Below are 273,069 nucleotides of genomic sequence, written 5' to 3'. Positions count from 1 at the left end.
AATGAGAGTGATCAGGTAAGGTGAGCTATTACCAGCAGGAGACCAGGGGGGAGGGGGGGAACGACACCTTTTGTAGCGACAGCCCCGCAACCTGAAGCAAATACTCACCAGCAACCACACACCACACAACAGAACCAATAACCCAGGAACCTATCCTTGCAACAAAGCCCGTTGCTATCTGTGTCCACATATCTATTCAGGGGACACCATCATAGAGCCTAATCACATCAGTCACACTATCAGAGGCTCGTTCACCTGCACATCTACCAATGTGATATATGCCATCATGTGCCAGCAATGCCCCTCTGCCATGTACATTGGTCAAACTGGACAGTCTCTACGTAAAAGAATAAATGGACGCAAATCAGACGTCAAGAATTATAACATTCAAAAACCAGTCGGAGAACACTTCAATCTCTTTGGTTACTCTATTACAGACCTAAAAGTGGCAATTCTTCAACAAAAAAACTTCAAAAACAGACTCCACCGAGAGACTGCTGAATTGGAATTAATTTGCAAACTGGATACAATTAACTTAGGCTTGAATAAAGACTGGGAGTGGATGGGTCATTACACAAAGTAAAACTATTTCCCCATGTTTATCCCCCCCCCCATTGTTCCTCAGACGTTCTTGTCAACTGCTGGAAATGGCCAACCTTGATCATCACTACAAAAGGTCCCCCCCACCCCACCCCCTCCACTCTCCTGCTGGTAATAGCTCACCTTACCTGATCACTCTCATTACAGTGTGTATGATAACACTCATTATTTCATGTTCTCTGTGTATATAAATCTCCCCACTGTATTTTCCACTGAATGCATCCGATGAAGTGAGCTGCAGCTCACAAAAGCTTATGCTCAGATAAATTGGTTAGTCTCTAAGGTGCCACAAGTCCTCCTTTTCTTTTTGCGGATACAGATTAACACGGCTGCTACTCTGAAATCAGTGCAAGTAGTCTCTCAAACTCACATGTCCTCTGCATCATTGACATAACACATACCACATTCTGGCACCTTCCGTCACACCTGGACTCTGTCAGTCCTCCTTTGTCCCTCTGCCAGGACAGCGGCCCCAACTCTTCCCGCTGGGGTGCAACCCCACTCTTTCTAAGGGGAACCCCCAGACTCTCTGCTGGGAGTATCGTTGGCAGGGAAGCATTCTGCACTCCCCTCAGCCCTCTCATTGTTCCTCAGGATCCAGATCTCCAGCAAGTAGACATCAGCAAGGAAGCTGCTTCCCCTTCCTTCTGCCTTCTCTGGCCTTTAACTCCATCTCAGAGCCAGCAGGCATCTCCCTCTGCTAATCCTCCTGCCTTCAGCTCTCCGGCTGCGACTCTGTGGCTGGGCGATGCCAGGCAGCAAACCCCTCTTGCTACTCTTCAGCCTTATCCCAGGAACCACCTTCTCTCTCTGGCAGCACTCCTCTCCTGCCCTTCCTGACTCACCTTTCATAGCCTCCACTTGCTGCCTTGCCGTCTTAATTGGTCCAGCTGGAAGCCTGTGGACCAGAATAGGAGAGCTGAGCTCAGTTTCATTGAATGAGCCAGCTACCCTGTTATGACCTCAATGTGATTTACAAATTAATTAATTATGAGTCACCTGAGGCACAGGTGATTTGTGAAGTAGAGCCAAGTATTAAAACCAGCCCTCTGTTCAAGCCACTGGACACATTCCTTCTCTTTTTAAAATCATTTTACCAGTACAAATCCTAAACGTTGCAGATATTACTTATTATTTGTATGCTAATAGTACATAGAAGAGGAGATCAGAGCCCCATTTTGCTAGGCACTGCACAGATCCATAACAAAAGGCCCACCCCTGAAGAGTCTGTTATCTAAGTAGACAAAAGGTGGGAGAAATGAACCATTATCATCCCCATTTTATCGACATGGAACTGAGGTGCAGAGAGATGAAGTGACCTGCACAAGGTTACACAGGAAGTCTCTGGTAGAGATGGGAACCCAGATCTTCTTGAGTCACAGCTAAACATCTCTCTGATAATGCATGATTGGACATATGCAGAATTTTAAAAAGTTTTACACTTGAACTGTGCTTTTCTCCAACTACTGCTTCTTCTAGGTAACACGATGTATAGTGGAAATTCTCTCTACTGCTCTGTCTAAACCAAACGCTCCACCAATAAATCCTCTGTGCAAAGATATCCTTAAGAAGAGTAAGTGCAATACTAAATGAATTTGAGATGCTCATTGAATCAGTGTCGTTGCTGAGGAAGAGAATTTGGTAGATGTGACAATTTTATAAACACAATGACTTTACGATGTGTTCTCATTTTATAGGGCAGATGCATTTGCCATTTTAATTTCATGTCTAAGAAAAATGTCTTCAAGGTTAATAGTACTTCTTAAAATATCATCATTTTTGTTTTTTCTGAGCTCTGAATCCAAACCATATTTTTCAAGTGTTATGAAAAGCCATAGTTTGTTTTTCCAAAATGCAAATATGAAAGGATGAACAGTAGAATTACTGACCATGAAAAAATAAGTTAAGACCCTGTTCTTACTGATAAGTCATCCTTAAAGTTGAGTAATCTTTTTTTGTGTGAGTAATCCTGTTGAAGTGGGACTACACATGCAAGTAAGGAATACTCAGAAGAGTAAAGGGTGGAGGATTAAGTCTGTTGTTGATAACTCTAGCAAAATAATGTTCAGAGTGCATTCTACCCAGCATTACAAACACCTGAATATTATAGGGCACGCTCCTCTTCCTATTGATTTCAATGTCAAAACTACCATTGCCTTCAATAGATAGAGGACTGGGTTAATTTAGGCTGGCCTTGAGCTGGTGGCTAACAATGGATTAAGAATCCCAGGCTAAACCAATCATCTGGCCAGACAAAAGACAATGAAACAAATAACCGATTTCCTATGCTTAACATCTCTTGTGAAGCATGAGAAAATAGACGAGTTTTTCAGCAAGCCCTGAAGAGGAACAAATTTGGGCTATTTCTGACAAAACAGAGAATGCATTGCAAAATGGAAGTAGTTTGCCAGCAGCTGCTCTTTAAACCAACAAGGCTCCAGCTTGAGTGCTTTTGCTGATGACAACTGTGTCAGTGTTACATTGGAAAGAAGCAGTGTTTCAAGTACGCAGGTACCAGCCTATTCAGGGGTTCATATCCATCCCGAAACTACTAGGCAGCCAATGCTGTGTCCAGAATTCAGAGCCCTGGACGAATGCTCCAAGGAACTGAAAATTATCCTCTGAGGTCTCGTGCTAGTAGCAAATCTCCTCAGGGTAATGGAATTTAGCACAAAGAGACAGGCATAAACCTGCTTGCATAGTTTATTAATAGCTATAGCGAACGGTGGCTAAACTTAACAGTGTGGCAAACTACAGGACTTGCTTTTTTCGTCTTTCCAACTGATGTTTAATTTACAGAAAAATAAAAAGACTGGAGCTTACCTATCAAGAAAAGCAATAAAAGACCACATTTGATACTTCTCTCAGTAGAATGATAATCCGCAGCCTAGCACAATGATTAGAACATGGTGATTTTCATTGCTTTTCAAACACAGCTGGCACAAATTTGGCTGAGATTTTCAAAAATCAGGAGTGATTTTGAATGTCTCAATTTTTGGGTGGCCAATTTGAAGCCCCCTAACGCTGCCTGATCTTCATAAAGGGCTGAATTTCAAGCCCGTTTAAGGGGTCTCAAGTTGGAAATCCAAAAATTGAGGCATTCAAAATCATTAGTCCTTTTTGAAAATCTTGGCCTTGATTATAGCTCTTTAAGCTGAATGTGCTTATCCTTACTACTGTATCTAAGACCCAAACTGATAGCAGCTTGGACACCTTGCATTCCATTCTTGACATCCTGTTATATAATTTCTTGCTGGCATATGTATTAGCTGTCTTCCGCTAAAGAAGAACAATTTTTGTGATGTTAGAGGATGCTATAAATGTAGACAGACCTCTTTCTAGAGCACCAAGAAACACAGATGCGGTCTATACAAAGTAAGACATATGAAACTGTGATGTTACAATCTGCATATCTTCAAGTTTTTGATTCTGATCTCACTCACACAGGTGTAAATCGGGAATATCTCCACTGAATTCAATGGAGTTACACCATACCATGTGTACATATAATACTATTACAACTGATATCAGAATCAGGCTCTTATTTAATATTTTGGAAACACCACAGAGTGTGAGATTTAAGTCTAATAACTACAGTATCATAACTTGGTATCACTTTGGTACTATGCATTCAAAAACCTTGAAAGATTTTTCTATTTGCTTTGAGTATGATGATCATTCTATATACCAGTCACTTTATTTGGGCAATTTGGAATGGTCTTAGGGTGCATGAATCGGAACAATTAAGGACTGACTTTGAAAGATGGTCTACATCTCCCATTGACTGTAACGTGAGCTAAAAGTGCTTAGTATTAGAGCTGGTTGAAAAACACCAGCAAATTAAAAGAAAAATGAATGGCAATTTTTAATAGTTTTTAGAAAGGTTTGACCAGCTTTAAAAATACATTTTATTTTTTTTTTTTTTTGCATAAAAAATTCAATCCGACCAATTTAGCAGCATCAAAAACTAGTCCTCTTATTCTGACTGAAGAGTGTTAATGAAGAGTTGGGTTAACATATTTGAACATAATTTTTGTTTTTGTAGGCGGCAGGCATAAAGCAGAGAAGAAAAATGAAAACGAGGAGGAGCAGCTTGAAGTGAGGCATTTGAAAGAATGGTCAGAGGATGAAAAGCATCAGCATGCAAGTGTAGAGGAAGAGAGAGGTCAGAAGGAAGCAAATGAAGAGAAACACCATCATGAGGAAGATGAAAGCAGGGGAGAGGAGGAAAAACACAATGGGGATAGTCATTCTCATGAGAATAGAATCCATAATGGAGAAAAAAAGCACCATCTGGACATAAGAGGTGAGGAAGAAGAGGATGATGAGAATAGCTATAAGAGAAATAACCACAGTGAAGAAGGAAGCAAAGAAAAGAAGCATCATGCTGAAGAGTCAGGAGAGCTTCCAGACAAAAGGTTTCACTCTGTAGCTAAAAGCATGGAGGAGTTCTCTCCTGGGGATGATAGACACTCTGTGAGTCACAGGCACTCTGAGGAAAAGATGCACAGCAATGAAAAGAGAAGCCATGAAAGGGGGGAGGAGGAGGAGGAAGAGGAGGAGGAGGAAAGCAGCAAAAGGGATCAGCATGAGTCTAAGGAACACGGTTCCTACCAGTACAGAGGGCGTGAAGAATCTGAGGAGAGTGAAGAAGCTGAGGAAGAAAAACGACACTACCAAGCAAGACATAACCACAGAAAGCACAGAGCGGGCGACTCCTCCAAAGAGAGGCGAGATCACGAGGGTGAGAAAAGGAACCCGCTTGAGGAATCGAATGAGGAAGAGAACAGATTCTGGGATAAAAAGAGCCACTACCAGAAACACCATTATGAAGAGCCAGAACATCATCGTGAGGAGAATAGGAATTATTATGGGAAACGCAGCTCTGAAGATGTGGAGGAGAAGAGGCACGCCGGCCGCGAGAGCGAGGAGTACAGAGAGCAGAGAGTACAGAACAAGGAGAATAGTGAAGAGGAAGACAAGAGGCACCACCTTAGTTGGGAAACCGAGGAAGAACGACATGAGAAAAAGAGACACCACGATGAACCACATGAGGCAGTGAGACATCACTATGAGGGGAGGAAACACCACAGTGAAGAGAGTGAGGAAGAGCTGGATAAGTACCATGGTCACAGCAGCAGGGATGAGAAGAGACATCATGGTGAGGGCAGACACCACCTCCACGACGGGGAAGATGAGGAGAGACACAAGCTGCACAGCGGAGAGAGCAAAGGACAATCGACAGGGCACTACAGCACTGAGGAGAGGGACAGCAAGGAGAAAAGGCACTATCCTGGCTATGACGAGGTGGATGCTGAAATAGAAAAGAGACATGACAGTGAGGATCAGAAACAAGACAATGAGGATAGTGCGGAGAAAGTGAGGTATGGGGAGAAGGAGTATAAGAGTCACTTCCCTGCAGAGAATGAGAAAAGAGCTGCAATTCGGTACAGTCCCTTCTACGGCCGCCTACAGTGGAAAAACAGGCACTTGGACAAAAAGGACAATATGGGGGACCAGATTCTGGGGAGTGAACAGGAAAGTAGCCCCAGCCTGAATGAGAAGAATTTCTTCCCTGAATATGACTATGACTGGTGGGAGAAAAAGCAACTTCTGGATGGTCTGAATCACGGGCATGGCGAGAAGAGAAATCTCGGAAGGCTCCGCAAACCTGATATAAAAAGACAGTATGACAGGATGGATCAACTCGCCCAGCTTCTGAATTACAGGAAGAAATCAGCTGAATTTCCAGAACTGTACAATTCTGGGGAAGACCTGAAAAAGCGTCACATGATCAGGAGCGACAAGGGAAATCTCAGCCAGAGGCCTCTGACGGAAGAGGAGGTACGTGTTTATGAGTTTCTATGAAAAGAAAAGTGACACTGATATTACTTAACAAGCTCAGACTTTAGCTCCACCTACAAAAATGATATCAGTAGAATCTCAGAGCGAAACATCACAAGAAATGTACGGAAATTTCATTAAGGGCCAGGTCCTGATATAAATCAGAGTGGCTTGACTGAATTCAATGGAGCTGTGCTGATGTGCACTTCCAGAACTAATTTTAAAGGCACATTACACACATCCTCACAGTCTCCAAATAGTCTAATTCCCCACATCAGGACACACACAGATTGCTAGATCTCACAATATGCTCCAGTACAGCCATTTCAATTAATGTTCTGCAGGTAAGAGCAGAATGTCAGCACACAGATGTATGCAGCTGAATTGGTGATGTGTTGCATCTACCTGATATCTTTGGCAAGAGGGAAGGAGGTAATAGGAGTTGTGTGCACTTGGAATAGAGAACAATCCTCTTAATATACGGCAGTAGATGCGTAAGAGTTTCCCTGGGAGGAATTTGATTTTGTATGTGAATTTCCATATTGTGCCATTTATGTGTTTCATAAAATAGAACCACTGTGATCACAACAAAGATTACACTAACTTCCAACGAGCTTGCCTGGATCTTAACCTAAATATGTGTGATCTCAAGCGGTTAGGATTAGCAACATGTGGAATACTAGCACAGAAGTTCATAAAGAAAGTAGCTAGCATAAGACTTAAAAGCTGATGGACTTATGGTTTGGCCTCAGAGCACAGAACAAGGATATTGGGGACATTCCCTTAGTGTGGTTAGTGAAGTACTCTGGATAGTAGTAGCAACAGGAGATTGCACATTAATTGGGGAAGGTGCTGTATGATAGAGAGGCAGTTGGCATAGAGTAAATCCTGTTTTTAAATTATGGTAATAGTCTGATCTGCTGTACAGCCATATTTTTGCAGAATATACCCCTTCTGTATTAGGACACGACATACACTGTTTGTTCGGGCAATTACTGAACGGAAAACAGTGCTGTGAAGCCAGAGGTAGAGTGATTTCCATTATCCTATAAATGTGCAGTGATCACTCAAACTAACCACTCACTCTAGACAACTAAATAACTTTACATCAATATTTATAGTATAAAAGGAATTTCTGACAGTAAATAGAGGGAACTACAAGGGAATCCTGCAGCTATTGAGGTACCTTTCTGTATGGAAGGGAAAACTGGCAAGTTATGAGACTACTGTACATTAACTGTTTATCCATCTACCTAATCTATTTCTTTACCTTGGTACAAATACGATCTTCCACCACAGAATTTGAGTGCCTCACAGCATTTTAAAAAGGAAGAAGAAACATCAGCTACATAATAATCAGAAATGTACAGTCATCATTAGGTCATCGAGTGCACCCTAACTCCAGTGTCTGACTCTATTCAGGGCTCCTTACTAGACTTGGGCAAACCCCCTTTTTTTTGTTCATTGACAATTTTGAAAAGTGAAAAATAAAGTTGGTCAAAACAATTTTTTTTTTTTAAATTTTCAGCAAAGCAAAGAGACAGAAAATGTCATTTTGGGTTGAACAAAATGTTCTCTGTTTTGACAAAAATCAACTGTTTCACTTTGATAATTTTTACATTTAAAAAAATTAGATTCATGTTAGCTTTGAAGCAAAGTCATTTCAAACTGGAAAAAATCAACCCATTTAATTTTGAAAATGATAGAATAAATCAGATTTTCTTTAAAAAAAATTTTTTGCGGGGGGGAGGGAGTGTCAGAAATGTTTTTGAAATTGTTTGGTGAAAACACAAATTTGAAAAACATTTTGGGTTGCCAACTCTGCATTTTTCCCACTAAAAAAGTTGGTTGAAAAAAATTTCGCTCACCACTACTGCTTGCCCAGGCAAAAATACCATTCAGGTTAATGAGAGTTTTGCCTGAGTAAACAGTGCTGACTTGGGCTCTATTTAGTTCAGATAGGAATTAATTCAGGGGAGTTCTATGGTTCATGTTATATAGGTGGTCAGACTAGATGATTCACAGTGGTCCCTTCTGGCTTTATCAGCTCTGAATCGATATATAATTGAATGGAGGTGTTTTTCAGTAAACATGTAGTCTCTATTTTTTGTAATACAAAAGAACATTTGCCTACCTGTGCCATACCCTAAAATGATCTTGGTTTCAATGCTTCATAGGAAAAAGAGCTGGAAAATCTGGCTGCTATGGATTTGGAACTGCAGAAAATAGCTGAGAAGTTCAACGATAACAGGAGGGGATGAAGACTGTGTAGAGTGGGTATATTTCAAAGCTAGGTGTAGCTTTATTTACTTAAAATACCTATATCTCTTGGTAATTCACTGCCACTGAAGTGTTATTTACCCTAAGACAGGAAATGCAGTTTACTGTCCACTGAAGTGTAGTGATTTACACAGCTGGAAATGTCTTTAATTTGCAGTTATGCTATTGAGATCCAACTAGCATGAATTCTAGGACATAAACTTACATGTACGGCAGATATTTTAATATGCTTGTGGAAATAATTGTATTTGTGTTCTTCAGAAATATATTTGTCTGAGTTTGAAATAATAAAAACATTGATCTTGGACCAGAATCCTCCTCCTGGCTTGACTTGTTTTGGTCTAAATTTTGTGGATTATTTTCAAGTAACCCAGATCAGACAAACAGATTAAATAAAACACTGAAATGTAGTTTCTGGATGTTATTTCTGAAGGTTGAAATAGAACCACGTGCACATTTTCTTTATCTTCTAGATAGCAAGAGCATGCAAAACATGCCAGAACCTTGATGGTTTGCACCAATGACTCAAATTCATTGTCAGTATAATAGAGCCAGACTCACCCGGCAGCGCCTCCTGCTGGTTGTCCTTGGGAATTAGCTCATCAGCCTCTGGGGCACCCTCTGCCGTCTGGTGATCCGCCTTAGCGCCAGCCCCAGTCCCTCCCAGGACCCGGTGCCTCCTCCCACTGGGGTGCTGCCCCCTGGCAGTAAACCCCAACAATCCCTATGGGTCTCCCCTCCCCGCCCACTATCCCCACCTCACCTCAGTCTAGGCTGCTGCCAGTCATCGCTTAGCCTCACTCCCCGGGGAGACTGCAGTGTATCAGCCACTCATCACAGGTGAGGGGGGTTTGGACCTGCTGCCTCCTTGCAACCCCAGTACCTAATAGGCCCTAATCTAGGCCTGGCAGCCTGGGGGTTTCCAGGCCAGAGCTCCCCTGCTCCCAAGGCCTTTCCCCCTCAGCCCTGTTCCAATCTTGGTACTCCCTCAGGTCCCTGCAGCCAGGGCCTTCCCCCCTCTGAACGCAGAGAGACACTCTGGCTAAGGCTTCAGCCTAGCAGCCCCTTTATAGGCCCAGCTGTGGCCTGATTGGGACATGGCCCAGCTGCAGCCATTTCCCCAATCAGCCTAAGTAGTATAAGGGCCCTACCATCAATCAAACCCTGACCCCCGCCCCCTTGACCCCTTAGCCCCGCCCCTTGACCCCCTCAGCCCGCCCCTTGACCTATTAGCCCCACCCACCGGAAGTCCCGCCCATGGGTTATTACTTCCGGGGTCAAGGCTGCCACATGACCGGAAGCAAGGTGTGTCATGTGACACCCTCCCCACCCCTTGACCCCTTTAACCCCACCCCTTGACCTCTGCCCCCCCCCACCGGAATTCCTGCCCCATGGGGTATTACTTCCAGGGTCAAGGCTGCCACGTGACCGGAAGCAAGGTATGTCATGTGAACCCTCTAACAACTCCTCCCACTGCCCTCTACCAATCAGGATGGGTTTCGCCCCATAGGACTTCCCCCCCAAGAGGAGCTTTGACCAATCAGGGCGAGTTCCGGAGCGGGGTGTCCTCTCCGGAAGTGGGTCTTGTGACCCCTCTAACAACTCCTCCCCCCCCCCCCACCAATCAGGATGGGTTTTGCCCTGTAGGACCTCCCAGAGAGGAGCTTTGACCAATCAGGGTGAGTTCCGGGGTGGGGGTGTCCTCTCTGGAAGTGGGTCTTGTGACCCCTCTAACAACTCCTCCCCCCACCCCGCTACCAATCAGGAGGGGTTTTGTTCCGATAGGACCAAGAGGAGATTTGACCAATTAGGATGAGTTCCGGGGGCGGGGTGACCCGTCCGGAAATTATTCGTGTGACCCCTCTAACAACTCCTCCCACCAACCTCTACCAATCAGGCCGGCCCGAGAGCAGATTTGACCAAAATAGGGCAGGTTCTGGGATGGGGTGAACCACCCAGAAGAGGGGCGTATGACCCCTCTGCCAATCAGAGCGCAGCACCATCACCCCATAAGGCCCAGCGTTGGGTAGAAGAGGCTGTCTTTTACCAAGAGCACGTGTTTTAGAAATCGTGGAAACACGGACTCCTTCACCACCCCCATGAGAACTTCGGACTTTGTTTTAGCCCCGAAGGCCTTCAACAAACCGCGGAGAAAGCGCTACATCAGCGACAGTTCCGAGGAGGACCCTTTGGCCCAGCCATTGATGGATACCCCGGACCCTGAAACCCAGCCGCTTGTGGGGTCCCACGATGAGCGTGATGGCCTCTTGTTGTCCACCCCCCAGGAGGAGGAAGGTGATCGCAGCTCGGGGAAGTCACTAGTGGACAAGATGAACGCTCAGGTAAATGAATGCTTAAGAAGTGACGGTCGGGATGGGGTTGTAACGGGGCTAGGAACCAGGGATTGTGTAAATCAAAAACCGAGCAGTGGGGTGCTTATGCTGTTTCTTTTTTGACAAAAATCTCTCAACAGCTCAATGATGCCTTTCTAGAGGACCCGGAGACTCTGGACAGCGTTGCACCAAGCAGCGAAGATGAACCGGGCCCACCTTGTTTTTGCTCAACGCCAATACAAAATGTTGAAGAGGACTCCGAGGATGACGGCTATGAGGAGTTTAGGAGGAGGCTTGGCATGGAACTGACTGAGCCAGTGCCACGTCGTGAGCGTAACAAAGTCATGCGGACTATTGTACGCGTTGCTGTTTATTCTGTTCTTAATCACTGTCTTAGGGAAAAGCTTTTTGAAGATTGTGAGGGCTGTGTCATAGATGCACCAGGCCAGCGGCACCATGACTGTGTGACTTGGACTTCAGTGGATATAAACTGCAAGCTCCGGGGCCTGTGTGCTGAGCTGTGTTTGGAAAGCTTATTAAACACTGTGATTGCCATAGGTTATGCTATGCAATGTCTATGCCTAACCCAAGAACATTTAGCACAAGGGGTGACCTTGATAAATGCTGTGCAATTCAGTGGAGACCCTGACCATGTTTTAAAGAAAATGACCAAACCGGAAGATGCCTGCTTAGAGCGTTATATTGACCGTCTGGTCCGCACAAAAAGTTACAGAACCCTGCTTAAGAAAAAGGCTATTTGTAAGAAATCTAAAAGGATTAAGTTAGAAAATGGTGAGGTGCCAAACATGCGATATAAAACTTGGTAGCTGTAAATTTAAAAAAAACATCTATTGAAAAGGGCTTTGTGACTATTTGTATTTCTGTTAAAAGGTCTCTGGCCCTTAAGGGAGCTTAAAGTCTTTTTTTCTTTCTTTCTTTTTTTAATGGAGCATCTTGGTTTGTTTTGAAGGAGCTGTATGTCTTTTAAATAAAAAAAAAATTGTTTGTGAGAACCTAGCTCTTGTGTCTTTTGTGTAAGAGAGACCCATTTACAGCAAAAAAAAAAAAAAAAAAAAAAGCTGAAATGTATGTTGTGGGAGGGGGAAAAATACCCTAAAAATGTGTTTACAATAAAACAAACGGGGATGGTTCAGACATGTGGTTGAGTACAATAGAGTTGACTTATTCTGTTGAACTGAACGGGTTTAACCACCACTCCCCCCCCTCACTGAATAGCCAGGGTGACTGTGATTACTCACCCTTGTTGCCATAGGGTTAATTTTGATGGGGGTGCACCCATAGTAAGGGAGGTGGGTGGGTGAGGATGGTGAGTTCTGATTAATATGAAATGAAATAAAACCTCAGGAGTTTGCAGATGCTATTGGGCAGTTTAAATATAACCCCTGGAGTTGGTGGAACGCTATAGGCCAGTTTAAATATGGCCCAGGAGTTGGTTGAAGGCCACGGGGCACTTTTTCTAGAAATCACCCCCCGTCCCACCAAACTTTAAGCATGAAAGAACATGTTTTTAAAAACAAAAACAAGCCCCAAGACATTCATTGATATCTGCAAAGGGCCCCTCACTTGAAATGGTTACTGTAAGAAGGCCCTACAGGGTGGGGGGAACAAAAAGTATTTGAACTTAAAAAAGAAAAAAAAAGAAAAGCAGCCCAATTGTGCAGAAAAACTTATTCCCCACCCCCGATCACAAAAGGGAATGCTAGGGAGGGGTGATCCAATCAACCTGCTAACTATTTTGAAACAAAAGAGTTAGGATGGTGTAAAAAAAAAAACAACAAAACCTCAGGTAGCTTGGAGACTGTCTCTTTCAACAGAAACTCTCTTGAATTGCTGCTGGGCTGCAAGTGGAGGTATGTTCCCTGGGTTTTTTTTTTAACTCTGAAAATATATATATATTATATAATGCCATTTTTTGGCCATGCTATCTTAGTAAATAATGGTGCATATCTGTATTGCAGTGTGATCTGTTTAGCATGGAGCCAGTAACTTTAAGTTGCAGTTCATCACCAGGCCAAGGTAAAAACCATTTTTAACTGTAGTTGTGCTTAATAACTTCAGGTATTACATAGGTTGAATAGGGATTTGGGAGCTAATACTAACTAACATTTTGGCTTGTTTTTCTTACCCCAAAGACCCCAAGCACACATGGCTGGGGCAGGGCGGGGGCCAGAACAACCAGGGATCTTTTTAAAAGCATGTGGGTTTATTGAAAAGTATTTTGTTGCAAACAGTGTTTTAAACTCTGTGTGTGTGTGTGTGTGTGTGTGTGTAAAACATAGGCGGTTTTTAAAAAGTATATGTCTACAAACTGATGGTGATGGTGTGTTTCCAATTAACAGGGTTTTTACTTTGCAAAATGAGATGTATTTTAAAAAAAAAAAAATATATGGGGGGGTTGTTTTCAAAGTGGTAGAAATAAACTCAAAACCTGTGATTGTTGTACAGCCTGAAATGGATTATTTTGTTTTAAAGCTATGACTTTTTTAAATAGAAAAAACACTCTAATGGATATTATTTTATTTTATTTTAAAGTTTACTAGACAGTTTCATGTGTTTTATTAGAATGTTGTTTGCTTTACAGCACGGTCAAAACTTGAGCGGGTAAAAATGCTCAAAAGAAAAAGGAAAGAGACAATTGAAAAGAAAAATTCACAAGTATCAGTGACAGATGGATGGATGAAGCCGGGTAAATATATTTTGCTTATTAGTCTGGTTAATTTATGAGGTTTTGTATTTTAAGTACATACATAGGTGTGGGTGAGAAAGCTGGCAAAGTTACATTTTTGTAAAATGCTTTTTTTCCCCCCTCCTGCCCCAAGCAGGCATATGCAGCCCTTCTGACAAGGCTGTAGTGGGAGCTACAAGGACCCCGCCCCGAGAACCACCAAAGAACCAGGAATCTGCTTTGAGACCTTTAACAACGCAAAACAGCACAAGAGTGCAGATGAAGCATCAGCCCAGTCCAATCCTCATTTACGTCAAACCCAAGGACAAAACAAAACACTCTGGTAAAAAACATCCATGCAAAGACAACTCCAGTTCCTCAGCGGCCACCGCCATGCCAAGCCCTGAGAAAACTGTGAGCGAAAACGCCCACATTCACAAACCCGGAACAGGCGCTCTAGGGATTGTGAATAAAAAAACAAGGATTGAAAACACCTGCGATGCCAAGGTATTGCAACCATGCAAACACAACTCCAGTTCCTCAGTGGCCACCGCCGCACCAAGCCCTGAGAAAACTGTGAGCGAAAACGTCCACACTCACAAACCCGGAGTAGGCACTCTAGGGGCTCTGAATGTGTGCAGAAACACACACATTCACAAACCCAGAGCAGGCACTCTAGGGGTTGTGAATAAAAAACTAAGGACTGACAAAGATCCCCCATATTCTAGTATTTGGGAAGAGTTTGATGCTTCATTCAGAAAACTGATGGACGCTGTATCTTCGGGGAGTCTAAAACTACGGCATTCTAAAAAGATTTGGAAAAAATACGACGCTTTGTTCAGAAAACTGATGGACGCTGAATCCTCAGGGGGCCTAAAAGAAAGGGGGGCTGGAAAGGGTGGCTCTGATCAGGCATGACTAGGTGTGGAAAGGGGTACCCTCAAGGGTGCACATCAGCTCGTGTGTAAACAAAAGGGCGGACGGCGCTTGGGGGATAAACAGATGGCTGCCAAAAAATTCCAGGCCAGGGTCGCTGTAAAAATTTTAAAAAGGGCTAAAGAGGTAATGAGGGGAAAAAAACAAAAAGAGATGCCCCCTACCAGAGGCTCTCAAACTGGCATGTCTGAAAATGGGGAGGCGAAATCAGACTCTGGTTTAGAAAATTCCCCAGAGTGCTCTCTAGACGGAGTCCCATCGACTCCCAATGCCCCTCACGGAGGCGTCTCAGAGTCTGACTCTCAATTAGTATCGGATGTAGAAGATGCCACTGATGGTTCCGTAGAGGAACCCCCAAGTAACCCTGAAAATGCAGAGGTGTATATGGAGAGAGTGAGAAGTTGGCAACGTGAATTACCTAGATTTGGGGGGTCGGTGTATTGTGAGGAGTTTCGTTTTGTCCATCTTGAGCAAATAAATTCAGCTCAACAGGCTGTTGAAGCCATACACAGAGGGATACAGCTAGTTCTTGATGATGTTAATGGTAGGGTAGGCCCTGATGATTACGTACAGTCACGTTTAGAGAGCCGTCGTTTAACTAACCCTTTGTTTTCAGTCAGAAGAACTAGGGATGAGCTGTCCGCTGAGGATTTCTTGAACCAGACCTCAAAGCTGCTTCAGAGCAATAGAGAATTGCATTTCGATGGGACGTTGCGCCTTGTTGTGACAGTTGTAAAAAATAGGGGTGGGGGCGCTCGAAGAGTTTTAAATTCTATCCTTAGTAGTCAGATTATTCATAAAAAGAGACAATGTTTAGTAGACCTGACTTACACCGGTACCAATCTATGTTTTGCGGGAGGGCTCTTGGCTGTCATGGCCGGTCATAAACCTACAGATGCAGAATTGTTAGCAGAGGCGAGAAAGTTGCACGAGAAACTGGGGTGGTCAGATCAAAAAAAGGTTATGCTCACTGATGTAGCAAAGTTTGAACAGCATTTAGGAGTTAACATACAGGTGGTGCTGTATGCGGTGAAAGGTGGCTGGGGTTTTTTTAAAACGGGGGGCCCCGTGTACCCTAAGACTTATTTCATCCTGTTGCACAATGAACATTACTATGGGGTTCTGGATGTGAAAAAGTTGTTCGGAGCAAAAAATTACTGTGAGTTTTGCCACATGGTGTACAGTCACGACCATTCTTGCAGGTATCGTTGCCGTCTCTGCTTGAGCGCAACATGCTCTGACAACATGGGTGTGCAGCTGAGGTGTCCTAGCTGTAAACTGTATTGTCGGTCCAAAGAGTGTTTAGACAGACATGTCAACTGTGCGTCAAAAAACCAAGTTGAATGCCTGTCTAAAACTTTGTGCGGTAAGTGTCAGGCGTACGTGGACAAGCAGCACAGGTGTAAAGGGAGGCGCTGTAAGCAGTGTCAGGGTTTGATCGTTGGAGATGTAGACATTCACCTCTGTTTTATGGACAGCCTTAGAAAGCCCGAATCATCAGAAAAGTATATTTTTTATGATTTTGAATGCATGCAGGAGACTGGGTTGCACACTCCCAATTATATTTTTGCAATGTCCCTAAAGCCGGAAAAATCCTGGGAATTTAAGGGTGACGAATGTCTTTCTATGTTTGTTAAGACCTTTATTGGCAAAGAGTTCCGGGACTACACGTTCCTAGCACACAATTCCAAAGGTTATGATGCGTATTTCTGCGTTAGACAGTTACTGAAGGAAAAGATGTGCATAGAACTGATCACTCAGGGCAGTAAACTAATGTGTGTGGAAGTTAAGGCCCTTGGCATTCGTTTTATAGACTCTTTAAACTTCTTGCCCATGAAGCTTAGCAAGCTCCCACAGGCGATGGGGTTTGAAGGTTGCAAAGGGTATTTTCCACATTTTTTTAACACTTTAGAAAATCAAAATTATGTGGGGCCTATGCCCGGTGTGGAGCACTACGGTGTAGAAAGCATGATGCCCAGGGAAAAAGCAGAGTTTCTCGACTGGTATCAAGACCACAGCTCTGAGACTTTTGACCTGCAGAAAGAGCTTGCGTATTACTGCCAGCAGGATGTAAAAATTTTGAGACAGGCTTGTATCCTATACAGAAAAGAAATTATGAATATGACGGAGAAGGTCGATCTAGTAGAGAGAGAACCCGGTAAATTCACTGAGATAAAACTGTGTATAGATCCGTTCCGGTACATAACGCTGGCATCCGTCTGCATGGCTATGTACAGGTTTATGTTTTTGGAGCCTAACACGGTAGCTCTTCTCCCTCCAGACAACTATCACAGACAGAAAAAGAGATATTCGACCCCATCTATCCAGTGGCTGTTGTATATCTCTCAAAAAGAACATATACAAATACGGCACGCTTTACAGGGTGGGGAACTACAGGTAGGCCCCTACTTTTTAGACGGTTATGCCAATATTGACGGGGTACACACAGCCTTTGAGTTTAATGGGTGTTTTTTTCACGGCTGTGTCGCCTGTCATTGTGAAAAAGCACAAAACCCTATGATGGGTACAACTTTTGGGTTTCTTTATTACAAGACGCAGCTCAAGACCGACTATCTAAAACAGCTTGGTTTTGTAGTGAGGACTCTTTGGGAGCACGAGTGGGTGGTGATGAAAGAAACAGACAGGGAGCTTGCGAGCTTTTTAAACCGAGCCCAGTTACCCCAGCCTCTCATGCCTAGGGATGCTCTTTTTGGGGGGAGGACGAACGCCATCCGTCTATATTATAAACCTAAGCCCGGGGAAGAAATCCACTATTATGATTTTACCAGCTTGTACCCTTTTGTAAACAAAACGAAAGACTACCCTATCGGGCACCCCGATATAGTTTATGACAAATTTGGACCCCTTGCAAATTATTTTGGAATTGCAAAAGTTAAAGTGTACCCCCCACGAGGCCTCTTTTTCCCATTGTTACCTGTGAGAGTGGGTGGCAAGCTTATGTTCCCGCTATGCCGAACCTGCGCGGAAACCGTGCAGCGGGAGACGTGCACCCACACTGACAAGGAGAGGGCCATCCTGGGGACTTGGTGCACTGTGGAATTGAACGCAGCCATAGCGAAGGGGTACGTGGTGGCTAAAATCTATGAAATCTGGCATTTTAATGAAAAATCTGATAAACTCTTTTCGGAGTACATAAAATTACACCTCCGCCAGAAACAAGAGGCTTCAGGGTATCCCAGCTGGTGCACAGACGAAGACAAACAAAATAAGTACGTTAACGATTTCTACCAGAAAGAAGGCGTGCTTTTACGCCGACACGAGATCAGGCTAAACCCCGCTAAACGCCAAATTGCTAAACTGTTTTTAAATTCTCTGTGGGGTAAATTTGGCCAAAGAACCAACCTACCCAATACCAGCATCGTGAGAGACCCCGACGAACTCTTTCAGTACCTATTTTCCCCCAACTACGAGGTTTCATCCTGTGAGTTTATCGACGATGAAACAGCGTGCGTATCTTGGAAGCACGCAAAAGACCGTTATTCTGTCTCTGGCAATACCAATGTTTTCATAGCCTGTTTCACCACCGCTTATGCCCGCTTAGAACTATACAACCTCCTAGACAGATTGCAAGAGCGGTGCCTGTACCACGACACTGACTCTGTGATATTTGTGAAAAGGGAGGGGGCCTGGAATCCCCCTCTGGGGGATTATTTAGGGGACCTCACGAGCGAGATCCCACCAGATCAACACATCACCGAGTTTGTGTCGGCAGGCCCAAAAACATACGGGTACAAACTGTCGGGAGGAAAGGCTTGTATGAAGGTCAAAGGTATTACCCTGAACGTAGCAAACTGTGAAAAGATCAACTTTGACAGTTTGAAAGATCTAGTCCTGGACTATTGCACGGGTCTGCGAGAGAACCCCTCAAAAAAGATAGAGGTGCAGCAACCCTCTATTGTAAGAAACAAAAATCAGTGGCAAATAGAGACAAAAACCCTTAAAAAAACACAGAAAGTCGTTTACAACAAGAGGGTCCTAGGAGAAGGGTTTAAAACCCTGCCCTACGGTTTTTGAAAAATGGATACGAGGTGAAGACACCCCTTTTCTGCAATTCTCGCGGGGCCTAGCAACTGTGGGAAAAGTTACTTTATAAAAAATGTATTGGATAATGCCAAACAAACATTGTCTGTTACGCCTGAGAATATTGTGTGGTGTTACAGTTGTTGGCAACCCTTGTATAAAGAACTGCTCTGTAAATACCCCTTTATCAATTTCGTGGAGGGTCTGCCTGATGCTTTTGACGATGACCGTTTGTTTCCTACCAATAAAGTGAACATGATTATCATAGACGATCTGATGAACTCCGCTTGTGAAAGCGATGAAATCGAGAAAGCCTTTACCAAGTACGTGCATCACAGGAACCTGAGCATTATGTATATAGTTCAGAACGTATTTTGCCAGGGAAAAAAGAGTCGCACTATTAACCTAAACACAAAATACATGGTTCTGTTCAAAAACCCCAGGGACAGATTACAAATTGCTACACTCGCTCGGCAAATGTACCCCGGCAAAGCTCAGTTCTTTCTTGAAGCTTTTGAGGATGCTACCAAAAGGCCTTATGGCTACCTGGTGGTGGATTTAAATGCTTCCACACCAGAAGCTTATAGGCTAAGAACTGGTCTTTTCCCTCCAGACTGGCCGGCAGTTTATACTTTAAAAAGAACAACAGCCCGGTATAAAAAGAGATGAATTATTGGCAGGTCCCTTTTTAGCAGCCGGGGTTGCTGACTGAAAACATGTCTAGCTGCGTGAAAAGAAACCTGGGCCTTTTAAAATTACTTAGCAAATCGTCCCCACAGCAAAGGAGGGCTATACTGTGCTCGGCCTCTGACGATCTAGTAGCAGCCATCTCAGAAATAGCGCTCAACACCTTAAAAGGAAACGTACCTTTAACACCGAAGCAAGTGCGTGTGCTGAAAAAGAAACACACGCTTATAAAAACTTTGTGTAATAAAAGGGTTTCACTTAAAAGAAAGAAGCGTCTGGTGAAGCAGTCTGGGGGGTTTATAGGACCCCTGTTAAGTTTTGCTATCCCTCTGATAACGGGGCTTTTAACTAATCGATAATGGAGTATGCAGAAAAAATGTACCTGGTGCCCAGCCGGCAGTTGGAGCAATTAAGTGCTCCCCCTCCGGCAGAGGAAAATATCAGAACGACTGCAACTCGCTTACTGGATGCTGAAATGAAATCTGTTCTTCAAAGAACTGACTTAGGTGAATATGAAAAGGCTAAACTTTACAGCACCGTGCTTCAAAGGTACCTAACGTATCTGAAGCAGAGCGATGTGGACAAAGGAAAATTAAGTCTGTTTCTACCAGAACAGGAACAGAGTGTGACTGCCAAACCCTCCGAAACACCAAAGACCTCAGACTCTGTTGCTCAGGAGGTGTTGGATAACGTGAATAAGCGTTATAAGAAAAATGCATCAGTATTGCTAAATAAGCTGGGCCAAGATAAAAACATTTCTTCATGGACCGATAAAGGGTCTTTTGTGTACAAAGGCTCTGTGGTTAATGGTTCTAACATGCTCGACTTAGTCAGGGCCGTCACCCAGACGCGCTCTGTTCCTAGCAGACATGTACCTAAAGGATGGGATGTGTTTATGAATGCCATGGCGGAACTGAACATGCCATCTTCCATCATGGGCAACGCGACCAACAGAGATCTTTTGGAACGCCTCAAGGCCTCAATCGCCGACACCGGTGTGGACCAAGAAACAGTGACCCCTTTTTTGCCATCTAAAAAAAGAAAATTGGCTAAAAGAGCCGAATGGCTCAGTTTGTGATCTTTTTCACATTCTATTTTTTTTTTAAACTGGTAATGTTTTGCTTTAAATAAAACATTTCTGAATTGGGTCATTGTGTTTTGTTTTTTTTTAAAAAAAACCACGCCAAACATCGATTGTCTTTAAACTCCCCACCTGGGGTGCTTTATTGGGTAACATGACTATGAAAATCGTTGCAAGATACGCATGTCTGGGCTTGTTGAAACATGCTTTGAGCAAGGCTAGGCATGGCCAAGTATTTAAATTTATTTTTTACAAAATTCATCACCATCCGGTCGTTTTGCACTAAGTCATTAGAATACAATTTTAAAATCCGGTCAAAAGATAAACCCTTGCTACGATGGTGTAAGAAAAACACGCAGTGATAGCCGCAGGCAATGGAGCTGGGGTCTTGTAATTGTCTGTTGTGAAACACAATGTCTGTGGCATTTTTGTTTAAAAATTTCATAATGCTTTTAGGAAAGAACACACTGTTCGGGGGATGCCCGTATGAGTCAAAAAACTCTCCAAGGTTACGCTCCACCAGATACACGGCAAGCCAGTGTTCACCCGGTCGGCTGTGTGGATGTGTGTTGACCACCAAACCTAGAGGTCTCTGAGACAGCTTGCCGCCAGGGAGCCAATCGCAGGGAAACACGTCTAAGAAATTCTTTTTCGTGTAAGGGTCTGTTGATAAGACACGTGAGAGCTGCACGGTGTCCATGTTCACATGTAGTCAAACAGAACATTTCTCCTCTGATTTATCTCTATGACGTTGTCAAAAACCCCATACACGATCATATTGACGGTAATGGTTAAAGCCTTCCCAAAACGAATTTCTGCTCTCAGGTTCCCGGTTTTAATCAGGGAATAGTGATCGGCGCATTCCTGGTCGGGGGACAGGTCAAAGGCAAACATGGTGTAACCCTGTGCAAACTCCTCACGGTCGATTAACAGAGAACGATCTTTCATGTGTTTACCGGCCGTCTGTACCAGATTCATGTATTCTCTCACGCAGCGTCCTGCCTCGAAGTCTGGTTGCAGAGGCTTGGTCGGTATCTGCTCACCATCCACATACAAGGCCACAAAATTAATATCGTAATGCTTAAAATGAAAGGGATTTTTAGCGTAACTTCCGCTAAAGGCATCGTTATCCACGAACCCCAGGACAAGCATTTTGGGCAACTGTCCCAAGAACAGGTTCTCCTGGTTACTGACCCTGCTGCCCGCAGGGATGCTAAACACTTTCATTCCCACACGGTCCACGGGGTATTTGGCATTAGCGGTAAGCAGGGCCTCGGCATGCCCCAGACGAACGCTCGGGGCCACACGTACTTTCTTCACAAAAAGGGATGCTGATAGAATGCGCAGTTTAAAGCCTTCGGTTCCGCTGCCCATTAAACAGAAAGGATCTTTACTGCGCGTCAGTTTAATTTTCACATCCACTCCGTTCAACAATAGTTTTTCTTGAAAAAACAGGTCGCTGTGTAGATGACCCAGAAGCTCTACTGTTCTGCTTTGAGCGGTCAGCTTTGCACGCCTCACAAACCCTAGATTCTCGCCATCCAAGTCTGTGTCTTCCTGTTGTCCGGCAGTGTCTTTGTAAAAGAGGCCAGCGGAAAATTGCGTGGCGAGGGTGTCGTTGCTGTAATTGAGCACCGATTCTATAAAGGCCCTGTAAGGGTAACAGTTGTTGCTTTGGCTTACAAGACGGTCTCCGAGCGTGACATCCAGCTGACTAAAAATAGAGGCCACTGGGTAATTCACCAGGCCCACCTCGGCACCCGCGTTGAGTTCAGTTCCGTCTCCTTTTACAATCTTGCAACACAGGTACAGCAGTGTGTTGTTTAAATCCATATAATCTACGCCATTCCCTGCTATAAAGAAGTCAATGGGGGCAGACTCCGTAACGGCCGACAGAGGTGGCACCTCGATGTAGATGCTTTTCTCAATGCTGGTCTGCGTAGGGGCTATTTGGAACAAGTCTAGTTCGGATTTGGTGCATTCTTCAGACCCGCAGTGAACGAAAGCCATGTTGATTAAAATATATCTCTCGTATCAGCCGGCGAGTGTTTCCTCTTTCGCCCAGGCTTCCTCTTGGACTTTCGCTTATGGCCGACCCTGCGGGTCAAAGCCCTTCTTTTAAAGGGTTTCGGGGGACCTGCGCGTCGCGGGTATGACGCATTTCTCTTTCTCTTCTTCCTCCTTTTAATGTACATCAGCCCCGATCCTTCCTGTGAAGCTGTGTTCCCCACCTTCTCCAGAACAGCGCGGGAGACGTGACCTACCACGTCTTTAGCTATGTTTTGAGCAGCGGTTTTTACGTGGGGTTTAATAATCTCTAGCCCCCTCTTCAAAAGCGGTACGGCTTTTCGAAAGAGGCTACGGAATATTCCACCCACGCCTGCCCCATACATCACGGGGGCCCCATGATATCCGGGAAGGGCGTATCCCGCCTGGGCTTTGTAATAGTTTCTGTAGACGTTGGGGTCGCCGTAATTTTTTAGGATCGCCATAATACTGTTTTGCTTTTTTAGAAAACTCGCTCTCTCCGGGGGCGCAGGTGTAGCTTGATGATCACCTTGCCAAAGCGAAATGAGACGCTTTTGTTCTGATCTGTCTTTATTTCAATGGTAATTGTGTCGATGTGGTGTTTACTGATAGGGACGTAATGAGGTTTATCGTAGGTGATGGTGACAAACTCGTTGTTCCTTCCTTGGACGGGGACACAACGTAACAGGGGAACAGAAAAATCCCCCACAAACTGATGTTCTACGATATCCGTGTACAGATACAAGGAATTAAAACCCCCTGTAATGTCTGCCGAGAAAGGGAATTTTTGGACGCTGTGTTTGGGGCCCAAGCCCAGAATGTTAGCTAGCTCCCCGCTGGTAGAAAACATATAAGTAAAAGCGGCGGATTTAAGTCTAATTTTTCTACCCACAGGGTCATAGTTCATGACCATCTCAGGCGGTCCGGGGTGACGAGCTATGATACTGTTCATATGATCCAGTAATTCGGGTATGGACGCGTAATAACCTCGTCGTAGGATGAAACTCCATGCCATATCTCCAAAGGTGACTTCAAAAGGGGTGTCTTCGTTGATAGTGTTCCAGCTGTGCGGGTATTGTATTTCCACTAACCCCACCTCCCAGGCACCCCGGAGATCCAAGGGCTTAATTAGCCGTATTGTAAAGTTCGAGCTGGTGTTTTGGGGAAAAACTGCAGCGCTGGCGTTGCTGGGCAAAGTAATGTAAAACCCGCCGTCGCTCATCTTCTCTGACTTTGCGGGGAGGAATAACTTTTGTTTGTTTGTTGTTTGCGTCTAAATGTCACAGAGTTGAGAAGCTTTCACCCAGCTGTTAAACTTATCAGGCCACCCCAACCATTTTACCAGTAGTTGCTTTTTTCTCCCTTTTCCTTTCTCCGCTAGAACTTTTTCAACCCTGTAAATCCTGTCTCGTTTGGGGTTTACTTTTTGTAATTCTTCAGGGTAAAAAGATCCAGTAACTGTCTCACCCTCGTAGTCTTTTAATCGGTATACAGGTCTCTGACCCCTGGTTAAGGCTTCATCCACTATGAATATCTCATCGGTAAATGTCTGTTCATAACCTTTTTCAAAAGCTCCTTTGGTTTTAGATAGTCTCACGTGGTCGCCTTTTCGAAAAGGGGCAACAACCGGTTTTATTTTAAAATCATCTCCATAAACCATTTTCCATACCTTCAGAGAATTTGAAGGGTTAACATCAGCGGGTCTGGTATGTATAGTTCTGTGAAAGCTCTGGTTGTAACTCTTTATAAAGTCAGGTAACACATCGATGTAGCGAAAGGTGTTATGGGCTGTAAAATATCTCCACATCCTAGTTTTTAAAGTTCTGTTAAACCGCTCCACAACCCCTGCTTTGACTTCATTATTAGTAACAAAATGGTGAATGCCATGCCGTTTTAACAATCTGCTTAAGGGTTTGTTTAAAAATTCTTTCCCCCGATCGGTTTGTAATTTTTGAGGCACACGCCCTTCGCTAAAAATAGCTTTAAAGGCCTTGCATACCTCACCACTCGTCTTGTCCCTTAGGCCTAAGGCCCAGGCATATTTGGATAGAATGTCTACCACTGTTAAGATGTACTTAAAATTGCTGTTCTGTTTGGAGAACTGGTGCATATCCACCAAATCTGCCTGCCATTGCGCATCCACATCTGAAACAATGGTCTTGTTTCTTTTAAAACGTATTCGAGCCGGTTTGTGTAAAGTATAAGCATCCTGGTCTGAAAGCCAAGCTGTTACTTGTCTTCTATTTAAAGTTTTACTATGCTTTTTGGCCACTTGAAAAAGAGGGTTCACCCCGCCAAAGCTCCCAACTTCCCCGGGGGTGTAATATATTTTCTTTAAAAGAGCCGCCTGTGGAGACATGACTGTTACTGGTACCATCTTTTACTAACACAAGTGTGGGTGGGGGACAACATTCATATTAACACGTTTAAATAAGTTTTATTAATCGCCTGGTTTAACACAACCTTTTACAACCGCCTGTAAAAATGGACGCCATGACTCCTAACATGAGGGTGTCTGTGCTGGTTCATTCTTCCATTTTGTCCTTTTCCTCTTGAGATCTGTGTCTCAGACATGAGCAAAAACAGCTGACGCATGATACATTTACTCCCACAGGGCTACCGATGTGTAAGTTCTCAAAGGCCTCCAGAAAGGCATCATCGAGCTGTTGAGAGATTTTTTTTTTTCAAAAAAGAAACAGCGTAAGCACACCACTGCTTGGTTTTTGATTTACACAATCCCTGGTTCCTAGCCCTCCCCCCCCCCCCATTACACACCCCCACCCCGACCGTCACTTCTTAAACATTCATTTACCTGAGCCACATCTTTTTCATTCACCTTGTCCGCCCATAACTCCCCCAAGCCGTGATCACCTTCCACCTCTCGGGGGGTGGACAACAAGAGGCCATCACGCTCATCGTGGGGCCTCACAAGCAGCCGGGTTTCGGGGTCGGTTTCCGGTGTGTCCATCAACGGCTGGGCCAAAGGGCCCTCCTCGGAACTCTCGCTGATGTAGCGCTTTCTCCATACAAGTCCAAAGGCCTTCGGGGCTAAAACAAAGTCCGAAGTTCTCACGGGGGTGGTGAAGGAGTCCATGTTTCCACGATTTCTAAAACACGCGCTCTTGGTAAAAGACAGCCTCTTCTGCCCGACGCTGGGCCTTATGGGGTGATGGTGCTGCGCTCTGATTGGCAGAGGGGTCATACGCCCCTCTTCTGGGTGGTTCACCCCATCCCAGAACCTGCCCTATTTTGGTCAAATCTGCTCTCGGGCCGGCCTGATTGGTAGAGGTTGGTGGGAGGAGTTGTTAGAGGGGTCACACGAATAATTTCCGGACGGGTCACCCCGCCCCCGGAACTCATCCTAATTGGTCAAATCTCCTCTTGGTCCTATCGGAACAAAACCCCTCCTGATTGGTAGCGGGGTGGGGGGAGGAGTTGTTAGAGGGGTCACAAGACCCACTTCCAGAGAGGACACCCCCACCCCGGAACTCACCCTGATTGGTCAAAGCTCCTCTCTGGGAGGTCCTACAGGGCAAAACCCATCCTGATTGGTGGGGGGGGGGAGGAGTTGTTAGAGGGGTCACAAGACCCACTTCCGGAGAGGACACCCCGCTCCGGAACTCGCCCTGATTGGTCAAAGCTCCTCTTGGGGGGGAAGTCCTACGGGGCGAAACCCATCCTGATTGGTAGAGGGCAGTGGGAGGAGTTGTTAGAGGGTTCACATGACATACCTTGCTTCCGGTCACGTGGCAGCCTTGACCCTGGAAGTAATACCCCATGGGGCAGGACTTCCGGTGGGGGGGGGCAGAGGTCAAGGGGTGGGGTTAAAGGGGTCAAGGGGCGGGGAGGGTGTCACATGACACACCTTGCTTCCGGTCATGTGGCAGCCTTGACCCCGGAAGTAATAACCCATGGGCGGGACTTCCGGTGGGTGGGGCTAATAGGTCAATGGGCGGGGCTGAGGGGGTCAAGGGGCGGGGCTGAGGGGTCAAGGGGGCGGGGTCAGGGTTTGATTGATGGTAGGGCCCTTATACTACTAGCCTAGCTTCTCTTGCCCTCAACCCTGGCTCTCTCCCAGGGCTGGCTTTTAAGTCCCACAGGGCAGGAACAGGTAACCAGCCCGCTACAGTCAGTAAATTAAATTAGTTTCAGTAAATAAGTTTTGCAACATTATTGTATCAAACATGTGGTTGTTTATTTTTGTACTTTATAATGTTTAATTGTGTTAACACATGCACTGCTGTAGACTGTAAAAGTAGGACCAGATTATACCACACTTGTTCAAATTGAGTAGTTCCTTACTCTGGGAGTACTCTCATTAACTTAATTTGTGTGAGTAGGTGCTCCCCATTGTAAGGGTTACATCATCTCATCCATAATTTCTCAGTAATAGAGGCTGCACATCACACCACACTAGTCATCCTTTGCACACAAGTGCCAAATGATAAAGCGTGTGGATTAGGAGAGTTTTAGATGGGCCAAGTTCCTCAGTGAATGAGCAACGGGTACAGGGCTTGGATCTCCATAATACAGTCTGATTTCTTCCTAAGAACAACGAGTAGCAGGGCTGTAGAAACAGCTACTCATGAATCATATGGCACCACACAACAGCACAAGGAACTTCCCCTTAAATAGCTTCAAGACAATTTGTATGTCTCGAGCTCAAGTTTAAGCAGTTTATCTAAATTTAAAAAAAAAAAGTTGTCATGACAATGTCTCTTCACTGTGTAACATGGGGGAGGGATACACTTATTTAAAGTGTGACATGCTGCCTCTCTGTATCACAGCATATGTTCTGCCCTGGACTATTTTAATCCAACTAGCCATCTGCTTATTAAAATATTTCAGCCTAAATCTAACACTGCAAAGCAGCTCAAAGCAAAACTACATTTGAAGGTACTCCTGCGAACACTTAGGCACATGCTACTCGCACTGAGTTTAATAGGACTACTCAAGGGCTTGAGTCTGTCCCATTTAAGTCACTGAGGGTGAAACCCTGGCCCCATTGAAGGCAAGGGCAGTTTTGCCATCGACTTGGATGAGAACCAGGATTTCACTGAAAGATGTGTCATTGACTTCAATCGGAGCAGGAGCAGGCCCTAAATGCGTAAATATTGCAGGAAGAAATGAGTGGTCTGCATACTTCTTTCAGACCTTTAAAAAGCTGATAAGGCGCCAGACACAATTATTTTCTGGTGGATTGATGCTAAATAAACTGATATTATCAACCCCAAGTATTCAAAAATAAAGCGTCAGGCCCCAAAAGTCATGGTTGACTTAAAAATTGATACTTTTAAAGTAAGTTTCTGGTTCTCTCTTATTTGCCTTGTAGTGCACGTGCACTTAGGGTTCACATTTTCAAGTTTATTCTACAACCCTGAGGGCTAGATAGCTTACTTTTCAAAATGAAAGTTGAGATGATCAGGCATTAAGAACTCCCCTCCAACTCTAAAAATCACACATTTGCAATTGTGCATTGATGGTTTCAATTTTGCTAAACACACTTAGAACAGCTCCAACTACAAACTTTTCAGTTCCTGAAAGCTTTTAAGAGGTTTGCTGTCATCTCAACACCAGAGAGTAGCCACTTATCTTTTGCAACCTGCCATTTCTTGGCCATTTAAGAAATGTTTGTCAAAGAAATGTAGTTTGCCACTGAAACCCTAGCTGTGGAAAATAAGGATGCTTCCACTTGATGTTGCTATGCCGCATTTAGTAAAGAACTCCCATACTCAAACGCAGTCCATGCTTACTCTTTCAGCTCTAGCAGCTATGGCCTCTGGTATTACTGACCTGGAGTTTTCTTTGACAAGCCTGAGGATGCTAGCCAGCAAAAACGGAATTGCTCAAGTGGCTCCATTTGTCTCCTCAAGACGTAGCACGGGATAGGACTCAGAAGTTGCTTGCCTCCTCCTCTCACACAAGGTTCTATCCAGCTCCATTCTGCCAACCTCCTGGTCACCATATATAATTCCTCAACACCCAGGTCTGTGCCACCATTTCATCAGACCCAGGGAAAACAGCTGACTTACTTCAGTGTCCAGACAAACCTGAAGCTCGAATGAGAGAGAGCTGGTTGAGATTCATCCTGGCTAAGGCTGACAGGAAAATCACATGCCATCAGTGCACTTTCAAGAGAGATCAGGCCACCATCTTCAGTGCCTTCGAACTGAAATACAAAGCCCACTTCTACTACTATCTGGAATGTGCCAACTGCAACTGGCAGCCAGCTAAACTCTGCCAATCCAAAAAAAAAATCGATTTTCACAAAGCCAGTTCTGCTCTGTGACAGTTTTTTCCCTGCCAAAATTCAACGTTCTAGCCACAGGTGTTTCAGCAGCAGAGCTGTTTAAAAAATATTACACTTAAAAAAAAAAGTATTTTTTCGCTCTTGTTAAAAAAACCAGGACAACTATTTTTACACAAACTTTTTTAAAAAAGTCACCCTCTGACAGGGAATAGGCCTGGACTATTTCATTTAGTTATGCACACCTGAATGCAAGTTCTTTAGCAACTTGAACTATAGATCTATTAGCACTGAAACTCTAAAGCAGCACACCAGCTCTCGCAGCTCAACAACTGATCACCAGTAAAGATTTCAGCAAGGCATTCAGGCTTATCTTGACAAACATGAAATTACTAGACCCATATGACTAGCACCACCTGAACCAGGGTTTCTCATTGCAGCAGCCTTTGCAGTACTTGTTGGTCCTGTAGCCCACACTCCTCTTATAACATGGACAGTTCTGTTTTTCATAACATCTCTCACTTTTATCTCCCCTTCTTCACTTCCTTTACTGTCTACTGACCACTTGGTCACAATCTAACCATATCAATTTACTGTGTGCTGTGGACTTTAGGTTTATTGTCTACGTGACCAGTACTACACCTAGGTATCCTACCCTCTATTTTTTTTTAAAAGCGTGGAAACGGAGTTCTTTTCATGTCATCAACTTGATTTTCAATACGTATCAGACCCACACAAACCTTATGTGCTGTAATCTAATTCTTCACATTTGCTCTAAAATTCCCTTAAAATTACACAGTAATTTGTAAAATTGTGAAGCCCAAAATACACTAGCAGGAAGCTTATGCAAATTATAGCAACTATAATTTATGTCTTAGTGCTTTACGCTCCAAGACAGCTTTTAAGACTTTGTTATAGGTTTATATTATAATCAACATGCGTGGACATTTATCAGCTACATAATATGCACAGATGCACTTCAGTTGTCTAATTTGATATGCACTGTGTTTCACGTATTACATTATGCATAAAATTGTTGGTCTGAAATGCAACATTCCACTTGACTGCTAATATATGTCTTATATTAAATGAATACTCATTCTTCTTACAAGCAGCATTAACACTCGGGGAAAAAAGGATTATGGTGAATTTTAAAATTAGGTAATGTGGTTCAGTGACAGGAATTAATACTGAAACAGATTGTCAGAGTGTGTCAATGCAAATGAAATCAAGCTAATCTAAGGAATCTGGTTTTAAATAAGTAATTTCTCTCTGTGTTCATGTTTCAGTCTCTTCTACAGCCAATTTATTTTGTCACTGAACTATACAAAGTATCAGACAGCATTTTTTCTTGAATTAGGACGTCTGCATGACAATCAGCATTACATCCTGTTTCTCATGTTTCAAATGGGGTAATCCAGTTTCAAAGATTAGGTTAGGCAATCAACAGTACCTTAATACTGATCACTTATACAGATATTTACACCTTCACAGTACTGGAAAAACAACTAATTAAGCATCTCAAGAACTCAATGAATGTGGCAGGTAGGTACCAGTTATGTCTTACAGGTGGGGAAATTGAGGCATACAGCAATGGCAATTTAAACCAACATCACAATGCAGGAAGTAAGTGGAGTCAGGATAACTAATGAGCCCTTAACTTCCATCCCCATATCCATCACTCTGGGCCAGCCTGCCTCACTTAGCAGTAATATATATATGCAATAATTTTAAGCATCTTTGAAAATCCCAACCTCTGTCTTCACTGAATTCAAGTGCATGTGTGAGATAAGGAATTCACCCCACTCTCTGCCCCAAAAAAAGTCCTAGAAAAATCAGATTAGATTAAATTCAGCAAGACTCTTTTCCAGATAACTAATTAAAAGGACATTAAGTCACATATTGGAAAATTTTTTTTACTGCTGATTTTCTATTTGTAACACTTAAAATTACTGAAAGATTAGAGGGAACCATTCTCTTTTTCAGTTCACTTTGTGCATATGCCAGCACTTTCTGCAGTCAATTTTGCCATTTCCCCAATATAGTCAGTTTCTTCCAGTTTGTATGGGTCTTTCACTCAGTAACAAGAGAGAATAGGATTGTAAAGGCACAAATTAGCAAAGGGACCTGGAGGCAAAAAAAGCTCAATCTATTGTAGTCATTTTACTTATGATTAATAAATATATATGTAAAACTTCTTTAAAATGCATACATTTATATTTTGATTAGATTATTAGCTAGTAGTATGCCATAAAGTGTTTACCTTGTCAAACCGTGTGCAACACTTTACATTTTAATGTAATCTAAATATTTTTTTAAAATACCTGAAATATAGCTTCCATCCCTGAGCTCTGATTCTCCATTAGGATCTGGAGCCTTGGAATCAAGGAGAAGCCTGCTTGGAGACACATGGGTCTAGTGGTCCATGCTACTGGTTCCTGATACAGGATTTGGGTGGTTTTTGTATCATAACCTCCCTTGCCCCCACCCAAAAGCTTTTTCCCCCCAAAAAGAAGAAAACAAAACAAAATGTGTTTCTTTTTAGAAGAAAATTCTTGAGAGTTTAATTGAAATGGCAAATGTGAAGTGTTTTGCAAATTAACAAAAATTCTAGACACAATACAAAACAGACAAAAGAGTAAAATAAATATGGAAATTTTCAAATTTGTCACATTAAAAAAAAAATAAAAAAACAATACAAATCCAGCTTTCAAAAAAAGAAAATATGCAATACTAATAGAAACATTTGGTATTTTAATTTACAAACATACACCTGATGTTCTGCATTTCTTCCTTTCAGGAACAAGAGGCCTAGATGTGACGATTTGGTTTCAATATCCTTCTCTTTCTTTTAATTTTCCCGTTACAAATAAAAGTGCATGATTTTGCTGCATTCTTTCTGCTTGGTTAAAAAAGAATCACTTAAAATGGCAGGGTTCTGCATTTGAGAAAGGAAGCAGATTACTGTACAAAATATTTTAATCTGCTGTGGCTGTAAAACAAGAAGCTAAATTAGGTATGTTAATTCAAACCGTACCTCTGTAAAGGACTTCAGAGTCTCATTCATTTCTGCAACAACCAAATAAGATGGTTTGATTAATCCATGAATATCACCCAGTAGTTTCTCTCAATGTGATCATCAGAAAATGTTTCTGAAGTTACTGAATTGTTAACGTGTCTGTTGCTTCATTATGTCAACAAAGATGCTCTGACACAATGTTGCCCCTAAAATTACTCTCCTCCTTCCTGTCATGTTGTTACCAGAGGAAATGGATAAAATCTTCTCTACAGTACAACTCTGCTTTTGTTGGTAGGTGTGCAACAGGTATATTTCGCTTTGCTGTCAAGAGCACGGAAAGGACATTAGTTACATTACTAACTGTAAGACTCCTGAGAACTAAAAGTACATCAATTCTTCAGATGTTAACAATTAAGCTCTTGAAGTTTGCGCTTTTTAGATGCTGGCTCTTCATTTTTCTGTGCTTCTAAACTGCTGGCATCGGATTGGACCTTCTCCACAGTGACAGTGATACCTGACAGAATGTATCCCCCACCTCCACTCATCATCAGTTTTGGATGGCTGCGATCTGGCAAGACCTTCACAAAGAAGAAAAACATTTGCTGTGAGGAGTCATTTTCTGTGTGAGCATGTTTTTAAAAAAATTAAAAAATAAAGAGAATTTAGACAAAACTTTGAGAGACTAGAATCGTTTAGCCATAAACCCAAAGGAGGTCTGAGAAGTGCATTTCTATTATACAAGGATATTTAATCCTTTGGAGGACTGAAACTCCTTTTTCCAGACTCTGGCAATAGAAATACATAGAGCTGTACATTTGCCATGGTGACCAATGGGGAAAACACAGTTCTGTCATGAAATTACCATAGAAGTTATAAATTCATACACCTAGGTATGTGAAGCAAAAAAATTATCGAAAGTATCACAGGTTCCTTTGTGTTCCCAATCACTGGACCTTTCCAAAAAAAGTCCAAAAGCCCCATTGGTCAAACACTCCATATTACTTAAATAGTAAACAACAGTGCCTGTCTATTGCTAGTTTCAAATTCTATCATCTCCATCATCAGTGAATTACCGGAGTGGTATGAAGCTTTAACAGAGATGCTACCTTCACCAAATAAAAAAATTTCAGTATGAAAAAAATCCCCATTATCAGATATTTATCATATTTCTACTTTGATCATTTAAAATCATCCCTAGATTTCCCCAAACCAACATACAGAAATTCCTCATTGACTGCAGCTAACCTACAGATGGAGAGACAGTAAAATGCAGGATTCTCCTAACATATGGACAATCTGCTTATAAATCAAAAAGATGTGTCTGCTGATTTAAGACCAAGAGGAACCTCAGATTTGTACTCATCCCCCTTTTTCTCAAGAGGAAAAAAGGAAAATAAAAGAAGCCAGATGGATGTTTTTCTTGCTTAGCACCAGTTTTCACCGTTCAGGTACAGACATGAGACTTGTTGCTACTTTTATTTTGGGAGATGTGCCATATATGACAGTACCCAAAATGCTGACTTTAGATGTTATCACAGATATATAGGGCTGAAAGGGATTTCAAGAGGTATTCTAGTCCATTCCTCCATGCTGAGGCAGGACCAAGCATACCTAGGTCATCCCTGACAGGTATTTGTCTAACTTGTTCTTAAAAACCTCCAGTGACCTGGATTCCACAACCTCTTTGGTAACCTATTCTCGTATTTAAATATCCTTCTAGTTACAACATTTTTCCTAATATCTAACCTAAATCTTCCTTCGTGAAGATTAAGCCAATTATTTCTTGTTCCCCATCGCCACTGATGGTAGGACAATTTATCACTGTCCTCTTTACAATAGCCCTTAACATATTTGAAGATTTATAAGGTCCCCCCTCAGTCTTCTTTTCTTAAGACTAAACAGATTTTTTTTTTTTTTTTCTAAAAACAACCTTTCCTCATAGATCAGGTTTCTAAACTTTTTATTATTTTATTGCTCTTCTCTGGACTCTCTAATTTGTCCATATCTTTCTTAAAATGTGGTGTCCAGAATTGGCACAATATCCAGATGAGGCCTCACCAGTGCTGAATAAATTGGGACAATTACTTCCTGTGTCTTAAATACAACACTCCTGTTAATATATCAGAAAGACATTTGCCTTTTTTGCAAGTGCATCACACTGTTGGCTGCTATTCAGTGTGTGACCCACTTTAATCCAGAGATTCTTTGCTGCAGTACTACTGCCTAGCCAGTTATTCCCCACTTTTTAGTTGTGCGCTTGATTTTTCCCTTCCTAAATGTAGTACTTTGCATTTGTTGTTACTAAATTTCATCTTGTTGATTTCAGACCAATTCTCCAATTTATCAAGATTGCTTTGAATTCTAATCCTATCCCTCAAATTGATTGCAACCCCTCCTCGCTTGGTGTCATCCAGAAATTTTATAACCATCCTCTCCACTTCTTTATCCAAGTCATTAATGCAAATATTGATAGTACAGAATCCAGGACAGATCCCTGTGGGGCCCCAACTAGACAGGTCTTCCCAGTTTGACAGTGAACCCCATTGATAACTCCTTGAGTACAGTTTTGAAACCAGCTGTGTACCCACATTATAGTAATTTCATCTAGACCACATTTCCCTAGTTGGCTTATGGGAATGTCGTGTATGACTGTGTCAAAAGCCTACTAAAATCTACAGCTTTCCCCTCAGGCACTAAGTTAGTAACCCTGTCGAAGAAGGAAATTAGGTTAGTTAGCCATGATTTGTTCTTGACAAATCCATGCTGGCTATTTCTTATTATCCTGTAGGTGCTCACAAACTGATTGTGCAATAATTTGTTCTACTAGCTTTTCAGTTATCGAAGTTAGGCAAACTGGTCTATAATTCCCCAGGTCCTTTTTGTTCTCCTTTTTAAAGATACACTATGTTTGCCCTTCTCCAGTCCTCTGGGATCTCACCTGTCCTTCATGAGTTCTTAAAGCAATCACTAATGGTTCTGAGACTGCTTCAGCTAGCTCGTTAAGCATCCTAAGGTGAATTTCATCAGGTCCTGCCAAACTTGAGTATATCTAACATACCTAAATATTCTTTATGCTGGTTTATCCTATTCTGGCTCACATTCCTTTCCTCTTGTTGTTAATATTAATCGTGTTAAGCCTGTGGTCACAAATAACCTTTTTAGTGTGAAGGCGGAAGCAAAACAGGGATTAAACACATCATCCTTCTTTTGGTCATCTGTTTTTAGCTCTCCTTCTCTACTATGTAGTGGACCTACATTTTCCTTTGTCCTTCTCTTACTCCTAATGTACTTGGAGAACCTCTTCTTATTGCCCTTCATGTCCCTTGCTATTTATGTTATCCTCCGAACACTGCAGGAATTAGGCACAAGGAGATAAGTTTGAATTAAAACTACTAATTCATGAGAAGTTGAGTATTTGACAGTATTTTCTACAAGATTGCATTTCCCTGACATATAGGCACTCCCTGCAGCTCTTACCTGATAATTTCGTAGCCAGGTTTCAGAGAGCTTGAGGTTAATAACACCACCTTTTTCTCTCAGCTTTGTGTAACATTCTAATAATGGCTGGAAGAAAAAAAATGAGTTAACTAAATTTGTCTCAAACTTAAAACACAACAATAACTATAATATATCTATATTTTTTTGATTTACCTCTTTATACTGGCAATAGACAACAAAAGGTCTGGATGGAGCAACAAATTCCAGTAAAGAAAGTAACAAAGGAGTTGGATGGAATCTGCTGGCTACAATTAAGCTGTAACAGAAATTGTACAGGTTAGTTTTCTGCTTCCAAAGGGGCAAGAGACTTGTTAAAAACCATCAGTCATCTGAGTGCATTAACCACATAAAATACACTTTTAATTACTATAATGCAGTTCTCTAGAAACAAAGAATCAAAAGTATATTTCCAGTTTATTAATATTTTATAGACATTAAGGGCATTGGTTTTAATATCTTCTTTGTTGACCAGCTGGTTAGTTTCATTTAGCTAATAATTTTAAAATGCTAGGTTTTTGTACATTTTTTTATTCAATTTTTGATCCAAATGTAATCTGACATAAATCCATATACAAAATCATCCTCAAGTAAATAAGGAAGGTCATTCACCATTTTCTCAGGTTTCAGAGTAGCAGCCGTGTTAGTCTGTATTCGCAAAAAGAAAAGGAGTACTTGTGGCACCTTAGAGACTAACTAATTTATTTGAGCATGAGCTGTAGCTCACGAAAGCTCATGCTCAAATAAATTGGTTAGTCTCTAAGGTGCCACAAGTACTCCTTTTCTTTTCACCATTTTCTAACATGCATTTTCTTAGGAAAATTAAGAATCTGAATAAATCTGCAAAAAGAAAAGGAGTACTTGTGGCACCTTAGAGACTAACCAATTTATTTGAGCATAACCTTTCATGAGCTACAGCTCACTTCATCGGATGCATAAAGTGGAAAATACAGCGAGGAGATTTATACACACACAGACCATGAAAAAATGGGTGTTTATCATACACATTGTAATGAGAGTGATCACTTAAGATGAGCTATTACCAGCAGGAGAGCGGGGTTGGGGGAGAGAAAACCTTTTGAAGTGATAATCAAGGTGGGCCATTTCCAGCACATTTCCAGGAGTTAACAAGAAAGAAATGTGCTGGAAATGAACGTTGATAATCAAGGTGGGCCATTTCCAGCACATTTCTTTCTTGTTAACTCCTGGAAATGTGCTGGAAATGGCCCACCTACTTCCCCAAGGCATGCCATCATCCACTTCACTGTTCTCAGCCTGAGGGAAAGAAGAGGGATGTGGAGGCAGGGCAGGCTAAAGGAAGAATGACATTTGGAATTCTCTCTATGCAAGATTCCAGGAATAGGTTTGCCTCTCAGCAGATGGAAATGTTGAGACTCCTCCCACCAAAACACTCCCTAGTGACCCCCAGACAGTCCTTAAGAAGCTGGTCCCTAAATTATAACACCTTATTACCAGCCATTGTCATAAGTGTCAGAGGAGGAAGAAAAAAAATACCCAAATGATTGAAATGTTAGCTGTATTTCATTGACGATTTTGAATGACCTTTTAAGTAAAAATCCTAAAAAAACCCAATATGGTCTGGAAAGAGTACAAAAGGAAACAAGAGATGATAACCATAAATGTGACTCATTATACCTGAAGATGCTAAGCAATGGAAGAGGGTTTACAATAAGTACACTTCACTGCAGAAAAAATTCAATAGCAAAAATTGGTATTCTAATCCTCCCCAGACCCTCATATATAGTCAAATACATTTATTCATAAGTGCACAAGGTTGACAGTAGTAAAAAAAAACCCTATTCAGCCTGTTTAATAAAGCACCATATGCAGACACTGTAGATCACACTGTCGGCAAATATGTAAGAAATTCTTTTTACTGCCCTTCTGTCATTGTGATTGTTTTAGAATAGAAACAAAAGTGGAAACATATTACTATCTATATCTGATTCTTCATAATAAATATCAAGTGCTTTGTAATGGCAGCCAACTCATTGCACCTAGTGAAAAACACATTAGAATATTTATTATACAGCAAAACGTGAAAAAGTGTTTCTTTATAAAACCAAACCAGTCACTATGCACCACACAAACCAACTTTGAAAAACTATTATTTCTACTAACATCTATACTAGGCAAAATAGCCCTCCTCCTAAAAAAAATACCAAAAAAACCCCCCAAAACCAAAAATAACCCTCCACAAATTTAAAAAATGAGAGCAACATACTAAATTCCCTTTTTGTCTAAATCTCTCTTCTACTCCATCATATTTTAAATACCTGCAAATATTTCAGACAGATATCCTCAGTATGATCTCTGTAAGTATAAGTAGCATAAAGAAACCAAATAAGCTCCAGAATAAATAATTTTTGGAATTAGGTCTTACTTTTCAATCTTCAAGCACTTTTAGCATGAAAAAACTGAATATCAGTGTTGTGAAGTTACAATTAAACTAAGCCAACCTGAGTCACTTAAAGATTCACACTTGTAAAGGTTAGCATGAAAAAATGGCCCTTTGTAGGAAGCATGTATACTGTACTGGCTTTGGGTTTCTAAAATCACATTTGCTATCATCTTTTTATATTAAGTCTTTATATAATTACCAGTTTGGTGCAACCAATTCTGACAAATGCGTATTAAATGAAAAGAAAAAAAAAGTGTTTCGCATGTAGAAGAGAAATGATGTTGTCTAAATGGTGTGGCTACAGTTTAGCAAACTGATGATCTAGGGTTTTATTTATCCAATTGAAACCCACGATTTTAACTGAAATCACCAACTTCAAATCTGAAATATATCTGATCCCTTCCTGGAAAGGATACTTATATTTAGTGAGAATTATTACCTCTAGAATCGAGAATCTGACACTTTTTTATAGTGTAGACCCCATCTTAATACACTGCTTGTGGCCCATTATCTTCCCCACCTATAATCATAACACAGTCCTGGGAAACTATTTTTCCTAGCAAATACTTCAGTATTAAGACGCAGTTGTCCTTTTTGAAGAAAGTGAAGGCAGAGGGATAAGATGAATAAGACACCACACACTGAGTAATTGTGCTATTCCATATAAACTGATGCGTGTTTTCAAGGAGCATAGTTTTCACTTTTATTCCAGAGCAAAAAGCTATGTCCTTCAAAATATTTATATTAAGAATAAAAGTATGGTCTGCAACAAACTCACCCATCAGCATTTTTCTCTTCCAACAAAGCAGCAGTTTCCACTAGTTTTCTCCTCCTTTCTTGTTGTTTTCTTTGTTTTTCCCGAATCTTTGCATATAAGAACAGAAATAAACACTAAATTGCAAGGATACATCAGATAGCTTTTATGTTTGTATGAACTGTTTTACTTTATGCAGCTCTGTGGTCTTGTATTTACAAAATAATACAACACGCCGAAGCTCCATTTTGATGGATACAAGTTGAGTCTATTTTGGTGGTCCTGATTCCTGATTCAGGGGACAGCAGGTTTTAAACCAAGATATATTATTGTAAAATACTTTTCTCCTGCTTTTTCCTCCTCCCAGTTACTGTATAGTTTAAAACTGCACTTTGAGGACTATTAAAAGTTTCACTAACATTTTCATTAATCTTTTCCAAGTTACAATACAGTTTGCTTGTCTATAGTCACAATGACTCCACGGAAAGCTAGTAAGAGACACACACTTACATTTTCTTTATTTCCTTTTTCTTTGCTCTCTTTATATTCTGTATCTTCAGCAGCAAGGTCCATTGTTTCTTGCTCTTCTGTTTCATTGCTCTCCATAACTGCTTCAGTACTGGATTCCTCTTCTGTTTCCTGTATCAAAGTCTGCTTCTCATCGAGCGACCCATTGCTTTCTTCTTCTACTGGAACATTATATTCAGGTTCTGAAGGCAAAGTCTCAGAAGAAAATGTTCCAGAGACAAGACTGTCCACTTTGCTGAGAGGGAATTCATAAAGAGTGTTGAAAAAAGATTCTGGAAATCCAAAACAACTTGTGGCTGCTCTAACAGGTCCCCCTCCTGGATACATTTGAATAACGGATCCATAACCTTTAAATACAAAATAAATAAAAGCAAATTTATAAGTAATCAGTGACAGAATCTAGTGCCCTCAAGGAGCTCACCGTCTAAACAGGTCTATCATAATGCTATTGACTGTATCATCACTGCAGGTCTGGGTTCAAATATCAATTTAGAAATAGAGAAATAAGCTGTCTAATATTAATGTAACCTTTGCAAAATTTAATGTGTAAGCAGTTTTTGACTGCCAGGAAAGATGGGGAGTGCCCTGCTGAATGGATAATAGGTTACAATTCAGAAGGCACAATGTACCTCTTAAGACCATATATACTTGTTAAGCAAGCATTTAATACTCCTGGGGGAATTCTGAGCCACTGCACGTGCAGAATTTATGTCCTCTGCAGAATTCTTTACTTCCCACAGAAAAATGACTTTGATGGGGAAGAAAAATGATGCCACAAGAGCGGTCATGTGACCCTCCCCAGCTGTATGTTTCAGGTGTCCAGGGCAGCTGGCAGAGAGGTAAATCACTGTTGGGCAGGAGGCAGAACTGGGGAAGACCTAGTTGGTGGCTCCTACCCTTGCGCTGGGCCCAGCTGCTAGTCCCAGCTGGACTGGGGAGGATGGGATTCCCTCTTCCTCTGCATGGCATCTGGGGCCAGGTCAGACCCATCCCAGATTTCTCCCCCAGCTGCAGGAAGCTCTGCAAACTCCTCCCTCCTCCCGCTTCCTGCACCCATTGCTCCTCAGCTGCACCGGGAGGGATCCCTATACAGAGAGCTGCTCCCCCATCCACCCAACCCCTGCGCATCCAGACCCCCTTATACCTAGACCTCACCTCCCACTGAGCCTCACCTCCACATTTTATTTGAGAAAATTTGCAGAATTTTAAAATATTGTGCACAGAATTTTTTACTTTTTGGCGCAGAATGGCCTCGGGAGTAGTTTAAGGTTAGCTGTATTCCCCCATGGTATGTGATCAGTGAGCAGCAGTAACTCACTTTAACAACACAGGCATTATAAAAAATGTGAAACTATTAAAAGAAGCCTGAAAATTTCCTTTGGCTCCTTTTTTTTGTTTGTTTGTTTGTTTATATCTATCAAATGGTTTGGCTGAAAGATGTAACCCGACTAGTTTAAAGGATATTCAAAAATGCAGTGAGATATATAGCCTCTTCAACATCAAGGTTACTCCACCACAGACAAACATTTATCAAATGTTTATAATTAATTTGGAATTACCACCTCATTCCTTCTGCTTCAGAGAGTAACTCTACTGCCCCAAAGTCACTGGCTAAGGCTGCAGGTTTGTCATGGTGGGAGAAAAGTCATGTATAGCATGATTTCCATTTGTCTGTGGCCTTTTTCTGTGGCCATGACTCACCTGGCAGTAGCGGTGCCTGTCCAGTGTGGCTGGGCCCACCTCCCTGCTTCAGATATTGCAACTTGGCATGTGGGGTTGCAGCACTGTGGCGATTTGGCATGCTGGACCCTCTGTCATGATGAGGGGGACTAAAGCTGAGCTGCACTGCAACCCTGAGCACCAGGTCTCAACGCCCAGAGCAGGGCACTGGGCCTAGCCCCGAGGGACATGAGCCACAGGAGCTGCCACTGCGAGGTAAGCATGGGGCAGGCTCTCTCTCCAGGCCTCCCGCCCCACCTGGCTGGGATCAGGGTTGGTGAGCTGGGGGCAGAGGATGGTGCTGCTGCATGTGGTCGGTGCCCGCGCCGAAGCACGAAGAGAACTTTTTAAACCAAAAATCAGGGAGCAGTCACAGTAAATTTAGCAAACCATGACTTCTACTACATTTACTGGGACTGCTCTGTGATTTTTGATTTAAAAAATGCCATGACAAATTTGCAGCCCTATGGGAATTGAAAAGCGGGCTGTCAAAACGTTAAAATAAACCTAACATAACGTGGTGTGTGTCTGTCAGCTAATATACAGGAACCCTGAGTGCTTAGCCATGATGCTGCACCTTGTGCCTCAACACACACCAGGTGTGGGCATATCAGTTGATAAACACCCAGCCCATTACATATTGTTTACTTACATGTCCCATTTACTAACACTTCACTTTATTAATAAAGTGTCAAGTTGAATTTTTTAAATAAAAATCCAGTTTGATAGCACTCCCTTAGAAAATAAATTCTGCACATGCTATTTAGGTATTGTGTAAAATATATGAGGTTTTCCCCCCTTTGCTTCCCTGCTGATATTTATAAAAGGTCTTTTTCAATCTGGCAGGGTGGGCAAGCCCAAGAACATCTCCCACACACTTGGGAGCCCATTGCTGTCTCTCAAATTGCAGTTTTACTGCTGCTGTTATTGGTAACTTTCCCCAGGTCCTGCAAGAGGGAGAGTTTGCACATGGGCTCCCAAAACCATCTTTGAGAGTGATGTATGAGACAGGAACTGAAATGGATCATCAACACAACACTGAGACGGACTATACACAAAGTGCTGTACAAAGCAAACAACATGAAAAGAGAACATATTTTTCTATGTTCCTTCAGTTGCAGTAACCTTAAGTACAAACTTTTCAAATTGAAATGTGATTTTCAATTAGACTGTGTCCCTTTAAATACCACAGAAAGTACAAGCAAAACATTAAGTGTTGTTTTAAACTAAGATAAAGTGTTTTAAAGTAAAGTAAAGTAAATACTTATTGCCTCAGTTTCAAACAAGCATCAGTTTTGTTCTTCGCTAGAGCTGCTGTACTACTTACCTCCCATTCGCTCCATTATGGCACCCAGAACCAAGCCCGCACAAGTTTCCATCACAATCATTTTGTTGCCAGCTCGGATATTTCCCAAAGTCAACATTTGAGCTAGAGTATCATATCGTAAATGGCTAGAAAATAAATTGTTCTTTTACTTTCAGTGCCAAACAGCTTTGTCTAGACTTAAAAGCATTGTGCATCAGCCCATAAAGCTGTCACCAGCAAGAGGCATGTTAAAAAGGAATTGTTCAGGAATTATATCAATGACAGTGAGGGTCAGAGTGCAGAAGAATACAACTAAGTCTGTTAATCAAGATACACTGAGAACAAAGCGAACATGCAATTAGAAGCAGTGAGGCGTTTAGTATACAAAAGTGTTCAGTGGAAGTATTAAAGGGTAGGAGATGAAACGGTGAATATACTGACGCACTGATCTAAATGTGCACCAGCCAGAGTGCAAGTTCTTTCAAATTACTGTATAATTCTCTGAATTATCGTAGAGTCAGTTTTGTAAGGACATGAAGTGTCTTTAAAAGCAATTTTATTCCCAATAATGCATACTTTGTAATTATTTTTATAATATTTTCAATTCCCCCTCTCTCTCCCCCTCTGGAGCAGTAGCACCTACAGGCCCCAATCATTAATCAAGGCCCCATTGTGCTAAGTGCTGTATACATGTAATAAGAAAGTTAGTTGGAGCCCGAAAGAGCTTACAACATGACAAGAGTTAACAGATGAATAAAATAAATGAAGAAGAGAATGGATAAGATTAAAAAAAGAAAAGATAAAAGTTAAACAATCATGACTAACATAGTAAGCAGCAGTCTAATCAATAGTCTCAATATCTTATGGTTACTTTATATGATTAAAAAACAATGAATAAGTCCAGGTTGGGAGGAAAAAAACCCTATACTGAATACCAGTAGGTAATTATTCCATTATATATTTAAATTAAGTCAAATGTGGCTTGGTTTGTTTTCAACCCCAACTGCATTTTTAAAATTTCGGAGGGTTCTAGAAAGTAATAATTATGTTTTTTAAACTCTGATTTTTTTTTTCTTCACTTTTTCCTTCTTTATTTCTGCTAGGTGGCCCCATTTCTTGGCTGCTGACCCATAATACAGAGGCAGGATCCTGTCTGACCAGAAAGTGGGAACCGGCACCTCACCAAATTGTGTTCAGCAGCAGCTGAAGGGGGATTTATGTGATGAGGTAAAGAGGTACAATTGGTCTCATATAGATGTTTTACTTTTCTTACCCAGTCCAAGGGGATATTAGTTCCTCAATTATTTTTCATTATTTAGAAATTTTGTATTGACAGGAAAAAACTAAATGTATAAATCATTTTTAATTCGTAACTTTAAAAAATCATGTTTCCAATCATACTTTAAAAATGCATCTTCATATTTACTTCTTTTAAAATATACTTACTTGATTTTCCCAGGTTCCCTTGCATAGTACATTGTTGAAAGAATGCGGGTAGATGGCTTTACAATTGTAATAACTGCCTCATATCTGTAAGTAAAAGCACAGTAATATTCTTAAAGCTCAACAAATTAAAGAACTACTAAACTTCCCTGTCTTGTGAACTTAACTTACTTTTTCTTCTTCTTCTTTATGTACTTATCTTGGGCAAATTCTGTTTTGCCTCGAAACGTTGTACTGTTCTCTATTAATTGTTGAACTATTTCCTTGAAAAAGAGAGATTAAAGATTATTTTTATTGTATCCGGTTATTTCCCACTTATTTCACACACAATATATTTAATATTTTAACACACAATATTTTAAGGGAGGCGTTAACATAAGAAACATTTCTCACTCACTACAGATTTATGCATGCAGTTGCCACTAACATCAACAAAAGTTTGCACGGTAAATTCCTGCTCATTATTGGGGCAAATAAGACATCTGTCTCTTTCAACAGTGCCATGTAATTGCAAATGGGAATTAAAAACAAAAAACAAAAAACCAAAAAACAGCACAAATGGAGAGACATTCTTTCAAGAAATAATGCCAGCTTAAAAATTATAGAGAGAATGTTGTTCTTTCAGGCAGGCACTGTCTTTTCAGGGTGTGTGTTTAATGCCTAGCAAAATGAAGCACTGATCCTGACTGGTGCTACCACAATGTAAATATATGGCAATCTACTATTGTTAACACCACCACCTAAGATCACAGTAATTGAAATAGAAAAGAGACACCATATTTTCAGTTTGTTTACTTTAGGCAATTGATAACACTTTGTATATAGTCAATTTCATAGTTTTCCCTATAGAGTCAGTTTCCTCTGTATGAGTCTCATGCAAAGTTACAGAAGAGAGAAAAATATTTTAAAAATAGGAAAATGTAACAAAAAAATCACTACAATTGGCAGGGAATCTCATGGACATGCATAGTATTTGAAATTACTTTTAACTCATTTTTAAAAAATTAACTAGATTTCTAATTAATAGTGTCCCTTTAATGTATTTTGGATGATGGAGGTGGCAGGAAAAGGATTAATTTAGGGAGTTTGGGCAATTTGTTTTTAAACATTTTCTAAAGTGACAACAGAACCGTGTTCTAATTTCAAATAACACATACACATGCCGTTCAAATCTATATTAAAGGAAGTCTACCAAAGGAAATGGTGGAAGCCTGCTATCGATAGACATTTAAACATCTAGACATAACACTAAGGAAGAAAATTAAAACTGCCAGGAACAAGCCTGTTCTGACAAAGAAATTGGGCTAGATGGATTTTTCCAATCACTAACTCTATAATTCTGTGAAACATGAAGCAGTTTTCTTCTTCCAGTGTACATGACAATCTGTGCCACTCTACCACCAGCCCCACCTATAATAAAGCGGTTGCACTTTCAGAAGATCTCTGCTCTGTACTGGGCATCTAAATTAAGTGGCCAGTTTTTCCAGAAGTACTCAAGAGCTTCCATTGAGAACAATGCAAAACAGACAGCAAAATGAGACATCAATTAACAGGGAGCTGAGTTCTTCTGAAAAATCTGGTCCCAACTGAAGGTGATGATCACTGTTCAAAAATCTAGTCCCCTCAAGAAACAAGCCTTTTCCATCTTTAATTTAGGAGAGTCTATGAAAACTTTGACACAAGAAAATGCAACTAACAAATATCAATGTACTTTCTACCACTTCAACTGCAGTTTCATGAAGGAACACTATCTATGGAAGCTAACATCATAACCGAAGTGAAGTCTATAGCTATACTTCAGAAATCAGTTACCCCCAAAAAGAATATTTTAATAAACTGTATTAATAATATAGCAGAGATATGGCAGAGATGCTGATGATACACAGGAAAGCAATTATCCACATGAGATGTCTTCTATCACAGATAAGAACTAACAGAAGTTATCAAAGCTCTGAAACTGACTAGTCCATTCCTTTGGAACTGATGGATATCAACAGTTGCACAACAACAGAACAAACAAGTCTTCAGTCTTTTTTTTTTTTTTTTTTTTTATTTAAAGACGACAACACAGGTCTTTAATGTGACTTTATTCTTTCAGTAAAAAGAAGAGTGAACTCTTATGCGACCAGAGCAGAGGCAGTGGATGACTCGTACTTCCAGTTGGGTGGGAGTACTCTCTTGGCCCTGGTCTACACTAGGACTTTAGGTCGAATTTAGCAGCATTAAATCGATGTAAACCTGCACCCGTCCACACGATGAAGCCCTTTATTTCGACTTAAAGGGCTCTTAAAATCGATTTCCTTACTCCACCCCTGACAAGTGGATTAGCGCTTAAATCGGCCTTGCCGGGTCGAATTTGGGGTACTGTGGACACAATTCGACGGTATTGGCCTCCGGGAGCTATCCCAGAGTGCTCCATTTTGACCGCTCTGGACAGCACTCTCAACTCAGATGCACTGGCCAGGTAGGCAGGAAAAGAACCGCGAACTTTTGAATCTCATTTCCTGTTTGGCCAGCGTGGCAAGCTGCAGGTGACCATGCAGAGCTCATCAGCAGAGGTGACCATGATGGAGTCTCAGAATCGCAAAAGAGCTCCAGCATGGACCGAACGGGAGGTACGGGATCTGATCGCTGTATGGGGAGAGGAATCCGTGCTATCAGAACTCCGTTCCAGTTTTCGAAATGCCAAAACCTTTGTCAAAATCTCCCAGGGCATGAAGGACAGAGGCCATAACAGGGACCCGAAGCAGTGCCGCGTGAAACTGAAGGAGCTGAGGCAAGCCTACCAGAAAACCAGAGAGGCGAACGGCCGCTCCGGGTCAGAGCCCCAAACATGCCGCTTCTATGATGAGCTGCATGCCATTTTAGGGGGTTCAGCCACCACTACCCCAGCCGTGTTGTTTGACTCCTTCAATGGAGATGGAGGCAATACAGAAGCAGGTTTTGGGGACGAAGAAGATGATGATGATGATGGAGGTTGTAGATAGCTCACAGCAAGCAAGCGGAGAAACCGGTTTTCCCGACAGCCAGGAACTGTTTCTCACCCTGGACCTGGAGCCAGTACCCCCTGAACCCACCCAAGGCTGCCTCCTGGACCCAGCAGGCGGAGAAGGGACCTCCGGTGAGTGTACCTTTTAAAATACTATACATGGTTTAAAAGCAAGCATGTGAAAGGATTACTTTGCCCTGGCATTCGCGGCTCTCCTGGATATACTCCCAAAGCCTTTGCAAAAGGTTTCTGGGGAGGGCAGACTTATTGCGTCCTTCATGGTAGGACACTTTACCACTCCAGGCCAGTAACACGTACTCGGGAATCATTGTACAACAAAGCATTGCAGTGTATGTTTGCTGGCGTTCAAGCAACATCCGTTCGTGTGTTATCCTCAGGAGAGTGAGATATAATCCATGGTCACCTGGTTGAAATAGGGTGCTTTTCTTCAGGGGACACTCAGAGGAGCCCATTCCTGCTGGGCTGTTTGCCTGCGGCTGAACAGAAATGTTCCCCGCTGTTAGCCACAGGGAGGGGGAAGGGTTGAGGGGGTAGCCACGCGGTGGGGGGAGGCAAAATGCAACCTTGTAACGAAAGCACATGTGCTATGTATGTAATGTTAACAGCAAGGTTTACCCTGAAAGAGAGTGTAGCCAGTGTTTTATAAAATGTGTCTTTTTAAATACCGCTGTCCCTTTTCTTTTCTCCACCAGCTGCATGTGTTTCAATGATCACAGGATCTTCTCCTTCCCAGAGGCTAGTGAAGATTAGAAAGAAAAAAAAACGCACTCGAGATGAAATGTTCTCCGAGCTCATGCTGTCCTCCCACACTGACAGAGCACAGACGAATGCGTGGAGGCAAATAATGTCAGACTGCAGGAAAGCACAAAATGACCAGGAGGAGAGGTGGTGGGCTGAAGAGAGTAAGTGGCGGGCTGACGAGAGGGCTGAAGCTCGAATGTGGCGGCAGCGTGATGAGAGGAGGCAGGATTCAATGCTGAGGCTGCTGGAGGACCAAACCAGTATGCTCCAGTGTATGGTTGAGCTGCAGCAAAGGCAGCTGGAGCACAGACTGCCACTACAGCCCCTGTGTAACCAACCGCCCTCTTCCCCAAGTTCCATAGCCTCCACACCCAGACGCCCAAGAACGCGGTGGGGGGGCCACCGGCCAACCAGCCCCTCCACCACAGAGGATTGCCCAAAAAAAAGAAGGCTGTCATTCAATAAATTTTAAAGTTGTAAACTTTTAAAGTGCTGTGTGGCATTTTCCTTCCCTCCTCCACCACCCCTCCTGGGCTACCTTGGTAGTCATCCCCCTATTTGTGTGATGAATGAATAAAGAATGCATGAATGTGAAGCAACAATGACTTTATTGCCTCTGCAAGCGGTGATCAAAGGGAGGAGGGGAGGGTGGTTAGCTTACAGGGAAGTAGAGTGAACCAAGGGGCGGGGGGTTTCATCAAGGAGAAACAAACAGAACTTTCACACCGTAGCCTGGCCAGTCATGAAACTGGTTTTCAAAGCCTCTCTGATGCGTACCGCACCCTCCTGTGCTCTTCTAACCGCCCTGGTGTCTGGCTGCGCATAACCAGCAGCCAGGCGATTTGCCTCAACCTCCCACCCCGCCATAAACGTCTCCCCCTTACTCTCACAGATATTGTGGAGCACACAGCAAGCAGTAATAACAGTGGGAATATTGGTTTCGCTGAGGTCTAAGCGAGTCAGTAAACTGCGCCAGCGCGCCTTTAAACGTTCAAATGCACATTCTACCACCATTCTGCACTTGCTCAGCCTGTAGTTGAACAGCTCCTGACTACTGTCCAGGCTGCCTGTGTACGGCTTCATGAGCCATGGCATTAAGGGGTAGGCTGGGTCCCCAAGGATACATATAGGCATTTCAACATCACCAACAGTTATTTTCTGGTCTGGGAATAAAGTCCCTTCTTGAAGCTTTTGAAACAGACCAGAGTTCCTGAAGATGCGAGCGTCATGTACCTTTCCCGGCCATCCCACGTTGATGTTGGTGAAACGTCCCTTGTGATCCACCAGAGTTTGCAGCACTATTGAAAAGTACCCCTTGCGGTTTATGTACTCGCCGGCTTGGTGCTCCGGTGCCAAGATAGGGATATGGGTTCCGTCTATGGCCCCACCGCAGTTAGGGAATCCCATTGCAGCAAAGCCATCCACTATGACCTGCACATTTCCCAGGGTCACTACCCTTGATATCAGCAGATCTTTGATTGCGTGGGCTACTTGCATCACAGCAGCCCCCACAGTAGATTTGCCCACTCCAAATTGATTCCCAACTGACCGGTAGCTGTCTGGCGTTGCAAGCTTCCACAGGGCTATCGCCACTCGCTTCTCAACTGTGAGGGCTGCTCTCATCTTGGTATTCATGCGCTTCAGGGCCAGGGAAAGCAAGTCAAAGTTCCATGAAAGTGCCCTTACGCATGCGAAAGTTTCGCTGCCACTGGGAATCGTCCCAGACCTGCAACACTATGCGGTCCCACCAGTCTGTACTTGTTTCCCGAGCCCAGAATCGGCGTTCCACAGCATGAACCTGCCCCATTAGCACCATGATGCATGCATTGGCAGGGCCCATGCTTTCAGAGAAATCTGTGTCCATGTCCTGATCACTCACGTGACCGCGCTGACGTCGCCTCCTCGCCCGGTAGCGCTTTGCCAGGTTCTGGTGCTGCATATACTGCTGGATAATGCGTGTGGTGTTTAATGTGCTCCTAATTGCCAAATTGAGCTGAGCGGACTCCATGCTTGCCTTGGTATGGCGTCCGCACAGAAAAAAGGCGCGGAATGATTGTCTGCTGTTGCTCTGACGGAGGGAGGGGCGACTGACGACACGGCTTACAGGGTTGGCTTCAGGGGGCTAAAATCCACAAAGGGGGTGGCTTTACATCAAGGAGTAGTTCAGGCAGGACTTCACGGAGGGTTCCAATAAGAAATGGTGCACCTAAGTTATTGTTCTTATTGGAACAAGGAGGTTAGCCTGGCCTCTGATTGATACATGGCTAGATTTACCTCGCTGCACCTTCTCTGTGAGTGACTGCAGTGTGACCTAGAGGAATGAGTCCCCTAGACAGGGGAGAAGGCAAATGAGTACAAAACAAATCTGGTCTATTTTTTGTTTTGATCCACTCCATCTATCTTTTACATCTTTGGCTGGCAGCAGACGGTGCAGAAGGACTGCAAGCCATCCACATCTCATGGCTGCTCGGCAGAAGATGGTACAGTACGACTGCTAGCCATCGTCATCTCTTGCCTGCTCGGCAGAAGATGGTACAGTACGATTGCTAGCCATCGTCATCTCTTGCCTGCTCGGCAGAAGATGGTACAATACGACTGCTAGCAATCCGTATTGCCTGCCTGCTCACCATTAGACGGTTCAATACGACTGACTGCAGGACTAAAGAGAATGACCTGGTCAAGTCACCAAAAATTTAGTCCCTGCGCCCATGTCTGGCCAGGCGCTCCCAGCCGACGTGGCCAGGAGCACCTCGGACATGACGAGGACAGCTATCAGTCATACTGCACCGTCTGCTGCCAGAAGGCAATGGGTTGCTGCTACTGTGTAGCAACGCCGTACCGCGTCTGCCAGCACCCAGGAGACATACGGTGACCGTTACCTGAGCGGGCTCCACGCCTGCGGTGGTATGGCGTCCGCACAGGTAACTCAGGAAAAAAGGCGCGAAACGATTGTCTGCCCTTGCTTTCACGGAGGGAGGGAGGGAAGGGGGGGACTGACGATATGTACCCAGAACCACCCGCGACAACGTTTCAGCCCCATCAGGCATTGGGATCTCAACCCAGAATTCCAATGGGCAGCGGAGACTGCGGGAACTGTGGGATAGCTACCCACAGTGCAACGCTCCGGAAGTCGACTCTAGCCTCGGTACTGTGGAAGCACTCCGCCGAGTTAATGCACTTAATGCACTTCTGTGGGGACACACACACTCGAATATATAAAACCGATTTCTAAAAAACCGACTTCTATAAATTCGACCTTATTCCGTAGTGTAGACATACCCTTGGTCTTGTAGTAACGAGCCAGCCTGTGAATTCTGCTCTCAATCAGAATCAGACGAAATTTGGCATCTTTTTCCCTTCTGTTTCTCTCAAGATGTTTACGAACAGCAACAGCTTTCTTGATCAAGTGGTACAGATCCTCTGGAAGGTCTGGGACAAGTCCCTTGGACTTAAGGATCCTTAAAATTTTGTTGCCATTGACAAAACAAACTTGGGTAACACCATGAGAGTCCCTTAGGATTACACCCATCTGTGAGGGAGTCAGACCTTTCTTAGCCAGTTTGTAGATCTGTTCCTTTACATCATCAGAAGTAAGTTTTAACTATGTGGGCACACTGCGTCTAGAGGGCAAGGCTGACTGGGACAGGCCCTTCCCCGGAGCGTGCACGCGACCCATGCACACAAGCAACATGAGAGCTGCTTTGAACAGTCGCAAACAGGAAGATAAAACTGGACCTTGCAAGGAGAATATAGCGAGTTTAATCAATATAAACATAAGAGATCCCCCAAACTCTACTAGAAAGGAAACAATGGAAATCTGAAAGTTTTATATAACGAAGGGTATGTCTACACTGCAATTAAACACCCATGACTGGGCCTTTTCAGCTGACTCAGGCTTGCAGGGCTGTTTAATTGCAGATTAGATGTTCGGGTTTGGGCTGGAGCCCCGAGGAGGGTCCCAGACCCCAGGTTTCAGCCCGAATGTCTACACCGCAATTAAACAGGTCCACAATTCCAAGTCAGCTGACATGGGCCAGCCATGGGTATTTAATTGCAGTGTAGACATACCCAAAACATAGGAGAGATCATTAAACAAACACTTTAAAACCCCTTTATCAGTTGCTACCATAGTATGAAATTGTGTAATTCCTTGTTCAAGAAAGCAAAATTAACATCTTGAGAATATTTAATTTTAACACTTAGCTATGCAGATGCATATAGAAATAAATTTATCAATGAAGTCTGCTTTCTAGGTACGACCTAAAACAGGGATCAGCAATATTTGGCATGCAGCCTGCCAGGGTAAGCCCTGGTTTGTTTACCTGCCGCATCCGCAGGTTTGGCCGATCGCAGCTTCCACTGGCCGCAGTTCGCTGCTCCAGGCCAATGGGGGCTGCGGGAAGCGGCGACCAGCACATCCCTTACCCCTTCCACTTCCCGCAGCCCCCGTTGGCCTGGAGCGGCGAACCGTGGCCAGTGGGAGCCGCGATCGGCCGAACCTGCAGACGTGGCAGGTAAACAAACTGGCCCGGCCTGCCAGGGGGCTTACCCTGGCGGACCGCATGCCAAACATTGACCTAAAAGTATGTGGTACTATATTCACATTAACATCTGCATACTTTCACATCCCTAACTCTTTCTTGGACCTCCGATAGTTATATATCATTGTATGACATTTAATACACATCTGTACTATGAAAATATTGCAATATGTATGTGACCCTATTGAAGTGAAGTTCAAAACTGAATGAAAATACCGTGCACATTATGTACATTCTCTCTGATGTTCTGGGTGTCCCCCCCCCCGTTTCTTTTGATGTCATGACAATTCTTAATGTGATAAAAGTTCACAAATCATGTTCCTTTTTAACTGTACAATTGTCAACTTAAATGAAAGACTTTCCAGAAAATACGGTCTTTGTAAAAATACATTTTAAGAAGCTATGTAGAAAGGGAAAGTAAAACAGAATGCCATAAAGAAAAAGTACTGAAGTTTGACTTTCTACTAAAATTAAAAAAATGGCCCTAATTCATAAACTCAAATACAACCATGAGGGTAGCACAGAAATGACATCAAAACCTTAATGTTACCTGTCCTTTAATACCCTTGTCCTTCAAAGCCTTTATGTCATCATGAGTCAGTTTTTGAGACTTTCCATCATCAACTATGTTACGATTATCTGTACCTGCTTCTTTTGTTTCTAAAGAAAAAGGATATAAATTTGTAAAATACTCTAGCTTTAAATATTTTTTACTGGAGACATGTATGATTTTAATTTCACAGAAAGCAGACCTCCAAGGATTCAACCCACATGCTTAGTGGCTTTACATTAAGTTTCCTAAGCAATCAGCTAACCATAATACATAAAATAAAGAAAGTATGTCTTTACCAATGTTAAAGATCAAGTACTCTTACACCAATATTAAAAACCTTTCTTTACTTTTCATAGTATTATTGAAATATTAGCACAGCAGGACAAAAAAGTGCACCTTGTGACAGAAAAAAATGTCTACTGAAAGTTCATAAAATTCTTAATGGAAAAATAATCTCTCTCTTTGTTCTCAGTAAGGAAGCCATTTACTTGCCAACAGTTTTTTCCAATCACAAGTCAATCCCATCAAATACCTGTGGTAGTCTCTTCCATCTTTTTCTTTGGCTGAAGGCTCCCACCACTAGATACCTCAAATGTCGTTCCATAAATATGTCCAATGGCATTATCCAGATAGAACCACTGCTTTTCGAAAATAACTTTTCTGAAATAATTTTTAAAACTAAATTAATAAAAAATAATCATTCATTTCAGTATCAATTTGCCCAAGAGACTGAGATACAGTGTTAAAACCTATTTACAATTAAACATAGTACTATAAAATTCAAGTTCAAATATAATGTCCTATAAGTGTAGTAAATAAGTGTTTATTATTACTAGCTATACATCCATGCTAGCATGAAACTGACCAGGAGTGCAGCAAACTTAAAGGACCAAAGAAATTGAGATAAAAAGAAAAAAAATTCAGTTCACAGAAGTATTATTAACATGCTGATTGCCAAGGTAACATAGCAGGATGTAGTAATGGTATGTCATGAATTAGGTTTTCGAATAAGAATTGGGTCAAAAATGTCAGCATGAAAATGGAGGAATACAGCAAAAATAGGGTAAATTTGGGGCCTGTCACTCAGAAAGGAAAGCTGAGTGGACACTTAGAAATCCATAAATCCTGCAGTGTCCCTTTGAAAGGACTTTAGCAAAGACTTGGAGAGAAGGTCTAAGAAACAGGTGGAAAGACTAGTTTTCCCAACACACACTCAAATAAGTGCAAATTATCATCTCCCTACAGATAGGATAGTATTAAGGGAAACTTGCATTTTGGTTTAGCCTCGGAGATTAAAAAAAAAAAATCAAACAACAAAATTACTCCTTGAGGCCCTAATCCTGCAAGCTGATCTGTGTAAATGGACCTCTATGCTGAACAGAGCCTCGCTCATTTAGCAATATACCTATCAGTTTCTGTGCCATACATAGGTTGGTATCCAGACTGTCTCTTACCATGTCAATGAAACACAAATAGGACCAAGTTTTCAGATAGAAAAAACAAAGCAAAGAAACATTAAATTCTTTCAAGTACCAGAGGGGTAGCCGTGTTGGTCTGGATCTGTAAAAGTGGCATGCATCCGACGAAGTGGGTATTCACCCACAAAAGCTTATGCTCCAATAAGTCTGTTAGTTTATAAGGTGCCACAGGACTCTGCCATTAAATTATTTGACATTCTAACACTCCTTTGCTTGGAATTCATAATTCATATACATTTTTAAGTGTGCAATGATTACTGTACTTCCAAATGCAATCAAATATTTAAATCAACCATGCAAACATAATAAAAACTATAATGGTCCAAATACAAAATTTACTTGTGTTTTCATCTTAATAATGGCAAGGAAAAAACTAATGGTATTTTAGTTGCTTATCTAAATTATTCGCTTGCCCCTGGGCAACAGGTAAATAGAATTTTGCAAGGTTAAATACTAGAAAGGCTATGATTTAATAAAAGCCAAGCAAATGTATATAAATGTGTCCTCGTACTTCATGGTAACGCATTCGTAGACAGAATACCTACACAGAATTCATAAGCCTGAAGTCAGACTTTGAATTTGCTGACTCATCAGTTTGTGAAATAAAATAACCTGCTTAATGCTGAAGTTATTTAATTTCCTGTAGCAATATTAATTCTTACTGATATCTTGTGTTTTCATTTATAAATTTGGGTTGGGAATGGGGAAGAGACTGCTGGAAATTGAATGTAAAAAATGTCTATGACTTTTGGGATTTAATAAAAGATTTTAATAACAGTGCTGTGTAATAGTAACAAAGATTTATTATTTTAGAGTTAATGCTACTTGGCAGCTTTTGAAAAACACACAAGTCCACAGTCATCTGCTGGAGTGGCAAGAGCTGAAGACACATATGGAAGTAATTTGGACACTACTCCAGGCAGTGGTTTTCAACCAGGGGTCTGGGGCCCACTGTGGGGGCTGCAAGCAGGTTTCAGGTCTGCCAAAATAAACCAGAGAGCAGGGCCAGTGTTAGACTCACTGGGGCCGAAGCCCGAGCTCCAATGCCCAGAGCTGAAGCCGAAGCTTGAACAACTTAGCTTTGCGCGCCCCAGGCAATTGCCCTGCTTGCTACTCTCTAATGCCAGCCCTGGCTTTTAATCTACTGGATATGCAGAAAGAGTTGTTGGGGCACAGGTGGGCCATGCTGGGGGGGCCTCAGAAAAAGGTTAAGAACCCCTGTTTTTGGTGGTGGCATTCTCCACTGTACCACCCTTCCTCCACAAGGAACAGGTGGGAGGCCCCTCTTCCTAGGCATCTTCACCAAAACAGTGGCATCTGTACACCACAGCAGAAATAGCTGGCTTTCTCCCACTACCTGAAAAGCAGTGAGAGCACTGAAGCAGTCTCTCTGCACAATCAGGAAGATGTCACTGTATCTCCATCAAAACTGATATCCCTTTGCTGTGCAAATGCAATACTCTCCAATGCAAGACAAATTTATCCCTTTCATTGCGATTATTTCAGATTCTCTGTGAGCAATTAAGTGCTATCTTCATCCACTTTGCACAGATGTACCAGGCATACAGTGAACACAAAGTAATTAAGTTCTCCTTATACCTGGCCGTTTTTCCTATAACAACATAACCAGAAGCCTCCTTGCCCCGATAGGATTCTCTGGCACAGAAGGCAAGCCTGGGATAGGGCGCAGTCCTACATCCTGGTCACCACAACAGTCCAGAGTTGCAGCTAACTTGCAAATTAGTTAGAGCTGTCCCTGAGGCTACTCTACTGTACCAGGAGCCAAAGCAGACTCTGACAGCCCCAGATTTGTGACAGTGCACTGCCTCCTTTTTCTTGGTCCCTGCACTGGGCTCAGCATCAGAGTAGGGATGAACTGGTACTTCTGTCTCAACAGATTCAACACAACATTGGTTTGCAGTCAGTTCATACTAGGAAAGCTAGTTTACAACCAGAGTAACTAGAAACTTACAAAAATCATGGCACTTGCCCAGAAAAGATTGCTACTCAATCTTGGCAAGTGGATTTTTCCAGCCCTGCTTCTTGATATGAAGATTTTGCTCTTAATGAAATAACACTCTACCTAAGTATGATGTTTTTAGTAATTATTTTTTAAAATTCAATACTAACTTATTCCAACAATTTGTCTAAGAATTCAAGAGCGATATGTAGACTCTCTTAGCAAGACAGCAATACAGGGAAGAAGGTAAGTAGCACATCTGCAGACGTGACAGAGAGGGGAAACAAACTTCAGGAGTCCCGCCTATCAGTCTTCTCTTTTAACCAGTTATCCACATTAACAGAGAAGGCAAATGGTATTACACATAAAATCTGCCTCCTGGATGTGTTTTTTCTCTTTCCTGTCAAAGTCATATTCTGTGCACAACAATGGTTTTCAGGACCAATTCTGAAAGAGCAAGCCTAACTTGAAAAGTGACCAGAGCTTGAGAAACTGACTTTCCCATAGCGAGCAACAAAACCTTCTACATACATGCAGTGATGTATTCCTAAATCTGCAATCTGCTCCAGAGGCTCTGTAACTATTCATAGCTGCAGAGCAAACACAAAGTATTGCCAGTTTTTTCCCCCCACTACTGGTATCCTGTCACCAAAGCCAAGATGCTAGGGCAGAGAAAGGCTGAGTAGCAGACCCCCGCCACCCCACATAACTCCCCAGACACACACCTTTGCTGCAGCCAGGAGCGTCTATGGCAGGATAGGGGACAGAGAGAGGGCTTCTTCTCTACTTTGCAACACTATGAACAAATATGAGCATGCAAAGTATTTCAAAGTTATCAGATAGACAATTGGACATTAATAGAGGATGCAGACCGTAAAAGGAGGTGCAACTATTTCCCAGCAGCTACAGGGAGAGAGGTTGATTTCTCATCTGTGCACTGCCATTGAACAATGGCTACCTCCCCGCCACCACCTTCTGATCTCTCTCTCTCTGGCTATTAAATGTCTCGGAGGGGGGGGGGGCAAGGAAGAGAGACTGGGCAGGACTGAGAGGAGGACTTAGAAAAGTACTACTGATCGAGCAAAGTTTTGAGGGAAGGGCAGAACAAGATACAGGGAGGAGGAGGAGAGCAATGTTGAGAAAGAGACACAGGGTGTGGAGGACGAGAGATGGGAGAGAGGAAACGGACACAGGGCAAGGGGAAAAGGTGCATGTTATCAAGGGCATTTTTAAACAGAAAGTAACGCGTGCTTCTGCTGGCGGCTTCTCTTCCTCCCTGGTGCCAGCAGAAGGAAGTGTCACGCCCGGGAGCTGTGCCCAGCGGCAGCCAGGTCCGAGCCCGGACCGCGCCAGGGTCAAGGAGCAGCCCGAGGGCCCGCAGCTCTGGGGTCACCGCAATGGGCCGCAGGGCGGGCTGTGCCCGGCCGCGGCCCCACCAAGGTGTCACCGGGACCGCCGGACACAGAGCCGCGCTCCGCGGAGCGCCTCGCCCAGGCGACGGCGCTATCGGGGTGGGGTGGGGGCGCAGTCCCGGGACAGCGACGGCAGGGAACAGGGCGGCCGGGGTGCGGGAGCGGGACCCGGACCCACCTCCGCCTCAGCACGAGCACCGCCTTGAAGACCTCGTCCCGCTTGAGCACGGCGCAGTCCCCCTCGCGGATGCGCAGCCCTGGCTTCGCGCTCTCTTCCATGGCCCCGCGCGCGCGCGCACCCCCCTCAGCCGTTGCCGGTTCCGTTTGCCGTCTGCCTGAGGGGCCCTCACGCCACTTCCGGTAGGGACCCGCACTGCGCACGCGCTGCGAACTCGGACCTAAGATCTCATTGGTGGCAGCCGGATGCGCAGGCGCAGAGTTGTTACTCTCAGCGGGGGGGGGGGGAGGGAACATCACGTGACAGGCAGCGCACCAGGCCTTGGCAGATGAGACCACCTTTGACCAGTGAAAGAGGGCGGGGAGTCCCTGACTGTAACCATGGCAACGCGGTGGGGCGGGGCATCGACCCTATGATTGGTGTTACTACCGGAAGCGGAAATAACACAAGGTTGGCGCCAAAATAGAATGGCTAAGGTGTATCAATGGGTCTGGCCTCGGTTAGCGGGCGCTACGGTGAGCTCCGGGCCGCCACATGTCCCTCGCCTGACGCGGGGGCGCTGTGGACGGGGTTCCGCGTGGGACACGCGGGTTACTCCGCGAGCAGCGCCTGCCGGCCTGTGGCACCCGCCGAGGCGCCCCCATCGCGCTGGGGCTGGGAGCAGCCCGCCAGCGCCAGGCCTCTGCTTAGTGCCCGCTCGGCAGCCAGCGCCCGGCCTGAATGCTGGGATCTTATGATCAGATCTGGCGCGGCTCTGTCCTTTGGGGGGTTGGTTCGGAGCCTTGGGGCCGCACTCGGGCTCCTTTCTTCCTGGGCAAAGATGGGGCCTAGCCTCGGGTGCTAACAGGCCTGGCCTGCCCCTAAATCTAGCTACCTTGCTGGGAGCCGTGAAAAAGCCTGTGCCCTGAGCACTGTGATCAGTCCCACCTCACCCCCTTGTGTGGACACAGCTGGGGCGGATGATTCTTCCCTTGACCCAGCAACTGCCAGAGAGATGAGTTATCTTTACTGCCGGAAGAAAACTGTTCCATCCATCTAGGAAGCACCTGTGTTACCGTGGTTCAGCTGGCCTTACCCTTACACTGATAAACCCGGAAACTCTCACCTGATCATTATCCTCCAGGCTAAACTGAGAGTTGGCCATGCTGCAGATGGGAGGCAACAAGGGGTCGTGGTTTGTGCAATTAAATAGACTTTTTTTATTTGCAGGTGTAACAAAGCATCTGGGTAAATATTTATAGGGATTAAAGGAGAAGTAGTGACCGAGCCATCTACAAGTAATGGCCATGTGATAAGAAAACAGGTTAGTAAATGTTCCTGTATGACAACTTTCCTGTCCATGGTAAACGAACACTTCTTTCCTTATCTCAATTCTCATTTTAAGAGCATCGGGTCACAGGATTTAGGAATGTGAATTTATTCGTCCATGTGGTTTACCAGAACAAAGATGCCTAGCCTTTGTCTTCTGTTTAGGTTAGGATAACAGGATCTTCTGACTTTAGATCAGTGTTTCTTAAAGTGTAGGATGGGTCACAACAGATTTGTTCGGAATGGAAGTGAGCAGACCGGTTTCTAAATTCTTTTCCAGAGTTCCAGTTTTCATTTAATAAAAAAAAAAGGCAGTTTCTAGCTGTTGTGGTCACAAAGAAAACTTTCAAAACATGAAGCAAATGTAATCATCTGATACATCTGCCTGAGTTTGCAGAGAGCCTGAAAAAAACACTGAGGGGTGAATTGTCCCATGTATTTCAGTGGGTGCTACCTTAGATGCCACTGGTGTTACTTTAAATGTCAATGTTAATATCTATTTACTGCTCATCAAAGCATATAAGAATGGAGAAAAAATATTTTATTAGGAAAATATATAGCAGTGTTTCCCTGTGTCTGCATGGTGGGGCTGGGTGTGTGTGCACAGGACTAGCTGGAAGGGTACTGAAGATGTATCGGTTAAGATGTGTAGACTTTTAGCAGCACATGACAGGAACAGTTAATTTCATTTTTCTGAAGTGGGGCTCAGCTTTCAAAAGTTTGAGAAACGCTGCCTTAGATTCAGCTCTTTGTCCCCCAAACCTATCTGCATAAGAGAGAGGCACTTACATGATCCATATCTTCATGGTATCTGAGAACCTAGATAAATTCCAACTCTAGCTGAAATCACTAAAGAGTATAAATGAGAAAAAAAAACATTCTGCACTTGCAATCTTTATTTGTCATGAGGAGGCTGGGCAGCCAGCCAATGTTTTATAGAATTTGATGGAGTTAACCTCACACCCAATGTGAGTATGTAGCCAATCGTACTTCCATCACCTGTTGTTTTGAGAAGGGAGGATCCTGAACTCATTCCACATATGGCTGGTCCGCTCTCTTTTTTTAAAAAATAAATGACAATATACTAATAACTCTTGGTTAAATTGTTCTAATCATCATAAATTATTACTATAAATCTTCCTTGACAGTCTTATCCTATCAGTTTAATCCAATTTCCAGATTCAGTCACATGGTAACATGAGTAACGAATTAAGAGGTAAAGGGTCTGGACGAGGAAGAGGTGGCTTTCAAGGCTGGAGAGGAAGATGGCGAGGAAGAGGAGATGGAGGAAGAGACTGGAAAAGAAACACTGGAAAGTCTGAGTCTGGTAAATTGGTTCTACATAACAGATTATCATTAATCTCTGATGCTAGAATCCAATCATAGAGCATTTTAAAGCAGCAGTGCGTGTTTACCTACTCTTGTGTGCAATAGCTGCAGCTGTTTGCTTACCAGTGCTCTAAACAGTAACTGACGAAGTTTGAGATGCTACTGTACTTACACTGCTTTAACCAATCTTATTTTCATACTTTTCAGCACAACCTCGATTAATTCAGTCCACATTGGACCAGATTACTCCGTATAAAGGCTGGAAGCTTTATTTCTCTGAAGGTATATTAAATAATTTAGAATAAATATTTTACCTCCCATTTCCTCCTAGATTTGTGTATTATAGGAGGGAAAATAAATTAGAGGGTTGAAGAAATGAGTGACATTACAGTTCATTCTTAGACCCTTTTTAATACTTTTTTTTTTAAGGTGCAGTAAAGGAAGATGGTAATTTAAAAATGTAAATAATTTGGTCCCCTAAACATGGAGGGAGACATGAGCAAATCCTCCTTTTTTTTCTGCCCTTTTTTTGCAATCTTAGCCTTTGCCTATCTGAAGTTCTAATTAATCTTAAGTAGCTTTGTGATTTCCATCTAAGCCAGTGATTCTGGGTCTTGGTTGCACTCCACGATCCTTTGAGTTGGCTGCTGTGACAACAGCTTTGAAATACCATGATAGCTAATGGAGAAGATCTAGGAGTGTATACGGATCCTGAACGATTTGCATACTCTCACGCAAGAACTCCATCTCCAAATCAGATGGACTGTTGGCCAGTATTGCCAGGGGATAAGTGTTATCTACTGCTCATATTCCCCCTATCCAAACAAATGCAAATGAACAACTTGCAATCTCTGTGTGAGCCAAGGTTTGGAAATGAGTGGTGTACAATGTAAAATGCGCTCCATCTTCATCCAACCTATGTTAAACCAAAGCCAAAATATTGAACAAATTCTGATGCTCAACAATCGGATTGCAGTTCACAAATCATAGTAAATCTGCAGTCTGCTGGAGATGCAATTACTTACTGTAATGCCTCACCATCAGCCTTCTGTTGGTCCTGCTTCATGATAGTCCCCCACATGGACAACCATCTGCACCCCACAACTGAGAAGCATTAAAATACCCCTTCCATTAAATTTTACTTCCTTTGCTTTGAGGATTGATCCCACATCATCCTAGCTCATAGTTCTTAACTTAGAAGAACAGGAGTATTACTGAGACATTCCCCAATCTTGGCGCACAAACATAATGGGGAAAATATCACCCTTTCTAGGAAAGTCAACCTGAACTTATTCTACCAGTCCTGTGAAATGCTGCAAGACATCATCATGATGGCATAAGACCTACTATGACCATATCTTTTATAGGTCCATGTCTTACAAGTTGGTACAGTTGGCATCCCTTCCCCATCTAACTTTCCTTTCTCTTCCTTTCTTTTCTGTCTCATTAACTCTAATTGTATTGTGATAAACTCGAGAAATTATTGTATCCAGTCCTCTGAAGGAAGGTGGCTGTGCTTGAGAGGAAGGTGCAAAAACCATGGAGGGTAAAGTGTGTGTGGAAGAAACCTCATAGAAGGATTATTTAAATAAATACCCTTATAGATTTTTAAAAAATATCAATGTCTTTAATGGATGAATTGGTTTCTATAATAAATTATTCTAATTACAAATAAAGCATATGATGTATTGATGTAGATATTTATCTTTGGGTTAATTACTAATGCGAAGTGTATCTGATTAGCGTTTGATGACAGCTCTCCTTTTGTCCAGAAGATTCAAGCATTTGAAAAGTTTTTTACACGTCACATTGAACTTTATGATAAGGTAAGACACCCACAACTGTTGCTACAATAGCATAATAGATCTGTATATATTTTTTGTCTATATTTCAACTACAATATCTCAAGAATAATATTAATCAAAACCTTTTGTTTTATCTCCGTGAAATGTGTTCTATAACTTGAAATGTTTTGTAGGATGAAATAGAAAGAAAAGGGAGTATTCTTGTGGATTACAAAGAGCTGATACAAGATAAAGAGTTAATTGAATTGATACCAAGTATATCTACTGATATAAGGGATATGCCTCAGAAAATATTGGACTGCATGGGTTTGGCAATACATCAGGTAAATATGGACTCCAAATAGATGTTAAGTAGTAGGATGTATTTGTGTAATTATGGCTTGTACTTTAAGTTTTAATCCACATTTATACGGAAGACCAGTGCTCACTGTTAGAAGGGTTTTCAACCAGAAACAAACGTATAATTATTACAACTATGAAAGTTTTAATTGGTGTCTTTAAACTCTTTATTAAATTTAGAAATAGTGACTTTTTAAAAACTTAGTTTATTCTTAAAGGTTGATAGTTTTGAAGTGTGCGGCTTTCAAAAGATCATGTGAACCCCAAGTAAATTTTGCAGGATTGAGGCCTTCAGTTTTAAAGATTAAACAGTTTAATTTAATGCATCAAGTTTCCTGAGCCAAAAATTTTACCTAATTTACAATTGTTATGAGTAGCAGTAGAAGAAGTAAGTCCTCCAAATGTTAAATATATAGGTTTTCTGACTTATAACAATCTACTGCTTCACTGAAAAACAAACAAACAAAAAACCCTCTTCCTCTCTACACCATTTTTGTGCGTCTTACAAAATCATATCGCTCACTAAACCCAAAGTATTATCAAGATATGATTTTGTAAGACGCACAAAAATGGTGTAGAGAGGAAGAGGGTTTTTTGTTTTTGTTTTTCATAATTTTTTTTTTTTTTATTCCCATTTTTTAAAATGGGACACGGAGTCACAGATGTTTAAGTACTTGTTCAAAGTCACACAGGAAGCTCGTAGGAAAACGGTGAATAGACCCTAGATCTCCTAGCTCTCAGTCCTTTGCTTTAAAAAGGCTAGCCACCTTAAGCTGATTCTGCAGTAGCAGCAAATATACTCACAGATCTGCTGAGATTAATGGTATCCGTACATGCACATAGTTTAGAATTCGAGGTTACTCTGTGCAGTAGCCAAGAAAAAAAGATATCAAGTATTTTCAGAGGTGAAATATAAGTAACAGTGAGCCTATCGTCCTCAGGCCTGTAAGATATTCAGCTTAGCTAAACAAGGCCTTAGGTCTGAAACCAGTTGGCATGATTAGTTGACCGGAAGATAGATAACCGTGTACTAGTAAAGTGTAAGATTACAGTGAAAGATGTGTTAAGTGCTGATGTTCTGGAAACTATGCAGCAATAGACTGAAAAATATGCTGCAATGTGCCATTTAATACTGCAAGATGCCAGATAGTAACATTTTGCAGGATTCTGTTATAACCTCAAGTTGCTGTGATATCCCATTGGCATAGATGTTAAGGAGAAAAAGGGGAGCTAAAGGCATAGCCAATGAGAAACGGAACACCCCTAAATTAGTGGGGTGTGAAAGTATGGATAAGGAGAAGGGAGCTGGAACCTATATGCATATGTATGAACCTCAGCAGGCATAAGCGTAACTCGGAATGAAGAGGTGTTGCCTCGCCTGTGTGCTGGGAGTAGATGCATTGGGCGATGCCAAGATGACAGCGAAGGGGATGATCATGACGACGATGAGGAGGAGGAGGAAGATAATGATTGGCACTCTAGGATCTCCCACTGGGAGATCCGAGCAATGTAAATCTTAGGGCTAAACACTTTTGCGCTATCTACTATCATATTTCAGTGTTATGGGATTGTTTATCTGCTTAGTGGATTTGTTAATGAAGGGACTTGTGACAAATTGGAATGGTTTCTCATGTGGTTGTAGGGTCTCTTATTTTAGTGATGCGGATAATATTCCTGATGCTGTAGTCCTCAGGAGACCAAACCTTTTTTGACGACTGCAGTCAGAGATTAATCAATCAATCGCCAATCCATTGATAAGGCTACAATGCGTTACTTTTTTTTTTTTATTAAAAACAAAGATGTTAATTTAAGATCCATGTGAAATATGAAAGGAAAATCTGCGGTTGTCAAATGGAAAAGCGCAAAAGCAGTAAAATAATGCCATTGGTTGGGCTTAATAGTCAATGAGACCTTCTGCAGAGTTGTGTAGAGGTTTAAAACTGCAGGATAAGGTAGTAAAACTCAACTGCAAATGAACTATCAGGCCACACCCAGGGAGGAGAGCAGCATGTTAAAGGAGAACACCGTAAACTCCCACTTCAACAAATACTATTACCCGTTCCTTGGAGCTGGTTCTTCCGAGCCTGTGTTTATTTTTTCTTGTCTATCTAGGTATTAACTAAGGACCTGGAAAGGTATGCAGCTGAACTTCAGGAACAAGAAGGATTACCAATTGATGAAGAACCTATAATAAATGTGCCACATATTCATGCAAGGTAAAGGATGTTCTGTATTAATTTGAAAGATTTATTTGCCCAGAGAAAGTAAGAAACTCTCATGGGAAAACTGCCATTAAATGTTGGTCCTTTCTGTGCTGCAAGACTGAAATATGTGTTAAACTGTGGCTGGGGTTTACTGTGTTATTACAGGGTCCCCATATATGGTAGTTTCTATAGAGTAAATGGAACCTAAGAGTGTTTGCTATGTATGTGTGTGTATGCTATGTATTCTCTTTATAGTTTGGGAATTCTGAACATTAGAATTTGACTGGGCAGCCTTCACTTCCTCTTAGGGTAATAGGAGTTAATGGTTGTGTCATGTATTCTGGGGAGAGGTTAGATTTTCAACAAACATTAGATTTGTCTTCTGTTGATAAAACCTTTCCTCTGGCTGTATCTCTTTTCGTGTTTAGTACATACATGCATATTTGATAACAAGATTTTTTGTTCTTTAAAGATAATGAGTTTTAAAGTTGTGTGGTAACCTTTTTATTTAGGGTGTACAACTATGACCCGTTGACTCAACTGAAGAATGTTCGGGCTAATTGTTATGGGAAGTATGTTGCCCTGCGTGGCACTGTCGTGCGTGTCAGCAACATTAAGCCTCTATGCACCAAGATGGCCTTTATATGCAGCACATGTGGGTATATTCAGAGTTTTCCTCTGCCTGATGGAAAATATTCCCTTCCCACAAAGGTAATTTAAAAGACTTTTATCTTAAAATCTTCCTCCCCTTTGCTATCTCCTGTATTTGGAAACTGTCAACACGTGTGGTGTTTAGATTTTAAAAAGTAGTTTATAGGATTTAAAGAGGGATGAGATGGATTTAATACTTCAGCAAAGTTAGAATAAGTTACTGACCCACAAAAATCACTGTACATCCCAATGTTACTGTAAGTCTTCATCATATGAGGTAGGTATTTAAAAAAAAAAAAAAGTTTCCTTGATTTTTGGGTGCCACTAAAATGGAAAACCAAAAGTATAGAAACTTCCACAAATTTAAAAGAATTCCTCTCTTCTCCTCTCCCTGAACCCATTCCCACCCCATTTTAGAAAGGGCTAGTCAGTGTTCTGACTGTATTTAGCAATTTTATCTAGGACCAGAGCTGGCTGGAAAATGTAAATCCCTTCCTATGAAAAATTTGAAATGTTTCATGGCGGGGGGGGGGGGAAGGTTTGTCCCAAATTGGGATGAAAAGTAAATATTGAAATATTTTTGCGGAAATGAAATTTTTCTGGAAAATCCCTTTCAGGACTACCAAACAGATTTTTTTCACTTTGCTGGCTGCCCACCACAGGCTTTCTGGCTGGCTGGCGAGCTGCCCAGGAGGCAGCCCGGGAGCTGGCCAGCTGCAGAGCCTGAGTAGCCCATGGGTGTGTCTACACTGCAAAACAAAAAAACAAAAAACCAAACACCTGCGGCAGTGATTCTCAGAGCCCGGGTCTACAGACTTGGGCTCACAGAACTTGTACTGTGGTGCTAAAACTAGCCAGGCAGACAGTCATGCTTGGGCTGGAGCTCAGCCTCTGAAGCCCAGGGAGGAGGGGTGGGTTTCAGAGCCTGAGCTTCAGCCTGAGCCAGAATGTCTACATAGCTATTTTGAGCGCCACAATGCCAACCTGAGTCTGCAGACCTGAGCTCTAAGATTTGCTGCTGTGAGGTTTTGTTGTTTTTGGTTTTGTTTTGGCTGTGAAGACATACCACATTCACCAGCTCCATGAGGTGTCTGCCAGGCTGTCAAGGAACTAAGGAGCAGCGGGCAGGCAGGTTTCCAGGAAACCATGCACTTGTTTTCTGTCTAGAGTTTCGATGGAACCAACATGTTTGCATAGAACATTTTGATTTTGTTGAATCAACATTTTCCAATAGAAAACTTTTGACCAGCTCTCTCCAGGATTTTGTATTTCAGTTTTGTTGTTCTTCCTACCTTGATCTAAGACCCCACAAGACATATATACAAAATAATAATGAGGTAACTGTCTAGTATTATTATTATGTGACCAAGTGCAAAGTTTTCTCCTCTGAAGGGACCTGAAAATAAAAATAACAGACACAAAAGATGCAATATTAACACTGTTTTTTTTTTTTCTAATGCCTAGCAGTTAAGATCGCTTCTGGTTCGGTTCTGTTCAATATCTTCATCAATGATTTAAATAATGGCATGGAAAGTACACTTATAAAGCTTGTGGATGATACCAAGCTGGAAGGGGTTGCAAGTGCTCTGGAGGATAGGATTAGAATTCAAAATGATCTGGACAAACTGGAGAAATGATCTGAAGTAAATAGGATGAAATTCAATAAGGACAAATGCAAAGTACTCCCTTGAGGAAGGAACAATCAGTTGCACACATACAAAATGGGAAATGACTGCCCAGGAAGGAGTACTGTGGAAAGGGATCTGGGGGTCAGAGTGGATCACAAGCTAAATATAAGTCAACAGTGTTAACGCTGTTGCAAAAAAAACATACATCATTCTGGGATGTATTAGCAGGAGTGTTGTAAGCAAGACACGAGAAGTAATTCTTCTGCTCCACTCCGCGCTGATTAGGCCTCATTTGGAGTATTGTGTCCAGTTCTGGGCGCCACATTTCAGGAAAGATGTGGACAAATTTGAGAGAGTCCAGAGAAGAGCAACAAAAATGATTAAAGGTCTAGAAAACATGAGCTATGAGGGAAGATTGAAAAAATTGGGTTTGTTTAGTCTGGAGAAGACTGAGAGGGGACACGATAACATTTCATGTACATAAAAGGCTGTTACAAAGAGGAGGGAGGAAAAATTGTTCTTAACTTCTGAGGATGGGACAAGAAGCAATGGGCTTACATTGCAGCAAGGGCGGTTTAGGTTGGACATTAGGAAAAACTTTGTAACTGTCAGGGTGGTTAAGCACTGGAATAAATTGCCTAGGGAGGTTGTGGAATCTCCATCATTGGGGATTTTTAAGAGCAAGTTGGACAAACACCTGTCAGGGATAATAATACTTGGTCTAGATAATACTTAGTCCTGCCTTGAGTGCAGGGGACTGGACTAGATGACATCTCAAGGTCCTTTCCAGTTCTATGATTCATGATTCTAACCCTGATCTATACCCATTAAAGTTGTATCTGAAATGAAGGAGAAACGTGGAAAAAAGAGGATGGGGGGAATTCTAATGCTAGGTGTTTAAACGACTGTGTGACAGTTTTCCGTTAATTATACCCATGCCAGTTGGTATCCCTAATCTAAGCTTAACTGAAGGTTTTCTTTTTATATGCTACTAATGAGCTGCACACAGAGTACTGTTGTTTTTCAAAATCAAATAAGGCACCTTAAACTATTGTAATAAAGAGAATAATTTTCTTTATCAATCCTGATCACGAATTAATACTGTTACAGTGTCCTCTGCCTGAGTGCCATGGACGATCGTTCGCCGCAGATAGAAGCTCTCCTTTAACAATTACGGTGGACTGGCAGTCTATTAAGTAAGCAACTTTAAAGTGTCTGATCCTTTCACAAACAAATTTAGTTTAACAGATTTGAAAGGATATCACATTACTAAAGCAAATGTGCATTTTTATTCATATTATCCATTGTGTAAAAAGAAGCACTGATCAAAAGAATATGCTACAAAATAATTGTTTCACCAAAGCACTATTCCATATTATATATTGTCCCTACTCAGTATAATAAGTTCATTGAAATTCTTCTTATCTTGACTATGGCTTCACTGTGAACTGTTTCAGGTCATGCTATGAACATGATTGCATCCATTCTATAAATGTGATCACATCCATTATAAAGTACCTTCTGTAATGAATGAGTTGTAAGGAAAACATCACAGTGGTTGGCTAGCAGGGTGCTGTTACATGACACCTGTCAACTGAGAAAGTTGAATGAGTTGTATTGAATTTTAGTGTCAAAATCTTGGTTTAAAGTTGTATTGAAAAAACACAAGCTAACCTGAACAGGAATAAAGTACAGATATTTAAATTGTTTCCCTATTTTTCTGCTCTCTACATCAATCAAGTAAATAGCTCACAATTTAAGGTATATCTGTGGCAGGGATTGGCTTTGTCTATTATTTGTACAAGAATAGGAAAAATTGGGCCCTTAGGTATTACTGCGGTAGAAATAAATAATATAAATGTCAAGTGTTCCTTCGAGTCTAAACTAATCAAAACTATTTCTGAAATTGATTTTTTACAATTTTTTTAGAACGGATGTAAAGTTAAGTAGCACAGTATTTGGAAAAGCTCTTTGGCCCTATTCCAGCAAGGCTGAATTTTTGCATTTGTGGGTTGACTTCAGTGGGGACTACTCAGAGGGTGAAATCCTAGCCTCATTGAAGTGAATGGGAGTTTTACCACTGACTTCAGAGGGGCCAGGATTTCTGTGTGTGTGTGTAAAATTGAGTATATGTATAAGTCTTTGCAGAATTGGTGTCCTAATTTGTTTGCATTGTGGGTTTGGGGCTTTTTTGGTACAGTACCTCCATTGTTAGACAACTTCTGTGGTAATCTGACAGGTGGATGTTATCAGGGGGACTGAGTAACTGGATATCCTGTGCCTTCCTAATATCCGTATAGTGTCTCAGAAGTCATATTTTATACTTGCCGTAACCCTGCCTTCTTTTAAAGTAACACATTTTAAAAGAATGTAACCTGTTTATAGTAAACTACAAAAACTACAGCAATGTTAAGGGTCTGACTTAGACCTATGAAATAAAACAAAAAATTTGATTATTTTACTACTATAAAAATAGACTGTGAAAATGTCACCTTGTTGCTCAGCAACAGATCTGCTCCCTATGTATAATCAGTCCTACCTGTTCGCTTCGGTGACTAAAATAAATTCTTCCTTGTTCAGGTTCTCTATTCTTATGCTTTACCTCTGCTGTGAAGTTGGAAAAGATAGGATCAGACCTGTCAGTCACCAGGCAAGGGGCTATGTCTCTCCTTCAGGAACACAACACAGCTGACAATACGGACTGCCTCCTGATAGTAGCCAGAGGTGGTTCCCAGATCTCCTGCTTTACCTGAAATACAGAGTATAGGAAATGCTTCAAAAGATTCAAATTTGGTTCCAAAATGACCCTTTTGCTTGTCTCAGCTGGTAATCTTTGTGGGCTCTTTTTTTCAGGGCACAGGAAGTTTGCTCCACTTTTTCCAGGAGCTGGTCTCTTCCCCATCCCAAGCAAGAAAAAGCCTCACATGCAGCTCCTCTGCAGCCTTTGCTCTAGGGAGCCACTTTTTGCCTGCCTGCTCTGGCTTCCAGCCTCAGCCATACTGCTGGGACTGATAGGTGCATTTCCTACTAGTATGTAGCACCTGTGTTCTGGGATGCAGTGCTCTTTCACAAGCTAGTGTGCTCCAAACCTACTTGTGAAAGGGGGCTGTCTCCTATGCAGTTGCTGAGCCTGAAAGCAGACTCGAAAGGTATGTCTACACAGCAAATAAAAACCTGCAGCTGGCCTGTGCTATTTGACTCTGGCTCGTGGGGTTGGGCTGGGGGGCTGTTTCATTGCTGTGTAGACTTCTGGGCTTGGGTTGGAGCCTGAGCTCTGGGACCTTCCCACCTCTCAGGAAAAGTGCAACTGTGCTGGTGCATCTGCAGAGGGTGATAGCAACTACTGTAAGGCTTAGGGGGTGTTATATGCCCTCATGGTTTACCCAGCCATTCTGTGACTTTACTGCTGCCCTCCTGAAGGAGTAAGGGGTTGGGAGCAAGTCATAATTAAGACTTATGGACTGGGGGATGGAGGAGCAATGGCGTATAAAAATTGCTTTTCTCCCCTCTGTTCTCCCCCAAAAGCTGAAATTAGGGGGAGCTGGCTCCTGCATTTAGAAGGATGTGTATTTAATTTTGAAGGTTATAAAATGAATATTCCACATGATAGATAAAGACTGGGGGAAAAGAATATTTAAAGGATGGATATATATTTATAAATAAATGTAAACATATTTAGAAGAGAAAGAAAGAAAATTCACTGAAGCAAGTAGAAAAGGAGTACTTGTGGCACCTTAGAGACTAACCAATTTATTTGAGCATAAGCGAAGTGAGCTGTAGCTCACTTCATCGGATGCATACTGTGGATCTTCTGTATTTTCCACAGTATGCATCCGATGAAGTGAGCTACAGCTCACTTCGCTTATGCTCAAATAAATTGGTTAGTCTCTAAGGTGCCACAAGTACTCCTTTTCTTTTTGCGAATATAGACTAACACGGCTGTTACACTTGCTTCAGTTTTCAGAGTAACACTTATTTCTATGTTGGAAAGTATAGAAGAGCTACAGTAGCCTACAGTGCAAATTATCATTTATTATTTGTATTTTGGTAGCATGTGGAGGCTGAAGTCAGGAAAAACATCAGGGATTGTCCACATAAAGCTGTGATGGTAGGAAAACCAACATGGCTGTTTTGTAACCCAAGATTATACTTGACTACTACCGTAAAACTGGCAAAATTCATAAAATTATAACCCTGATTTCTCTCTCTGATAATCACCTGCAAAATTCTCCCTTTAGGATGATGTTTGCTTTGTCGTCACTCTAATATGGACTTTTTTTGAACACTTGACCCAATTGCTGTAAACCCTTTTTTAAGTTAGAGGATGAAAATAAAACACATATTAGTGTCATCAGCATTTCCCTGCTCACCTCATGCAGATTACTGAAAACTGACAACATTTTTACAGTTTGAATTTACGTGTAATTGGACCTCACTGAGTTGTAGAATTGACAGTTTTAATCTAGAGTTCATAAAGTTAGGGTTCTTTGGAAATATGCTTTGAAGTATTTGCAGAAGAAAAATTGAAGTGCTTATTAAGTCTCTGGTCCTGGAAACACTTAAAACTTTTGGAATTTCCTGATTTTCTTTTAACTGCACTATTTCCAATGTTATCAGTCTGTCTTCTCCCTTCTCACCAAATCAAAAATGATTGCTTTGAAGCATAAATGTGAGGACTTTTATATAAGAACTTAAACAGAAATATTGCAGACTGGTCTTTGATATGCTGTTTGTATTTTAGGGTTCAGGAACTCATGTCAGATGATCAGCGAGAAGCAGGTCGAATTCCTCGCACAATAGAATGTGAGCTCATTCAGGATCTTGTAGACAGCTGTGTCCCAGGAGATATGGTCACGATCACAGGAATTGTTAAGGTGTCAAACACCGAAGAAGGTACAGTACATCTGGTTTGAATTTTTTCTTATCGCCTTCTGAATCTTGCACAATGCTAAACAAAAGCTTACTCTTTGTTCTCTAGTTATTGATTTTTCTCTCAAAGCCTAAAGTATCACTTATTCGTTGCACTTTTTTATTAGAAATAAGTAAAATGTATAGGGGAAAGCTGTTGAATAGATAAGGCTCTATAGTGAAAAAGAGAGAGGACAAAATATGCAACTGGGAGGAGAGAAGTGTACACCTTAACATCCCCTGACCTTAACTGACTCTTGTGCAGTCGGCAGTGGGTATGTCTTGTAGCAGCACTCATGCTCTGTTAAGGATGAGGAACTGTGTCTCAACTATCAGTACAGGCTTCTCATGTTCTAAAAAGTCAGTTGGATAGAAAGATCTTCTGTCCAGAGTAAAGGAAACAAGGTGTTCAGATGGATTCCGTTTTCCAGATTTGTTTCTAGAATAGTCTTATTGAGGTTAGCCACGTGACACTTTTTATCTTTCATTTGAAGGAGGTGGTTATCAAGGTTATTTAAATAAATAAAAAATATTAAGGGACCTGTTATGGCTGCACATTCTTTCATGGCTTGCTTCTCTCTGCTTGAAGAAACCTTACAAATGCTCTTAATTGAGAATGTTACAAAGAGTTGTCATAATCAGTTGGTGAACCATGGTGCTTTATAACAGATCAGTAATTTTCTGTTAAAAATTAAATACTATCTGTATCCCTAACATTTTTTCTATCTTTTCTGCTACAAGATTTTTATTTTAAAAAATTGTTTTAAGAATAAAATAGTGTATTTGTTTAATTTTATAGTAGATCAGGCTAAAGACACTTAAAATGTTCAGAGCGGCACAATGCTCTCTCTGTTTCCAAGGTTAAAATTTCGAATAGAATAAAATTGATCTTGCATTTCATTCAGGCCCTGATCCAGCAAATCACTTGAGTATGTGCTGAACTTTTAGTGAACTAAACAACATTCTTTTCCGTTTTATAAAGCTCTGAATCTCAATGTGTCACCAGAAGCTTTTCCTGGCTTTTTATCAGGCTTTGAGGAAGCAGTTGTTCAAAATAGTTTCCACTAAATTATTCAAGGGATATATCTTCCAGTATTCAGGAACTGTGATCATGGGTTAGACATTTTAATTTGCTATATGTTATCATTACTAATATGTCCCAAGTTTTAATTAGCACATGAATTTTAATATTTCTGAATTATTTTAATCACTACCTGTGCATAACCCCAATACTTAGATAAAAACATGGCTTCCTATTTTTGACCGTCTTTGTAATCTAACAGGAGCATCTAGAAACAAAAATGACAAATGTATGTTCCTGTTGTATATTGAGGCAAACTCTGTCAGCAACGGTAAAGGACAAAAAGTAATGAATTCTGAAGATGGGACTAATCACCGAGTATGCATGGAGTTTTCACTTAAAGATCTTTATGCTGTTCAAGAGATTCAAGCTGAGGAAAATCTTTTCAAGCTAATTGTCAAGTATGTTGTCTCTCACACCTTTAGCAATTTAGATATAAAAGCACCACAGCTTTTCCCTTCTGGTACTTTCATGTGTGTGGTTCATTATTTGCTATCCTACATCTTGATCCCTCCGAAGCAGTCAATCTGGGACAAGCAACTTAAATGAAGTACACCCTTGTGTACTTGTGCCTATGTCCCTCTTTTAGTCCAAGGGTGGGAGGTGAAGTCAATCAAATATATTTGTAGTTTTAACTAGTTGTTGAACTTTCATTTGCCCCGGAATATAAATATTGTACTTCAAAAGAACACTGTTCTTAAAATACGTGCATACACATGTTCACTCCTGTGGTATCTCTTTCCTTCTGCCTTTCTTCTTTCCCCTGTTTTTCAACTGCTACACTCTTTATTTTTAGATGTCTGAGACCATTGCCTCGGCAGCTTGCACATCTTGCATGGTTCTTTTCTATGCTCTGCCTATGGCCTCTGCAGCACTGGGGGAGGGGACAGGAGAGCCAAGCTGCGGGCATGAAACAGACCGTGCAGGACCATGCAGTACCACTGGAGGATTCCAGGATGCTGCAGCTAAACCTGTGGAATACAAGACCTCGTTCATACTCCAGCACAGTTGAGCAATAGGCTTATGATGATTAAAAGTAGTTCTGTTCCAGATATGAGTGGGTTCAGCAACCACGGTGTAGCAGGTTCTCATTTGTGTGTGTACAGATTTAAGTGGAGTACTGGTCTCTATGATGACAAGCATGCTTGAGTGTCCAAAAATTTCAAGAACTTTGATAGAGCATTTAAAAAAAAACCCAACAACCCTGGTTTTGCTGGGAATTAGACAAGAAAGTGAATTTCTATGGAACTTGTTGCAGTAGAGAAACTAGTTTTGTAATTGAGATGGGACAAATGGTCATTTAATGGTAATAAGAGATTTCTATTAATCACATACTAATGTCGGATGTCTTGGGTTTTTCAGCTCACTTTGTCCTACTATCTATGGCCATGAGGTAAGTAATTTTAGAACTTTGCTTTCCTTCTAAATTCAAACTTCCATTACAAATTTGCCTCAGTAAACTTCCAAGACCTTTTAAAGGTTGGCGAGGTGGAAAAAATGAATTTCTTTTTTAAAAGTTTATTTTTGCATAAACTGTTTTTTTTCTTTTTCCTGTGTCAAAACACCCATAGAAACCCCCAAATGAGAAACAGGTAGTGCATTGGGTAATGGTGGGAGTTCAGTCCCTTATAACTTTTTTTTTTTTCTTTCTACAGGACACAATGTTTTCTTTCTGTGTCTTAATTTACTATGAAGCAATTGTTAGTAATGGTAGCTGTTGTCTAATGCTGACTAGCATTTGTATGTACCATTATAGATTGTAAAGGCAGGTTTGGCACTGGCATTGTTTGGAGGATGCCAAAAATATGTGGATGACAAAAACAGAATTCCAGTGCGAGGAGACCCTCATCTTCTGGTGGTTGGAGATCCTGGATTAGGAAAGAGTCAAATGTTGCAAGTATGGGTTCATTTACTACTATTAAACTTAGCTAATGGAGAGAGAATGCATTTTTCCCTTTAACTCTAAACCTTTCTGTTTAGTCTTTTGCTTACACACAACCATTCGTTCAGTGAGAGACTGTCCCTTTGTATATAATTTAGAAAGTCTCCCTTTTAAAGTATATAATTTACTAAACCCCACATTTTTGTCCCTAGTTGTTGTGAATTCTGACTAAAACGAACACTCACAGTTTTCTCCTTTTGTCATACTCTCATTTAGACATTCACTGTTGTTCAACATCAGTAGTTCTCCACATAATTGCACAACCTTTCTGTTCTGTGATATGTATTTTATATTTATCTTGGAAGGGGTCTCATTTTATTTTCATTTGTCACAATGACATCGATAAGTGCGTAAGTGGTGACTTGAGTACAGCAGCCAGTATAACTCATGCAAATTGAATATCTGTCACTTCTATGGTATGCTTTTATATAATGAATGAGGGCAAGGATGGTTCTGTGGTTGAGACACAGAACTGAGAGTTGGGAAGCCTGGATTTTATTCTTGGTTCTGCCTTTGATGCCCTGTGTGACCTTGGGAGAATCACTTGGGAGGTTTTCAATGGCACAAACAACAGTTAGGCATCTAGCTCTCAGTGACCTCCAATATTAATTGAAAATCTCCCTCTTAATCTCTTTATGTCTCAGTTTCCACATCTGCAAATGGGGAATAAAATACGTAGTTTGCAACAATTATTTTATTGAGTTTGAGTACACCCATGGTAAAAAGGGCTTTGAGATATTTGGACAGAAGGTCCCATAGAATCACAAAGTATTATTATTGTTGGAGTTACTTTTTTGAGGAATGGTCATATTCAGAACGCCCAACCTATTGTGATAGCAAGGTCATGGGCTATGTCTGAGACCTTTTGGTAAATCTACTGACAGTATTTTTGAGTGACACACAGGTCCTAATGACATTGCTTCAGTGGTTATCTAAGAGGAGTTAGTCTGATTATTGCTACATTCATTTAGAATTCTCATATTTCTAAGGTGCTTTTGCAGATTTTTAAAACGTGCATTATTGATATCATTTCATGTTTTTCATAACATGTCACTGGCAGGAAATTGCGTTAAGATGGAAAAGCAGTAATTTTAAGTACTATTGCCAGGAAAAAGTCATTTTCTGTGGGACTTAATTTACTTTCTAAAGTGTATGACCTCAGTTACTATCTGGCATAAATCTCTCATGAGAGAGAAGAATCATGATAGAAAAGCAGAATAAAAGGAAAACATTGTGTTGACCGAGAAATCCAGAAAACAGGTAGATAATGTGTGAATCTTTAAAATTAGAACATGTGAGTGACAGAGGTAGAATTCAAAGAAGGAACTAAAGGAGAGGTAAGTATAACGGAATACAGGTTTCTTTGCTCCCCTCTCCCAGTGTCCTTCTCCCTAAAAGCATCTTCTGTTGAGAGCAGTATCTTGTCACATGTACCTTATTCTATTAACAGTATTTGCAAATCACATTCTGATCGGTATGATTCTTATGTGCTCCTTTTCAGACTAAGTAGAGCTGAGTGAGCTCTACAGTAATCTTTAAATATTTCACTAGCCGGCACAAAGTTTTATGTTTTAAAAAGTAGGGCTGTCAATTAATTGCAGTTAACTCACATGATTAACTAAAAAAAATGAATTGCAATTTAATTGCACAATTACGTTTTTAATTGCGCGATTAATTTTTACAATTGCATGATTAATTTTTACTATTGGCACAGCTGTGATGATGGTTTAGAATACCTAAGCCAAGTTTGCATAAATGGCTTTTAAATAAATATTTAAACTACTTGTTCCTGTTTCACCCTAAGAAGCAGTCCATTTGCACACAGTGAAAGATTTGTTTTCTCTTTCTTTACTAAATACTTTGAGGTCATTCACAAAAAGTTGGCCTGCAGCCATTCTGAGATATGGCAAGGTTTGTCCAGATCAGAATTTTTGTGGGAAAGCTTCTAGTTAAAACCAAAGCTCAGTAGGAGTTGGTGCTGATGGTCCAATAGTCAACACTTTTCCCTTGGAGTCAGTGCTGAACAAATATTGTTCTGGCATAATCTTCAGGAACATTTTGTAGCTTTGTGCTTTTTTTTTTTTTTTTTTTTTTTAAATAAAACAGCTGCTGGTCACTTGGCACTAAAGATTCTTTGGAAAAGAGCAGTGATGTTAACTGGAGTGCACTAGCCAAATTTAACTGGAGCCATTGCTTTGTCTGCCTTCCCACATGAAAAAGGAAACTATGCTGTATTTTTTTTCACTTTTCTCAAACTTCTGTAGAGACCTAATGCTTCAAGGTAAGACAGTATCTTAACTATTAGAGACCATGAGGAGACCTTGTTTGGGGGACAGATAATCCCACATCCCACTCTTACTTCTGGGAGCACTCCTTACACCTTCCTCCAAAGCATCTGGTGCTGGCTACAATTAGAGACTGGGTACTAGGCCAGACGGACCTCCAGTCTGGCAATTGCTATGTGATGTGGCTGCATGTCAGTGATGAATGCTGTATTTGGGTGGGTTTTTTTTAATACCTGCTTAAGTCGGCACTGCTTTGTTTTTGAAAAATAATATCAATATAAAATTCTTTCTAATATAGGTGATCTAATTAACCCTTACAGCACCTTAATCTAATACATTCAAATCCATGTCATGTCGCATTGTCTCAAGGTTAACGATAACCTAGCAGATAGTACTTTGACCTCAAAAATGCTTCCTACCTTCTGCAGTTCTAGATGTATCTCTCTAGGGATACTCAGTTAATAACTATTATACTATTGACTCATGCTAAATTGAAAATAGCAAAAAAGGTCAAACACATAAATTTTTTCCCATTTGTGGTATTTGTCTAGTATGAGTAAGTTACAACTCCACATAATATGGTTCTGTAACTTTTTTAAAAAGTGTGATTGTTTTCCACAGGCAGTTTGCAATATTGCCCCTCGCGGTGTGTATGTTTGTGGCAACACCACCACCACCTCTGGTTTGACTGTGACTCTGTCTAGAGATAGTATCTCTGGGGATTTTGCTTTGGAAGCTGGTGCTCTGGTGCTTGGAGATCAAGGTAACACACTAAACTGCAACTAAATTGAATGGACAAATGTTTTAACTAAACATTTCGCTCAGATTTCCCTCAAACCAAATAATATTTGAAATCCTAGCACTGGGGTATTGAGTCTAGGATTAACATATGATGATGCTACTACTAACTACAGATCTGAGGCTAACTTTCTTTTTTTAAATAACTTTATTTTTAAGCATAGGATCTTAAGAAATTTGCGCAAATGTTCAAAATGTGATTCCTTATTCTCTGCTGGTCTCCTCCAGCTTGGCTTCCTCTTAGTGGGTCTTGGAAACCCTGATAGACTCCACTGGTCTTTGTGGACTTGGTCCCCCTTGGTGAGGATTGGGTGCGTAAAATTAGGCTTCTAAAATTTGCAGAAAGTCCTTTATTTAGGTGCTTAAGTGGCCAGATTTTCAAAATTTCTGCATGTCAGTTGACTTAAATGGGAACTGCTGGGTGCTTAGCACTTTTGAAAGATAGGCTCCTTAGTTAGGCACCCCCCCCCCTTTTTTTTTTTTAATAAAGAATCTTGGTTCCAACTTTTTTAAATGAAAGCTTAGATTCTGGAGTGCAAGTTGGGAGTCATCAGAAAATAGTGCATTGCCCAGACAGCTGTCGTGAGCCAGACCAGTTTGATCCCTGCCTCTAATACTTGCCCCTCCAGACTTACAAATCCACCAGTAGAGTCCCAGGGGCAGCATGGAAAGGAGGCAAGCCATGCTGACAGTGCTGAGGGGAACATTGCAATGAGTGGACTTTGGATTAGGCTCAAGGTGCAGTATTGGATCAGTGGCATATATTTGGACATTGACCTGTGTGTTTTCTGATACCTTTTATTCTATGTTAATTATGTTTCCAGGTATTTGTGGAATAGATGAATTTGATAAGATGGGAAGCCAACACCAAGCTTTGCTGGAAGCCATGGAACAGCAAAGTATCAGCCTTGCTAAGGCTGGCATTGTTTGCAGCTTGCCAGCTAGGACATCTATCATTGCTGCAGCAAATCCAGTTGGGGGACATTATAACAAAGCCAAAACGGTCTCTGAGAATTTAAAGTAAGCACTTTTTGAAATGTTAATTATGTAGCTTGCAAGAAGAAGTTGGGTTTTTTTTTTTTTTTTCTGTCAAGTCAGTTTGTGAATAATGGCACTTTAGTTTCCTGAAAGATGATGGTAGGTTTTATTATAATATTGCTTTAATTTCAGCTGTCAACACAGATTTATTTCTTGAGTCGTACTTGTGAAGCAGGATAATAGGTAAAGTTGCTCTAGAGTTCCATTGTGTCTGTTTTTTTTATAAGCAATGTATTATTTTTGTCTAGAATGGGGAGTGCCTTATTGTCCAGGTTTGACTTGGTATTTATCCTGCTGGACACTCCGAATGAAGATCATGACCATTTGCTTTCTGAGCACGTGATGGCAATGCGAGCTGGAAAACAGGCAGTACACAGCAGCGCGGTAGTGACTCGCACCAACACACAGGATTCAAACACCTCCATCCTTGAAGCAGTCTCAGCTAAACCATTATCTGAAAAATTAAAGGTAGAATCTTCTCCTTCCATTTTTCTTTTGCTCATCTCCCCCTGGTGTTGGATCTCAGCAGTTTCCCCTTCCACTTTCCATGTGGGGAACCAACCCCAGCCTTAAAGAGCCATGGGATGTCTATAGAAAGTCCCTATGCTCCACAGGTCCTGCCAATTGCCTGCAGTAGCAGCTCTTGCAGGGTGGATGGTGGGAAACTGGGGCAAGCATAGTCCCACGGAACCACCTTTACACCGTCCCACCCTGGTGAGGCTCAGATATTGCTCAGTTTTTTAAGTTTTACATTTTTTTTTGCTCTCGGGGATGGTGGTTCCTTCCTACATCTACCAATGCTACTTTGTGGATTTCTTCACCTTCCTCCTCTGGTTTCTCCTTCCAGTTTCCACTCCCTCTGTTTTTCTCTTCTCCTTCTCCACCTGTCTACTCCCTGTCTTGTCCTACATTCTCCTCCCCCATTTCACCCCTGGTTTCTCTCCTAAATGAAAACAAGTGTAAGTGATTAACTTCCAAATAGCCATATAATTTTGTTTACCCTGTTCTCACTTGTCCCACCTGCCTCCTTGTTTGGTTCTTCCCTGGTGTGTCTGTCTTTAGCCCTGATCCTGCAGTGAACACTGTGTGGGTGGGTACCTGTTGATGTCTGTGGGGCTCTGTGACCGGATTCCCAGGGGAGCTCATACAATTAGGGTGAGCTGCAAAGAATGGGGCAGACCCCAAAGCTGGTGTATATTCCAATACTTAGATTTACCAGGCCAGCACAAAACAGCTTCTTTATTACCTCACTGGTTACTCAGAAGTCAACAACACAGTTCCCTTAAAGTAACGCAGCCTCAGGCTTCCACCTAGACACCCAAGTCAGATATGATGAGGATTAATGAAAATCTTATTCATCATATAAAAAAATTCTACCAATCCCAAAGAATAGGACACATTACCTCTTAGGTTAATGAATATTCCAGATCTTATCCAAATACACGCATACAGCCAATTCTTATTAACTAAACTAAAATCTATTAAGAAAGAAAAGAGAGAGAGAGTATGGTTAAAAGGTCAATATACATACAGACATGAGTTCAATTCTTGAGGTTCAGATTCATAGCAGAGATGGTGAGCTTTGAAGTTGCAAAGAGTTCTTTTAGAATTTAGTCCATAGGTTATAGTCCAATGTCCAATATCTTATTCAGGGTGTTCCAGCATCGGACTGGGATCTCAATCTTTATGGCTTAGCCTTCTCCTGCATGAAACCTCAAGCAGATCTGAGATTAAAAGGATTGAGACCCAAAAGGTCTTGTATATACAATTCCAGACCTTCTTTGACAGGTTGGAGTCCTTAGTTGAACAACAGGCACTCATGTGAACTTTGAAGTGGATCCATTTCCTAAGCATAGCTGGTAATTATCCATACAGATTAACACAAGGCAATTGCCTGTCTTTCCACCATTTGCAGATGATTTGCTATACACTTCAAAGAGAGATGAATACAGTGATAGTCTATGTTTACAGTTCATTTAAATGTTAAGATGTTCTTTTGATCTCTGAATTAACAGAATACAGCATAGACAGGGACTGTTTGATTACATTGTTGACCACTACCAATATATATGTAAGTACACAAAAACACAAACATTATCTCCCCATATGTTTTTAAGGGTTGAATTTGAGTCATTTATTCTGCAGGATGCTTAACCCTTTCTGGTCATGTGTCATATGGGCACAGAAGTCCACTGCGTGGGATTAATTGCAGGATCAGAACTCTTCAGGGACCGTGTCTTACTAGGTTTATACAACAACAAGAAAAATAGAGCTTGTTCTTTCTCTCTCTCTCTCTCTCTCTCTCTCTCTCTCTTTTTTTTTTTTCTTCCATAAAATTATATCTGCCAGATTCTAATCTTAAACCACACCGATGATTTGATTCAGTATAGTCACCTTTTCAGGTTCGTTCTCATTCATTGTGAAGGGTCTTTTTGAAAGAGGACTCTTGATATTGCCCAGTTGCATTTGGCACTGTCACTTTTCTTCAACACAGACTAGAGGTTTGTTCTGTCCGGAAGTGACCAAACTAGCATTTATTATGCACACCCAGTTGAGAACTGAATTGAGTTCATAGAAGAAAGACCAGTGTATAAAAAAACCCACTGAATACTGTAATCCTGTGGTAACATAGAGTCCATGAACATGAGAGATGTGTTCATAATTGGCTTAGGTCATGCCTGGAGAAAATTTTGATGCCATTCCACACCAGCTATTGAGGAAGTATGTGGGATATGCTCGGCAGTATGTCCACCCCAAGTTATCTCCAGAAGCTGCTCAGGTCCTCCAGGAATTCTATCTTGAGCTCCGGAAACAGAACCAAGGGGTGGACAGCAGACCTATCACCACAAGGCAACTGGAGTCGCTCATTCGGCTTACAGAGGTACGCTTCCAGAGTAATCTTTTTTGCTTATGGCACCCTAAGTATTATTATTTTTAATATAGCTATTAACACACCCAGGAACTTCTGACAGCTAACGTGACCATGTGTGTTTAGTAAGAAAAGATCCACAAGGCCAGTTAGTGTGCAGCTGGCTAATGCTCTGTAAATTAACATCCCAGTTTGCTGCATATTGGCTGTGTAAAGAAGCCCTTTGATATTAAGTTCCCAACCTCAGAAAAGGGGGAGAGATCAGACTCCACAAGGGAGTTGCTAGCAATTGACTTGTGGCTCCCAGCCTGCTTCTATTCCCTCTGTTTTGTGTTGATCAGAATTGCTGTAGATCCTTGTAACCACTTCACAGCACAAGGAGTGCCCAGTCCTTATGCTGATTATTCCAGCTTCTCTTTTGAAATATCTGGATTCCAGGGTGCATTAGAGGAAACCAGAGGCAAGAGGCTCAATGTGAGATTTTATAATTTGAAAAGTTGGGAGCCTTTGTTTTAGACGTATGTTGTCAGGCAAGGCCAATGAGGCAATAAGGTACACCCAGACAAAGTGTCTTAATTTTTTACACCCTTTATGCCATTCTGAAGGGGCTAAGTGGAGGACAAACATTTCAGCTTATTTGTCCCTAAAATCCATTAGTCTGTGCCTCATTAGTCTTTCAGTACTGCACAGCTCCAGCAGGGTGAGTAAATTGAAGCAGCTTTTCCATCCCAAACTATGTCTAAGCCCATTGTAAAAGTAAAGGCAAATTGGGATGCTAGATGGGTATTCTGGTTCTTGCTTATGGACCAAAATAACATTAAACTAAATAACTGTCAAACTCGTAAGACTAAATCCTGATGACTCTTTAAATGGCTGGTTGCAAGAGGCACATAAAACCCGAAGAGCTGTATAAGGAATTGTGGAGGGCTTCCCCAGCCTTTCCATGACAGAAAAATATCCCAGGCTGGGAACTTGCCCATCCTTCCCTAGATCCTATTTCCCTTTTCTCCCCCTGCTGTCTCTGCCAACAGGGAGAGGAGCAGGATTCAGGGATATCTACCTGGCTTTTCAGAAGAATCTTCCTTGACCGTATAGAGTGGGACCTGTGTCTGCTCCTCCCATACCTTATTGCTATTGCCACGTATTTTAATGCTGTGTTCTAAAAGCATTAGTCATGCTTTTGTTGTTGCCCAGAGAATGCAGTATTAAAAAGCAAATCGACAATTTCCAGACCACAACCCACTAAGATAGTTTTGAAGGTAGCAGTGATGCTACTTATTGATAGGGCTTTATCCTGCAATTATTAGTCAGAAATTCCACTGAAGAATGTGGCTATGTTTGAGTCCTGCAGGATCAGGTCCCAAGTATGTCCTTAGAACTTGACACAACCATTGTGACTGAATGATGGAGGCTAAGCCTTTTTATGTGGTGGCTACCACATAACTTCAGCTTAATTGTTAAATATGTTTTTTTGTTTAAGGCACGATCAAGGCTGGAATTAAGGGAAAAATCAACCAAAGAAGATGCTAAGGATGTAATTGAAATAATGAAATACAGGTGATGTACAGTGTTAAAATCAGAACAAATATTGGTATTCATTTAAAAAAATATGATTTTTCTTCTTTTCATGCAACCAAGAGAATGCTTAGATGGTATGGTTCAGACCATTGATATTTATATACAAACTCTATAGCCAAACTGTCCATCTTTGGGTTTGGCTGAATAGGGTGGCGATGTAGTAATGTACAACCCTGTCTTTTATGTTAATTTTATCATGTTGGATCATGACCACTATGATTATAGACAACTCAAAGAATACAATCACACTGTAGTGTAGGGAAGATTCAGTCCTTTTTGCCTTTTAGAAAAGATGCACCTCTAAGCTTCTTTCCACTTTCTCAGAGGCTGAATTCTTGCTGTGAACCGACAGACCCCCTAGTGAAGGCCTCTAAACTCCTAGCTTTATTCTTAGTGGGAGGAGTTGCACAATTTGTGAGCCCCTTTGGAGGCCTGAGACTTCAATCAATGACTCATTCTTACATTTTTATATTTCAGATCGATAGCAAGACCCTGCCAAACCAATCCATTCATTTCTGCCTTTACCTCCTGTTGATTCTCATTTGGTTGTGTTTTTTTAGCATGCTAGGAACTTACTCTGATGAGTTTGGGAAACTGGACTTTGAGCGTTCACAGCATGGTTCTGGGATGAGCAATAGGTCACAAGCAAAGAGATTTGTTTCTGCCCTCAACGATATTGCAGAAAGAACCTACAACAATCTCTTTGCATTTCAACAGCTTCGGCAGATTGCAAAGGAGCTACAAATAAAAGTAAGTGGGGAAATCTAGATTCTTTTGAAAAACAGTTTAGGAATCATTAAAATTATCAGCTGAAAAATTAAATGAAGAAATTAAAATCAGAAACAGCAGACAAGTGCCATATCTCTCCATTAAACAGGGATGAGCAAAACATACTGCTGATGTTCTGAGCTCTGTTGTGGAGACATTTCCATTGTAAACTTTCTAATGTCACTAGCCTTGCTAACTACAACATCTTGCATCAACAAGCACTAACTTTGCTGCTATTATTAAGGTTTGTCTCTGACTTTTTTTGCCAAGGACAAGTTGGTCCCAGAATGTTTTTTGCTTCTGCTGGCTCCAGGACTATTTTTTGGTCTGTGTTTTGTCTAGAGCCTAGCACAATGGGGTCCATGTCTGGGACCGCAGGGCACTATGATAATGCAAATAATTCTTTATCAATAATCCTTATGCTCACACGCCAATTTATGCTCCAAAGTTGTGCCTGCCATATTGAAAATGTTGTTCTTGTGTTTCTGTTCTGGTCTTCCTTCTGATGTCTGTATGTTTTCATTCCTGTTCCAAACTTTCCTAATATGAAAGTACTGCTGATCAGATGAGAAGCATATCAAAAACACATAAGGCAGCAAGTACAACATATGCTGTGATCTTCAACTCCCCTTATACACATTTGATTTTCTCAAGTGAAAATAACTGCCAGCTAATTCTGCATTTCACTTCATGGTGGAATACCTGGAACATCCAGTGAAAAGTGACCTTTTAAATCTTTTCAAAAAAGATTTCGGTGCTTGTGAAAAGTGCTGGAAACTGAATCTCTCTATCCATAGAACGGTTATAATGTGGGCAGTGATATTATTCTTCACATACGTCAGCCCCCTTCTAGCAGAGGGCGCTCCTCTAGGGATGAGATAGTAGCTTCAATCTCCAAGCCCTCTCTCTTGAGGCTGCTTATCAGGTTAAATGTTGTGGATAACCTGTCCAATTGTGATTACCAACTCCTTTTACATGGGTCATCAATCTGTCATTTGGTGACTATTTCCACTCTAAACCAGTATCCTAAGGGTGAAAGGCTCGGAATCCTTTTCAAAACTCAAACATGTCACCCCTCCTCTCTTTACCTTTTTGTGAAACTAAAGAAAAATTACAATTTACTGTTTTCACTGTATGTGTAAAATGTTTTGCTGCATCTTAAATTCTACCTCTTTTCATAGCATAAAGACCTATGGTGAAATCCTGACCCCACTTGAAGTCAATGGGAGTTTTGTCACTGATTTCAGAGGGGCTGGGATTTCTCCCAAGAGCTTTTGTGTTGGCTTATTTGGCAAAAGATTTTAATATTTTGTTGTTGTGGTGGTTTTTTGTTTTTTTTTTTCCTCCCCTTTTGAAACACTTTTTCTTCCAGAAAATTCCCTCAGCAGATGAAATGTCATGAAACTTTGATTTAGGTTTATTTCACTAATTTTCCATATGGCAAAACCAGGAGCATTTTCGATGTTGTTGTTTATAAACTGTACATTTTTTTTAGTGAGGTGAAATAAAGCAAGGAAAGATACAGTCAACTTTTACTTAGCCTTCAAGTGATCCAAAGGTTTGTGGCAGAAGTTAAACCCTTCACACTAATTTCCTTTCTATAATTTAATTAATTAATTTTAAAATGTTTAAAAGAATTGCAACATACCTTGCTTTACATCAGACATAAAATATTATTTTTCACACTTAATAAATGTATTTCACTCTTTATTTTTCTTCCAGGTATCTGATTTTGAAAGCTTTGTTGGCTCTTTAAATGACCAGGGTTATCTTTTGAAAAAAGGTCCAAGAGTTTATCAGCTTCAAACTATGTGAAGGAACCACCACAATGAAAGCAAATGTTCTTGAGGCACAGTAATCAAATTTGAAATGGAATAACTGGTGGACATGTTGCACCAGGAGTCCATTACCATATAACCTGCAGTCTACTATGGATATTCCTAAATAAATGTTACAGATGTCCAAAGCTTCTATTAGCTGAGACATGACACTCCCAGAAGAACTGCCCTTTTAAAAGCAATACTTTCAGGAATGAGTGACACTACCATATTTACTTCCAGAAGTGTTATCAGAGAAGATGATATTTCATGCTGCCATTTGGAGATACTGTAGTTCAAATAAGAGTTATTTGAGATGAGGATCTCCATCATCAAAGATAATAGCAAGAGGAGAATGTGTATTTACATTCATCCTATCAAAGCACAATCATAGATTTTACTTTCAGTTCAAATAACTCAAGATGCCTGATGTTACTTAAAAATGAATAGAAATGTTACAGAAAGTATTTTCTCAATCAGAAATGGTAATATTGAAAAGATTTGAGAGTAACCCAGATTTTAGTAGTGTAATTAAATCAATTAAATAGCTTTAGCACTATTTTGAAATGTTTTCAAGAAATTGGTAGTTTTCTTGCTGAGGCTCCATGCAGTGTATAGTTTTAAGGAACGTGGTAGTTAATTGAAAGAAATTAATTTGTTTATTTAAAGTTTCACTTTTGCAGCTTACTATTTTAAAGAGCTGTATACAGTACTTGAGATTTTATTTAAAATGTTAGTATGAAAAAATCAAACTCTAGTTGTACATATTAAATATAGAAGTGAAATAGAATGCATTTAATATACATCATTAAAATCTATATTAAAGACAAATTTGGGATTCAATCAACAAGTTAAGTGACATTAAATACTTAATAGCATGGAAATTTAAAGCAATTTTGTCATAAATATAATGTACATTTTGTGCATTAATTTGTAGTATTCCTGATGTATGTTAAACTGACTTAAACAAGGACATCCCACAAAAGTGAGGTAATATGTGTGTATATATAAGATCTGCTGCTTTGATGCCTGCTAATCCAGTTTTTTCCTAAAGTAATTCCTCTTCCCATAATACAAATGCAAGATGGGGAACATGTCTGAAATGTTACATATTGAGGTCACTACAAAGATGATTATGATTTTATCAGAAAGGTGTGAATATGAAGGCTTTCTGTTTTAAGACTTTGTTTCTGATCTTTTCCATCTTTTGTTTTTGTTCTGAAGCAGATTGTTACTTATTTAAGAGGAAACATTGGTTTTTAAACAAATTCAATAAACTTTCCTCAACTTATGTTTAAAGAAAAGTTTTGTGCCTCTGAAGTTTTGTGCCTTGAGATGAAATCCCAGTTTGAAAGAAAGATTTAGGATCCCCTCACCAGCAAACAGCTTAAAGCCCCAATCCTGCAAAGGGATCCAGCTGAGCAGTTCCTTTACTACCATGGGAAATCAATGGAATTATTTGTAGGTGTAAGGACTGTCCATTAAGAACCCTTCTTAGGATCATGACCTAACAGCAAAAAGGCAAATGAGGGGTAATTTAAGTTATAGCTCTTCTTTTAAAAAACAAAATACCAACCTGTTTTTATGACATTTTATTTGCTTGAATCTAAAACTAGAAATCCTGATTGTTCTCATTTTCTATTTATTGTGTATGGCAGTTCCCTAGTACTAAAGAATCCTTGTGCAGCATGGCTACTGCATTGACTATCTAGTTCAAGATTTGACTGAAGACACATTTAATCTTCAGTTACCAAATACCTTAAATATTTTCTGGGTCTGTATAACAAATCAGCTCAAAAAACTGCAAAATTCTCTTCTCCAGTTTTCCATACTGTGATTTTTGTTTTGTTTCTGTTTTTTAGAGAGGCTACTTATTTTTGTAGCAGCTAACCCAAATGTACTGTAACTCTTCTGTAGCCTACCCTATGAGTGAATTGTCCGTACTGTAATTCAGAAACGGATTTTATCAAATGGGGAATAGTTAATGAAGGGACAAAAACAGTAACCATGAGTTCATTAAAGGTTTGATCCAAAGCCCCCTGCCCTCACCAGCCAGTGTAATTGACATCACTTAGATTTGGATTGCAGTCTTGTAATTTTTCTTGGGCCCCTAGAACCCAGGCTTTTCCCCATGAAAAGGCTAGTGTGGCACTTAAAGGTTTTTTTTTTTTTTTTTTTTTAACAGTGTAAGTTACTCCCCATTGCTTCACTATCAAAGCCCTTGCAGGTACCTGACCCCACACACCTCCTTGAAGAGCGAGACGCTTTTTAAGACAAAAACATGCAACAGAGGCGGTAACAGCAGGGCCCTGATATGTATATTCACTCTTTAAGGGGCAGTGAGTTTCAAATACAGCTGGTAGGACGCAGCCATGAAACAACCTGCTCAGGGGCCGGGCCGGACCGCGAGCCCTGGGGCTGTGGAAAGGCGGCAGAGCCCCGCAGCCGCAGATCCCGCCGTGCCCCCGGCTCGCTCCTGCGGGGGAGGAGCCGCAGGGACCCCGGGCGCGTGCGCACGCCTCTAAAGGCCGGGGCGGGGTGGGCGAGGGAGCGGAGAGATGGTTGCCGTAAAGCACAATGGCAGCGGTCGCAAAAGTCGCAAACCCACCCCCAACGCCTTCAGGCACACATCTGTCCGGTGAACGGAGGCTGAGGCGTGGCTGCCCCCTCCCCTGCGTCTGGCAGGGCTGAAGTGCGCCCAGCGCCCTTACGGGGGGAGGGGGTGGACGCCGCCATGTTGGCCACCGCTTGGCTGGGCAGATGCTCCTGGGGGCTCCTGAAAGGCGCGAGCCGGCCCCTGCGGGGCAGCGGCGCGAGGCCGCTCGCGAGCCGGTCCCGGGCGACCGGAGGCGTAAACAGCCGCCGCGGCTTCTGCCTCGCGCTGGGGGCCCCCCCGCTGAGCGGCCTCGCGCCGCGGGCGCCGCCCTCCTCTTCCTCCTCCTCCTCCTCCCCCGGCGCGAGGCGGGAGTCGCGGCTGCTGCTGCTGCGCGCGCCCTCCCCGGCCCCGCTCTCCCCGGAGCGGCTCGCGAGCGGCTCCCCGCGCCCCGGCGGCCGGGGCCCGGTCCCCGCCGGCGGGGAGAGCCCCCAGCCGCGGCGGCGCAGCGACGGTGAGGCGGGCCCGCCGGGGGACGCGGCGCGGAGGGGCCGAGGAGCCGCCAGCGGCTACTCGGAGCTGGTACGTGCTTGTGAAGAAGGCCCCGCCGGCCCCCTCTGCTCCCCCCCCCCCCCAACCCCGCGCCACGCAGTCGCCTCCGCCCGGCCCGACGCCCTCTCCCGCGGCCGCCCCGCCAGCCACAGCCCCCTGCCCGGGGAAGGAGCCTCCCACCGCGTCCGCCTCGTCACCGAGCTGCCCCTGCTGGATCCCCCTGCGGCGCCCGCCTGGCTCCGCAGCCTGGGCTGCGAGGAGGCGCCGAGTCCCTCTTGTGCGGACGGGTCCGCGTGGCCGGGCGCTGCGTGAGCGCGGCCGCGGCTAACAACGCGCCGGGGTCACTCGTCCGGGGCCTGCTAGTAGCTGTCTCCGGCGCCCGGGGTAGGCAGGCCAGGGCACGCGCCAGCACGGCCTCTGGATCGTGTCCGCCCTCTGCTCTTCGCTCCAGATACAGTCCTAGGCAAGACGTGAGTCGTCGCGCAAGTGAGCAGCTTGAGTGGGGAAACAACCTGATGCTTCCCCCATCTCTCCCTGCGAAGTCCCATGAAAAGGACAAACTGCCTCGTCTTGACTAGGATTTCACATCACATCACAGTTAACTTGAGTTGAGAGCACACCCCTTTCCCTAGTGAAGTCACAGCTTGCGGGCCCAGCGGTGGGGAATTCCCGAGCAGCCCGAGGTTTAGAGTTTAGCACAATGAGATTCATACAAAAGGATCAGTTTGCATAAGGTACCTAATCTGCAGTTCTGCCAAAGCCCATCTAGACAGGTTCACTGAGGACTCAGTTACATTGGCTAATGTATTCTCTGGAAATGTAAGATATTCCCTTCTCCCTTTCCAGTAAGCCATACTTGTTAGCTTTTTATCTCAAGTCTCCTATGCCGTTCTTTTCCTTACTTGACTTAATGCATGTTAAATTTTCCAGGTTTGGTGCACTTGGTTTATTATCTTACCAGGCACCCCCAACACAGTAGGTTCCTCCTATCTTTTATGCCAGGTCTGTTCTATATTCATGATAATTGTCTGCCCTGTGTTTTATATTTATGGAATAAACAGTTTTGGTTCCTCTCTTTCATAGTCTGTATTTACAGCTTAATCAGTTCCTTTGCAGATGCATCCATTACAGTGTTTATTTGTTTGCATATATTTTAATCCTGTCCCAAACATTCCCCATTCCTTGGGCAGCTGTTCGCTGCTCACCTGCGCTTAGTTTTTCATACTAAGGTTGAAGCTGGAGGTGCTAACATGAAACCAACTCAGTCTACTTTTAAAGATACAAAGCTTGTATAATTCTACTAATTCATTCATATTGATTTATATGTGAGGGCGAGTTATCGTTTAAAACTAAATTGTCACAACATTTGGAGCTAATGATAGCTCAGTTTTATGAAATAAAAAATTCTAATAAAGAGCATTATAAATTTTGAAAATTTTCTTTTCTAGCAAACTTACCAAGATGCATTTTGCATGTTTTAATACAAATTGTTCTTTTATTTAAAAAAAAAAAATTGGTTGTTCATTGGTGGTCAAGTATCAGAATAAAATGGCACGTGGTATTGGAGCTGTTCAAGCTCCCCTTCTTGTCTTGGTTATAGGTTCAGGTCTGGTCGAGAGGTTTATTTCCCAGAATTTCAAGGCATTCTGGCAATCCAGGTTTCAGTCAAGTGTATTTACTGTGAATATTCAAATCACATGCAGGCTTGACTGATTTCTTTCTTTTTTTTTTTTTTTTTTTTAATTTTCTTATTTTCCAGTATGAAAACCCATGGACAATCCCAAATATACTTTCTCTGGCAAGAATTGGTTTGGCTCCAGTTTTGGGTTATTTGATTGTTGAAGAAAATTTCAACATTGCATTGGGTGTTTTTGCTTTGGCTGGGATAACAGACTTGGTATGTTGCATAACAGAGTTTTGAAATATATTTTGTTGTTTTTTAATTTAAAATCACACTTACTGCATAATGTATAAACAGTTTACTAATTCTCTTAAAATTTAAGTCAGTAATATGAGATCAGCTAGTATGCTAATTATTTTGTAGAAATGCCTGAGAAAGCCATGATGACAAGAGAGGCCCAGATTCTACCACTCATTAAGGCTGCTTTGTGCTGCTCTGTTGGTGCAAAACAGCCTTAAAGATTCCCTAAACAGGTAACTGAGAATCCCCCAGTGAGTTGTGTATAAACTGTATTTATGCAAGCAACTGTCTGCTTGCAAATGCAGAGTAAGAATTTCTGCATCCAGAAGAGGTAATCATGTATGCAGATTAGCAATGTTTCTGACAATCAGGTGCTCTATGAATTTCCTGGAATTAGGATGTGCTCACAAGCTTCTAGACTAGAATCTGAGTAGTCAGATGGAAAGTGTTCAATACGTTATTTGTATCTTCTAACACAGTGGTTCCCAAACTTGTTCCGCCGCTTGTGCAGGGAAAGCCCCTGGCGGGCCGGGCCGGTTTGTTTACCTGCCGCATCCGCAGGTTCGGCCGATCGCGGCTCCCAGTGGCCGCAGTTCGCTGCTCCAGGCCAATGGGAGCTGCTGGCCTGGAGCAGTGAACCGTGGCCACTGGGAGCCGCGATCGGCCGAACCTGCGGACGCAGCAGGTAAACAAACCGGCCCGGCCCGCCAGGGGCTTTCCCTGCACAAGCGGCGGAACAAGTTTGGGAACCACGGTTCTAACAAAGTTGACTGATAATTAGGGCTGTCGATTAATCGCAGTTAACTCATGTGGTTAACTCAAAAAATTAATCACAATTAAAAAATTAATCACAATCACAGTTTTAATCGCACTGTTAAACAATAGAATACCAACTGAAATTTATTAAATATTTTTGAATGCTTTTCTACATTTTCAAATATATTGATTTCAGCCACCATTCCAGAGGACACGCTTCCATGCTGATGATGCTCATTTTAAAAAAAAGCATTAATTAAATTTGTAACTGAACTCCTTGGGGGAGAAATGTGTGTCTCCTGCTCTGTTTTACCTTCATTCTGCCATATATTTCATGTTATAGCAATCTGGGATGATGACCCTGCACATGTTGTTCATTTTAAGAACACTTTTACTGCAAATATGACAAAATGCAAATAAGGTACTAATGTGAGTTTTCTAAAGATAGCTACAGCACTCGACCCAAGAATCTGAAGTGCCTTCCAAAATCTGAGAGGCGTGAGGTGGAGCATGCTTTCAGAAGTCTTAAAAGAGCAACAATCTGATGCGGAAACTACAGAACCCAAACCACCAAAAAAGAAAATCAGTCTTTTGCTGGTGGCATCTGACTCAGATGATGAAAATGAACATGCATCAGTCTGCACCGCTTTGGATCATTATCGAGCAGAACCCATCATCAGCATGGACACATCCTCTGGCATGGTGGTTGAAGCATGAAGGGACATAGGAATCTTTAGTGCATTTGGCATATAAGTATCTTGCAATGCCGGCTACAATAGTGCCATGCGAATGCGTTTTCTTGCTTTCAGGTAACATTGTAAACAAGAAGTGGGCAGCAGTATCTCCTGCAAATGTAAATAAACTTGTCTGAGCGACTGGCTAAACAAGAAGTAGGACTGAGTGGACTTGTAGGCTGTACAGTTTTACATTTTTATTTTTGAATGCAGGGTTTTTTTCTTACATAATTTTACATTTGTAAGTTCAACTTTCATGATAAAGAGATTGCAGTACAATACTTGTATTAGGTGAATTGAAAAATAGTATTTCTTCCTTTTTACATGGTAAATATTTGTAATTAAAAATAAAGTGAGCACTGTATACTTTGTATTCTGTGTTGTAACTGAAATCAATATATTTGAAAATGTAGAAAAGCATCCAAAAATACTTAAATAACTGGTATTCTATTGTTTAACAGCATGAATAATCGCGAGTAAATTTTTGTAATCGCTTTACAGCCCTTCTGATAATACTTTATATCTTTTTAATTACCTACATTATATTCATACTGCTTATCACATATCCTGGTAACAGTAGTAGATGCTGATTTTTTTTCTAGCTATCAAACGTTCACATATTAAACTTATATTTATAGTTGGATGGGTTTATTGCACGAAACTGGGCCAGTCAGAAATCTGCTTTGGGAAGTGCCCTTGACCCGCTAGCTGATAAAATTCTTATCAGTGTCCTGTATGTCAGCCTCACTTGCGCAAGTCTTATTCCAGGTAAGATCGTGTTAAATTCATGTATTTATATTTTTTTCATAAGATAGTACTAAATAGTATGGAGAAGTGAACTTAATGAAAGAAGACACTTCTTACGTTGTCAATGAGGAAAACTAGTTTTAGCTTACAACAGTTTTGTCAATTGGGTTTTCTGTTGTCTGTTTAAAAGAAAGTTTAAAGAACTTTATTCAAATATAAAATCATAAAATTCTGACTTACTTTTAATTCTGTTTTGCTGTTGAGCACTTGAACAACTTTTGTCACTAGGTTCAGCTTCAGCAGTAGTTTGCTCTGTTTTTAACAAAGAATACTTTTATTGCACTTTCCACTCATAGAACTCACATTTTAAAAGAAAACATACGTCATACACAACTACATCAAACCACTGTTCTGAGACTGACATTTCTCACTTTATCAATCTCTATGCTAGACTCCAGTTTTCCAATCTGAAATGGGATGATTGGGGCCACCCTTGCCAATTAATTCAGATTTGTCTTGGCTGCTCTGGAGTTCATGCTTACTGGCAGTTATTGAAAATAGATGATGTTTCTGGCAGGTGGGTGTGTTTCTCTCAACGGACAACAGTGGAACCAGTTCACCTCTGCCATCTGCATGGGTCTGACTGTGCAGGAAAGGTGCTGGTTGTACGAAGCGCTGCAGGATAATATAATGCTCTTCTGATACCATTAGATGTTGCCACTGAATGCTAAATCATAGATTTTTGCCCCCTACCCTCCCTCCTTAAATTTGCATTGCTTTTTATTTAGATGGAAAAGACAAATGGTTTGTATTTTCTTTGTGTGAATGGGGATTGCACGTGTGAACATGTAGTAGTGGTGTATCATGGTGGACTTTGTCTGTCTGCAGCTAAAAACCTGTTTAAATCAAATTTTTCAGATCCTGACGATTTCTTCTATAACTATATTTTGTTGATTTGTTTTTCAGTTCCACTGACTACTTTGATCATTTTGAGGGACATAGTGCTAATTGCTGCTGTTTTTTATGTGCGATACAAAACACTGTCCCCACCGGTAAGTGTGTGGCTTTAAAACAAATTGTGGATGGACATGAAATCAAATAGTTTTGGACTTTGAATAGGTTTTCTGTTAGGATGTGTATTAGCAGGGGTAGGAAGCGGCAATTACTTAACAAACATATTTGCCAAAGCTTTGTTATGCAGCTTGATGTTGATCCAAAACTTAGGGGGAAATAGTGAAGATTTACCTGGGAAGAGAACAACAACATTACATGTTTCAGAGTAGCAGCTGTGTTAGTCTGTATTTGCAAAAAGAAAAGGAGTACTTGTGGCACCTTAGAGACTAACCAATTTATTTGAGCATAAGCTTTTGTGAGCCACAGCTCACTTCATCGGATGCATTCAGTGGAAAATACAGTGGGGAGATTTATATACACAGAGAACATGAAACAATGGGTGTTACCATACACACGGCAATGAGAGTGATCAGGTAAGGTGAGCTATTACCAGCAGGAGAGCGGGGGAGGAGAGGGACTTTTTTGTAGTGATAATCAAGATGGGCCATTTCCAGCAGTTGACAAGAACGTCTGAGGAAGGGGGGGGGGGAGGGGAATAAACATCGGAAAATAGTTTTACTTTGTGTAATGACCCATCCACTCCCAGTCTCTATTCAAGCCTAAGTTAATTGTATCCAGTTTGCAAATTAATTCCAATTCAGCAATTCTCTCGGTGGAGTCTGTTATTGAAGTTTTTTTGTTGAAGAATTGCGACTTTTAGGTCTGTAATCGAGTGACCAGAGAGATTGAAGTGTTCTCTGACTGGTTTATGAATGTTATAATTTTTGACATATGATTTGTGTCCATTTATTCTTTTACGTAGAGACTGTCCAGTTTGACCAATGTACATGGCAGAGGGGCATTGATGGCATATATCACATTGGTAGATGTGCAGGTGAACGAGCCTCTGATAGTGTGGCTGATGTGATTAGGCCCTATGATGGTGTCCCCTGAATAGATATGTGGACACAGTTGGCAAGGGGCTTTGTTGCAAGCATAGGTTCCTGGGTTAGTGGTTCTGTTGTGTGGTGTGTGGTTGCTGGTGAGTATTTGCTTCAGGTTGGGGGGCTGTCTGTAAGCAAGGACTGGCTTACAGACTCCAACAAGAGACTGCTGAATTGGAATTAATTTGCAAACTGGATACAATTAACTTAGGCTTGAATAGAGACTGGGAGTGGATGGGTCATTACACAAAGTAAAACTATTTCCCCTTGTTTATTCCCCCCTGCCCACTGTTCCTCAGACGTTCTTGTCAACTGCTGGAAATGGCCCACCTTGATTATCACTACAAAAGGTTCCCCCTCCCACCCCCCGCCCCTCTCCTGCTGGTAATAGCTCATCTTAAGTGATCACTCTCCTTACAGTGTGTATGATAACGCCCATTGTTTCATGTTCTCTGTGTATATAAATCTCCCCACTGTATTTTCCACTGAATGCATCCGATGAAGTGAGCTGTAGCTCACGAAAGCTTATGCTCAAATAAATTTGTTAGTCTCTAAGGTGCCACAAGTACTCCTTTTCTTTTTGCGAACAACATTACGTATGAGACTATGAAATTTAGGAAATCATAAACTAGTATTTTACAAAATGAAATCCATCAATTATTATCAGGGCATAAAAGCAACGTTCCATCACTTCACTAATTATTAAGTAACACTTTTATTGTCTCACTTGTACTGCTATATTTCAGTTTAATGTTTTACATAATTTTTTTAAATGTCAATTTTATCAAAGAGTAGATTAGTGTAACTGTTTCTCTAGTGTTGTGAGTGGTTTTCTGTAGTGTGTTCTTTGTGGAGATTTGTTTCAAACACACACATTAAACATAAACAACCTTTATCTTTCTTTCACAGAGAACGCTTAGTAGATATTTCAACCCCTGTTATGCTACTGCCCAGTTAAAACCAACTTTCATCAGCAAGGTAAAGGTGATCATTTTATTATAAATACCTGTTTCTTCAGCATCCAGGAGCCTTCACCATTCTGAAGCACTATTAATTTTCGGACTGCTGTCTTCGGCAGCACTTAATACTGACAAATTCTTATATAGGGCTTTATTCCACAAAGTCCTGAGTCCTCTGGGTGCGATCCAGCAAAGCACATGTTTAATTATAAGCGCATAAGTTGTCCAATTAACAAAGTAAACGTGCAGCAACTATATCTCAAAGCTTGTATTTTGCCTGGTTTTCCATATATTGGCTAAGGTTATTAATAACCTCTTAAGTAATGTGAAGGACATTAATGTGGTAAAGTTCTATTTCAGTACAGCCACAACTTATATTTAATTTTTACCAGATGAACACAGCAGTTCAGCTAATCTTGGTGGCAGCTTCTTTAGCGGCTCCTGTTTTCGATTACGTAGATAGCATATATCTACAGACTTTATGGTAAGTTACATTTTTTATTTTTTGTGATATCTGTAATGTACTTGTAAAGAAACTAGCAATTCCGATTGAATTAAAAAGTTAAATTCATGGAACAGAAGGGTGTGCCTCCGTAAGCCTAAATTAGGTTACAGACTTGTATGGTTGATCTTCCAGCTGACGTTTTCTTTTTGGCTGAAACAGAACCAAGCAATATATCAGTGCTTAATTTGTTATGAGAGAAATAGCTAAACACATGAGGAAGCCAGTCAAAACCCAAGGATGAAAGTTAAGAAACTAAAGTCTTCCAAATCAGCATGAAGGCATCACAGAAGGTATGCACATCCCTAAATTAAAATACATACATAAGTGTGGAAAGGTCAGGAAAAATCTGATACTATTAAATGGAAAGTTATGGCATTTATTCCAGTTAAAAGGGTTTCATTGCTAAAATTGCAGCACAAGTGATGCCAGTAGAAATGGACAAACTATGGCAGGTAAAACAAAGTAGAAATTAACCAATTTGAAGAGCAGATAACTTTTAAAGGAGAAGTTCTTTAAGTGTCTCTGAAATAAGATGCCTGAGGGAGTCAGTCATGTCTGCTAGGTTACCAGGGAGTATAGGTGCAATCTATGAGAAAAAGAACACAATGGTTTATTTCCATCAGTCTTTCCTTGATTAGCTGTTGTCACAGTTCAGGGGAGCTGCACCTGTATTTTCCCATAGACCCTCAAGGGAACCCCCTCTAGGTGCCTAGCTCCTCAGCCATCACCTCTTTTTGGCAGAGATCCTTTTTTTTTTTTTTTTTTTCAGGCTGCAAAGTTCCCTATCTGTACTCTGATATTATTAGCAAGCCAGAGTGCCTAAACATACCAGTGTCTTTGCTTTCTCTCCGAAGGTTTACGAACAGTATAATTGCCAGCAGTTACAAGTTACCACACAGCTCTTCAGCAGCAAGCACATTTATTCTTAAGGTGAAAGCATTACAGAGAAAGCATTATAGAGAAACCATAAAAAAACAATAATATTCCTTATGCACATGCTAAAAGCTCACCAAAAGTTACTTATCAATCTTATAGGGCCTTGGTAGGCCAAAAGCCTTTCAAGCTTTCCCAGGAAGAATTGGGACTCCCCTTGGACAGTTTGCTGCATCAGAAAGAAGGTCCTGAGTCAGTTTAAACTCAAGGCTGGTCACCCCAAAGTCCTTTCTTTGTCAGTTGGTCTCTGGTGAATCCAGTTTGAACTAGTGTGTATGAGCCTTTCTAGGTGGTGTGGTACTTCTCCGGAGGTGTTACAACCTTAGTGTATTTGCCTAATCACCCCTACTGTTCTTTGTTCCTGGAGGAGCTGTGGTTCCCCTTCTCTGTGAAATTGCATACAGTCCCTGCCGCATGATACATAAACTTAATATAGCAAGATCTCCCAAAGATATTGCAGGAAATTGCCAAGTCTGTCGCAGCTATTTTCAGGTATAAAGGTGAGAGACTGTCCATTTAGGATGTTTAGAAAAAAATTATAATTTAAATTGCGACAAGTGATCAGACTAGATGGTATTTTTCCATGAATTCTAAAGGAACTTACTATAAGAATGAAGTGGCTGAGCAGTTAATAGAAATACACAATCTGCTATTAGGAACTATACTAAAGAACTGATGGATCCAGTATACCTATTTTTAAAAAGGTTCTGAGGAATTAGAGACCTTTATTTCAATAACCAGGTAAATATGTTGAAAAATATACTTATTAAAAGCTGATATTATATGGAAACAAACTGGGATAGCTTCTGTAAAAGGCATTTTTGCTCTCACATATTAGGATTCTTTAAAAGTTAACAGAACAGTGAATAAAGGAGAACTAGTAGATATAACTTAACGGGATTTTTTAAAAGGTCTCACAAGAGGCCATTCACATGGCCTCTAAGTGAACTATAGAAACAAATTAGATTATACTAGTTTTTAGAATAGAGATTTGACTGTTGCTTGTGTAGCCATCATCAGAGTGCAATTGACTGAAACAGTAGCATTATGTATATTTTAACATGTAGCAAGCAAGAATTATTATCTTGATTTTAGTTTGTTTTCTTGGGGGAGCGGGGGTTTGTTAGCAGTTGTCATGCATATATTTAAAAACAAGCAAACAAAAACCTCTTGGAAGTAGTGTCAGCCAGTTCTCAAGTTGGTGAACACTGTGCATACTGCAGATACACTGAGCCAGATTCGTCCCCCACTTTTCTGTCACAAGTATAACTGGATTAAGAATTCAGCCCAGTACATGATGAATTCTGTGGTGAAGCAGACTATTGAACAATGAAGCTTGCTTATGTGAATACGCTTTGCTTTGCAGTGCGGTTCAGTTTTGAATATGATATTTGTTGTTTACAATCAAAGTTAGTCATTAAAATGAGAAGGGGAGGGTGAGAATTTTCTTAATCACACTTTCTTCAGCCTTTGACCTCAGTCTGTGTGACTAGCATAGGAAGTCCCATAATATACACACTCAGATTGTAGCAAAGAATAGGGAAACCATTTCAAATACAGCTTGGGGCATTTTATTCAAATATTTAGGCACAAAGAAACTAATTTATATTAACCATTTTCCCCCCAAAGGTGCATTACAGCTTTCACAACAGCAACGTCTGCATACAGTTATTATCATTATGGTCGGAAAACAGTCCAGGTAATAAACAACAAATGAAGTGTTATAGAAAGGACCATCTCATCACATCACTGTTTTCTATACTGTAAAGGACAATATAACTGGCCTATGAATAAGAACTCAGTGTTTTTCCTTAGGACAGTTTTTTCAATTCAAACCATGTCATCACAATTGGACTGATATGAAGTAAAAGTGAAGTCTGATCATGTACTGTAAATGTATTGAATTTTCAATGTATTTTTGAAAGTTATAAATAAAAATATAATTGTTAAAAAAAAATCACAATGTTCTTAAAGGCACTTTTAAGTCACCAGTAGCTGTCCTGCATTTTGAATCTTGTATCTCTTTTTATATTGCTTTTCAGAAGCTAAAGTTTGCATGCTTCATGCAGAATTGGATCGTATATTAGATTCTAATAGTGTGCTGACGAAGCTCCCTTTTCTTCTCAGATCTAGTACACATGGAGTTATAAAGACAAACTGTGGTATGCTGGCACAAGACAGAATCACTTATTAGGATTTACTAAATATTATAGTTTGCTGCAAAGGAAAGCATTAAATCACTAGGGAATGATACCTTCAGAAATGTAAAAAGAACAGGAGGACTTGTGGCACCTTAGAGGCTAACCAGTTTATTTGAGCATAAGCTTTCGTGAGCTACAGCAAAGTGAGCATCTTTTCCCTAAAGTTTTTAAATCTTCATTGTGATATGAATAATACAGTCCATACAGTATTTCAGAGTTAGTGATCTTGGTATTTTTACTGAAGAGAATATCTGTCCCCAGAGAGAAGGTTCTAGTGACATTAGGGCTCATGGTGTAGTGTCACAGATGTAGATAAATCGAGTTCTTAAATAGAAGCGTGTTTCTAGTGCTGCTACTTGGTAGTGGTTGAGAAACCAAGGCACTGAACTTCCTGTGTGAGCTATGCTGTGCTGTTTTAAAACCTGCTTGGTCACTTTGAGATCATCTTGGAGCAGAAATGTCAGCGTAAATAGAACTGAGAAAAATCAAGGCATTTTAAATGCTTTTCCAAATCACTGGATTAATTAGAAACCGTTAAAGCTGCATATTTTGTGCATGATTCTCCTATATCTTTGACTGTGTTGTTCATCAGGGATTGCTATGATCTCAATTTACCACCTGTGATCAAAGAATAGGGCAAAACTATTTAAAGTTACAGAATTAAATGCCTGTTCCTTGCTTATACTCTGATAGCCACAAAAAGTATAAGACAAGAGATTTCATATTAACAGTAATGAAATCTACTTATTAAATACTTTGGCGCCAGGTATGGTGTGTTTTGCATGTAGTAGCAAAGAATTGAGGTGTCAGGAGTTAAAGTAACTGAAAAATAGTTGGACTGTGGTGCTCTATCACCAAAAGTGAATTTATTAGATAATGATTTTGGGGGGGTGTAGTTGTAGGTGTGTATATAAAACATTTAAATTTTTTATCTTTTAACTTGTATAGAAATGGTACACAGACAATGTTTATTTTTTATTCAGTACCTGTCTCTTAGCTATCACCATGTACAGCAGTCCAGATCTGTCTTATATGCAACGGAAGGATAAATGTAAAGCAAATCATATAAAATGTTTTTTCTTAACATGCATGTTTAGTTAATTGGGAGTATGGTATTTCTTCAGGAACACAATTTTAAAATGGAGAGATGACAAAGTCCATTCAGGTCATTCCTTTTTTTGTTCATTACCACCATCTCAAGTATAGTGAGGTACACCTGAATATGTTGTTCATAGTGTTGAGGCTGTTGAAGGATCATGTCAGCATGCAGGTGCCTCAGCACATTTATGAATAAAATGGCTACACCGTTTCATGACTTGTCTTTGTATTTAGCTTATTGTACAGTTACTTGGAGTTGTGTGTCCAAGGTATTTATATTAAATGAAGTAGTTAAACAGTGCAGAGCTGTTGGCTGTTTCTAGCATATACATTAGTTGCTCCTTCTGTCCTCACTGGTTTATTCTGGATATTAACTGCTTCTAATAAAACATAGGTAAGGTACAGAAATGATACTCCATCTTACCCATGAGAACAATCATGGACTCTGCATCCCAGCTCGTTGTTGTGCAAAAATAATGAGCTTGGGCCATACATCTGAAAAGCAACAGAGTTCAAATGGCTGTATTTGTCAGGATGAAATCTGTCCTTATTGGTACATTCTGCAAGTGAAGAGTCTGAACAAATAGTGACCCCCTACAGTGGCACAGTTATAGGCTACATTTCCATGTTGCACGGTGGTGAAAAACAGTTTAATGCTGCCTGGGTTTGTTTTAAGTTCACTCTTTTCATGAGAGATTGGATTGACAGGGGGAAATAGTTTAAACTCTCCCTGCAGACAAGTAGTTATTTAGGTCTTGATGCTGCATGTTCTTGGAACAAGTAGAGCCAACATCAGCCTAATCTATAAAGAATTGTTAGTATGGAACAGATTTAAAAAAATTAAACTTTAAAGATAGTAGGAAACCTTAGTTTGCAGGTTTTTAAATTTTCCATTTTGCTGATGATGCCTGAAAAAATTAAAATTATGATTCATGCTTCCTTTCTATATCATAGATGCAAAAGAGCACAATCGCTATTTTTCTATTTGCAAGTCACCTTTAATATAGGTTTGGTTTATGGAAAGTTAATGAGGATAACTGACCTCAGTGACTCAGAGTGGTATAAAAGGTATTCTCCAAGGCATAGGGTAGTTATCAAAAATTGGTGCCAAGCATTAACTGCAGCTGGAGTGGAGCAGGAGAGAAAAAATTGGGACCCAAAGTGGTGGCAGGCACTAGTAAATATATTAATGCTTGTGATACAGAATGAAAACCCAACAATCTTGACATCAGAGCACATGCTAGTGTACCAGAATAAAAATGATACTTTATTGTATGCTCCAAAACTACTGTGAAAAGAGATGGGCTTCGCAGATTATATTCATACAGCACCCCTGATATATAGCCACCTCTAGGATGAAGGGCTGTTAATGAACACTTGCAATCCTGAACAACAAGCATGGGAGAGAAATACTTGGTCAAGACAGAAGGATAACTCCAGTCTCTTGTGAACAGGGCCTTGGGTGATTTAAGGCTGAGATTTTCAAAGCTTCTTAAGTGATTTAGATGCCCATTTCCTATGTAAATTAAATTAATTGGAATCTAAATCCCTTGGGCATCTTGGAAAATCTCATCCTAAATGTCCACTGGAGTGGACAGGATCTCAGTTTTTAAGAACTTATCTCAACCTCTACCCACACTAGGTTGCACTGATACTCAGTTATCTCCCTCAGTATAATAATGACAGTCCCAGTCAACCTCAATATCACTAGTCTACTAACTTTGCAGATTAATCCAAGGCTTTGATCGTTTAACATGGTGCTAACTTGCTTGTTTTGTTCTTTTGATGGTGGAATGATTGAGACCCATGTTATAATTGCAGCCATTTACTTTCATTTTGGAGACTCCATACAACATTCTTTCTATTATTTGTATTGTGATAGCACCTCGGAGCCCCATTCATGGGCCAGAACCCCCCACTGTGCTAGGCGCTGTACAAACATGGAACAGAAAGACTGTCCTTGCCCCAAGGAGCTTATAATATACTTTTTTTTTTAATTCATTAAATCTTTACATCTTGTTCTTAAGGGGCTGGATCCTGAGTGGTGCTGCACATTTGCCATTCCCACTGCGGTTGGCTGGCATTGTGGGTGTGTGGCCCCTCTCAATCGAGGACCGCAAGACCGTTCCCACCCTTCATTTTTCAGTCATTTGTTTTTCAATTGCATTTTTCTATTGAGTTCAAACCATCTCCAACAGCAAAAATCTCAGAGTTTACACTCATGCCCTTTTGCTCCTGTACAAACCCTCACTTACAGCTATGTATGTTCTGTATTGAGAGGAGCATGCTGTAGTGGAATAATAAGATGGAAGCAAAACCAGCATGGCAGCATCTTAACGCACAAAACACCACCTAGGCTATTTAAAGGTGATCTGCAAAAGTTTTTTTAAAATGGGCTTGTGGTCATTTTTGTTTCTTTATAGCATATAAAAGACTGACAGGATTTTTTTTCTTGTTGCTCTTTTTTCTGCTTCTATGAGGGATGTAAAGTCTGGTGAGTGCTAGTTTTGCTGGAAGACATGTACAGGTACACCGCAGCTGTAACGTTCACTTCAGGTAAATGTACACAAGTGTACTCTGCTAGAGTCTAATAACAACAGTGTGGCCATGGCAGCTTGGCTCAGTCTAGTTACCCAAGTACAATCCCAACTGAGCCCCTGTTGCCCCAGCCAGCTATTTTGTAGACCTAGTCCCAGGGACATGCACTAATAAGGCAGGATGGTGACACTTTCAAGAAAAGTGTTTGGGGCCGAGTAGGTATTTAAACAAAAAATCCAAAGGTCCACATTTCCAATCCTGGGTGCCTAAAGGTAGGCTCTTAAATCCACAGCGAGGCTCCTAAGTAAGCTAGACTGATTTTCAAAGGTGCAAGCGGATTTGTATGTGTACAGCTTTTCTGATAAAGAGGGCATTGCTATTTAGGCACCTAAATAGGGCTGTGGACTTTGAGCCATCTTTTTTAATGGTCTTTAAGTGCTTAATGATGCAGATAGGGGCCTACAGGGATTTTCAAAAGCTGTCGGCACCTTTAGGCACCTAAAGACCTTTTTTAAAAAAAATCTAGCCATTCCTCTTGGTAATTTTCGCATCTGTACAAGGGGGATAGTGATATGATGGATGTTTTTCCACCTGAAATTAGGGGCTTGATGCAGGAATCACAGGACAAAATTCTGTGGTCACTGTTTTGTAGGAGGCTTGATTAGATGATCATACTGGTCCCTTCTGGTTTTAAAATCTATAAACCCTTGTGCCTTTGTAAAACACTGATATCTACCTCTGAAAGGCACTATATACATGCTAGGGATTATTTCTATCAGGGCTTTCTGGGTGCTTCAACATCCTGTTAGATTAGGTTAGAGAAGCACTATAGCCAAGGAACTTCAGGACTATGCCTCTTCCTCCTTCCACATCAGGTTGTGCCACCCCCATCCCTCCCCCCACTTCATTTTAAAATCATCCTCATTGGGACCTCCCGCTCAGCTGCCAGAAAATAATTATACATTATAATAAAAAGGGAAACTTCACCCCAAACACAGATCTTTGGAAATGGAAAATAGAGATCTCAGAAACAGGCCAGGTGGTGTCCTGTTGTAACAAAACAAAGCATTCGGAGCCACAGATGTGCCTGGTGTAATTTCATTGGAATTACAACTTGGATGAAGTCAACCCTCTGAGGAACTCCTAACCAAGTGAGCAGCTGGATTCCACTTAGATGTGTTGCTATAAGATGTTGATGTTGACAAAGCTACCGGGGACTAATTACATGGCTGCAGTTTTAAGGGGTAATCAAATGCTGGGTTTTTATAAGAGATGAGGTGTGTGCCATATTGCTCAGCGTGAGGCTTTTTACATTTCTGATACAGGCACACAGACAATATGATGGTGGTGATTAGGAAGACCCCACTTGCTAGGGACAAGACCGCAAAGATGGATTTATAGCTGTGTTTTGTTGTAAACTGGGTGCATGGATTGCCCAAAATCTTCTCACTCATCGTCTGGCTCGATCCTGCTTTGTTAGAAGCAATCACGCACACCCAATAGGTGGTGTCTGGTGACAGTTTGTACAGTGTGTACTGCCTCGCTGTGGGATAGATCTCACGCACCAGGGTCTGGCTCTTCTCGCTGCCTTTTGCGTGATATGCAAGCTGATAAGTATCAACGACTGAACTGGGGGCACACCAGTGGATCTGTGCTGATGTGTCTGTTATTTCAGATACTTCTCTGAGTCTTGGTGGATCCGGAACAGTGTCTTCTCCAGACACTCCAGGACACAGACATGGGGACAACCTCTGAAGTTCAGAGCATGGCTTCTGGAGGTGGTGGCAGGGGTCGTAGTCACAAGAGATTATTATCAGTTGAACTGTGGTTTCCTTTGGTTGATCATCATCATCGTAATAGTCATCTACATAATCCACTTGTATTACAGCATGGGTAGGATTTGAAATAGGGTTTGCCTTTGTGGGGTTTTGCGGCCGTTGATCTGTCTGAGATGGACTTACTATGCCAGGAAAAAGAGGAGAGTTTGTCCCTGTTGGTCCTGTCGCTTCAGTGGAAGTGTTATTAGTAGACTGGTAGAATGTTTCCTCTTGGTGGAACAGAGCAGTGGTCGTTGTGGCATTTCTCCTCAATGGATCCGTTTTGATTGTACTCACAGTGCTTTGCTGAGTTAAGGAGTCGCTATAAAGCTCTCCCAGAATTGTTGAAGAGGTGGCTGCTGTTCCTTCAGTAGTGGGATCGGTAGTAGATTTGGAAAAAACGTCCACACTTGTGGGATCATTCTTCATCTGAGCTGTTTGCGTCATACTTACCATGTTTCGTGGCGCCAAGGAGTTGCTGTAAAGTTCTTCAGCAAATGGAGTAGAGTCCATCGTTGCTGCCACAGTAGTGGAATCGATAATGGGAAGGTTGGAAGAGTCTTCTGTGAGAGGAGGAGTGTTTGATGTGGGGAATGTGGTGTTTCTCTTGGCCTGGCATTCATCATAGAGTTGTAACAGCGAAAGAGACGATGAGGATGAAGGCATCTCTCCGTCTTCTGGGGCTGTGTTGCAAATGGTGTCAGATGCCCTGCAGGATGAAGCAAACGAATTAGAAATGACATAACAGTTATAGGATGGCACCCTCAGCATCTATGAAATGTATCAGGTAGTGAGCTGCTAATGCCAATCCGAAACCTGTTCTCTCACAGGAAATCTGGGGCCAAAGCCAAGCAGAGTCTTGACTACAGTTCTGCACTTTCAGGCTTATTTTCCTCACCATATGACCAACTTGGCTGCATACATTTTGCAAGGGGCAGCAAGTATCCCCCAACTGGGAAGGCCACGGGTCTGATTCAGTAAGATGCAGTGGAAGTTGAAGGCACAATACACAAAGCATTAAGCACCAAAACCACGTTTGAGTAATGCCTCTCCCAGTCTGACAGCAGGGGGCAGTGTAGAGTGATGTGTAGTTACTTCCAAAGTATTCTTGGTCCCTGCTGGCTTAGGAATCAAAGCTCACAATTTGACTGCAGATCTCCAGGGCACAATGTCATTAAGGCCACTGAGCTAGCTTACATTTTATCTGTACTCGCAGTAACGTACTAATGGGGGAGGCAGAGAATAAATTATCAGTAGATGCCATTATTTTATAGTTCTGCTTTTGTTAACAGCACAGTGCTGCTTTCAAATATAATTAGTCCATACTTAATTCTTGAAGGAAACTTTATTTTAGATGTCTGTCCTTTGAGGAACAGATGGTGATTCCGAATAATATTGGTGGGGTTTGTATTTCAACAGGAAAACTACACCATCCATGCACAACTTGTAGCAAAAATTGAAGTAAACAGGCTCAGGATAATCCTTATACTGACTCCTACATTCCTGTTGTGTGAGTAATACGCTGCTGACAGGTCATTTACCTTTGCAGTACAACTCTCTTCGGATCAGAAAGTAGCCAGGAAAGTCCACAGTTGCACTCTAAAGGATTTCCATACAGGTTGATGCTGATGCTACCTGATGAGTTGATATTCCAAGGATTAAAGGAACTCAGGTTACAGCTAGGAGATGAAAATTTTGAGAATCTTTAGCAAGTGTCCGCTAAGGAGTCTGCATAAGGGATGACATGCAACCTTCTTTGCTCCCTGGGGAGGCAGTAATCTGTTCCTGGCTCATAGCAGATTACTAATCCCCCACCGCAGGAAAACCAAGTTAATTCTCACGTATCACCCTCACGTATCATCACGTTCACCCCAATTTAGATTCATTCTCTGCAGCAAATTTATGTTAAAGGCATAACCAGAATGCAGTAGGAACGGCAGCAGGAAAGGAAAAGAACCCTGCACCCAGCAACTCTGCTTTGGTAAAGTTTGTCTTATCCCTGAACCTTTGCATTCATCTTGGCTTTCATTTCATCCTACACCTCTTCTCCTGCCCTATGGTCCTCCTAATTCACTCTCCAGCCTCCTTTCAACCCTTTCACGCCATGTTTGGAATAGCTTCAGTTTCTGCACGCCAAGCATCCACCTTACGTTGACTCATGGGTAGAGCCCTGCAAATCTGCAGATGTCCGCTATATATCCACAGACCATGTTTGTGAATCGCGGATCAGATGCGGATACAAATTTTGTGTCCGTGCAGGGCTCTAGTCATTGGTACAGTGTTACTAGCTGTGTAATGATATTTGATGTTTTTCTGAAAGCTCTAGCTCCTGGAATCCAGGGAACAATTTGAGAATTTGAGCATTCATTAAAAAAAAAAAAAAAGGTAAGTTTTGAGCCCTCATAGTTGCAGAGAAAAGCTTGAAAATGTGACCTGAGTGCACATGACAGGGTCAGAAATCAGAAGGCAAAGGAAAAGCACCCCACATTTATTGTTTTAAAAATCTCAGGATTTTTAAGCCAATCTATGATTTTTAAGCATTACTCCTGATTTTCGAACTTGGGGATAGCAACATTGCTGTTGTCTCTGCACCTTCTTGTGCCTGAATTGTCCTGTGCTTTTTCCTTCCGAGTTAGACCTGAGTTCTGTGAACAGGGAGGCCGCCTTTGCCCATCTTCTGTACCAGCGCTGCGTGAATTCTGTACCCAAATCCAGCAGTGTAGCTGAGAGCAGAGTTTGATCCTTTCTTTGTTCACTACCACTTAGACTTGTGGTCTGTCCTCTGTTCACGAATCCAGTGCCCTGTTTGTTCATTTTCTGCTGCATTCATATTCCTGGCTGGTGGCTTAAAGGATTTTCCACAATATCCTCTAAATCCTTTCCTAATCAGTCCTGACTGCTCTATTTGCAATATACTTGCTGTTCTGGTACATTGCCTTCACTGTTCATGTTACACCTTTATCTACATTAACTACTTCATAACTGTGTAACCCATGGTATGTGATGCAAAATACATCCTTAGCTCTGTATCCTTCCCTGAAAGAATCACAGAGTTGCTTTCTCCTAACACAGAACAAGAAATTCTCCAAGAAGCAATAACTACTGTCTCTCTCTGCTGCATTGCAGTTTCTGCCTAGAACTCCTCCTGCCTGGCTTCCTGATGGAGGTTTAAAGAAACAGTACAAACACCTGTACACCATCCATAAATGGAGCACTGCTGCTATTCCAGTGGAACATTGGTACTTTCCGAGATTGGTATGAGGGTCTGTTGCAACACGGGTTACCATGGACACCAGCAGTGAGGTACAGACCAACATAGTCTAGTGAATTGTGGAGTAGACACAATAGCCAGCTGCTTCTGCTAGTGACCCAGTGTTGACTTTTTGGCCAAGCTCCAGCATTGCCAACTCTCATGAATTTTATCACGAGTCTCGCCATATTTGGTATTTCTTACCTCAAACCCCAGCACCAGGAGTTTCTCACCGCTGTGGTTGCAGGAAAAAGCACTTGAAAACATGATCCGAATTGAACCCCAAAAGCTCAAAAACCAGAGGGCAAAGCAAAGAGCTACCCCCTCCCCCACACACGTTTACTATTTTTTAAAGTGATCTCGTGATTTTTAAGCCAATCCCCTGATTTTGGAGGGCCCAGCTCATGATTTTTGAAGGCGTGGGGTTGGCAGTGCAGAAGTAACTTGAAATCAATGTGAGTTAAGGAATTTACCCCAGTATGCTTCAGTCTCCACAGCTAATGGCGCTAATGATACTTCCCTGTAGCACAGGGATGATGAGAGGGTTAGTTAGTTACATCTGCAAGGTGCCCTGAAGATGTAACTTACGATGAAAATACTTTCCCTTTCTCCCTCTCCCAAAAACATTGCATGTCCCACTGCAGTTTTCCTTGCTATTTGCTATTGCTCGAATGGCTGGCATGAGAATTTTGGATACTGATCTACAGGATACACAAAGCGGCTCCAAGCTGACCCTTGGGGGACCCTGCTCTTAGCCTTATGCAGTGTCACACGTTACTATTACATTCCACAGCTTCCTCTCTCTTTTGAGCCAGCTCCCCCTCGGCACTTGCCTTTCACACCTGTCTGCCCTGAATCCAGTGTTTAACAATTAACCTTCATTATTTTAATTAAATCTTCTTAGGAAAGCTAAGGGTATAACACGGTGTTTCCCTTCTCCACCATCCATTGCAGAGAGAAGCTGCCAGAGCTTCAACATGACAGCAGTTAGGTCAACCCTCCTTATCCTGGTCCGCTGACTCGAATATCCTATCCAAACTGTGTTTGCTTATGCCATCCTAACCTTTCATTTCCATTCTGGTCTTGACAATCCCCTATCCCAGGTACGTTAATCCTCCTGTTTTAGTCTTTGTAGTCAGTGAATTCTGTAGGCAGGTATTTATTATTATTATTATTATTATTTTATTTATTATTTGTATGACTGTGATGCATAAGAGTCCCAGTTGTAGACTAGCCCAAAAAGAGGGTCCCTGCCGCAAAGAACTTGCAATCTAAATAGATATTTCAAGTTCCTGGTTTGAGCATGTCTCACTTATTGTTCCCATCTCTCTTCCTAGAGTCTATCCAGTAGAATTACTTGGGTCTGGTCTACACTAATAAGGTAAGTCGATTGAAGTTACGCTAGTTAAATTATGTAAGATACATAAGTTAAGTTGACGTAGCTTAGATCGACTTACAGCAGTGTCTATACTGTGCTATGTTGACAGTCGGCAGGAGAGTGTCTCCTTACCTTCTGCCTCTTGGGGAGGTGGAGTACTGAAGTCTACGGGAGAGCGTTCTCCCATTGACTTATCGCATCTTCACCAGGCCCGCTAAATCGATGGCTGCAGCATTGATCACAGCAGCGCCAGTTTAGCCCCCAATGCAGACAAGGCCATTCTCACAAACTTTGAAATCATCAAGTCAGTGGAGCTGCGTCAGTTTACATTAGCAGGGGATTTCGCTCCATAAATTTCCAGTCCATCAGCCTTATAACATCTGCTGAGCACACTTCGGCCTGGTCTAGGCTAAATACTCCAAAGGCGAGGGAATGGGGGGCATTGGGTTTTCCACAACCCAGGCGTGATTAAGCTGCAGGGTCATGAATACTTTGGGCCAGATTCTCAGTTCCATTCCTGCATCTCTGCTGAAGTCAGTGCAGCTGAGAGGGAATTCTGGCCTTTTGAATTCAGTGAAATCTAAATCACCAGTCTGCCCAGGAAAGGAAGAAAGAACCGCACACTGACAGGTGCCAACAACTGCACCAGGCTCATTAAGGCAGTTTCAGGCAGTTTCTGCATCATGATGTGAGTTTGGCCCATGGGGCCAGATTCTCTGCTACTCCCAGTATCCACAGCTGCAGCAAGGCTGGGAGCTTGTGAAGAAGTCAGAACTGTCCCCAGAATCAGAGACACGACTAGGACAGCGCTGGTGAAGTTTAGACTAACTTCATGGCTGCTTTAGTCTGCACCAGCTGGCTATGGCATCTAAGGGGCTCTCTGCCAACCAGAGATCTCTGGAGTGCAGTATACTCCAGCCACACCTCTCTAACAGGTGCCCAGTATGCCCTCTATACTAAAGGCTGCAGGGGGAGTAGCATAGGACAATGGAGAGATCTGGCATCTTTGCACCAGCTGGAGCAGGGAAGAGACTCTGGCACGCAGCCTGGGAAATCCTAGTTCTGCTGTGCCAACAAGGCCTCGCAAGAATTCCAAATGAATTGAAACGACAGCTCCCCCATGCACTAAAGACCTTCCTATTTGGATGACTCCAGGGGAATTATGGGGGCAGTGAGGGAACCCAGCTGTCACTAGACACTTTCAGCAGACAGCGGCATTTTAACACATGGATGAGCAAAGAAAACACCTACTTCTGGAAGGTGAGAAAGGTCAGGTGAGAAGCATCGTCAAATAGCTCCGTCCTCACCCTGCTCAGCGCATGGGAGTCCTGGCAATTCAGTTCTCTCAGCCTGGGCAGAGACTTCAATAGATCCATATCGAAGCTCTTCAGCTGGGCCATCCTTGCAAGGTGGAGCGACCTAAGGCTGACCAAGTCTTGGGCCCACTCCTGCTGAACTGAAGCAGAGAAGACCCGGGTGACTGGTATGTGAGCGGAGAACTGTGCTGAATTTAGGACTGGCCAGTAAGCAGACTGCAGTGGATTGAGTTTTACTGAAAACTGATGCACCTGCTGGTTATAGCAAATGCAAAATAACATGAAATAAAATGAAAAACCTCACCCTGCAGCAGCGGCTCCTGGGGGCTGGGCCTGGCTCCCTGCTCCGCGTGTTGCAACCTGGCGCACGCGGTCACAGCGCTGCTCAGGTGTGGCCTGGCTGCCCTTCTGTCATGATGGGGGGCAGCTGGGCCAAATCAGAATGGCGCTGTGACCCAGGTACCAGCTCACTATGCCCAGAATGAAGAGCTGGGCCCAGCCCCGGGACAAAGAAGCTGTCGCTGCGTGGTGAGTGCCAGGTGGGGTCCAACCCCCAAGGTCCTCTCAGCTCCTAGGGCAGGACCCACCCGCCCCCCCAGCATGGATAAAATGGATAAATCAAAGTAACATGAAATTCCCCAAAAGAAAAATGAAAAAATTATAGAAAAAAAATATAAGAATTTCCCAGGCCTTTAGTTATTTCCCCAGCAGTTTAGCAGCACAGCTGTAAGGCAAAGTGCCCTCACTCAGCGCAGCGCAGAGTCCTGGATTGATTAGTGACTGGGCTGGAACCTCTGCTAGGGAATGTCTGGATCTGGCTGTATGAGAACAGCAGGTTTATAATTCCCCTTCACACGTCCACAGCTACTTTCCTTTGTCTTGCTCAAAGGATTTGAACAATTATCCATTCACTGAATCTCACCAGGTCGGAATTATTTTACCCATTTGATTGGATGAAATGTTACGGGAGCCCAGGAGGGAGAGGGGGGGAGAGAGAGGAAAGACTGTTGTAGAGAGGAGGAGTGGTCTTGTGGCTAAGGGACTAGACTGAGGAAGTTGGGGTGCACTCTGGGCTCTGCCACAGACTCCGAGTCACTGCCTCTCTCTGGGATTCAGCTCCCCCATTTATAAAATGGGGATGATCATCCTCCCATGGTCCTATCTTGTCTATTTAGCCTGTAAGCTCTTTGAGGCTGGGCTTGCCTCTTGCTCTGTGGATTGATAATGCCTAACACAACAAAGCCCTGATCTTGGTGGAAGCCTCTCCATGCTGTGCCAATAATAAGAGGAGAAAGTGAAGGGATTAGGTAGGGTTTAGCAGTGGGGGAGGAAAGGCAGACGTTAGACAGGCCACTGAAGAACAAGAGAAGGGCTTCTGGAAGACTCTGGATAGGAAAAGAGGAGGAAAGGGAGGAGCCCAAGGCTGAGAGCTGGATAATCGGAGAGGATAGTGGACAGGGATTGAGGGATTATGAGGACAGATGAGAAATTCTGTTGTGGGCAGGTGTAGTTGCTAGGCTTGTGCTAATAGCTATTTCTCCACCTTCCCCTCTGAAGTCTTGTCTGCACAAGAGAATTCCCACCACTGCTGATTGTAACCGACTGGTGGGTGTGTTTTAGAGGTTCCTCCGCTGTGCCTGATCAGTGGAGGATATGAGTCTGTTACAGCCCCAGCTAGTGACCTTTAGCTCAAGCTGTCGCAGCTCCTGCTGACAGCTCCGAAGGTCCGCAGTTCTAGTGCTGGTAGCTGTGTCACTAACAGTGGTTTCACTTCATCAGGTTTGATCAGGCCCCATGTGTACCACAAAAATCTTCAAACTTACTTTTCTCGAGAAAGGTCCCACTCAAGTCCAGCATGTCAATGGTGCTCCTAGCTCTGTTCCCGGTGTCCCCCTTCAACATGTTCATTGCAAAGGCTGACGCGCTAATCCCTCCGCCATTCCCACGCCCGAGCAGAGTGGCAGACAAGTTCAGGAACTGTAGCTGTGGATAACAGGAGAAAGCCAGAGGCTGGAGTTCAGTGATGGGGTTTCCGGCCAGCGACAGCCACTTCAGGTTTGGCAGGTGGGCGGTCTGGCATGATGGCAGAGAGGACAATTTATTAATGCTTAGGTCCAGGAACTGGAGGCTACTGAGGGCTCCGGTTCCCCACACAACTTCTTGGATGTGGTTGTGCCTCAAGGAGAGGGCACGCAGCTTTGGGAAGTTCACTATCTCCACGCCACTCAGCGCAGGCAACTGGTTGGTGCTGAGGTCTAAGGCCTCCAGTCCCCCAGGCAGGCAGGCAGGGAAGGCTTGCAGGCTGTTGTTGTTCAGATGCAAGTGGGTCCATGTCTTGTTCCTCAGATCCTCACAGGACATGCTGGTAAGATTAACGTTGTTTTCCCAGTGGTCTTGCTGGGCCAACTGGAAAAGAGTTGTGAAATCCCCCAGCGCAGCTGGAGCTGCTCTGTCTGTCAGGCCGGCCGCCGCCTCCCACTCCAGCAGAGAAAGAGCGAGCAGGAGGGAAAACATTCTTTTGCTTTTCAGGGAGGGGGAAACAAAAGAGCAATATAGAGAAGTAAATTAAAGCCCTTTGGGGCTGCCACGAGCTATGTGAAAGCAAAACACTGATAAATGTTTTGCTGGTGCCTGCAGATGGTGGAGGTGATAATTAGAGTCTCTGCTGTAATTAAACTGCCATAAAGATGAGGCATTTGGGAAGGAAGTCTCATCTGAGCATATTTAAAGGTACATAAAACCTTTCATCCCAAAGGTAACCAGCATGTGTCCCAAACTGTACCTGTTATTATTTATTAGTTGTATTATCTTTCTAGCACCTAGGAGCCCCACTCGTAGACCAGGAACCCATCATGCGAGGTGCTGTACAAACACACATGCAGCACTATCATCTCTGCCTAGCTGTATATTCAGAGCTGAAGGTCTGAGGGGAGAGCAGCAGCCAACTTAGGGCTGGTCTACACACGAAAGTTAGGTTGACCCATCTACGTACTTAAGCCAACCCAAGTCCCCAGTGTAGACAGTGCTTGGTCAATGGAAGAATTCTTCCATTGAACTAGCTACCACCTTTCGGAGAGGTGGATTTGCTACAGCGATGGGAGAACCCCTTGCATTGCTGTAGTTAGTGTCTACATTACAGCTGTACAGCATTGCCGCCATTAGCTCTTTCGAGTGTGGACACGCTCTGAGGCTGTAAACTCTTTGGGTCAGGGACCCTCTTTTGGTTCTGTGTTTGTACAGCTCCTAGCACAATGGGTTCCTGGGCTGTGACTGGGATGCCTAGGTGCTACCACAATACAAATAAATAATAAAAACAATATGTACACAGCAAGCAACATGAGGGGATAATTTTGGTGGAAGAGAACAGGCAAACATCTCCTCTTATGTGAAGTTCAATAGGCTCTTTAATCACCATACAGAGCAGACAGGAGCTTGCCTCTAAAGGTCCAAAAGTAAATTGGGTGGTAATCATGTTGTCCACCTTGCCATGGGTTTGTTCTCGCATGATGTGCACTGGCAGTGGGGAGGCAGGGCTTGGAAGGTCAGGCATGCCCATGGCAAGGTGGCTCTCCTACAAAGTGGCCTGCAGAATGCAAGTGTCGGAATCTTATGGGTTCAAAGAGAATGATCTTGGAGATTTTCAAAAGCCCCCAGGGGATATAAGAGCACGAGGCCCATTGACTTTTCTTTCAATGCAGCTTGTGGGGAAAAGCAGCTAGGTTCCATTGAAAGTCACGCCCCTTTGGCAAGGTCTACATTAGGAGTCCTTTGATGGTATAACAATACCAGTATACTGTACTGGCAGAGCGCTAGTGTTACTCCTGGGGGAATTCTGTGCCAAAAAATTTAAAATTCTGCACCAACAAATTATCTGCGCACAATATTTTAAAATTCTGCATATTTTATTTGTCAAAATAACTCAATATAATCACTCCCGTTTCAATTATTTTGGTAATTTATTTCCAAAGACTTAAAAGATGAGGCATTATGTACTTTCAAATATATAAAAGGTTGTTACGAGGAGGAGGGAGAAAAATTGTTCTCCTTAGCCTGTGAGGATAGGACAAGAAGCAATGGGCTTAAATTGCAGCAAGGGCAGTTTAGGTTGGACATTAGGAAAAACTTCCTGACTGTCAGGATGGTTAAGCATTGGAATAAATTGCTTAGGGAGGTGGTGGAATCTTTGTCACTGGAGATTTTTAAGAGCAGGTCAGACAAACACCTGTCAGAGATGGTCTGGATAATACTTAGTCCTGCCATGAATGCAGGGGACTGGACTAGATGACCTCTCAAGTTCCTTCCAGTCCTATGATTCTATGAAAATACCTGTCAACAAGTATGTCTGTAACCCTACAGACAACAAAAAAGATTCAGGAAATGTTTTTTTGACAAATAGGTTACTTACTAGGCAAATTAATATAGAACTCTGAGTAATGAGTCATTTAAACTACAATACAGAACAGTATTTCCCGCACCCCTCAGATGCAGTGCAAACACTTGGAGGAGTCAGGGGTAACACAGGAGCTGAGGAAGAGAAAAATAATTGCTGGGAAGCAGCCTGGGAGTGAACCTGGAGGATTTTGGGTGTCGGTGGGAGAAGTATGGAACATGTTTTTGGAGGGAGGAGGAATTGTTAGAGAGTTGGGGAGCCTCCCCCATGCAGACCCTGGCTGACCCCTAATCTCTCCCATGCACATCTGCCCCTGTCCCCATGTGTCCCTGCACGCCTCTTCCCCCATCCCCATGTGTCCCTGCACCAACACTCAGCCCTCCCTGCGGCCCTACACCTCCCTCCCACCATCCCCATGTGCTCCTGCACCCCCACTCAGCCATCCCTCCTCCCATCCCCATGTGTCCCTGAACCCCCTCCCTGTCCCCATGCATCCCCATGTATTCCTGCACCCCCACTCAGCCACCCCCTGCCCACTTGCACCCCTCACCCCATCCCCATGTGGCCCTGAACCCCCTTTCAGCTACCCCCATTCCAATGTGGACCTGTACCTCCTTGCTCCCCCCCCCCGGTGTCCCTGCACCCCCCTGTTCCATTCAGCCCCTGCCCCAGTCTGTCCCTCCCCTTCTGAACCCCCAGTCTGTGAGATTCCCCCAGCAGTCCCATGTGCTCCACTTTGTCTGTCTCCCCATATCCCATGCCTCCTCACCTGGTCCCACAGGCAGGGTGCTATGAGGAACACAGCCTCTCCTCCTCCCTATTGGCAGCTGGCTGTTACAGTGAGCTGTCTGCTCTAGTGCCACAGCAGCCCCTGGTGGGTGAAAGGTGTAACTGCAGCGCCTCTGTGGCGGAATATATTTTCTGCAGAGAAAAAAAATCTGCGGGGAACATGAATTTTGCGTGTGTGTAGTGGCAAAGAATTCCCCAGGAGTATAGTGTGGACACAGCTTATACCAGCATTGCTGTGTTTTTGCCAGTATAGCCAAGTCTACACTTTGGCCAGCACAGCTACATCGGTCAGGGTTCACACCTCTTCACATCCCTGATCAGCATTGCTGTGTTGGCAGAGTTTTGTAGCGTAGCCATTGCCTAAACCACTTTAGGGCTTTTGAAAACCTGTGCTCCTAAATCCCTTGGGCACTTTTGAAACTCTTCCCCTAGATCTGCTTCTAGCCCTTCGATAGTTACACCGATGCCCCTTTCCCATGTGGTGGCACGGGCCTTGCAGCAGGTGACTTTCCTGGCAGTAGAGGATTCAGTGTCATTGATTTATTAGAGTGTATGCAGGGGTCCTCATTGCCTTGCACCAAAATGGTGAAAACTCAAGAGGCGCCTTTTCCCCCTGCAGAAAGAGGCCTGTCAGCAAGAAGCTGCTCCCTTGGTCACTCACTCCTTTAGCACACTCTGCTCCCATTCCCTACCTGAGCTCTGGAGCTGTTAACCTGGAAAACCCCCAGCCTCTGAACAGCTTGTCCTGGACCCTGTGACCTAGGTAAGGGGTTGGGTATTAGTTCTACTTTTGTGCAGCTCTGGTTGGTGCCTGCTCCTCACCAGTCCCATCCAGAGAAAGGCGAGTGCGTATAAATCTCCTAACCGCCATAGCTGTGAGGGGTCTCTTAGGCAAGGCCAGGGCCACAGAAAATTTCCTGCTGAGTACTTGCGGGTGGATGATTCGTAATATGCATCACACTGCCACGTATGCAACACCAGTGGATTCGATCCACTGCCCCCTCCCCGGAGCACTCTGCATCTGAACTGTATGCAGCTCCCAGCCCCGCCCCGCTGCATTTTTCCTCGTTTATGCCTGCAGAGCCTGACCTGCCACAGTGAGGAGCACCCTTTGTTCAGCCAGGAGCTGAGGAGCCTGCACCTCAGAAGTGCTCAGCTGCTTGCAGGATCTGGCCTGTCATGAGCATCTCCGGTTACATTTGCCTTCCCCATCCCTCTCCTCTGTTGTGCTTGCTCTCGGTCAGAGCTGGCTGGGTGCGTGTATGCTGCAGCCTTCACCCCTCAGCCCCCACCACAACAGCTGCCAGGCTGCTCCATGAAGTGCAGCTGCCCTCCCTAAATTCCATCTGCTGCCTCCCCAGAGCCCCGTACTGACTGTGCACAACACAGCCTGTTCCTCTGCCCTGACATGCAGCCTTCGCCTGGAACAAGTGGGAAGAACTGAACAAAGCAACAGCTGCGATTGCACACGGAGCTAGCTATCTCTGGTACCTATACCCCCTCCCCCCCCAAATTGCCACAGTATCTGAGCAGCTCAGCCTTTAATGTATTTGTCCTCCCAACCCCCTGTGAGCTAGGCCAGTGCTATTATCCCCATTATACAGGTGGGGAACTGAGGCAGAGAGAGTGCTGTTTTTTGAAGGTGCCTAAAAATGCAGACAGGTGCCTGGTGGGATTTTCTAAGGGGTGAAGCGGGTTAGGTGCCTAACTCCCATTGGATTTTTTTGTTAAATCAGAGGGAGTTAGGCGACTTTGAGAATCCCATTAGGCACCCAAGTACCTTTAAAAGTCTCACCCTAAGTGACTAGCCCAAGGTCACACAGGTAGTTTGTGGCAGAGTAGGGACTCAAACCCAGGACTCTAACCATTAGGTCATCATTCCTGCTCTGCTAGCATCTTGAAGCTGAACGCTCATCCAAACAAGTCTCATTGGCAGGGTGATTCAAGCCCATTACTATGTGGAACACAGAGCTCAATTGTGTTCCCATTATTGCTCTGTTAGGAATGGTTACCGTTCACTGCTGCTGCAGGCCCTGCATTGGGCCAGGCATTTTCCAGTCCCGCTTGCCTTCTGTCTGCGACAGGCACAGGGGAAATGGGGTCTTTATGTCCCCTTTATGCTCCCCATATCAGAGGCCCTGCAAGAGCCTGCTCGGCCCTCAGCCCAAGAGACAGCAGCGTCAGGGTCCTCTGCCTCCAGCCCAGTCCCACGGCAGCAGAAATGCCACAAGCCCTTGTGGAGCCCAGACCCAGGGGGACAGGTGGAAAATGGGCCGGTTAGAAACCCAGACGCTCACAGCCAATCCCACCCACTCAGCCTCGCCAGCATGCACATACCTGTCCAGGACTCCTGCTGGGGTCTGCGCTGCTCTGATTCCCTGGCGCTTGCTTATATACAGGAGTGACTCAGCAGCGTCTGCTCTCTTCCTGCAGCTAGGGGAGAGATCTGGACTAGCCTCACTCCCCTACATGTCAGCTTCCCCACCCTCCCTGGGAGCGGGGAGGGGACAGGCCCACTCTCCTCCGCTTTCCACACACCCAGCTCCCTCACCCTTACCAGCAAGGTGGTGGGAAGATTTCCTAACACCCCCTCCCCAGGCAGGACCAGTCCCTCCCCCTTCAGTCTGAGGGGATGGGGGGGCAGAGCGAGGGAGAACAATTTCTATACCGAGCTCCTCTTCGTCCACCCACGCTAGGGTGGGGGGAGTTATTACGTCTCTTCACTAAAGGGTCAAGGTGAAGAAGGGCCGATGCTGACGCTTGTCTGCTGACACCAGCCCTGAGATTTCTCAAGCAGCAGATAAAGTCGCCCCAGCCCGCTTACATTTCTCTGCAGGCGCCTGGAGACTAAAAGTGCAAACCCTGGAAAGAGCCACACCAGGCAAGTGGCTTTTAAGAGCAGCCTTACGTGGAAGGAGGCCCCGAGCGAATGTCGAAACCAAAGTTCTCACCTCAAGTACCATCTCTGGAGGTCTGAGGAACGGGGTGTTTCCCCGCCAGAGAAGGGCATAACCTGTGTTCAGCAGACTGAAGACTTAGGGAGCATGGTTCATTAATTATAAAGTGTCCCAGTTCTGCCCTTAGAGCTGGGGCAAGTCACTTCCTCTGGGTTTCCTCCCTCACCTTTTGGCTGTCTTATCTTGTAAGCGATGGGACTATATGTTTGTACAGTGCCTGGCACACTCGGGGCCTGATCTCAGGCGGGGCCTCTGGGCACTACTGTAATGCAAATAATCATTAGGAGAAGGAGGAAGATGAAGATTTTATAGGAAAGCACACAGACAGCAGGGACAGGAGTCAATAGGGACTGCACCAAAGTGAAAGTGTAAACAAAAGCACAGAACCCCAGGTGCTACTGCAAGCCAAATAATCATCAAAGCTGTGGTTTGTGTTCTCTTTGGAGCCTTTGCTGTCCCAGGAGAGTAACACATCTGTGCATGGCAGACCTGCACAGCCCAAAGACAGGACTTTAATCCATGCACTGCTTTTCCTACAGACCTTGAAAGTATGTGCATACAAGACTTATCTCGGGCCATGTCATTCACTATCTACGGGGGGCAGGGGCCTTGAAAACTAGCAGAACATCCGAAGAAACAAGATACGGTCTCTTAATGGGACTATTGGAAGCCATTGTGGTTCCCAGGAGACGTACGGATTGTTCCCTTGTAGACTATGGGGTCAGCTGGTTCAGTTCTAAGACAAGGCAAAGGGTTTCCCGACCTAGTGCCTGATCCTGCTGCCTTACTCACACAAGCGGCCCCGCTGAGGTCTGATCCACACTACAGACCTATATCAGTATAACTGTGTTGCTCACGGGTGTGAAAAATCCACACCCCCGAGCAACGTTGTTATACCGACCTAACACCCCGTGTAGATAGTGGTATGCTGACGGGAGAGCAATGGGAAAGCTCTCCTGTCAGCATAAAGCATCTTCATGTAGACTTGCCCTCTCACCTGACTGTGTATCCTGGGCTCCTGCTAACAACATGGTAGGAAACCATCCGTGGCTTCAGCTGTTCTGTACCTGCCCCAGTTAGTTGATTCAATTACCACTTAAAGTGGGATTAGCCAAAGCGCTCATTATGGGAGCTGAGTTAGGCCAGTGCTCAGAGCTCATGAAAACTCCACCCTCAAAGCATTAAATGCTACTTTTCTTTGGACTTCCCTCATCTCCAGACTAACTCATGACAGGGCGATGCACTCTTTTTGCCTTGAGCCAGGAAGTCCTGCTGGAGCATTTGCTACTGCGAGCTTGGTACTTATGGGCAATGTATCTTCATGGGAAAATGGACTAATCACACTCTTAAAAGGCTGCCCAACTAAACTCTGAGCCAAGCTCTGCCCTCACTTTTCACTCAGCCCCAGTGATTTCACCCCAGGAGTTAAACCAGACAGCCTTTGGAGAGTTGAAAAGACAGCACGGTAACTAGCAACGGGGCCATTCGGTTCAAGCAGGGTGAAAATCAACACATAATCTTGCCCCTTACGGGCCTGACCTTGAAAAGTGCTGAGCACACGCAACTCCTGCTAACGTCAGTGGGTGTTGCAAGGTGCTCAGCGCCTTGCCTGGGCCCAATTCAGAAAGACACCAAGCACGTCCTGTAAGGTGCTGAGCGCTCTTGCAGGATCAGGCCCTGCCTTTCTTCCTCCTCAGTATTCTCCCCAGCCGTTGTCTGCATTTTGGATGGTCAGCTCTCCAGGGAATGGACTACGCCTTCCCACAGGTTAGTACAGTGCCTAGCACAATGGAGACCTGATCTGACTAGTAATAAATAGCCACGGTCATACTGATGAAGGCTCCTAGGGGTAGATAGTGTTGCCACCACCCTATTTTGAATCAGACACACATTGCAATCTGCTGTAAACAGGCGGTAAACTCTGCTGTGTGTCAGTTTCATCCACCTGCTTTCATCCACACATCACCAGCCTCGGCTGTTTCTTTAACTTTTTTATTTTCTCCTCTCTCCAACTCTACCAAGGCTTCTTGTGACAAGGCAAAGGGAATGGCCAGGATCTCAGTTCGGGCATGTGTTTTGATCAGGCAATTTTGCACAGACTGTGTATGTGGTTGGGTTTTGAAATCTAAAACAGATCCCACCTCGGCTTCTCCCTTGATCTGAGTCAAAGCCTCTGACTATTTGAGCTGGAATGTTAAGGATGAGGCCTGCATTCCTTAATGACACAGTGAGATAAGCCGAAGCTAGGAGGGAGCAATAGAAAGAGATGGTACCAGGTTGTAAAGGCTCTGGTGCTGAGTGTTTCCCCACCAGGAAGGCAAAGAATTCTTAAAAGGAACCTAACAATGGAAGTATCCAAAAAACTGGAGAATTTCATCAAAAGCCAATAAAAGAGGAAACATTTTTGGATAGGCCAATCAAACCCCAGAGTGAGCACAAGTTAATTCTTCTCCTACAAGGAATATAAAAGCAAAAACACGTTTATTTAGCCTGTGGTCTAAACAAGCCTATGGTCTGTGCACTGCATGCTATTTGTTGTACACATGTATTATAGGTCAGGACCCCATTCCGAAATCAGTGGTAAATCTCTTTCTTGGAATTCCTTGGGAGTTGGAGCAGGCCCCAGCTATGCAAGACATGTGTAATGTTTTATCCTGATCTGATTTTGCTTTGTGACATACAGAATAGGGTGGCAACAATGGACTATTATTTAGAGCCCAAATATTCATTTCATAATTAATTTTGTTTTCGTCTAGACAATACCTCTGTTTCTGAATGCAAAAATCTTATTTCCATGGAGTTTCCCTTTAAATTCAGGGTAGGGACTTTGTAGGCACTTTTGGTGCCATGTAAACAACTAGAAGGGTTTGATCCTGCAGCCATTACTCACTTGCGTAAACCAGCTGGTATCCACAAGCAAACACTGACTTCAGCAGGGTTTTTGTAGGAGTAAAGCAAGCAGGCTGTAGCACACAGTAACTGAAATGCCAAGTCACACAAAGGGCTGGTTCGTGGGGTCTAGCAAAGCAGCACTTGGCTCAGCGTGGGTGGCAATACAAAAGGTGGCTTTGAGCTGCCGTTGGCCCAATCCTGGGGCTGCTCATCATGGGGTGTGAGTTAAAGCAGGCCATACTAGCTGCCAATGGCTATTACAATGGCTTGGAATAGTGGGTCATGATCGGGGCACCGGAACGGGGTGTGTGTGTGTGTCAGCGGGCCATGCCCCCCCACTTTTTACTGGCCATAAGGGTGAGTGACAGGGGGAGGGGTGGAGAGGAGCAAGCGGGGAGGGGGGAAAAGGCAGAATGGGAGCAGGGCCTCGGGGAAGCGGTGGTGAGGTGGCTGCGGCTCAGGGAGAAGCAGGGGTCTGAGGATGGGGGTTCAGGGGAATGGGTGGCACAAGGGCAGGGGCTCGGGGAGAAGGGGCAGTGCAGGAGCAGGGCCTTAGGGGCAGCACCACAGTTCAGGCGCCTGTGTCCCCCACCCCCCACTTTTAGGGCACTTCCGCCACGCCTGGTCATGCTCCCTCGTACTGCTGGTGTGACAGACGCTCGCTCTATTTGTCCCATGCAGCAGGGACTGAACCAGGGCTAAAAGCATTAGCTCGAGCTGTAGCAGCTAAAGAGCCAAAACACTCCAGCAGGTGCCTGTCATAGACTCATGCCCTCTATGGACGGTCACAGCAGGGACCTTTAACACACACGCACTTGCAGGAAGTAGAACTGAGAGGATTTTCACCTAGCTTAAGGGCAGCTTTTTTCTGGCAAAGCAATAGCCCCAGTGCACCCGAGACTCAGGGCCCAGCTACACAAAGCATCTCATCCCCCGGGGAAAAGCTCTGACTGAGATACCAGAAACTCATGAAGAGCCTCTCCTGCCGTTTAGTTTGCTTTTGATGCAAGGTGTCCCACAAAGTGGCATTGCAAGAGGGGAACGGAGAAGCAAGGAAGCTTTTTGACGAAGATGTGAAAACACAAGCGTCAGAGCTGTACGTGCCACCAGGGCAGCACTGCGCTATTTCATGTTCCGCGAGAATGCCCGGGGTCAGACTGAGAATTCACAAACAACTGATCCGATTTAACTGGTGGCTCAGGGACAGCAATGCCCCTTTGAAAGGTCACCTGCTCTTCCATTTTCTAATTATGAAGAAGTGAAAACGTTGGGCCGTATTACTGCTTGGACAGGACTTTGAGGCCTCCAGGGAAAGCACAGGGGGCTGCCTATAGCGATACCTGGTATCCTTCCTTCTCAGGACCTTCCTGCTTTGCAGCATAACTGCACCAATGCAAGTTCCTACTGTAGACGCACTAAGTTCCTTGTATCAGTGCCGCTTGCCAGTTGTAAACCAAGGTAAGACCCTAGTGAGTAAGATCCCAGAATAGACAAGCCCTGAGTCAGTCATGAACCGATGCCCCAGCAAGGTGCTAGGGGGCGTGGTGCTGTTGGAAGTGCCAGCTTTTGGACAATAGGGGAAAAAAAAATGGAGGTCTGGAATACCTGTGGTCACTATGGAGGCTATGGCGCTTTTGTAACAGTAGGGGCAGCATATTGCTTGTCAAATCAGCTGTGGGTGCAGAGAAAAACACTGGCAATGTGTCCCCCGCTAAACACATCACAGAGGCGGTGGGCAATATTCCATACAGGGGGATGAGACTCAAGCTGGCAAAGACCAGGAGGTAGAGCAGGGGTGGCCAACCTGAGCCTGAGAAGGAGCCAGAATTTACCAATGTATGTTGCCAAAGAGCCACAGTAATACATCAGCAGCCCCCCCCCCCCCATAACAGCCTCCTGTCCACCAGCAGCCCCGCCGGTCAGCGCCTCTCCCTCCCTTCTTGCACCTCCTGATCAGCTGTTTTGTGGCGTGCAGGAGGCTGGGTGGGGGAGGAGCGAGGGCACGGCCAGCTGAGGGTAGAATGGGGGCAGGGCCTGAGGCAAAGCCAGGGGTTGAGCAGTGAGCACCGAGCACCCCCCGGCACACTGGAAAGTTGGCGCCTGTAGCTCCAGCCCCAGAGCCGGTGCCTGTACAAGGAGCTGCATGTTAACCTCTGAAGAGCTGCATGGGGCTCCGGAGCCCCAGGTTGGCCACCCCTGAGGTGAAGAATCTTTAGCGTGACCCCTTCTAACTCACTTCGGAGTGATGTCAATGGGCTGTACGGGGTACCATTTCCAGCACTCCTTGGGCGGGAGGATGGTTGGCACGCTGCTAGACTTCTGAGAGTGCACGACTATAAAGGAAAACCAGGGGAAAGACGTCCTCCAGGCTCCTGGATGAGTATGTAGGGCCATCCTCCCTGCACCAGCAGGGCACCATTGTTTGAAGGGTAGCAAAGTATTAACATGAGCGCAAAACAATGGAAGTTAAAGATACCGTGTGTTCGATACACAATCCCAGCGACAGCCTTCCTTGAATACAAAAGTGTGTCTTTATTTAAGGGCTGGAACAGCAAAAATGTGTTTCAAGCCGGGCTAGAGTGGGAAACATTTCAAAATCTTACTGCACGAACATTCATATATACACAGCATACCACGTGGTTCCCTCCTGCTGCCAGCAGCTCTAGCATGCTGTGGCGTGTAGGCAGAACTCCCCATGGCATGAAGCAAAGGTAGAGTTCTTCAAAATCAACAGCCTAACACAGCCTGCACCTTGGATTGCAAGATCGGTTCATGCTGCCTCTCTCTGATCTCAACACAGTGTCGCCTCGTAGGTAGAGCACTGGACAAGCACTGAAGTGCCCACGGTTCTGTTCCTGGCTCTGCCACGGTCCTGCTGGGCAACCTTGGGCAAGTCACTTCACTTCCCCCGGACCTCAGTTTCCCCATCTGTAAAATGGGGATAATGACACTGACCTCCTTTGTAAAGGGCTTTGAGATCTACTGATGAAAAGAACTACTTACTACTGTTGTTAGCAGCTCCTGAGCAGGCATTAAGTAGCATAGAAGGCCTTGTATGATCCCTATGCACCACGAGTGAATTTCACTAGTAGAACACCATTGGGTCTAACTCTTCCCACAGAAGGCTAAAGAAAGGGGAACAGTGCTGCTATAAGAAGAGGGAATGCTCCCCTTCCTCTCCCTGGCTTGGGTTTGTGGTGCTCCTCCACAGCTCCCCCTCCTGTTTCAATCCACTTGAACCCTCATGCGCATACACCGGTATGCATCAGGAATAACTCCACTTCAGCCAACAGAGAGACTGGAGTAAAACCAGACCCAGTGAGAGAAGAATCAGGCCCAACGACAGCCCAAACAAACAACACCTAGCAGTGATTCTGTAGTGACAAATTCAGCATCTCAGGATGCATGAAATCTTGGGGCAGTGGAAGTCACCCACGTACTGGGTCCCGTACTTCCTTAAGTGCATCCATGCCATTTAACTTGTCAGCATTTTATGACTGTACCTGGATTACCCTGTCCAGGGATCGAGCACTTTGCGAACAGTTGAGCACTACAGGCCTGAGCCAAACCCCACTGAAGACAATGGGAGTCTCACCATTAACTCCAGTGGACCTATCTATCCAATGAAGAGGGATTTTGTTTTGCAGTTGTGAAGTGTGTATCTTGAAACCCAAGTCCAAAGGATTCAGCATTACAGATTTTAGTATCAAACGTTCCCACAGATAATTCAGGTTTCAAGTAGATAATGGCATGTAATCACTTTTGCCCAGAATTTAATGCCACGTTCATAAAATAGCGAGGAAGCACGTTTACAGGCCTTTCTAAAGTGTTAATAATGGAGAAATAGCTATTAAAACAATTATTTTAACATCAAAATGAAAATATTCCCCAAAATACTAATGTTTAAGTGCCAAGATTAATACCTGTGCTTAACTTTATGCACAGGAGTTGTCCCTTTGACTTCAGTGTGACTTCGTGCCTGTGAATAGTCCAACAATAGCAATAAGCATTTGCAGGACTGGGTCCTTAACTGATCCTCAGAGCTTGATAGTTCCATGTGCAAGACAGATCACAGAGTACTGAAAGGACCATCCTATGTATATGATAGGTAGTATTTTGTTCCAGTAATATAGCTTTCAAATGTATATTCATGTAGCCTTAGCTCTGTTAATCCTGAGATAACCTAGAAAATGGGAAATCAATGGCAGTTGCAGCAGTGTAACAGAACAGGACGTGTATCCCAATATCCTCAAATTCCTTGTTCAGGATGCTAAAATAGGTCATCTACGTTAAACAGGAAAGAATGGGAAATGTCCATCAACAATCAAGATAAAGTGAACCTTTGGTGAAATCTTCACGTAGCACGAAAACAACCAACCAAAGAAGTCTTATTTCCCTAATGTTGATCAAGAGTCACCTTATTCCATCCCTCTGACACAGGATAAGTACACAGTCTGCTATTCCATCAGCCAACAGAAGTAACAGTATAAGAGAGAAAATCTTATATATTGTCTGCTCCTTTTTGCCAGCAAACAAACATGTTGCTTCACCTCATTCCTGTCCTCCAGTTAATTTATGGAACAGATCTTCATCCAGTGTTTCATTTTGGTCTTTGGAACGAGTGGACAGGAAGATGTAACCTCCAATGTATTCATGGACAACCTTGCAATCTGCACTCAGGCACGTGAAAGCAATGGACACATTCTGATCAAACTCAATTGCAACCTAAAGAGAAAATGAAGAGCAAAAACAAAATGATGAAAATGATGAAAATAAACAAGATCACCTCTGTACCAGTGATCACATGAATCTTTAGAATAGACGGAGCCCAATAAATACCTGTTGGACTATAAATGCCTAAATAAATAGCTGGCATTGCTAATAAGAGTAGTGTGGGAAAAGGATTTCTGAATTTTCAGTAAGCCCTTTTTCCCCAATCTGTTCAGTTAGGGCCCTCTTGTGGTCAAATCTCCCTTACTGTTTTTACAGCCCAAACAATAAGCCATTTCACTGATCACACTAAGGTAGCTGGGGAAGTTCCCAGCTTTTAAACAGATCAGTGGGAATGTTGCAAAGAACAGGAACGACCCTACTTTGAGTCTGTATGCAAACAAGTTAAAGAACGTTACTATTTAATTATTGTTCAGGATGTCATGTGCTGAATCCAAGTGTGCTTTGGGGGCTAGAATTCTAGTTGTACAAAGCCCCAAAAGCCAGCTCAGCTGGCTTTTGGGCAATTCTGCCTCCTTGTGATCCTGGCATAGCAGCTCCTCACCACACCCTCCCAGACCCTGGCACACAAGGGGCATTCTTGGGGGGTAGCTGGAGCTTCTCACACTTCTGTTATCCCTGGCTTCTGGAAAGGCCCTTGGGCCTAGGGGGAGCCAGGTGTAAGCTAGAGCAGAGGCTTTCAACCTTTTTCTCTCCGAGGTCCCCCCAACATGCCATAAAAACTCTATGGCCCACCTGTGCCACAACAACTGTTTTTCTGCGTGTAAGTTGCTCAGGTATTGGCTTCAGCCCTGGGTGGCAGGTCTCGGGGACCCGGGCTTGAGCCCCATGCGGTGGGGCTTCAGCTTACTGCCCTGGGCCCAAGCAAGCCTAATACCGGCCCTGCTTAACAGACCCCCTGAAACCTGCTTGCAGTCAGGGAGCCCCGGACCCCTGGTGGAGATCCACTGAGACAGAGCAGCCTGAAGGCTGCTCTGACTTATGTCAGGGGTCAGGCTACTCTCTGGCCCCCGAATCTAGGATTCACAAAAGGTGTCTTAAAGCCACCTTTGCCCTCCAATTACCAAATCCTGCACTGAGCTAAGCTTGGCTGGACCAAGGAAGCTGAGCGTCTTTGTAAAAATGACATTGGGGCGCTCCATATTTACCCTCTCTCAGCGACTTATGCATTGAAGTAGCAGAGCTTGAAGATTATTTCCATGTTAGCCCTGCAAACTCAGCCTGGGATCTGAGAGTCAAGTTGGGTTCTTTCTGCATCTCACATCATTCCCAGAAATCAAGATTCTGCCTCTGGAGTCTAGAGAATGATGGCTCAGACAGACTGCAATCCCAGCTGACTCTGCTATCACTTTACTGGTAAAGCATTAAAAACACATTGGAAGCCGATTCTGCTCTTGAGTTCACCTGTACCATCCCAATGAAATCAGGGGCAGAATTTAACTGAAGGCTGAATTTGTCCCCTTTCTAGTCAATTACAATGAGCAGATCTGATTTAGGCATACAGGGAGCAGACATGTTAAACAGGTGCCGTTTTTGCATTTTTCTGACTGTGCTTTAAATCTGAGTTTTAAGTCTCTGCCTTTTTAAAAAAAAACAGTATAATACCTACGTTGTATGTAGTGTCGTCGTAGCCATGACAGTCCCAGGATATTAGAAAGACAAAGTAGGTACGGTAATCTCTTTTATTGGACCAACTTCTATTGGTGAGAATGTAGCCTGATCTATAGATTCTTGTATTAATTATACTGATTACTTAAGAATTCCCAGTTATCACTTTGAGGGTTGACAGGTTCTTGTCCCAAGATCAGGCCCAGTGTTATTAAAATTACTGTAGAGGTGGGAACCCCGATGTGCACAGTTGCAACACTCACACTATAGGAAAACTTCTGTATTTACAATAGTTCGTTAATACATTTAGCAAAGTCACGAACACTCCAACTCAGTAAGGTAGATGGAGATAATACAAAATGTCCTTCTGCACATCCATATACTCACACCATCTCCTGCAGAACAACCTGAAATGTGAGCCATTATTTTCCTCATCACCAGTGGCCATCATTCTGGCCCCTTCCAAGGACTACGTCTCTCTCCTACCGTCCGAAGGCTGGGATACAACTTGTATAATATGGTACGCTGATGCCCCTATGTCTAATGCCTATTCAGCAGGGGTTTCTCCCCTCTTCCTTATTTGTATTTCCTCACCCTATTAACGTTGAGGTGCCCTTCTCCTATAGGTTAGTACATCAATGACCTCAACTTATCATCATATGTGTTAATTCCTTGCCATGGCACTCTTGTGGGCAGTCATCTGCAGATGTTAACTCATGTTCCTGTGGTTGACTGTGTCGTTATGAGCAAAATTTCCTCTTACACACTCTATTCCCAGTTCCCCAAAACTTGGAGGTTACAATTGGGCCATTTATCTGTGCCTAAGTTCATAGCTTCAGCACTTAGCATAAGGCTTGAGGCCTAATGTCTTACAGGGTACAGGCCTGTAGGTTCCTTGCATGACTGCTGAATATAGTAAAGGCAGAATATAATGAAGACAAGGCAGTGAATATAATAAAGGCAAACTAGTCCTATGGGCTACAAGACAGACAAGATTTCAAGCTTCAAAGAGCTCTGTGTGGCTCAAAAGCTTGTCTCTCTCACCAACAGAAGTTGGTCCAATACCTCACCCATCTTGTCTCGCTAGTCACACAAATGGATTATTTAATAAACCGTGACATCAGACTAGTTTTGGGCTTTAAAAAATGATCTGGTGAAAGCATCTTCAGGAGATTGAAATGTAGGAATTGGACACGAAGAGCTGTTCTGATTTTACCTGACGTATTTCCCAGTTCACATTCCACTGCTTCATACTGGAGAATCTCCATGTTGTGATAGGATCCCCAGTGGCTGCATCGATCCTAATCAGCCTGTTATAGGAAACTCCCAGCAGGTCATCTTTCTTGCTTCCTTTAAACCTGGGGCGGGGGGGGGGGGGGTGAAAGCAGATTCATTTTGCAGCATGTTTCCCTAGTCAGATATTTCACCTGTTCCTTATGCAAGTGTGGCAAAAAGGGGGAGGAGCAAAAAGGGGCGCTCACCTTCCTTATGCAAGGTGAGCGCCCAGAGGCAGCCTGTACAACGCAGGAGGTTGGAGCAGTAACGGGCTTGAATCAAACCCGCTGATCACAACATCCTGGAACTTGGGAAAGTTTGGCTCCTTCTCTGCTGCAGTGCGTGGCACAAGGCAGGCAAGAATATGGTCTGGTAAAATATGGCAGTGGCTATGAAAATACAGCAGAAGAATGTATTCTCATGAGAATGTAGCTATTCAGCCACCAGCATTTTAGAGAAATAAAGGAGGACTGTATGAAAAACACAGGGAAAAAAAGCTTATTTTAAAGGGACATGTAAGAGTGCTGGCCTGTAAACACAGGCATGGCTGGCACATCTTTATTATTACTGTTATGATTTATCTTGTGATAGCACATTGGCACCCCCATCATGGACCAGGACCCCATTGTGCTAAGTGTTATACAAACACAGGACAAAAACGTAATCCCGGCTCCAAAGAAGCTGATACAGGGACATAGCCCCTTTAAGCCTGGGGGCTGCTGGGAGTTGTAGTTTCCACACAGATCACATGATGGTGGGGGGGTCCATTGGCAGTGTCATGTGACACCTGCAGGAGACTATATAAAGGAATGCTCCTGCCTCACTCTGGAGGAGATGAGTATTTGAGGTAAGACCAAGTAAAGTCCTTCCATGGGAACTTGGCAAGGGGCCTAGGAGATAGCTAGGAAAAGCATTTCCTTCCCCCCACCCCCTTTGCTGAAAGCTGGAAAGGCCTCTTTAGCTCTTGGAAGTGTTTTGTGTTAGATGAGATTCCAAAATAGAATCAAATTAAGAGGACAAAGCTGGCTCTGCATGAAAGGACTTGAACCAGATCAGAATGTGTGTGTGTGTGTGTGTGTGTGTGTGTGAGAGATATCTGTCTATCAGTTTACAGGACATCATTGCACAAATATGTTATCTATGCTACAAAATCATTCAGTTGTATCACAGTTTAGGACCTTCTGCAGAATTGTTGATGAAACAAGGGACAAAGTGCATCCTAAATCATCTTTATACAAGACAGAAGGCACCAAATAAGGGATGTGCCTTATAGGTTTTTTTTTTTTGCTCTGTAAATTTTGCTGAACTTTTTGGAGAGAGCAATTGTGACTCAGTCGTCTAAATTCTGCCCTCAGGTTCACCTGTATATCCCTACTGAAACCTTAGGAAGACCCAGTAGAGCAGCGTGAGATGGATGCTGCAAGGCAATAGCTAAGAGCAGAATTGGACCCTATTTGTTCAGACCCAGCTTCCAGCTGACAACTGAGGGCAGGTCTACACTATGGGGCTAAGTCGACCTAAGTTACGCAACTCCAGCTATGTGACTAACGTAGCTGAAGTCAACGTAGCTTAGGTCGACTTATTGCGGTGTCTACACCACACTGGGTCGACGAGAGAAACTCTCTTGTCGACTTCACCAGAACGAGAAGCATAAGGTGAGTACCGGAGTCAACGGGAGAGTGATCGGCAGTCAATTTAGCGGGTCTTCACTAGACCCGCTAAATCGACTCCCGGTGGATCGATCGCCACACGTTGATTTCCCCGGTAAGTGGGGACAAGCCCTGAGATATGGAGGAGCCGAAAGTTTGCTTTTTGAATGCATATCGTACGTAATGAATTGCCAAAACAGGTGTGATGCTTAAAAGAAATGCAGTGTTGCATCTAGCGCTAATGGGAAAGAGCAGGAGTGATGAAATGCAATGCATAGTTGAGAACACGGAGAAGGAAATGGTGCTTTTCCATCTTTGAGTCTGTATGAGCGATAAGTCTAGTTTATTCCTCCGGGTACCTTACTTCAGTCAAAACTCATCATGTTTTGTACAATGCCAAACACAATGGGGCGTAACGAGGCTCCTAAGTGCTACCACCTAATAAATAGTAATATTTCTATTATCGTAACGCATAGGAGCCCTTGTCCTAGGCCAGAACCTCATTGTGCTTAGAGCTGTACAAACCCAGAATAAAGCTGGTCCTAAAACAGCATGCAGGTTTCCAGAATTTAAAAAGGGTCCTAAAAAAAAAAAAAAAAAAAAAAAAAAAAAAAGTGTAAGATCGTGTTCTGAGACTTGAGATTCAAAGGAGTCTCTGACAATCACTGACCAGGAAAACAGCAGGGCAGTCTGACATCATTACCTTACAATGTAGTATGTTAAACCGAACTCAGGGAGGGACTGCCACGCCTGGATAAAACGCAACTTGGCTTCCACTAGCGGCATCTTTGCCACGTTTTGGTGGGCTTCCAGAATGCGGGCGGCCAACTGAGAGAGACAGGGAGAGAGGAAGGAGTTCAGCGGGTGGAGGACTACTGTGCAAAAAATGTCCTTTGTTTTCTTTAAATAAAATAGTGTCCGCTCCAGGGCCATGTTCAGACACAAATGGTTCAGGATGAAGTAGTCACTGTCCTAAGTAAACAAGGTGCTGTATTCACTCAGGGACAGATCCTGACCTGTGGCCTTGTTCTCCTCAGCGCAGATCAGGAGAGACTGGGGCATAAAGATACCTGCCTAATCCTCATTTTCTGCTGTGCTGGACTCCAGCATAAAGCAGAGCAACCTCAGAGCTGCTCTATTTTATGTTTGCTGCCCACCTCCCCTAAGGAGCATTTCACAGCTGGAGACTGCCAGGATGTTAGGAGGCCCTGGCCACATCCCCTGCACTGCAGGCCAGGTGTCGGGTGGTGTAGGAGCTCCTGCGGTGGCCCATTGCCACCCAAGGATTCCTCTAGGCATGCGGGAGCCTCGTGAAGCCAGACCTAATGAATTTATGACTGCTCTACCTTGCCTGATTGGTGCAGAGCAGCGGGCGTGCACGGAGGGAATCAAGTGACAGCACAGGAAGAGCTTTTAGCTTCCAAGTTGCACATTCAGGACAATATGGTGCTCCGATCCCAGCTAGCCTGGGGCGACGGCTCATTCCAGCACCCTGCGCTGCCTCAGGCTAGCGACTCTTTGGCTGGCTCGTTTCTGGTTCTCGTCCTACATCCTTGTTTTGGCCCGGCGCACTTCCCTGTTTCTGCTTTGCGCTGGGTCCCCTTGCGGCTGCTACCCCGACTTGCCCCGCAGAAGCTCATGGCGTGGAAACTGCATTGCCGTGCGCAGAGTCACTCTGGAGCCATGCTCCTGGAATGCTAAATATGCTGCCCAGGAGCCCTGCAGAGTGCTGGGGAAATGGACCCCGCTCACCTGCTGGGGCAGGCAGATCAGGTTTAAAGCGAATGAGAGAAGCAAGCTCCTTTATGACACCAGGCCGTTGTTACATTTGGTACTCATTCATGCCCATTGCAGTCACTGCACTTAGCCTCATTCGTGCAATCTAGTGACAAGTACATCGGTGCAAACAAAGGTGCTCTTTGCTAGGGAGCAGATTTACCACGCTGATTCCTGATCTAATGCCAGGGCTGGGCTCTGGAAGCCTATGAGGCCTGCAGCGGGGGCCCCTCTGAGTCTGTGGCCCTATAAAGGAGAAAACCCTACGGTGAGAGCTGAGTTGCAGGTAGCTCTGCTATCTGGCTTTGGAGAGGAGCCGGCTGATAAGTTCTGGGAGGAATGGGCTGACTTGATTTGTTACATGCAAACAATTCGTTACTCGACAATTGTAACATCATTTCAAACCCACTGAGTGACAAACTGGTACAACTTCGGGGGGGGGGGGGGGGGAAGCTGCCTGGCAAACTTTTTTCCAGTCCTCCCCAAATTTTTGAGACTTCAAAACTTTTCCTGTTTTGCAACAGGATGAAACTGAGCCCTTTTTTAATGAAAAACGAGTGCGAGAGAGAGAGAAGAGATCAACCCTCCACCCTAGAATAGCCAAGAGGTTCAAGTCCCTGGGCTGCCTCAGGCAAAGCATAGCCTTAAACCTGGGTCTCCCACATATATCCCAGGCAAGTGCCCTAACCACTGGACTATTGGCTGTTCTGGGAGGTGGTGTTTGCAAGTACGTACATACATACATATCTTCTGGTGCCCCCTCCCCCGACCTAAGAAACCTTCTCGCCAAAACAGACCCTGTCCCGTGAACTTTTTCTGTTTCGGAGAACTGGCTTTTTCCCAACAAAAACCAGTTTAGCCAAAACATTTCCCGACCAGCTCTGCTAGGGGTTGGGGCACCACGGGAGGTTTTTCCCCTCCTTTCCCAGTCTAGGGGGCTACTGGAGGACCCTATCTACCTAAGGTACAGACAACCCCGTCCCTGGTGCATCCTTCTGCGGTGCCAGCACCATCAATAGGAGGTGGCCGCTGGCTTTGGAGACAGAGGGGTGGCTGCAGGGGGCTTCCTGGGAGAAAGCAAGTGTTGAGAGCCTGTCGCTGTGCTTGTTTTAAAGAGACAGGCCTCTCATTCAACCCCGAGGACGAGAATTATTGTTGTAAGATATTCCTGGCTGTGGCCAGGAGCCCCTTGAGAAGTTTCCCAGCATTGTTCTGAGCCAGTCCGACCCTGGGCTCCACCCCACAGCGTATCAGGAGCCTGTCACCTCTCCTTTCCCAGGGGCCAGCCTAACCCTGATGACGCCAGCCGTACCTGTTTGGACTTGTATTTTTTGGCATATCGTGGTGAGACAAAGCGTTCCGGTTTCATGTCCACGCTCTCTGGATCGGAGACCGCCTGCGGAGACGTGGTCCGGTTCTTCATCCTCAGGAATGAAAGGATTTTATGCACCTCGGGCTGGTAAGAGCTGTCTGCCATTGTTTTGCCTTTCGCAGCTAAGACACAAGCAGCCATCCAGCATGCATATTGATTCTCCTGCAACAAAAACCCAATCGTTTGCAATTACTGGCCAAATTCTTGCCGTTTGTTGCTCACAAGCAGTTCGTTATGATCATTCAACACCCAAAATTCAAGCTGTGTCGATTAGTTTCGTTTGGACACATAAATCACATGTATCAATGCTGCTCTCTGATTGGGTTAGTGTAACGCAGAATCAGCTGCCCAGGAGACGATTAACTTCGCGAGTTCCAGAGCGGCTTCCCTGGAATATTCTGATGTTTATTTGAAATCAGCTGTTAATATTCCGGCTTGGTAGAACATTCACACAGGGCCTGACTTCGAGAAATGCCTAGCATCTGTAGTTCCCACTGGCTTCAGTAGCAACTGTGGGTGCTCAGCATATCTGACTCACAGGCATAAACAGAGCAGAAGCAAATTCAATATTTTATCCAAGTGAATATTTGTGGGAAACCATTCGATACATTCTCCTGGCTCCAGCAGTGGCTACTGAGCCTAGTGAGTAAAATAAAATGCTTTGGAATAGAGCCGGGGGGGGGAGGGGGGGGGAATATTGTCCATGGAACCTTTTTTTTGTGACCAGAATGAAAATTTTCACAAAGAATCTTCATTTGGGTCAACATGACAAATTTCAGTACAATAAAATTCAAAAAATGTGTGTGTGTAAATCACTTATTTTTCGACTATCCTTCCCGCTGCTCGTTTTTCCAGTGGGAAAACGTGAGGGGAAAAAAAGAAAAAAAAAAAAGTGTCTGAAAATTTCAAAACAAAACATTTTCATTATTTTGAAATTTTTCACCGTGTGCGTACTTGTGTCAAACGGCTCTGCACGTGACGACATGAATGAACTCCGTTTTCTTGTTACTTTATCCCCTCTACCAGCCCACAGCCCATTCGCCTGTTTTGTCTACTTGTGGCATCCTGTCTGACGTAGATTGTGAGATCTCTGCGGCATCTTTATTTATCTGTACAGGGTCTATCACAGGGGCTGTTCTGTGATTTGCCTTCCTAGGAGATGCCATAATAAACATCCAGAACGAGGAATGTGCTTTATGTCTCATTACTCACATTATCGCATCTCAAATACACTTCATTCATGCCATCAGCAACAGGAACGAGTAATTTAATTCCAAATTTTCTCCCGGCTACATTTACATCCGGTACAACTTCACATCCTAAATGACAGAGGGACAAAAGGAAACGAAGGATACATGTATTTAGTTCCTGCTCCTCTGACGTTAACTATTATCGCCATGGAAAGGCTGTGTTTAAATGAATGTTTCTGAGATCTGTGGGCAAGATTTTCAAACATTAGCCCAAAGCGAGGCACCTAAATGACTGGTCTAATTTGCAAAAGTGCTGAGCACCTGTAGTGCTAAGAGCACGATGTTTAAGTCAACACACAAGGATGTCTGAAATTCTCGACATGGATCTGAGCATTATAATGGAGACGTGTTTAGTGGAATAGGGTAACATTTCCAAAAGCACCTAACTGATTTACGAGGCTAAGGCCCATTTTCAAAAGTGACTAGTTTTGAAAATGGGTCTTTGGCATTTTTTGGAATTTTACCCCAAATCCTCTATTACCAGTTTACTTTCCCCCTCAAGGACAGGGGTGAGAATTTGCCTTAAACATACAGGATAAATATTTGGAAACAGAAGTGTCACAAAGAGAGGGTCTGATCTTCATCTTCTCTCAACTTCCACTGAGTTCAGTGGCCCTCAGCACTTTGCAAGTCAGGCCAGATAGGCTCGGAACACCTCCTTTGGGGCTAACACTATTTGGCTGGGCCTCTTTCTGCAGGTAAAGCCTGTATGATCAGGCCCCAAACAGGCCAATATCTGTAAACAGCTGTAGGATTAAGTGCTACCATATTTATCTTTTAGTATACAATTTACAGTGAATTCTAGATTAATTTTTCCATACTATGAAAGAAAGAGTAAATATGGTAAAGGAAAAACAAATGCCTACCTTTTAGGTTTAGCTTCTCAATGGGTTCCCCCTGCCCAGCTTCCTTGTTTTTAAAATAAGATATTGAAGTGTCTTTAAAGACAAACCAATACTGCTTGAAGGCTTTTAGCATTAGCTTCTTGGGCCTACAAATAAAGAGGATGTGAATCAGTTTTGTGGCTTATATTGCAACCTACAAATCACTGGGCCATAGACTGCTCTCAGATACACCAGTATAGACCCAGAGTAGCTCCACCGAGGTCATTCATTTACTGACTTGAGAGGAGTTACTCATGATTTGCACTTTTGTAAGTGAGAGACGGCTCAATCCCCATTGTCCAGAACAAACTCCAAGCTACCCTGAAATCCAGGTATGTTTATACCCAGAATATTGATTAAGGTCCATCTTTAAGTTTTACATTAATAAAACAGTATCAGTCTCTTCTAAAAAGGCTAAATGAGATTTTGTCTGATAAATACACTACTGCTCATACAACATATTCATTAATTCTGATGCTCCAGATGGTTTCCGAGGCCTTGTCTTTATTACGAAAGTTGCATCAGTTTGACTAAACTGATCTTTACTTAGATTGTACGATCTCTGGGACAGGGACTGTCTTGTTGTTCAGTGTTTGTACAGTACCTAGCACAATAGGGTCCTAGTCCTTAACTAGGGCTCCTATGCACCATAATAATACAAATAATAATCATTTTAAATCCGTCTAGAAGAACTGCTGTAAACCCCTCATGGACACACACTTAAGCCGGTTTGACTCTGGCTTTAATCAGTTTCATTTAATTGAGTACTTTGCCAATGCAAGCTAAACCTCTTAAACCAGTTTAAATGCATCTGCCTTAGGGAGGAGTTGCAATTGTTTAATGAACCGAGTAACATTTTCTCCAGGACTATCCACAACTTGGGTGCGATTCTCGTCTTGTTTATATTGGTCTAAATCTACTGATAATACACACTAGCAAGAGGAGGATCAAACCTACTACGTTTGAAGAGACATAATCAATATTTTAAGTTAAAAACATAATCTGCTTAAAATACTGTTGACTTCAGTAGTGAAACCCTTCATGTCCCAATACTAAAGTTATGATCAATCTTTAAGAATTACAGAACAGTACTGTCCATTTAGTACTGGAGCTGATTGGAAAATGAGCATTTTTCCATCTAGAAAATTTTGACGTCAAAAATCCAAAAAACTTTTTGGCAATGGATAATATTTGGTTTTCATTTTTCTGATGGGAAAAACCCCAAACCACAAAACCAATAAACATTCAGAGGAAAGCGGACACCAGCTGTGAAAACTTTTGTTTAGTCAAAAACCCAATTTTCCAAAAAAAAAAAAAAAAAAAAAAAAAAGAAGTTTGGACAGAAATTTTTCAACCAGCCCTACTTATTACTCATTTAAAAAACAAAACAAAAAAAACCATAGTTCAGTAGTTCTTGGGCCAGATGCGAGTGAACTACCCAATATTATCTGGTTTCAGAGTAACAGCCGTGTTAGTCTGTATTTGCAAAAAGAAAAGGAGGACTTGTGGCACCTTAGAGACTAACACATTTATTTGAGCATAAGCTTTCGTGAGCTACAGCTCACTTCATCGGATGCTCAAATAAATTGGTTAGTCTCTAAGGTGCACAAGTACTCTTTTTCTTTTTGCCAATATTATCTATCAGTCATACAAATGCAAAGATTGTTTTCCCCAGTATGTTGCAATGACACACAGTGATTCAACATGATGCATGTGAATGCATCTGTCGGTGCAAACATGTTCAGGTTTGCAAAACAGTGTATTTAGTGTGCAAAGCAAGTATTAGTAACAACACTACTAGCCTTTTAAAGGAATGTTTTACATCTAATCTGATTTTCATATATACTTTGAAATGCCTGTGTGATTTATAACATTCTTAATGGTTAAAAATAATCACTGAATGCTGTCTAAAGATAACCGTCTTGTTGGGAGGGGGTGGGCGGGGGAACAAACAATCCATTCCTAAAACTAAGGAACTGATAGCACTTAAAAGGGTTCAGTTCTCTTTCATCTTAACACACCTTGGAAGCGTCATGACTGCTGAATTGATTTCTTTACTGGCAACTTTCATATGCAAATATGACAGCTGTATATTGCAGGTTTATTTGAGCCATTTAGCAAGCGAGGTCAGCTCAATATGATTTGTAAAGAGAATGAAACTGATAAATAATCCCACACCAGAAGGCTTCGTTTCTCTAAAAACTGGGTCTGTTTTGAAAGAACAAATGTTACAGTCTTGCAGTTACTGTGATGTGATTCAGTACAACAGTCTACGCATGATCATTTGTAATGTGATGATAGAATTGTACTTTTTGGACTGTTTCTTGTGCAGGTTATTAGGCTTGGCACAATTCAATTTAAAAAAAATAATTTTGACAGACATTTTTATTTTTAAGCTTATTTTCCGATTTTAATCAACTTAAATTTTCACAGTTGTGGGGACCTATTGGGGTTCAGATGACGGGGAGGTCAGACATTAATTATTTAATGACAATAGATGTTGAGATTAAAAATGTTTAAGTTTTATCATCATTAACACAAATTGTCCACACCACATGTCAAAATATATAAAGTAAATAGCCTTAATTCAAACTCTAAAAACTTCTCAAGTAGCATTTTTCTTACTTTGCCTATCTGCAAACTTTATGATCAACAGAAATAATTTTTCATCTGTTTGTGTGTGTATGGTGAAATCGAACTTTACCAATAAAAAAATCGAACCCTTTGAAGGCTAGGTATGAAAGACCTGATTCACCACAGCATTACTCCAATTTCAAACTGGTGTAACTCCATTTGAAATCATTTAAATCTGGCCCCACGTTTGTGTTACTGTTTCTAACCAGCTGTAATATTTCAGTATTTACTGTTAAAAATATTAGAAAGAAATGCAAGATTTTGAGGAGGACTTTCCCCCTTAAGTTATAAATTTTTGGAGAAAAAAAAAAAAAAAATTCAAATTGGAAGAAAAAAAGTGAAAAAAATTTGATTAAGGAAAAAAAGGCAATTTTTTTGTCAAAAGAAGTTTTGATGGAGAATTTTCAGAGAACTCTGATGTATAATTATTAATAATAATTAATGATGAAAAGGCAACAAAAGGGAAGGAATCTTTACATGCATAGCTTTTTTTTTTGGTTTAATCTTTATGTATTTACTCACCTAAATAGCCTGAGATTATCTGCAAGTTTCGGTATGTCCGTAATGTCCTCCTAAGGATAATCAAGGATACATTCTATTACAACACACTTCCTAAACTGCTGTCACACCCTTCAGGTCCTGCTTTCTTACCAGAGTTCTCAGGATATAAAGCTAAGGGATTTGATTCAGTGACTTCAGTGGGAGCGAGCGCGGGACCCCAAATGACATACCAAAGTGTTATCCATTTTTCCACCTTCCAGCGTTACTTCCAGATTGGAAAGCGCAGCTTCCACTTCATCTACTTCAGATTCATTTGTGAAGTCTTGTGCCTCTGATGATAACGATAACTTGCTTAAGTGATACTGTAATAAAATACACAGAGTTGGATTGAAAGGCCTAGTTTATTTCAAACGTACTGTCAATATCACTAGCTACCTGTAAGCTAAGACTCTGAAAAGAGTGCAATCGATTTGCTAGGGTGTGGTCCACCTGGTGTGGGCCTCCATAGTGAGGAATTAGAATGGAATTTCTATTGACTGTAAACAATAGGGTAAATACAATAGGATTTCTAATGCAATTATTGCTAAAAAACTTGTACGGCGATTGCCATTGATGACACTCCACTCTTGGATAATTCTACATTCTGTCAGGGTGCCCCCCCCCCCGGCTAACAATCTCACCCCTGGCCCCGCAAACGTTTCTAAAAGATGTTCTGGTTCAAACAGGAATTATGCTGGGGAAGTTCTATGGCCAGTTGTGATGGGGGTAAGCAAGGCCCAATTACCCACCTAGGCTACACCTGGAGGAGGACCCAGGGAGCAAGGAGGACTAATTAAAGAGGAGGCTCCACTGGACAGGAACAAGGGGAGCCTATATAAAGCCCATAGCTGAGAGCAGAAGGGGGTGGGGCCGGGGTGATGGAGGATTCCCTGACCCCAAATGAAGTCACTCTGGAAACTGAAGAAGAGTCTATTAGAGAGGGAGAATGGATACAAAGGGGTTGTCTACAGTTACAGAGCTGCAGCGCTTAGTGAAGATGCTACCTACACTAGGGGTATAGATTTTCCCCTGAGCGACGTAGTTGTACTGATATAAGTTTGTAGTGCAGGCCAGGGCAAAGTAGGGGAAAGAAAAGAATAGAAGCAGAATCAGATGATGATAGCAGCAAAAAAGCAAAGCTGAGGAAGGAAATAGCCCAAAACGTTATCTTGGTAAGATCCCTAGCCAAAGAAATAAGATTACACAATATTAACCCTGTGAAAGTAGCTGCTTGGATTTAAAAAAAAAGTGTAGGGGATACTGTAAGAGCTAGGAAGCTGTGGGATGGTGATCTTCTAGTTGAATGTAAAAGCAAAGAGCAAGCTGATAAACTGCTAAAAACTAAAATCCTGGGAAAGTTAAAATAAGTTGCCAGCTACCAAAGTATTTGACTGAAATAAAGGGTGTAACAGATGGCGTGCTGTTAGAGCTGACCAGTGATGAGATAACCAAAAGCATAGGACAAGATAAAGTATTAGTCACTTCCTTACTAATGAGTAAACGAGAAGAAAGCAAGGCATCAAACAGCTGTACCGATTACTTTCAAGGGAGCAACTACACCTGGGAAAGTAACATTAGGTTTTCAGATACTGAGAACTCAGCCATATAACCCCCGCTCTTAAGGTGTTATCAGAGCCAATGGTATGGGCACGTAGCGGCTGTTTGTAAAGGGAAAACAAGACGTGGTAAATGTGGGGGAAAGCATTCCTATGAAAACTGTTGAGAAGAGAGACAGAGGTCATGGGTCGTAACTGTGGTGGTAACAACAGTCTGGCATACGGAGGGTGTATTGGGGCAAGCTAAAGAGATACAAAAAAAGGACAAACACTGTCAATAACATATGTGAAAACTGGAAGGAGACTTTCAAAGCAGCACGTGGAGAAGAAAAAGAGACAATCAGCACAGGAAAAGGGGATCTGCAGACAGAGCCTTGTTCTATAAAGAATATGATAAACGCCGCATAAGGAATAGGTTTTCCCAATTACCTACCAGTAGTGAAAAAAGAAAGGTTTATTGCATTTGTGATAGAAGTGATGGACTATATATGACAAACGGGGGGAAATCAGAAAAAATGAAAATTAACAGAAGGGCAATGGAGAAATACTTGTATATTAGGAACTTGTCAATGGACCACATTTGTTCAATTTTGAATGAAGTGAATGGTGAAATATGACTAGTATGGGGATCTCAGTCTTTTGTTGGAATGCACACAGCCTGACAGCACATGGTCAAGAACGAAAAGAAAATATCCTGGAAATGAAAGCTAAACCAGATGTCATATATACCCAGGAAACGTGGCTGAAAAGCTTGCCTTTAAAATTCCAGGGTATCTTGCCATTTGGCAAGACCAAAAACGAGGAAGAGGAGGAGGTGTTTTGTACTTTCATAAGGAAAAGATTAAACGACAAAGCAGTCGAGAATGAAGAAGCAAGCTGACCGTACAATACTGCGGAGATCCCAATGCAGAAGAGTAATATTTCTTTAAGGATTTATACTGTTTATAATTTGTGGCAAATTAGGAAGTTCAGAGCTACAAGAGATAGTGAAGAATGCTAAAAGACCATATGTTATATGCAGTGACCTAAATAGTCATCATAAATTGTGGGGAAGACAGACAACTGGTAAACATGGTGCATGCTTAGAAAAGTTCATTGATGAAAACAATCTAGTAGTTTTCAAACAATGGCACCCCAGCTAGATTTAATGCAGCAGGTAGTAGTTTTTCCTAATTACATCTGGGAATTATAACAACAGGTATTGAAAGTAAATGCAACTGAGAAGTATATATGGAAGAAGGAATGGGGAGTGACCATTTCCCTATACTTATTACTTTTCAAGGGCAAAGTAAGGTGGAAGATAATGGAAAGTGACCCACCTGGAATTTTAAGAAAGCTAACTGGGAGCTATTTACAAATAAATGTACTGAATTTGTGAATAATCATTGGGTGAGTGATGACAGAGAATTTCAGTGATAATGTAACAAAGGGATTAATGGCAGCAACTACGGTAACCATACCTAGGATATTTAAGTACCCCAAAACTAAAAAATAAAACTAAAAATCACTTTCCGTGGTGGAATGAGGAATGCAAAGTGGCAGTTAAAGAAAGAAACAAATCCTATAAAAAAGCAAAAAATACAATGAATAATGAAGATCTAATGAAGTATAAAAGAAGTAAGGCAATAGCACAAAGAATTATAAAAAACAAAAATCAAAGAAAGGGTTGGAGTAAGTACTGTGGGTGGATAAACTAAGATCCCAAGACATCAGAAATATACAGGCAAATTAGAAGAATGAATGGAATTCAGACTAAGGCTATGTCTACATGACATCATTTACAGCTGTGCCACTGTAGCACTTCTGGTGAAGATGCTCTAAGCCGACAAAAGAGAGCTCTCCCATTGGCTTAATAATTCCTGCCTCCGCGAAAGGCAGTAGCCACGTTGGCAGGAGCTTTCATATCCTGTCTGGGTAAAATTATGGAGCGAATGGAAGATCGGATGCCTGTTTGGAACACAATGGCATTACAGAGATGGTGCAGAGCATTTTACAAAAGGAAGATGCACCACTGAGCACACTATACAGTTAGAAACCGTAACACAAAATAGTATGAGATACAGCGGTCTTTATTTTTGAGTAGAAGGATCATACAGGTCAGAGTTGGGAAGTTATGTCGAATATATAGAATATTAACACTTCCCTGCGGTGTACCATTTTTATCAGCCTAAACGCTGGGGTAGCTGTCACTCTATTCACCCTGCTCTGTGGATTAGGAGCAGGAATATTGAGGTGGCAGAAGAGAGACTCAAAGTGTTGAGAGACCTCTGGCTGGGGAAATGCATGGGATTTCAAGTTCTCCATTGCTAAAACCAAAGGATTGTTTTTTAGAAAAAGGAATGTAAACAGTATCTGTATGGAGAACATATGTAGTTAAAAGGTTCAAATTCTGAGGGGTAATATTTGATACTAAATTACTTTGGAAAGATCATATAAACTATGTTAAAGATAAATGTACAGGAAGGATTAATCTGTTTACAAGGCTTCAGAGTAGCAGCCGTGTTAGTCTGTATCCGTAAAAAGAAAAGGATTCTGTTTACAAGGCTTGCTGAGACTAACTGGGGGTGGATAAGAAAACACTGCTGATGGCATACAGAGCCTTAATCACACCAGTTATGGACTATGGCTGCCAAGCTTTTGGGGCAGCACTAAAATCAGATCTTAAAAAAATTAGATTTAACGCAAGCCCAGACACTACAAATGGTGTGTGGTGCATTTATAACAACACCTCTGTGTGCACTACAGAGAGCTGCAAGTGAAATGCCAGTTACGCTGTGAATGAAACTACTGGACCTAACTTTCTGGGCCAACGTTAATGGGAACTGCAACGATGAAAAGGCTAAACAAATTTATGAGCATTGTTGGGAATTTGATAGGCAAACTATAGCCTACCATGTTAGACAACCACTTGCCGTTCGAGATGAAGTGTGGAGGCAGGACTTGAAAGACAAGGAAAAGCCGAATAAAATCAAAACTTTCAGTCATGGGAAAATGAGTTATGGATGGAAAGTCACATGTCCAAACATGGATATATATTTATTTTATAAACTTAAGGGTAAAAAAGAGGCAGTAGGTGTTTAAAAATGCAGTATACCAGTATATAGATGAAAAGTGGAGTCGGTTTTGTCAAATATACGCAGATAGGTCCGAAAAAGAAACCAAAAAAAAACCAAAACAAACCCAAAACGGGAAGAGTAGTGATGGCATATTATATACCAAAATTGGGCATCAGTACATCTAAAAGAATATCTGACTATTTGGCTGTCACGCAGAGGTAGATTAAAGGTCTCCTGGGGCCCTGGGTTGGAGCAAGCAGGGGGGCCCCAGCACTGGAACCGTGGCCTGCCCCACCCTTTCTGCTGCAGCCCCACTCCTGTTCTACCCATGGCTCCACCCCATTCCACCCTTTCCCACCCCCCGCCCCGAGGCCTCGCCCCGTTCCACCCATGGCCCCAACCCATTCTCCCCCTTCCACCTCCCCCACTGCAGCCCCAAGATTGGAGAAACTCTGTGCCGCAATGGGGAGAGCTCCTCCAGCCACATGGCCGTGGGGGGGGGGAAGAGATTTTTCTGGTAGTCCCAAATCGGCCAGAGCCCTGGGCATGGACCCCGTGCGATAATCTGCCACAGCTGAACGAGTAGCAATAAATTAGATCTGGGATGTATGCCCAGCAGCAGTGGTAATTTTTTTCTGATTCAATCTCAGGCTTTATGGCAATAAAAAAGGGCATCTCAGTACGTAGAAGTGATTTAATCAATTAAGTTATATTTCTAATAACAGAGTCAGTACAGATGGGGATACGTGTAGCATTAGCTTGGACCCCAGTGCATATTGTGATAACAGAACGAAATGGCGGACAAAGCAGCTAAAAATGCTGTAAGAAATGGAAGGATTGACATAGAAATACACTTGGGGAAACCTGGTACAGAAAAATGTAAAAGACGAATGGCAAAAAAATTGGATTAATGAAAAAAGAGGCAGAAGATTTTTTGAATGGTGCCCTAGAGTTCTGACATACATCGTAATACAGGGCCTGGATTGGGCTATGGAAGTACTTTTATTAAGAGTACAATTTGACCATTGTGGCTTAAACAGAAATCTTTTTTAAATAAAAAGTCACAGAGATGGACTATATTTACCTGAAGGTGGAAGAAACAATCCATCATCTTTGATGGGTATGTCAGGGCTTTAATAAAGAAAGGGAAAGGCTTTTTGAGGAATTCAAACATATTAAGGCAAAAATAATTACATTATGTGATTTAGTAAAAGAATTGGGAAATGGGGTATTATTAAAGAGGCACTGTTACATTCCCTGAAAGACACCGGACAGAGCAAGAGGCTAAAAACCGCTAAGTATTGAGGAGTTATACCATAACAAGGAGAAAAAGAAAAGAAAGAAAGCGGGGGACTGCAGTCACTCTCAAGGTGAGAGACAGTAAGGTAGGAAGTAGCCCAGGGATACAGCAGTGAGGTTCGGGACTGTGCAGACCTTGACTGCTTGTTGTAGGGTCTTTAGGCTGGAACCCATGTAGAGAGCAGGCCTATGCTCCCCTACCAGCCACTGAGCAGTGGCACCATTAAGGAGCGGTCAGAGGAAGGACTGCCTGGGACACTGGGTCCTGAGAGACTTTGATACCCCGGAAAGGGAGGACTAGAGTGACCTGGCTGGAGGGGCAAGCCACAAAGTGGGAGCAGTTGAGTCCCAAAGGAGCAAGACAAGGAGAGTGATGCAGTGAGCAAACGCTGGAGGGATGTTGGACTGGCAGAACTAATCCACAGATGCGGCCAGAAGGAGGTGCTCCGGCAGCGAGTAGAACACCCTGTGACACCTGTGTTATACAGGAGGTCAGATCAGATGATCACAGCGGTCCCTTCTGGCTTTGTAAGCTACAAATCCATAACTCCAAGCTTCAATCCACACTCTGGGGGCAAACTGGATCTAAATTCTGCAGCTGCAGACTGCAGGATTCTGTGGCACTCGGAGGTGGCAAACTTTGAATTCCATGGAAACTCCATTTTAAAATAAAGGGATTTTATCATCAACTATTATTTGTGTTGCAGTAGTCCCAGTCACGGACCAGAACCCTGTAGTGTCGTATGACCACAACGCTATTCCTTGTGCTATTTGTTGTCAGGTTAAACTCAAATTTACTTGACACTGTCCCCACATTTTCAGTTTTCAATGTGATGCAGATTTTTATATTGTCAAAATAAAACTGCATTGTAGAAACCCTCAGAGGGTAAAGAGGGATTTTGAATGGTAGTCAATAAAGCAACTCTTTTTCCAAACGAAGCCATTATTAAAAGGCTACCCTGTAGGCAGTTAATACTGAAGAAGAAATGCCTTCTGAAATGGAAAATAAATAGCTCTCATTTAATGTGGATATAGTTGCTTTAGAAACTGTTAATAAATGGTTACATAAGGCATATGTGTTGCATGTAAATAATGGACATTGTTGGATTCTGTGAAGTGTTTCATGCTCCGAATAAAACAATCAATCAATCTCTAGAAGAACTCTAAGCACAACTGCAAACAACGGCTCAAGTTGAGGAATTAGCTCGTGCTCTTTCCATTATGTTCTTGCCCTAGCTTGTGCCTACCCCTCTTGAGAAAACCGGTTTTTCAACTAGGATCAAGTACATGCCTGTAATGCAGCAAAGATCAACATTTCTTCCTCTGTGCAGTCAATTTCTTCTAATAGGATGGCCCACCGGGCTTGTTCATATAGCTGGTTTATTCGCACCGCATCATACTGGAGGTAGAGAGATAAAATGCTGCATTAGTTCATGTAGGAACTCCTTGACTAGAGGAGACAGTGGATGACATTCTAGCCCCATCGACGTCAATGGCAAACTTCCCATTGATTTCAGTGGGGCCAGGATTTCACCCAGAATGTTTTAATCAGACTAGAAAGCACGTTGTTATTTATCTAAAATGCCTGAAAGGAAACAATTAATTCACACCCCCACAAGGCAAGATTTTCAGCTGGTATAAGCCGGTACAGCTACAATTTACAATGGAATTTTCCTGACTTACACCAGCTAAGGATCCGGCCATAATTAATTGATGTTTTTAACAACAAAACAAAAACTCAACTTGCTGTAATCTTTGTAAAAAGAAAAGGAGTACTTGTGGCACCTTAGAGACTAACCAATTTATTTGAGCATAAGCTTTCGTGAGCTACAGCTCACTTCAAGTCACTATCAGTGCAATTGCAAAGAACTAAGAGCTAAACTTAAAGCACTCAAGGAACTTTAGGAGCCTAAGTCCCAGTTTCAAAAGCGACTTAGGCACTTGAGAGTCCAAGTCCCATTAAAAGGCAAGGAGACTGAGGTTCCCAGTGGAATTTCAGTGGGCGTTCGGCACCTATATATCTTTAAAAGTCTGGCCCAAAGTGACTTTTGAAAATGAGAATTAGGCTAAGTGCTTTTGCAAATGTTATCCCGATTATTCTTGTTACCCATGTTGAGAGAAATGCAGGAAATAAACAAGCACTTTCAAAAGCCTGACCACTTCTTCTGGTGGTCTTTGGACTAGGCCCTTATAGTTAAGAAAATCTTAGGGCTATATCTTGGCCCTGCCATCTCAAGGGCCTGGAGCCCAGTTAGGGCTACACTCCCTGCTCACAGAGCACTCCATGCATCCTGGCGGAGTTCAGTGTCCTTGATGGGTTGCTGCTTAGGGGTTGGAATCTTTAGTGACTCCCTGGAGGGAGGTTGGGGGGCAGGTCTCAGCTCTGGTGATCTGGAAAGGGGGCACAGAGATGAACAGCCCACTGGGATGCAGAGCCCCTCTGCCATGCAGTCAGGAAGAGAGGCAGAAACAGGACCCCCAGCGACAACCCCAACAGATAACAGGAATGTACTTGGAGGTGGACAATCCTGGGGACACAGCTCTGACCTCTGTCCCATTTTTCTGGCCTCTTTGGACCCAACCCAACTGCCAGTGAAGCCAATGGGAGCCGTTCCACTGATTTCAATGGAGCAGGAGCAGTATCAGGCCTTTTGATACCGGAGGGGACCAGGATGTGCGAACAGCCACTTGGGTATCAAATACTCAGCGAAGAGGGCGAACTCTTAGCTGAAAGATCCGCAAGGAGCAGAATTCACTGAATATGAGGAGACTTCCGAGCAACTCTTTAGTGCGATTCTTAGCTAAAACGCAAGAGACTTGCGCTGCAGCTCCTAAACACGAAAGCTGGCAAACAAAGAGAAACAACAGAAACCAAGAGTTAAGAGACTCTTACTTTTGGATTCAGATCAAAGAAAGCGTAGTACTTAAAGCGTAAGAGAAGCTGATCGTCCTCCTGGACGCCTTGTTCCATAAGCGATCGTGATGAATCCAGCCAGCTGGAGAAAAAACGAAAGACGAAGTCAATTGTGCCAGGAAAACAATGTCAGATACAAAGCTACAGAGTAACTCTAATGAACGAATAGTTTTGGCTCCTACAAGCACAGGCAAATTCACATAACTCAAGCATGCTGCATTTTTGCATGGGTGTCTAAAGTACTGAAACAAAGGAACACAAGAACTACCAGGCTGGGTCACAGAATCCTAGAATATCAGGGTTGGAAGGGACCTCAGGAGGTCATCTAGTCCAACCCCCTGCTCAAAGGGGTCAGACCCCACATCCACCCAATCCACTATGCTCTTTTCCAACAGTAGCTAAAACCAGTTGCTTCAGAAGGTAGTGTAAAAAACCCTGCAGTAGGCAGTTATGGGGTAACCTGCTCCCCAGAGAAGTTTCCTCCTGACCCCCATTAGCGAGATGTTGTTTAGGCCTTGAAGTATGAAGATTTCTGTCCCTTCCAAACCTCTCACCTATTATTTTAGCGCCTGCTATTATAACTCCAGCTACTCTGGTCATCCATATAAATGTCTAATCCCCTATTGAATCCTGCAAAGTTAGAAAATCTGAACACACGTTCCAACACTTGAAATGAATGCTAAGAAAATCTAGTGTCTTTATGCCATACTATACAGAGAGCACCGTGCAATAGCTTGTTAACTTTAAGCACGAGTGGCCCCATTGACTTCTAAGTGCTTTGCTGACCAGCTCCCTAGATGTCTAAATGACAAAGTAAAGGCTAAAAGACAGGACCACTGTCAGTGTGCACTAGGTCAGCTTGTGGGATTACAAATCCTGATAGCCCCCGTCTAACAAGAGCCCTTGCTGGACATCTCATGCCAAAGCACGCACCAAGATCATCATATGTCAGTAAAGACCTAGGAGTGGTCTTTGTTGGTGCTGAAGAGCCAGCAGAGGGAGCATGCAGTAGTTCACTGTTTAGGCAAGGTGCATTCCTGGGAGGAATTACTGATTTGCAATGATCAAGGGGAGGGGTGGAGCCTTAAGTGACAGAAAGCTAAAAAAAAAAAATGCAGTTTTCCTTTGTGGAAAACACTAGCAGGCTCAGGGATTCCTCTGCCAGGTCTTCAGTTATGGCTGAAGTCTAGGCATGCACACAGAGGAGCATGATCGACACATGATCTACAGAGGATGTGGGTCTATTATAGCTTCCACTTATACGGCAACTGCCATCTTGGTCAACACACTAGGGATTGAAACTGGGTCCTCCAGAGCTGAAAACAGAAGTCTACAGTAGGGCTGATTTGATGGAAATTTTTCAAAGTGTTTTTCTGTTAAAGTCCAAGCTCTTGAGTTTGGCTCTTTAGCTCAAGCTGTAGCAGCTTATGCTTTTAGCTCTGGAGGTCCCCAGTTCAATCCCTGCTGTGTCAATGAAGAAGGTGGCCATCACACATGCCCTCAGCGCTTTATTTAAGGAGGAGCCACCATTAATAGAGGGCCAAATTCTCCTTTCAGTTACACCAATGCGATCTTACTCATTTCAGTGGCTTTGCAGTGGTCTGATAAATAAAAATTTAGTCCAGACTCTTTTTATGTTATGTTGCTGATCACTTAAAACAAAATCACCCCCCCCGCCAAAAAAAAAAAAATGTGGCATAAAGGCAAAAAAAGAGTCAACGAAGCATTTATGAGACAAGAACTAGATCAAAGGACCCTTTTTAAGAAACCACGCAGCTAAATGCAAGAGTTATGTTTTCAAATTCTGTGTTTCATTTCTTAAAAGGCCTTGATTAGTGCCAATTCTGCTAAGCGAGCTTACATGCCAAAGAGAAGCATCCTTACCCTGAATTAAGTTTGGCTTTGTCAGCTAAGGTCCGAGGCTGGTACATTTCAGCCAGTGTTTCTGGAGAACAGTTGGGATGGCTGAAGGCAAGGATGTTGCAGTTCGGTGCGGTCAGAGGGCTGTCACTGAACCAAGTAATAGTAGAAGAGACTGGTGTTCCATTGACAGGATCATAAATGGGAATCATAGTTTTACTATACAAACCAGGACTTGCTGCAAGTTAAAAACAATAATGTATTATTATAAGGGGAGTTGGTAGTGGCTGCTCTCTTTAAGTTGCTTAACGCTTTATGTTCTACAGGATTCTAACCCTTTTCTTTGAGAAGCTCTCACACCTCCATTGTTCGAAGCAGGCCTTAGATATTTGCCTGGGGAAATGCCCGCTGGGTAGAGAAGCACCTTTTCGTTGTCCCATGAAATTCCACTCAGATTTGGCGGAGATATAAAATGTTAAAAAGTCAGCAGTTCCATTCTCTCCCTTGCAGCCTGTCAGAACGGACTGACTATTCCAAGGCTGGTCTCGTGCTGCCACGGAAGCAGCAGTATATACTGTCTGCAGGATTGGGGCCTTAGTCAGTTACCCTTTTTGTCTGTGTGGGTCTTTCATGAGCATCGAGACAGAAAAAACGTTTAAAAAAAAAAAAAAAAAAAAAAGGGAAAATGTGATTGTAAAGCCACAATGGAGATTCAAACGCTGGGATAGGACCTGAAACTACTTTCAAATCATTTTTTAAAATCTGGCTAGATTTCATGTCAACAGCATCCCTTTAACTTCTGCTTCCCTGCAAACCTCTGCACCTCCTCCTGTTTTAATTGCACAACATGAAGAACTGTTTCCCCCTCCTTGGGCTTAAAATATTTCTCTTAAAAAAAAAAAAAAACCAAACAGCGGAATAAAGTCCACCTGAGTTTTTGTTACCTGGTGATCCTGAAATCACTGGAGAGTTGTACAGGTTTAAAATGTCTTCTATGACTGGTTCTTTGTTATTCTTGTCTTTTTTCTTTTTCTTTTTCAAAGTATCTTCCGATTGTTTCAACAGAGAGAGTTCTTCCGATCGTCTAATATCTACAACAATAAGTGCTGAAGTTAAGGCTATGGAATTTTACAAGATAATGGCCAATAAAAACAAAACATGGCAACATCACTTGGGACTCCTCCGTATTCAGGGCTGTATCCTACAACACATCTCCACAGAAGCACCCACAATTCAGCTGCAAAGCCAAGTGAAGACCAAAGACACAGTGGTGATGCTGAGAACTTTGGAAGTGATAGTCTTACGGTGATAAACTAAATAGATTCATAGATATTAAGGTCAGAAGGGACCATTATGATAATCTAGCCTGACCTCCTGCACAACGCAGGCCACAGAATCTCACCCACCCACATATTGAGGTTTTTGGGTCTAACAAAGAGACAGTTAAGGGATGACTTAATTACTGTCTATAAGTACCTACATGTGAAACAAATATTTAATAGTGGGCTCTTCAATCTAGTTGAAAAAGGTATAAGGTGATCCAATGGCTGGAAGTTGTAGCTAGACAAATTTAGACTGGAAATAAGGTGTAAATTTTTAAACAGAGTGTGTAATTAACCACTGGAAAAATTTACCAAGGGCTGCAGTGGATTCTCCATCACTGACAGTTTTTATATGAAGACTGGATGTTCTTCTAAAAGATCTGCTCTAGGAATTATTTTGGGGGCGTTCTATGGCCTGTGTTATACAGGAAGTCAAACGCGATGATCCCAGTGGTCCCTTCTGGCCTTGAAATGTATGGTGTGGGTTTTGCCAGGATTTAGCCCTCTTTTTGTAATAAAGTATGGCTGTTGATTAATCGCAATTAACTCACGTGGATTAACTCAAAAAAATTAATCGCGATTAATCGCAGTTTTAAGCGCACTGTTAAACAATATAATACAAATTGAAATGTATTAAATATTTTTGGATGTTTTTCTACATTTTCAAATATATTGATTTCAATTACAACACAGAATACAGTGTACAGTGCTCCCTTTATATTATTGTTTTTGATCACCAATATTTGCACTGTAAAAATGATAAGGGAAATAGTATCTTTCAATTCACCTCATACAAATACTGTAGTGCAATCTCTTTATCATGAAAGTACAACTTAAAAATGTAGATTTTTGTTACATAACTGCACTCAAAACAAAGCAATTGCAAAACTTTAGAGCCTACAAGTCCACTCAGTCCTACTTGTTCGGCCAATCGCTAAGAGAAATAAGTTTGTTTACATTTATGAGAGATAATGCTGTCCGCCTCTTATTTACAATGTCACCTGAAAGTGAGAACAGGCATTCACATGGAACTTTTGTAGCTGGCATTGCGAGGTATTTACATGCCAGATGAGGCATACGAATATTTAGCATTTCATGCTTTGGCCACCATTCCAGAGGACATTCTTCCATGCTGACGACGCTCATTAAAAAAATTATGCATTAAATAAATTTATGACTGAACTCCTTGGGGAAGAATTGTATGTTTCCTGCTGTTTTACCCAATTTCTGCCATATATTTCATATTATAGCAGTCTCAGATGACGACCCAGCACATGTTGTTCAATTTAAGAACATTTTCACTGCTGACTTGGCAAAACGCAAAGAAGGTACCAATGGGAGATTTCTAAAGACAGCTACAGCACTCAACCCAAGGTTTAAGAATCTGAAGTGCCTTCCAAAATCTGAGAGGGATGAGATGTGGAGCATGCTTTCAGAAGTCTTAAAAGTACAACACTCCAATGTGGAAACTACCCAACCTGAACCACCAAAAAGAAAATCAACCTTCTGTTGGTGGCATCTGACTCAGATGATGAAAACGAACATGTGTCGGTCTGTACTGCTTTGGATGGTTATCAAGCAGAACCCGTCATCAGCATGGAAGCATGTCCTCTGGAATGGTGGTTGAAGCATGAAGGGACATAAGAATCTTTAGCATATCTGGCACATAAACATCTTGCGACGCCGGCTACAACAATGCCATATGAATGCCCGGTCTCACTTTCAGATGACATTGTAAACAAGAAGTGGGCACCATTATCTCCTGCAAATGTGAACAAACTTGTTTGTCTGAGTGACTGGCTGTACAAGTAGGATCAAGTGGACTTTCTAGGCTCTAAAGTTTTACATTGTTTTATTTTTGAATGCAGTTATTTTTTGTACATAATTCTACATTTGTAAGTTCAACTTTCATGATAAAGAGACTGCACTACAGTACTTGTATGAGGTGAATTGAAAAATACTATTTCTTTTGTTTTTACAATGCAAATATTTTTGATAAAAATATAAAGAGAGCACTGTACACTTTGTATTCTATTGTAACTGAAAAATATTTGAAAATGTAGAAGACACCCAAAAATATTGAAATAAATGGTTTTCTATTATTGTTTAACAGCATGATTAATCATTCGATTAATCGTAATTTTAAAAAATTGTGCGATTAATCGCGATTAATTTTTTAAATTGCTTAACAGCCCTGTAATAAAGTCGATTGCATTTGAGAAGACCATAGTACAGATTCTCCTCTGACTAACACCCATGCAACTGCCTTTGACCACGTTGACTTCAGTGGAGGGGCTTGCGCCAATCTAAGTGAGAACAGAATTAGGCCCACCGTAGCTGAAATACACACATTTCATTTCCCAGTTTATAGCATTTCATTTTTACGTGCATGCCCAATCTTGACTATATGCTACTGATATGAATGCAATATTGTGCTAAGCACATATGCTGTTAGATGCATTCCTCGTACTTTGCTTTCTAGAATATAAGAGTATTGTTCATAAACAAAGAAACTTTACATCTGATTCATTCATGCAAAAACATTCCAGGTTGAATTAAAACATGAACCACATAAGTAATTTTTGTGGGTAGGAATATTCAAATCCAATCAAATGCTGGTTAAGCAATTATGGTGTCACTGCATCATAGCTGCTAAGTGTAATAAAGACATTCCACCCCTTTTATACTCCAGTGCTAGAAGACTGAACTAAAAATTGCACTGTGGTTAACATGGCTTGGGTTAACAAATTTTTTATGGAGCTAGGTGTGTTGATCTTTGAAGATCTAGGTTAAAATGGGGATTAGGTATGCTCTCAAATGAGAAGAGCTTGGAGATTGATGTGGTCTCAGTTTAATCCTATTAGCTAAAAAGTTACTGTAGATTTGGCATATTTCAAAGCCACTGCAAATCGCAGCTTGGGATAAATCTGTCATTGGCATACCAGGCTTACTGTGGCTCAGCACTGTAGTATGTTGACAGGGCTGTGCTGGGAAGCAGGATGGATGTCCTGGTCTGATCAGTGCTACAAGTTTCTCAAGCACTAAAATTCACTTCTTAAGAAATAAAAAACAATGGGCCTGATCAAGTCTCACCTCATTTATGCTAGTGTAATCTGGGAGTAACTCCACCCACCCTGCGGGCTACACTGTTGTGAGGCCGGTGCAAGAGCAGAACGGGCCTCAAGCTGTTCCGTGCACAGCGTGAAATGGGTTGGTGGCTTCAGCCACCTAAAGCCACCCTCAGAACTCTCGCTAATCAGCAACCACATGGGTCACAGGCACTGTTCCCTCTAAGATGTGTACGCGCATACAGATCCTAAACCCCACGCACATGGCGAAAGACTGCGCGCACAAAAATTTGCACAGAAGAAATTTTTTGCGCACACGGCCTGTCAAAAATTAGAGGGAACACTGGTCACAGGAGAAGCTCCTGATAATGTTATCGATCAGGGATCTGTAAGGGCGGAGACCCACCCTGTTAGCCAACCTGCACTAGATTCTGAATGTAAAAGTCTGTGCTCTCTTTGGAAAGGTCTGGGACTGAGGTCATAGAGTTTAGGGCCAGAAGGGCCCACCAAACCTGCTGTATAGCACAGCCCACCAACACCACCAGCCACCCCCACACCAAGCCCAACAATCGGAATGAGACCTCAGTGGTTTGAGCATTGGCCTGCTAAACCCAGGGTTGTGAGTTCAATCCTTGACAGGGCCATTTAGGGATCTGGGGCAAAAATTGGGGATTGGTCCTGCTTTGAGCAGGGGGTTGGACTAGAGGATCTCCTGAGGTCCCTTCCAACCCTGATATTCTATGATTACAGCCCTTGGGAGACTAAACTATTGTTCTCTGCTGTAGCAGCGTGGAGGGACAGAGGTGCACCAATGCCTGGGGCCCTGGTAGTGGCAGGGAAGTGATATGCCCACATGATCTTAGCCAGCGACCCTCACCCCATGCTACAGAGGAAGGCAAAAAGCCACCAAGGTCACTGCCAATCTGAATGGGGGGAAATTTCTTCCCAGCCTCGAATACGAGGGGTCTCTTTGAACTTGGAAGGAGTTTTGCATGAGTAGGGGGAGCAGACATCGAGCCAACAGGAAGCCCTGAAATACACCTGCAGTCAGATGAAGCGTCACTTACTGAGGGTTTTGCAGATGTCACCGACAGCCTTGAACACCACCGAAGAGAAGCTGACCTTCAGCCGCACGGTTTTCATGTTCGGCAAGCAGAGGCGCAGCATCTTGTGCTGCGTGGTAAAGAGCAGCTTGGCATCCGCCTGCACCCCACACTTATCCAGCGTCCAGTGGGTCTTCAGAAGCCAGCACTTCTTCTGCTCCCACCAAAGAGCGTAGTCTGACCAGTCCCGGGATAAATCTAGGGCAAGATCAAACAAGGGCATGCAAAGTACGCGATCGGCAACAAACTATAAAGCAGATCCACTCAAAAGTCTTGTTTTGAAACACGGCGCTACAGATCAGACGAACAATGAGAATGTTGTTAATATCTGTACTGCGGTAACAACTAGAAACCCTGAGATCAAGGCCCCAGCGTGCTACACACTGTACGAACACCCAGTAAGACAGAGGCCCTGGTTCAAGTTCCCTGAGGAGGAAAAGGGAATTAAAACAGGGATCTACCATCTCCCAGGTGAGTGTCCTAGCTATTGGGCTATTCTAGTGTATGACTCCCTCAATCTCGCCTGCTGCTTCTGTTCCACTTTAATTTAATAATTAAATATTAATTGGGCCAGAGAAAGAGTGAGGATGATTCTACAGGCTCGTAAATCTGAGAGGTGGCAGATCCCTGTTCCAATCCTTTCTCCCGCTCAGGTGGAGGAGGGTCTTGAACTGGGGGTCTCCCACATCCTGGGGTGAGCACCCAATCCACTAAAGATTGTGAGGGAAGTCCCACCCCAGCTGTTTTGTGTGAACTCACCGGAGGGGCCCGGGCTGGGAGGCATGCTCAGAGGCCACCTACTGGATTGGGCCCCTGCACGCGACTTGGGAGCAGAACACCTCTTTCCCAGTTTGTGAACTGCTCCGGGGCGTAAGCAGGAAACGGGCATTCAGATGCCTATCTCGAGGCAGTAGTGTGCACGCTCAGGAAGGAGACGGGCACTCAGAGGGGCTGCAGTGCACCTGCCCAGAAGGGAAAACCTGAGATGCCAAGTGAGGTTAGGCACTACAGGGTTAGGTGGCAGCCAAGCGGGAGGTTTGTGGATCGCAGTGGTGCCTGTGAAGGGGAACAAGAGGAAAGACGGGGGACTCAGGCACTGAAAAATGCAGTGACTTGCTCAAGACGGCTACAGCACAGCTAGGAGGTGAATCCACGTCTTCTGAGCTTTCTCCCACCCTTTGCCCATTTTAGCTATTTGGATTAGAATCTCTTCAAGGCAGGGACCATCTCTCACTATGTGTTTGTACAGCACCTTGCACAGTGGAGCCCTGATCTTGGTTTGGACCTTCAGGAATGACAATAAGATAAATGATAAAAAAAAAAAAAAAAGATATAACTGGAGCAAATATGTAGCTGTATGATTTGACAGATTTTCCTTTAATCCAGAATTCTCTACATTATTGCAGAACACACTTCTTACAAAGAGCTTCTAAATAATGAACAACCTGAGCATCATTTCACCCACCACCTAATGAAAATTAACCAGAAATTTAAAATGTTGTTGGATGGATTATCTTTTAAATGCAGGAGCTGCTCGAAAGAGACAAGGTCTTGTGACAAAGCACAGCTTTGTGACAGTGCTTATCTACTGCTGGAAGAATAGTTTCCTTGGTAAAATTATTAACTGATGGAAAATTTTTGACCAGCTCTGAAGTGCTTTGGATGGAAAATGTCTATTTCATCAAAATTGAATTTTCTGTGGGAAATGTCAAGTTTTAATTCCCCCCCTCAGTTTTCACTAACTAACTAACTGCCTCGCCCAGCACCCCGAACACAGAAATCTTTTGGTTTCTGGCAACCTGACATTTTTTAGTTCAGGGGAAAATTTTTAGGTTTACTGAAAATTTTTGCCCAACTGGCTGAAATTTTTCAGGTTTTGGTTCTCAAAAACCAAACATTTAAAAAAAAAAAATGAATTGGTTTTCCGTTGCCAAACCTGAAAACGAAGTTTTTGCTTTTTTGATGAAAACCAGAGAAATGGTGGATTCTCCATCTCTTGATGTCTTCAAACAAAGACAGGATGCCTTTTTGGAAGATACGCTTTAACCAGATCTAATGTAGTGGGTTGAATACAGGAGTAACTGGATGAAATTTAATGGCCTGTGTTATACAGGCAGTCCGACTGGATCCTTCTGGCCTTAAAGTAAGAAACAGCTCTCATTTTAAAACAAAAAATTAAAAATACATCGAACAAAGCAAATTCATTTGTTTCCAGAAAGTTGTAACGTCGAAAGAGAACAGACACAGTTCATGTAGGAGCTGGGATGTGTTGTTGACCATCTAGTTCACTTGGTACTGTAGATTTCTTTTTGTTAAACATCACAGGTAAAAGTCTATGCGGCTGTTCGGCTAAAGGGGTGGAGTGCAAGGGATTAAGGGAATGGACTTTGTGACCTTTTAAATTTTCCTTTGAGTTCTGAAATTACCCCGGTTTCCCCATCAGCTTCAACAGCTCCAGGCTGAATAGGATGTAGGCACTCTTTAAGCTCTTACAAATGAATCCAGTGAACTCTTTTCTACAACAACCATCATCTTGGAAAAGAAACAAGCCACTCAGAAGCATGTTTGATGGTGAAATGCCAGGGCTTTTTTGTGTGTGTGTGAATTCTTTAGCATCCTTGTGTCGGCTGCATGCCAGAAGAACTGGCCTCTCAGTTTGGATGACACTAAGCCCTGGTCTACACTACAAAATTACTTCGATGTAACTATGTCACTCTGGGGTGTGGATAATCCACACCCCTGCACAACGTAGTTATACTGACCTAAGCGCCGGTGTAGACAGCGCTATGTTGACGGGAGAGCTTCTCCTGACAACATAGCTACTGCCTCTCGCGGAGGTGGAGTTATTAACCGAGGGGAGAGCTCTCTCCCGTCAGCTTGGGGCGTCTTCCCCAGAAGCGCTAGAGTGGTGCAGCTGCGCCACTGTAAATTTGTAGTGTAAACCTGTCCTGAATTACAATTCACAGTCACAAAAGAGGTACAGAAAGTTAGTCATGACAGGCCACGCAATGGACTGAGCAAGCTGACCAAAGATGACAGCAGCACTGCTGTTGTATATGGTAGTCACAAAAGCAAGACGAGAAGTCAAAAGTCAAAGATATGAATAGTGGTGCCCAGATCACATCTCTTCTGCGCCCAGTGCTCTACTCTGAGGAATGCAAATCCCACTGCATGCACACCTGGCTAATATAGACAGGCCCTGCTCAGCAGTCAGCAAGAAGGTAACCAAAGATTGCTAGATTTGAAGAGAGCAAATATGCTTGTGGAGAGTGTGGTGGAGGAAATATCTGTATTATGTGAAATCTAGAGACAATGACATTTATAGTCAATATTTTTTTCAGGGATAGTTGTATCCGGAAGCTCCTTCTTGGCCTGTGTGGATCCAACTGCAAGATCAGGACCCCGGGATAATTATTTCGGGATGCAGCTTACGTTAGTGGCTGGTACACTGGACTGAGACTCAGGAAATCTGGGTTCCATTCTTGTCTCTGTCACTGAACTGCTGTGGGACTGAGGGCAAGTTACTTCACCTTGCTGCATGTTTGTTTCCTCTTGAACCTTTCCTTTACCTGGTCTATTGAGCCAAGGAAGGGGAGGAGGGGGAAATCCACACATGTAATTTCAATAACAGTATGCCAATTAACTCTCTCTCTCTACTCACTGATTTGTTCTACTAATTTGAGCATCACTCCACCAATATGTAGGTCTCCCGAGACCCGAAGTGTAAATTCCTTTTGCTCTTCTTCATACTGGTGATCGACTGTGACAATGAGCTCCCAAGAATTGTATCCATATTCGTTTGAGGAAGTCATCTCAGCAATCTCTATTGTGAGTTCTACAGAGTAAAAGAAATCATAAATCAACAGATGTTCAAAACACAGTGCATTTCAACAAAAATAATAATCAAGAAATAGACAATTAAGGCCCTGATGCGGGCAACAGCTCAGAGAGAAATAGCAGAAATTTAAGCAGAGGTGTGGCATATGTTTCCTCCAGAATCTGCTCCCGCTGGATTTGAATGATTTTAGCGACGAAGTCAGGAAATATTTCTTCAGAACAGGGGGAAATTGAACCAGCAAAACAGCAGAGACAGCTCTGTTCAAGCAAGCTTCCCACTCCCTGAAGCAGACCCGCTGATCACAGACGCCATGGTGGAGGCTGTGAAGTTTCATCACTCTGTCTATGTAAACTCATGAATTCCATTTGATTTTATGCACCCTGTTTATGACTGTGACCTTCAGTGTGGATTATAGCTTCCTTTTTATGGTAGAAGATGCACCACATCTGAAAATCTGAAATAGGACCATCAGCAACTGTACAGCCTTACCTGGATAGCTCCAGAGGGGTGCCAGGTAGAGCCACTAACTTTTAGCAACCCTCTGCCATTCAGAGTGGGGGAGGGGGAGAATGGAAAATCCCCCAACATGAGAAGAGAAGCAGGAAGAGGTGTCAGACCCTGCTTTTCAAAGGACAGGCTCTCTAGCAAAGGGAGGAAGACCATCACCAGAGCGAGGAGACTGAGAAGGAGATGTGGGGGGCAAGATGGACCTGGTCCCCTATGACCAAACCCTAAAGGACTCTCAGGAGTGGTAAGGACTCTGAAGGAGGAAACTGCATTCAACTGTGCATTGTTTTTTCCATAGGTCTGTAAATTCCTTGTGCCGTCTATGAGTAAGGTGCATGTGTGTTTAAGAAGTTCTTGGCAAAGCCTGAGTGAGTACCTTGCGTTATCTGCCGTGTGTCTCCGAAGAGTTAAACTATACACTGGAGCGCCCATGAAGGTAGAGTTCTGGGGAGAGTGTGCATAGGATTTGGGGCAGGTTCTGAACTGGTTCTTTGGGACCTAGGGCAGCTGGACCATGGGGTCCCACAATCCCACAGAGGGGTGTAGGATAGAATGTGCCCAAGAGGTAAGGACTAGAGAGAGCATCTGGACGCTGCTCAGATTCTGTGGGCTTGGGAGCAGGTGGGATCCAAAGACTGGGTCCAGTACAGCAGACTGGTGACCGCCCACTAGTAGAGACCCTGCCAGGCCTGCAACAGAGGCAAAGAACCATTTCTTTGCCTCTTTCACAGCCACAATGTAAGATTTTTTTTTTTAAAGTCTTTGTATCTCATTTGGTCAGATTCAGGATAAGATTTCTGGCACTGGCATGCCAGCATTTCCCTTCTGCTGCATTTGCCACAGGTCACCTGTAAGCCAAGGTGACCTATTAGACCAAAGTCCAAGAAGAGAATGCCTAGGGGCAACCTTATCCATGGCTGAGGAAAATTAGCCTTATGATGCATCGATTTTAGTCCTGATTCAGGATGGGGTGTGTGTGTGGACTAGATGACCTCTCAAGGCCCCTTACAGGCCTATACTTCTACGATGAGCTCATCTAGTCTCACCCTCTATAGAACACAGGGCAAAAGAACTTCAAAGAAAGCATTTATGTCCCGAGGCGTAGCAAGCTGGAGAACACAGGCGATGATCCCACAACCTCTCACGTGACATTCCACTAGGTAGCACAGTCTGCCAGGGGAACGGCATTCTCCCTCAGCTTTCCACTCAGGTATAATCAGTTTCTGAGGGTGAACCATCCAAATAGGCCCTCTCGCAAGGGAGAGGGAAACTGAGGGAAGCAATGGTCAATCAATGAGGTGGGTAGGGATTTCAGGATTACTCACCCCCATCCCAAAACACAAGGTCCAAATTGGAACCTACTGCGAGTAAAACCAACAGCCTCCTTGGTTAGCGTCACGGTAGCCATGAAATCCTGGACCCCAATCAGAGGGCTCGTCATCCACATGGATGTTATAGTCACTGATCACTAATAGGATCACCAGCTCTGGCACCTAAATACTCTTCCTCCTTCTCTTCAGTTTGGGTTACAGTGAAACCTATGTTTGTGTTTAAAGCTAAAAAGGCACATTAGGGCCCCAATCCTGAAGTTGCATTCATGTGGCTGGAACCTTGTAACTGGGTTGAGAGCCACTGGCTTTCACAGAGCTCTGTGTGGGCCCAAAGATCCCCCTGCACCCATCTAAGCGCAGGTGGGCACTACGATGGCCAGAGGCTGCTCTGGAATAATTTAAGAATGCCGTGCGTGAGCTGGTTATTGGGATGTTCTCTGTATGACTACACTGGGTTAAACAGGAAGGCTAAAGAATGACTTGAGATGATACCTCAGTACCCACGTGGGGGTTGTTACAAGGCAGGGGGGAGAGCCACTGGCCCTGTGGTGACTGGCCCGACCTCCTGTTGAGCCTACCAAACTGCGATTGGACAGCAGGGACCCAAAGCCCACAAACTGAGAGGACAAGGAATGCTACAAACGATTTTCTCTCTCAAGATAGGCAGACGGTTGCTGCTGAGAAGCTGGTCAGACTCAGACACATACAGACACCTCCTGGGGAGGCATGAAGAAGTTAGACCATCCCCAGGAAGGCCTATATCCGTGTCAAAAACCTTTCCCCCCCTTATGTTGTGCTTTATTATTGCTGTCGAAATCAAACAATGCTTTGGTTTAAGGCGGCCATCTGGTTTAAGGTGGCCACTTTGTTCACAAACCCCCGAAGGGAAGTACCACAGATGCGGAACCCAGCTGGACCTGCTGGGAAAGCATGGTTGATGCAGCCCCCAGCCTGGTCTAAGAGTAGGAGAATCCCATGATTTCACCCTGGAGAGGCATGAAGCGGTGCACTCAGAGAAACCTGGAAGGGGAGAGAGGTGCAGCTAGCTCTGTAACTGTGACAGGTGCCTTATTTGATTTATTTCTCTAAAGCCTCTCTTCAATATTTCTCTTTCAAGCCAGAGGTTTTGTCTGTGATAATAAAAACAAACACGAATAGATAATCCAGCAGAGAAAGGCATAATGGGTACCAGTGGCTGGAAGTTAAAACCACACAAATTCAAATGAGAAATAAGGCATACATTTTTAAACACAGAGGGTGATTAACCACTGGAGCAAGCTACCAATAGAAACGGTGGATTCCACATCTCTTGGCGTCTTCAAATCAAGACTAGATGCCTTTCTGGAAGATATAATTTAGTTACACACAAGTACTGGGCTCAATGCAGGCACCACTGGGTGAAATTTTACAGGAGGTCAGACTAGGTGATAATGATGCCTTCTGGGCTGTTATGAATGTATTAAATCAATAGTTGTAAATAATGTCATAGCAACAACGGAATAGAAATCACTTAATTGCTGGGAAACACATTACAGTTACCTTCTTTAGAAAACACGCAAGGGCACAGATAATAAATCTTAGCCCTTACTGCTCCAAACTTTACAACCTTTAATTAATTTTAGAGTAAACAAACTGGCCTGAGGCCCAACCCTTCTTCAACTGAAGCCAATGGGAATTTTGCTTCTTTTCCTACTAGTTGAAAGTGTTTTCTTCCTTAGCTTAAATGATCACACCAGTGCAAAAAATAAAAATATTAACAACAAAAAGAACTCTGTTTACCGTAGGTATTTCTTAAGAACCTATGGCCTTGGCATTCAAGAATCGATACCAAAATTTATAGCACCTATTTAAAAACCATGCCATTTGGGTTAGGAAATCAAGACTCTCAAATGTAAGTTTTAAAACATCGTACAAAGCCCTTAGGATGCAGCTTGCTGAACCCACTACCAAAACTTCCACTGGCTTCCAGGACTGCAGGATCTTGCCCAAATTTCTTCAACAGCAAACACTTATGGGACACCCCAGAATGACACTGAAGAAGTGTAGGAGGCAGGACTATTTCCTGATTTAATGGCTACCAGCGGTTAAAGTCAGAAAATCTGGTTGCCCCACATTCCTCCTCCAACCCCTCCCTCCAACTCAGTCATTTCAGCGTGAACTTGGAACCGCTGTTTGTTCTAAAGCGGGTTTTTACATGCAGAAGTCTTTAGAAGCCCGGTGGAAACCAAGAACGCTCCCTGGGACTGCCACCAGCTATTTGTGCAAGCCGAGGATTTGGCCTTAGGTATCCAGATCTCCTTTTCCAAAGGACCTTTTAAGGCCATTAGGCTTTAAAAAACAAACAAACCACCCTACAATTAATATGTCTCCCCTCAACTAACTGCCACTTGCCCCCAGGATACAGATATCACACAAAGCAACCTCTTCTCTCCCACCAACATAGCAGGAGCTGCCCAGAGACCTGCAAACAGTCGGACTTTAAGGAAGAATCATCCCCTCCTTCAATCCCTCCTGCCCGAGGAAGAAGAGCAGAGGCTGGAGAGCCTTGGGGGAAGCTGCCCACTGGGGAAGGGGTCTAGCTGCCCCTGCTCAGGGTCGTTTCCCCACCCACCAGCGCTCACACTCACGTGCCTTGTCCAAGAGCAGCTCCCCGACCCGCGGCTGCTCCCTCCGCCAGCACCTGGTGCCTAAGAACGGCGCGGGGGAGGCGCCCTCCTCCCAGCCCGGCCCTGCCCTGCGCTGCGCTGCGCCGCGCCGCGGCGGGGCCCCGGGGAAGCAGGGCGCGGCGTTAGCTCTGCCCGCGGCTCCCGCAGCCGGCCCGGCCCCGCGCCCGCAGGGCCCCCGCCCCGTCTGGCAGCGGGGCATGGGCGGGTCGGGGCAAGCCCGCCGGCGCCTGCAAACAACCCTTTGCCCCCGGCCTCTCCCCAGCTTCATACAACACAGGCTTATGGCACCGTACCAATTATCCGTCCATGGTGCTTCTGTGACTCCCTCCGTCATCGTAACTGAGCGCCCCCAAGGCTTGACTGTGTTTATCCTGACAGGCCCCCGCCTGTGGGCAGTGCTAGTATCCCCCGGTGCAGATGGGGAAACTGAGGCACGGGGAGGCTAAGGCCAAAGCCCCGAAAGGTATTCCGGTATTCACTGGAATCAACAGCAGCGTGAGGCACCCAAATAGCTTTGAGGATCTGGAGCTAAGTGACTTGCCCAAGGTTCCCCTGGGGAGTCTGTAGCAGAGCAGGGAACTACACTTGTCCAGAGTAGCTTTTTGCCCCTGGGATTCTCCAACCAACGCGCCTCTCTCACGGCTCTGGCAAAATACAGGTCGGTCCCCCTGGTGCTTATTGACAGGCCTGGCACGTTCAGGTTCTCGTGCGTTAGTTTGGGTAAGACGGGGCCACAAACAAGTGCGTGAGGCCAGACGTTCTGGCGGAGTCCAGTGTTGGGAAACTTTGCTTAGGATGTCAGCGGCAGCCCTGGACAAAGTATAGCTGTCAATCCCCCGCTCCCGGGGCAGATGTAACAGAGGATGGGGATTTCAGGCCACTCCTGAAAGACTGGGAAAGTATCAGACTGTTGTCACCAGCTGCTGCTGTGGGTCACCGCACCCTAATGAGCAGGTAGTTCCCAGCTTCTGCTGCATGTTCCCACGTCTGGTGTGACCTTCCTCCCCTGCCAGCAGGCCACGGAGGGACAAGGAAGACAGCAGCCCAGAAGTGAAAGAACAAGTAAGTAGGAAGGGGTCTCCTGGCCCATCATTTCTTTCTAGCCTTGCCACCTTCTATTTTATAAGGCCAGAAGGTTCCTCGGTGTGTACTAGTCCCCATTTATCTTGGTGTCACTACCACAGGTAAATGTGGTGATTTTCCCTGGTGGGCAGGGACTCTGTGTTTATAAATTAGGGAGATTTTTACCTGAAGGAGTAGCCTCCTCCCCATACAGGGCCTTGACAAGCACTCAAATTATGGTAGGCCTGGCCTCAGCCCCCTCCTTTGGGTGTGAAAATTCAAGTGGCATCAGGCCAAATAAACATGAACTGTCAAAAGACATCCCGAGTCCCCCCCATGTGCTTTCACCTGACACCCTGCATGCTCCCCGCCCCCCTCCCAAGCAATACTAACATGGGTGGACAGTACAGCAAACATGGTCCCTCCTATGTAAAACCCACCTGCCTCACAGGCTTCTCCCTGGAGAACACAGGGATACAAATGTTTCATGAAGCTATATGGGGCTTTGGTCCTAGAGATCAGGCACTCAAGGGAAGAATACAGGGCACAGGGCAAGTTGAAGCAGTCCTTGAAGTGAAGCAGAAGACTCTAGTGCTTTGCAAGCGGTAGCTAGAACAAGCGCTGGGTGGTGAGGCGAGGTCAGTGGCTGCCCCTCAGTTGTCTCAGAGCTATCTGCTGGCTTCCCACCAACCCTGGCTGGACTGGTGACTGGCTCTTTCAATCTGGGAGCAAATGGTTGCCTACAGCTTTGATCAAATGAGGTCAGTGGGCATGGTCCAGAAGGGGTAACCTATGGAGTTATGCAAGAAATACAAGAACAGCTGTGTCCTATTCACCGTCTTGGCAACTCCTGAAAATGCCACAGCATAAGTGAAATAGTCAGTTATCTACTTCTGATGAGAGCATTACAATCCAATTCCCATCCTTCTTCTAGCCACAGAGAATAGGGAATAAGCAGAGCAGGGCCCCAGCTGAAAATCTAACTAAGTTCCTACAGGAGATTTATCTTCAAAGCATTTACCATCCTCAACAATTCTTATGCTTTGCATACGGATGGCAGCCGTTTTCTTTCCCAGCTTCCCTCATTACCATTTCCTTGATTCATGGATTTGGAGACCAGAAGGGACCATTGTGATCATCTAGTCTGATTGTTGTATAATACAGGCCATAGACCTTCCCCCCAGAAAGATGGATTTTCCATTAAGATTCAATCAGGACTTTTAGTAAATTGTTCCAATGGTTAATTACTCTCACTTAAAAATGTACACCTTATTTCTAGACTGAATTTGTCTAGCTTCTACTACCAGCCACTGGATTGTATTATGTCTTCTCTGCAAGAGCGAAGAGCCCATTATTAAATATTTATTCCCTATGTTGGTACTTTTGATTAGTCTATGTCACCCCTTCACCTTCTCTTTCTTAAGATAAATAAATTGAGCTCTTGGAGTTTATCACCTAAGCCATGTTTTATAATTCTTTAATGAGTCTCATGGGTCTTCTCTGACCCTCTCCAATTTATCAACATCCTTCTTGAATTAAGGACAGCAGAACTGGATGCAGTATTTCAGCAGCAGTTGCACCAGTGCCAGACACAGTGGTTAAATAACCTTTACTCCTACCCAAGATTCCCCTGTTTATGCATTAGCCCTTTTGGCCACAGCATCACACTGGGAGCTGATTATCCATCCTGACCCCCAAATCTTTTTCAGTCACTGCTGCCCAGGATAGAGCCGCCCATCATGTAAGTCTGGCCTAAGTGTACACAGTCTTTGTTTACATACATTTAGTCATATTAAAATGCTGTATTGATGTCATGTGCTCTCAGGGTCTGTCTCCAGAATCAGGGGAGTACTAATGCTGGCTTTAGGGAAGAAGAAAATTCACTTATCTTTTCCTGGGCAATTTTTCTGATCAGGATCCTGAACAGAGAAAATTGAAGTAAACACACCGAATGATCAAGGTACTCCAGGAGCTGAGATTTGGGACAGACACATGGTGTCAGGGAAGTCTGTCTTTGGCCTGGGCTGAGGATAAATACTGTCAGATACAAAGTCTCAGCCCAGGGGAAGGTGACCATAATGGAAAACAAGTGGCAGCCCAGAAACAAAAATCAAGTTCTTATTGGAGCCTGTTGGGAATGTTGATCTCATCCAGACACGTGTGAATGAACCAGAGTTCATATGATATCTGTCCAGTAATTCCTATAACCTGACCTAGGCCCCATTGTATATGTCAGGCTGTCTAGAGAGGCTCATGACTGTGAGTGCCAACCTCAGGGCAGACTATTAAGAAACAGGGCACAAACCCCAAACTGGTTGAGTGATCTATACATAGATTTCACCAGCCAAGTAATCAAGTGTGAACTCCTCAAGCCCTGCAACAGCCTTAACATGGAGTCAGAGAGTCCTCGTGGGAACTCCAATATATCCTACCACCTAGGCAAGCCTGCCTTTGTCCCTTCCACCAAAAATCACAACAACATTCAGGTTACTCCCAGTCTCAAAGGACCAGTCACTTACCCAGGTCAACTATACCTTAGATCTCTCATCAAAGACCATGCTCATAGCCAATCCTGTAATAAACTGATTACAGATTTATTAACTACGAAAAAGAAATAAGTTATTTACAAGGTTAAAGCAGGTAAACACGCACACAAAGCAGCTTGGGGATCCCTTGCTTATGCTTAGAATTATTACTCTTCCGACATTCCAAGCATCAGGGTGATAAAGTTCCTTCTGGTCAGGGATTTTTATTCCCTTCCCCTATAGTTCAAACTGGTGGAACAAGTGTCAGCACCTGTCTCCTCTTCATGGGTGTGCGTGTGGAGGGGCAATCAACAAAGTCATTATTCTCTGTTTCACAATGGCTCATTTGGCTTCAATGGGCCTTATTGTGTGCAGGACCAGCACTCCACACTCGTTAATGCTTCTTTCCTGTTTGACGAGTTACACAATCACAGAGATTTACAATGCAAATACTCAATGGATGCAGATGTTATAAGTGGAACCAGGACATGCAGCATCCTACAAGCATTTAATCGAGTGTAAACATTCTTATCAGCTTAACATCTATTATAACCCACGGGTGAGCCAGCCTGGTTTCTAGCTGTGCATTTGTCTGTGTTCAGTGAGGCCTAGGGCCGTGGCATGAGTTGGCACCTGGTCTGCCAGAGTCACAGAACATTCTCCACTCCCTCAACTGTGGAATGCAGAGGATCTGATTTTTTGTTTTGAAGGGACCCTCCCAATTCAGTCCAGGAAATGGGTACTAGAAAGAGAGTGAGCGAGCCTAGCGACCACCAGATAGAACACAATGATTCATGGAGGTCTCGGAGCTCTGCTCCTTCCAGGTTCCTGGTCCTGCTCCAGATTAGGGAAAACAGGGATTTGAACCGGGGTCTCTCATATTCCAGGTGATTGCCCTAATCGTTAGGCTTTTCTCTCTCTTCTTTTTTTTCAATAAAATGTCTGAGAAGCGTTTCCCGCTGGAACAAACCCAAATGGCAAAACCTTGAACTTTTTCATGAAACAATTCTTATCTGGCCAGCCCTCTGGACGGCAGCAGCTTTGGGAGAGACTGATGAGACCTGGGCAATGGGGTTTGTAAGAAATGTGCAAAAGGAATGTACAAAATGGGGACTGCTCCATGCAGAGACTGCATGAGATGTTCTTCTCTTGTTAAATCCTGTGTCTTGTTAGCAGAAATCCGTGGGCTGGGCTCCAAAAATTAGTAGGCATTGGTGGGAGGAAATGCACTTTGCTAGACCACAAGCTGCATAGTGGAGCAATGGTTACTCTGATGTGATCAGTATGCCCCTGCAGTGTCTGGAATAAGCTCATGTCATGCAGCTGGCAATGACCCATATTTGCTGTGGTGAAGATAATGGTATTGGAATCCTAGCTGGCATGAGCAGAGGCCCATTGTTGGAAATGTGTCCCTGAAACAAATAGCCTGATGGCCTGGAGGGGTGGAAGAAATGGGAAAAGATAAATAATTTATCTTTTTATAGTGGCTTTTGATGCTTCCCTTTCCCACAGCAGCATCATCTGCCTCCTACAAGGGGTTCCTCTGATCTTGTCTTTGTGGGAAAGGAGTGGCTGCGTCAGCTGGTTAGTTTGAGACACAACATGGGCCTTCCTTAGTAACTTAGTTCTGACGATATTGCGGCCCTGCTTGCACTGAGTTACAGCTCCCTGACTTTGTGATGGGACTCCCTGACTTTTTAATGGTAGGCAGGTGACTTCCCCATTACCTAGAGGGAAGGGTGATCTGTGTGTGTTGTATTGGAGCTGTTGGGGATTATGCCCCTGCTAATCCTTTTTGTGGAGGAGGTTATCACCAAGGCTGGAGAGGAATTTCCTAGGCTAGGGCTGGGGAGTTATAACAAAGAATAATGGGATGTAGTGAGGAAAAGGAAAACATAAAAGGAATACATGGAAGAGTATCCTGAGTCTGAGCTCCATCGGGTTGTGGAATCGTCTCCCAAGGAGGGAGGCCTTAACCCCACCCATCTCTTGGGACTTTAGAACTAGATTTGAAATCCATCAAAAGTAAGAGTTTCACTTAATCACGGGGATGGATTGGATGATCTTCAAAGTCTTTGGCATCTCTAATGCCGATGAAATTCTTTGTACCTTCCCAGATGCAGTATCAGAGTAGGAGCTCACCTTCACTGATGGTGCTGAAGTCCAACCTCTGCAAAGTGCCGCTGACATTCCAGGGCACCACCCACTCCCACTAAATAGTTTCTTCCCTCTTCTGCAGGTGATATGAATACTTCAGGGCCGCTGCTCCCACAGCGGAGGGGACAGGGTTATCTCCTCTGAGGCTGTATTGCTAATCTATGACCAAACGTGTGACATTTCCCCTAGGAAGCCATGCTCTGCTTCTCCTCCCAGCAGATACTGCAGCTCCGTGCTCCTCCCAGGACTGACCAAATGTGTGAGAATTCAGAGACAAGCCATCACCCCATGTGTCCTCAAGTCCTTCTGACCCCAAACCCAACTGCTTTTCTGTTCTTTCTGGGTGGCCTCGGGACATTAGGGCCTTCGCTGCCTCTGGAAGAGCAGGTGGGGATATTGGGCAAGCACTTCTCTAATGCTTTGTCTACACTTCGTGACATGTAGTGTACAGGGGCTACTTACGTAGCTACGCGCCGCAGTGAAATGCTCTAGCATGGGGGAGGCAGCCGGGAAAGGCTTCGACAGCGGGGAGGCAGTGGTACACTACGTGCAGTGTTGTCGTGGGATGCCCTGGTTGCGTGTGTAGAGAGCCAGGTGGGGCTCAGTTGTGTATATGCCCTCGGGTTCAGGCACGTGGGGCACTCTACTTGCTTAAGTTGTGCCTCGTTGTCTCCAGCGCTATTGGAATACCCATGCGAGCTGGGGGTGCCGTGTGTGTATTCCACATGTCGCCATAAGCGTAGCTGTACCTTACGGGCATGTCTGCCCTTCCAGTGAACGTCTGATTGTAGTATGGGTAGGCCGTGGATTTGCAATACAGCCTCAGAAGAGATAACAAGTAACAGGTAACAATAGTCACGTAGACATGGTGGCACAGGCTTCAGCAGGGGCTAGCAACCTGAGTACAAGACTTCCAGGGACTTTGGGTACATATTCTGGTTGCTAGCCCAATGCCACGACTGCTGTTGTTACCTGTGTTAGCTAGATTAAAACTAACATGGGGATGCCTACCCATGCGACAGTCAGACCTTCGCTTTTTTTGCAGGGTAGACATACCCCCAGAGGCAAGTTCCCTGCAGAACATCCTTTGTACCTCATTTCTAGTTGCATGTGTTGTTTCTTTTCCAGAAGCAGCGAGATAATCAGACAAGGGCCTGGGAGAGAACAGAGAGAAAGGTTCCTTGTCTTTCTAAAGTCTAATTTGCAGGGAAAGCCTCTTTGGGGAAATCGACAAAGAACCTGTTCTCTATGCCAGTGACTGAACTTGTAAACCCTCGAACGCTGTCCAGTTGTGTTTGGCTCCTGAGCTAGAAGGGTTGGGGGGAGTGTGCGGGGGGCAGTGCGGGAACCTCCCGGTCAGCCCTCTGATAAGGTCTACTGCATGTGGTCCTGACGTATCACCTCCACATGATTAAGGAGTGTGGTTTCTGGTGTGTGATTTGGGGTCCCGTGTTCCAACCCACTGCTAGGGTGGGGTAAAGGAGAAATCCTGAGAGCCGCAGTGGAAACATGTAGTGCCCCACCTGAATGACAGCAAACTAGGCAATTCATCCCTGAGCCAGGAACAAAACTTACTTGAGAACGTTGCCCTGAGGCCTCCTGCCCAGATCTGGTCTCTGAGATGCCGCAGCCACAGTGATGGTTTCTCCAGTTTAACCGTTCCACTCGTTGAGTTCTTCTCAATGGCCCCACCTATGCATGCACATTCAGACTACTGTATAAGCAGCAGAAAGAGAGATCCCCTCACACTGCCTCTATAGATTTCCCTTTCCCTTTGGGTCTATACACTACATTCCTACAGGCCATCTGGGCTGTTTGATATACATGTTTTATGCATGTCTATTATGAATATTCCTTGACAAGGCTGAAGAAGGATGTGAAATTTAGATTTCACGCTATTCAATGCTTGTCAAAGTAATTCACACTCAGAAGAAGATCTTTGTAGGGTCGAAGCACTCTGATGTCCAAATCTTTGCCCTCTTATTTCCATGAGCTTGTAACGTGTTATATGCAGGCGTGTTTCTTGGTTCCCAAGCTGGGGGTGTTAATTAAATTCAGTTCTTTGGCTTCCCCCTGTGGACTCCCCAAACTGATGCAACCCTCAGCTTCTCCTGGGAAGCTGGCATTATTATCTCAGTGCTCCAGGGATGACTGACCAAAGGGGAGAGAAGGCAGAGGTAAGCATTGGCCACATGTCCTGCTGCCCTCTAGCTCCTGCAAGTCGTGAGGCCCTAAGCAGAACAATGTGGTCATTAGGATCTGGGTGCTCTGAAAAGAACTATGGGATGTGTGCCTGTAAAAGAGCTGGAGAAGCCCCATGGTAAGAATGAGTCCGATTCCCCATAGGGAATGCCTCTCACCTCAGCTCCCAGAGCCGTCGGTAGAATAGGTGAAGGCCTGGGAGAAAGGAAAAAGAGCTCTGGCTAAGCTTCCTTGTGTCTTCACATTTGAATTGCCACAGGACTGTGTGCAGGGAGTCAGAAAGCAGCTGGTGTGTCAGCCCGTAAGCGCAATATTACAAGAAAAAAGAAGCCACAGGTGTGAATCCCCAGTTGTGGTTGCTGTTGCTGTGCTGGGAAGTTTAGGCCTGTGGAGGTGGCGTGCTCAGCGTGAGCCTGCTCAGAGGTGAAGTTTGTGAGTTCAGACTTGCAGTCCTGTTCTTCTGTCCTCCTTCATCTGGGGCAGGGTGGAAGAGAGAAGTGAGGAGATCCACAGAGCTCCAAGTAAATTGCCGGAAAGTCCCTCTCCCCCGGCTTCCCCGATCAATACATATTCTAAATGAGCCTCACTTGATGCCAGCATGATGTGACCTCATGCCCGGAACCAGTCGGTCCTGACATTCTCTCTATGGTTTGATTCCTCTGTTTCGTAAGTGTCCACGGAGGGACTCCTGCAGAGATGGCTATAGTGACAGATCAGGCTGCTATTCAGAGATGGACACAATTAATGCAACGTGTCTTTGGAATTGTCCATCCCTCGCTCTGCATAGCGGGGGCTCCCCAGTGCTCAGTTCCCACACTTGTTATTCGGTATGTTCCTGCCTTCACTGCATATTTCTGCAGCTTCTCTGCATTGTATTTCAAATTTGTGTTGTTCGCCAAGTGGGCAGAGGGTGCCGAAGTCAGACATAGGGTGACCAGACAGCAAGTGTGAAAAATCAGGACAGGGGTGGAGGGGTAATAGACACCTATAGAAGAAAATGCCCCAAATATCGGGACTGTCCCTATAAAATAGGGACATCTGGTCACCCTAGTCAGACATCACCAAGTGTTCCCCCTCTGATCTTCTCATTTTCATGTGCCGTTACCCTGCGTTGTGGCAGGGGCATAGCCGGCTTTTCTTTTCCACTGACTAAAGTCCCATCTCATGCTCTCTAACGACTGTATTGGGGAACTCGGAACTGCACTGGAAATTCCGGAATGTGCATATTTAGTATAATAAGTACCGCCTTTATCGATAAATATACAGTGCTTAAAATGCAGAAAAGCCTCTTAATTATAGGCATCAAGCTCTCACTTTATCATGCCTAAGTCGCATGGAAAATCAATGGAATTTAAGCATTAAAAAAAAAAGTTTATCCAGTTATTTAGCAGCCTAAGTATCTGAAAGATAAAATTCCATCCCCCCTGTGCTTTATTTACATATAGCTTCTGCATTCTCTCCCAGCTGGATCAGCCTTTACCTGTTCAGAGTCTTAAAGCCTTTTTAATTACTATTAATTGTATTGTTTTAAGATCCAAGACATACTGAAGGGGGGATAATTTAGGTGCAGACATAAGACAGGTCCCCCACAAGAAAGAAAGTGATGCCTCGTGCCAATGTTGTGCATAGAAAAGACTTGAGGAGCCCGAGCTGAGTGCTGGGAAATCCTGCCAGCAATTGATGATCCTGTGTGATTCATGCCTGTGAACATGTCACCCCTCAAGGCCTGGATTCTTCGTGGAGGATTTCAAAAGCCTGCCTTTCCTTTATAGCCGTGTCTCATGCTTGAAAAGCAGAATAAGGAAGTGGTAGCATGACCAGTGTGAAATCTGAGACACTTAAAAAGCATTTTAGAAAACCCCTGGAGTGTGAGTAACAAGGAGAAGTGAGCAGAGGGGGACTCATTACTCAGAACAGAGTCATGGCAATAACGCCGGGGCGTGCATCACAACAATATGTATTTTCTCCAGACATCTGATGTAATGACTCTAACCTTTGTCACGTTGTTTTTGACTCAAGTTCTGAAGGTCTGTACAGTATCAGCTACAACCAGAATCATTTGTCATATATCTGAGGATTAGCTAATCCATTAAGCCTACCACTCAGTCTTCCTCCTTGATTCAATACAGCAGTGGCTCCAACACATACACACAACCCCCCCCCCCCCCGCCCCTTCCCCAGCGGCTTGGAACGTCTTGCAAGATTGATAAAAATAACAAATGGGCCAGTTGTGAAAGATGTGAGGCAGTGAGGGTGAGATTAGGTAGTGCTAAGAGTTGGGTTTTCATCTCAGTTCACTGAAGTCAATGGTAAAGGGGAGGCAGTTGGACCAATGCAGGACGCTTTTGCAAATCCCACCTTTAAATCCATAGTTAGGCACCTAAGCAGAAGTAGCCTCTTCTTCAAAGATGCTGAACACCCACACCTTTCTAGCAGAAGCCATGGGTGCTCAGCACCTTTAAAAACCTGGCTGCTTTTATTTAGGTGCCTAAATGTTGACATAGGTGCCTGAGTTTGAGAACATTGGCCAATAATAATAAATTAACCGAAATACTATGCTTTTCGGTAGCGCCGTGCATTTTGGTGCTCAAAGCAATTTTTACCAGGTGGGAAAGTGTTCTTGTTCTCACTTTGCAAATGGAGAAACTGAGTCAGGGGGGCTTTGTCCCTTGTTGCATAGATTGTCAGTGACAGGGTCAAAAAAATAGAACCCCAATGTCCTGAAAATCCGTCCATTGCTTTAATCACTAGCCTGCTCCCTAATGCAGAACGCTTTGTGTTGCACACATCAAACCCTTCATGTCAGGTCTTTTGTTGCCATACAGTTATTTCCCATTTAACAATAGGAGGGCATCTGTGACCTAAAGGGTTATGCATGGGATTGTGAATCCTGGGTTCTGTTTCCAATTCTGCCACTGACTGGACAAATCACTCAACCACTCGTGCCCCAGTGTCCCCATCTGTAAGCTGCTAACAATGTACTTCCATTGTTGTACAGTGCTGTGAGATCTAAGGATGGGCAACACTACATACTGTTTTGTTATATGCCAGTACGTCTGTATTAGGAATGCAGTTAGTGGGCATCGCCACCTGACCCTGATTTATTGTCGTGCTGTGCTGGGTAATCCGAGAAACGCGAGGTGAAGAAATCCCACGGGGTAACCTAGGGCCTGATCCCATTAAAGTCGAAGTAAGTAGGTCTGGGTTCAGATCAACCAATGGCTTTATCCAGTCTAGTTTTAAATGTCTCCGTTGATGGGGATCCCACTGTTTCCCTTGGGAGACTATTCCGCAAGCTAAAAGAGCTCATGGTTGTGCAGCTTTCTGAGATTGTCCAGATCCAGTGCTTAATATTATGCTGATGGGAACCTGGAAAAAAATCTGAGGTAGATAGATCCTCCTTTTCTTGATTTTTTTTATCCCATCGCTCCTATTAATATTGCCCATAAGAAGTCCTATTCCCTGCTGAGTCCCCCTTTCAAGTATGTGTAGAGGATATCTAGAAATAGTATTTTTATTTATTTTGTATCATTGTAGCACCGAGAAAACCCTCCTGAGATTAAGGCCCCATTGTGCTAGGCACTGCAGAGACACGTAATAAAAGACACTCCCTGCCCTGCGAAGAGTTTACACTGTAAATAGGCACCACAGAGGGAGAGAGAGGGGAAACAGAAGTGGGAAATGTGCTCGGCACTGCAGAGACACGTAATAAAAGACGCTCCCTGCCCTGCGAAGAGTTTACACTGTAAATAGGCACCACAGAGGGAGAGAGAGGGGAAACAGAAGTGGGAAATGACCTTCCGGAGGTTACACAGTGGGTCAGTGGTAAAACCAGGACTAGAACCCAGCTCTTTTGAGTCATAGTACAATAGTCTAGCCGCTAGACCTCTCAATGCAGAGCTGTGCAGTAGTTATGTACTACAGACAACTATGAAATGAAACACTTCAGAGAAATCTTTGTGGATCCAGATTTTTAATACATTTTCTTTCAGTATTACTTTTCCAGATCTAGGTGATATCTATTGCTGACACAGGTCAGCACTGAAGCTTTAAAGTTCAGCCATTTTGGAGTCACTCAGAGTCAAAAGACATCCTGGTAACTTGTTCTCTGAATGGGAGGCGTATACTTTCTCTAACACAGCGTTTCTCAAACTGGGGTCCGGGTCCACGAGAATACTCCAGGGGGTTCGTGGGCCCCTCTGATCAACTCCTCCCCCTTCTTCCCTCAACTCCTCCCCCTACCTCCCAGCGCCTCCAGCACGCAGGGGAACAGCTGTTTAGCATGCAGGAGGCACTGGGAGGGAGGGAGGGAGAGGAGCGGGGACAGGGTGTGCTGCGGGGGGAGGGATCATGTATGGGGCTGCTGGCCCTGCTGATGAACTCCTCTCCCTCCTTCCCAGTGCCTCGTGCACGCCAGGGAACAGCTGTTCAGCAGCATGCAGGAGGCGCTGGGAGGGTGGGGGATGGGGCGCGCTCAGGGGAGGGGGCAGAAAGAGGTGGGGAAGAAGAGGGGCAGGGGTGGAACAGAGGTGGGAAGAGGTGGGGTGGGGTGTGGGTAGGGACTTTGGGGAGGGGGTAGGGCTTGAGGGAGGGGGTGGAGTGGGGGAAGAGCCTGGGGCTGAGCAGGGATCTTGGGGGTCCCTGAAAATTTTTAAATCAAAATGGGGGTCCTTGGGTGGCTGAAGTTTGAGAACGGCTGCTCTAAGTACACCTGCATAAGCCTTTGCAGGATCTGGGTCTAACCCAGAAAGCTGTCAATAACAGTTTCCAGCCGGTGGCATGCTCTGGGTCACCATGCTCATAGATTTGCAACAATTGGACTCCATCCCTTGGTTAACTCCACTGATGTCAATGGAGTTATTATCAGGGCTGAATTTAGCCCCAGGTGGTGTTTTTGGTGTTGAAGTGCAGTGCAAAGTACAACATCATCAGTAGGGACAATGAGAAGAATTGTCTTTTTCTTAAGAGTGTTGTTAAAACATAAATTGTTGAAAATTGTTCCCTTTCCACTTTTGGAGATTTTTTTTTAAAATTACATTCAAAATTAAGGGCCACATCCTGTAACCGGGTCTGTGTGGATGGACCCCTGCGCTTGAGACAGATCTCTGGGCAGCTCCATTTACAGGATCTGGCCCTTCCTATTACAGTTTCACAGTGAAAGGGATCACTTTCCCCAGCAGTGGGGGAATTTCAGCACTGGATAGAGTGCAAAAGCTATTTAACAGAGCACGGGACCAGTGCATTGCTAATCGTGTTGGGCAGGAAGTGAATGAGATGACTGAACCGAAACTGAAAATTTTAGGCAGGGAGAATGTGAATATTCAGGCTACGCTGATTCAAACCAGCGAAGGATCTGGCCAGCTATTCCTACCCTTATATATGGTACTGCAGTACTACAGTGATAGGTGTATAGCTAGATAAATAGCTCAGTCAGTGTCAAAGGAAAGAATACATTTTTGGCCTGATTCTGCAGCCCTTATGTTTGAGTAACTCCTGTCGAAACCAGCGGGACTATTGTATGCAAAGGAGTGTAGAACTGAGTCCCAGATGTCCAACTCTTCAGGAAAGCTAGGTCCAGATCTTCAAAAATAGGAACCTAAAGTAAGGCACTTAGGTCTGTATTTTGGCCTAAATCAGTGGCCTGATTTTCAAAAATGCTGAACTCACTCCTGGTGGCTCCCTCTTAAGTTATAATCAACCCATGAGAGGTGCTGAGCGCTCAGCACTCCTGAAAACCAGGCCACTGATTTAGGTTCATTTTTATAGATTAGGAGCCTGACTTTAGCATGATTTTATTGTGAATTTGGGATATTTGTGTTTTGTCAGGGCCGGGTTTGTGGTTTTGTTTTAGTCTGAAAACTTGCTTTCTTTTGCCTTTGCTTTGTGGCTGCAGACAAAGGCTGGAAACCGTGATCTAAGGGGCATGCCAAATCTTCAGAAACCAGAAGGCAAGCAAAAAGCACCACATTTATTATGATTCTGGCGGCTGCCCCATGATTTTTGAAACCTCAGGTCTGGGAATCCTGCTTTGGCTCTCATTTTTAAAATCTAGGTCTTTGAAGTAAAAGGATAGTTGTCAAAGTGAGGGGGCTAGCAGTGCCTTTTTCTGCTTTCTGGTCTCTCTGAATGCATCCACCTCGAGTGTTGGGCCTCTTGACCTTTCCTGTCTCAGGTGGAATCTTCTTCTTCCATTCTGAGACCAGGACCTAGATAGACTGCCCAGTTTATACCAACTACTCATCACATTGCAAGGCTGACTGGGTGTCGGGCACCTGCGTTTCCTGCCTTTGGGAACCTGTGGCCGGGGATGTAGTGCTTCTTAAAACAAAGTGCTTCGTTCTAACTGTTAAATCAAAACATTAGAGAAAAACTGCTTACACACACATTTAGTCTAATCTAATCTTATTCTCTGCTCCCAGCTAAATGAGATTGGCTTTCCTCTTCAGTTCCAGGAACAGAACCAATTCATGTTTCCTAGCCAGCCCAGATCTGTCCTGAGTATCTGGGCTCTCAGGGCTGGTTTCCACCTAAAACGTAGGTCGACTTAGCAATGCTACTCAAGGGTGTAAAATTTAGCTCTCTTAAGTGACTCCCCCCAAATATTTCAACTCTGAAATGCTGCTGTGATGCCTTATGCTCCCATTCCTCTCTATAGGCCAGGCTCTCTTGTCAGACTGCATCTCCCATGATATACTCTGGTCTCCCCTCATGATTGTTGAGGGGATGTGGCTGCATTAACAGAGTCTTTGGCTATGGCACATCATGGGATATGCGGTCCAGCTGGGGAGCTTGGCCCATTGAGGAGAATTGGGAGAGCAGAAAACCAAACTGCAACTCCCATGAGGCACCAGTGTGTGATATCCTAATTATACTATTTTGATTTTTGGGCAAAACCCAACATCTCTTTGGTTTAGGGATGCCTGTTTTTTTTCAACAAAAAACTGAAATTTTCCACATAAAGCAGATACTTTGAATGACCCTTTTCACAAAATCAAAACTTCAATTTTCTGTCAAGTGCTTAGATGGAAAAATGTTTGACCAGCCCTAGTTGCTATCACAAGCCTACTGACTGTCTTCCCCTTGTAGGTGAGGGGGTTGAAACTGTCTGATCGCCTTTGTAAATCAAACATAGTGTTAGAAGGCAAACACCTACATCTCACTTTGGATACAGATCAAAGTATGCAATTAATACAGACACTCACGGTCATGTATTGTCACAGTAGTGAATGTCTTTTTTAAATGCACGTTAATCTTATTTTTAGCCCTAAAATTGTTTTAAGGGACTTATTAAAAACAAAGAAGTTAAGTAACAGTTGGGAAATAAAAGGGTGAGAAGATACAAAAGAGCTTTCTTTATTACTGTGTGAACTTTTCCAAACCAACAGAAATGTAATCTGCTTACCAGGCTATGACCAGCAGATGCTGCTATAGTCACATTCTCCAAACTTTTATGTGACCCTTTGTGGCTTGTCAATTTTTAGCTCAGCATGCAGATTTATTGCTATTTTATGACTTCTTTAAAGCCCTGCTTTTCTGTCCCGATTTCCCACCTCTTCTCACTGCATACTATGCTCCTTTTTAATACCAGGTAGATGCCTGGTGGCATCTCAGGGATCCCCTGAGAGTCAACAAAGTCATTACGCTTCCCTCCAAAGAGCGATGAATGTGTCCAATTACTCCCCAGGGAATGAGAGTTCCAAGACTATTGGCAGGTACAGGTCCGTTCCTATGGCAGTGTATGGTTGGCACAGCCTATTGCAGTACTTAAAAAAATAAACCTCCCATTGCATATCAAGAAGATACCAAGTGCCACCTAGTGGATGAAACAGGTGGCACTTAATATATAAGAGACATGCCCTGCTTCCTTAAACACCTTGAAGCCCCTATTTAGAATCATGGAAATGTCAGGCTAGAAGGGACCTCGAAAGGTCATGAAGTCCAGCCCCCTGCACTGTGATAGGACCAAGTAAACCTAGACCACCCTGACAGGTGGCTGTCAAGCCTCTTCTTAAAATCCTCCAGCAATGGAATCATAGAATCATAGAATATCAGGGTTGGAAGGGACCTCAGGAGGATTCCACAACCCTCTCTCAGCAGCCTATCCCAGAGCTTAACTACCCTTTTATAGTTAGAAAGTTTTCCCTAATATCTAACCTATATCTCCCTGGCTACTGCTTAAGCACATTACTTCTTGTCCTATCTTCAGTGGACACAGAGAAGATAGGACAGTCCTCTTTGCAACAGCTCTTAAGAAATTTGAAGACTGTTATCAGGTCCCCGTCAGTCTTCTTTTCTCAAGACTAAACATGCCCAGTTAGAACATAAGAACAGAAATACTGAGTCAGACCAAAGGTCCATTTAGCCCAGTATCCATCTTCCGACAGTGGCCAGTGCCAGGTGTTTCAGAGGGAATGAACAGAACAGGTAATCGTCAAGTGACCTATCCACTGTCGCCCATTCCCAGCTTGAGGCAAACAGTTTTTTAACCTTTCCTCATAGATTAGGTTTTCTAAATGTTCTATTACTTTTCTTTCTCTCCTCTGGACTCTCTCCAATTTGTCCACATCTTTCCTAAAGTGCAGCATCTGGAATTGGATGCAGTACCCCAGCTGAGGCCTCACCAACACCCCGTAGAGTGGGACAATCACCTCCTGTGTCTTACATAGAAAAACTCATGTTAACACCCCAAACTATTAGTCTTTTTCAGAGCTGCATCACATTGTTGGCTTATAGTCCGTTTGTGACCCACTATAACCCGCAGATCCTTTTCAGCTGCATTATTGCCTAGATAGTTACTCCCCATTTTGTAGCTGTGCATTTGATTTTCCCCCCTTCCTAAGTGTAGAACTTTGCACTTTCAAAGAGAAACAGCAGAGCTAAAATTCATTTGCAAATTTAACACCATTAATTTGGGTTTGAATAGGGACTGGGAATGGCTGGCTCATTACAGAAGCAGCTTTGCCTCTCCTGGAATTGACACCTTCTCATCTATTGTTGGGAGTGGACTACATCCCCCCTGATCGAATTGGCCCTGTCAACACTGGTTCTCCACTTGTGAGGTAACTCCCTTCTCTTCATGTGTCAGTGTATTTATGTCTGCATCTGTAACTTTCACTCCATGCATCTGAAGAAGTGAGGTTTTTACCCATGAAAGCTTATGCTCAAATAAATCTGTTAGTCTTTAAGGTGCCACCGGACTCCTTGTTACTTTGCACTTGTCATTATTGAATTTCATCTTGTTGATTTCAGACCAAGTCTCCAATTTGGTGTTCTTGATAGAGACTATTGTTAAAGGCTGGGTGAAAGTTTTCCATTAAAACTCTTCTGTCACAGACCAGGACCCCATTGCTTGGTGCTGTACAAATGCAGAGCAGAGACAGTTCCCTGCCCCAAAGAGCTTACAATTTAAGTACAAGACAAGAGATAACAGATGGACACAGCCAGATGGGGGAGTCCAAGGACACGGTGAGACAATATTGGTCAGCATGATCGGCAGTGGTATCAGCACATCAGCAACCTAGCTGTGGTCCATAGTTGAAGCAGAACAACAGCCTAGTGTAGACAATGTTAGACCGGTTACAAAGGCGCTTGTATTGCTGTAGCTTATTCTCAGAAAGGTAGCCACCTTTACACCAGTATAGCTGTGTCCGACTAGGGGTTGTACCGCTTTAACAGTGTCAGCTTCTAAACTGAGGTAGACATAGCAGTGCAAACCTGGGCTTTGACAAGTCCTAACACCGGCACCCCTGACCCCACGTGTCCAAAAATCATGAGTCAGCCCCTCAGATCAAGAGATTATCTTAGAAACCATGAGATTTATATGCTATAAACAACTATGTACTTATAGACTATAAAGACGAAAAATGAATGGGGATGCTTTCTATGTCCCTCTGGTTTCTGAGCCTTTAGAATATACTTGGGTCATGTTTTCAATCCCTCTTCGGCATAATGGCTAGAAACTTACTTTTTAAAAAAATGAAAGCTGTGATTCCCGTGTAAAATCACAAAATATCCTGAGCCGGCTACACTGTAATTCTCTCTCCCGGTTGTGATGGCTTTACGCGTTTTTTTTTTTTTTTTTTTTTTTAAAAACAGGAACCCAGCTGAGGTTTTCTCGCCCCTCGGTGGCAGAGCACAACTCTGCATTTCTCCAAAGGAAAACAAATTAGCTGAGATTTTTTTTTTTTTTTTTTTTGTGCGATTGAACCTAAGAGTCTTTTGTCTCCTTTTGCGGGCCCTTCTAAACTGATGACCCTATTGTGACTGTTTCTGTAATTTAATTATCTCTGCACTCAATGAGAACACTTTCCTTTGCTGGATGAAGTGTATCAGATTTTCTACATGAAACCTTTTGGCTTTTGTTTCTTTTCTTTTTTTGTGTGTGGGCTGGTTTTGTTCAGCACAGCTGTGCTTTCTATTACATAACCTATAGCTGGCTTTATAGCGCTCGCTTTCTATAGGCTGGACAAAATTGCCCCTAGGGATTTGCAAATGTAGGTCAGTGGTATAAAAAGACAAGTCCCACTGATGCATTAAAGTTTGCTCCTCAACGACCGATCAGCATAACTTTCAATCTCTTTGGCGTATCCCACTGCACTTTTCCTTTGAAGTCAAGATGCTAAGTGGGTGTACAGTGTAAATGTCAGGCTTTCAAGGGAAATGCGGTCTCGGTAGCTTGCTTTTGGAAATAATCTTGTTTTGTTTTGTTTTGTTTTTTTTTATTGCAGGAAAGGGTTTTGCTTTTGGAAAGCTCCTGGGCCTAGCCTTGGGCTACAGTAGCATCAGAATTAAGTAGGGCTGGGTCTGGTCAGTGTTTGGACTGCAGACAACCAATCCTTATGAATTGGTAGCTGACACACAGCCCTCCGGGTACACATTCGCAGCAGGCTGGGAGGCACCGTGCTGCTGGATGAGTCATTGAAACCAAAGCATTGAACTGTTACCGGTCATTAAAGATCACACAGTACTTTTCGTTCGAGAGGCTGTTCCGATTGACTTCTCACTCCAGCACCTCCAGCTCCCCCTCCCAGCAGTTCCAATTGCATCAGTTATCCTCTGCTGTCCTCCTAGAATGGTGGCATAATGTGTCTGGGACCCTCAGCAGCACAGAGGAGATCCCTATGCACATCTGAAGGGCAGAACTAGAGGGCCAGAGCCCCAGATGCTGTAAGCTGGAATAGCTCCACTGATCTATGCCACCACGAGCTGAGGATTTGTTCCCCCTTCAAAGGACAAATCCACCAAAAGGGGTCAGGAAACTGAGTTTCCAGTTGGGGAGTTTCCTCCTACTTAGGGTGACCAGATGTCCAGATTTTATAGGGACAGTCCCTATATTTGGGGCTTTTTTTCATATGGGCTCCTATTACCCCCCACCCCCTGTCCTGATTCACACTTGCTATCTGGTCACCCTAGTCCTACTTGTTCCAATCAGCAAGTGAGGCTCCTTTCCCCTTCCCTGGAATGGACCACGAGGCCCTTTCTAGCTGCAGATATCTGTGTGGATCATGTGACAGCAGTGCTTGGTATTTTCACAGATCTTCCTAGCTCATCCTCTTTCCTTGCTGGAGCTCCTGCGTGTCTCCTGCATATTTTTTTTATCCCATTCCCCATCTCTGTGCCTAGTGAGCTGTGCATTAGGGATGTTGTGGCCAGGGTGTCGGTACTGCAGCAGTGTGGATGCACTGGGAAGTACCCGGTGTTAGAGCATGGCTTACGCACAGCTGCTTAGCTGCCCCACGCTAGCCTCAGGACGGTGATGGTCCCAGGCTGCTTTGTCTGCAGTGTGGTTTGGGATCTGCACGGACTTGGAGGCCATTCTCAGCTTTCAGGGTTGTGGGTCAGTGCAGAGGCGCTGTGTCAAAGTGGACATACCCTTCAGGACACTAGCCATTCTTGTTTATTAATTTACTTTTCAGACTGACCTGTGTTGTGATTTACCCAGACTTTGGACTCTCAGATGCTCCTGGAAATGTTTCTCCAGTAAGATTCCTCCTTTGTGTCTCACCTTGAGCTCTTTCACTTAGAACGAGACACCCGATACAGCATTATATTTCCTGCCAAATCTGGCACTTGACTATGGTCGACACCCCTTCTAGGTGCCATGGGAAATTGCTGTTCATAGGACAGGTGTGACATTTTGGGGTGCAATCCAGACGAATGAGGGGCTGTCAGCCCTGCCCTGCAACCTGGGGTGCCTCACAAGGCTTTTCTGCTGTAGCTTCCAACGTGGGTTGCTCACAAATAGCCTGCCAGCATGCAGGTCACACCCTGAGTGTCTGTGTATAGTTACAGCCCTGGTCTAGCAGCTCTGACCCCAGCAGCCTGTCAGCATACACCAGTCACCCTCTGGCTTCTACCACCCTTGGTTATCACTGGCAGGGTGACTCCAACACACTCCTAGTCCTGGATTTCCCCCCAAAATGCGCATTTAGCACGGTCCAGCCCTTTCCTGGACGTTCCAGATATATTAGCTGTGTTGCCCCTTTAAGGGGATCAAATTCCAACAGTTTGCCACTTTAAATGGAGTTACCCACACAGTTCACAACGCTGGATTAGTTTTTAATTAAAGAATAAAACAAGTTCATTGAACTACTAAGAGATTTAATGAGTATAAGTACAAGTCATGAGGCATAAAAGTCAGGAATGGTCACAAGAAAAATAAAGATAAAATGCTGCCTCTTACTAAACTTAACCAACTAGACGTGGTTCAAAGCGAAGTTCTTACCACAGGTTTCCGGTAGCACTGCTGACGAAGTTTCCGGTCAGGATCTGCTCCCAAGGTCCAACAGCTGTTTTCTTTTGTCCTCTTAAGTGAAAGAGAGAGAGAACTTGGTGTTTTTGCCCCTCAGTCACACTTTGAAAAACACTTTCCTGAGAGTGACCCCTGGATGAAGTTCTTTCCCGCTGAGAGCAAGGAGACATGGAGTCTGGGGGGGAGGAGGTTCCATGCTGTTTCTTCTCTGCTGTGTATGCTGAAATGCAGATTTGCCTTGTCTCTTGCCTTCCCCCACCTTCAATGCCAAAGAACCACTACTTGACGGGTGATGGCCCATCAGCTTTGATAACACCTGGCTGGGTCCTTTGTCTTTGGGAAACAAGTTTACCCACTTCCCAGACTTGTCTGGTAAACACACTTTGATCCTGATTTCAGCTTAAGTTCATAACTTTACATACATTTCACCATGATATCACTGACCACTGCATTACCAGTTTTCAAATGACACCTTACAAGGCATATTGTGTACAAAGATCATCACAATAGTGTGTAGAGTGTGAGTATGGGTGTGCATTCCATCACAGCAGGACAAATTATGCCAGTTCATTTACTCTTCTCTCATTATGGGCCTGATCCAAAGCCCCTTTGAAATGAAGGGAAAGACTTCCATTGACATCAACATGCTTTAGAGCAGACCGTATAAGAACCAGCAGGGGAGGCCATATCATAGCGGTGGGTCATGTGTCTTGTGTCTACAGTGCTGGGGAGCTGATGTCATGTTTATTAGAAGCCAAGATCAGAGTTCACAGGCTCAGGAAACATCTGCAGAGTTTAGGAATGGTTTGTAGCTTCTACCCCAATGACAGGTTTATTTGGCATTTTTTGATAAGTGAGGTGTTTGAAATTTCCTCTCCAAGTCAGCAATTTGTAATTCCCACTTGAAAGGGCTACTGTGGGGGATGGTATTTGAAAGCCATTGATGGTGGTTAATATCCTGGCATATGTCATCCATGAGTTCTGTGTTCATTTTTTATTGGTTTGATCTCTCCAAAACAACCTCGCTATATGGAAACTGGAAAATGAACAAAGATGTCAGAAATATTTGAAGTCGCTTTATGCCCATAAACAGAGCTAGTGAAGAAGCTAAGTCTTGTTAGAAATGGGTTTTCATACCTATATCTCCTCCCTTTATTTTGATCACTGTGTCTTTTACGACATTCAGTGCAGTGTTCTCCACTTCTTGCCAAACTAGAGCCATTGTGACACTGAATCTGCCAGTTTTGAGCAATTTGTGCTGATTCACAATCCTCTTAACTGGAGCCTGGCTTCTACTTCTTAAAGAAGCAACAGCATCATCTGGCAGGTGTTGGGGCTTTCTGAACCCTCCTGTAGGCTGCTGACGCCAGGCAGATAAAGCTTTGTTAGCCTGCTTCAGTTTAATCATGTGTGTCAAGCACCATTGCGATCCCTGGTTGACAGGCGCATTATACGTGCCTTACAGCATTATGATTAGACCCCAGAGCCAGTCGGAACAATGACAGTATTGGTTCTCAGTGATCATTTGGATTTGTGAGCTTTGTTTCACAAATTATGGGGGTAACTGTGCCTCTAAGGCACAAAGTTGTTCAAGAAGCAGCTCTTCCTTCCAACAGTGGGAAATCAAAATGCTTGAGATTTTCACCTTGGCTTAGGGTGACCAGATAGCAAGTGTGAAAAATTGGGACACTTTTTTTTCGGGGAGGGGGGTATAGTTGCCTATATAAGACAAAGCCCCTAATATCGGGATGGTCTTGATAGTATCGGGACATCTGGTCACCCTCCTTTGGCTGCTCCCTCTATTCCTGTCCTCAAAGTTTCTCTATTATTAATTATTATTTATTTATTGTTCAATAGCACTATAAGCCGCAAATGAGATCAGCAGATTCCGCGCTGAGCTCCCATTCACTAAAGCTCCCATTCACTAACAATCTGTTCCACCTGGCACTCTGAGTACCTTTCCCAGACTGGAAGAAGAGCTCAGTGGAGCTCAAAAGCGTCTCCTTGCCCAGAAGAAGTTGGTCCAATAAGATATTACCTCACTTACCTTGTCTCTCATAATCTTAGGCACTCTTGAAAATCTGGCTAGCCGCCTAAATTCCTTCAAAAATCTGGCCCATGTCTGAAAATGGGACTTCAGCTCCTAAGTCACTTGGGTGCTTTTGGAAATTTTACCCCAGCTCCCTATAATGCCTGAGAAATCGCATCAAAGCCTTAGTCCCAGGCTGAGAGCCTGAGGTGAGGCAGGGTTGTACCATGCTGCAGGGACAGCCTATGTCACCCTTTGACAGTGCATGCCTCCCACTGGGTGGGGTGAGCTCTGTTGGCCAGTGCACCATCGGACTGGGTCCTCCTCTGGGCTCTTGGGCCTGAGATTGTGTTCCCCGTGTCCCCTGCCTACTTTCAGTGTCAGCTGGGCACAATGCCTAGGGACTGGGCTCATCACAGGAACCTGGAATCCTAGGCTTGGGGCCCAAGAAGTTATAAAGGAGGGTGGTCCTTTCTCACATTATTTTTCTATCGCTCCTTTTTCTGAACCCTCTCTTGGAATTAATTCCAAGAAGTTTGTTGTACAGGTGGTCAGATTGGATGCTCACAATGGTTCATTCTGGCCTTAGAATCTACAAATCTAACCTAATCCAAGGTACAACCAAATGAAATTATTCAAGCAGCATTTGTTTACAGTTTCTAATTCCTCCCATATTTACGTCTTCTGTTTTGGACCATTTGATGGCTTATTCACGACCATTCCCCAAGACCTCGGGGAAAAATCTATTAGTGTTGAATTGTAGGCCGAGAATCTTGTTTCTTCCAGCAGAGGGCAGCATTATTTAATACATTTCTCTACATATGCATCTCTTGCAACGAGCAGTTAATCTTACGCCTGATGTTTTACAGAGCGATAATTTGTCATGCTTTTGACGTAGCATCTTTGGTGAAGTGTGAATTCTTCAGTGGCACTTGCACAACAAACTGCAAGGGATAGAACAATATGGCTGGAAGCCAAACACTCTATTTGTCCTGTTGGGGACAGACACAAAATGCTGGACTGTGTAGTTTGAAAATAACTGTTTCTGAGACCTTTGAAAAACTAGTCACTGATGTTCAAAGCTCTGATCATTTTAGGTCTGCTCATATACAGTGAAGCTTGCCACCCAAATGACCAGCAAACAGAAACAGACCTTTACAGGTCCAACACTTGTATTGTAAACTTTGGGATATTTTAAAGCAGTTGCTTAAAACCGGCAGTGTGTGTGTGGATGGTAGTCATCAGTGGAGATTTCATGATGTCTTCTTCACATGTACATTGGGTAGGATTTTCAAATGCGCCCAGCTGAAAGTCAATGGGACTTATGCTCCTAAGCCACTAAGATACTTTTGTAGTTCCCATGCTTAGACCCAAATCCTCAACCCTGCAGCCAGCCTGAAAATATGGGTTTGGGCACCAGGGAGTCTGGTGAGGCCAGCTGGGAAGGAATCCATCCATTTAGGCTCTGAAGCAGCAGTAAGCCTGCACTGTTCAAATCCATCATGATTTTTTCAACAGTTGATAATTCCATATCTGGGATTTAAAATTTAACACAGTTGATAGTTCAAGATACCTTATTTAGACTGTCAAAAACCAGACCAGGCTTCTTATTTCACGAACCAAATGCACCTGAATACCACTAGAACTAGTGAGTGATTTGAAGCATATTTATCTGTGCTGGGAAAGCCATGACGACACATAATGGCTCTTGGTTTTAAATCAGTGGAACTCCTTCGGCTTCAGTGGAGCTACTCTGGATTTACACCAGTCCCAAAAAATTGTTTATATGTAATAGAGGCAGTGTTATCTAGTGGGTAGAGCTCTGGACTGGGACTCAGGAGACTGGGGTTCTGTTCAGGGCTCTGTCACTGGCCTGCCGGGTGACCTTGGGCAATTATCACCTTTCTCTGCCTCCATTTCCACATCTGTAAAATGAGGATAACAAATACCGACCTCCTTTTGTATAGTGCTTTTCATCCATAGATCTCAAAGCACTATATAAAATTTAGGTCTTAATGCTAATTCATTATAATTGTAATGGGCCCTCAGCAGGAATCAACCCTGGGATGTCTGGGTCTAAAACTAGGGGCTCCTAGCAGAGCACCATACTGAATGGGCATGGCTTATATTTACTGACACTATGGGTTAAGATACACAAGCAGGGAGAGAAGCCTGAAGCATTTTGTGATCTGGGGCACTTTTGTTGGCAAAGGGGAAGAGTCATGTGCCATGGAGTAGGGGCACCATTCTGCAGTATGTGTGTTTATTCCACTGTCACATGCCATGCACATTAAGAACCTGATCCAAAGCCTGCTGAAGTCAATGGATTGACTTGATTTCAATGGGCTTTGGATCAGTCCCTTACAGGGCTATACAAATAGCATCACATGTGGCTTTCCGTGTGAGTCCTGCCATCTGTGTTGTGTCATAAAACAGCTACTCTACAGCCTACTGGCCTAGGACAGATGAAAAGCATGGCTTTCCCTTGCTGTTGTGAATGCCACGAGCCACACAATTTTGCAGCTCTCGATCAAATGCTGGATAAGCCATTCCTCTTCTTGCGTGCATTCCCCTATGTGGTATCCATACCCAGTTCACTCACCCAGACCACTGCAATGTGAACACTTATTTATATTTGGTGCATTTATATTTGGGTAGGACCTATGGATCTCAACCAGATTGGGTCCCTGTTATGCTAGGTGCTGTACAAACAGATGGCGACCCTGCCACAGAGGTTAACAGTCTAGAAGCAGACGAAGACGTGGGCAGAGGAGGGGAAGAGGGAGGAAGATGTAACAAAAAGAACAGGATGTTTTAGCGCACATGTGCTGTATCATTTGGAGACTATTAGTAGCAGTGACCACAATTCATGCAGTAGGCTCCCTCTCCCCCACAAGCTGGGCTGCAGGTGCAGGAGAGGCTGCGGGAACGGGAATGGAAAAAAAGTGCTTTATTTTGTTCATGTGCCCAGCTCTAGGGGAGGCCGATGCTGTTCTTGGAGGGCCCTGGCTGCATTAAAGTTTATTGGCCTTAATGGGGGTCTTACCTCATTCATTCAGTCCCATTGTTGTTTGTATTGCAGTAGCGCTGAGGAGGCCTGCTCAGGGATCGGGGTCTCATCGTGTGAGGTGCTCTCCAGGCAGCTAACAAGGAAGACAGGCCCTGCCCCAGAGAGCTCATAATCTAGGGCTTGGCCTACATTTAAAAATTAGATTGACACAGCGACGTCAGTCGGGGTGTGAAAAATCCAGAGCGATGCTGACCTAACTCCCACTGTAGACACAGCTCCGTTGAGGGACGAATGCTTCTGTCCAAGTAGCTACGGTTCCGAAGCCAAAGTAAAACCTCTTCTGTTGGGGTAAGCTGCATCTACTCTAAGCCGTTATTGTGACCTACAGTGATGTAGCTATGCCAGTGTAGTCTCCGTAGTGTAGCCATTGTGTCAGACTGGACAGGATGGGTAAGCAAAAGAGACAAACTGGGTAGGAGGAGGATGCAACAGCAGAATAGTATTTATCAGAAAAATGGAAGTCTCTGTTTAGCCCCTGCCCAACCAACAGCAGCTGGTAGCGACTAGGCATCTTCCGCATGAGGATCAGAGGGTGGCTTTATGAGGGTTGAACTCCGATGTGCGTCGTGAGCATCGGCTTCGCTGTTATTCAGTGGCAGTCTTCTCTATACATTATGGCAGGGGTGAGGTAACTGGCGTATCTATTTTTAAAAAGCCTGTGTGTTTCTTCAATGACCCATGTTCAGAACCGACCTGGTGAAGCTGGAGTTACAGAAGCAATCAAAAAAAAAAAAAGAAATGAATATAAATCTAAATGAATCCTATTTATACCAGCAACAGGACGTGGGCCCAAATTGCATTCGGGCAAATCTCAAGTACCGGGTGAGTTCATGTGCGTCAATGAATGTGACACCGTTCCCTGTGGGACGGTTACATGTTTTCGGTAGCAGCTGTACTTTGAAATGTGAGGAAGTTTCCAGTTGGGCGAAAGTGTCTGCTCTATGAATCGGGCTTTACAGGAACTCTCATTCCCTTGTTGGTTCCTCTCTCTGAAAGGAGGGTCCCACTCAATAATGCTGGAGCACTGTGGATTTCTGCTCTATACTCGATAGGATAAACAGTCCAGGCTGTAATTTCAAAGGGGGCCTTGGGGTTTCAGTAAGAGTTGGACACCCAGGACTTGAAACTCCTACTCCTAAATCTTAAGTATTTACAGACAAAAATGATCGACAGTGACAATTAAGGTTGTGAGAGGGCACGCCCCTTCCCCCTCAAGCCTGAAAAGCATGGAAATAAGAAAGGGAAAGACTTGTGCATTCCTTTCCACCTTGGTATCGCCTACAACAACACTTCACGTGGCTTTCATGTCCATCTCCAACTGGACGCCAAAGCAGTATGTGTCCCACTTTGCCAAACCTTAACAGTGACCTCCGATGCTTTTATATCACTTATACCAACGGACTGTTTTGCATCCCAAGCATGTGCGAAGTGATTCGGCCTTACCATTGGTGCAGGCGCTGCCAAGGGTTTGTGCTAGAGTACAGTGACATTGGGGTATGTATTGCAGCAGGACTGGGGTCTCATTGTACATTTGTCTATAAACAGCTAGAGCGATGTGATCTCAACCCGGAAGACTTCCTCCGACAGGCTTCCTTGTTTCTAACAGGTCCAGGGAATGAAAAATCAAAACCAGCCAACAACAAAACAGATGGAAGCTGAGAGTGTGCCCCAGGGCCACAGCTGAGAAGGTGCAGCCCAAAGGGATGGGAGGGAGGACAAAGTTGGCCTTAAGCCACCTTTGTGCCCTTCTGATTCTGGGCTGCTCAACGGGCCAGCAAAGGCAGGTGATCTGTCTGGTTTTAAACCTAACAGTCCTGTTTTGAAATGGCTTGTCCCCTGTCTCGTACTGAGACAAAGTGGGATGTGGTTTGTCCAGTATCATGGAAGGGGGATGCCATTGTGAAGAGCGTGCGGTTCTGCCCCTCCCCCAACCAGTGTGACTGGCATCCTCAGCACACGGTGCGTGCGAGGTCATACCGACAGGGCAGGGCCATGCACTCGGAAGGGGGCCCACACCATTGCGGGGAGTACTGGAATGGCCAGCATTCTAGGGCTGCATCAGGAGCCATCTGAGGCCACGGTGCCACCGGACATGAAGAAGAGCAGGCAAATTACAGTGCCACCCGCCAAATCCCTCCTCCTCCGCTCTCCATCCCAGCTGCCTGCTTTGCTCAGAATCACTATAGTTTTTAACTCCCCCGCTGGTTTTGACATGCCTCCTCCTCCCACTGACAGCATCCCCTTCTGCTGGGGCTTGAGCGGGCCAGCCTATGGCTTCCATAGCCAGATATGGGATCCTTCCCCCTCCTCAGGGTTGTTTTCCAACCTCCCCTCTCCTCCTTCCAGTCCCTCCTCCAGTCTCACTTCTTTCAGCAAGCCTTGGGGTTTTTCCAGCTTCCTCTGCAGTGTGGGGCATGGGTCACTTGCTGGAGGATTCTCTGCATCTTGAAGTCTTTAAACCACGATTTGAGGACTTCAGTAGCTCAGACATAAGTTAGGGGTTTGTTACAGGAGTTGGTGGGTGAGATTCCGTGGCCTGCGTTGTGCAGGAGCTCAGACTAGACGATCATAATGGTCCCTTCTGACCTTAAAGTTTATAAGTCTCTGAGTCTATGAGCAAGGCCTCTGCTGTGAATCAGGGGCTGGTGAGTTCCATTGTCTTCAACGGAGCAGCATCCATTTCTATCAGAGGGGGATGTGACCCAGGGTTGACATTTCCACTGTCATTCTGGGCTTGCTGAGGTTCAAGTGACTGATTCGTCAGCCTTGCTGTTGAATTAATACTGGTATTCTTTGCGTGGAACTTACTTTGGTTTCCTTGCTTTTAAAGAAACACAGTTGCTCCCATTGCTATCGGTTCCCAGTCCTGGATCTATTTGGCTCAATGCCTCCTAAAAACTACCAGCTCAAATTCTGGGTTGGCTTAAAAGTTTAGACCCCTACAAAAGTTCGGGTCACTTCTTCAGTTTAGATCAATCAAAAACACCCCCTCACCAAACAAAACGCATGTGAATTGATGACAGTGACTTCAGTTGAACTATGCCACCTTATACCAGCTGAGAAACTGACCTCAAAATTCCACTGGGCCTTTGCTTCTGATAATTCGCACAGGCAGGCCTTCAGGTAGAAAAACACTTAAGAAAATATCACCCTTAAAAAAATCCTAGGTCTAGAGCAGTGGTTCTCAACCCGGGGTACGTGTATCCCTGGGGTACGCAGAGGTCTTCCAGGGAGTGCATCAACTTGTCTAGATAGTTGCCAAGTTTTACAACAGGCTACATAAAAAGCACCAGCAAAGTCAGTACAAACTAAAATTTCATACAATGACTTAAGTTTACAGCAGTCCAGCTGGATTGCTTCAGCCAGGACCCCCCCACCCCCAGTTCAATGCTGTTTCTTTTGTCTTTCAAACATTGTTGATATCATAAGTAGAGATGAGGGGAGAGAGATAATTTGGGATTCTCTGTTTCTTATTCTCTTACCCTCCTCCAGGATTACCTCCAGCTGGGGTTCAGGCAACGGTCAGTCTGTTTACATGGAAACTTGCAGCTGTTCCATTGCCAATATGTAAAGTTCTTGCTCACACCCGATTTGCTGCCAAAGAATGGCCGCTTAGCCAGATGATGGTCCATTTGATTATGCTGATACCTGGTTGGGGGCATCAGTGAGTCTTTTGTCTCTGAAGAACTGGTCTGGACCTGTCTTTCTAACTCTGGAACATGTCACAGCAATGTTATACAGTAGAATCTTCTAACTTTACATACAATGTTGATACACATATTCTACAAGGGCAATAATGTTCAGCAGATTATGGGTTTTCAAATGATGTGTCACAAGACATACTTCGTACAAAATTTATCATAGTCTTATAAAAGTGGTGAACATGGGGTACAGTCCGTCACAGTAATGTTTTCCCATTTGCCCACACAAATATGTGAAAGTCATAATGATCCCAACAAAATCCTAGTAAATGGTCTAAAATACTAATCCAGATTCTGAATGTCAAGCCTTGGAAGTTGGTGGATGTACCACAGATCCATGCCTGTGTCCTTGGTTAGATACGTACACAGGAATGGGGCCAGTATGCCGTGCAGCGGACTGTGTAGATGCACATCACCAGGCACACACCAGGATGCAATAAAAGGCAATTGCCCCTTCCCTTTTCCTAAGGCTTTGTGTCTCTGCTCTGGGTGGATCACCTTAAAGTCAAAGAAAGGGCCTTGGATTTTTTCCTCTGTGTGTTGCCCATTAGTAATGGTTAGCAGTGCACACATGATCCATAGATGTGGGACTTGCTTTTCTGTTTGCCATCTCCACTAGTGCCAGGGCAGTGTGAATTCCTACCATTCAGACTCGGCAGCATTTTCACCCACCCAGCCCTCACTGTGCGTTGTTGTTGATGACTACACAAGGTGCTGGGCAGTGGAGAATTGGGCCCGGTGCGTGCCTCGCTTGCTGTTGGCAAAGGTTAGTGCTTAGAACAGATATTCCACACCAGGATTACTAGCTACGGTTGAGATCAGTGGCCAGTCTGCCGGTGAGAGATGGCCTCTCCTCTCCGCCTGCAAAAGAAACAGTTGTTTTTCAAGTGTTCTTCCTAATCCTGTCATAGCCTCTTACTCCTCTATCCTACCACCAGTCACAAAAGCTATGTCTTCACTGCACAATTCACCCAGGCGCCTACCTGGTTTTTAACCCAACCCCCACCCACAAAGAAACCCCCCGACCCGCGTTGGGATGTGCTTTTAATTGGGATTAGCTAACCCAGCTGGAGGTGAGGGTTAGAATCTAAGCTCTACTTTAACTTAGACTAGAAGCCATCCACTCTGTAGTTAGGATGCAGGCCACATCATTCACATGCTGATAGTCCTCCAATGCCTTCCACAGTTCCCCTGCAAACGACAGGCATGATCTCCCACAATCGACTGGCAAAGCATTCCAGAGCATATCAGTCCAAAGACCCATGGGATGTGCCCCCAGACACACACGAGCAAGTGCAGAAACAGTAGGACACAGTAAAGTGAGCATGGCTTTGCAGTGAGGATGCTCACACCCCAGTAAAGGCTAACCTGCACGCTCAGAGTTGGGTTCCAATCGCCCGGGCTCTGTCTACAGTGAAGAGCTAAGATCTGCTCCTATCTTCCTGGACACCTCTTCAACTGTCTCAGTTACATGGTCTTTTAAACTGAATGTTGCTCTCTATTCCACGTGGAGTTCTGTAGGGTTGCATACATGGAACTATCAACAAAATTTGACCAGCTGTTTTAAAAAAAATCCAGGGTGTATAAAACATAGAGGTTGCGCGAGAATGAACAGTAGAGGAATTTGCAAGGAGATACCTTGAACTTGATCTTTCTCTGTAGAATCTCCTCAGATTCGTTGTCCTATTTACATGAAAAAGATCCCTTGTCTTTCTCTTTTGTTTTTGGTCTGATTATAGGATAAATCAGCTTGAAACTAAAGAGAACTCCCTAGAATGTTGAAAACCGGCCAAAAGAATAGGGATGAATATACGGAACGAGATTTTTTTCAAAGTTAGGTGCAAGCAATTCCACGTGACCGAGGTTTGCAAAGTTTGGGGGCTAACTTAGGCTTGTAAATCCATACTTATGCATCTCAGCCCAGATCCTCAAACATATTTAGGTGCCCAACTCACATTGTCTGGGTTCTAAATAAGGCCCTGACAATGGGTCCTGATTTTTGAAAGTGTTCAGCAATCAGCAGTTCCCACGGACTTCAGTGAAAGCTACTGGGTGCTCAGCACTTTTGAAAACCAAGCCATAAGGCCTCCGGATCAGCCAGGTATGTAAACGTGTGCTTAACTTCAAGCATGTGAGTTGTCCCATTGTGGTATGGCTTATTTAGGTGTGTGTAGCTAGATCAAGGAGTCTAACTTTAGGCATGCCTGTCTGAAAATCTTAGTCCACAACAATTGGGCATAGCCGTTATGCACAAATACCTAACATGCATCAGCACATTTAGGGTGTATGCATGTGTGAACACCCACTTTGGCACCCAGTTAGCCATGTGCAGTCACAAATCCACATTCACACACCCACCTCTGTTGCCAGAGTGCAAAAGTTAGATATGCATGTGTGGGTACATTTGAATGTGCCCAAGTTTGAAAATCTGGCCCTTCATGTTTACTGCTTGTAAATTCCCCTTTAGAAATGACTTTTAGTGGCTTAATCTCCATCACTGTAAACTTTATTCTTCTAAGGATGGCTTTTCCCACTTTTTTTACACCTCTTCTTTTTATTTAGATGTCAAGACTGATATTTGTACTCACTCTTCTTTCATACAGAACAGCAGAATTGTTTAGGTATTAGTGGATATTTATAGTTAAAAATGGATGTTGATGCTGGTTTTCAAAAGAATATTGGAAGCAGCTGTCAGTGGAAGAGCAACAAAGCCATAGATTGGGGATCCAAACAATTAACATAGGAGTGGAATACTGTATTTACATCAGTCTTCCTTTAAAAAGCCAGATTTTCTGCCTTATTCCCAAAAGTGCATTATTAATTCTCTTGGCATGTAACATAGCAAAATGAATGCATTTATGAACTTGACTACTTCTTTTAACAAGTTCCAATAATGGCTTCCTAACCCTTGTGTTTTTATATCAATTACATACAGTAAGCATTGAAATCAACCAAAGAGAACGGCCGAGGCCAAGAAGGGTTATTTATGTTAAATGAGGATTGCCAACTGCCAAAAGTAAAATGTGGATATAATTTTATAACACCATTTTATAATTAAAGTCATAAGTGAGGTTTCCTGCTATTGTTTAAAAATGTGTCACGATAAATTTAAATCAAGGATAAAGGCACAGAGTGGGCCGTTGAGGAACACATCAGTGCAACAACGATGGTACGGGATACATGCCTGTTGCAGCAGAAAAACATGTGCTAACAATTTCAGTGAAATAATTACATTTATTGCATATAGATTCTGTTATAGGAACTATAACCACTTAGAAACTGTTTTAATTCATGTCAGATTGAGGTTAATTTGTTGTTACTGTATGTCTATAGATAGATTTTACTGTCAGAGAAATTTAATGTGTTGGTTTAATGATAAGACAATGTTTTAACCAGACTAAATTAAAAAAATGCCCCCCAAATCCAGAGAAAGCTAATAATCTTGTCTCTTATTTGTGTCCACAGCAGTTGGGAGTCAATATTATTTCAATAAAGAAAAGAAAACTTGGGCAACAAAGTACTACTGGCATCTTCTGTATGGCTCCAATCCAGGAAAGCACTTAAGCACATGCTTAACTTTAACATCTTTAGTGGGACATTGGTTTTAATGGGGCTTAAGTACGTGCTGAAAGTTAAGCACATGCATAAGGACTTAAACAATGATGAATCAAATGCTAAATTTGAAGTGAAATCTAAATAAAAATAATCAACATGGAAAAAGGATTAGATCAATTTTACTTCTTCGTTTGTGAATTACAAAGATGTCTGAATACTTATCTTTGCTAATCTACCATGGTTCCTAGGATCTTATTCAACGTCAACTGAAGTCCATGAAGAAGTCTTGCCATTAACAACACTGGATTGGCCCCATAAAACCTAGTGGTAGTTCATAACATTGTCTTTCTCCCAGAAAGAAATGGTTTGATTCGCGGATCTAGGTAAGATGTAATCATTAGAACATTCCTGACTTTGGTAAGTCATGTTCCTTGCATAGGTAGGCAACTTACAACGAATCATTTAATTGAGCGCTTTGCTGATACAACCCATGTGTTTCATATCAGAACGGAAAGGACATGAATCAGAACACACCACTTCTGCCAGACTTGTTTACTCCATGCGAAGCCCCTGGTTACATCTCAAATGTCAATATGCGGAAAAAGCTGCACAATAGATATCACCTTTTACACGTGTCATTTGTACATTCGTGGCACAATACATTGTGGAGCCAGAACCTACAGTAACAGTGCATGAGAGTTACACAGGTAAGCACGCAAGAGTTAGGAAGAGCCAAAGCCAAGGTTACAGTCTTAATTCTGCCCCCTCGTGCAAATGCATTAGCATGAGACAGCTGTTAATTACATGATAACAAACTTTCTCCAATGATTAAATACTGTGTCCGCCTTTGGACACTACTTCTGCACCCTCACACCTTTCAAGGGATGCAGGAGCCCTCCCCCATCCAGAGGTGTCCCTATCAATTTTACCTCAGGCTCAAAAAGGAAAGAAAATTGCGGGGTGGGAGGGGGGGGAGAATGACCCTGGACTGGGGCTCGGGCGATCCTAACTCCACCACAGACCTCCTTGGTGACTTTAGGACAGGCACTTAAGCTCCCCATTGAAAAAGTAGGGATGACTACACTTTCTTTTGTCTGCTTTGTCTACTTAGGCTCTTTAGGAATAGGTGCTTTCTCTTACTATGTATCTGCACAAAAGCCCTGACCTCAGTTGGGGCCTCGGTGCTACTGTAATACAAGTGATTATTAACCATAAATAAGAATGAACATTCAGGCAGATGCCACCCCTGAAAAATTTCAGTCTAAATAGTTAAGAGTTTCCAGAGAGTTCTGAGTGACCTGAAAACAAGGGGCTAGAATGAAAACAATTCTATAACCTTAAGTATAGGAACCACTGTTGTTCCTGCTCTAACACATGCTTATAAGCACAATCTTAATAATATTGATTTTGATTTAGTTCATTAGCCACGTGAGGCCAATTTCTATGATCCGTACTTGTACAAAACTCCCCTTTGAAATGAATAGGACGTTGATAAATTGGAGCGGGTTCAGAGAGGAGCTGTGAGAATGATTAAAGAATTAGAAAGCCAGCCTTACAGTGATAGACACGAGGAGCTAATTTATTTAGTTTTACAAATTGAAGATTAAGGGATGACTTGATCACAGGCTATAAGTATCTACATGGGGAATAAATATTTAATAATGGGCTCTTCAATCTAACAGAGAAAGGTATACTACGTTTTAATGGCTAGACACTGAAGCTAGCAAATTCAGCCTGGAAATAAGGCATACATTTTTAACAGTCAGAGTAATTAAAGGTTGGAACAACCTCTCAAGAGTCGCAGTGGATTCTCCATCACTGACAATTTAAAAATCAACATGGGCTGTTTTTCTGAAAGAGCTGCTCGAGGAATTAGTTTGGGGAAGTCCTATAGACTGTGTGATACAGGAGGTCAGACTAGATGGTCACAGGAGGTCAGACTAGATGGTCACAGTAGTTTCTTCTGGACTTGGACTCTGTAAATCAAAAGGAGTCTTTCCATTGCCTTCAATGAGGTTTGGATCAGGTCCTTATTACTAACCCTTTTGATTCTAGCATACATTGAGGGCATGGGCTGGAGGTGACTAAAGGAAGCTTGAGAAGCATTTAAGTATATCACAGTTCTTTGCGTTTTATAAACGACACCATTTTGGGTTCTTATTCCACTCATCCTTTTGGAAGGTGCATTTAACTCTTTTTTGGTTTTTGAGATGAACTTATCCTTAATCAACACCTGCTCTGTTATCAGGATATTTTTGTCAGTCTAAATCACCATCAGCTTTTATGGCTCTACCAGGCGAGGCAAACAATGTTTTTAATACGTAATAAATATCCAGGTCATAAAATGATCTGAACTAACGTGTCAGTTTTTGAGAACTGATACTGAATGACCTCATGTTAGCAGCCAGGGATTGGATAAATAACTAAAATTAAACCACAGTAGTGCCACATAGTAAAAGGCCCCACAAATTATAAATAATGGGTATTTAATGATGAATGACTTAGTTCACCAGGTCATACGCTCCTGAATTCTCAATTATCTCTAATGTTAGCAGCACCTTCTTGTTCCTCAAAATTGTTAATATATTTTGAGGCTCTGCTGTCTCTGCTTATCGTTACAGGCAGTCGAAATTTTTTGAGCAAAATGGGTTGTCATTAAATGGCCTTTTAAAAAAAATAGGAAAAAAACCTGTTGACTTTTTTGAAATTTTGTCTTTCATGGAAATTTTCGTAACCATTCCATCGAACTTTTTATCTTTTTATCAAAAGCATTAGAGTAATTTTTCATTCGCTGAAATAAATGAAAAACATCTTTAGATCTTTTATCAATTGTGATAAAAACAGTTTAAATACACTCTGAAAGTGGTCCATTCCAAAACCTGCAAAGTAGATCTAACTTTGAAATTTCAGAATCTTTTGCAGTTTGAATATTTTTTTAACCAACTCTACCTAGAAAGCTACTAGTATGGATTGTCCAGCACATCGCAGTACCCAAACATAACACTGCATTAACAGAACATTAAGCTCACAAAGTCAAGCATTCAGAGATTAGGAAATGCCAGAATAAAAATTGCCCATGCAGCCTTAGTTTGCCCTTGTGTGAATGTATCATGACATGATACATTTAATGACACGAACACATACTATTGTTTCCAATTTCATCCTCTCCCAGCCCTTTGTCTGATCTCAGGTTTCCCATCCCCCTGATTAGCAACCAGTCCCAGTCTCCTCACCAGCTCCGAGCCCTAATCTACTCTCTTGATCACTGTTCTTGTCCTCTTTGCATTTGAGCCAGGCTGATTCCTCCTCTATGCTGCCTGGGTACCAGCAGGGGGAGCACTGAGCACAGGAGAGACAGTCTGCTCTCAGTTCTGGTGCACCCCTCACACCCCCTTATCACCTGCAGCAGCCAGGAAGAGAAATTGCAGGAAATGGGAGTAGATTTAAGTGCATTAGAGCAGTGTTTCTCAACAACCGGTCTGTGGACTGGCTCTGGTCCCTGAGATCTCCCTGACACAGTTTAGGAAGGCAGCAAGCCGGTCCCTGGTATCAAGATGAGAAACACTGCTCTAGGGAACTTTTTGTGTGCGGCAGCAGGGTGCACATAGACAGGTAGGGCGCAGCTGGCTAGGGCAGGGTAGATTTACACTCCAGCTTGTTGCACGGTTTGTGTAAGCAAGCCTCTATTCTTATTCTGTAAGAACCAAGCCCACTAAAGCTCCTGGACACCTTTCCGTTGACTCCACTGGGTTTTGGATCAAGTCCTATATGTATGGTAGATTAACTAGCTAAATGAAATGAATGCAACTTTTGAATAAACTGATTATAACTTCATTCTCTGTGGAGATGCCCTTCTATTCTGACTATCTCACCCTTTCTTTTTAACAAGATAAACTGAGGAGTTTAAAACTTTGTCTTCCAAAAACACCCTGCAGCCAATCTAGTATAATTAGTGTGGTAGGAGATATGAGGATTTTAGTAATGTGATTTAATTAGAAGATAGTGCATGCATTGAGCTAAACTCCTAACACTGGAGCGAGCTCCCATCTACTTAATGAGCATGAAGAATTCACATGAGAACTTTTACAGAAGCCCCATCTCCACCTGAAGGAAATCAGGCAAATTCCCCATAAAGAGCAAAAGGTGGTTGCAGTAATGGGAATGAGATTCAGCCTTAAGTGGTGGTGAAGCCCAGCTGGGAAAGAGCTGGGGAGACAGAGGGAGCTACAAAGCTCAGAGAGTAAGGAAAGCTTGGCAGACAGGCAAGGCCTGGGAGAGATGCTGATTAAGCAGGGAAGAGGCAGAGAGGACCCAAGGAGAATTTAGGAGGCTAGATAGGAAATGGCCCAGGGAAAACTACAGCAGAGGGAGAGTAGCAGACCTAGCTGCCCAATACTGGGCTGGAACCTGGAGGAAAAGGTGGGAGTGGGCTCCCTTACTGGTCTTGAGGGAGGCCTACAAGCCTAGAATAAGGATTATTGAGCCCAGTATGGGGGGCTACAGGCTGAGGAAAAGCCCCGAGATGAGGAAGGATGCCTTTAGGACTTTCAGTTTGGACAGTTCTAAACCTGGAAGGGATAGACTTAAGTGACTCAAACCGGAAGGCTGAGTAACTGGAAGAGGAACTGCTGGAGTGACTGTCAGCAGGGGATGCTAGCCTGTTGAGGAGGGGGGTGCCTAGCAGTGAGTGGACCCTGTTACAGAGGGGAGTTCATGGATTGATGCTGAAGGGAACATGAATGTGGTCACTGAAGCTGAGGAGTAAATAACATAGTCCACAGATTTTACCTCCCTTTCAGATGCACCCAAGGTCACACAGGGAGTGAGTGGCAGAGCCAGGAACTGAACCCAGGTCTCTAGGGCCCCAGCACTCTAAACTCAAGGCTGTCTGTCTTTGCAAACACCTCTTAAATAGTCTAAACTGTGCTTTTGGTCTTACAGGGTCAGCCTGTGCTCTCGCAGAACCTCGTGACTCAACCAGCAAAATAAGCAAAGCAAACTCCTCTCTTGGGTTTAGAGGATATTTGGGGAAACAGCTTTGAAGTATTGCCTCAGCTCTGCTACCAAGGTTTGTCCAACACTGCTCATGCCCTCCCCTTGCATCCTCAACAAGCAAGGTGGTGGTTTTCAACGGAGCTATACAGATTTAGGCACCCACATCCCATTGAAATCCATAGTTATTTGGCATCTGTGCTCCCTCTGGCTCCTTGGAAAATCCCAGATTAATATGTGTAACTGTCCTAAATGCTCCTCTTAATTCATGGCAAGGGTTGGAAATGTCTTCAGACTGTATCGGCTTGGCCTGGCTTGCGTTCTACATTAGCAGCAAATATTGCTAGGAGGAAGGATGCACGCTGAATAGCTGGTGTCCAAATTGACTCCAGTCTAAGCACTAAAGGCTTCTGCTCTTTGTCTCCCCAGGTAATAAGTTAAAGAGAGTTGGGAAGCTTCTCTTGGGGGAAGGGGGATTTCTTACATTCACAGGCATTTTTCAGGAATGGAAATAGGGCTCTCGATCATCTACTAAAGGAATATGGAGCAGATGGTGGCTGGCATTGCAGCTGACCATGCACGGAGATAAGGGGGAATAAAACTAGAGCAATAGCTCTGCTCTAGTCATGGCAGTGGAAAGCACAGACCCACACATCTGATATTCCCCCACGCTGTGTGGGTAGAGGGAGGGAGGGGGGAAGCCTGGGCTCTCCCCTGCCACCCCCGCTTCCAGCCAAGCTAAGCCAGCATAACAGGGGTGTCTGATGCACTTGCAGAAGAGATGTAGCAAAATTTACCTTGTCCCCAGTAGCAAGTGGGAGAATTGTGACTGTCCAGGGCTACGCATCACCCTATACTCGGAGCATTGAGCAAAGACTCCCCCTACCCTGCTCTGTGCAAGGTTAGGTGCACAAACTATTCAAAAACCCCACCAGGGGTAAGTATAGTACCTATGCAATCACTACCATGGTGCAATGGACCTGGAGCCAGAGTGTCTGCTTCAGTGAACACAAGGGTAAAGTCGATGGAAACTCAGTCACCTCCTTGACGGGGCGAAATACAAATAACCTGACAACCAGCTCCACAGGGGAAAGATCCCAACTCAGCTGAAAGGGCCCAAGATGGTTGGAGTGATCCACAGTCTGTTGTAATTGACTCTAGTTGTATGACCAGATTGTGATGTGTTTGAGGTATTTACGTAGCCCCAGTTATTACGGTATCTGAGCACCTCACGGTCTCTAATGCCCTTATCCACGCAGCACTCCTGGGAGGATGCATTTTACAGATGGGGCACAGAGAGGCTAAAGCCCAGACTCTTTCTTTTAAAGGCATCTAGGTGTTGCTGCACTCAGCATTGCAATCCCTACATTTTATGTTAAAAGGGATTTAGGCACAAATGTAGCCTTCTAGGTGCCTAAATCACTTGAAAATGACTTGGGTTCATAAATCAGTTTGTTGCTGGGTGCAGCAACTCCTAAATACCATGAGAGATCTGGCTCTCAGTGACTTGCCTGCGGTCATACGGGAAGCCTGTGGCAGAACAGGGAACTGAAGGCAGGGCTGCCAAGTCCCAGGCTAGCACCCTAACCACTGTGCCATCCTCCCTCTGGCATGTATATTCTGCTCTGAGAAAGGAGTGGCACATAGCAGCCCCACCTCGGAGAACAAAGGGTGAGTCTCAGCTCCTCCTTGGGCTAGGGAGTCAGTAAACTATATCACCCTTTTTGTGGATCAGCCCCTCCCCACCCCCTGTGCCTGGACACCTGCTCCAGCTGGCAGGAGCGGGGGGAGGAGGCTGAAGTCCAAGTTTCTCCCCTTTCCTGCCTCCTCCACCATCTCCCTGATGGGCGATGATCAGATGAGCAGCCTGTGCTCCCCCTTGCAGCAGCCATCACAGTCTGCGCAGGGCCCAAGTAAAGGAGGTGACTATCAAGCCCTGAATGACTTTTTGTCCAGGTCCTGCTCGCACTGGAGCTTTGCTGTTGACTTCAGTGGGAGTGGGATTAGGCCAGTTAACATGAAGCGAAGTCCCATTTGCTTCTTGTACAATCAAAAACTCAGTACAACCAATGTGTGCCTGGTGTGCTTCTTTTCATGAGTCGAGGGGCGCTTGCATTTAGTTACTACATTAGTTTTATTCAAGCATCATGTAATGCCACATTCTTGGGTGGGTCATCAGCGTTGGGGATTGAAGCTAAGACCTCTGGAGCTAAGTCTTGACTGCCTGAGATAAAAGAGCCCCCTCTGATAGTCAATGCTGCAGTAGATGTATCAATCTCTGAGGCCCAGCCACCACTAGAGGGAGACAGAGCACCATACGGAACGGGTATGCGTTACAATTACATAGCACAGCAATGACTGCCTGCTGTAAATCACAGCCAGTCGATGTGCGTTTGTCTACACTGCAGTTAGACATCTGTGGCTGGCCTGTGCCAACTGACTTAGGCTCGTGTGGCTCAGGCTAAGGGGCTGTTTAATTGTGGTGTAGATGTTTGGTCTCAGCCTGGAACTCTGGCTCTAGGACCCTGAGAGGTGAGAGGGTCCTGGGGTTTGGGCAGCGTTGATATACCCTGTCTGATCTGCCTTCCACAATGGCTAATGACCTTTGGTCTCTGTAGCCTCACTCTACATCTAGAGCTGAGTAGGACATGGTTTTCCCATCCCAGGAGAGTTCTTGAGACTTCGAATTTTTATCCCATCCTGAATTGGGATGAAAAGTTGAAATCTCAAAAATGTTCACAAAGCAGTAATCAAAAGTGTGGGTGCGTATGTGTGGGAGGGTTTTTTTTAATTGTTTTTGTTTTTTTAAGATCAGGTCAATTGAAACCATTTTAACTTGATTCTGAAATGTTTTATTTCAGTTTTGACTCCTTTTTTTTTTATTAAAAGGAGGTTAAAATGTTTAACTGTAAATTTAATTAAAACTTGAAATGAAAATCCATTTTGAAATTTGTCATTTAGGAAACATTGAAACAGGACACTGATCATTTTAAAACATTTTCAAAAATTTTTAAAATCAGGAGATTTGTTGAAACTGACCCTTCCCCACAAACAGTTGGGAGTTCGATGAATTAATATTTTCCAACAAAGAAAATGTTCTGTTGAAAAATTCCTGAGCCTCTACCTCCCTTCTTACGTACCTATTGCAGCTGCTCCACGCAGCTTGTGCCCGGTGTATATTGTCTTTGGTAGATGAAGTGGTGGCAAAGGGGCTGGATGGTTTAGGGCTGAAACTGAGCAAAACACTTCCCCAGATTCACGTGGAACTCACTTGGTTTCATGGTTCGTTACAAACTCAAGGTGCCCACCAGGTTTACTGAAAGAGTTGCTTAAGTTACTGAACACTTTTGAGTGATGCTCATCAGGCAAAATTTGTGGTTCCAATGAGAATCCAGAAGAATCTTGGCTTTTCCATTTGGGTTTTGCTTCAAGACTTCCTTTGGGGTGGAGGGAAAGCTTCACTTGGCCCTGACACAGTGAAACTCAAGAGGTGCAAACTGCTGTGGAGCACACGAAGCAAAAGGCTTATACAAACTCCTGCAAAGCAAAACCATGGAGTCCTGTGATGCTATAGATGAAGCTGGGTTGAAAACTAGGCAGGTTTTTTTTTTCTTTCCCCCAGACAGGAGAAGAAATACATGATAAAACTAAACCTTGGAGAACTGCCCCTACAGATTCCCACAAGGGAGTGGAGTTTCGGGCCCCACCAAGATTTAGGTTTCATCAAGACAACCAGACTCTATCCATTATTCTTACAGTAGCACCTAAGAACCCCAGTGTAAGATCAGGGCCCTGTTGTGCTCAGCACTGCACAGAGAAGTAACAAAAAAGCTGGGCCTTGCCTTTCAAAATTTAACAAGCCAGCTGGACGTTTCAAAAGAGCTTAAAGTTGTGAAGTGCCCACGCTCCATTCAAATTCAATGGGAACTAGGTGCCTAACTCCTTTGGCCTCCTTTGAAAATCTCAGCTATAAGTGTCCGGCAGGACACAACAGATAAACTGGCAAGGGGTGGGGTGTGAAGGCAAGTTAACCAAACAGAGTTTAGCAGAAAACAGAAAATCAAAGGCACTTGTCCTAGAGCCCCATGGCCGTGTCTACAATACCAAGGTCGTATATTCTTCTTCTTCTTTTTTTTTTTTTTTCAAATTTCAACCACAGGTGCCTGTCCTTATCCATGAATTTCCCGTGGCTGCTAGCACTGGTGCAGCTCCACTGGTGAGACACCAGCCTACAGCTGATGATATTTTTAACCATCCAATCATCTCACCCTGCTCAAAGCAAGTTGAAATGACTTGATGTGGTGTTAATGCCTCCACAGAGAATGCCTTATTTATTGCTAGTGTGCTCACCATTATCAGTGGTGGAGATGCACCAGCATTAGGAAGTGTGGGGCAAAAGTCTCTACTGTAGCCAAGGTGAATGCCATTCGATGTGCCCTGGGATATCCTCCAGTGGTTAAATGATATCTGGAGTGGGTGCTGTCTCCTAGCAATTCCCTCTAAACTCAGTTGGCCTATTACGCAGAGTGGGCATGGAGGGGTTTTCCATGTGGCCTGGGGAGCAAGCCATGGAGTTGCTGCTCCTCCCCCAATCAAGCATATTGTGAGGGAAGCCACCAGTTTGTAGGTCTATGTTTGCATTTAGTCTAACAGCTAGAGCAGGTCAAAACTGTTTCTGAGAAATTTTAACTTAAAAACAAGTTTTTGTTTTGAAAAATTTAGCATAAATTTTCACTTTTCAACTAAACTTTGCAATGAATATTTTAATTTAATTTTGCTAGGGAAAAAATCCCTTTCTCTTACTTTTTAATACTTCCCCCCCTACTGTTCTACTGGAAAGGTGGGCGGGAGAAATAAAGGGAGACAGTCTAAAAAAATACCACTCTCTTTTTCCCTCTTCACCCCCTGCCTTCCCCGCTTCCCTCTGGGGAAAAGACAAGTCAGTGTTACTTTCTCTCACTTAAGGAGACAGAAATTTTATGTGGAGAAAATACCCAGTAGTAGAGGGGTCTTCAATTTGGTGTTGAAAGGCAAAACAAGAACCAATAGCTGGAAGCTGAAGCCAGACACATTCACATTAGAAATAAGGTGCCAATTTTTAACAGTGAGGGTGATTAATGACTGGAATGAACTACCCAGGGAATGCGTATCAGAGAGGTAGTCGTGTTAATCTGGATCCACAAAAATAACGAGGAGTCTGGTGGCACTTTAAAGACTAACAGATTTATTTGGGCATAAACTTTCATGGGTAAAAAACCCACTTCTTCAGATTCTACCCAGGGCAATGGCAGATTTTCTATCTCTTGAAGTCTTTAAATCACAGTTGGGTGCCTTTCTGAAGGGCAGGGTTTAGTCAAATAAAAACAATTTACTGGGCTCAATACAGGGGTAACTGGGTGAAATTTAATGGCATATGATATACAGGAAATGAGACTTGATGACCTAATAGTTCCTTCTGGCCTTAAAGTCTATGAACAAAAACCGAGAGAGTGCCAAAAAGTGTTACTTTCTCTGAAAGTGAAAGCAGTAAATTCTCTTTACCTTTGATTTTAAAAGAAAACCCTCCCCCATGCCCAAATATTTTTGTGGGGAGGGGAGGGGAAGGATTGTGGAAGGTAAAATAATGGAGACAAGGTGGGCATTTCCCTACAATTTCTACATGGAAAATTTCAAAAATACTGAAGTTGCAGGGAATCCCCCTCAATTTTTTCACTTCAAATATTTTTTTCAAACAATGACACACTTAATTGAAAGGGTTTTAATTTTTTTTTTAAAACAAACAAACTTGGAATGAAACTTCCCTTTGTTTTGGTGTTAAAAAACCAGTTTTTTTTCTGATAGGGTTGTTACCCTCAGTTTGCTTAGAATCCAGCGGTACTGTGGAATTGCAGAATAGCTGCTAAAATGCTCGGACTGGATAGTGGCTTTTCTTTCCTAAAGTAGATTGTGAGAGGGCCTGATTCTGGAACCCCTCTCTCACATCAGGACAATATCTATTTGGATTCCACACTTTTCAGGAGTGTTTTAAGAGAGCAAGCATCCAACAAAATCTCTCCTTAACACTGGCCTTTGGGCTGCTACTCAAAAGACAAGGCTCACAACTGAAAACAAAACCACAGGCAAAATATTTAGGCTGGACAAATTTTTCCATTGAAACTAGGGTTTTTTTTAATGGAAAATAATTTTTTCCGTGCAATGCAGATGCTTTAATCATAAACCCAATTTTTTGCTGCAAAACAAACACCCCGAAACCAAAATATTTGGTCCAAAAGCTGAGATATTTTGATTTGGATATCCTGCGGCAGTATCTCCTGGGAGTTTCCTCATGTACCCATTCTTCTCTATGGGACAGGTTTCTCAGCTGAGCTACGTCTCCCATGATGCACCATGGTCAGAGTCCCATGATGCAACCACTTTCCCTCATCATGAGGTGACATCATGGTGCATCAAGAGGGATGTAATCTGAACAGAGAGCCCAGACTATGAAAGATAGATAATGGGCACGTGAAACACCTGGACTACAGCTCCCATAAGGCACTGTGGCAGGTTTTCCAAATTGAATTTTTCCTGGTTTTGGCCAAAAAATGTCAATTTTTTTTCCTGAAAAAGGCTTTCTTCCAGAGACAACATAGCCAATTTTCCAACCAGCTCTACAAAATACATTTTGAACCCTTCCCACTCAGTTGTTTCCTTTCTAGTGCAGCAGCCACCTTCTTCAGTTTGTCTCTGTCTGCTCCTAGTAACCAGACCCAGATGCCCCCCATTTCCTATCTCTTTAAGTACCTGAGGGAACTACTCTTCTGGTCTTGTCTTTATTATCTTTGTAAGGAAAACTGGGACACGGGGGGAACCAGACTCTTAGGATCCTAGTCTGGATCCTGAATGTTCTGATCCACTCATCATACACAGTACTTGGGCTAATTTCAATATTCAGTTACAACCTGTGCAATCCAAATGAGAGATGTCATGGCAGACCTTGGCCCAATATACCCGAATCAATGCTCAGAGCCCCCCTACCGCTGCTATCCATGAGCAAACAGAAACATAACTTCCACTGACATCAGTGAACGCTTCGTGTTCAGAGAGAGAGGGAACGTAGCCTTAAAAATCCATATTAAATCAACCTCATTTCCTTGGGGATGTAAGAGTACTGCACTGGTTTCAACTTAATCAAAACAGATGTTTTCTACACTGCGTGAAACAGGATATGGAAAATGTGGCGAACTAATATAGATTCAAAGACAAATTCCTCACAACCACCACGGAAACCATGAGCGCTCACTAACTACTGCAAAGTGAGGTTGTGCTTTTTAAGTGCCACTCGCTGCCTTCTACAAACTGTTGCCTATGTTCTCCGGACTTGGTTATATCCCCAAAACCAAAGGTAGTTGGCCAAATCCTGATCCGCTGGAAGTAAATAGAGGTTTTTGCTATTAACGTAAATGGGGCCATGATTAAGCCCAGTTCCTACACATCAGCAAGATAGGAGGAGTGGGTAATATGGGTGCACATGGACAACATTGTACTCCAAAGGTATTGTTATAGAAGTGAATCCATTCCCATAATTATTTTGCAGAGTTGGGCCCCAGCCAAGGAGTTCAGATCTGGAGCCAAATTTTCACCTGAATTTCAGGGTGTTTGAATCAGGCATCTTTATTGTTCAGCTCCATTTCTAAAAATCTCTTATCTAATGTTACCAGAACTGGAACAGTGCTCCTACAGATGTGATTCAGGGACAGGAGAGGTAACAGTGATTATGGTCTTGCCAGAAAAGGGCCGGTTGTAAGTGCATGCTTGACTGAAGACTGTGAATGTGTCCTGCTTATATAATGACCCCCTAATGATTGCTGGGGCTTGAACCTAAAACCTTTGCATTTGAAAAGATGATACTCTCCTGTCTGAGCTAAAGAGAATGCTGTTAGCTGAAAGGCAGTAGTGGACCTCTACTTATGGCCTTGCCATGGGAGGGGACAAAAACACCCCCTCCCTCCCCCCCGGTTTTAGCATGAGTTACATTTACATCAGGTGTGAGTATTCCCCCTGTGCTTCATTTAATTTTATGGCAGCTACATCACCGTAAGAGAGCCTGTTATTCCATAGAGCTGCTTACATTATAGGGCATGTCCTGTTCTCCTCAATAGAATATTTAAAGGAAGAGCTTTTCACCTACCACTGTTAAAGGAGCGGACATGTTCCAAATCCAGGTGGCTGGATTTCACTGATGGGTGGGTTCAAATCCTTGCTCTGCAGAAGGGGGAACCGAACCTGGACCTTCTACAAGAGTAGCGGGAGGCTCCTTTTTTTACAAGAAAGGTTTTTGGTGCCTTAACATCTGGAGAGGGCTTATGGGTGTGAAGGCCAGGCAAAGATAGGTTCCTCTCTCTGGCCTGGATTTAAGCGCTTAACTCCCTCTGAGGGGGAGGGTCATCATAATCTCCTCAGCATTTCCTTTTGGGTAGCTTAGTTAGCTTCCTGTTCGGTGTGCTGGCTGTTGTGACTGCCATTTTGGGTGCCTGCCTACCTCTCCTCATGCACTGTACAGTGAGTCTGGGCACCCAACTCAGGCAGCAGGGCACCTGAAGATGGGCATTGCAGCTCTGAGCTTCAATTCCACTTTGTGGCTCTTGTTCTCAGTTGCCAAAGATGTGTTCGAATACGAACTGGGCTCAGAGTAGAACCTGGGAAGGTGTCTTGAGCAGTCTGGTTTTTCGATTGTTCCAAAGTCGTGGTCAGGATTTGGAGGGGATAACCCCAGGGCATTACATATGAAAACATCATCTATTTCTTGATCACAAATAAAAGCACACACCTATAATATTTGCCTGTGCTTGTATTCTCCTCGATAGAGGAATAGCAATCCCTTGTTAAGCTTCGCAGCGAGAGCACTTGTATTTGATCAGCTCCGTTGGTGCTTGGCCATCCCTATTTGAATACTTAGTTCACTAACATTATACCAGTTTCTCAATGGAAAATTAGGAACTAAATCAACATTTTCCAAACCAAACAGAAAATGGACACACATTATTGATTCTCAGTCATTTAATCCAGACCACGTTTATGAGCAAACTGATATGTTCCCATTGGTGATCTTGGCAATGCATTACAGTGAGTTATTCAGCAGAAAGGAGAAGAGAGGAGTCCTGTGAAATCATAAGCAATTGATCCTCTTTGTTTCTGAGTGTTTTTATTTTTCAGTCCATAACTAGTAATCCAAAGTGGATGTATATTTGTGTTGTTTATGGAAGAATATTTATTTAGTGGATTTTTAGTTAGGGAAATCAGATGCACTCAACTAATAGTCATATCTTTGGCTTTCTGCTTCAAGATAAAAACATGAGGCCTTTGCTTTTGGACTTCTGCACGCTTACTTTAGGGAGATGAATAACAGAGATCAGAAAAAAGAAAAGGAGTACTTGTGGCACCTTAGAGACTAACAAATTTATTTGAGCATAAGGTTTAGCTCACGAAAGCTTATGCTCAAATAAATTTGTTAGTCTCTAAGGTGCCACAAGTACTCCTTTTCTTTTTGCGAATACCGACTGACACAGCTGCTACTCTGAAACCTGAGATCAGAAAGAGACTTAATACGAAGGGCAGATTATCCCACACACTACTGTGGTGTTCTTGCACGTTCCTGTGAAGCATCTCTTGCAAAGCATCTCTTGCAGTGTCAGAAACAGGATACAGGATGAGGCAGACCTCAGGTCTGATCTAGTCTGGCAATTCCGGTGTTCCTATGCTTTTTAAATTACATAGTTCAAATCCTGACTGAAGCAGTAGGTGGCACTGCAGACTCTTGTTAGGTAACTTTCCACGGTAGTAACTCCAGGCCAATTTAACCTGAGCAAATGTACACATTTCCAAAAATAACAGAATTGTTTCCAAGTATTCCTCAAATATATACACCACCGTTTAGTCATTCATAATCACGTCTCTGCAAACGCTCTGGATATGCCACAAAAGAGCAGGACCTGAGAAAGGAAGAGCCTTTCTGCAGGATTCCCGGTGTCACAGAGAGACAATGGTGCTGGTGGGGTTATTACATCAGGGCCAGAACCACCACGATTTCCCCACTCGTCCATTTTACACCCCTTTTGAGGTTGCAGACCATGTCCCATCCTTCTAGTTTAGGAGAACTGGGTAGGCTCTCTTTGGAATACCACTCTTCAGTGAGCTGGTGGGATTCTGGTGTTATCTAAATCCCTCCTTCTCCCATAGCACTACCTGCCTAGTGCAAAATGATGTTGGAGGTACCTTGGGCCAGATTCTGATCTCAGTTACACCAGTGTAAACCAGTACTAACGCCACTGACTGAGCTCAGAGCTCACCCTGTCCTCCTTACACCATTTTAACTTTATCTCTTTGTTTCAGATCAGAGCCCCAGATTCCTGAAGGTGAGTAACATGAAATGTAAAGTGACGTATACGTAATCTGGCCGTTAAATCGTAAATAGTATCCAAAGATCTAAAATAAAGGAAACCAAGCCAATTTTCTACTAGTTACTAATCCAATGTACATGCAGTGAAGATGTACATGCAGAAGGATCTAGGGGCAATAGGCATACGTTTAAATAGATTGCGTGAAGTTGCATGTGTGAAAAATTCTCAGCAGTGAAACCAGACAAAGATGTTGGGATTTGCTAAAAAACTGACATGTTTTGGTCTTGTGTTGAATTTGTCTAGAGAAGGAAAGGTTACGGGTAGCTTTCACGCATTCTTGGAAAGTGCAAATGTATGTTCTCATGGGCCAAAATCTTCCCTCAGTTACTCCCATGCAACTCCAACAGTGATGTGTAACCTACCCCACTGGGGCAGGCACGGTTGGTCAAACCCAGGGCCATCAGCATTAAGACCACGAGCATTTGGCATGCAGCAGCATTAGGAGACTCACAAAACCTATTATGTGGCTCAGACATTAGGTAGAGACATAGATGCACACTTTACTTCTTCTCCGCATATGGAGTATGTTTTCACAAGTGACTAGGCAGTGGAGAATGCAAGTGTACATATGAGAGCATGCATCTGAATTTGTTTGCACAGATTCATCATGGCCATCATCTTCCCTATACCTTCTTCTGGCTCTTTTTGATAGGTGTTACTGGGTGCTGAGGCAGATGGGAAGCTTAATGAACCTCCCCGGATTTTGAGGAGGTCCATGTTTCTCTTGGTACTAGCATGCCAAAGAGAAAAAGCTTTGGTTTTGTGCTGAAGCTCTTGTCCCCTTCACCAGTGGCTCACCAGAACCCACCACATGGTGAACCATGGGGGAAGCTGTGACATAAATAATGATATTGATGGTTGTTCTAGACAACTGCATTGCCCCAGAAGTGGGTGCTGTTTTTAATTTGATTTCCCCCATCACCCTTCTCTCTCGAGAAGAGCAGTTGTTTATCTTTGCCATCTCCACTCCAAGAGCTCCTGGTGCAAAGGAGAGAACAATAAATACAGACAGCCGAGAAGCAGCATAGTTGAGGTTTTCTGCCGCAGGATAAACAAGCTGTTGATTATGTTTCCCTTTGTCTGGAATCCACACCAGGAGCACAGTCTTGGAAAGCCTGAATCAATTAAAACAAATCAGTGCCAGGGAGTTGTAGAACAAATGTAGGCCTGGAAGGAACCCAGTACTACTCAGCTGCTTTCCAACTGCAACCCTGAGAGATCAGACATGCTCGGAAAGGGGGCTATGTTGGGTCAGGTTTATTAAGCGAGTCACGGTTTGTGAGCCATTCTTTATCATTTTTAACTTGCCATCCACGTGAGAGTCTCTGATCCTGCTGTTTATGTGTCCCGCTGCTTCTGCCCTGCCCAAGGTTCCTTCCTGGCTTCAAGGTATTCTGTTAGAGTGGGAGGAGGCTAAGCTTAGGCCTAGGAGCTGGGTTTGTGTTTGCAGGCATGCACCGCCTCGCCAGAGCTGCTTGCATTTGAAAAAGGCTTCGAGGCTCAATTCTCACCAAATGATCTTGGCGTTCAGGGCTATGTTCAGATGGAATTTAGCTTATTTTTCATGGGCTGAATCCTGGCAACCCGTGTGCAGCCTGAGTAGTGGGATGAACACTGGTGTTGTCCTCAGACACATGGAGGACAGGAATCCTGCAGATCCCAGTTCAGGGGCAATCAGCGGGCTGGACAGGCCCACAACCTGACCGCTGCAAGCCCTGGAGTTGTTCTTGGAGCCAGGATGCAAGTTAGGGAAGCTTTCAGGACTGGCCTAAACTGCAAAAGGAGTCAAAGAAGCTCCCAGCAGTCCACAGGTGCAAGCTACTTCTCCTCAGCGGCTCCAGCACGGGCACAGGAATGAATTCCCTTCCTTGGGAGAGGTCTGACTTTGGCAGTGGCAGCTCATGTTTCCCCAGACTGACCTCTAGCAGAAGGAGAACAGAGACCATCTCCAGCAGGAGGGGGCCCCTGGGTTCCCAGGCAGTGCTGTCAAGACTGTAAATTATGGTGTGGACACTGGGAGTGAGACTGAGTCAAAGGAGCTGCTGCAGATTGACACTACTGTGACAGGGGTCAGGACTGCGTCTCCTCCTTGCATCTGGACCATCAACTCTCTTTTTGAGACTGCTCCTGTTTCAACACCCATGTAATCAATCCACACATTTCAATACGAACTTATTCTGCCATTAGGGTAAAGCTCGTCTGTGCAGGAGACCGCTTTTTCAGGGGCTGGTGGGAGTCTGCAGAATGAGCCTTCACAGGAGTTCAGGACCATCTCACCCCACATCCCCTTCTGCTCCAAGTGCATGGCATACTTCTCCAACCTGCCTTCTCTCACATCCACACACACAGCAGCATAGGCCTATAAATAAACAGCAACCCCAAACCAAGAACCTACCGAAACAAAACACTCCAGAGCACCCTTATGTCTCCCTCCTGAGGAGAGGAAATGAGTGCGAGAACAAACCACACGTGGCAGATGTTAGTCATGTGGGTTACTGTTCTCTAGGCAGATGTTTGGTTACTACAGTGAGGAGGCCGGGAGAGGAGCCTACAGATAATGGAATATAATTACTTATTGATAAGATATAAGCACCTAGAGGCTCCAACCAAGATCAAGTCCCCATTGTCCTAGACACTGGACAAACACAAAGTGGGAGACAGTCCCTTCCCTAAAAGCTTGCAGTCTAAATAGACAAGGCAGGGGCAACCGAGGGATGATGTGACTTGCCCATGGTTCTGACTCCCAGTTTCTTAGCCAGTAGACCATGGTGCCTCCCACTGGGTTTTATTATGCAATTCTGGCACCAATAAATAGTGATTCAAATGACTGTGGCTGCATATGCATCCCCTCCCTCGATGGTTGGCTTGTAAAGCTGAAATGTCATATTTGCTGCATTCCATTTTGAGGAGTCATATTCATGCTATTGCTAATTCCTTGACTCCTGCCACTGTTTTGGTGGGGAGGAGGCAGGTTTTCAAGTGAGAGCCAGCTAATGGGATTTACAAAAACATCTTAGCAGGTCAGCTACCTAACTCCGGCTGGAAAAACAATCTGGGCCCTAATTATGTAGGGGGTTGGATGCCTCAACTCCCCTGGAAGCAGAGGGAAGACGGGGGTACAAAATCGGATCCATCGTTGTCGAGCTGCATTGCCAAATAAGTCACCTGCCACGTGTGGTTTTGAAAGAGCTTAGATTTCTGCACTAGGCATTTCACATCGCAAGAGTTCTAGCATCTCTCTCAGTTCACTGTATCATGTAGTGCATGCACCATCCTCTCTAGCCTGATTTCCTGCTGAGACTGTCATGTAAATACAGCTCTTGTCACAAATCGAGTCTGCCTGTCAGATCTGAGTTACTGTAAAATTACACTTGTGTTCTCAAAAAATGTAATTTGGGTGGTCTGAATTCTAAGGGCTGAGAGTCAGCGGAGCTAGGTGGCTCTGGGATGCTTTGTAATCTACAGCTGTCTTCACAGCCTCCCTGCCCCTCCCAGACCTGACGGGGGCTTTTCAAAAAATCAGTGGTTTCAGGAGCTTTTTGAAACGCCTGATTTATTTCTGGACGTTTCACTTCGGCATGCTTGTTTGGGAAAGGATGTGGAAGCTATAAACAGCCGTGTGGCGAAGTAGCTAACTGATGTCTACAGATGGGAGAAGACAGGTCAGAGCTGCTTCGATTTAACTCCTGCTTTTTGGGAGGCAGAGGCGAGAGATGCAATGGGACAATGGTCAGCGGATATAAGGGAGAGCAAGTATCGCCGTAACAAGTGGCAAGTGACACAGATATTACCAGTTTGTTTTCTCTGGTTCCTGGCGAGGGTTGGGTTAAGGAATGTATTACCTAGGGAGGTGGTAGAATCTCCTTCCTTAGAAGTTTTTAAGGTCAGGCTTGACAGAGCCCTGGCTGGGATGATTTAACTGGGGATTGGTCCTGCTTTGAGTAGGGGGTTGGACTAGATGACCTCCTGAGGTCCCTTCCAACCCTGATATTCTATGATTCTAAGGGGATCAATTGGTTCAGAAAAGAAATCAGACCCCCACTACCCCAGCTCTCCCTTACGCGCCCCTTTAAGTAAATAAATAAATAAGCCTTTGCACATGTCATCAAGCTAGTAGGCTAACAATGGTCATGTAGCAGGGGCAACGGCGAGCTGTAGCACGGGGCAAGCTGCCCTGAGTACAAACCTGCCCAGGCCCTGTGGGTACATACTCTGGGCAGCGAGCCCGTGCTGCCACTCCTGGAGCTACTGGTCTTTCACTACTATTTTTGAGACAGTAGCTTGACGAGAGCCAGCACAAGTCAGTTTACGTAAGCTGGGAATCACACCCCCGGCTCCAAGTGCAGACCCAGCCAATGGTGAAAAGACATGATGCTGGTGTTGTACTTAGATCTAAACTGTGTGCTGCAGAACCAGGAAATTCAGAGTGAAGATTGCACTGAAAAGAAATCTAAATGTGTTAAGGTCACAAAGGCACAGTTGGGGCACCCAAAGAACCTTAACTCTGCCCTGTAGTGACCATTCAGTGGGAACTGTGGGTGCTCATTGAGTCCTTGATGGGGGAGAGCTCCTCCCTCCCCCACCCTGATCACCATTTCTTCCAGGGAAGTGGGGTGCATGTGGAAGTCTTCAGTCCAACAAGCCCCTTTGTTCTGACACTTGGCCAGACTCCAGTACAGCAGCCAGCTGTGGTGGAAGAGCTTGCCAGCACATGGGGGATGCACCCCCTCACACACACACGGTGATTTCCAGGAGCTCTGTTGCTGTGACAGCCTGGAGAACGGGGCCGGTTACGCAGGATCCTCCTTGTTGGTGGCTTTTTTCAAATGGGGAAATGACTCGTGCTGAGCACCCACAAGAGCCACCAGATTTTCACGGGGCTCAGCTCCCCTTGTGAAATTTATGCCTAGATTTTTTTTCAAAAGCGCCCTGGAGCACTTCTGGAAACGAGGCCACTTACTTGTGTGTATGAGCTCTTTCAAAAATCGGACTCCTTGGGTCTATAGGACATAAAGCAAATCAGAGCTCCACACAGCACGGCAGCAATTTCACAGGCCTGTCTTTATTTGCTGTGTAACAGGCAGGGAATTTTCTTTTCATTACTGCATCCTTCACGACTGGCTGTAGCAAGGCCAAGAATCACATAACCTTACCCTGCACTCACGTTAGCACAATCCTTTAAATCAACATTGCTATTGGAGGAAATTGTTGTTTGGGAAATTGGGAGCATCCAGTGGTTGGGTGTGGTGTGGTATGTTTTTATTTCTTGCCAAGTCTCTCTTTCTCTGGACTCAAATGCCTGTCTAAATACAGCACCCCTAACACTAGCCATGCTGTCTCACCAGAGTGGGCAGTGATTTAAATTCACTACATCATAAGCTACAGTAGCAACCAAATGTTGTCACTGCAATTATTTATTTTTGAGATGGGGAGAGATCTTGTCTGTGCACAGAGTTGCATCAGCTTAACTAAAGGTCTGACTTTAAATTGATTTCAGGTATGTCTATTACTGCAATCCCTGGGTGTGACTGCAGCTTGCGTAGACATACAGACGGTAGTTTTGATGTAATCAGAGCAGTGAAACCTTCAGCATAGACTACCTAGAACCCTGGGTAATTACTTGTGGGACTAGCCTGTGCAGAAGCGTGTGCTGCCGTGGCTTTACTGCTCTGCTAGCTTGTTGAAAGCTAGGGGTTTGTCTACATTACTTGCCGGATCGACGGGCAACGATTGATCCAGCGGGGTTCGATTTATCGCGTCTAGACTAGACGTGATAAATCAACCGCCAAGTGCTCTCCCATCGACTCTGGTACTCCACTGGAGCGAGAGGTGCAGGCGGAGTTGACGGGGGAGCGTCAGCTGTCGACTTACCGCAGTGAAGACACTGCGGTAAATAGATCTAAGTACGTCGACTTCAGCTACGTTATTCACATAGCTGAAGTTGCATAATTTAGATAGATTTCCCGCCCCCCCCCCCAGTGTAGACCAGGCCTAGTTCAGACATCCCTACACAAGAGGGACAATCACACCCACTGACTGCAGTGCATGCATAGACTTAGTGTAACTAGTGGAAAAGGTGACAACATCATCATAAATCTCTTTTTTCCAAAGCCAAGGTTGGGTAGGGTTGAGGTTATGAGCAGATTCCAGCCTCATCTGTTTTGAGCCACTATTTTAGCCTGCTGAGGTGTCGCCTGGATGGTTTTATAGACCTGGCTATACCACTGTCTCCTTGGCCATCCATGGCCTTTCTTCAAACATTCATCCATACAGAACAGTTTAGGCAGTCGGTATGGGATCATTTTAACAACATGGCCAAACCATTGCAGTGAGTGCCTTTTGATTGTAGTCACACACTGAGCTTTGTCTTCTAAGGTGTCATAATTTTTTAGTTGATCTAGCCTTGTCACGGCTAGGATAAGGTGGAAGCACTGCGTTCCAAATGTTTGCCACTTTTGCTCCGGACTTTTTGTCAGTACTCATGTTTCACAACCATCAAGTAATATGGGAATGATAGTGTTGTATATAATCTGGTTTTAGCTGTCCTGGATGCTCATTTAAGATTCCAAACATTTTTATTCAAGCACACAACCATTCTGCTGGCAGTAGCTAGCTGCTTGTTGATGTCATCTTCAGAGCAGTTGTAATATGTTATGATGGAGCCCAAGTAGCAGAAACTGTCTACTTGTTCAATGTCTACCTCATTAATGACTAGTTTAGCTGGTTTCTTGATTTTTTTTTTCTGATGTTACTATTAGTTTGGTCTTTTTTTTCATTCATTTTAAATCCCCGTTCTCTGGCTATTGTATACAGGTTACTTGTTGCTTCTTGATTGTATTTTTCTGTAGGCATTTTACGATATTGTTCGCAAAGTCAAGGTGATTGATAATTTGCCCCGATATCCTGCAGCCTTCACAAACATTACTTAAGGGAGTTGGACGAGATGTTGTCTAAGTATAGAGTGAGTATAAATCCTTGGCTGACTCCAGTTTCCAGTTGACTTCTAACTGTTCTTTCAGTTCATCACAAACTCATACTATCTTGTCAAGCTATACAGCAGCTTCATTGCACTGTGCCCCCCCCCTCTTCTGACAACAAAAATTACTGCACAATCCCATGCCACAGGGGGCCCCAGGAAGCTAAGTTGCTCACACTTGGTCTTCAGCCCAACATGGCAGGGCTCTGGCTTTGGCAAGGCTGGCATTAGATTCACTGGGGCCAAGGGCAGAAAGTCCAAGCCTGAGCCCAAAGTGCAGGGCTGAAGCCCGAGCCCTGTGGGAACGAAGCCCTCAGGCTTCTGCTTTAGCCCCTCATGGCGGGACTCGGGTTTTGGCTTTCTGCTCTGTGCACCAGTGAGTCTAACACTAGCCCTGGTGACCCCATTAAAATGAACTCGTGACCCACTTTGGGGTCCTGACTCTCAGTTTGAGAACTACTGAGCTATACTATACAAACTGCAGATTTTGAATCAACTTGCTGCCAAAGCCGTACTACTTAATTGGTTTCCCGGGCCCCTCTCTGTTAACGGAGTTAAGTGCTTTCTTAAAATCAACAAATGTGCAAAACAGGGATTCATTGATCTCTGTGTCTCCAAGATTTGATGAAAAAACAAATATCTGATCCACGGTGGAATATCCAGGTCTAAAGCCAGTTTATGACTCACCGGATTTCCTCTGCTCTCCTTTTCATTCGGCTGAGAAACACTGTACAGAATGCCTTGCTAGGAATGCTTACAAGACAGCATCTTCTGTAGTGGTTGCAATCCGTCGGTCACTTTTCTTAAAGAATGGTACAATGATTGAGCACTGCCAGTCTTTGGGGACTTCACCCTTCATCCAAATGAGGTTAAATAGTTTACAAAGGAGCATGACCACGCTTTTTTTCTGCCAGGTTTTAACACTTCAGGAGGTATACCATCTGGACCAGGTGCCTTGTTGGTTTTCAGGGACCTGACTGCGTATTCAGTTTCTGCTTCCAGTATGTGTTCTTCACGTTTGCTTCACAGCTGATAGCATCGAGGAGAGCTGGGTCAACTCGATTTTTCAATGGCTGATGAAAATATTCTTTCCATCTTTTAAGCTTTTGGTCATAGCGTGACTGATGTGTTTCACCTCTGCCTAAAGTTGTTCTACTGTGGTAGGCCTAAGAGAGGGGGAAAAAGGCCACCAGTGGTGTTCTGGAGGGTTGCTATAGGGTCTGCATTTTTCAGAGCTTTGACACTATTGACTCCCATATTTTTGTTGTTGTTGTTGCTGCACATTTTAAAATATTAAGTCTGATCCTGATTATAGCAATCTCTGCCCAGTGGTCTGTATTTATACTTCTGTAGATCTTGCAGTCTAGTATGTTTGATTTCCACTGTTGTCTCACTAAGATGAAGTTGATCATGTTTCTTGTATTAGCATCATTAGAAATCTATGTTTCATTCTTGCCTGTGCTGAAACGCTGTGTGTGTTATAAACAAGCTGTTGATTGCTTTAAGTCTGTGATATCTATTGCCCCACTCGTTTCTTAATCCTATTCCTTTTCCCATGATGATCTCCCATCTGTATTATCACTCCCAATCTTGGCATTAAGGTCCCCTGTTATGAGCAAAAAAGGCTGCAAAAATGAGCCAAAGGCTGGATGGATATGCTTATTACAGATTAAGCCAGGCTCATTTCACTTTAGTTTAAGTCAGTTAGGAACAGGTTTTAGCAAATTCAAAATAAGCCACTCTTAAACTGAAATAAGAGGGTCCAGATGGGAGTTTGCACCAGTTGGATTAAATTGGATTAACCAAATAAGGGCAAATTTGTGTGTAAATAGTTCAAGAGACGACTTCCGGAGAGTAATTTATGCACAAACTTCTTCTAAATCACTTAGGCACAGTTCCTCAAAGGTATTTAGGAGCCTATCTCCCATGGGAACTAGGCACCTAAATACCTTTGAGGATCTAGGCCTTAGGGGCTTTTGAAAGTTTTTCCCTTGGTCTTTATAAGTGATGTTAACCACAGCATGAACGTATGTGTTTGTAGAATCATGATCTTAGACTGTATGCGTCTCCACTGTGTTCTGTATGGCATTGAGCATATTGTTGGCACCCAACCAATAAGCAATAATAATGCACATTGTACAGCGCTACCACATGTTTGATTTACTCATAATCACCAAGGGCTTGATTTAAAAAAAAGCCCATTAATTTAAATAGCTTTTGGATCAGGCCCTAACAGTGTTTCTACAAACTTACAGACTGGAAATATGGGCTTCCCACACACAATTCATTGGTCTTCAAGCAGCAACATAATGGGTCACGCACAGCAGTAACATAGAATAAAAATGTTAAGGCACTCCTTGATCATTCAGTGCATGAGATGCTGGAAGAAAATTGTTCTTTGCTATCATAGCTTTAATCCCAGGCTAAAGTAATCTTGCTTTGTAAGACAGGAGTTAGCTTTTGGGTGTCATGATGAACCTAGGGAGACTACAGATTTGAGAAGTTGCACGTCTCCAAAAAATGTTTCAAAATACATTTAAAGAGGCAGAAATGTTCCTTGTGTGCTGCAGAATAACCTTGCTTTATTTTCTACTGTATGTAAAAGAATAACCTACATTAGGTAAGGAAAAGGTCTATTAAGTCATCTACTCCATTTTCCTTCCAGTGCACTCTTTGTCAGTATAGTATAGCCTTAGACATTTGCTTCCAGATGTGACTGCAACGATGGGACTTCTGCCATTTCCTTGGGCTGGAAAGGAGTTTGGAGTGTATATAGCCATGGCCAATGAGACCTGAGAAGGATTATAGTGCTCTAATGGATTGGGAGCACATGGATGGAAAAATGCTTTGTCGAAAAATATATTTCTCTGTGTGTGTGTGTGTGTGTTGGGGGCTATCGCTAAAGAAAAGTGGTTAGGCTGGGACTCAGGAAATCCAGGTTCAGTTCAGTCTAAGGTAGTTATATGGCCCCCATGACCATCCGAACACCCTACAGTCTTTCAGTGTGTTTACTCTCAACACCCCTGTGAAAAAGGGAAGTACTATTTGACCTCATTTGACAGGTGGGGAAACAAGGAAGTAAGTAACTTGCTCAGCAGCATGAAGGAAGTCTGTAGTGAAGCGCAAACTTGAATCCAGGTCTCAAACCCCACGCTACTGTCTTAGCCAGTGGACCAGTCTTCTTCAGAATTATTTGCTCTTCCATGCACTTCTGGTGTGACCTCGGACAAGTCACTTCGCCTCCCTGTGCGTCATTTCCCCATCTGTACAATGGGTATAATAGCTTGCCCTACCTCAGATAGGTGTTGTGAGGATAAATGCATTAAAGACTGTGACATACTGAGTACAGTTATGGGGGCCAGATAAGTACCTAACTTAGACAGAAGTGTAATTTCTAATGTACTGAGAGACCATAAATTATACTGGGTTTTCAAATGCTGTAGTCTTCGAAAGACATCCAGATTAAAAAAAAAAATCTCGGGAAATATTTATCTCAGGATGCTAAGATGATAAGCATGCTTGGGATGTGTGTTTGAAAGTTGTAAATGCGTTACACCAGCAGCTGCTATTTTATGAGCTTGGGATAACAAAATGAGTTGTCTTTTGGATAAATGTGTTCCTGTTATGGCATCTGATAGCTAAGCCTGTGTCACTGTACTCACACCTTGCAACAAGACTGAGAGTCGTAAACTTTGCTCTGATTCCTAAATGCTGTTCTTTCTGTTTGGCACGATAAGAGAAATTCTGATCACTCTAAATGCAATTTGTTCTGTTCTTTTCAAGCATATAATCCCAATAAAATGCACCACTTGGGTTGGGTGTTTTTAGGACATTTTTCAAATCCAGAGTAACAAAAGCAGAGACTACTTGGAGGTTGAATTGTCACATGTAGCTGCACTGATAAAAGAGCAACCCCCTAAATGCCACGGCAGTTCTGGTAAGTTAGAGGCAGTGAAGTTTCTCCAAAGCAGCTGCTTTCCCTGCTTTATCTGGTTTCTCATTGAAGCCAGTATCTTTCTGCCCTTCCTATGGCATTCCTAACTCTGTCTAATGCACGTAACACAGGCAGTATCAGCAATGGAGAAAAGATCATCTGGTACCTGGTTTTGAGAAGAGATGTCTTGCTGTCCTCATTAGTTTATTGCCTGTGGCTTATATGTACTCAAAACAAACCAGGTGATCAATCTTAATTTATTATAAATTCTAGGATTGTGGACTTTTGGATGGAAGTCTTCCTTTTTGATCACAAATGGAGAGTAAAACGGTGCCTACTAAAAATAGTAACCCCCTTCTTAAAAAAGAGATCAAAAGCACATAAAAACATGTAGGTTCCCTGCTTTCGCGGATCTTTGGAATCAACCGTGTCTCTACCCCACTTACTTTTCCTGACCTTTGGGTATCTAACTCAGTGCCTGCTCCCTACTCTATCCACCACCTCTTAACTGAGAAACGGGTGGATATTGTCATAGGCATCAAAAGGGATGGAGCTGGTAAGTTGGTTTTTTTGGTAACAAAACAGAGGATCTGGTCAGCCTAGCAGCTGTGGTGTTGTTCTGTCATGTGAGGAGATCCAAGTACAGAATGGATCCCAGTAATTCAGTCCTTTTAAAGTATATAGGATCGGGGCACATCACAGGGACTGTGTGCATGGCTGAGAGGGGCAGGTGCTAATGTAACTCAGATCTTCTGCAAGGAGTCTAACTCTACTTACAGCTGGATACTGGAATAGTAACAGCAGGGACACTGCACTTCTGAGAGGAGAATGAGTGCCACATTGGCAGAAGGAGAGCTGGAAATACATGGGAACGACGGTGTGTTGCCATTGTTTGGCCTCCATGTTGTAACTAAGCAGCCAGAGCGAAAGAGGCCCAGTTTTGTTTAGTCTGACCTTCCACCAGGAAAGCTGTTTTTAGAATGACTGTGGGGGGGAGTGGGAAGGGGGTTGGTCATTTACAGCCCATTGGAGTTGATAAATCAGGCTCTCTCTGTCTTCCATCATGAGAGAGACCACAGCTCCTCAGCACTAGCCTACTTCTGACACCACTGTGATGCCTGTGGAAGAAATCTTGATGGGCAAAGGGAGCAAGAAGGAAAAAAGGACCGCCAGGCGATCTCAGATACTGCACTCACCTAAAAGAAGTGGCCACATCCCTGTCTCTGTTCTGTTCCCATTCCTCTTCACCTCCCCGCTGACAGGCGCTATCTGCAGCTTGGAGGCGTGCCAACACCAGTACCACTTTGTGAGTCAAGTGTCAGGACATGGCATGGAGTGATACTGCCTGCAGCCTCCCCCTGTCCTTAGAGATAACAAGGCCAGGTGCTCTTGAGAACCAGCGTTCAATTCCCATCACCTTCCGTCAGGGCTGGAATCTCAAAAGGGGCAAGTGGCAAGTCTGCGGCTGTTGACAAGTCTGAGGGGAAGGGGTTGCTCAGCATAGTGACTTCCTGAGGAGCGGGAGGGGGTTGAGTAGAGCTACATGAGCACACTGGATACTCTGATATGGCGCGGGACTGGATTAACACCAGTTTAGGGTCCGGCCATAGATTATACAATTAAACAAGAGAAAAGAAAAGAATTAAGGTTTCCCACCATTATTTATTGCAACAGTGCACATAGGTTCCAGTCAGGATTGGGGTCCTGTTGTGCTAGGCACTGTATCTACACTCCTATATGTACACTCAATCAGATTGCCTAACTTTAAGAATAAAATTACAGCCAGGATTATTAAGGGAGCCTAAAGGATTTAGGCCCCCAAATCTCATAGAAATTCAACAGGAGTTGGACATCAAACTTCTTTAATAGCCTCTGAAAATCCCAGCCTTCAAATGTAACCCAAAGGAATGTTTCTTAGCTCACACTCTGAACCTGGGAGCGGTTGGGTGCTATCTACTGAGGTGTCACTGCTGAGGAAGCACGTCACCATTGAGCTACACCCATTCCAAAGCAGGGCAGATCAAAGCAGGCTAGAGAACTTTTAGTGTGCAGTAGCAGAGTCCATGTGGCCAGCGAGTGTACTGCACGCTAGATTTACACCCAGCTTGTCGCGCACTACGTGTTCATCTGGACAAGGCCCTAAGGAGCGTAGTTCGATGAACCACCAGCAAGATGACCCAAGCCAATTGCAGCAACACTGTTGCATCATTGAGCGTGTGGTGGTCTCTCCTACAGATGTGGTTTGTTTTCCACAGGGGACTGAGGGCGTCCACAGTGTTCTTATCAGATAATGCCACAAAGCAGAATAAATGAGGGGAAATGGAAGGAAAAAAATATTTACAGCCTATTACAAGAGTAACTTGCTTCTGCAAAAATGAGACCCAAGAGAGAGACAAAAATAACTTGGGATATGTTTAGTTAAAATAAGGCTGAATCTCAACATTTTGGCAAGGCTAAGTGGAAGCATCAGACACTAACGCCACATCTGTGGCCATAAATGTTTTGGACTCAAATGTTAAAAGATCAAATGCATGTAACGTGTGGTACTCTGTTTAAATCCAAATGTTCATACCACTCAGAAGATTTTCAGAAACTGATCCCTGATACACCTTCTAGCAATACATCTCTAAAGTCCAAGAGCATTTATTGCTCAATAAGAAACAGTGTTGACAGGAAACTGATGCAGAATAAACATGATCTGTGTGAAAATGCAGAAGCAAAACATAAGAAGCCAATGCCCTCTTATGGCTTTCTCCTTCAAATTCTTAGTTCTTCAGTTTACATGATATTTCCTCAGCCATGAGTGTTATCAAGGAGTTAGAGCTTAATTTAACTATTCACTTTTTTTAGGCCTATGTAACATTTGGAATGTTGAACTGGCATGCACACTGGTTCTTTGGACAGTTTACTGGGTTCTCCGGGCCTTATTCACATCCCAGTTTTGCTAGCAGCAATTCAGTGCCACTAGTAACAACAGTAGTAGGAACTCTGATATAGACTGGTGGCATCTGCTAGAGGTCTAACCATGGTATCAGCTAGGCCTTTAGACCAGTGCTTTAAATGCTGTCAATCTGTGTATTAGAGCTTGTCAGTGTTTTTTGTTCAAAACTTTTGGATGAAAACTGGTCATTTTACAAAAAATGGAAACTTCAGAAAAAAAACTTTTTTTCTTTTCCCCACCGAAAGCAGAAATTCTGATCTTTTGAATTGTTGGTATTTGGTGAAAAAAGCAATTCTCCCACTTTGCCCTTTTTCCCACCCCTGTTTTTGACAGGAAAGCAGTAAAACAATGAAGTTCCAAAGTTCCAAAAGGAAAGGCATCTTTGAAAAGTTACATCACGCCAAAAGTGTAGGGGGAAAAAAGAAGAAAAATGAAAAGGTAAAAAACACCATCCATTCTTAATTCCATTGCATTCAGTGACAAAAAGGAAAGGTTTAAAAAAAGAGGGGTGAAGAAATTAGGAAAAAGACAACAAATTGAATTTTCAAAATTGGGGTCTTAAGTATTTGAAATGTTTCTATTCAAAATTTTTAAGAAATTGTTTAAACTAAAAATCGTTCTACTTTTGGAATGAAAATTACTTCAAAATTTCAAATATTCTCTTCTCATTATTTCTCCTTTTGTCAGCCATCTCTGTTGTCTAAGGTAGAGCTTCCATTAGTATTACCCTTTCAATCAGGACTTGAAGGATAAATATTTAAATAGGGGAGATCTTCTTACCCTTTTACCCTGTCTTTATTTGTTAAGATAAACTACTTTTGTTTGTTGCTTTAACGAAGTCATTAGAATCTCCCTAGGCTCTAGCTGTTCGTGGAATCATAGACATTACCTCATCCCATCCTTGGGGTCCAATGCAGGCTTATCTGAGCCAGGATGAATAGCAATTTAGTTTGGAGCAAACCGATCCCTATGGACTTCATTTTCCTCTCTAGTGGCCTCCAGCATCTCTGAACTCTAGAGACTTCAAGTGTAACCAAGTCTTAACACAAGATACGAATCAGAAGAAAGGGTACATCAAAATAATTATCACCCCACCTGAACTTACACCACTTTCGGCCTCTTGGTATTTAAGTTATCCCAATGTAGAGTCCAAGACAGCAGTAGAGTTGGGTATAAGTTACTCTAAGGGAGACTGGACTAGATCCTCAGCTGGTGTAAATCAGCATAGTGACAGAGCTATGCTAATTTACACCAGCTGAGGATCTGGCCCCTTGAGATAGTGTAAAGGGTCTAACTTGTATGTCTCCTCTGCATTTGGCCTTTAGTCTTTAAAGTAGCCAGAGACAGCAAAGAAATTCCCTTTCAGACTCATCTCTATAATTACCTAGTCTCTTCTCAAGCATGGATGGTCTTTTTTGGAGTCAAACAGATGCTTCCCAGGTTGAGAGTTGATTTTTTTCCTCTGGCATTCTCTGCTAGTCTGTCTTAAATTTGAAAGCGGCGGGTCTGTTTTTTCGTTGACAGGAGATGTTGATAGATTCCTGGAAGAGCAAGCCTCCCAGGGCAGATGGAGATGAAAGAAATGGGAAACAAACTGACCTGAGATTTGAACCCCTCTGTGCTGAATAGCTCTTTTGCTGAAAATTACTTAGAGCATCTGACTTAATATCTAGCCCAGGTTTTCACCTTTATGCTAGCCATTGAGTGCATTAGATTTTCATAATTGCATCATCTCTACTGTCACCTGGCCTACTAATTACTGCTCCTTGTTCATTTAACTGATGTGTGGGCGAGTCTCCATGCCTTCTCTGGTACTCCCACATTGTGATAACCTTGCTGCTTCAAAAGGTATATCATCTGGTGTGTATCCAGCAACTAGAGCTCACTTTTATGGCTCTCCTCCTTTCTGCTTGTGTGGGGTGTGCGTGTTGGCAGGGATATGTTCCCGGGTGCCTTGGTGTTTCTGAAAGTGTCCTGTGCCAGGGTCTATCTCCTTGGGGCGTGGGGTGGGGAGAGAGAGGCAATGCTAAGATGGCAACTTAACTGAATATCTTTGCAGTTAGTGCCCTTGATTGGGAGCCAAGAAGCCTGAAATTCTGCTGCTGACCTGCTGTGTGATGGTGGGCAAGTCTCTGTGTCTCTGTTTTCCCATCTGTAAAGTAGGGGTAGTGGTACTTGCCTCCTCATGACACAAAATGAGGTATGCCATTGTTAATGGAGAGGCTCACTGAGGATACTCACTTTTAAGGTTTGCTTTAATATGTATTCTGTCACGGGGCAAGGGATTTACTCACACTAGGCCAGATCCTACTCCCCATGACATACACAGGACTTGCTGTGTGAATAAGAAGAGCAGGATCTGGCCCCTTAAGATGTTCCCGCAAGCCTTAGATCAGCTCTGGGTATGGTTTCGACTGGTCTGATCACTCAGCTGTGCCTTATTTCAGACCCAACCCTGCCTCCATCTCAGTGCAGTGAGACTCAGTTCTACTACAGAACACAACTGACACTAAAGAAATGGAGCCCACACATCCCCACACTGATTTGTCCTCACTTATGTCCTTCAACTCACCTTCAGGCTTCGGCTAGTTGGGCCCTACTGTGATGCTTCGTGGGGGGTCCCCAGAATTGCTAGGCAACTCGCTCCCACCTGTCCTCAGTGTGAGGAAGCCTTGTCTATGCCTGTGGGGTCAGCTCCCCAACTCCACCAGCAATGAGCAACACAAGACTTCCCCGCTAGGCCTCACAGGGCCTGCTCTCCCTATAGGTTAGCGATAGGTGTGATCCTAGCTTTCTGAGTGTCCCTCTGGAGTGTCCAGGTCTTGGACCACTGAATGCTACTGGAATTCACAGGTCTGTCACTCCCAAAGCAGCAACAGTTGCAACCCCCCGCTTCCCCTCAGATCACCACTCGCTTTAAAACACAGCACTTAGATATGTTTATAGTGAAAAGGAGCAAACGTTTATTTAATAAAGAGCAGAGATTTAAATAGAAATATGGGAACCAAATGGTTACATGTAAAATAAAATCGTGACATTCATTCTAGAAACTAGACATATTCAACTAGTTACTGTCGTGTCTTCATAGTATTACTCACCAGTGTTTTTCAGCCAGATAGGCTGTGATCTCTTTTTGTCATGAAATAAGCCACGCCCTCCACTTTTCTCCTCACTGAAGGATCCCGTGTGTATCTCTGCATTCTCCTGATACACCAGACTAATTCTTTGATCTCAGCCATGAATATAACACCCCCTGCTGTGTCCTCCCTGTAGATAATATGATCTCTTGTCACTTTCTCAGTCTTGACTAGCAGGAGGTTCTGTATGCAAACAGATTTGCATTGTAAGACACACAATGACCAGCCAGGGATATGTCTGCTCCCCCTGCCTGACCAGAACCTATTTATTATCTTCTGGTGACTTGTCTTAACTTACAAACCTTAAGAATGTAGTTTTCATTGTAGATTTATTAAATATTATCCTTACATACATTTTGCAATGATTATGATGACCACTGGGCTATAAGCCTATGGTAGAGACCTTTTATACCACCCTTTGGCTAACTGTTATGTACATATCAGACCCAGGGAATCACTATAAACCACCCTGCACTCCTTATGCCCTCTGCCAGCTGGGTCACATTTACATGGCTGATAATTTTGTGGGTGGAAGGTGTAAGATGATTGGAAGAATGGTCCAGTGGTTAGGGCAGTAGCTTAGCACTTGGGAAACCTGGGTACAGTTCCCTGCTTCCCCACAAACTTCCTATGTGACCTTGGCTTAAGTCCCTTAGTGTCACTGTGCTTCGGTTTCCCCATCTGTGCAACAGGGGAAATAGCACTGCCCTACCTCACAGGGGTGTTGCGAGGATAAATATATTTTAAAGAAAGATTGTGAAGTGCTTTGAGATCTACTGATGAGAAATGCAATATAAGAACTAGGTATTAGCATGTCCTACTTGATCACCTCTTTATGTACATTGTAAACATACTGTTCAAATTCAGTGTTTGAGGTGTCTCAGACGCCTCTGAAAGGAGACACAGAGAACATGATTAACAGGAGTGATCCTGGGTAAAGCAGCACCAGGAATATCACCGACGGGTGTTTAAAACGAGGTATTAAAAAGTCTTTTAAAATTAGGATGTATTTTATGGAGGGGAAGAGACATCACACAGCTCCAATAGAAAACAGTCTCTCAGGACCCTTGGAAAGAAAATTCTAGAGGGACTCTTAAAATTCAGAGGCCTGGTCCCAGGAGGTACTGAGCAGCTCATGAATGGCGTTGAAACCCTTCATTCTCATCAAAGTGCTACTGAGCGTGGAAGATGATTTGCTCTTCATAGGAGGCAATGAGCACCTGTAGGCACTGTAGGCCTGAGCCAATGCCCGTTGAAGTCAGTGAGTGGTAGACACTATTATTGCAGGACCTGCTGTGCATCATGTTTTTGTTAGACTGCAAGGATAAAATCCAGCCCTGAACAGTAGTTTGTAGGAATCATGATGGCCAGGGGCACAAACCAACCAGCACAGCTTAGATCAGATTTGCTTCTTGAGTGTCAGAAGGGGGAAAAAACCCAAACAATCCCTGTTTAACACCTGCAGATTGAGAAGCAAATTATAACTACTCCCTCTAGATAGCACGAGGGGGATTTGCTTTCACTGGGTTTAACTGACTCCACACTGGGGTGGTGGTTGCCGCTTTAAAATGTATATTGGAACAGTCAAATTGGTGAAACTTTCTAATGTACATTGGACAATGAAAGTGGATTTGTCACTTTCACTTTCTGGTTGTCCTGCTGCAGAGCAATGGTAGCATTGCCAGTCTATGCCAAGCAATCAACAACCAGCCGTCAGGCCACCCAAATTGACTTCAGATTGGCTACAAAATCATGTTGAAGTTGTTTTAAAAAATAATTAATTAGGTTTTTTTTTTAATTTGTCATCTCTTTTTTAAGTCCTTAGGGTTCACATCTTCCAGCTTTTCACAGCAATCATGAAGGCTAAAAACACCTTTTTAAAACAAAAGCTGAGATTTCCCCGTAACCCCAGGAGCTGAGACTTTAAGGACGCCAAAACAAGACACAAAAAACCCATCAAATAGCAGGAGATTTGTGATAAAATTGCAACACCGCAATGTGTAAATTCAAATAAAAGTGTGTTCTTTTAATTTAAAAAGAGAAAGCTGCTCCAGAAACATGTCTAATTCTCTCAGGTTATGTAAAACCTATAGAGAGAATCCTACATTATAGGACTAAACTACAGTGTCCTTTAAAGCAACATTTAGTTACTGGTCTTTATGTGGGTGAGCACAGGAGGTGAGCCTGTAAGGATCCTCCTGGCTCCCTATATTGCTAACTCTCATGATATTTGGTGATGTAATTTACATGTGGTTTCATCACAAGACTTACAGTATTTGGTTTTTCCTTATAGCCCCAGCTGCTGGAGTCAAGTGATTCAACTTTTGTTTCAAGAAAATAAAGTCAGTTTGTTTTTAATCCCAGAGAAAGATTAGCTGAAATTCCGTTGACTTTCAATTAAACCCAGGCTCCTAAGTGAATAACATTTTGGAAAACAGAACTTTTTAGGCCCCTCAATTGTATAAGTGTAGTTTTGAAAATTTTGTCTAGAAGCCTCATCTTTCCCTGGGCTGTGCACAAGCAGAGGACGAGGGTCATGGAAACCAGGATTCCTATTTTGTGCACTAGAGAGGATCACAAGTGGGGTGATCTTCCATGAAACTTCCAGCCAAGGGATGATCACCCACCAGCGAACAGGTTGGCCATTGTCTGTGACATATCCTGGTCAGGTGGCATTATTGTTGTTATTCATAGGTGCAGCAGCTGTGTGGTACCACCACCCAGTCTGAGTCATCCTCTCCAGGGAGGTTCTCAGTAGTAGTAATGTTTAACTAGTACCACTCTGTCCTCTCTCCTAGGCGCAAGGACAAGAACTGGGTGAAATTTTCAACCCAAAATTGTTGTTGGTTTTTTTTTTTTGGGTGGTGAAAAATGCAGATTTGGGTCGATGGAAACATTTTGTGAATTTGTGTTGATTTCGGCAAATTGCTTGAGTCAAACACAGAAATGTCATCATTTTAAATTCAAAGCGACTTTTGTTCTTAAATGACCTTTGTTTGGTTTTTTTTTTAATTAAAAAGTGAGGGGGAGGGAAAGCTCAAATTTGAAACATGTTTTATTTGACCTGAAACAGGTTTTTTAAGACTTTTCAGTTCACCTAAAATTTTGAAAAATGTTGGTTTTGGGGTTGACCTGAAACAATTTTGTTCTCTCCCAGAAGTGCCAGCAAAACCCGCAAATCCTTTCTTCACACACCGAGTTCCAATAAGGACAGGACTTGGGCCGAAGTGCACTGTACTAGAAATGGACACAGTCAAAACCCTACAGCCTTTTCCTTTGGGGAAGTTTGGATCCAAAATTTCTTGTCTGAGTCTATCACCTGCAGTAACAGTGGGACTGCAGAAACTCCACTGGGTTCAGAGCCGCATTGTGCTAGGCACTGTATAAAAACATGGTGAAAGACAGTCCCGGCCCTGAAGCGCTTATACGCTGAATGAACAAGATAGACAGAAGGTTGGAGAAAGGAAGGGTTATTATGCCCATTTTACAGACAGGGAACTGAGACACAGAGATTAAACTATTTGCCCAGTGTCACACTGCAAGTCCCTGGCCTGAGTTTAACATATACACACACAATCTGCTGCAGCCGATTCCCTAACGTTTGGGCTCCCTTAAACACCAAGGCTAATCTCCACCCTATGTTTCTGGCTCTCTTCATTGTGAAGACAGGTTTGAAAACACAGTGCCAGGGTTGATAGTTTGTCCTGTGGATTTTTCTGAACAGTCCCAGGTTATTCATGGTTCTCCTTACCCAAGACTGAGGGCTTCTGGGTCTGCAAAGCCCATGCTCATTCGCCCCCTGACGTTTTGTTTTGTTCATTTTGCGGGCACCAAAGAATCATCTGGCTGACACTCCCCAAACTTCCGAGGCCGGCTCCTTCCTTGAGTACAACCACAAGCTTCTCTCTCTCTAAGCTGTATTTCTGCCTGCCAACCGTTGCATCTTTCCATCCCTGTTCTTCCTTATGTGGAGCTTCATTCCTCTGCCTTTGGCTGCCACCCCCTCTTCTGAGGGAGAGCCAGCCATGTAAGTAAGCAGTTGCTTGGTTAGTCTTGCCTATTCTACTGCCAACATGGCTGCCTGTGATTTGTTTCCCCCTTCTTGCTGCTCTGAGAAGATTCCACAGTGGAACCAGCGTGGGGCCCCTCCTTTAAGAAGTTCTTGTCTTTCTTTTTGGCATGGTTCAGGCAGCACGTTGCTGGTAAGAGGGTGCACAACCGAGGTGATCTTTCTTTTTCAAAAAGAGAGAGCGCCTCATTCTGGACTGCAGCTCTAAAATGAGGCCATTAACTGAGTAACACGGTTAAACACGGCACCCGTCTAACCCTGATAGATTGCTTCCAGTCGGGCCCTGTGGCACAGATCGCCAGCGTCGTTCGTATCCTGGCATCTCATGGAGCGACAGCCTTTGAGTCTGGACTTTGGGGGATCTGTGAAAGAAAACAAATAAAGGCATGTTTAAAATGTACTATGTGCCCAATGTTTCCTTATGGCTCCAGCACATACCTGTAAAGTTTCTGGATTGTTTAAAGGTGACCTGCAAATAATTTTTTTTTTAACATAGTTAGTGTTCTTAAGCAGTAGAGAGGCCAAATATCATTACCTTTCATTGGGACATATTTTCTCCCCACATGAAATACAGAAAACATTTCTACTGCGGGGGATCTGGGAACACTTAGAGGCATTTATTTGTCAGATCTATTTTTAACCAACTAATCCCCCGTTAAAAAGAGAGCTCCTCGTAAATTGTTCAAGCTGTCCATCTTGAAGGAATCTGGTTTTTAACGTTATTTTGATTATTAAATTTATTCTGGGAAAATCTTGTGACAACTTCTGGACAACCAGCCATACTTAGCTAATTCCTTGAGCAATCTGAAGTCAGTACAATTTCCAACATACTCGTCCTCTTACGTGCATCCGCCTTTGCATGTAATTTGGTTTCTACCTTGGGTGGAGTTAAGTGGTTGCAAATTTACAGTACTCCATATGGGATTGGGAGCACATGGCATTTTTCTTTCATTTTGGTTAATGGGTTTACCAACGCCAATGTCTTCTGACTGGAAAAAGTCTCAGAAGTGTCATGACTGGGAATCCATAAATTATTTTCTCAAGGGATCCAGTTGAAAAACCCTCCTATGTATGAAGGAGAAAGACTGGTATTCTCAGAGCTGGGGTGAAATCCTGGCCCTTTTGACATCCGTGGTGAAACTCTTATTGACTTCAATGGAGCCAGGATGTCACCCTGTATTTTTATAATTCCTTTAAAAAAAAAAACACTGGGTATGAAGTTCAGGGCGGTGAATACAGCCTACATGAATCCTGGACTCCTAGGGAGAGCCCAGCAAACAGTGAAAAGCCTGCTCCCTGCAGGAAAGGAGAGGCCATAAAGCCAGTCTATTTTGCCAATGAAAATAGAGGGGGCAGGGAGGGGGGAAAGGGAGTCAACTGAATAGGGCAGGACAACAACAAAATCAAAGCAAGAACAGGAGTGAGGTTAGAGGTTCAAAATAAAGGCCCCAGAGGTAGACGCTGAGCAGAAAGCCCTGGACACCATAAGAAGGGGGCTCTTGCCAATAAACAGAACAAGAGGCCCCACCCCTGACAGGGGGGAAGGGCCAAAGGAAACATTGGATCAACTAATTATGAGGGACAGATTATGAGAAAACAGGGACAGGAGTGCACTTTATAGGACCAAACAAAGGGATCTGGAGGAGGAGACTGAGCAAAGAACTCCAGACAAGAAAGACTCTAAGGTGCTGGTGGATGCTACCCAGAGGAATTCTTCTTGGAGATATGAACACACAAGTGCAAGGAAATAGACCCCATAGTTATGAAGAGACCCCTCTTTCAGCCCTGTCTAACTTCCTTTTCCTGGTCTGAAGCATGGCATTTTGGCCAGTGCTAGCAGGAGGCGGACAAGGTGGTCTCTGGCCTTTTGTGTGGACACAAACAGGGAGTGCATAAAGGAAGAAATGTGGGGAGAAGTACAACTAGAACCTCAGTGGGAGATTCTGGAGGAGCCAGAAGTGGGACTGCCATGTGGAACACTGCAGATTGGCTCCATGGCAGAGCTTGACAGAGGCCTAACTCACGGCACTGGAAACTGTAGTCCTCTCTCTGCGATCAGGGTTAGATGAGCGCCTCTGTCTTCTGACGAGGTTTAATATGGGCAGCGGCAGCACTGCAAGCTTCCCCATGCTACCCTGCCAGGGAGTCTAAACCTAGATCCAGAGAAACCACTTCCAGAGGACAGCTCATTCCAGAGCCTGCCAAGAAGGGTGCTCTTTGGTTCTGTGGTGGTGGGTTTTGTGACACATATTCATGGGGAACTAGATGTGGGCTACTGGAACTGGCTCTTGATTCTGTGGAGAGCATCTTTTCCTCTCTCATACTTGTGGGAGCTAGCTCAGATGGGCACGATCTGCCCCATACCAATGCTGGGTATCTTTTGCTCAGCTTCTCAAAGAATCTATTTCCCAAAAGCACTGCTCTCTCTAGAGTTGACAACGTCAAAACCATGCCTGGGTTCTGGTACAGAAAAAAAAAAAGCCGCCCCAAGTGAGTGGGAGAGGAATGTTTTGGGTTGTTCTGGAAGGAGAGAGGATAAATCGGATCCAAATACATCCCCATCTCCAGACAGAGTAGGAACCAAGGAACCCTATTGTGACTTCCAGCGGCCAAGAAAAGGCAAGGATACAGCAGCTATGTATGGTGAGGTTTTCTGCTGCAAACTGTCAATTCCACAGCAGCTGGAAGTGAACCAGAAAAAAAAATCACATATAGGGGTTTTTTCTTGGATTAAAAATCTGAGGATCAAATGATTCATTTGAATATTTGGTTCACTTAAAAACATCTGTACCTCAGATAAGCTCGGGAGACTCAAACGGCTGCAGTGTTTGTATACTGTTACAAATCGACTTCTGGTGCAAGGCTGGGCTTGGGGCCCTGCCACGGAATGTAGGTCTATTGTGCTGCGGAGTAGATGGGAGTCAGAGGGTGGAAGTGAATAGACCGTTATCTGTGTTTATCGGTTGTCTCTCAAATGACTGTTGCCGTTCACAGATAGACCTGCAACTAGTGCATATCTCACTTAGAAATAGGGGCAATTACAAAGACAACATTTAAAAGATCTCTGTTTATCTGATGGCGGTGCCCAGAGGCCCTTTGTGTTGGAGTCCTATCGGGCCAGGTGCTGTACACAAGTAGGCATGATCCCTGCCTCTAAGAGCTTAAAATGCCTGGCTGGTGTGTTTTGCACACTTGCTCAGGGTCAAACTGATTGCCAGATTTGGGGTTGGAAAGGAATCCTTCCCCCCGGCCAAATTGGCAGGGAGCTTGGGAGTGTTTCACATTCTGCTGCAGCATGGGGCGTGGATCGCCTGCTGGGGTCGTCTGGGCTATCTCACCTCCTCGAATTCCTGTTATTGCAGGGCCCTCAGGCATCCATGGTCTCTCCTGTTCCTTGCCTGTGACACACCACAGCAGAGCCTGCTGAGGACTAGACATGTGGCTTTAACTAAAGCCATTGGGTTCAGGATAGGGGACCTGGGTGAAATGGCTTGTGATATGCAGGAGGTGAGACAAGATGATCTAATGGTCCCTTCTGACCGTAACAACGCAGTGCAATGAAAATCAGTGGTACAAATATGCAGATATTCCAGAATGCAAGTTAAAAATCAATTCAGCTTTTGAAACGTATCCACACTTCAAACCAGACTTTGGTAAAACAATGAGTGCGTGGGGGTGATTTTCCAACAGTATCCCTTTCTCACTGAAATCAGTCCTGGGTGGTTGCATGAGCCGCCCTGAGTAAGGAGTGCTTAGCGACTATGGTGGTGAGTGCTACAGATTACCCTGTGACAGAGGTAGAAGCAAAATGGGCACTGTAGAAAACCCTAGGAGCCAGACCGATATCCTTGCTCACATTCAATAGTATTTTACTCAAAGCAGAAGTCCCACTGAAGTCAACAGCTCCTGGGGCTCATGGAGTAAGGTGTTACTATGAAGAGTAAGGGTATCAGATCCTGGCTCTAAGACAGACAGGTGGAAGCAAGAATGGAGACTGATTGTGATATTGCAGCTCACTTCACACTGGCCAGTTAACAGGTTCATTCTTTTGCCTCCTTCCCATTTCTGTTGTCAGCCTTTCCCACAGCCTTTTGGACAGCTCAGTTCCGATTTGTTCCATTAAGAGATGTCCTAAAGGAGGTTCTCAGGCCATCCCTGCAAGGCAGCAAACACCATGATATCACTGTTAGTATGGAAAAGGAACGAGTGTATTTGCATGTAATTGTAAGCAGATATGGAGCATGCCCTATAGAAAAGTTATTGCACTTTGCTTCTGTCTTGTGAATGTCATGCTTTTGTGACATTGCTTCGGCTATCTTTTAGTATAGGTTTCGTTCAGCAACAGAATCAGCTGTGCAGTTTGGATAAGCAGTCAAACATTTGTACTACTCATGCAAAGGTCATCTAAGGTTGGTCTGGATATTTAGCTGAAAATCTCATGAGACCATGGTTTCTCTTGAGATTTTTTCCCGTACTTCCTGGTTCTAGCCAAGCCAATTGGAAATAACAGCCTCTCCGGGTTTTGATACTTCTGGACCCAACACAAAGAAAGAGAGGTATGTGATTTTATCTTCACAGGATCGGGTCCTGCACACTGAGTGACACATGGGGGCCTTTAGAAACAAAAATAGTATGCAATGTTGCCAACGTTTGTGACTCTATAATGAGCTCGGCAATATGGTGCGTTATTTAAAGTCCCAGTTCCCGGAGATGAGTGGTTATGTAAGAATCTCAGCTTGTATTTTTTTTAAATAAGTTCATAGCCCTCCAGGTTGCAGAGAAAAGCTTGGAAAGGTGACCAGAGTGAATGCAAAAGGTTCAAACAACAGAAGGCAAAGGAGTACCCCACATTTATAATACCTTTAAAGAAAAGTCACCAGATTTTTTTTTTTAAAGTCATGATTTTTTGGGGCCTGACTTGGGATTTTTGATCACATCGGTTTGGAAAAATTACTAGACTTTATCACAATGCATATGCACCAGGGGGCTGACTTCAGGTTGCATGGGCAACTTTAAATTCTGGTATTTCCTAACTTTTGAGTGATTGGCTTTGCAACCCTAACATTTTATTAATATGTAATTTAATAATTACCTGTCAGTAGACGCCCTAGACTGGATTGTGAGCTCATCGTGTTCAGCGCTGTAGATGTGGTTCCAGATACAAAGGTGGAAATCCCCCCAGGTAAGGTTAGAATGCTAACGGTTTCAGATTAACTCATGGCCACAAGCCCTGAGTGGGGAGCGGTGCGCAGTGGTGCTGCCCCAGGACCAGGCCAGGAACCAGATTGTTACTCAGTTTCACAGTCTTAGTCCCAGATCCCTTCTTGCTCCGTTTCCGAGGGGGGGGGCAGGGAAGTAACCTGCACCAGCGGCCGATTGTTTCTTCTATTGCACAAGCCAACATGTTGCAAAAGGGGTGGGGAGCCAAGGCTGAACCCACAAATCATGTGTGGGAGGGAGCAGTGACTTTTCCACATGTGCTGCTACTCATGATACACCATGCATCCCATTGCTCTCCTGAAGGGTCTTTTAGGCAGGTCACAATCTGGCCTTTAACAAGGCCGCTCTCCCGACAGATATTAAACTTATTAATTGTAATGAGAGGAACTAGGGTCCCCTTCATTCTAAACATGAATGTATTTGAGGCAAAGCCAGGACGTGAAGGAGCTATGTTTTAGAAATAACTATATTACTAGTGAAAATGGAATGAAAACCACTTGTTCTTCAAGTCCCCCATCAACCATTTGTGTGAATATTCGCTGTGTCACAATTCCTCCCTTCTCCTCCTTGTCTTGGGGAAAACTGGGCAGAGTAAAGTGAGGGTTTTTTTAAAAAAAAAGATTTGGATTGGGTCAATTCTTATTTTATAATCCGCTCGTCCATCCCTAATTACAAAGGCATATTTAGATACCCACCTCCCACTGATTTCAATGGGAGCTAGGTGCCTTTGAAGATCTGGGCTCACATATGATCACTCTGTTTTCATTCAGTCATTATTCAGAATAAAAAAGAAACGGGACTGAAGGGCATTCATCAACCTGTGAGCAGACAGTCGGTCCATGCCATGATCACATCTCCCTATCGCCACCCCCACAAATTAAAAAATCATGAGTCAGCAACCCTTCCCCCCACCTCCAAAAAAGAGTGAAGGCCCTTTAAAAGCAATAACAGCTGTAACTTGAAGGTAAGCTTTGGGTATACACAGAGCAGAAGTCCTATAAAGTTCTAATCTTACTGAATGCCCATTTACGACAAATACTGTCCTGATTTGAAAAAAGTTCTACCTGGTAGCAATAGACTGTTATGTCGTCAGCTGGGATAGCACCTTTCACTTACATGAAACAATTTTGTTCATGCCAATCTAGCCTCTCGCAGATAACTTTCTTTTAGGGAAGATACTTATAATTAAGGCTGGCTGGAAAACTACAAGGCAAAAAAAAATTAAGATTTCAAAGTTTGTTTTTGTTCTGATGTAGAACAAAAACAATACTGTTTATTATAGGCACACACATTCGGTTAAATGACAATACATATTTAAGCAAATTAATGGTAGAATTAAAATACTACAGTGTGCTATGATATAAAGGGATCACAATTCCTCCCCCAAATATAACTTTGAAATGAGCTTCAATCAATTATTTTGCTGATTAAAAAATTAGATTTCAGAGTCAGACTCAGTCAACAACAGGCTGATATACAGCGCGTGGATTCAGACAAATTACAGAGAAAAAGTTGATCTTTATGTTTCTGAAACAGGGAAAAAGGAGGAAAAAGAGCTTCAGGGACCCCAGAAATTTTTAGAAGCATCCTGCTTTATACCTGGAATAAGGTCTGGGGGTGGGGATTAGGGAGAGGCTCTTATCATGCACACTTGGCCAAGTAGCATCCCCATAACAAAGATTTTTCTTGAACTCCTTTGCTACCCCAAGCCACAGCAAGTCTCATTCATTACTTTATTACGGATCTCCATTCAACCAAAATATATGATGGGATCAGACAAGCTCTCTTCATGAGTGCCGAGTACAGAAACGTATTGCCCAAATCCTCAAACTCCCTGCTTGCAATATTAGAACACGCTTCTTCTGTCTGACCTTGAGGCTGTGCCCATTCAGGTCTGTAAGAAAACTCGCATGGACATGAATGGTGTGGGATCAAGCGCTCTGTGCTGTTTCCATCATGAGGGGAAATGCATCACACAATGAACCCATTTTCCTGGCCTGCTGCCCCCCAAAAGGAGTCAGAAATCAGGATAGCAGCTCTCCTGGCCTGACTGGGCCACCCTAGCCTGGTAGCCCAGAAGAGACATCTTTTACCTCCATCTGCAGTTTCAAGTGGCTTCCCCTTCCTGATGCTCCCAATTATTTTTTGCCCAAGAAGATGAACGCATGGGAGAATCTGCAGGGTGAGAAATGTTGGACTGTTTCTGTATTCTTCCTCTTTATTGAGAGCCCGTTCTCACTCATTTGAAGCAGATTGGAGGTTTACCATTGACTTCAGCTGGATCAGAGGGGATCTTGACTCACACACAGCTTCAGCAGTCCCACTTCATGTGGAAAATACTGCCTGATTGTCATTTAAATGTTTGTTCTCCTCCTGGCTGTTCCTTTTTAAGCCACTAGGTCTGAAGTCACAGGTTTCCCATACTGCCCCTAGTGACCCATAGCGGACACTTGAATGTGGGAAAAAGTTAGACATGTACAACTCCTGTTTTATTTCTACTGTAGATGTCATTAATTCGGATCCTTTTTGTGACACGAGTTTTGATTCACTCTAATTGAAAAGCCATACTGCAAGAGTTCATTGCAGGGGGAAAAAATGGTTGAAGGTGCATGGTTCATTTTAAAAGATGAGAGCTGGCTTTGCTAGATAAAGTTGTCATTACATTTAACTCAGTCTTTAATTATAACCAGATGGATGAATTATTTTAATCACTGCTATATATCTTAACAGTAGTTTGTACATTGACACAAAGTTGCAAACATCAAACAGAAATTAAACGCTAGTGCAGGAAAGCTGCCAACCTCTAAGGGAAGCAGTTGATCACAACCTGTCATCTTAAAAGGCTCAAAGAATGCAAAACAAACATTCAAGATTAGTGTACTAGATATGGTTTATCAGCCCAGCTCTCTCCTGTGGTAATTCATCTATACCATTTATTTTAATACTCTGCCATGCATATCTCAAGCTCTGTAATTAGACAGCTTCAGGTATTGCCTTCTTCCTGCCTTTGAAATGACTTGCTTTGAGGCGCTTCCCAAAGAAGATATTATTATGATAGTGCTATTTGATCAGTAGTACAAAAGAAGGTCTGCATCACACTATCCATTCCAGCCTAGAACAGTCTGACTCAAGTGAAAGCAGTTAATAATGGCCACTCAAGTGACTGCTGCTTTTCAGAGCATAACAGGTTTCATGACGCAGCCCTGGTGGTATGGAGGGTTATTCTTCCAAACTGAGATTTTACTGGCCATTAGCAGAGATGACCATAGAGATCGAGTGATCTTTGGCAAAGATTTCACTGCATGTTGCCTCTAGCACTGTATTGACTTATTCAGGGAAGGGACTATTGTATCTTGCCATGTTCACCTGTTCTTTCATTGAAAGAATTAGGGGTGGGTCATTCAACGTTACTCCACACTGACCTTAGGGGTGGGTCATTCAACATCACTCCACACTGGTCCTTTAGCTTCAGTGGGAGTGGGATTAGGCCCACACTGAGGAAAAGCCCACACTCTGGGAAAAGCCACCCCAGGCAATATTGCTTGTTTGATGTCTGATTACACAGCGATTTCTTTACAGTTACGGTGTTGATTTAAAGATGCTTACTGTGCACATGACCTAATCCAACTGGTATAATAAAAATGCACTTGTTTTGCACCAAGTAATGAAGATGTTAAGTAGGATCACAATTTTGGAATAGATTTCAAAACCATTAGTTAGCACGCAGGAGTGTTCCTTATTATACTCTTTCAATATAAAGCTGCATGTACATGCTTGAAAATAAATTACTTATTGTGCTATCATACAGTTTTAATGTTCTTCTCAAGACTTACTGTTATGAAACTAAATCAAACACTTTGAGCTAACTGCAATTCAAGGGAGGACATGCAAATGAACACGCATCATTAGATGCCTAAACCTAAACAATGAACAGTATGGAACTCATAAGCTGTGGTTGCAAAAATAATTCTCACACCAGCCACCCTACCGATACATAATGACAGGTTTCAGAGTAGTAGCCATGTTAGTCTGTATTCACAAACGGAAAAGGAGTACTTGTGGCACCTTAGATCTCTAAGGTGCCACAAGTACTCCTTTTCTTCTTCCTACAGATATAGCGACCTTTAAAGAGGAAACTTCTCTATGACCAGCATTTAAACAACCCTGGATATGTGTAGAACTGGCCATGAAACCGGGAATTTTCCCGTGTAAATTTTCCCACTGGGAAATTCTGATTTTTCCCATGGGGAAGTTTAGAAAATGTAAGGTTAGTCTAGTGGCTAGGTGCTAGGCCTTGCGTTTGGGAGACCTGCGTTCGAGTCTCTCATCTACAATAAGCTTTCTCTGCGACACTGGGCATGTTACTTAGTCTCTCCGAGCCTCAGCTCTCTGTCTGTAAAACAGCACTTTCCTACATCATAGAAATATAGGGTTGGCAGGGACCTCCAGAGGCCATCTAGTTCAGCTCCCTGTGCTGATGCTGGACCAAGTAAACCTAGACCATCTCTGACAGGTGTTGGTCCAATCTGTTCTTAAAACCTCCAATGATGGGGATTACACAACCTCCCCGAGAAGCCTATTCCAGAGCTTAACTACCCTTAGCCTTGGTCTACACTAGGAGTTGAGGTCAAATTTAGCAGCGTTAAATCGATTTAACCCTGCACCTGTCCACACGACGAAGCCCTTTTTTCAACTTAAAGGGCTCTTAAAATCGATTTCCTTACTCCACGCCCGACAAGGGGATTAGCGCTGAAATCGGCTTTGCTGGGTCGAATTTGGGGTACTGTGGACACAATTAGATGGTATTGGCCTCCGGGAGCTATCCCAGAGTGCTGCATTGTGACCGCTCTGGACAGCACTCTCAACTCAGATGCACTGGCCAGGTAGACAGGAAAAGGCCTGTGAACTTTTGAATTTCAATTTCCTGTTTGGCCAGCATGGCAAGCTGCAGGTGACCATGCAGAGCTCATCAGCCCAGGTGACCATGATGGAGTCCCAGAATCGCAAAAGAGCTCCAGCATGGACCGAATGGGAGGTACGGGATCTGATCGCTGTATGGGGAGAGAAATCCGTGCTATCAGAACTCCGTTCCAGTTTTTGAAATGCCAAAACATTTGTCAAAATCTCCCAGGGCATGAAGGACAGAGGCCATAACAGGGACCCGAAGCAGTGCCGCGTGAAACTTAAGGAGCTGAGGCAAGCCTACCAGAAAACCAGAGAGGCAAACGGCCGCTCCGGGTCAGAGCCCAAAACATGCTGCTTCTATGATGAGCTGCATGCCATTTTAGGGGGTTCAGCCACCACTACCCCAGCCGTCTTGTTTGACTCCTTCAATGGAGATGGAGGCAACACGGAAGCAGGTTCTGGGGACGATTAAGATGATGATGATGAAGTTAGAATCATAGAATATCAGGGTTGGAAGGGACCTCAGGAGGTCATTTAGTCCAACCCCCTGCTCAAAGCAGGACCAATCCCAAACTAAATCATCCCAGCCAGGGCTTTGTCAAGCCTGACCTTAAAAATATCTAAGGAAGGAGATTCCACCACCTCCCTAGGTAACGCATTCCAGTGTTTCACCACCCTCCTAGTGAAAAAGTTTTTCCTAATATCCAACCTAAACCTCCCCCACTGCAACTTGAGACCATTACTCCTTGTTCTGTCATCTGGTACCACTGAGAACAGTCTAGATCCATCCTCTTTGGAACCCCCTTTCAGGTAGTTGAAAGCAGCTATCAAATCCTCCCTCATTCTTCTCTTCCACAGACTAAACAACCCCAGTTCCCTCAGCCTCTCCTCATAAGTCATGTGTTCCAGACCCCTAATCATTTTTGTTGCCCTTCGCTGGACTCTCTCCAATTTCTCCACATCCTTCTTGTAGTGTGGGGCCCAAAACTGGACACAGTACTCCAGATGAGGCCTCACCAATGTCGAATAGAGGGGAACGATCACGTCCCTCGATCTGCTGGCAATGCCCCTACATACACATCCCAAAATGCGATTGGCCTTCTTGGCAACAAGGGCACACTGTTGACTCATATCCAGCTTCTCGTCCACTGTAACCCCTAGGTCCTTTTCTGCAGAACTGCTGCCAAGCCATTCAGTCCCTAGTCTGTAGCGGTGCATGGGGTTCTTCCGTCCTAAGTGCAGGACTCTGCACTTGTCCTTGTTGAACCTCATCAGATTTCTTTTGGCCCAATCCTCTAATTTGTCTAGGTCCCTCTGTATCCTATCCCTACCCTCCAGCATATCAACCTCTCCTCCCAGTTTAGTGTCATCTGCAAACTTGCTGAGGGTGCAATCCACACCTTCCTCCAGATCATTTATGAAGATATTGAACAAAACCGGTTGTAGATAGCTCACAGCAAGCAAGCAGAGAAACCGGTTTTCCCAACAGCCAGGAACTGTTTCTCACCCTGGACCTGGAGCCAGTACCCCCCGAACCCACCCAAGGCTGCCTCCTGGACCCGCCAGGCGGAGAAGGGACCTCTGGTGAGTGTACCTTTTAAAACACTATACATGGTTTAAAAGCAAGCATGTTTAATGATTAATTTGCCCTGGCATTCACGGCTCTCCTGGATGTACTCCCAAAGCCTTTGCAAAAGGTTTCCGGGGAGGGCAGCCTTATTCCGTCCACCATGGTAGGACACTTTACCACTCCAGGCCAGTAGCACGTATTTGGGAATCATTATAGAACAAAACATTGCAATGTATGTTTGCTGGCATTCAAACAACATCCGTTCTTTATCTCTCTCTGTGTTATCCTCAGGAGAGTGATATCATTCATGGCCACCTGGTTGAAATAGGGTGCTTTTCTTAAGGGGACATTCAGAGGTGCCCATTCCTACTGGGCTGTTTGCCTGTAGCTGAACAGAAATGTTCCCTGCCTTTAGCCACGGGGAGGGAGGAGGGATGAGGGGCTACCCATGCGGTGGGGGAGGCAAAATGTGACCTTGGAACGAAAGCACATGTGCTATGTATGTAATGTTAACAGCAAGGTTTACTGTGAAAGGGTGTACCCATTGTTCTATAAAATGTGTCTTTTTAAATACCCTTTTTTTTCCTCCACCAGCTGCATGTGTTTCAAGGATCACAAGATCTTCTCCCTCGCAGTGGCTAGCGAAGATTAGAAGGTGGAAAAAATGCACTTGCGATGAAATGTTCTCTGAGCTCATGCAGTCCTCCCACCCTGACAGAGCACAGACAAATGCGTGGAGGCAGACAATGTCAGAGTGCAGGAAAGCACAAAATGACCAGGAGGGGAGGTGGCGGGCTGAAGAGAGTAAGTGGCGGGCTGAAGAGAGGGTGAAGCTGAAAGGTGGCGGCAGCATGATGAGAGGAGGCAGGATTCAATGCTGAGGCTGCTGGAAGATCAAACTAATATGTCCCAGCATATGGTTGAGCTGCAGGAAAGGCAGCTGGAGCACAGACTGCCGCTACAGCCCCTGTGTAACCAACCACCCTCCTCCCCAAGTTCCATAGCCTCCTCACCCAGATGCCCAAGAACGCGGTGGGGGGGCCTCCGGCCACCCAGCCACTCCACCCCAGAGGATTGCCCAAGCAACAGAAGGCTGGCATTCAATAAGTTTTAAAGTTGTAAACTTTTAAAGTGCTGTGAGGCCTTGTCCTTCCCTCCTCCACCACCCCTCCTGGGCTACCTTGGTAGTTATCCCCCTATTTCTGTGATGAATTAATAAAGAATGCATGAATGTGAAGCAACAATGACTTTATTGCCTCTGCAAGCGGTGATTGAAGGGAGGAGGGGAGGGTGGTTAGCTTACAGGGAAGTAGAGTGAACCAAGGGGCGGGGGGTTTCATCAAGGAGAAACAAACAACTTTCACACCATAGCCTGGCCAGTCATGAAACTGGTTTTCAAAGCTTCTCTGCACCCTCCTGTGCTCTTCTAACTGCTCTGGTGTCTGGCTGTGCGTAACCAGCGGCCAGACGATTTGCCTCAACATCCCACCCCGCCATAAACGTCTCCCCCTTACTCTCACAGATAATGTGGAGCGCACAGCAAGCAGTAATTAACAGTGGGAATACTGGTTTTGCTGAGGCCTAACCGAGTCAGTAAACTGCGCCAGCGCACTTTTAAACGTCCAAATGCACATTCTACCACCATTCTGCACTTACTCAGCCTGTAGTTGAACAGCTCCTGACTACTGTCCAGGCTGCCTGTGTATGGCTTCATGAGCCATGGCATTAAGGGGTAGGCTGGGTCCCCAAGGATAACTATAGGCATTTCAACATCCCCAACAGTTATTTTCTGGTCTGGGAATAAAGTCCCTTCCTGCAACTTTTGAAACAGACCAGAGTTCCTGAAGATGCAAGCGTCATGTACCTTTCCCGGCCATCCCATGTTGATGTTGGTGAAACGTCCCTTGTGATCCACCAGTGCTTGCAGCACTATTGAAAAGTACCCCTTGCGGTTTATGTACTCGCCGGCTTGGTGCTCTGGTGCCAAGATAGGGATATGGGTTCCGTCTATGGCCCCACGGCAGTTAGGGAATCCCATTGCAGCAAAGCCATCCACTATGACCTGCACATTTCCCAGGGTCACTACCCTTGATATCAGCAGATCTTTGATTGCGTTGGCTACTTGCATCACAGCAGCCCCCACAGTAGATTTGCCCACTCCAAATTGATTCCCGACTGACTGGTAGCTGTCTGGCGTTGCAAGCTTCCACAGGGCTATTGCCACTCACTTCTCAACTGTGAGGGCTGCTCTCATCTTGGTATTCTTGTGCCTCAGGGCAGGGGAAAGCAAGTCACAAAGTTCCATGAAAGTGCCCTTACGCATGCGAAAGTTTCGCAGCCACTGGGAATCATCCCAGACCTGCAACTCTATGTGGTCCCACCAGTCTGTGCTTGTTTCCCGAGCCCAGAATCTGCGTTCCACCGCATGAACCTGGCCCATTAGCACCATGATGCCCACATTGCCAGAGCCCGTGCTTTGAGAGAAGTCTGTGTCCATGTCCTCATCACTCTCGTCACCGCACTGATGTCACCTACTCACCCGGTTTCGCTTTGTCAGGTTCTGGTGCTGCATATACTGCTGGATAATGCGTGTGGTGTTTAATGTGCTCCTACTTGCCAAACTGATCTGAGTGGGCTCCATACTTGCCGTGGTAGGGCATCTGCACAGAAGAAAGGCACGGAATGATTGTCTGCCGTTGCTCTGATGGAGGGAGGGGCGACTGACGACATGGCTTACAGGGTTGGCTTACAGAGAATTAAAATCAACAAAGGGGGTGGCTTTGCGAGAAACAGAAGGGCCCCCTCAAGGATAGAACTCAAAACTGAGTTTAGCAGGCCGTTGATTTCACGGAGGGAGGGAGGAGAAAATGAATACAAAACAAATCTGGTCTATTTCTTGTTTTTATCCACTTCATCTGTCTTTATACATCTTGCTGGCAGCAGACTGTGCAGTACGACCGTTAGCCATCGTCATCTCCTGGGTGCTCGGCAGAAGATGGTGCAGTATGACCGCTGGCCATCATCTGCTGGCCAGATTAAAAGACAGTGCACTGCCAGTAGGACTGAATCGCTATGAAACGAAACTTAAAAGAGAAATGACTTGGCTGAGTCACTCCCATGTTTGCCCAGGCGCCCCTGACCTCATTGAGGTCGGTTAAAAGACCACCCTGGACTACATTGACAAGGGCTACAAGTCATACTACACAGTCTGCTGCCAAAAGGCAATAAACTGTTGCTGTGTAGCAATGCAGTACCGCGTCTGCCAGCACCCAGGAGACGTACGGTGATGGTTAGCTGAGCGGGCTCCATGCTTGCCGTGGTATGGCGTCTGCACAGGTAACTCAAGAAAAAAGGTGCGAAACGATTGTCTGCTGCTGCTTTCACGGAGGGAGGGAGGGAAGGGGGGCCTGACGATATGTACCCAGAACCACCCGCGACAATGTTTTAGCCCCATCAGGCATTGGGGTTTCTTCCCAGAATTCAAATGGGCAGTGGAGACTGCGGGAACTGTGGGATAGCTACCCACAGTGCAACACTCAGGAAGTCGACGGTTGCCTCGGTACTGTGGACACACTCCGCCGACTACATGCACTTAGAGCATTTGTGTGGGGACACACACAGTTGACTGTATAAAAACACTTTCTACAAAACCGACTTCTATCAATTCGACCTAATTTTGTAGTATAGACATATCCTTAGAGTTAGAAAGCTTTTGTTAATATTTCACCTAAATCTCCTTTGCTGCAGATTAAGCCCATAAAGTCTTGTCCTACCTTCAGTGGACATGCAGAACATTTGATCACTGTCCTCTTTTTAATAGCCCTTCACGTATGGGAAGACTATTATCAGGTTCCCCCTCAGTCTTGCCTCAAGACAAAAAAAATTGGGCACATTTAAACCTTTCCTCAAAGGTCAGGTTTTCTACATCTCTTATCATTTTTCAGAGTAACAGCCGTGTTAGTCTGTATTCACAAAAAGAAAAGGAGTACTTGTGGCACCTTAGAGACTAACCAATTTATTTGAGCATAAGCTTTCATGAGCTACAGCTCACTTCATCGGATGCATCTTATCATCTTATCATTTTTGTTGCTCTTCTCTGGACTCGCTCCAATTTGTCCGCATTTTCCCTAAAATGTGGCATCCAGAACTGCACCCTGTATGCTAGCTGATGCCTCAGTAGGGCTGAATAGAGCAGGACAATTACCTCATGTGTCTTGCATATGACACTCCTGAATAGAACACTTGTTGTGATAAATGGGTGCTGGGTCCATCATGACTCCCTGGAGAGCAAGTTGCCCAAAAGGAAGTGAGGAGAACGTAGGGCTATGGCCTTGTCCCTCCCACAACCCCTACCACCAGCTCATGAACCAGAGCTGGTGCACTACAGCCCTGAGGAACAGTCTCTGCATGAGCAACCCTAGGGTTGGTGCAGCGCTGTGTGTGAAACATGCCCGCTCGTCCTTAGTGTCCTCATCAAACAATTAGGCCTTCCGCACATGTCTCCACTCCCTCTTTCACTCAGCTGTTCCCTGGAACTTTCTGGATTGTCTTACCCACAAGATGCATTAGTGCATCGTGACGCACGAGGTCCTGTGACGAGCTGGGCCAAGAAAAGAAAGTCAAATAAAACCTCCATTCATGGGACTAAGGACGATGAAAGGCAGAGAGGAAAGATGATATGAAGCTGACAGCTGTGGCACACGTTGCCTCTCTTAGCCAAGAAAGCTGACAAGTAGATTGCCCAGGACAGGCACTTACAGGTTACTCTGTCAGCTACTTGAATGCCTCGTCTTTTATCTGCCACCTTCCTAGGGGAGTAACAGAGAGCGCCTGGGCCCAGCTGATGAGTTGGTTCAGACTGGCATGTCATCAGGGTTTTGCAGCGCAGGATCACAGTGGAGTCGTCCAAGAGCCACAAGAGACTGTTTGGAGTATCTTATATAATATACATTAGCCCTGCGTATACCCTCCTGAGTTTAAATGAATCATAGAAATCAAATGTATCTGCCCCTCCTGGGAATTCAGAACTTTCTTGTCACGTCGTCCCGCTCCTTTGATTTGATCTGGAAAATAAGATTGTAAAACGCAGAACAGTTGCAGGCCCTGTGCTTGCTTCGGTCACTGGGGACGGGGGAGGAGAAGGTGCCTCGGCTCTCTGCTGTTGCCGTAGAGCTGAGTGCGCACAGCATGGTTTCAAGGGGAGGAGCGAAGCAGACTTCCCCACAGGGGGCAGCCAAAGGCACCTGTCTGACCTCAGCCCCTTGCTCTGTCCAGTTCCTACCTCCTACTCCTAACCATGACGATGCTAGAACTATTCAGACTGCCGTTGGCATGGCTACCTAACGTTCCCTAGCCTCCTTCTCAGAAATGGCTGCACCATTTCCCCTTAAACTTTCCAGAAAATGTCAGCCTGAGACAGCTCCAAAGCATGGACATTTTCAGCCCCAGTGGCTAAAGTTGGGCCAAGTTAGCAGCAGCTGAAAATAGAGGGTCATGATGCCACTGTTAGGCAACTTTAATACAGGTGTTCCTACTGCTCCCTGTATAATTAAGGGCCCGATCCTTTTTCTGTTGGAGCCCGTGATGAAACTGCTGTTACTCTTAGTGGGCGGTAAGGCCCTGATCCAGCAAAGCACTCAGGCACATGCTTAATTTTAAGTACATGACTGGTTCCATTGACTTAAGTGCTTTGCTGGATTGGGGCCAGAACAGTAGATAGCGACGACTGTAAAGCTAGACTTTTCAAAACACACTTTGGTAGTGTCATCCAGGACTTGACTAGAAGTCAGGAGTTTTACCTTCATTTGGGGTGCTAAATATAGACTTTCAATTGCCTGCTAATTATAAAAAAGTCTAAGCACTAGATGTTTCAGCAAACCTAATTTTTTTAACGTTTTCCCTGTAGGGACAGTGTATCCAATCTTTATATAATATGTCAGCAAACGTGTGTGATACCAGAGCTTGAAGATTAATTAGCTAATAGTTGTAACACACTTTCAAGATGTGTAAATTCTAAGTACAATGGGAGCGGGGATACATTTGTGGGCCACAAGCCATTCAGGGTATTGTTAGTAATTACTGATAAGTCTCCTTAAAGCTTCAATAGCAGCTTTTTAATTGGCATTTATAAATTTTTATATCTACAGCATAACCAGGCATTTTTTTCCAGAATAAGTAGTTTACGCAACCTGCCTTTGTAGAGTCAGATGATTAAACAGATCACAGGTGTTTTCAGGCCAATAGTCTGTTCCCTCAATGTCTAAAACCATGAAGGCTGTGTGTTACAACCAACATCCAGGAGGGGATGTACGTGCCGTATGTTTTAAGATGCTAAACATTGTGATAACGAATAACATCTGTTTTGCTCCTCGTGTTTCCTGGAGGCAGCATGTCCTAGTGAGTAGAGCATTGTCCTATGATTCAGGAGATCTGCATTCTAGACCGGCTTTTGCGATAGACCTGCCTGAACAAGTCATTTCACCTTTCCAAACTGTGGTCCTTATCTGTGTTACTAACAACATCTTTGATTCATTCACAGCTAATTTAGGATGGAGCTATTGCTGAAAGTATCTTTGGGGAATAATGCTTTTTACCCTTAACAAACATTACAAATCCAGTAAATTCAGCACTAAGGTTAAATTTAAAAAGAAATCCGAACACATTAAGGGATGGAAATGCAGTTTGCATTTGTGGTCCCCGGTTAGACTGTATTGTTACTGAAAGGCATAACAGTATCTGACGGGCCTGTGAATTTTCTTACTTTAACAGTTTGAATTGCTTTAAAGTTTAATTCATTTAGGCAATGCTTTCACTGCAAAGATAGCTATTTTGATGTAAAAATACACTTATCTTGAGAATAGAGCTGGTTTTTTTTTGTTTTTTTTTTTTTGTAAAAAATAGTTTCGGCTGAAAGAAAATGAAAAAAATAAAACCGGGAACTGTTGGAGAGTTCTGACATTTTCAAAACAGAATGGCAATTGGAAAAGAAATGTCAAATCAAAATGATGTTGGAAACGTTTTGTTAGACCCAATTAAAAAAAAATTGTTTCATTTTGCTGAGGAAAAAAACCAAACCAAAACAATTTTTGGTTCAGCCACTTAGCTGGAAAATAAACACAATGCACAGTCAACCTGTGGAACTCCTTGCCAGAGGATGTTGTGAAGTCCAAGACTATAACAGGGTTCAAAAAGAATGAGATAAGTTCATGGAGAATAGGTCCATCAATGGCTATTAGCCAGAACAGGCAGGGGTGGTGTCCCTAGCTTCTGTTTGCCAGAAGCTGGGAATAGGCGACAGGGGATGGATCACTTGATGATTACCTGTTCTGTTCATTCCCTCTGAGGCACCTGGCGTTGGCCACTTTTGGAAGACAGGATACTGGGCTAGATGGACCTTTAGTCTGACCCGGTGTGGCTGTTCTTATGTTCTTAAACCCCAAATGTTTGTTCAGCGCTGTACAGGTAAGATTCTAGAGGAGACAGGTACTATTGTTTTTACCTTAGTGTAGCTAGTTGAGGTAAACTTCAGGTGAGGGTCATAGGATTGACCTCAGCTAGGTCAAAAACTACCTATGCCTTGTCTTCACTTGGATTTTACATTGTTGGCTTCCTACTTTTTTCATGGACGACCTAGCCTCAAACTGGTGGCAACTGGGAGTCTTTCCATTAGCATACGTGGAGTTACACCAGTGTAAAACCAATTTAAGGGAGAAGATTGTGTAGCCCATTATCTCTTAATGATGCCATTGGTAGCTGGGGATACTCTGCGACAGGGAGATTGTCCAGCAGAGGGTAGGATTTCAGTTTACCTTGGCTCTAAGGGACGAACATTGTTACTGTTAAAAAGAGAACTGAAACAAGGAGGCATGCTGGCCTGAGCTTAGGGGAAAAGCATGTTTGTTTTGAATACTTTGGAGAAATTGTCCAAAAATAGTTAGTCTTTGTGAAAATATTACTCCTGGAATGTTACCAAGAGCAGCAAGACCCTGAATTATCAGCCTTGTTAATGTTCGCATAAATTCAAGCTGTCAAACATTAACTTGTCCAACCAAGATTCTATAGGAGACTTCAATTTGCTCTCCTTTTTCTGTGTTCACCACCTTTTTCAAAAGTCACCTCCTGCCTTTTGGGGTTCAGAGATGCTGTCATTCCACGGTGAAGCCAGAAATTCAGGGGGCCGATTTCCACTTTGACTTAAATGAGGCAGGAGAGCGGGGACTGTTATTTCTTCATTCAAGGTTCCCCCACCCCCTTTCCAAAGGCCCCTTCAGAGGCAAAGTTCTGGCTGGAATCTGGCTGTAAGTATTTAAACAGTGAACGGTTTAACCCACTGAATAAAGAGGATCAGCAATGTCCTAGTGAATTATGATGGTGAAGGGTTAAGCATGTAGGGTCTGATTCTCTCCTCATGCAGCGTTCAGTTCTGCAAGGCGGTGAGCACTCCGGCCCTGATCCAGCAAAGCAATTAAGCACATGCTTAAATAAAAGTACTTGAAGTGCCATTGAGGTCAGGGAGATTTCTTACATGCTCACAGGATTGAGCCTGGTGTATAGCAGGAGTAACTCCACTGGAGCCTTTGGGTTTGATTCTACGTTCCCTTGTGCATCACTTACATCTGTGCAATTAAATGCAGAATGCTACCCTTCTGGCCTGGTGCCATTTTATATCCACAATGAACTCACTGACCCAGATCCCCAGGCAGGCCAGAATGCCACTCAGCTCACCCAAGGGGAGGCAGGACAAAGGCCAGCTTTTTGTGCTCCCATAACCTCTGGGACTGTCAGCGGCCACTTTGCATCCTGGTACAAGTTAGAGAAGCCTTGGGACTGCTCTAACTGATGCCAAATTATAATGCTCCTCTAAGGGTCATTACACGCGCTAAGAACCCTGGAGCACAGCATACCCCTAGCAGACCACCTGCCCTCGGGCTGGAACAAAGCCAGCTTTGCCCTAGATGCTGCAGAAATCTGCAGCTGCCTGTTTACACGGTCGCTAGACAAGGACTTTGCCACAGCAGAGAATTGTGGTAAATTAAAGATTCCAGGTAGATACATCGAACATCTTATACGAGTTGTATCATTAACAATGTCTCAGCCCCTGATTTTTGTGCTGCAGAGAGGAAACAATGGGAGACCCAGAGCCATGTAGTCCCTATATTTATTCTCTATTAAGACTAATCCTCCTTCACTGTTATCTACAAAGTAGCTGTAGTGTGGCTTCTCCCTCTTTTTCCCTTTCACCCGTAGCACTTTAAAACAATAACTCCGTGTATCTGACAGACTGATAAGAAATGAGAAGGCCTAGAGGTACTGGTGACATTTCACAGGATGAAGTTAAGAGATAACTGACCTAATGTGACACGTGTCTTTTTTCAAGTCTTTGCTAATAGCAGTAACCACTTAGAGTCCTTAGGAGTATGTCAAATGCCACGGGCAGTCAACTGAATCATGTCAAAAGTCTGCCTCTCATGACTAAATAGTCTCATATCAGCACAAAGCCCTGTAAATCCACTATGTGGACTTTAATCATGTAGCTTTCAATGGATTCTGGTTCACAAGAAGGCAGCAAGAGGCTACACATATTCCGCCCATCATGATAGAGCTAGTGATTTTTCCTCCCCACTTACTGCTTTACCACATGGGCTGTATCTTTAGTAGCCGCAATTCTTGTTTCATTTATGCTTTAAGGGCTTGCTCCAAAAATCCCCTGTGGTCAGTGGGAGTCTTTCCATTGACTTTACTGGGCTCTGGATCAGGCCTTAAGCTACTTTGCAATGTTGTTGAGGAAGACATGGTTACTAGGCCCTTCACGGGTTGTAATTTTTGTTTGGAAGAACCCAAGGGAAGAGTTTTCAAACTTAGGGCCAAGATTTTCAAAGACAGGAACATAAGCATGGATTTGGGAGACTGGTTAGGGGCCAACATTAGAGTGGTTGAGCCCTTCTGAAGCTGTGACTTCCAATGAGTTGATGGAAGTACATGTGTGTGAGGTAAATCTGCAATCCTTACACCTCTTGAACAGCAGTCAGGCCCGCAGCCCTCACTCCAGTAAACTAAGTTGGAGTTTGCCTCAGTAAGGCCTGAGTAGAAGTGAGGACCAAATGGTGTTTGGTCATTGTACGGCTGCACACTGCAAGATGGGTACACAGGATGTTGGTACCTGTTAGGGACAGCTCACTTAAGGGCCAGACACACTTAGTTCTTATGCATCCTCTGTACACTCCTGGGACAGAGTGATAACATAGATGAGAGACGGGATGGGTGGTCTTCAAGTTAGGTTGCCACCCTAGGAGCTGTGGGTTCAATTCCCTGCTCTGTCACAGAGTTGGGGAAGTTATTTAATCTTTCTGTGGCATAGTGCCTGATCTGTACAAGGGGGATAATAGCACTTCTAGATCGAGCCCGCTAAAGAGACCTGATGTCGTCCATATTAATATGCAGAGCTGGGCTGTAGCTCTTTACAGAATTCAACCTCCACACTAGCCAAGTTAAGGCTTCTCCATAGGGCAGATCCTCAGCTAGTGCACATGACAATTTATACCAACTCAGGGTCTGCCCCCACAGCCAGCCACAGATGACATCTGTGGAATGGCATTTTTGAGTGTGGTTGGGCTAAGAATCTTGTAACTCCAGGTAAATTACCGGGCAATTTGTAGTTTGAGTAACACGCTATAAGGAAAATGCAAATTGCACAGATTTGTTCCTTATAAGTGCAGACACAGAAAATATTGTACCAGCATCACTACAGTAATTATACCCTGCAGCGCTCTGAACATGAGCACTACAATTAAAAATATCCTGGAGAGAGACAGGTTCTAAATAAGCCCACAAGTTATACCACTCCAAAACCATGTAGTAATTGTCCTTTCAGGGTGCAGTACTCAGTTATTTTGGCACCTTTACTAAAAGTTTAATGATATTCACACTCAGGCTGGTCAGAGGGTTTCCCAGTTTCTGCCTATGAACAGGCCGTGTTGCTTAGTGGATAAGGCTCTGGGCTGGGACTTTGAATGCTGGGGTTATATTCCTGGTTCTACTACTAGCCTGCTGGGAGACCTTGGGCAAGTTACTTGACTTCTCTCTGCTTCAGTTTCCACATCTGTGAAGTGGAGATAAAGAGATCCACCTCCTTTGTAAGGTGCTTTGAGAGGCACTCATGCAACGCGCTGTACAAGATCTAGGTATTGTATTTTTTAATTCTTGCATTAGACAGCCACGGATCAGGGCCCTATCATGCCAGGCACTATTTAAACACATAACACGATGGATCCTGACCCAAAGAACTTACAGTCTAAGGTTATGTCTACTCTATGAGCTAGGGATGGGATTGCCCTGCTCATCTACACATACTCATGCTTGCTCTCATTGTGCTAGTGTGAGTATGAATAGCAGTAGCACGGGTAGCTTCAGTGGAGGCATGGCTGAGCCATGCCAAGTACAAGCCTGTGGCTTCCCTAGACAGTCACTCCCTACCTCCAGCTTCCATGGGATCTTGACTCCACACAGCCTGCTCGCTCTCCTGTGAGCTGGCTAAGATTCCCTGTCCTTCTAGTTCAGAGGGGCTACAGCAGCTTGGAAGCCAGCATGCAGTTGTCAAGTTTTCTGTAGGCCTCATGGCAAAGGAGAGTTTTAAGGAGGGATTTGAAGGAGGATAATGGAGTTTTGCAGAGGTTTATGCGGGAGCTCCTCTTACGTGTCAGGGCAGCATGGGAGAATGCACGAAAGGAATTGGTTGAATTTTTACCAAGTGGGTGATGGAGGCTGGTATGATATCAGTGGCTGATTGAAGATGGAAGTCAATGTCTCGATAGCATATGAGAGATGCTAGCTTGGGTTGAGAACAGGCCGTGAAGAACCGTATAAGCGAGCACAAGGAATCTGTGTTTAATGTAGAGAAGAGGGAGACCACGGAGGGATGCAAAGACAGGGGTTGCCACAGTCATGATGCTAATCCAGTATGGCAATTTCTATGTTAGTTCCTATTCTCAGTATAAGGGAGAAAAATAACCACCTTTGGGATTTCAGAGATCAGTGTGTGGTAATTCACCGCAAACACTGTCTTTTTAATAGGGACCATTGCATTTAGAGTCTGCCTGTTTCCTCTCACTTTAAGACCCATTGTTAGGAAAAGCTTAACTACGACTACTACACACACACACACACACGAAACTCCTTTAACAAATTGAAAATCTCCAAAGATTTATAAGCCAACGTGAAAGATTGACTTAATGGAGCAGTATATTTTTCATTCGGCAAAGAGCCCCCCAATCCCCTGATTAGACTGATATATAGATTTTCCAGAGATTAGCAAAATCTGAAATGCATTAAAAAAAATCCAGTGTGACAAAACAGTTTTGACAGCATAAATACAACCTAAAGCCATGTAAAATGTAATTACTGCAGCTATTCCCGTGACCCTGCGCTATGCAACACCTTTCCCCTGTCTCGAGCAGGGCTTATTTTCCACCTCTTTATTTTTATCCATGTTTTATTCTCCTTATTTGTTTTTCCTTTCTCTTTGGTACTTTTATTTATTTTTGGGGGGGAGATTCTTCTATATTTCAGCATAGGCTTCGGTGAAAAGATAAGATAAATAAGGATGTGGAAGGTGATTATTTGGGGTGTAGGAAGTTCAAAGACAAACTGGTCCATTGTCATGTGCTCCAGTCAGAGGGGTGTGCAAGTGCTTTATTTCACTGGCAGAGGTTCAGCGAGACATGCTGGTTATTATTCATATTGCAGTAGGACCTACAGTCCCCAACTGGTATCATGATTCCATTGTACTAGCCGGTGCACATACTCATTCTGAGAGAAAGCTCTTGCTTGGAAGAGCAGGTGGTCTATATGGACAGAGGGTGGGACAGAACAGACAGAAATGAAGTGACTCACCCAAGGGCAATAGCAGAGCCATGAATAGAACTCATGTCTCCTCAGTCTCACTCCTGTGTTCTGTCCACTAGAGAGCACTGCCTCCTAAAAGTTACTTCAGCAGCTTGGGAGTGCAGCTTCACCTACATGTGCACCAGAGGAGATTCACCTTGGGTACTATTCCTTACACACCCTCTTCGAGTGAGCATAGCTTGCCATTCTGACCAAGACTCCCAAGAAACCCTGCTGACATAGACCACTGACGTGTGCTGAGTCAGCACGTCACTGTCAGCGTGGCTGACTCAGCCCCCCATCAGACTGGCCCTGTTGGTTTTTCTGGGCAATGCTGACCAGCTCTGGGCCCCCTGACAGAGCAGGGTTTGCCGTGCTCCAGGCAGACTTTCTGCCTCTAAAGGCCATGTTCCATCAGGAGAACCAGGAGAGTGAACCAGGCCTTATGATGTGCTGTAAAGTCTGTAGGGAATAGTACACAAGAGGGCATCGTTCATCAGTCAATTTATGCACATCCTGGTTACGTCAAAGCGGGAAGGGTGGCCAAGTGCCCTAACGCAGTCAAACTGAAGAAAGAACACAGTTGTAAAATGATCAAAGTCCCTGCCACAAAGAGTTTAGAATCTAGCTAGATAAGAAGCATTATTATCCCCACATTATAGATGGGGAATGGAGGCACAGATACTAAAGTGACTTGCCCAAGTTGTCACAGGAAATGTGTGACACTGCTGGAAATGGCACCAACCTCTCCGCAGATGCACTCTGGTGCCTTGACCATAAGACGATCCACTTCTTCTTTGAGTAGTATCCCTATGGGTGCTCCACTTCATGTGCGTGTGTGCCCCGCGCGCCTTTGATTGGAAATTTTCACTAGCAGTGTCCATTCGGTCCACGCACGTACTGTTGATATCCACAGACTATATCAGGCTTTGTGGGCAAAACCCCTCCTCAGTCCCTTCTCAACCGTCTCAGCCTGAGCTGGAGATTAGCTTGTCTGCTTTACATGTACCTCAGCTGTTGCTGAGCTTCTTTCTTTCTTAGTTTAGTTAATACTTACTTCTGGTTTCTTAAACAAACCAACCCTTCCCTCCCCCGCAACAATTCATTGATTTCCTCCGGGGAAGTCCTTCCCGTTAGGGTCATGCCCGGTTTACTGGGGTTTAAATGTTGCCTCTCATGTAGAGATGCTATCCTGGGCCGTGACAGGCACTCAAGTGCATTTGCTGCCTGGGAGAGTCACATGCACCATAGAAGTGTCACTTCTGTTTAGCCCTCACATTCAGGGCTCGGAAGAACCGGGAAGTCAAGCTGCAACTATTGATGATGAAAAGTTCACTTCACCCGCTTTGGAGCCAGGTCAAGAGAACCCCTCCCCACCCGTATGTCAGTCCCCAGGGGTTTCTAGGGCTCCTTAAACCTCAGCACAACACTTCCCCAGAAAAGATAAATCCAGAGACCTCCTCTAAACATTCTGAGAAGAGGCGTTCTAATTGATGTCCCAGGGATCCCACCTCAAAAAGACCTTTCTCTCCGGTCAGGTCGGCAGCCTCAGAGACGTCACCCTTGGGGCTCGCTACCATGGAGGCAAAGAGCTCCTCCAGCACTGGTGAAAAGGGAAAGTCCCACAGCCCAAAGGCTAAACATGGCTCTGGGAAGGCTCCGTCACTATCTAGTGGAGGTGGTCACAGCAAGCACAGACAATCAGCACCGTCAGACTTTACCCCTCTCCCAGTACCCTCATCGAGTTCTTCAGTACCGTGTAAGCCTACTGCCATATCAGCACAATCTGCAAAGTGCTCCAAGCCATTGGTACCATCCGGCCAGGATAACTATACAAGTCTGCTGGTGTCGCAAGACTTGAGATACCCAAACAAATATCAGTGACTGCTGAACCAGCGTGTCTGTGCAGCAAGCTTCATTGCTCTAATGTTAGCTTTGATGGGATGGTCAAGGGTTTGAACTCCCGTTAGCCTGCCATTTTGCCTCCCCCATTTGGAAATGGGAGAGTTGGTCTCTGACAAACATGGCAGCATATCACCTCGGACAAATGAGTTTTGTCTGCCACAAGGGCAGCACTTTCTGTGTTCTTGGAGTTGGGTCTTCAGTTGAACATGGAAAAATCCACACTGAGTCCAGTTCAGAATATACAAGTTATAGGTGCATCCCCGGATTCCTTGGCATCCAGCGCCTTCCTTCCCATGGACAGCTTCATAACATTATCAGATCTTGCCATAAGCTCTGAAGGGAGCCCCCAGACTTGAGTCAGAAACTATCTTCAAAGTCTCGGTCACATGGCAGCTTGCACCTTCGGGACACAGCAGGCAACATTACGCCTTCACTGTTTCCAGGGGCGGCTCAGATCAGTTTACTCACTAAACCGACATAGTCTAGACAAGCAGATGTCAGTTCTCCAGCAGGTGAAGCATTCCCTAAGCTGGTGGATAGTCTATCACATTGTAGGGGCAGGGGTTCCCTTCCTCCAACCAGTGGCAATGGTAACAGTGACCGTGGATGCATCTCCATTAGCATGGAGGATGCACCTCGATCCTCTAACAGTATATGGCAGATGGTCACTCCAGGAAACCACCATCCATATCAGTCTGTTGCAGCTCAGAGTGCTCAGAAATGCCTGTCTTCATTTTCCGCCTGTCATTGAGCACAGCTCCATCAGGGTCATGATGGACAAAGTGGGGTGCATGTTCTATATCAACCAGCAGGGAGGAGCAAGATCCCCTTCCCTTTGTGCCGAAGCAACAAAGTTATGGAACTGGTGCATAAAATGTTGCATAGGAATTTCAGAAATATATCTTCCAGGCAGCACAAAGATGCATGCAGAAATGAAACAGAAGAAAGAACACCCAAAAAGGGCAGGTCATGAACCACCCAGGCTGGTCTTCTCCATTGAAGCACTGCCCAACCCAGAAAGATGAGAGCCTGAGTTTACTTTGGTACCAGTCCTCCATTCCACTGTCAGCTGTTAGTTATTCAGAGTAGAACTTCCAGAAGATGCCTCCACATGGAAGTGCAACCCACTGCTCAGGATATGGGTTGAGTTCCTCCCTGTGCCCCCTCCACAGAGGATGCGAAGACAGAGTCTGGCTCTTTCGTCCAAACAGTGGAGCCTCATGCTTTTAACTCCAGAGATTCCCTGGTGGACTAGAACGGCAGCCATCATAGAAGCACCAGACAGAGTCCAAGTTCCAGCAGGGGCTCAAAATCACCAGCAGGATTTTCCTTCATTTTGGCAGCCTCAGGGAGGTCTGACAGCACTTCCAAAAGTCCACTTAGGCTAAAATCCTCAGTCCAGCAACCGGGCAGGGCTAGGATGAAACCCTCACCTCAGCTGGTGAATTGGCTGCAGAGCTGCTCTGTTGATCTTTCTTTGTCTGAATGGCTGGAGAAGACTCCACAGAGTTTAATGCAGCCCTTCTACAGGGCAGAGGACAGGAGAAGCCATGCAGCAGCAGACCCCTTGGTCCTGCCCATGCCACAGAGGGAACCTCTGTATCCCTGAACTCCATGCTGCGCAAAGAAGCGGCACTCCTTCTGGATCACTCCCCACCCACTCTTAACTAGCGTAATGGAAACGTTTCCACTGCCTAGAAAGCCTCTGCATGCCTGGAGACAGGAGAAGATTTGGGGCTTAATGAGACCCAGTCCTGGACCTATTCAATATTGGTTTTGCCACTGAGTTACAGCCTAACCCTGCTGCCCTTTGCCACATGAGTAGTACCCCTGAAGTCAATGAGAGAGCTCATGTGGGTAAGACCTGCACAATCAGGCCCTTACATTTGCATCTAAGGAGAACAATGTCTAACCTAAAATGTGGATTAAAAGCTGCCACGATGTACTAGCACGCTAAAGTCACCCAGGGCCTTACCAAACAAGATACAAAGGAGCTGTTAGACAGGCCACTAGGTAGGGATTGGTCCTTGACTCAAGACACTTGGGTTCTATTCCCAGTTCTGCCACTAATGCATTTTGTGACCTTTGTCAAGTCACTTCTTCACTCTGTGCCTCCCATTTTCTTCCCACCTTTTATCTGTTCAGATGTAAGATTTCCAGGGCAGAAAAAAAATCTCTTAGCATCCATCGGCACTGCAATCCGAGGTGTGACCATTTCCTTATGCTTCTAGCTTTGATCTGTCTGGCTTGAATAAAAATAGCCAGGACGCTGTGCAAGCCCTTCTGGAATCCTGGGTAGGTATTACTGTCTCTACTGCTGTGGCTTCGATCAAAGCTAAAGTGAGCTCGATCAAAGCTAAATTGAGTATGTCTATACAAGTCACACCTCTGATTACAGTGTAGATATAGCCTCCGTGTTTGTACAGTGCCTAGCACAATGGGTCACTGATAACAGTTGGAGCCCGTAGATACTAATGTAATATAAATAGTTATAGTAAAGGAAATGCCATGTCTGTATTTCCATGTAAAATAGTGGCCATTTACCTGTGCCCTGGAATTTAATGCATTTTAGATTAATTAATTGCTGGAAAATATATACATCAGTTTAATCAGAGGATTTAGGCTTCTTTAGTAAATCAAGAATATAATGCTCAATTAAGTCAATCTTTCATATCAGCTTAGTAATCTTTGGAGCTTTCTAACTTGTAACAGGGAATTTTTCATGTAGGATTTACTCTTTTATAACAATAGTCAAAAACAAAGGAGGAAAACAGAAAACCCACAACACAACTAGATGCTGAAGTCAACCGTTACCTATGGAGAGCATAATGGGTGTTCTGACTTTCATGCATAGGCATTTAATTAGAACATAAGAACAGCCATACTGGGTCAGACCCAATGGTCTATCTAGTCCAGTATCCTGTCTTCTGACAGTGGCCAATGCCAGGTGCCCCAGAGGGAATGAACAGAACAGGGGAATTATCAAGTGATCCATCCCCTGTCATCCAGTCCCAGCATCTGACAGTCAGAGGCTTAGGGACACCCAGGGCATGGGGTTGCATCCCTGACCATCTTGGCTAATAGCTACTGATGGACCTATCCTCTGTGAACTTATCTAATTCTTTTTTGAACCCAGTTATAAGGTTGGCCTTCACAACATCCTCCTGGCAATGAGTTCCACAGGTTCACTGTGTGTTGTGTGAAGAAATACTTCCTTTTGTTTCAGAGTGGTAGCCGTGTAAGTCTGTATCAGCAAAAACAATGGGGAGTCCTTATGGCACCGTAGAGACTAACACATTTATTTGGGCATAAGCTTTCAGGGGCTAGAACCCACTTCATCAGATACATGGAGTGAAAAATACAGGAGCAGGTATAAATATACAGCACATGAAAAGATGGGAGTTGCCTTACCAAGTGTGAGGTCAGTCTAACGAGACAATTCAATTAACAGTAGGATACCAAGGGAGGAAAAATCACTGTTGTAGTTGTAATGAGAGTGGCCCATTTCGAACAGTTGACAAGAAGGTGTGAGTAACAGTAGGGGGAAATTAGCATGTGGGAAATTAGGTTTAGGTTTCGTAATGACCCAACCATTCCCAGTCTTTATTCAGGCCTAATTTGATGGTGTCCAGTTTGCAAATTAATTCCAGTTCTGCAGTTTCACGTTGGAGTCTGTTTTTGAAGTTTTTTTGTTGAAGAATTGCCACTTTTACGTCTGTTATTGAGTGACCAGGGAGATTGACGTGTTCTCCTACTGGTTTTTGAATGTTATAATTCCTGATGTCAGATTTGTGTCCATTTATTCCTGTGCATAGAGACTGTCCGGTTTGACCAATGTACATGGCAGAGGGGCATTGCTGGCACAGGGTGGCATGTATCACATTGGTGGATGTGCAGGTGAACGAGCCCCTGAGGGTGTGGCTGATGTGGTTTGGGCCTATGATGGTGCTATAAATAAATGCTAGGCTGACAATAGTATAATGACAATACTGCACACATTCCTACAGTATGTGAAGCTTGTCCCTTGCAAGGTTATAGTTAGGAGTAACCCTCCCCCCAAGTTCTGGAAGGGATACATACCTCATGCTTGAAGGTACAAGCCAATCTCTCATGGGAGTAAGGCAGCCAACTGTAGGTTTTATCGAAGATATCCTAGTTTAAGCCCGTTACACTGTAATGTATTTTTCCTTACATCACCCCGGGAAGTAGGGATATGCTATTGTGAAGGATCTGCTAAGCAGGGGACTACAACTCCCATCACCCACGCCCCACTCCACATCCCCTTCCTCCAGGCCAGGTGAGAGGAAAGGACTCCTTGAACCAGGGAGTAGCTGGGCTCTGTCTGGAAGAGGCAGCTGCCTGGTGAGCCAGGCGCCGCAGAGAAGCTGGTTGCAGAGTGGAATTCCCAGGAACGGTACACAGAAATGTGTGTGGAACAGGCTGCAAGTGCTGGTCGTTACACCTGGGTGCAGGACTTCTGGGGGAGCCAGTGCAGAGTGGCCCCAATGACAGACACTAACTCAGCCTGGCCCGGAAACCCATAAGCTTCTGTTGGTTTGAACGGAGACTGGAGTGGAGAGGACACCTCAGGCACTAGGGGTGAAGAGCCCTGACTCTCCACTGGACTGCCCCAGTGGCCCAAACAAGACCTGCGATTGCTCACTTGCACTGTAACTGTCGAAGCCTCTGTACCTAGGGTATCTACAACCTCTCCTGCCATCCCTAGGAAAATACCCTTTCCCTCAGCCATGTATCGGAGGGGTGATTGGGACCCCCCCAGGCTAGCATCTACAAGCCCTCGCTGCTGAAGCACCTACAGTGCTTGCCTCTGGGACACGGTGCACCAGCAATGCGACTGGCACCCTAGGGTTTTGGTGTACTGAGCAGCCTCATTAGCTTATTATCCCCATTTTATAGGTGGGGAACTGAGGCACAGAGAGACTTGCCCACGCTCACCAGGAAGTACCTGGCAGAGCAGGGAATTAAAACCTGCTCTGAGTCCCAGGGCAACACCCTAACCACTGGGCCCTCCTTCCCCCATTTATTGCACCATCCTCTGTAACGACTCTTAGAAGTGGGTTTAAAGACTCGAGCTCTGTTACAAAGCCACTGATGTCAATGGGAGCCATTCCATTGAAATCTGTGGGCTTTGTATTGTAGCCTGATCTAGGCTAAAGGTCCCAAACATATGCATGCTAACTTGCCTTAGCTCAACATACAGGATGTGGCCTGTAGGTTCCTTGTGTTATGGCCAAAAATGCTCTAGTACAAATCTATAAACCTGTTAGATGGGCTACAGTATCAGGCTCTAGATAGATCTCTGGTCTAATCCAATAGAATTGCAATGTTCCTATTTTGCTCTTGAATCAAAGGTCCCATCCCAGCAACATTGCCACCACAGCAGACAATTTACCATGTCATTAGGCAACTCAATTTATGGTTATGCAGCAAGACAGAGACCGTCTATTAGAAATAGAGCAGCCGCTGCAAACCTCCTAACAGCTAAGTTATTCATTTCACACATGGCTGGGAATGAGAACAAAGAGCTAAGTCCGATGGGTAGCAGCCCATTTAAAAGTTATTTATTTGCACTGTCTGCCAAAATGCTGCTGTGTGAGATGGGATAATGTGGCGAGATGTTAGTTAGTACACACGCAGTTCTGCTAAGCTTGACTGATGTCTTGGGAAAAGTCATTTGGTATGTGGCCCATCTGTAAAGATTTTAGTGGTTGCAATAGCAAATGTTGTGAAGATTGAGTTCTAATTCCGCCTCTCCCTCTCCCCGGGATCCTACTCTCTTAACTTTCTCAGAAGAAAGTTTTTGGCCTGAAATTTTCCAAGCTTGGGCTTAGCCCTGAGCAGATTTTGAATTATGGGAATAGGATTAAAAAAAATGTTTTTCTCACCATGATTTGAAAGGAACTTTTGCGCTCTCAGAAGCATATAACACTAAACTCCAAATTGGTTTGTTTTATACCCCCTCAATGGTGAAAACACAGTTCATGTTTGCAGAATCTCTAAGAGTTTGGGGTGACTGTGTGTAGTTACAGCAGCTTTGAAGGCCTAGAGTAAAATTTGCAGTCCCTAAGCGATTTAGGAGCCTCAGTTCCATTTTTGGGAGTGACTTAGGCACCTGGGAGCCAAAGTCTCATTGACTTCCTTGGAGATTTAGGAGCCTGAGTGCCTGTTTCAAACAGCGTGGCAAAGTGCACTAAGGAACTTTTAGCGTATGGCAGCAGGGTCCAAGACATTAGCGTGTTGCACATTCACACCCTGGCTTGCCATGCACTAATTGCCTGTATAGACAAGCCCTGACATTATTATAAATTATGACTTGTATTATGGTAGCCCTTTCAGGCTACTACCTGGACTGGGGCCCTGTCATGGGGTGCACTCACCATCAAAACACTGCCCTTGGGTCAAGGCCCAGCATTACAGGGACTCCTCCCACTCTAATGCCCAACTTTTGTCAGGTGATCTGGCTCTGGACCATGTGGCCAGATCACGCTTAAAGTTCAATCCCCTTCTGGGGGATCCACATCCAGGTGAAACTGGTCAGGCTCCAAGCTGGCTTCTCCCAGCTGGCCTGTTCAAAGTCCCCTTGCCACTATCCCACTTAGGCCAGCAGCAAAGTCCTTCCAAACCAAAAGAGCTGAAAAGACTCACACTCTTCTTTTGCAGAATAGCAGGTCCTAGTGCTTCTCCCCGGGGCCTCTCAGTATAACTTAGAACGACAAACGAGTACCTGCTACTGAGGCAGCTTTTCTCCTTCTCCAGGCTTGAGCTTCTCACCCCCTTTGGGCTCTTCTTCAGGCCCTGGTTCCTCTCCCAGAACACCAGTTCCAGGACTGTCTCTCCAGAGCCTGGCCATTGTCCCCAGGCCCACCCCAGGAGTTAGCTGCACTCCCGTGGTTTGGCTCTCCAGCTGCAACCCAGCTCAGCGGCTCTCCTCCACACGCAGCCCGGACTGTGTTCTCTTAAGCCTTTTGCCACAGTAACGCCTGACTACATCAGTCACACCCTCTCAGACTTGAATGCAGTTAGTTACAGCAGAGTGGGGGCTGACCCCCATTAAAAGATAGTCTACATTGCATTTTAAACCCAGCTCGGTGGGACCTGGGCTGGTGGATTCGTGTTGCACATTCACATCCCGCTCACTTCAGCATCCACGCTGCATTGTAAACCGAGGTTTACAATAGCTGGACCCAGGTCTCACCGCTCCATACTACTCCACGCTGACCTTCTGACTTGGGTCTGCAGCATGAGCTGCATCCACACTGCAAAATGACAGGGCTTGGTCCTGAGTCTCAGCAAGACGCTGGCCCAGACTTCCCCTTCTCTGCCGGGTGGACCTGACCTGAGTCAGATAGCTGAGTGTGTGGAGGAGAGAAGAGTCTGGGCTCAAAACATACTCATAGATGCTGGTCACCTGGTGATAGGCACCATATAAGTGCATAAGAGATAATGCCTGCCCCAAAGAGCTTACAGATGACATAGCTAGGATGGAGAAAGGGTGTATGATTAGCCAGCTATAGACCTGGGGAACTGAGAAAGAGATTAAATGAATTGTTCATGTCCACACAGGGAGTCTGTAGCAGAGGGAGGAACTGAACCCTACTTTCCTGAGTCCTGGTCCAGCCCAGTTGTCAAAGGAAGCATTTGTTAGAGACTCAAGGACAAAAATCACTCAGGCCCTAGGCCACTTTTTACTGATATAAAGCCTGGGGATAGAAAGTCCATCGGGGGGTTACTTTGTGAACCTGAAAGCAGCTACAGCTTCCCGTGCACCCAGGTGAGACTCACCCAGGTGAGACTCTACTCTGCAATTAGTCACCCGTGGCTGACCCAGGCCAGCTGACTCAGGCTTGAAGGGCTGTTTAATTGAAGTGTAGACGTCCAGGCTTGGGCTGCAGACCGAGGGTTGGGACCTTCCCATCTCACAGGATCCTAGAACCTGGGCTCCCGCTTGAGCCCGGAAGTCTACACTTTAGTTAAACAGCCCCTTAGCCCAAACCTGTGTCAGCTGGCATGGGCCAGCTGCAGGTTTCTAACTGTAGTATAGACATAGCCTGAGTGACCAGCAATGGACTATGGCCAGGACAGCTGGAGCATACCAATTCAGTAGTTCCTGTGGATCTCAGTGGAATGTGAAGCGAAAACCAGAATGAAGTTATGTAGGGTGGTGGAATTAATAGCCGGGCTTGGTGCCCTCTTTAATTAGTCTGGTCTCCTTCAATGGAGAAGACTCATGGTCTATTTTTCAGCCACACTGAGCATCTGTATCTCCCACTGAAGTCGAAAATAACCCCACCCAGCCATCAGTCTCCTAAGGATACCCCTCCTGAATTAAGAATGTTTCATTTAATGGGGCTTCAGGTAAAGCTGCCTAAAGCTGGGAATTACAGAGGCTTCTTGGGCAGCGAGGCTCACAGGTTCCATTCATTTCCCAGGGACTGGGGACCTTAACTCGCTTAGACCATTTTGGAAAGCTTGGTGGTATTTTACAACGAGTGCACTAATGGATGTGTTGAAATTTAGCAACACTCCGCTTAGTCTCTGAAAAAACTCCTATAGCAAGCGAATGCAAAAAAAGGAGCACTAAAGCAATGGTAAAGCCGAACAGTCAGATGCCAGGAGGTTCCAAAAGATGTGGTTCGTATCCCTAGGCTAGCTCAGCTTTGGTTGCGTGTGTGCAGGGTGAGGCGGGAGGCATTGTTCAGTCCAGTTTTCTTTGTTAAACGTACTGCATTATGGGTGTGCAAGGGGGCTGAGTTCAGGCTGTGGCTGGAATGTTCATTTCTGGAATTTTTGCGCTTTTGGCTGCTTGGGTTTTCAGCCTGAATGTAGTGACAGATTTTAGATATGCCTCCAAATTCTTCCTCATACCTCAGTCTGTGAAGCTAGAGTAAGCAGGAAGAATTCTTCGTGGGAATTGTAGAAGGGAAGGAATCATCCCTTGTGGTTGCTCTTCCACCTTCAGGAATGGCTGGCTTATCCTCCAGCCCTCTTTTGGTTCTTTTTTTCTACTCACTAATTTGCAAGGTGACTAGCCGCAGCTTCACATCACTTGCTGAGAGCGGATTAAACCATGATGGCCTAGGTGATGTGTTAACCCAGCTTAAAATGAATGTGAACACAGTACCTACAGATCAATCTCTCTTGTGATGTCATCCAGCCTCCATTGAAGTCAATGGAAAGACTCCCATTGGCTCAATAGGATTTGGATCAGGCTCCTTTTCCCTGTAAGTTTTAAAGAGGCATTGGCAATGTGGTCAGAAGCATACGTGAGGGAAGGGACTTCTGCATGAACTGACCAGCTCCTGGCTTGTGAGATAAGCAGGAATCTACCCCATGGGTGGAAGTTTCTTTGCACAAGCAATTAATTCATTTCAAAGTAACAAAAATGGCCCACGAAACCATGAATGAAACCTGTGCAAGACAGAATACACAATGGGAACACTCAAATTGATCACATCACTGCCTTATCTTTCCCTCCCTCAGCAAACAGGCTGGGAATCTGTCCCTTTAAAGGTGCAGTACATTTAAAAAAAAAACCCAAGCCTCATAACATCTTCATTATGTAAACTTAACTATAACCACCACACGTACCTTTTTTGGCTTTGAAATTCTATATTTGCTTTTCTGAAGAGAATTCCCTCCCCAGACACACACACCACACTTGCTGTATATATTACGCAGCTGGTTGCATTACTAGTCAGGGAACAATTATCTGCTCTGGAGTATGGCGTTATTAATGCTTTGCAACTGATAATGCTTAACAGTTCACAAGACTATATCAAATGTTTTCTTTTTAACGCTGCCACAGACTTTTAGCAAGCTCTGGAGATAATGTGACAGGCCAATAGAGGTTGATGTATGTGTCTGGAGAAAGGGAAAAAAAAGGGGTTAAGATTCTTCAGTCAGACCAATGTCTTTAATGGCTTCCCTAGATTAAAATAAATCCCTATGGGAAATCCACTATAACAACAATTCTTATACAGATTTTCCAGTCACTGCCTCTGTGCCACAACCATTCTTTGAAACTGTTTATATTAGCGAAAGGCCACATTCTCTATGTGTATTTGAAAGAACATGCTTTAACTCCATTAAGAGCATCTGAATTCTCACTTTCCTCCTTTGGCATTAGCGTACCTATCAGTCCTGTATCTTCCGAAAGTGTGACAATGTGAAGAAATGTAGAAGTCAGATCTGGCTGGCTATTAAAGGGCAGCATAGTGTTTATACTAAAATATTGTATTTGCAACATGGGTGAATTCATGAACCAGTCCTTTGGGGATAGTAAAGAATTAGGTTGCATGATAGAAAGCAGGACAGAAATAATGCAGACACTAATAAGGTTGGATTTAAACTGAAATAGAGAGAGGGAGACTGGAAATCAAACACACTTTTATTTCTGTTGAAATGTAATTGCTGTACAAATTGAACCCAGCAGTCCCCTTTCAGACAGATTCTTAAAACTGTGGGGACTTCTTTTTTATTTTAAAGTGTGGTTTGGCACTTTCCTTGATTGACGGAAAAATCTGTCTCAGTTTTGCCAACACCAAGCAGATACCCCTTCCCCCGACCAACAATGAGATGAGATAACCACTCCCCCACCCCCCATTTTGGTTTCTTTTTATTTGCCTTCTGCTTTTGAGCCTTTAGGGTGCACCAGGGTCACATTTTGAAGCGTTTTCCCATGACCATGAGGGCTAGAAACTTAAAAAAATATAATGAAAGCACAGTACCAGGACTCCAGGAGCTGGGGCTTGAAGAAAAACATTGATTATCACAGGGCTTATATTATTAATTAGAGGTGGCATTGCTGATGCCTGGTGGTCTGCTCTTCAGACAGATTTCCTTCCCCTCCACCTGCATTTTTATAAATCTACAGCATCTACAATAATCAGCACTTTGATTTCAATCCGTGTTTGGTATCTAATATGTTTTGGCTTCTCACACTTCTGATGTAGGTGGTCCCTGGAAGCAATGGTTTGGCCAAGTCATTGGCAGGCAGTCTCTCACAGTAGAGTTACCCTGGTTCCTACACAGTGCTTGTCATGAATTCCCACCTATATCCATATTGGTCTCCATCATTCCATCCAAAATGTAGCTGCTAGAATTATCTTCCTTGCCTGTTTAATTCACTTCCCTGAATCACTCCACTGGCTCACCCTGGCCCATCTCAGCACATTTCAACTTTTCATCCTTGCCTACAAGGAACTCTGCAGCACCCTTACCTACACCTCAGATCTCATTTACTTACGAGTCTCAAAGGGGAATTCCTCATCGAGGGGCCTAGCAATGGAAAATTCACCAGCCACCAGCCACAAACTCCTTTGCACCAGGAAAGATTTGGGTTGATGCCAAATCTCAAAACTGGGTGATGGGACCAGCTTCTAAGTCCCCATCATTTCCATCTCATGCCTGTTACTACCCACATGCTTAGAATGTTCTGCCATTCTCACCCTTTCCTTATTAAAAAGGCTCCTAAAGACCTACTTTTGCCCTGGATGCCCAGTAGGGTGACCAGATGTCTTGATTTTATAGGGACAATCCCGATATTTGGGGCTTTTTCTTACATAGGCTCCTATTACACACACACACCCCCCGCCAGGTCCCAATTTTTCACACTTGCAATCTGGTCACTCTAATGCCCAGTGACAACTCAGGAAGCCTCAACAAACGTTACTGAACATCTCCTGAATCTACCAGTGTGTCTTGGCTTGTTGTTTCTTTTTTAGATGATCAGCTCTTCAAAGCAGGAGCCCTACACCTTTTTCCTTTGTAGCACACAGCATGTCATCAGCAGTTAAGAAACTCTAGCAATGTAGAAACGTAGGGCCAGATCTTCAGTTGCAAAATACAGAACTGCACTGTTTTATGTCAGCTGAGGGTCTGGCCCATGATTGACAAAGAAGTGAACACATCTAAACCATTCCGTGAGCACCCCTTATCTGTCAGTTCCAAGATAATATGTCATGCTAGCTCAACATTGATCTCACCCACCCCCCAACTCCACTGATCTCAGGTTTCATGATGGACAGTATGTTGGCCCTATACTACTAAAGGCATTGTATTCCTGCCATTGAAAGTGTCAACATTTTGCCCACAATTCATAGATTTTGAGGTCAGAAGGGACCGTTCGGTCCATTAAATGTACTATTGGCTGCATGAGACTTCCATGTATTGTCGAAAGGTACTTAAGATACCCATCCTGTACTCTACTGTACAGGTACTGACCCGTGAATCAAAGTACTGTACCTGTACTTTGATTCACGGGTCTGTACCTGTTAGCCCCTCCTGGGCTTTATTAGTTAGTACATTGATCCATATGCATTTAAGATCCTGAGTTCTCAATAACTCAAAACACAGGTAATGGTGTCTTTAAAGTACAGTGTCAGAACCCTTCCCTCCTCCAACCTCTTTCACCCACTCCATCCTTCCCAAACAGGTTAAGAACCAGACAGCGGTACCTGACACATATCAGTTATTTCTAATTTCAAGTGCAAGAGAAAATTGCTATCCCCAGTACAACTTTGTGATGACGCTGGGCAAATGTTGGCTTTATAACAGCAGTCACTAATGTAACATTAAAATTCTGACAAAGGAATGATTTAGTTTGCCCGCAGAACATTAACTAGTAATGTTAAGCTACATTTGTGTTATTTATTGTTTGGATGGCAGTAGCACCTGCAGATTCTGCATCCAGGATGAAGGCTCTCATGTGCTAGGTGCTACCTATAATGAAAAGACAAACATAAAAGTATAGAGCCCAAGTCTAAGATGAGAGCTAGCAGATGTGGGGACCACAAGGT

General features: G+C 43.8%; 7 protein-coding genes across 9 annotated transcripts in view; 3 read left to right on the top strand and 4 right to left on the bottom strand.

The window, feature by feature from the left end:
- CHGB (chromogranin B) overlaps positions 1-8,970 on the top strand; it is a 16,313-nt gene extending 7,343 nt beyond the window's left edge. The window contains exons 3-5 of one of the 2 annotated variants that reach the window (XM_074949690.1): positions 2,080-2,173; positions 4,646-6,444; positions 8,622-8,969. In XM_074949690.1, coding sequence (XP_074805791.1) covers positions 2,080-2,173; positions 4,646-6,444; positions 8,622-8,705 — 1,977 coding nt within the window. In that variant the 3' untranslated portion in view covers positions 8,706-8,969. Of the gene's footprint in view, positions 1-2,079; positions 2,174-4,645; positions 6,445-8,621 lie in introns of both variants that reach the window. The other variant, XM_074949691.1, reaches the window with a different exon arrangement.
- A 22,395-nt stretch (positions 8,971-31,365) lies between these two features.
- On the bottom strand, positions 31,366-57,534 carry TRMT6 (tRNA methyltransferase 6 non-catalytic subunit). Of its 2 annotated transcripts, XM_074947186.1 has the most exons (12): positions 57,323-57,397; positions 56,458-56,528; positions 52,827-52,954; positions 52,292-52,401; positions 43,621-43,712; positions 43,453-43,536; positions 42,028-42,152; positions 38,964-39,328; positions 38,478-38,563; positions 35,434-35,536; positions 35,260-35,346; positions 31,369-32,360 (listed from the first exon to the last, which is right to left on the bottom strand). In XM_074947186.1, exons 3-12 carry the CDS (start codon positions 52,843-52,845, stop codon positions 32,187-32,189), a joined length of 1,245 nt encoding a protein of 414 aa, XP_074803287.1. In that variant the 5' UTR covers positions 52,846-52,954; positions 56,458-56,528; positions 57,323-57,397; the 3' UTR covers positions 31,369-32,186. The 2 variants fall into 2 exon arrangements, with proteins under 2 accessions (XP_074803286.1, XP_074803287.1); XM_074947185.1 differs by lacking the exon at positions 56,458-56,528 and having other exon boundaries at positions 31,366-32,360; positions 57,323-57,534.
- LOC141984252 (small ribosomal subunit protein uS15-like) lies at positions 50,228-50,876 on the bottom strand. The gene is given in 1 exon segment (XM_074947184.1): positions 50,228-50,876. A coding segment is annotated over 1 exon segment (498 nt). The 3' UTR covers positions 50,228-50,378.
- Positions 57,535-57,664: 130 nt separating the features above from the next.
- Positions 57,665-86,298, top strand: MCM8 (minichromosome maintenance 8 homologous recombination repair factor). The gene is made up of 20 exons (XM_074949685.1): positions 57,665-57,772; positions 58,532-58,625; positions 59,810-59,957; positions 60,167-60,241; positions 61,703-61,785; positions 61,938-62,087; positions 64,216-64,319; positions 64,820-65,018; positions 67,697-67,782; positions 71,328-71,479; positions 72,778-72,976; positions 73,938-73,968; positions 74,332-74,472; positions 77,424-77,565; positions 78,425-78,620; positions 78,887-79,106; positions 81,310-81,519; positions 82,988-83,064; positions 83,646-83,835; positions 85,576-86,298. The coding sequence occupies exons 3-20, from the start codon at positions 59,828-59,830 to the stop codon at positions 85,666-85,668; spliced, it is 2,478 nt and encodes an 825-aa protein (XP_074805786.1). The 5' UTR covers positions 57,665-57,772; positions 58,532-58,625; positions 59,810-59,827; the 3' UTR covers positions 85,669-86,298.
- Positions 86,299-88,291: 1,993 nt separating this feature from the next.
- CRLS1 (cardiolipin synthase 1) lies at positions 88,292-100,962 on the top strand. The gene is made up of 7 exons (XM_074949687.1): positions 88,292-88,845; positions 90,575-90,712; positions 92,865-92,994; positions 93,940-94,025; positions 95,880-95,948; positions 96,322-96,413; positions 98,997-100,962. Exons 1-7 carry the CDS (start codon positions 88,405-88,407, stop codon positions 99,082-99,084), a joined length of 1,044 nt encoding a protein of 347 aa, XP_074805788.1. The 5' UTR covers positions 88,292-88,404; the 3' UTR covers positions 99,085-100,962.
- Positions 100,963-104,104: 3,142 nt separating this feature from the next.
- LRRN4 (leucine rich repeat neuronal 4) lies at positions 104,105-118,562 on the bottom strand. The gene is made up of 5 exons (XM_074949686.1): positions 118,482-118,562; positions 112,789-113,486; positions 110,901-111,105; positions 106,563-106,700; positions 104,105-105,730 (listed from the first exon to the last, which is right to left on the bottom strand). Exons 2-5 carry the CDS (start codon positions 113,477-113,479, stop codon positions 104,422-104,424), a joined length of 2,343 nt encoding a protein of 780 aa, XP_074805787.1. The 5' UTR covers positions 113,480-113,486; positions 118,482-118,562; the 3' UTR covers positions 104,105-104,421.
- Positions 118,563-126,363: 7,801 nt separating this feature from the next.
- Positions 126,364-164,553, bottom strand: FERMT1 (FERM domain containing kindlin 1). Its single transcript, XM_074949689.1, has 15 exons — positions 164,526-164,553; positions 159,552-159,725; positions 155,855-156,088; positions 151,342-151,488; positions 150,422-150,635; positions 148,517-148,619; positions 146,915-147,022; positions 139,904-140,035; positions 139,695-139,744; positions 136,521-136,645; positions 135,617-135,723; positions 134,345-134,566; positions 131,960-132,084; positions 129,549-129,690; positions 126,364-126,718 (listed from the first exon to the last, which is right to left on the bottom strand). Exons 2-15 carry the CDS (start codon positions 159,700-159,702, stop codon positions 126,545-126,547), a joined length of 2,034 nt encoding a protein of 677 aa, XP_074805790.1. The 5' UTR covers positions 159,703-159,725; positions 164,526-164,553; the 3' UTR covers positions 126,364-126,544.
- Positions 164,554-273,069: the final 108,516 nt, after the last annotated feature.

This window comes from Natator depressus, chromosome 3 (genome assembly GCF_965152275.1).
Source record: "Natator depressus isolate rNatDep1 chromosome 3, rNatDep2.hap1, whole genome shotgun sequence".
Classification (NCBI taxonomy): Eukaryota; Metazoa; Chordata; order Testudines; family Cheloniidae; genus Natator; species Natator depressus.
This window is presented reverse-complemented; position numbering and strand designations above follow the sequence as displayed.

Coding starts and splice junctions, on each gene's coding strand:
- TRMT6 (XM_074947185.1), bottom strand. CDS start 57,423: ATGGAAGAGAGCGCGAAGCCAGGGCTGCGCATCCGCGAGGGGGACTGC. Junction 39,329..42,027: donor CATAATGGAGCGAATGGGAG/GTAAGTAGTACA, acceptor TTGTATTTAAAG/GTTATGGATCCGTTATTCAA. Junction 32,361..35,259: donor CCTGGCTACGAAATTATCAG/GTAAGAGCTGCA, acceptor TTCTTTGTGAAG/GTCTTGCCAGATCGCAGCCA.
- FERMT1 (XM_074949689.1), bottom strand. CDS start 159,702: ATGACTTCCTCAAACGAATATGGATACAATTCTTGGGAGCTCATTGTC. Junction 132,085..134,344: donor AAAAATACAAGTCCAAACAG/GTACGGCTGGCG, acceptor TGTCTCTCTCAG/TTGGCCGCCCGCATTCTGGA. Junction 126,719..129,548: donor TGAACTGGGAAATACGTCAG/GTAAAATCAGAA, acceptor TTTTCTCTTTAG/GTTGCAATTGAGTTTGATCA.
- LRRN4 (XM_074949686.1), bottom strand. CDS start 113,479: ATGTTTTCCCTCCTGCTCGCTCTTTCTCTGCTGGAGTGGGAGGCGGCG. Junction 111,106..112,788: donor TGGGACCTTTCTCGAGAAAA/GTAAGTTTGAAG, acceptor TCTCTGCTTCAG/TTCAGCAGGAGTGGGCCCAA. Junction 106,701..110,900: donor ACCTTTCTCACCTTCCAGAA/GTAGGTGTTTTC, acceptor TTCATCTCCTAG/CTGTAACCTGAGTTCCTTTA.
- MCM8 (XM_074949685.1), top strand. CDS start 59,828: ATGAGTAACGAATTAAGAGGTAAAGGGTCTGGACGAGGAAGAGGTGGC. Junction 67,783..71,327: donor GTGGACTGGCAGTCTATTAA/GTAAGCAACTTT, acceptor TTTGTATTTTAG/GGTTCAGGAACTCATGTCAG. Junction 71,480..72,777: donor GGTGTCAAACACCGAAGAAG/GTACAGTACATC, acceptor GTAATCTAACAG/GAGCATCTAGAAACAAAAAT.
- CRLS1 (XM_074949687.1), top strand. CDS start 88,405: ATGTTGGCCACCGCTTGGCTGGGCAGATGCTCCTGGGGGCTCCTGAAA. Junction 90,713..92,864: donor TGGCTGGGATAACAGACTTG/GTATGTTGCATA, acceptor TTATATTTATAG/TTGGATGGGTTTATTGCACG. Junction 94,026..95,879: donor ACAAAACACTGTCCCCACCG/GTAAGTGTGTGG, acceptor TTTCTTTCACAG/AGAACGCTTAGTAGATATTT.